Source organism: Panthera leo, chromosome F3, assembly GCF_018350215.1.
Source record: "Panthera leo isolate Ple1 chromosome F3, P.leo_Ple1_pat1.1, whole genome shotgun sequence".
NCBI classification, from domain to species: Eukaryota; Metazoa; Chordata; class Mammalia; order Carnivora; family Felidae; genus Panthera; species Panthera leo.
In genome coordinates, this window is record NC_056696.1 from 44,837,744 (window position 1) to 45,104,168 (window position 266,425).

A 266,425-nucleotide genomic window follows, 5' to 3' on the forward strand; every position below is an offset into this window, starting at 1 on the left:
GGTCGTCATTCCTGATGAGTACATACTGAGGAGTGAAATGGTAGGACACGACGCGTGAATACGTTTACATGTACCAGGTAACATCAGAGAGTTTTCCAAAAGGATTCTGCTAACTGGTGTGCCATCAGCAGTGTATACATTGCTCCAAATCCTCAACACACTTGATGTCTCCAATCTGTGCGATTTTAGCCATTCTGGTGAACACAGAGCAGTACTTCTTTGTGGCTTTAATATGTCTTTTCCCGATGACAAATGAAGTGGAGAACTCGCATGTAGCAACTGGTCATTTAGATATCCTCTTGGGTGAATTGTCTATTCAAGTCTTTTCTGCTGAGTTATCTGTCTTTTATTTATCTCATTGAGGGAATTCTTTCTATACTCTTTGTACATTCTTGGACATATGTACTATAAATATTTTCTCCATCGATGGGCTGTCTATTTGCTCAGTGTTACATGTTTTTTACTGAGCAGAATTTCTTCATTTTAAATTGAACAGTTAGATGTTTGGTTTTCATAGTTATGCTTGGGTGTAATATTTTCACACGTATTCTTCAAGCCTGCTTTGGAAGTTGGTAGCCAGCTTTAGAAGCTGGACATGTTTTCAGAGGGTTCAAACCACAAATTTAGGCTGAATTCACTGACACGTGTAAGCAGAAAAGAATTCTGGGTCACTAGTCGCCTTGCATGTCTATGGCTGTAGCCACAGCAGAGACAGTCCTTGTTAATGTCACGGGATAGAATCATTGCAATGGACAAAAAGAAAATGTTTGGAGCTTACAACCAAAAATAATTTTCTTGGGGCACCTGTGGCTCAGTTGGTTAAGTATCCGAGTCTTGGTTTTGGCTCAGGTCATGATGTCACACAGTTCCTGAGTTCAATCCCCATCAGGCTCCACACTATGAATGTGAAGACCGCTTGGGATTCTCTCTCCCTCTCTCTCCCCTTCTCTGCCCTTCTGCCCCTCCCCCCCCCCCCCCCCCCCCCCGGCACGTGCCTGTGCATGTACACTCACTCTTTCCCTCAAAACAAATAAATAAACTTAAAGAGGTTTTCTTAATTTTAAAATTGAATTAAATTTAAAATTGTTTGCCTTTTGGATAAGTACTTTTCGTGTCCTATTTAAGAAATCCTTGCCTAGTCCTAGGATGCAATAATGTTTTCCCCTAAAAGCATTGTTTTCTCTTTCACATTTACAACTCATTTGATTTTGTGTATGGTATCTGGTACTAAGAGCGACAGACATATTTTTAAAATACAGCTATCCAACTGTTCGGGCAATATTTACTGAAAATATCACCTCTTTCCTACTACACTGCTTCACTCTGACTTTTGTCTTAAATCAGGCAACTGGTAATGTGTGAGTCTGTTTCTTAATGTCCTCAGTAAGCTCAGTGAGTTCACCAAGCTCGTCACACCACAAAAGCTAGAAGTCCTGCTTTAATTTTTTAAAAGATTGTCTTCTAAAGTGTCGATTTCTGGTAACTTGGGGTTCTTCTAGTTATCTTTTAAACTGATTTCTTGCTTAACTTTGTTTGGTCTGAGATGTACTCTCAATAATTCCAATCTTTTAAAATTTCATAAGATTAATACTGAAAACATATAAGGAACTCAACACCCAACAACAAGATATAAACTTAACACCCAAACAACAAATAATCCAGTTAAGAAACGGGCAGAAGACATGAATACGCCTTTTTCCGGAGAACACATCCAGATGGCTAACAGACACATAAAAAGATGCTCGACATCTCTCAACATCAGGGAAGTACAACTCAAAACTACAATGACGTATCACCGCACACCTGTCGGACTGGCTAACATAAACAACACAGAAAACAACAGGTATTGGTGAAGATGTGGAGAGAGGGAAATCCTCTGGCAATGTTGGTGAGAATGCAAACTGGTGCAGCCACTCTGGGAAACAGTAGGGAGGTCTCTCAAAAAGTTAAAAATAGAATTACCTTACAATCTAGCAACTGTACTACTAGGTATCTACCCAAAGGATATAAAAATACTAATTCAAACGGATACATGCACCCCAATGTTTATAGTAGCAACAATAGCCAAATTAGGGAAATAGCCCAAATGTCTAGTGACTGATAAATGAATAAAGAGAGGGTGGCATACATATAACATAGACACATACATTCACATACGGTATACATATACATATACATATACATGTATGACGTACATATATATTTATAATACACACACACACACACACACACACACAATGGAATATTTCCCAGCCATAAATAAAGAATGAAATCTTGCCATTTGCAATGACATGGATAGTGCTAGAGAGTATAATTGCTAAGTGACATAAATCAGTCACAGAAAGAAAAATATCCTATGATTTCACTCATATGTGGAATTTAAGAAACAAAACATAGTGGGAAAAAGAAAAAGAAAAAAACAGACACTTAACTATAGAGAAAAACCTGTTGGTTACCAGAGGGTGGGGGGGCGGGGGGGGGGCGGGGTGGATGGAGATCTCCTCCATCCCCCCCACCAGCCCAAAGATTAGGAACACGACAGGGATGTCCACTCTCACCACTATTGTTTAACACAGTTGTGGAAGTCCTAGCTTCAGCAATCAGACAACAAAATGAAATAAAAGGCATCAAAACTGGCAAAGAAGAGGGAAACTTTCACTTTTTACAGAGGACATGATACTCTATATGGAAAACCCAAAACACTCCACCAAAGGCTGCTAAAACTGATACATAAAGGCAGCAAAGTCACAGGGTACAAAATCAATACACAGAAATCAGTTGCATTTCTATACACCAATAATGAATCAACAGAAAGAGAAATCAAGAAATTCATCCCATTTACAATTGCACCAAGAACCATAAAATACCTAGGAATAAACCTAATCAAAGATGTAAAAGACCTGTATGTTGAAAACTATAGTAAACTTATGAAGGAAATTGAACGAGACACAAAGAAATGGAAAAACATTCCATCCTCACGGATTAGAGGAATAAATATTGTTAAAATGTCAACACTACCCAAAGCAATCTACACATTCAATGCCATCCCAATCAAAATTGCACCGGCATTCTTCTCAGAGCAAATTTGTATGGAACCACAAAAGACCCTGAACAGCCCAAGTAATATTGAAAAAGAAAACCAAAGTGGGAGTCATTACAACCCCAGACTTTAGCCTCTACTGCAAAACTGTAATCATCAAGACCAGGTATCGGCACAAAAACAGATACATAGACAAATGTAATACAGAACCCAGAATAAGACCCACAAGTGTATGGCCAACTAATCTTTGGCAAAGCAGGAGAGAATATTCAATGGAAAAAAGTCTCTTTAGCAAATGGTGCTGCAAGAACTGGATAGCAACATGTAGAAGAATGAAACTGGACCACTTGGTTACATCATACACAAAAAATAAACTCAAAATGGGTGAAAGACCTAAATGTGAGACAGGAAACCATCAAAACCTTAGAGGAGAAAGCGGCCAACAACCTCTTTGATCTCAGTCGCAGCAATTTCTTGCTCAACACATCTCCAAAGGCAATGGAATTAAAAGCAAAAATGAACTACGGGGACCTCATCAAGATAAACACCTTCTGCACTGCAAAGGAAACGATCCACAAAATGAAAAGGCAACCAATGGAATGGGAGAAGATATCTGCAAATGACATATTGAATAAAGGATTAGTATCCAAAATCTATAAAGAACTTACCAAACTCAACACCTAAAAAACAAATAATCCAGTGAAGAAATGGGCAGCAAACATGAATAGACACTTTTCCCAAAGAAGACATCCAGATAGCCAACAGACACATGAAAAGATGCTCACCACCACTCATCATCAGGGAAATACAAATCAAAATACAAACTCACACCCATCAGCGTGGCTAAAATTAACAACTCAGGAAACAACAGATGCTGGCGAGGATATGGAGAAATGGGAACCCTCTGGCACTGCTGGTGGGAATGCCAAGCGGTGCAGCCACTCTGGAAAATAATGTGGAGGTTCCTCAAAACATTAAAAATAGAACAACCCTACAACCCAGCAATAGCGCTACTAGGAATTTATCCAAAGGATACAGGAGTGCTGATTCATAGGGTTACATGGACCCCAATGTTTACAACAGAGCTTTCAACATACCCAAATCATGGAAAGAGCTTAAATGTCTACCAGCTGATGAATGGATAAGAGGAATATATACATATATATATATATATATATATATATATATATATATACATATATATATATATATATATATATTCACTCGTGTGGAACTTGAGAAACTTAACAGAAGACCATTGGGGAAGGGAAGGGGAAAAAATAGTTACAAACAAAGAGTGAGGGAGGCAAACCATTAGAGACTCTTAAATACAGAGATCAAATGGAGGGTTGATGGGAGGGGGCTGGGGAAAGGGGAAAATGGGTGATGGGCATTGAGGAGGGCAACTGTTGGCATGAGCACTGGGTATTGTATGTAAGCAATCAACGATGGGAATCTACCCCCAAAACCAAGAGCACACGGTACACACTGTATGTTAGCCAATTTGACAACAAATTACATTAAGAAAAAAAAGAGATATTGTTTGTGATGAAGACACACTGGAGGCGACCACAAGGTCCACTCGGAGAGGACCTCTTCCATCACCACACAGCAGGGAAGAAGGCTCAGCGTCCCTGAGCTTGCTGACCTGGAAAATGTCCCCACGATCTTAAGTGAAAAAACAATACAGATAAAGCATAATTCCATTTGGTTGTATTTTTAACCATACACAACAAAACTGTACGTTTTCATAAGCACACATATACGTGTATTCAAGAAGGCTGACGAGGATGTATGCATCAAATGCTACGGTTACTTCTAGGAGAAAAGGTTTGTGAGGTGAGGGGGCTTTGGATTTCTCGGAACTGTTCCTATGAATACTTCCTAATTTATGTTTAAAGGCTGAACAACTCTGTAAAAATACACTACAAATCACCGAATTGTACCTCTGGAGTTAGTGAATTTTGTAGTATGTAAAATATATCTCAAGAAAACTATCAAAATAACTTAGGAGCATCTGGGTGGCTCAGTCACTTAAGCGTCTGACTCTTGGTTACAGCTCAGGTCATGATCCCAGGGCACATGGATTGAGTTCCATGTCGGGGAATTCTCTCTCTCGCTCTCTCTCTCTGCCTCTGCCCACTGACATCCTCTCCTTTTCAAAAATAAATAATGAAAAACAGAATTAAAAGAGAGGATGATGATGTAGATGATGAAGAAAAAGGTGTTAAGGCAATGAAAGACCAAGAAAGACCAAGAAAATGTCACAGACCAGAGACTAAGACAACATTTACATGCAAAGTGGTACAAAAAGACATTTCATGGCAAAACTGGGGGAATATGAAGAAAGTCTACAATTGTATTCATAGGACTGTGCCAATGTTAATTCCTTACTTTTGATACCTGTACTCTGGTTATTAAAAACGTTATCGTTACAGGAAGCTGGATAAGAACGCTACACTATCTTTGCAACTCTTCCGTAAATGTAAAACTACTAGAAAAAAAAAATCAGCAGCAGCAAATACACTTGGCCCAGATATAAAGACACCTCCACAGGCTCACTGCCAAGGCCACAGTGGCCCACCCCAGAAAAACCTGTTTGTTTTTTTCTCGTGTAATCCTTTATTCATATGCATTGGAAGCTGTCATTTCTCAAATCTTTCCTCAGTTTTACCCAAGCTTTTCCCCCAAAGGCACAGCGGACTGACACAGTACCTGTTCCCCAGCAAGGCAATGGCACAGAGGTCACCCTTCTGTACCTGAGGCAGACCAGCAGGGGGCACCACGAGTCCTGGCAGCATCAAATCTGCAGCAAACAAAACAAAAGCATCACAACCTGTATTCTGCCTCTAAACAATTCCAAGTTCTACTTCATCATTTATTCATTCACTCAACCTACAAACCTTTATCAGGTATCAGCTAGGTTATTCATAATGAAAATTAAAAGACGGCAACCCGAGTATCACACCATTTCCCTAGGGGGGCTAGTGGTCCAACTGAAGCACCAAGGCCAGTTCCATGACCTATCTTATTCTGGTTTCCTAAATTTAGCTTACTGACTTAAAGGACAGCATATGGCAGTTCACGAACTGTTTTCTCATTGAAGTACAAAGTACAGGGCTGATTGAAGCCTTTCAACAGCGTCGTAGAGGCCCAGGGACCTCACGGAAGCAGTCAAGAGAGAGATGAAACGCAAACGGGGGAAAAATTCCATTTTTCAACCATATGAACCCAGGAAGTGGGTACATTTATTGGAGTAGTCGGTCCTTCCTAAGCGGGTTTCAGTCGATAGCCAGAATATAGGGAAATCTTCTTACCTGCTCCCCCCATCAGTTTTTCAAGCACCGGAGGCCACGTCGTGAAAGCTGGGAGAAGGTCAGGATAGGACCACAAGGCATACACTGCCCAAAAAGAGACACAGATTTATTGCCAAAAAGTCAATCCCCTGGGGCACTGGCAAAGCCAAACGCGAAGGCCACTTTAATTCAGGGACAGTAAAGGAACTCAACTCAAAGCTAGAGAAGAGGCTGTGAGGCCCAAAGAGGGTTCATTCTGGTTTGTTTTGTTTTTAATTTAAACTTATTTATTTAAATTCATGTTAGTTAACATACACCGTAGCGCTGGTTTCAAGGGGTTTCATTCTAAGGCAGATTCTTAAAAACCTGGATGTCACCTGAGACTGGGAGGCCCCATCATTCCACCTGATTGTAGCTGCAGAAATGCGCACAGCAGGTAAAAGCGGGGACAAACACCAAGGAGGATTCCATTTGTGACCTCAGAAACAAGTAGACTAAGAACAGGGCACCAGCCTGTAAACAATTTGGAAATTTCCACATGTTTATTATTTGTATTCCCTCTGTTTTCATAGTGATTAGTGGTAAAAACCCTTAGATCAAAAAGCGCCTGTGTCCGTACAGCAGCAAAGTGGGGTGGGGGCAGCAGCGGCCCAAGGAGACCGCCCTACGCTGCTGTAGCCCAGCTTAGGGCAAGAAAAGCCCCAGTGACAAAGCAGGTGTCAGCAGCTAGAGACAAAAGGACCCTAGATGTCTGAGATCTGTCACAAGGAGAGAAACCAAAGGATCCTGAGAGCCAGACAGAGCCGAAGGAAGAATCCCCGGGGGGTATCTCGATGGGAGTACATCACTAAGACAGCTGGGTACGTGGTTTCATTAACCCAGCTTCTTTCCCATCACAGGATCTTTTCAGTCTCTAAAGAAAATCCTGCTAGTCATCCTTTTAGACGTATTTCTCACATGTTCTGAAATGCCACCCTTTTCGAGACCCCTGCTCCATCCCTAGTTAACCCACTAGGAACTACTATTCCTTCATCTCAGAATATCTCTTGGCAACCACGCTCTTTCTGTATTGGCCCTTTCATTCTCCCTCCTACGGCAGTAAGTTTCGACCTTGAAAGACCCAATTCTAGGGACACTGGGCCCGAAACGATTCTTACGGATGGTACTGAGAGATTTGGCACTTACTGTTTTGAGTAAGACAGGTGAATGAAAGAAATAAGGAGAAACGGATGCCAGGCAAGGATTACAGTAATGGCCATCCTGTTGCCATACCTGTCGGATACAGATTTTTCTCCACTTCGAACAGGATGGGGTTACCACCGCTCACGTACACGGTCACTGCATCCCCTCTGTGAGCATACAGTTTCACAATGTTGAGCTCCTCCTTTCCAGGTACCAACACAGAGACCTGATCTGTTCCTAGAGTGGGGAAAGCAGCCATCACATCAGCCCGAAGCTTTCTCCTGCAGAAAGCAAACCAATGAGTGGTATGAATCGTGCCTGGATGCATTTTGAGAAATGCAAAGGATTCGGAAGGACTTACTATCAAATCAAAGGGCCAAGGGAAAACTGCTTTATGATGCCCTACTCTCGTACACTCTTCCAAAACATCCTATTCTCTTTCACATCCAATGTCTCCTCTATTGTCACATATTCTTGGGGGCAAGACTTTCCATTTTACGAAGAAAGAGGGAAACTGAGATCCAGGCAGTAACCAAGTTAGCCTGACTTGGGAAATTCAGCCCTGCCTTCCTGCCTCTATGCCTAGCCCTCGCACCCACTCCCTTCTCTATATGCTTGGCAAACCTGTCCCGATGCTTAAAAAGCTATACCAGGGCACCAAGAGTGACAACTATAGAACACGGGGTCCAAAATTCGCAACGTGCTATCTGCGTTTGCGACACTGTCTGAACAGATACAGGTCTCCTCAAAACATGTCCTGTAATTCTCCCTCACCTCTCCCTCCATCTGTCTGTCTCTCCTGCCAGAAGTAATCACTAGACACTGTTCCTCCTATCGTTGTAGTTCCCGGTTCCCCATCTGATTTCTCCTCAGGGACTCTAAGCTCTTAGGAGAGTGGCACCCTGTCTGTCTGTCTTTCTTCCTTCCTTCTTGCCTTTGTTTCTTTTTTGGCGCCCTCCGCAATACCTTCTATAGATCGCAGTCAGTAAGCGCCGATCGAAGTACGTTTTCCTTTAAACGAACGACAATATCCAAAAGATAGCCTGGGAGATAAATCAGGCCTCCTCTCCCTCTTCACCCTCAAAACATGTCTATTCCAGCCTGGTCCCCTGGGGTCCCTTCCCCCGCTGGACCCCTCGGCCTCCACCCCGGGTCGGCTGAGCTAGTCCAAAAGGGCTGTGGGCCAGCCGGGATGGAGAAATGGCTGGGTGTCCTGGTGGGCGGAACAGGGCCCTTCTCTCCCTCACCTGTCCGACCCCTTGATGGCCGTGTTGGACTTGACCCGAAAGGCCTTGGCAAACATGTCTGCTGGAGTGGCCTGGGGAAGAGAAGGAGAGCACAGACGCCAGGGGCCGTCAGGAACGCGACAACGCGGCACCGTCCCGACCCGCAGCCCTGGGGGCAGCCATGCTGGGGCCCGGCCGGGAAAGAGGCCCGGCTGGAAACCCGGGCCGCGCAGCTTCGCGGCTTTGGCCGCTGCCGAGACCGCGGCCGCCCCTACTGACAGGACCCGGAACTGAAGCAGGGAGGGCGGGGCCCGGGGAAGGCGGGGCGGATTCCCGCTCCGGCCCTGCGCCTGCGCGACTGGCTGGCTCCTGCACGCCTGCAGGGGTCCCGCGGTGGCTAAGGTGCCTCTGTCTATTGCCGCTCAGTAGGCGTTAGGGCGTCTTGACTTCCCTTCAGTTTAATTCAGCCCCACAGAAGTACGTGACCGTTGCGTTTTATTCGTTTCGTAGCCCTCTCGAATGGTTTTCTTAACGGCTTTGTTTGTCTTTGCATTTAATTGCACGCTAGGAAGTCTCCGAATTTTCTCGTTTGTTTTAAATTTACATGGGGTGATAGCAATACGGGGAATCCGCCCTCGTCCAAGGTTTGCGCCTCCTGTTATGAGTAAAAACACTACAAACAATCTTCCAATCTGTTTTAAAATATTTTTGACCACCTGTAGGTAACTTTTGCAAAGCGTTATTGCATTTTGGGTCAGGTGTTATATGGGGAGGGGAGGGTTTTCCAAAACTAATTAAATTATTCACGTTGTTTAATAGAAAAAAAAAAAATCTGTGAGCCAGATTAGGGTCAGGTTATGGCTTGGCTTCTCCCTAGCAATGTGATCCTGAGCCAACGACTTATTCTTTCTAAAACCCTTGAATTCTCTGAAAGATGTGCATGGAGTACCTATGTCATAGGGTTTCCATGAGAAACGATTGAAGTAATGAGTGTGATGTGCTACACAGTGTTTTGCAAATTTCCAGTCATATCTTTCAAAATTCTGACAGGTGTGAAGTTTTGGGTTTCCCTGAAAGGGACTGCTGTGTGCCCTGGAGGCATGGATTTAAAGACCTGGGGTCTTGGCTCCTACTAGGTTAATTTTTGCGCATGGGAACGGTTAAGGGCAGAGTGTCCATCCACCAGGAAATAAATACTAATTGCTCGTTCGCTGACACAGTTACACAAAGGAGGATTTCACACTGCGCGTCCAAAGATTAGGTCTCCCAGTGTCTGCCCGCCACCAGGATTCTTACAAGGGCCCCTAACGTGGCCTGGGGCCAGGCGCAACTTGGGCTCCTCCTACCCTTCTGACCCAGGAGGCCTTTATTCTCAAGCACCCCAGCGACAAGGCCAAGGTCAGAGGAGCCCAGAGGAGGGCAGTGCCAGACAGCCTTTTCCCTTCTGGCTCCCAACGCAGCCACATGTGGGGACGCTTGATCCAGACTGTGCTGTTGACCAGTGTCTACCGCAGCACAGCTACTGAGGCAGCCTCTGTGCAGGGAGCTGAGGAAGGCTAGTCAAGAGAAGATTAGAATAATAAATACGAAAACAGCAAGGTACAGATAAATGTGTAAAATCACCTCCCTTCTATATATTGAAAAAAGGAGATTAATAAACACTGGGAGGATGACAGAAACTAATAAAAATATAACTTTATTAAATGAGGAACAGATAAATGATGGAAAAAGCTTACTCTTCACAGAGCCTTGTCATGTGACTTTGACTTTTGAAACATGTAGCTGTTTTTCATATCTAAAAAGTTTAGCTTAATAGAGGAAGAAGCATGATTTAAAATTAAAATATGAATGCAAATAAATGTAAAACTGTATTAAGTTGGGAAGTGAACCAATCAGAGATAAGGATTATTTGAAGTCAGTTTGGAAGAGAGTACTTACATTCAGAGTTGAACATCCCGGGACAAAATAAATGCAAAGACATTGTAACCTTCATTCAGTAGTTTACCTGGTAGTAGTAATGTTTGCTTTAAACTTTTTATATTATTTTTGCAAATATTGAAATATAAGAATATGTGAGTAAAGAGAAGAGACAGAAAATGTACTAGAAAGTTTTTAACCCTGTGTTATTAAACTTGAATTGTAAGATCCAATAGGAGCAAATGAATTTTAAATTTCACTTCTATTTCAGTCTTCTGTCAAGCAAGAAGACATTTAAAGATGTTTCCACGGTGTTGAACATTTCTATTTCAACATAATTCTCTTCACAGGATGGTACAATTCTTGGGATCTAAACACTATTTCCCAGTAAAAGGAATCAGACCCCTTTGGAAAGGTGTATGCTTACAGGCACTGGGTAGGGAAATACCCAGAGAGCCTGGAACATCATGTCTTAAGAAATGCTCAAAGAATAATGGGGTATAACAAAGCAATCAGCAGCTAGTTTCAAGAGTCTCTCAACTAGCCAAATTTGGGATAATTTGAGCTTCAAAAATAATGCCTATAATTCATTATGATAAATTGAATAAATAAAAATTCAGGAATCCATGCTTATTTATTTATTTATTTATATATTTATGTATGTATGTATGTATTTATTTATGTATTAATTATTTTGAGAGAGAGAGGAGAGCTCTGTGGTGAGAGCGGGGCAAATGGAAAGAGAGAAAGAATCTTAAGCAGGCTCCCCACTCAGCGCAGAGCCCAGAGCTCAAGTCCTGGGCTCCATCCCATGACCTGAGCCAAAATCATGATGGATGCTCAATCGACTGAGCCACCCAGGTGCCCCGGTGATACAACATTAAAAACAAAACAAAACAACACAAAACAAAAATATATATATATATACGCAAAGGTATCAGAAGTTCACTATTATCAAGTTCTTACTCCAAACATTGAAAATTAAAGATTTACCAAACCTTTTTAGTTAAAAGCTATAGTGAGTTGGCAAAGTAACACTCATCTTTACACAAGAATGACAATACCTGCAGAAAAATATTAGAATTAATCTTAAAAGTCATTATTTTGCAGCCAAAAATGAAAATAAATGGTTATAGGCCATATTGGTTACAGGCCAAGTGTCATACACTGATTCCACCAGCATTAGGTGAAATGTTCTGGAGAAATAGTATTTACACCAATATTAACACCTCAGATAACTTGACAATTTTAAGAATAGTCCTTTAGGGGCGCCTGGGTGGCGCAGTCGGTTAAGCGTCCGACTTCAGCCAGGTCACGATCTCGCAGTCCGTGAGTTCGAGCCCCGCGTCAGGCTCTGGGCTGATGGCTCGGAGCCTGGAGCCTGTTTCCGATTCTGTGTCTCCCTCTCTCTCTGCCCCGCCCCCGTTCATGCTCTGTCTCTCTCTGTCCCAAAAATTAAAAAAAAAAAAAAAAAAAAAAAAAAAACGTTGAAAAAAAAAAAAAAAGAATAGTCCTTTAAATGCGAGAAAATTGACTCTCATTTGTGATTCAGATTTAGATAAATTGGCTCCATTGGAGACAGCCAGCTTACTCATTCTAAGAATGCCACTTGATTTGATGCAAAATGAAGAAGATATCACCTTAAAATATTTTTACCTTAATTATATCTTTATTGTCATCTTTAAGTTTTTATGTTTTTGTAGAAGTTAAAAATGTTTATGTTCAATTGATGTTAACTAATTATGTTGTTTGGAATGTATGAACATTAAAATCATATTTCAGACTCTTATGGTTGAATGTTTCCAAAACTCTCTATACTAACAAAATCCTGAATGTGTCACTGGATTTGAAGATCATTACCAAAGAGGTTCTCATAGTTCTCAGCATGTACTGTCTTACTTTATCTTTATTTTAAAATAACACATTCTTGGGGTTTAAAGGTAATGTATATGAAAGATAGAAAAAGTGGAGACTGCAGGTAAGTGTAAGTTCAACACCAATTCCTACCCCTAGTTTCTCTAAATTCAACTGTAGTTATTGTACACTTCTCATTTTACTTCCTGACAATCTTTGCTCTGTAAACATTTATGCAGTGTTCAAAGCATTCTGTGTGTTTATACTTGATGTATTTTTTGTCCCTTTCATGTTGCGTTTTAGGATAGTGATGCACCAGTTAGATCGAATTTCTCTTTATGATTTCTTTGAATTTTTATCTGTGCTAGAGAGTCATCTTTTAGGAGATCATGTATCCCATCGTTTTTTGGTATATCTATTGCTAGATAAGCAATATTAAGTAGTAACTGCTTACATCTTCTAGCTAACAGAGGTAGGACATAGATTTTGATGTGTTTTTGAAGTGAACTTATTTTGAAGTTGTAAAGAAGTATCTTCTCCCATTTCCTCTGAAATGGATAGTTTCAGGAAGGCTCAGAAATTTGGAGGAAGACGTGAGAAAGGTAGGAGAAAGATGGATAGAAGTCACCACTGAAATGGTTGAATCTAATTTCTTGTCATAGATATTTTAAGAATAGGACATAAAGAATTTTGGTTTGCCAAGTTTTAATGAGGTACTTTTAAGATGTGATTTATTTGTCTCTCAGATTTAATTACATCATCCATATAATATTTAACAAATTCTGATTTATGAAAGTAAATGAGCTAAATAACACTTGACAAAATAAACTGAGTTGGATTGACAATGAAAAATTCCCAATATTGTACATATTTTAGTTTTAGGACTGCATCTTAACCATTGCTTTTTACACAAACAGGATAGGTCAGCTTCCCCTCCCAACAGGTTACTCGGAATGTTTGTTGTGATGTCTGTCTACGATATCCAGCTTTACATTCAAATTCAACAGTATCCCCTGTTGGGGAATACAGTTTTTTCACAGAAGACCATCGTAATTGTATGTTATGTCTTTCCATGGAGTCTTCTGATATTATACATACATCTGAAGGTTAAAAAAAAATGAACATAAGCATTAAGAAGTAAACAAATATTTTCCACAGAATTTCAGACTTTCAAGTAGAATCATCTACACTATCCCAAGGCTCTGTTTCCAAAACCTTTTCCAAACCAATACATTGAAAATCCATCACATAGATGTAAATCATTTTAAATGATTAATGATGTAAAAATGAGGTACTGTGTTTAAGGTGTGATAATTAAATGTTATAATGAAAGATCCATCATGTCAATAACAATAGGAAGACCTTTCATTAAAGAATATTTTGTTGCTGTTGTTGTTTGAGTAAGACTTTTTTCTAACTTTATTTCTTCACAGATTAATATTTAGTAGTCAAGCATTTGACAGAATGGTTGTGGTTAATCCATGAATATTCTGTTAATAACAGGAAAACACCTTTCTCATTATTTCCCAGGATCCAGGTGAATATTAAAATATTTACCTAAGCACTTTGGTGGTTTTGACCACTGTCCATATCGGCATGTGATGACCTTGTTTCCCTCAAGCACATACAAGGACTGGCACTGGTACTCAACTGATGATCCTGGAGCATATTCTGATTTTGGGAATGTGGTCATGTCTCCATTGTCAAGAGGTGGAGGGGGCCCACAGTTTTCATTAGGATCTAAAAAGATATTATTTGATTTATTGAAAGTGCAAAGAAAAACAGGTTAACGTAAAGTAAATAGAAATGTAGCACAATATACAATATCAAGACTTCTGCTGACAGAAATGATTCATTGGAGAAATTCTAATCACTTAAACTGAGAAGAACACTTTTAAGCACTTCCTTTAATCCCACATGAAAGTACACATAAAGCATTAACAAATATGTCTGCTTTGCAGTATTCTGGTATTAAAAACCATTTTTCCTACTGAATAAATGCCAGACGCATAGCTTATATACACAAAGAAATTTTTCTCATTAGTTACAACATACTGCATGGTCTACTATGTATTGATTTTCATTGTTATTACAAAAGAAACATCAGTTTCTTTAATTATATCAAAGAATTACAAATCTATATAATGTGAAAGGCAATTGCTGGCCTCCCATTCTGGACATGATGACGTAGAAACATTTCTGCTTATCCCTTCTGCTAAGTAAAACTAAAAACCCTGAACATATTATAAAAACCAACATAGGAGATTATGAAAGATGCAGAGAAGATATCAATCTGATAAGAGACCTTGGGATTCAAGGAATTACACAGTTCATTTGGGTTTTCATTGGGCCTTCTACAGACCCTGGACTGAGCACTGAAGAAGAATGGAACCCAGAAATGATATCAAGTTCAAGAAAAAAAAAGTTCCAAAAATCATCCACTCTATTTAGCCAAAGGCCCAGGAGAGGAGTATTCTAGCAAAACAGGTATTTTTTACAATACTTGAAATGCTCCCAAATACCATCATAAAGAAACCGAGACCATTCCTCTCGCTGTGTGGCTCACAGATCAACAGTGATCAACAGAGGCCAAGTGAGCAGCCCAGACTTCTCTCCACACTCAGGGAATAAGACACCTCTCCACTTTCCGTGTTGTCAGTGGAGGTCAAGTGGGAAGCCTGGACTTGCACTGTGGTAGTCTTGGAGGCCTGATAAATAAGAGATGTCAATAAAATCCAGAGCCTTAAAACATATACCCCAAATGTCTAGAACACAATTGAAAATCCCTCATTACACTAGCACAAAAACAGACACTCAGATCGATGGAACACAATAGAGAACCCAGAAATGGACCCACAAACGTATGGACAATTAATCTTTGACAAGGCAGGAAAAAATACCCAATGGAATAAAGACAGTCTCTTCAGCAAGTGGTGCTGGGAAAATTGCACAGCAACATGCAGAAGAATTAACCTGGACCACTTTCTTACACCATACACAAAAATAAACTCAAAATAGAGGAAAGACCTAAATGTAAGACAGGAAGCCATGAAAATCCTCAAGGAGAAAGCAGCAAAAATCTCCTTAACCTTGGCCACAGCAACTTCTTACTCAACGTGTCTCCGGAGGCAAGGGAAACAAAAGCAAAAATGAACTATTGAGACTTCATCAAAATAAAAAGCTGCTTCACAGCGAAGGAAACAATCAGCAAAACTAAAAGGCAACCAACAGAATGGGAGAAGATATTTGCAAACGACTTATCAGATAAAGGGTTAGTATCCAAAAATCTATAAAGAACTTATCAAACTCAACACCCAAGAAACAAATAATGCAGTGAAGAAATGGGCAAAAGACATGAATAGACACTTCTCCAAAGAAGACATCCAGATGGCCAACCGGCACATGAAAAAACACTCAACATCACTCATCATCAGGGAAACACACCTGCCAGAATGGCTAACATTAACAACTCAGGCAACAAGAGATGTTGGCGAGGAGGCGGGGAAAGAGGATTTCTTTTGCACTGCTGGTGGGAATGCAAACTGGTACAGCCACTCTGGAAAACAGTATGGAGGTTCCTCAAAAAATTAAAAATAGAACTACACTACAATCCAGGAATTGCACTACTAGGTATTTATCCAAGGGATACAGGTATGCTGTTTTGCAGGGGCACATGCACCCCCATGTTTATAGCAGCACTATCAATTAAGAGCCAAAGAATGGAAAGAGGCCAATTGTCCATCGATGGGTGGATGGATAAAGAAGATGTGGTATATATATATACAATGGAGTATTACTTGGCAATCAAAATGAATGAAATCTTGCCATTTGCAACTACGTGGATGGAACTGGAGGGTATTATGCTAAGTGAAATTAGTCAGAGAAAGACAAATATCATATGACTTCACTCCTATGAGGACTTTAAGAGACAAAACAGATTAACGTAAGGGAAGGGAAACAAAAATAATATAACAACAGGGAGGGGGACAAACAGAAGAGACTCATAAATATGGAGAACAAACTGAGGGTTGCTGGAGGGGTTGTGGGAGGGAGTTGGGTTAAATTGGGTTAAATGCATAAGGGGCATTAAGGAATCTGCTCCTGAAATCACTGTTGCACTGTATGCTGACTTGGATGTAAATTACAAAATAAATAAAGAAATTAAAAAAAAAAGAAAATCACTCAATATAGGGGCATCTGGTAGCTCAGTGGGTTGAGCATCCAACACTTCTTGATTTTGGCTCAGGTCATAATACCACAGTTCAAGAGTTCGAGCCCTGTGTTGGGGTCTATGATGGCAGAGAGGATCCTGCTTGGGATTCTCGCTCTCACTCTGCCCCTCCTCTGCCTGTGTGCTGGTGTGAGGACTCTCTCGCTCGCTCTCTCAAAATAAAATTTTAAAGAGAGAGAAAATTACTTACCATACCAAAGACCAGTAAAATCTCAAAAGAGAAAAGATAATCAACAGATGGCAACACTTAAATGACACAGATAATGGAATTATTTAGTGATGGCTTTTAAAAATCCAATGGGAATTACAGCACAGAAAAAAATAATAATGGATTGTTAAAAATCCTCACTGGATGGGCTCTATCATGGATTACAGATGACAGAAGGATAAATCAATTTGAATATACAATACAGATTGCTCACTTTGAAAACAGACTGAAAACAAAAGTGGACAGGGTCTCAGGGACCAGTAAGAGTATATAGTAAAGCATGGACAACCAGAAAGAGAAAAAAAGGGGTTACAGATGAAAAAAAAAAAAAAAAAAAAAGAGACTTCCAAAAATAATGGCTGAAAATTTCCCAAGTGGGCACAAGGCAGAAACATTCATATTGAAATAGCCAAACAGGATAATCCTAAAGAAATTCAATCCAAGATACATCATAATCAAACTGAGGAAAACTAAAGAAAAGGAAAAATCTCAAAAGCAGCTACACAGAAATTAGGCAAACCTCTAAGGGAAAAAGGGTTCAAGTGTCCGTGGGGTTCTCATCTGTGTCCAGAGAGAAGTGACAACATTTTTCAAGTGCTAGAAGAAAAGAAACTGTCATCCCGAATGCTATATCCAGTGATGCCATCCTTAGGATATAAGGGAGAAATTAAGACGTTCTGAGACAAAGGAAAATGGGGAAAATATCTCCAGCAGATCTACCTTTAAAGAATTGCTAAAGGAATTCTTCAAACAGCACCGAAAAGATAACAGAAGGAGGACTGAGACTTCATGCAGGAAGAAAGAACAAGGTAAGTGAGAAAAATAAGGGTAAATAGTATAGACTCTTTTTCATAAGGAGTTTGTTGTATTTGATGTTTGGGCAACATTGTATCATTTCCTATAGTGCTCAATATAAGTAGAAGCAACACTAAAGACATTTATGCTTACTAAGGAAAAAAAAAGGCATTTATGTTTAAAATGTGGGGAGGGTAAGGGGTGCTTGGGGCTCAGTGAGTTAAGTACCTGACCCTTGATATGAGCTCAGGTGTTGTGAGTTCAAGACCCACATTGGGTTCCACACTGGATGTGAACCCTACTTAAAATAAAATAAAATAAAATAAAATAAAATAAAATAAAACAAAATAAAATAAAGTAAAATAAAATAAAATACAATAAAACAAAACGTGGGGAGGGTAAATGGACCTAAATGGAAGTATGGTTTCCACATTCACGTGAGGTCGTAAAATGTCAAGACCAGGAGGGAATGATAAGCTATTATGTAGATCTTAATACCTAGGGCAACCACTCATAAAATGATACAAAGAGATATGCCCCCAAACAATGCAGATATACCAAAATGGAAGTTATCTTAAAATGTTCCAAAAGTCCATATAGATAATAAGAAAAGGAAATGGGAGTGAAATACAGGGAACACAAAATAAATAAAATGCCTGGCACAGCCCCTAATCTATCAAATATTACTTTAAGTGTAAGTGGGTTAAATACTTCAGTGAAAAGACTAAAATGGCAGAGTGCACACATAAACAAGATCCAACCATAGGGCGTCTAAAAGAAACTCACTTTAAACATGAAAAACGTAGGTGGGATCAAAGCAAAAGACTGGGAAACATGAATGCCAGGAAAAGGTGATTTGAAAAACTGGTGGCTATACAGTATCTGCTTTGTTGGCTCCTCTTCTCTCCTAAACTCTGAATACGCGAGTGTCCTGTGACCAAGTTCTTAGACCTTTTCTTCTGTATACACTAATTCCCAGGTTGAACTCAGCTAGTAACCTTCTTTAAATATAATCCACAAGCTGAAGTAGCCCAAAATTGTATCCCAGTCTATGATCACAATCCAGCTGCTGATTCTGTCTCCAAGTGAAATTTTTATAGGGCTGTCAAATGTCCACAACGTATCTTTAATACACTTATTCCTCAGGAAACAACCAAGTGTCTTAATGCTTAAGATAGAGAATTTTCCATGATTCCAGGTGTGCTAATCTGGTCAAATCCTTCATAAAATAAATATGTCATATCACTTACGCAGTCCACAAAAAGAAAAAATTGGAGTTTAAGCACCATCATTTCATTTAAGATTAAAAGATGATTCTATAATAACTACTACATTATATATTTATGTTAACATATTTAGTCCCTAAAACATTCTCTAAAGTTTGGGGAGGAAATAAGATACTCTAACTAGGCACTGAGGTGGTTGTGTCCAGCTCCCATTTGAACATATCACTTTTCTGCCCCATCCAGGTCAAAAGGTTTGATGCATTCATGACGTGCCCTCTGACCAGATAAGATACTTAGGCATCTCTTCTAGTATAATAGCATGTTTCACTCTGGGTGGATTCCCACAGGAAATACCTGGATAGAAAGAAAAAAAAGTCGCATCTCTCACACAATGATCAGTTTGAGTAGCAAATCAATGAATGGGATTCCAAATAGATCTCTAAGAGGATTTTAAATCAACAGTTAATCTGTCATGAAAGGCTGCTAATTTTAAGAAATTTACATATAAGATTGAAGAAAAGGAGATAAAGCAATATCTTTTATTTTATAAGACTTAAACTTGTATGAAACTGAGAGTTTTTCTGGACATATCCCTTAGGGTCTAGTCAAATCACTCTTCCAAATTATATATTTTCAAAATGAATTTATAAACCACAAGAAAATCAAAATAAAAAGATTATTCGATATCAGAATTTGGCTTGCAATTATCCTGTTTATGAATGTAATTTTAGGCCCTTAGAAAAATAAACACAGCAGCCACTTCCTTAGAGAATAAATGAAGAATTAACACGCTTTGAAGAATACCAGAGCTGAAGGAAAAAGATGATTAACTGAGAGTCCAAACAGGAGATGAGTGGCAAAATAACAGAAAAATAAATGTATAATTGACAAAAATAGCCTTCAATGATTCTTTTTTGCAAACGCTTAAGGACATTTCAATGCATAATGTATAATTCACCAGTGAGATTCAGGTGGACGTAAACGTAACAGGCTATAGGTACGGCTCCTAGACTGGAGTATACACTGAATCCCTTGGGAATTGTTAAGACACTTTCAGGGTTGCAGCCCCAGAGTTTTTGCCACCACAGGTCTGAGCAAGCCTGTGAATTCACATTTGCGTTTCTAACCATTTCCCAGAAGATGCTGATTCTGTTCTTCCAGAGACCACAGTTTGAGAACCACTGGGCTTTCAGATTGACCACTGAGTACACAATTATACCCCTTTATGTTAAAACATAAACTTCTTCGACCTGGCCTCAAAGAATAATCCATGTCCATTTCATAAGTGCTGTTAGAAGGAATTGCATATTATATTAGTGAAGACATTTTGACAAATAGGTTTCAAAATTTCATTGAAGTACCTCTGCATATTGGCTTTCCTATCCATTGGCTGTTAATACACTGGATAGTATTTGGTCCATCCAAAAGGTAATTATTTGGACATTTATAAGTCACTTTTTCTCCTGACCTATAGAACGTCTTCTTCGGGCCTATGGGTGTGGCATTACCGAAGTCGGGTAAGCTAAAACAATCCGTGTCTGAAAGAAAAAGAATATGTACTTGTTCAGTAAATATTTTAAAATACATAATGGCTAATAACTATAATGTAGAATAATAGGTACACATCGAACCAATGAATACCTTGCAAAATTTTTCTTATACCTTGAAAAAATATGTTAGAAGTCTTGCTTATTATATTGAACAGTCCTATGTTTATCAAAGTATAACATGGGGATGATGACATCGTAAGCCTGAAGAGATATGGATACATGTAATGCTTGAGATCACACTTCTTGCATTCAAATTCTTTCTTGCCCATACAAGCCATCTACCTTATGTATTTGTATTTTCACCTCTGTCAAAATCGGTTACCTTTATTCATGTCAAACATCTCAGAAAACTATATACATACAAGGAGATAACTGACAGACTAACAGTAAATTGAATAATGATGGGATTGATGAGCAGGGACCAGCTGTGACACAGGAACAGAGATGAGAAGTCTGAGGATGCGTATCACAGGAGGTCTAATGTGCACACACGGTGACATGAAAGTGAAAGAATTTGGCTCATGCTGTCACACTTTTATTATTACTACGGCTATTAATTCTCTACTAGAATCCACAGCTTCCCAGAGATACCCTGTTGAATTCTGGAATTACTGCCTAGTTTCATATTTGTACCATTTATGCTCTGAATTAAGAATATTTATCAATCGCAGAGTAAAATTAAATACACTATACTTTTGCACTCTGGTGGATGGGACCATTTTCCTCCTATACATCTTATGAATGCAGGTCCATTAATCTCAAAACCTTCGGTGCATTTGTACGTTACTTCTTCTCCATATTGGTAACTGTCTGATACGTGAGATAGAATACCATGTGGAATCAAGGGTGGTGGCGCACAAGAAAGTCCTAAAAAAAGAAGGAGACAAAGAAAGAATGACTCCATGTTTTACTAAATCTGAAATTTAATTTTATGTACGGGTTTCCATATTTGGCAGTTTTATTTGAAAAATATGATAACACAGGATCTGTAATCATATCACAGAGACGGTGTGCAAATGCTTCCTAAAATCATTATTCTGATGTGTATCCAGCTGGCAACCTGAGTAGGAGCTTGAAACTAAACATGTCAATATATTATCGGCCGTAGCAACTTCTTTCTAGATATGTTTCCTGAGGCAAGGGAAACAAAAGCAAAAATAAACTATTGGGACTACATCAAAATAAAACACTTCTGTAGAGTGAAGGAAACAATCAACAAAACTAAAAGGCAAGCTACGGAAAGGGAGAAGATATTTGCAAATGACATAGCTGATAAAGGGTTAGGAACCAAAACATATAAAGACCTTATAAAACTCAACATCCGAAGAAAGTAACCCAATTAAAATGGGCAGAAGGCATGAACAGACATATATCCAAAGAAGACATACAGACAGCCAACGGACACATAAAGAGATGCTCAACATCACATTGATTATCCTGGAAGTGCAATTCAAAACTGCAAAGAGATATCACCTCACACTTGTCAGATAGGCAAAAATCAACACACAAGAAACAACAGGTGTTGGCGACGATGTGGAGAAAGGAAAACCATCTTTCACTGTTGCTGTGGGAATGCCAACTGGTGCAGCCACTCTGGAAAAACAGTATGGTGATTCCTCGAAAAGTTAAACCATAGAACTAGATCCAGCAACTGCACTACTAGATATTTACCCAAAGAATACAAAAATACTACTTCAAATGGATACATGTACCTTGATGTTTATAGCAGCATTATTTACAATAGCTGAGATATGGAAGCAGCTCAAGTGTCAATTGATAGATGAATGGAGAAAGAAGAGGTGGTATATATATACAACGGAATATTATTCAGCAAGAATGAAATCTTGTGATTGGTAATGACACAGATGGAGCTAGAGAGTATAATGCTAAGTGAAATAAGTCAGAGAAAGACAAATAACATGATTATACACACACACATGTGGAAGTTCAGAAACAAAACAAATGAGCAAAAGGGGGAAAGAGAGAGAGGCAAACCAAGAAACAGACTCTTAATTATAGAGAACAATGTGGTTACCAGAAGGGAGGTGGGTGGGAGGATGGGTTTAATAGGTGATGGAGATAAAGGAGAACACTTGTTTTGACCATCAGGTGTTGTATTGAAGTGCTGAATCACCATATTCTACACGTGAAACTAAGATTACACTGCATGTTAACTAATTGGAATTTAAACTAAAACTTAAAAAATAAAAATAATAAAAATTTCAATATATTTATGAAAGAGACCATCAGTGTTTCTCAAACCAATAGTGAATAATAAAAAGAAGAGCATTGAGAAGTAATCATCTTAAGTACTATATATTGTAAGAACTTAGAAATGACATTACAGGAAAGAGAAAACAAATTAAAAAAAAAAAAAACTCATGGCAAAGCAAACAGAACAAGTTCTATACATGGGAAAGGAATATGAATAGGTAGGTTTAACTTAATTGTGCTACACATCTAGTTTTCATTAAACAATTGCCAGAATTCAAAGTGAGTCTGTAATGAGTCAATGAAATTAACACAAAGAGGATAGACTTGATGATGCAAAGATTGTTGGTAAAGTACATAAATATATAAATGATTTTAGATATTTAGCTGTAAGTGATTCTATATATTTAGAAACCTAAAGGATTCTTTCTCATGAATTTGATGACAATTGATAATGCTTAATGGATTATATCGAAAATAGAACTGTGGTTTGCATACTGTCCTCACCTACACACCGAGGTGGAGAACTCCATTTTCCTATGTGGCACGTTATCTCATCTTTTCCAGATATCCTGAAACCATCCTCGCAAATGTAATTTAATTTGGTGCCATGTACATAAACCTCAGGTTTCAATGTTTCGTCCATCTCTTCTGAAAACTGAGACGATTTAATGGTTCCATGTTCTATCTGAGGTGGTTGAGGACATGGGCTTTTTTCTGTATAAAGAACAGAGATCAATATTTAAATTGAAAAATGTAATCAAATACTAGTTGAGGTTGTAAAATAAGGATAATCTGAAAAATTAAATTACTGAAAAACTAAAAAACATCTGGAATTTGCAAGCTCATGTCTCCATCAAATCTACAGTAGTATCTGCTTGTTCACTCTGTCCCCACATTCTTGTCCTGTTCATCATGAGTGAAATAGGCACAAACAAATTTTCTATGGTATTTACACAGTAACCCAAAGTTTTTGTCTGTTTCTTTCATAGTAGAAGTGAAAGAATGCCGATTGATTTGTATACTTAGATTGCAATTTACTGTTTCAAGATAAAGTGAAATAGATAGACAGAAAGGTCCCTATCTTGTTCATTTACACAAAGCACAGGGGAGTATTAACCTCATTTGAAAGAATGTTACAAAGCAAGTTATGCATTACTGACCAACGCAGTGTGGTACTGACTGCCATCTTCCATCCTTGCACACGATTTCCTCTGCATCCTGAATTATAGAATTGTCTTGACAGACAACAGATACTTTTTCTCCATCCTGGTAATTTACCGTCGTTGCCATATTGTGAGCATTGGGAATCTGAGGTGGAGGTGGGCATGACTGCATTTGTACTTCTACAAATATGAAAATCAGATTTCGTGATGAAAATCACAAGTTAAAAATACTAAAGAGAAAGCCCAATAATAATGTATCATAAACAATCAAATAATAAGGTTATGCTTAAATATGTGATACTCTTCAGCTTGTAGAACGCTTTAATACATCACACGTGGTCTTAATGGTAGTATCTTCCTTTTATTCCTTCTGTGATAAATCGTGCATAATTTTTGTGTAACTCCTTTTAATTATTTCTAACCATTATGATGTACTAACTGAATCATCCACTCAGTAACAGGCACGAAATAAATACTGATATTAGGATGTTTTTACAGCTATCTATAATCAAATGTATTGTGATTGCATTAAAACCCGTATAAGATGTGGAATGGAAAACAATTAGCCAAAGGAAGAATTACACGTAGTTAATCAATTATTTGATACAGGTTCCTGGCCAAGACATGAATTAGATATGGTCACTAATGATTAACAGTGTGTCGTTTGAAGTTCAAAACTCTCTGGAGATACTGTTGACTAGGTTGCTGACACTGTTTAGAGATACACAGATGATGAAATGCACCCTGTTTAACGGATTAGACAGCCTGCCTTTAGGTCTATGACCAGCAAGGTGTACAAGATTCCTTTGCAAACTTGAGTTTGAGCTCCCATAAAGCAGAGATACCTCACATGTATCGTGGCAGTTCATAACCTGGAGACAAAGATGTCCTGTTCCACTGAGGGAAGACTCTGGACGGCTAACCCTGGAGGCTTTTGGACCTCTCTGTGATACCTACGTTTTGCTTTCTCCTGCCATGCATTTATTTCATTAAAGACCTTATGTGACTGTACTTTGGGAAGTCCCCTGAGTCCTTCCAATTATCTGACACTTTGTATTCAACTCAGAGAAATTGTTGACGGAATAGAATTCATTCATGCTGACTAATATGGTCATATTTTCTATTTCTATCTTTAGATAGATGCAGGAGTATTTTATATTTAATCAAAAGTTTTTTTTTTCTTATTTCTGTTTTCATTATCTTGGCATATTTTTTTCAATGTATTCTCAAGGATTTATTTTCTTCTATATATGCTGTTTAACCATTTTTGTCCTAATAATCTTAATTTGTACTTCCTCTTGATACATTTTGCCAGAGGTTGGTCTGGCAACTAAATCTCCCTAAAGGCAGAATCATTACTCTGCAAATCCTCTGTTTATGCTTTTTTTAAAAAGCTTCTTTGTATTTTTTGCATTGTATTTTATTTTTACATTTTAAAATTTTTTCTAATTATTATGTAATCCTTTGAATAACAAATATACCACAAAAATGTTGTTAAAAGAGGATACATTTAAAAAAAAAAGAGGATACATTTATCTAAGAAAAAACTGAATATTTGTAAAGTAAGCAACAAAATTCTCGATAACTGATGAGTCAAAGAAGAAACCACAAGGAATACTAGGAAACATTTCACATAGAATTCAATGAAAATGAAATGTATATAAAAATTTTGAGACTTCTACAACAGTTTTAGAAGGGAAAAGGAAGTTAATCCTTAAAAGTAGGATGGTTTAAATCCAAGTTTTAGTTTTCTACCTTAAGAAATAGAAAAGTAAAATTAAAATCGAAGTAATTAGAAAAAACAACTTAAGCCCACAGAAGAGAGAAAATTGAGAAAGACAAATAGAAAAGAGAAAACAGAAAAAATGGTGAATGTTAATAAGGCTAAAAAATAGAAGAGAGAGTAATGGAGAAAATCGAGTGTTAAAACTGGTTATGTGGAAATGTTAATAAATTCAAGAAAAAAAAAAATCCAGGAAGAATAATCAAGATACAAGTAATAAGCATCAATGTTAAGAAAGAAATAAGAGCTATCTGCCAGAAACTATACAACTAAAAGGAAAATAGCACATGAAGGGAATACTAGAAACAACTGTACACCAATCAATTTGACAAACGAGAGATTTGTTGAAAAATACAACTTCCTTTCATTGATGAAAGACAGTAAGGAAATGGGAATATTTCATTACTTATTAAAGAAATGGAATTCTTCATCAAGAAAACTTCCAAAAAAGCAAATTATATGTCACACGACTTTGGATGTAAATTCTATCAATCATTTAAGGTAAAAATAATGAAATAATAAGTGTAATTACCTATATATATATGTATTTAATATTTATACATATATTTGCAATTTGTTTTATGAGGCCACACTAATACTGATAACAAAACTTGGGAGAGGCATTAAAAGAAAAAGCATCTATAGATTAATATCTCCCATGATCACAGATGCAAAACTTCTTAAACTATGTCAGTAAATCAAGTATATGAAAATATAATAGAGTTAACTCTAGGAATGAGAGATTTGGTCAACATTCAAGAAGTTACATATATAATTCACTACATTAACAGAGATAAGTGAGCCATATTATCCTATCAAGAGATACGTAAAAAGCATTTAAAAATATCCAACATTGGTTGATCATAAAATTTCTCACTCAGCTAAATAAGACTAGAGGGAGTAGTTTCCTTAAACTGATAAAGGGCGTCTACAAAAATCCTAAAGTGACATTATGATTGTGGTAAAATGTTGAATACCCTCTCTCTGTGGTCAGGAATAGGACAAAGATGTGCATTCTTATCACTTCCTTTCAACAGTTTACTGGACATCTTAGCCAGTACGATAAGATAAAAAAAACCAAAATCAAAATAGACTGGCAAAAATAAAATCTTGTGGTAGCACTGATATAACTGCTTACAGAAAATTGCCACAAATCTACGAAGCAACACCTAAAATGAAAAATGCAGCTTAGTATAGTTTCAGACGATCCAATTAACATGCAGAAACCAAGCGTGAGGGCAAACACATAAAAAGATCCCAAACTCCTCTCCCACACACACTGAATCCATGGTACAATGGAGCAATCGCCTCTGAAAAAGACCTGAAAACCAGCTGAACGGCCCCTTCACAACAAACAGTAAAAGGGCCACATTCAGGTGGGTAGGAGAGTCAGGAAGACAGTATATGGAACAAACCCCACCCCTGGCAGGGCTACACACATTCAGGAGGGATCTCACTGACCCAGAGCCTCTCCCTGAGGAGTAAGGGGTTTGTTTCCCACATTAACAACCCAAACCCTGGAATCTGCAGCAGGAAGATGAGCCCCCAAGATGTCTGGCTTTGAAAACCAACAGAGCTCATATCCCGGATATCTGAAGGGCTATCGAGAACTGAGATCCTTTTCTTAAAGAGCTTGCACCCAGACTCACTACCCCAGGCGACCAATGTGAAAGAACAGTTTGAGAAATACCTAGACATCTGAGAAGGGGATTCATTTGCTCGCCTTAAAGCATCTGCTTGAGGGGGGGCATCTGTTGGGACTCTTTCTGGGACGGAGGTGCCAGCAGGTGCCATGTCTGCACTTTCCCTCTACCTTGATGGCACCAGTGGGTGCACTCCAGCCCAGGGCTCTCCTGTGGCTTCATCAAAGCCGGCGAGCAGGCCCCAGCCCTGCATTCTGCTGCCTCGCTAAAGCTGGCCAGCATGCTCAGCCCACAGAGGGCACACTCCTTGATCCCCAGGCTCTAGTGGCCAGAGGGGCTTGCATTTCTGGGGCCTGCAACGCACTACAACAATCCGAGAGATAACTCTTGGTGGGCCACTACCTCCAGGGCACCACAAAGCAGCCTGAAACACAGCCCAGACTTTCTGGGGAAAAAGCCTAATTATCTGTCTTAGACCGGTAGCCTGAGGGGTGGACTTGAGATTTGCCGCACATCTGGGGGCCACCGAGGTGCTCTCAGGGAAGGTGGACCAGGGGATGCCATCTTTGTGCTCTCCTCAGCCTCAAAGAAAACCAAATCACTATTTCTTAAAGATACCTGACCGGGTGTTAATCTGAGGCCATCAAGTTTCTGGGTGGGTTGTTTTATAGGGGACTGAAGCACTGATGCACTTAATATCTAGAAATGATGTTGTGGTTAGTTTCTAAATTCCCTTCCGGGTTCAAAGTTATTTGTAATAATAAATAGCTAAACATGTTTAAAAGATGCCCAAATACTGCTTTGGCAAGTTCGGAAGAAATAGAATAAGATTTTGAAAGTACTATAAACAAGAGCTTACCTGTGCAGTTTAGATCAGGATCCCATCTTCCATTTATGCACGTTGAGTGTTTCTGTTTTAATTTTCCTCTACATTTGTAAGTTATGTTCTCATTATGATCAAAGTCGGTCTTGTATAATGGATTCGCCTCACGTACAGTTAAGCTGTATTTACACTTCTGAAGATCATCTGTTGCTAGAAAATGAAAATATTGCCTTGAAAAGACTACTTATAAGAATCAAAGCAGTTAATGCAGAACAATAGTTTAGACTCAATAGTATATCGAAATTAGAATTTATGCCCATAAGTCCCACCAACCAAGTCATTCCTGATCATATTGCATGTGATGGGCTATTTATTATGTCTGAACATAAGTCCCGTGTCCAGGCTTTGAAATTTCAGAGAAAATGTCTGCCATAAATACAGCCTGCACTTTGGGGATTAGAAAAGCATTAAGAGGCTCACTTTTTTGGATGATTTACACACTGAACAGTCATCACCTGGTTAAATTTGGTCTCTTATTTATCTGTGGAAATAGAATATATGAAGCTGATAGTTTAAATATCGTGTTTCAAAAAAATGAATATATTTTTTCACTTATGGTAATTTAATAAGCACATCTAAAATGTATTACATAAAATGTGAACACTTAAGCAGATCTTTTGCATGATCACTAAAATGGGACAAATACTTGGACTAAGAAATTGGGTGCTTCAAGTCACAACCTGCTTACTGTATATACTCTTCCAATCTTTGAAAAACTATTTTGTACATCAGGTCAACCTATAATTCAATAATATTGTAAGAGTCAATTTTGTTGACTAATACGAGTATAACAACTTTTTATACAACTACATACTTCAAAAATTCAATGCAGCCCAGAGTACTCTGTCAAGTTGATAAAATATCAATTGATGAAGGTCTTTGGATTTTTTAATAAGTACCCAAAGAAGTAATGATTTTGTAATACAATAAAAAATAAAACAAAGGGGACTAATTCAAAACACACTAGAGGCTGAAAATAAATTCTGTTTTTAGGGCTTATCTTCAGTGTTGAGGAAGAGAAAACAAGGTTTTCTTCAGGTGATAGTAACTCATCTATAGTCAAAAGGAGTGGTGGTGGGTGTTGTCATGGTCCTGTGATTGACTGGTTTCTGAAAGAAGTTCCTTGATTCTTACGAGAAAATAAACATTTTGAGAAGAGTGAAAAGCTAGACTAGCTAGAGGTACAAAATCAACACTGAGAGGAGAAAATTGGAGTAAGGTCTATGATAGTTAAAAGTGGATTATGGTAAACTTGAAGATAGGTCGAAGATTAACCTTGGAAAGGCAAACTCTGAGATCTAAAAAGACTAATAAATGAAATAGATGTTTTAGTATAAGAGTGAAAAGTTGAGAGTTTTCATGCCTGTTACAACCTTGGGTTTTCCCCCATATAAAATGAGGGGAAATCGTTTGTGGAGATAGAAGAGGACAAAGATGAAATTTGGTCTTGAAGGACTGGCAATACTTCTCATGGGAATGTGTCTAGCAAAAATGTAAGGATTAAAAAGCAACAAAACCTAATGGTTCATTCAACAAACTCCTATTTCATGTCTGCTGTGTGTTCACCAGTCCTTTGTATATTGGGAATACATCGTGAACAAAACAGGTGTCAATCTCTGCTCTCATGGAACATGAGCCTAAGCCCTACCTTCTCCTTGGAACAATTAATGCCTAGACATCTGGTGAATAAGTAAGATTGGACATCCAGGACTCTCTTCGAATGTAGGACCCAAGAAAACTGTAGGAAAGAACTCATTCCAAGGGAAAAAGGAAAAGGGCCCCCAATATTTTCCCAGCTAGTCATCAAAGACTTGGTCATCCAAAGGTCAGGATGATGCACGTACATCAACCAGAGTGAAGTCCAACAATCAGGTTTGTTTCCTGGCCCCACCCTGACTGCCTCCTTTGACTGACTTATACTGCAAACCCAGAGGGTCTGCAGCTCACCCACCCTTTGGCACATTAAATGCTTGCTGCCGCATTTGAAACAGACTGGGAAATCCTTAGAAGCTTTGAGAGAGGCAAGATTCCTATAGGGATGTAGCAAGTGGGCACTTTCTTGACACTGTCTGTTTTCCAGGGCCTGAAAACAAGAGTGCCGCGTAAAACGAAAATGAGATTTATGCAAATATGCTTCTATTTTCCTGGCGATTAATACTCAGATTTAAATCATATGAATAACTGTAAGTAAAATTTAGCTTCACACTTAAAAAGCATGTTAATTTCAGGGATAGAAAGGGTGATCAGACTCTCTTGCTAGTTTATATTTTTCCTTTGTAGATGATAAGCAATCATTATAATTTAAGACCTGACATTTTCAAGCATATATCTAAATTTCAAAACTATGTTTGCAGATACAGTTTGTACAATAAAAATATTACATTTCATTGACCGTCTATTTGAGAAGTGTCTTCTCACCAATGCACTGAGGAAGTTGGGTCCATGATCCACTTATACATGTAATTGATTTCTGTCCAATCATTGTGAATCCTTCTCTGCAATTGAACTCCACTGAATCTCCATGGTGATAGGGAGGGTTAGAAGTCTGAACAGCGTAGCCATAATTAAGTTCTGGTATATCTCCACATGTAGTCTCCACCTCTGTGAAAATTTCAGAAAAATATGTTTACTTATAAAATATAATTTATGTGTTTCTATAAATATAAAAGGTTGGTTTATTTTAAATATGAATATATTTTATACATTACCAATACAAATAGGCAAGTCTGTCCACTGTCCATCAACACACTGAATTTTATTAAAACCCTTCATCAGAAATCTAGGATTGCACACATATTCCACCAAATCGTTGTGTTCGTAGTTTTCTTTCTCTGTTTCTTTAACTTTCCCGTTAAGGAGTTGAGGAGGTGGATAACACTCTTTTGTTTGCTCTACAGGAGAAATAATGTGTAAATAATGATCAAATTACCTATTTCACAACTTAAAAAACAATAAAATGGAGAGTTTTTTCTTTAATTTATATTATTTATAATGAACTTTATTATAGCCTTCTTAAGTAATGAAAAAGAAATAGTGCTTAAACTAGAAACATATTTCCCAGTTCTTCTTTCAAAATTTTTACTTTAGAGAGACAGAGAGCACAAGTGGGGGAGATGGGCAGAGAGAGAGAGAGAGAGAGAGAGAGAGAGAGAATCTTCAGGAGACTCTATGCTCAGCATGGAGCCCAACATGGGGCTCGATTCCATGACCCAGGGATCATGACCTGAGATGAAGTGCAGAGTGAAATGCTCAACAATTGAGCCACCGTGGCACCCTAACCCAGTGCTATTACTTACACTGAAGTAGTATATTGGAAGTGTACTGAAACCCAGAAAACATGTTTAAAAATCTAGATATTCTAAAGATGTATGCAAACCAATGCCTCAATATGGTTGTGTAAATTATCTCAATATTCATATTCCACAGCAGTTATCAAAACTGTTTGAAAAAATGCCAGTGTTTGAGGGAAGCATTTTTTTATTAAATCTTTTAATGTTTATTCATTTTTGAGAGACAGCGCATAAGCAGGGGAGAGACAGAGAGAGAGGGAGACAGAATCCGACGCAGGCTCCAGCGTTCAAGCTGTTAGCACAGAGCTAGACACGGGGCTCGAACTCACAAACAGCGAGATCATGACCTGAGTGGAAGTCTGACGCTTAACCGACTGAGCCACTCAAGTGCCCCTAGGTAAGCATTTTATCAACATATTTTAACTTTGATTAAGCCATACATGTGGTTGAATTCCCTGAATTGAGTATAAATTGCTTGAATACTGTTTAGATGACCTAACGAAACCTGAAGTAAGGCCCATGCTATAGTTTCAATATTAATGATGGAAATGTAGGCAAGAAGAAAAGTAACAAACGTGTAAGGCATCATATATGTATCTATGGATAATGCCACTACATATATCAAGAAACAATCGAAGATTAATTTCTTAAAAAAGAAAATCTGAGATATCTATTACCCAACACATATCCCGGTTTAATGCATTAGATTACAAACACAGAGACTTGAAGCCAACAAAAATTAAGAGTGGAAACAAAAAAAGTTAATATCCAAAATCCTAATTCTTGTTTCAGCCACTGGAAGATAAAATATTCACCTTTACATGTTGGAAGATTAGGGGACCATCCAAAGTCGTAACACTGAACTGAATCTGGTCCAACTCTTTTAAGTCTTTGTCTGCAGAAGAATTTCAACACATCTCCGACTTTATATTTTTCTTTTTTGGGCTGAGTATTTAAGTTATTTTCTATTTCAGGAATCTTGCATTCTTTTTCTATAAAAAGAGTTAAAATAATTTAGTGAGAATATATAATTAATCATTGCCAAAGTATATTTTATATATGTCGTATAAAAACGAGGTGCTGGGTACTGCTTATACAGAGGAGCAACAGAAAAATTTACGTTAGGTTTGTATACCTTCTAAATTCATAAGGGACCCTGAGAATTATTAAGGCATCGAAGAGCAACATAGGTACCCTGAAAATGTATTTGTAAGGTCAACTTGCTTATACTGGTTCTGATTTTATAACTGACATTTATAAATATAATGTTATTGTTTTGTACTCTCAAAACATAAAAGTATTCCCTCACATTAAAAAAAAAAAAAAACCTTGATGCTACAATTTTAAAGTTGCAGTCAAATAACAATCGGCAGTTTTGTTTAATGTAAATACAACTGGGGAATCAGAACACACACAAGGCATTTCTTTTTTTTTTTTTTTTTTTTTTGTCACACAAGGCATTTCTAACGTGTCTTAAAGAAACCAATAGTCGCGGAGGCGCTTCCCGAGTGTGACGCGTGGACTCCGCCCCCGGCCTCGCTGCCGCCTCCCTCGCTCCCTCAGCGCACGGAGCGCAGCCCAGCGTCCAGACCGGAGGCCGGGGGCGGGGCGACGCGGCGACGCGGCGACGCGGCCCCGGGCGGCGAGTACCGGTGTATTTGGAGGCGGCTGTGTCGGGCCTGGGTGTCCGCCTCTCGCGCCCGCCGCCGCCTGCTCCTATGGGGTCTTTGCAAGGGGCTGACCCGCAGGCTGCTCATCTTCTTCGACCTGGCCTGGCGGCTGCGCGTCAACTTCCCCTCTACGTCTACATCGTGGCTTCCATGATGCTCAACGTCCGTCTGCAGGTTCATACTGAGATCCATTCTGCTGACTGGCAAAGGCGTGTCGTCAGGCTACCACACCACAGAACACGCAGCATGAGGGACAGAGTAGGGGCTCTGGGCGGCTACCTCGGGAAGATGAAGGGCGCAGGGGAGGACTCAGACAAGCTGCTATGTGGCCTTGAAGGAGCACAGGGGGAGCGCCCGTGCCCGAACTCCTGGATGCATACGCCCTGCGGTTCAAGTAGATGGAAATTCACAAAATGAGTTATCAACGGAAGTGAAGAATGCTGAGGTCAACCTCTCGCTTCACAATGGCAACAAAGCGCTTCCATGTTTGAAAGAATCATTAAGAAGTTCAGCTTCCGCAGGGGCCTAAAGCAAGACTGTGGATCTGTCCTGTGATCCTACAGGAGAGCATCGTGCTGGGGTCTCCTGTGGTGGTGGTGGTGGCTCTGGTGAGGGGCTGGCCGGGAGGAGGGCCCAGGGCCAGCGACAGCACACAGGATGGTGCCACAAAGGAGAACCCTGGGGGTCAGGACTACCGTGCCTTCAGAAACGGCCAGAAATGGGGATTTCTGAGGAGGAAGCGCCAAATGCTCTTCTAGAAGGGCGAGGCTCTGAGTGGGAAAGGTCTGGCCTGCATCTCCTCCTGTCTACACTGCTCCATGCATGCCCCGAAGCATTCCTGAACGATGAGACAGAATGTGTTTTCCTTGGCCATTCAAAGCCCGCATTTTCAGAGCAAACAGAATCCAAGAAAACGCTTTCACAGGCACAAAGTACCTCAACTGATCTGCAGATAACACTGGGGTTACTACTGGCTCTACCAGCTTTGGAAGGAGCAAATCCTGTATGCCACAGTTAAGGTACAAGCAGAACAACAAAAAGAGTGAGATTGATTTCGAAAGCTGTCTTAGAGGGGCGCCTGGGTAGCTCAGTCAGTCAGGCGGCCAACTTCGGCTCAGGTCATGATCTCGGGTTGGAGACCCTCGTTGTGCCCTGTGCTGGTAGCTCGGAGCCTGGAGCCCGCTTCAGATACTGTGTCTCCCTCTCTCTGTCCCCCTCCTCTGCTTGCTCTCTGTTTCTTTCTCAAATAATAAACATTAAAAAAATAATAAATAAAAATTTAAAAAAGCTGTCTTAGAATGAGTTCTTTCACACTGAGACTGGATGCCTGTTAACAGGGCAGCAGTGAAGTTCCTGCCTCAGTTGGTGGGATCAAAGGAAGTGGAAGTGAAACTCCTGGGAGGCTGGTTGATGATGGAGGGGATTTTTGAGCATGCTTTAAATGGTGCTCAGAAGACATTCAGTATTGGGCTACCACTTCAAAGAGAGCATTAATACATCCTGTATCAATATCAGGTTAGAACGTGAAGATTTAACAAAATTCTTTATGGATCTTCAGCACTCATTGCCAAGGGCTACTGTCCCAGATGCCATCTCCTCAGGCCATCTGCTGGAGTGGCCACTTGTACCAGTCAGCCTCTCCATAGTTGACAGTTAGCTGTCCCCATGTCTGCATTCTGTAGAATAATTTTGGTCTGCAGAGCAATTTGATTTCTTTCCTCACATCCCCTCTCCTTCCACTTGAAACCCAATTTAAATGGAGGCCCCACAGTGAAAGCTGAAATATTAAATGTACTTTTAGTATAATCCTTTCTCACACTGGGAGCCCTACCAGTGTCGCCTGAAATAAAAGCAAGCTTGAGACTTCTCTGCTGCAGCTCAGCTGGGGAGACATGGATTTAGCGTTTCCCTTACGGGAAGGTTCCAGTTCCTAGGAGTGGAGGTATCTCGTATACTAACATTTTTTTCTGAGGTAAAGCCTCTGGTTGTTGATAACTTTGATAAAGATCACTTGAGAGCATGGAGTTTTTAAGGAGTCCCAAAGAGAGACTTCACCGTTTTCGGGGCTTATTGACTGCCTGTATCCATTTGTGTGCTACAATTGCTATGCCATGTGCTGTTTTAGTGTTTTGGGAAAGTGAAAAACTAAAACTTTTTACTTAGCATAATAAATGTCTTATTTTAAGTGCATAAAAAAAGAAACTATTAAAGTAGCTTAATTAAACACTGTATTATAAATTATATTAGTAAGGAAATTAAACTAAAAATAAAACAAAATAAAGAACTATGTTCAAGGCCACATAGCTAGGCATATTCTGGGAGTTCTGAACATTTACATAATATACAATTATTATTATTAAACCTATAATTTTTACTATCTATTAAATTGTTGATTATTCTGATTCAAATTAGGAATGTCTAAAATCATCCCTTCAAATTTGTCAAGTCTGTGGCATTTGTGGCATTCGTGACATTCCCGAGTATTATTTAAAAATGCATTTTTCTTATTTGGAATCCTCCTATCTTGCTAATTCATTTATAAATTAACTGGAATTTGAATATTATAATTATATTAAAAAAAAACCAGTCCTTTGAAATATTAGAACCTTTGTAAATATTAAAACATTTTATAGATGAGGAAGAGTGAATGAAGCTGCAAATAAGTGTGGTTATTGCCCTAAGATACATGTTTAGCCAGCTGATGGAATTGGAATTTGCTAGAACCCCGCCAGGCTGACTCCACTGGACTCACTTAGACTTCCTCATCCTTCAATCATTTTCTTCTCTCCACATCTAGGAGAACATTCACTCCAAAATGTTTTCTTCTCCCAATTCTCTGGGTCCTCCTTTTCCTATCTACTCTGCCATCTATTATCCCCACGTGACACCTAAACGTTGGAATGCTTCATGGCTCAGTCTTGAGCTCTCTTCTCTTTTTATTCTGTATTCTTTTCCAACTTCATATCCTCATTTATGCGGTAACAATTCCAAATATGTATTTCTTGGCTAGACCCACATAGTCAACTCTGTAGTTTACATATCCAAATTTGATCGTCCATGGGCAGCTCAACCATAATGTGCTCAAGTCAAAAGTTGGGATGTTCCTCCCAAAGCGCTCTTCTGTCAGCACCACCTTACAAAAAGGCACTGCCATTTACATGTTTGCTTATGAAAAAAAGGCAGTGAGTCCCTTCATTATTACTCTCTCTTACATCCAATATTTAGTAACATCACCTGTGTTTTCTACCGACAACATAGATTTTGAACGTGTTCTGCTTTACATCTTATCACCCATCATCCTATCCCAATCCCCATACTTGTTCATGCTGCATAAACTCCCGAATCTTCTCCTGCCCACCACAATCACAGCATGTGGGGAAAAAAAAAAAAAAAAAAAAAAAAAAAAAAAACTTTTCGAAAATCTAAATGATTATATTTCTTCCTTTAAGACTCCTTTGTGGCTTTTTATCAGTCATAAAACTAATCTAAATGCTGATATGCCTGGGAAATAACCTGGGTAATCTTTTCTTTGCCTCCTATCCAGGCTTAGTTCATAAAATTCTCCCACATCTTGAGTAGAATCTGCTCACCCTGATATTTCTCAAATATTGTTTTGTTATCAAAGTTTTGCACAGACTGTTCCCTTGGTGTGGAACATTCTATAGCCACTCAAATTTTCCACAGATTCAAGTCCTACTCCTAATCCTGGAAAGTACTGGATTAGCAAACATGAAAGAGATTCATAGAATAGTCCACAGAACTTGTCCAAGTCAGAAAATAAAGAGCTTCTCTCAGGGCCTGCAGAAATTAACACTCAAGGCAGAAGGTGTGAAAGCAGAAACTCAGGAGCAAAATAGCTGAGGAAATTGTCAGAAACTATAATTTGGTTTTCTTATATCACACTCTAAAAGAACCCAGTTTTAAATAATATGAAAACTTGCATTTAGAATAACATACACAATTATTCTTTGCTTACAAACATACCATGTATATGGGCCATAGGAAACACTGTGTTATTGTCTTTGGGCTTTCAAACACCATCTTCTCCCAGTTTACATTAAATCAGAAGAAGACACCTTGATTTTAATCATACTCCTTAAAAATGACTTCAAATAATGCAAGTTTGTTCAAAATGGAAATCTATTTTCTTTTAACATTTTTATTTGTTTTTGAGAGAGAGAGAGACAGAGTGTGAGTGGGAGGGGTGGAGAGAGAGAGTGAGACACAGAATCTGAAGCAGGCTTCAGGCTCTGAACTGTCAGCATAGAGCCCCACATGGGGCTTGAACCTGAGAACTGCGAGATCATGACCTGAGCCAAAATCTGAGGTTCAACCCACTGAGCCACCCAGGTGCCCCCAAAATGACTTTAAATAATGCAAATTTGTTCAAATTGGGATATCTTAAACACGTTTTGTTAATTTTGTTAATCCTGGAAAAAAATACCTGGAAAAATGGTACTTACCATAACATATTGGTTTATGAGACCAACCATCGTTACCACACACTATTGAACCTGCGCGCCCGTCTTGGCTTTCGTATCCATCGTGGCATTCATAGTCCAACTTGTCATTGAGTTTAAACCACGTGACATTGCTTTTGGCTTTGGCATTCTCAAATGCTGGCATCTCACAAGATTCTAATGCATAACAGAATTGAAGATTTCAATTCTAATATTATGTAATGGACGATGTAATTAAGTCTCATCCCAAGGAAGTAAAAAAAGCTTTATCAATTAGCATGTGCTAGTAAATTCAGTATTATATCAAAATAATCTAAGAATACAAGTGATAAATCTTTGCCCTGAAAGTTACTCAAAATGAAAAACCATGTTTCTACATAGCAGTTTCCTTATTGCTTAAATATTCAGGAAGTTTGTCAAAGAACACTTTCCTCTGTCAATTACAATTTTGTGTTTATGCCATGCTTATAATAAAATAGGGTACTACAGATGCATCATACTTTTCTAGCAAAACAGAATATGTTTTTGTGACTTAAAACGCCAAACTCATTAGCAGTGTGGCAAGTATGCCAGAGAAAAATGGATTAGTTGAATAGGATTGTTTTTCAAAAATGCAAGTAAATTTTTAAACATTCTATAAAACTCTACTTTAAAACATAATAGTTTCTAAAACTCACATGTTCATTTTCTTTCCCAAATATTTTCCTAAAGGCTGTATATTCTTTTAAACTTACCAAGATTTAATGGAGGGATAACTCTAATTTTTATAATTAGTTATAAGAAAGTAAAATGTTAAAAGTTTCAATTATTGCTAATAGGATGGTGATATTCAAATAATTTTATACTGTGTTATGTAACCAGCTACCTTAAAGCTTTAAAAAACAAAGCAAAACTGTACCAGTGAAAAGAGACAGAGAGAGAGAGAGAGACAGAGAGAGATTCTCTTCCATAATAAGTGTTATAACGGATAGCTAATTACAATTTAGTGTAAAATGAGTTTGATATGGGAGCCACTTTTATCATTTTTTTCTGTAGCTAGTGCTCATAGTAACCAAGGAAACTGAAAAAAAAATAAGGAAATGGAAACAGTAGAAGTGGATATTCAAATATCCACTTCACTTAAAGTGAATATGCTAAATATCAGTTCAAAAATATCACTGCGTAGCTTTGGAGTATAAGATAAACTGAGGAAACTGTTCATAGAAAAATCTTCATAAACATCTAGGGACAGTGAAATCTTTCAACACAGCTGAATTTGGTGCTATCTAGAAGCATTTCTGTCTCTACTAATTAGATGTTTATGATTTTCTAAGGGAGCTGTTTTAGAAGTGGACTTACCCTGGATTGTCAAACATAAATTCTACAGGTTCAATTAAAATTCTACACTATGGACCCAGATCTTCACTTACAAACATAATATTATGTCTAGCAACAAAGATTCTGACATCAAAACCTTATCACCTAAAAACAGGAAAAACAGGCACAAAGGTTGGTGTCAGCCAGAAGAAATAAATGAGTTTCCAGAATACACATAAGGCTCCCTACCCAGTTTCCAAATCATAGGATTTAAAAGAAAAAATTTTTAAGTTGTATTTATTTTCAAAGGAGAGAGAGAGCATGAGCAGGGGAGGGGCAGAGAGAGGGGGAGACACAGAATCTGAAGCAGGCTCCAGGCTCTGGGCTGTCAGCACACAGCCCGATTCAGGGCTCGAACTCACAAGCTGTGAGATCATGACCTGAGCCAAAGTCGGATGCCCAACTGACTGAGCCACCCAGGTGCCCCCACAGGATGTTTTAAAGTGGAAAAAAATGTAAACTGAAAGATGTCCTGGTATTACACTCTATAAGTGATTAGTCTTAACTGGCAAAAAATTAATCCTTTTTCATTTATCTTTTCAAATGGGAATCACGTCAGCCCCTCCCCCCCAGAAAAGAATTAACTTAAACTTTTGTTCAATGGTCATCAGGATAATAAATATGAACATAATAAATTACTCACTAATACATGTGGGTTGAGGTGACCATCCACTTTTCAGACATGTAACCGATCCTGAAGTTTTGCCATCTGGTGTTACATATCCTGGTTTACATTGATACTGTGTTTCTTTATTTAAGTAATATGTAAGTTCATATTGAGAAAAAAATCCATTTTCAATTGTTATCTCTGATTTTGAACATGTTTCTGAAAGGCAGAAAGTATAAGGAAAAGATAATCATATAAATAAACATTTTTATAAAGACTTAACACTATAAAAATGAGTCATTTATAAATAAATGAAAACCTAGAAAAATCTGAATCATCCAAATTCTTGGAATGCAAAAATTAGCTACAAAGATACTAAATCAAAATAATTCATTAAATTTTGCTTGGAATGAAGCAAGATTTAAAATACCCAGAATCCCTTCTAGGAAATTATGATGAATCTGTTTGTCTAATGGATCTGGAATCCTACAGTGTGTCAGAGGTGTACCGGCAATGAGTCCTTTCCAGGCACTTAAGCAGGATCTCTTAAGCAACCCCAGCACTTGGTTAATTAATTGGGGTATCTGAGATCAGGAGACGATCTCAGAGAATCTGCCGCCATAGCTACCACAACTCTGAGAATTTGAAATGTTTGTCACCGTATTTGGGTGCTTAAAACCACATGGATACATGGAGTTCAGTAAGTATGACAGAGATCAACACATTCATTCATGTTCTAAGACCAATATGATGATTCCTCAAATTATGTGTAACTTGGCTTGAAACAATAAAACAAGACTTCTGTCATATACAGGGCTTCACAAAGTTCAGCATTATTTATTAAATAACCCATGGATAAAGAAGAAATGAAAAGAGAAAATATGAGCTACATATTTTTTCATCATTAGTAATTTTTTTCCTTCACTTGGGGTGCGTAGTACACTGGAAATGGGACACTTGGAATATTAAATACTCAGGATTAAGGACTAATGTATATAATCTTCTTATATTTTTTATTTATTTTTTTTTTACTTTTTTTACTGTTTTTTTTACATTTATTTATTATTTATTTTCAATATATGAAATTTATTGTCAAATTGGTTTCCATACAACACCCAGTGCTCATCCCAAAAGGTGCCCTCTTCAATACCCATCACCCACCCTCCCCTCCCTCCCACCCCCCATCAACCCTCAGTTTGTTCTCAGTTTTTAAGAGTCTCTTATGCTTTGGTTCTCTCCCACTCTAACCTCTTTTTTTTTGTTTTTCCTTCCCCTCCCCCATGGGTTTCTGTTAAGTTTCTCAGGATCCACATAAGAGTGAAAACATATGGTATCTGCATTTCTCTGTATGGCTTATTTCACTTAGCATCACACTCTCCAGTTCCATCCACGTTGCTACAAAGGGCCATATTTCATTCTTTCTCATGGCCACGTAGTACTCCATTGTGTATATAAACCACAATTTCTTTATCCAATCATCAGTTGATGGAAATTTAGGCTCTTTCCATAATTTGGCTATTGTTGAGAGTGCTGCTATAAACATTGGGGTACAAGTGCCCCTATGCATCAGTACTCCTGTATCCCTTGGGTAAATTCCTAGCAGTGCTACTGCTGGGTCATAGGGTAGGTCTATTTTTAATTTTTTGAGGAACCTCCACACTGTTTTCCAGAGTGGCTGCACCAATTTGCATTCCCACCAATAGTGCAAGAGGGTTCCCGTTTCTCCACATCCTCTCCAGCATCTATAGTCTCCTGATTTGTTCATTTTGGCCACTCTGACTGGCGTGAGGTGATATCTGAGTGTGGTTTTGATTTGTATTTCCCTGATGAGGAGCGATGTTGAGCTCTTTTCATGTGCCTGTTGGCCATCCGGATGTCTTCTTGAGAGAAGTGTCTATTCATGTTTTCTGCCCATTTCTTCACTGGGCTTTTTGTTTTTCGGGTGTGGAGTTTGGTGAGCTCTTTATAGATTTTGGATACTAGCCTTTTGTCTGATACGTCATTTGCAAATATCTTTTCCCATTCCGTTGGTTGCCTTTTAGTTTTGTTGGTTGTTTCCTTCACTGGGGCCACAGTCAGACTGGTGTGTACCTTCTCTTCCCGTCTCCTAGGGGCGGGATTCACTGTGGGGTGGCGTGGCCTGTCTGGGCTACTTGCACACTGCCAGGCTTGTGGTGCTGGGGATCTGGCATATTAGCTGGGGTGGATCAGCAAGGTGTACAGGGGCAGGAGGGGCAGGCTCAGTTCGCTTATCCTTTGGTGATCCGCTTCGGGAGGGGCCCTGCGGCACCTGGAGGGAGTCAGGGAGTCAGACCCGCCGCTGGAGGGATGGATCCACAGAAGCACAGCGTTGGGTGTTTGCCTATAATCTTTTTTTAAAAAAAGACATTACATCTTTTAAATGGAATAAGAAAAACATTTTAAATAAAATTTTGTGAGATGATACTAAAGTAGTCTGAGAGGGAAGATTACTATATATACATACAATAGAAAAGAATAAAGAATGAATATCGACGATCGCAAAATGAAAGCAAACAAAACCCAACATACACATAATTCGAAAAAACAGAATAGTGTTAGTAAGATCGTGGAATAGGGTGTTTTCTTATTCTCTATTTCCGCTCTAATCTTTATTATTTCCTCCCTTCTAAATTTGGGCTTAGTTTGTTCTTTTGCTAGTTCCTTGAAGTATAAAGTTAGGTTGTCAATATACAATCTGCTACTTTAAGCTAAATTTTTTTATGTTTATTTATTTTGAGAGAGAGCTTGCCCGCGTGTATGCACAGGTGCGCGCGCGCGCACGCGCACACACACACACACACACACACACACACACGCAAGTGGGGGAGGGGTAGCCAGAGAGGGAGAGAGAATCCCAAGCAGACTCTGTACTGGCAGCACGGAGCCCTACTGTGAGGTCCAATCTCATGAACTGAACCGTGAGATCATCACTTGAGCTGAAATCAAGAGGTGGATACTCAACTTGACTGAGCCACCCGGCACCTTAATCTTCTATTTTAATGTAAGCATTTATCACTAAAAACTTCCCTCTTTGCATTGCTTTTGGAGCATCTCTGAATTTTGTTACATTGTTTCTGTTTTCATTTGTCTCAAGATATTTTTAAAAATTCTCTGCACTTTCCTCTTTGACCCGATTGTTACTTGAGTGTGCGTTTTCTTTGTACGTATTTGTGAATTTTCCCATTCTTTCCCCAGTTACTGTTTTCTAAATTTACCCCATTGTGACTGAAAATGATACTGCATAGAATCTTTCATGTTCAGTAGAATGTACTCTTCCACTGTTGGGTGTAAAATTCCATGTATATCTATTAGGTCCATAAAATGTTTATATTGTTGTTCAAATCTACAGATTCTTTCTTGAATTTCTGTCTGTGTATTCTATTTATTATTCAAAGTGAGGTACTGAAGTCTCCTAAGATTATTGTATTGCTGTTAATTTCTCCTCTTCAGATCTGTCAATATTTGCTTTATATATTTAGGAATTCCAATGTTGGTTCCACATATGTTGAAAATTGTTACCATCTTTCTGCTGAATGGATTCTTTATTATTATATAATGATCTTCTTTGTCACTAGAGACAGTTTTGACAGAAAGTCAATTTTTTTTTTCTGATAGAAATATAGCCACTCTATCATTCTTTGGTTGCCATGTGTATGAAAATCTTTTTCCATTCCTTCACTTTAGCTTACTGTGTCTTTATCTATCTATCTATTTATTAAATATAGTTTATTGTCAAGTTAGCTAACATAGTGTATACAGTGTTCTCTTGGTTTAGGGGGTAGATTCCCGTGATTCATTGCTTACATACAACACCCAGGGCTCCACCCAACAAGTGCTCTCCTCAATGCCCATCACCCATTTTTCTCCCTCCCTTGCCACCTCCCCACCATCAACTCTCAGTTTGTTCTCTGTATTTAAGAGTCTCTTATGGGTTTGCCTCCCTCTCTGTTCAAAACTACTTTTTCTCCTTCCCTTCCCCCATGGTCTTCTGTTAAGTTTCTCAAGTTCCATATATGAGTGAAAACACATGGTATCTATCTTCCTCTGACCGAATTATTTCACTTAGCATAATACCCTCCAGTTCTATCCACATTGTTGCAAATGGCATGATTTTATTTTTTCTCATTGCTAAGTAGTATTTCATTGTATGTATAAACCACTATTCTTATCTATTCATCATTATCTAAATGTCCAGCTGATGGACATTTAGGCTCTTTCCATGATTTGGCTATCGTTGAAAGCGCTGCTATAAACATTAGGGTATACGTGCCCTTTTGCAGCACTCCTGTATCCCTTGGATAAATTCCTAGTAGTGCTATCATTGGGTTATAGGGAAGTTCTATTACTAATTTTTTGAGGAACCTCCACACTGTTTTGCAGAGTGGCTGTACCAGCTTGCATTCCCACTAACAGTGCAAGAGGGTTTCCGTTTTTTCCACATCCTTGCCAACATCTGTTGTTTCTTGAGTTGTTAATTTTAGCCACTCTGACCTGTGTAAGGTGGTAACCCCATGTGGTTTTGATTTGTATTTCCCTGATGATGAGTGATGTTGAACATCTTTTCATGTGTCTGTTGGCCATCTGGATGTCTCCTTTGGAAAAGTGTCTATTCATGTCTTCTGCCCATTTCTCCACTGGATTATTTGTTTTTCAGGTGTTGAGTTTATAAGTTCTTTATAGATTTTGGATACTAACCCTTTATCCAATATGTCATTTGCAAATATCTCCTCCCATTCTGTCAGGTGCCTTTTAGTTTTGTTGATTATTTCCTTTGCAATGCAGAAGCTTTTTATCTTGATGAAGTCCTACTAGTTCATTTTTGCTTTTATTTACCTTGCCTTTGGAGACGTGTCAAGTAAGAAGTTGCTGTGGCTGGGGTCAAAGAGGTTGTTGCCTGCTTTCTCCTCTAGCGTTTTGATGGTCTCCTGTCTCACATTTAGGCGTTTCATCCATTTGAGTTTATTTTTGTGTAATCAGGAACACATCAGGGTTGTCCACTCTCACCGCTATTGTTTAACATAGTGTTGGAAGTCCTAGTCTTAGCAATCAGACAACAAAATGAAATAAAAGGCATTCAAATTGACAAAGAAGAAGTCAAACTTTCACTTTTTGCAGATGACATGATACTCTACATGGAAAACCTGAAAGACTCCACCAAAAAGCTGCTATAACTGACACATGAATTCAGCAAACTCACAGGATACATATCAATGTACAGAAATCAGTTGCATTTCTATATACCAATAATGAAGCAACAGAAAGAGAAATCAAGAAATCGATCCCATTTACAACTGTACCGAGAACTATAAAATAACCTAGGAAAAAACCTAACCAAAGATGTAAAAGATCTGTATGCTGAAAACTATAGAAAACTCATGAAAGAAAACTGTAGAAAACTCATGAAAGAAAGAAATGTGGAGAAGACACAAAGAAATGGAAAAATATTCCATGCTCATGGACTGGAAGAACAAATACTGTTAAAACATGAATACTACCCAAAGCAATCTGCACATTCAGTGCAATTACAATCAAAATTGCACCAGCATTCTTCTCAGAGCAAGAACAAACAATCCTAAAATTTGTATGGATCCACAAAAGACTCCGATTAGCCAAAGTAATGTTGAAAAAGAAAACAAAGCAGGAGGCATCAAAATCCTGGACTGTAGCATCTACTACAAAGTCGTAATCATCAAGACTGTATGGTATTGGCACAAAAAGAGACATTTAGGTCAATGGAATAGAATACAGAACCCAGCGATGGACCCACAAATGTATGGCCAACTAACCTTTGACAGAGCAGGAAAGAGTATCCGATAGAAAGAAGACAGTCTCTTTAGCAAATGGTGCTGGGAGAACTGGACAGCGACATGAAGAAGAATGAAACTGGACCACTTTCTTACAACATACACAAAAATAAAGCCTATCGTGTCTTTAAATTGAAAGCGAGTTCTTCATTATTTTAAGTCATTCAGGTATTTTATTTTTTTTAATAGGTAAATTTAAACAATTTATATTTAAAGAAATTGATAGGTGAACACTTACTATTGACATGTGGCTGTCTTCTATTTTGTAGTTGTTTTTTTTAATATCTTTCTCTTTTAATGACTTCCTTTGTTATTTGATTAAGGTTTATAGTTGTTTAGTTTGATCCTTATCTCCTTATCTTTTGTCTATTATATGTTTCCCTCCTTACTTTATTGGGAGTATAGTTGACAAAATTGTATATATATAAAGTATAAAATGAGATGACTTGGTCCACAGATACATTTGGAAATAATTGTCAAAATCAGGTTAATTAACACATTAATCACCTCACATAATTAATTTTTTTTATTAAGCTGGAATGCTTAAGATCTATTCTCAGCAAATTTCAACTACACAATACATTATTACTAACTGTAGTCACCATGCTGTACACTAAATCTCCAGAATTTTTTTTATCTTATGAAGGCTTACACCCTTGGAACAGCATCTCCTCATTTCCCCCATCTGCACCCACCACTGGTAACTACCATTCTACTCTCTGCCTCTATGAATTTGGTGTTTTCTTTTTTGGTTTCATACATTAGTTTTATCAAGAAGTATTTTCAACCTCTGGCTTATTATACTTAATATGTTGTTCTCTAGGGTCAACCATATTGTTGTGAATAGCAAGACTTTCTTTTTTCTCATGGTTGAATAATATTCCATTGTACATATCATGTCTTCTTTATCCATTCATCCATCAGTGGACACTTAGGTTGTTCTGTATGTTGGCTATTGTGATAAAGCTATAATGAAATTGAGGATGCAGATATTTCTTCAAGATGCTGATTTCATTTCTTTCAGATAAATACCCAGAAATGGAATGGCTGGATCATACGGTAGTTCTTTTAACTTTTTTCATGTACTGTTTTCCATATGCCTATAACAAATTACATTATCACCCAAAGTATACAAGTGTTCCCTTTACTCCACATTCTCACCAACACTTGTTATGTCTTGTCTTTTTGATAAAAGACATTTTACCAGGTATAAGGTAATATTTCATTGTGGTTTTCATTTTCATATGCCTGATGATTAGTGATTTTGAGTACCAATTGGCCAATTGTATGTATTCTTCAGAATAATGTCTACTGAGATCTTTGTCCATTTTTAATTGGATTGGATATTTTGCTATTAAGTTGTATAATTTGTAGAATATATACGTACAACCTATGTAAAATACATACAAAGTGTGTGTGTGTGTGTGTGTGTGTGTGTGTGTGTGTGTATCTATATATATCTCCCTTATCAGATCTATGGCTTGCAAATATTATCTCTCATTCTGTACGTTGCCTTTTCATTTTGTTGATTTGCTGAATAGAAGCTTTTGCATGAATTTGATATAATTTATTTAAGTCTTTAATTTGTCTAAGAGTTAATTTTCATCAGTGGTTTAACATAGTGGTTTCATTTTTTGGCTTATGGATATCCAGCTTTTCCAATACCATTTACTGAAGACATTACTTTCCTCATTGTGTTTTCTTGGCTCCCTTGTCAAATTTTAATTAACTATGTATGTGTGAGTTTATTTCTGGTTCCTGACTCTGTTCCATTGATCTGCCAATAGGATATTGTTTTCATTTTTATCACTTTATAATATAGTTTGAAATCAGGGAGTATGATGCCTTCAGCTTTGTTCTTCTTTCTCAAGATTGCTTTGGTTATTTGAGAGTCTTTTTGGTTCCACATAAATTTTAGGATTGTTTATTTTATTTCAATGGGAAATGTCAGTGGGATCTTGATAGGAATTGTATTGTATCAATGGAATGCTTTGGGTAGTATGCACATTTTAACAACATTAATTCTTCTAATCCATGAACACAGACTATCTTGTGATTTATTTATGTCTTCTTCAGTTTATTTCACAATTGTCTTACAGTTTTCACCATACAAATATTTTACTTCCTTGGATGGATTTATTCCTAGGTATTTTACTGTTTTTCATGCTATTGTAATGGGATTATTTTTAAAATTTCTCTTTGTGATAATTCATTATTAGTGTACAAAAATACAACAGGTTTTTGTATATCCATCCTGCAACTTTACTGAATTCGTTTATTAATTCTACATTTTTTTTTTTTTGGTGGAGTCTTTAGGGTTTTCTCTGTATAATATGTCATCTACAAACAGATATTTTACTTCTTTATTTTTTATTTCACTGAGGTGGTGAAAGTGTGTATCTTTGTCTTTTTCCTGATCCTTCAGGAAAAGCTTTCAGCTTTTCATTATCAAATACGATGTTAGTTATGGGCTCCTTATTTATAGTCTTTATTATGTTTGATGTACATTTCTTCAATACCTAATTGTTGAGAGTTTTCATCACAAATGGATGTTGAATTGTGTCAAGTGCTTTTTTTGTTGGTGTCTATCTGATTATATGATTTTTATCCTTCTTATTGTTAATGAGCTATATCACATTACTGATTTGTGTCTGATGAACCATCCTTAAGTCCCATAGATATACCCGACTTCATCATGGTGTATGAATCTTTTAATGTGTTGTTGAATTCACTTTGCTAACATTTTGTTGAGTATTTCAATATTTATGATTATCAGTGATGCTGGCCTATAATTTTTTTTGTAGTGTTCTTTGGTATTAAAGTAATGCTGACCTTGTAAAGTAGTTTTGGAAGTGCCTCCTCCATCCTTTCAAGTTTTTGGAATGGTTTGAGAAGAACTGGTATTAATTCTTCTTTAAATTACCAATGAAAACTTCTGTTCCCAGACTTTTCTTTGCAGAGATATTTTTTATTATTTATTTATTTATTTATTTATTTATTTATTTTAATATCAGGGTTTTTTTAATGTTTATTTATTTTTGAGACAGAGAGAGACAGAGCATGAACGGGGGAGGGGCAGAGAGAGAGGGAGACACAGAATTGGAGGCAGGCTCCAGGCTCCGAGCCATCAGCACAGAGCCCGACGCGGGACTCGAACTCACGGACCGCGAGATCGTGACCTGAGCTGAAGTCAGACGCTCAACCGACTGAGCCACCCAGGCACCCCTGCAGAGATATTTTAAATTAATGATTCACTCTTGTTCCTTGTTACTGGTTTGGTTTGTTCAGATTTTCTATTCTTGATGATTTTGTCTTGTAAGTTTTCTATTTCCAGGGATTTATCAATTTATTTAGGTTATCCAATTTGTTGGTGTGTAAATGTTTATGGTTGTCTCTTATGAACATCTGCATTTCTGTGGCATCAGTTGAATGTCTCCGATTTCATTTCTCATGTTATTTATTTGATCTCTCTTTTTTCTTAATCAACCTAGGCTTATCAAGTTTGTTTCTGTTTTGAAAAAAATAGGTATTAATGTTGATTTTTTTGGTCTTTATTTCATATGTTTTTGCTCTGATTTCTGTTATTTCCCAGCTTGTTAATTATAGGCTTGGTTGTTCTGTTTTTTAATACATTTTTTTTTTCATTTTATTTGAGAGAGAGAGAGAGAGAGAGACAGAGAGAGACAGAGAGAGAGATAGAGCATGAGTCAGGGAGGGGCAGAAGGAGAGAGAGAATCTTAAGCAGGCTCCACACTCAAGTGCAGAGCCCAATATAGAGCTCAAGCCCGTGACCCTGGGATTATGATCTGACCCCAAATCAGGAGTTGGATGCTCACCCAACTGAGCCACCCAAGTGACCTCTTCTTTTTAGTTTTTGGATGTATAAAGTTAGGTTGTATATTTGAGATCATTTCTTTTTCTTACTGTAGGCATTTATCACTATAAAGACCTCTCATAGAACTGCCTTTGTATGTGAGGTATTTATTTCTCTCTTGCTGCTTTCAAAATTATTTTTCTTTGGTTTTAGCCAGTTTTATTGTAATGTGTCTTAGAGATGATTTCCTTGGGTTGAATCTGTTTGGGGGAATTAATGAGCTTCTTGATTTTGATAGTCCGTATCTCTTCCCAGATTGATAAATTCACAGCCATTATTTCCTTAAGTAAACTTCCTGTCCCTTTCTCTCTCTTCTCCTTTTGGGACTCACATAATGCCTACAATGTCTCCTCTGATAGTCTCCCATAATTCATATAGGCTTTCTCTGGAATTCCTTCTCCTTTTTTCTCCTCTGACTACAAGACTTCAAATGACCTCTCTTCTACTTCATAGATTCTTTCTTCTGATTGATAAGATCTGCTGTTGATACTTTTTGTTGTATTTTTCCTTTCATTCATTATATTCTTCAGTTATAGAATTTCTGTGCGGTTCTTTTTATAATTTCTACCATTTTCCTGATTTCTTTGGATTTTCTTTCTGTGTCTTCTTATAGCTCACTGAGCTTCCTTAAAGCTACCGTTTTCAATTCTTTATCAGGAAAATCATAAATCTTCATTATTTAGGGTAAGCTACTGGAAAAGTGTTGTGTTTCTTTGGTGATGTCATATTTCCTTGATTTTTCATGTTTCTTAAAGTCTTGCATTGTTGCCTTTGCCTTTGAAGAAGGTCTCACTTCCTCTGGTCTTTCCTGACGTTGGCAGAGAAATACTTTCTGTCATACTTGTTAGGGATCCTGAGGCTTTTTGAAGATGTTTTTAATGGATACATTTTTCCAGTATGTCTTACTACGATTTAAGAGGGAATTTTTGGATGGTATGCCTTTCTTCAATCCTGCAGAGTTAGTCAGGGTCCTGACAGCTTTCTGTTTGATTTCCTGGAGGTAATGCTGAATGGTCAAGTACATTCTTTTTACTCTATCTGTGGAGTCAGTTTGAATTTCTAAGTATGTTCACTAGCCATTTGAAAACTCCTGCACACACTACCTTTGGGGAATATACAAAAGGAGCTGGCCAGTGGATAGCAGGTATGCAGAATGTTGGGGGATGCCACCAGGTGAGCAAGATCTGAACCCAAGTCATCCCAGTGGCTAGTGGGTAGGCTACTGAATGTAGTCTGCAAAGTGGTTAGTAGGGTCTTTGTCCCTTGAGGAATTCTGAGCCCTGACTGTTGTGGTCCAAATTTTTCTCATTCCCTTCACTCATGAAGATCACTTCAGTATTCTGGATGTAGTTAGAAAGAAATGGACCTTTTGGTCAGTGACCCATGCAGTTGAAGAAGCCAGATGATCACTCACACACTTTCTCCCTGTGGAGAAATTGCAGGCTGAATGGGTCTCCTTGGCACTGAACTGTACCCCTTTCAGGGAGGAGTGACTCAGATAAGAAAAAAAATGTTCCATTCATCCTCTTCAGTGCACCCACTCTTGGATCTTTTTGCTGTCAAAGTGTGCAAAAACTTCTGCTAGATTCCCAGACTCTCACAAAAATGCTCTTTCTGTGGGTGATTGTCAAAACTGTGATCTTGGCCAGGAAGAACTGAAACTTGTGTTCTGACATCTAGCTGGTGTCACTCTATTTTTTTCTAGATTGACTTCATGTATGTATGTATTTTGTGTTTTTATTTTTGTCGACATACAGTGTTATATTATTTTCAGGTGTATAATATAGTGATTCAACAATTCCATACCTCACCCAGTGCTCATAATGACATCACTATTTCACCTGTTCCCTGTGCCACCTTTCTCCCCTCTGGTAACTATCACTTTGTTCTCTATAGTTGAGTCTTTTTGTTTGTTTGTTTTGGTTTTGGTTTTTGTTTGTTTGTTTGTTTGTTTGTTTTTGGTTTATCTCACTCTCACATATTTCCCAATTTGTCATTTGTCTTAAATCCCACATATGACTGAAATCATATGGTATTTGTCTTTCATTGACTGACTCATTTTACTTGGCATTATACTGTCCAGCTCCATACATATTGTTGCAAATGGCAAGATTTCATTCTTTTTCATGGCTGAATAATAGTCTCTCTCTCTCTGTATGTATACACACACACACACACACACACACACACACATGCACACGCACACACACACCACTCATCTTTATTCATTCATCAATCAATAGATACTTGGCTACTTCCATATCTTGGTTATTGGAAAGAAAGCTGATATAAACATAGGTGTGCATATATCCCTTTGAATTAGTGTTTTTTTGTATTCTTTGGGTAAATACCCAGAAGTATGATTGCTGGATCATACAGCAAGTCTATTTTTCTTTTTGAGGAACTTCCATACTGTTTTCCAGAGTGGCTGCACCAGTTTGCATTCCCAACAGTGCAAGAGGGTACCCCTTGCTCCACATCCTCACCAACATCTGTTGTTTCTTGTGTTGTTGATTTTAGCCATTCTGTCAAGGGTGAGGTGATATCTTATTGTTGTTTTGATTGCATTTCCCTGATGATAAGTGATGATGAGTATCTCTTCATGTGCCTGTTGTCCTTTGTATGTCTTTGGAGAAATGTCTGTTCATGTCTCCCATTCATTTTTTTAGTTGGATTATTTGGTTTTTGGTGTCGAGTTTTATAAGTTCTTTACATATTTTGGACACTACTCTTTACCAGACATGCCATCTGTAAATAACATCTCCCATTCCACAGGTTGCCTTTCAGTTTTATTGACTGTTTCCTTTGCTGTGCAGAAGTTTTTTTATTTTAATGTAGTTCTAATAATTTTTTTATTTTATTTTTATTTATTTATTCTTGCTTTTATTTTCCTTGCCTCAGGGGATCTGTCTAGAAAGTTTGTGGCTGATTTCAGAGAAGTTACTGCTTCTGCTCTCTCTCTTCCAGGACTTTTATAGTTTCAGGTCTCACATTTAGGTCTTTAATCCACTTTGAATTTATTTTTGTGTATGGTGCAACAAAGTGGTTCAGTTTCATTTTGTGCATGTTGCTGTGTAGTTTTCCCAGTACCATTTGTTGAACACATTGTCTTTTTCCCACTGGATATTCGTTCCTGCTTTGTTGAAGATTAATTCAGTATATAATTATGGGTTTATTTCTGGGTTTTCTATTCAGTTCCATTTGTCCAAGTGTCTATTTTTGTGCCAGTACCTTACTGTCTTGATCACTATAGCTTTGTAATATAACTTGAAGTCTGGAATTGTGATGCTTCCAGCTTTGCTTTTCTCTTTCAAGACTGATTTGACTATTCAGGTTCTTTTGTAGTTCCATACAAACTTTAGGATTGTTTGTTCTAGGTCTGTAAAAAATGTTGGTATTTTGATGGGGATTGCATTGAATGTGTAGATTGCTTTGGGTTGTGTAGACATTTTAACAATATTTGCTCTTCTAGTCCATGGACATGGGATGTCTTTCCATTAATTGTGTCATCTTCCATTTCTTTTTCATCAGAGTTTTATAGTTTCAGAGTACAGATCTTTCACCTCTCTGATTAGGTTTATTCTTAGGTATTTTATTATTTTTAGTGCAATAGTAAATGGGTTGTTTTCTTAATTTCTCTTTCTGCTGTTTCATTATTAATATATAGAAAGGGGTCAAATTTCTATACATTGATTTTGTATCCTACAGCTTTTCTGAATTCATTCTAGTTCTAGCAGGTTTCAGTGGAATCTTTTGGGTTTTCTATATAGAATATTATGTCATCTGTAAATAGTAAAAGGTTTACCTCTTCCTTACTGATTTGGATGCCTTTTATTTCTTTTTGTTGTCTGATTGCAGTGGCTCGAACTTCCAGTACTATCTCGAATAAAAATGGTAGAGTAGACATCCTTGTCTTGTTCCTTAGGGGAAAAGCTGTTTTTCCCCTTTAAGGATGATGTTAGTTGTGTGTTTTTCATGTATGGCCTTTTTTTATGTTGAGGTATGTCCCCTCAAAACTTACTTTGTTGAGAGCTTTTATTATGAATTGATGTTATATTTTGCCAAATGCTTTTCTGGCATCTGTTGAAATGATCATATGGTTCTTATCCTTTTTTTTTATTGATGTGGTTTGAATGATGTGATATATCACATTGATTGGTTTGTTAATATTGAACCATCCTTGGAGTCCAGGAATAAATCACCGTGCGTAAGACTGATGTGGTGAATAATTTTTTAATGTTTTGTTAGATTTGGTTTGCTAGTATTTGTTATGGATTTTTGCATCTATATTCATCTACAGTTCCCTTTTCTTGTTTCTTTATCTGGTTTTGGTATCAGGGTAGTGCTGCCTCATAGAATGAATTTGGAGTTTTCCTTCTTTTTCTATTTTTTTGGAATAGTTTAAGAAGATCACTTCTCGGACTTCTGGCTAAGATCAAGTGTGGAGTAGTTTGAGAAGAATACGTATTAACTCTTCTTTAAATGTTTGGTAGAATTCACTTGTGAACTCATCTGGTCTTGGACTTTTGTTTGTTGGGAGGTGTTTGATTACTGATTCCTTTTTTTTTTTTCTGTTAATTGGTCTGTTCATTTTTTTATTTGTTCCCGTTTCAGTTTTGGTAGGTTTATGTTTATAGGAATTTATCCATTTCTTCCAGATTACCGACTTTTTGGCATACAGTTTTCCATGATATTCTCGTATAATTGTTTGAATTTCTGTGGTGTTGGTTGTTATTTCTCCTCTCTTGTGATTTACTTATTTGGGTCCTTTATCTTTTCTTCTTGATAGTATGGCTAGCAGTTTATCACTTATTAATTTTTTCAAAGAACCAGTTCCTGGTTTCTTTGATCTGCTCTATTGTTTTTCTAGTTTCTATGACATTTCTTTCTTTGATTTAAAAATTTTTAAAGTTAATTCATTTTTGAGAGAGAGACAGAGTGTAAGCAGGGGAGGGGCAGAGAGAGAGGGAGACACAGAATCCAAAGCAGGGTCCATGCTCTGAGTTGTCAGCACAGAGCCTGACATGGAGCTTGAACTCACAAACCGTGAGATCATGACCTGACTTGCAGTCAGATGCTTAACCGACTGAGCCACCCAGGCACCCCCATTTATTTCTGTTCTAATCCTTATTATTTCTTTCCTTCTTTTTTTTTTTTTCCTTAGGTTTTGTTTGTAGTTGCTTTTCTAGCTTCTTCAGGTGTCAAGTGAAATTGTTTATTTGATTCTTTTCTTGCTTCTTGAAGCAGACCTGTATTGCTACAAACTTCCCTCTTAGAACCAGTTTGGCTGCATTCCAAAGGTTTTTAATTGTGGTGTTTTCACTTTCACTTGTTTCCATGTGGTTTTTTGAATTTTCTTTTATTTTCTGGTTGACCCATTCATTGTTTATTAGCATGTTACTTTACTTTCATATATTTATGCTCTTTTCAGACTTTTTCTTGTGGTTGACTTCTAGTTACATAGTAGTGTGTTCAGAAAAGATGCATGGTATCACTTTGACCTTTTTGAATTTGTTGGGGCTTGTTTTATGTCCTAATATGTGTCCCATTCTGGAGAATGTTCCACATACACTTGAAAAGATTGTGTATTCTGCTGTTTTAGGATGCAGTGTTCTCAAAATATCTGTTAAATCCATCTGTTCCAGTGTGTCATTCAGAGCTGTTGTTTCCTTGTTGATTATCTGTTTAAATGATCTTGTCCATTTATGTAACTGAAGTGTGAAAATCCGCTACTATCACTTATGAATGTTTAGTTCTTTTCTATTTGTTATTAACTTTTATGTATAGGGGAGCTTACATGTTGGGTGCATAAACATTTACAATCGTTATATCTTTTTGTTGGATTGTCCCCTTTATTATTTCAGCTTCTGCTGAAAAATGCCCTAGGAGCCTTATGGGTTTTCCCTTGTATGGGATTTTTTTTTTTTTTTTTTTTTTTGTCTTGCTGCTTTAAAATTTTTTTTCTATACCCCTATGTTTTGCCAATCTAATTACAATATATATGTTTCTGTGGGTTAGCTTTTGTTTATTTTCTTGGGGGTTCCCTGTGCCTCCTGGATATGGATATCTGTTTCCTCCCCCCCAGATTAGGGAAGTTTTCTGCTATTAATTCTTCAAATAAATTTTCTGTCCCTTTTTTTTCTTTCTTTTTCTTCTGGGACTCCTCTACAATGAATGTTGTTATGTTTGATGGAGTCATGGAGTTCCATAAATCTATTCTCTTTTTGCATAATTCTTTTCTCTCTTTTGTTCAGCTTGATAACTTTCCGTTGCTTTGTCTTCTAGGCCATTATGTTGTTCCTCTCCTTCTTCCAGCCTGCTGTTCATGCCACCAAGTGTGTTTCTGATTTTGTTTATTGAGCCCTTTATCTCTGCTGTGTTATTCCTTATCTCTGTATTAAGGGTTTCACCCATGTCTTGGATTTTTTTTCTTAAGTCCAGTATCTTTAGATTTGTTACATTAAATTCTCTATTAGGTATTTTACTAATATCTGTTTCACTTAGATCCATGGCTGTGGCATTGCACTGTTCTTGCATTTGGGACAATTTCTTCTGTTTTCTCATTTTGTCTAAGTTTCTTGGCTTACTTTTCTGTGTTAAAAAAGTCAGCTACTTCTCCTGTTCCTGAGGGTAATGGCCTTATGAAAAAGAGGTTCTCTCATGCCCTGAGGTGTTGTGACCCCGTTTCCCCAGGCCTGGCACTTCAGGGAGTGTCTCCAATATATGCTATGTGCACACTGTTGTTGTGTCCTGACTGCTTTATCTTTCCGGTCACTCATCTGCAGAGGCTCTCTTTGCCTGTTGTGGGCAGTGTTTGGTTCCTTGCCTGAATGTGGTAAGTTTTAACTTGGTGTATTCTGGTCTGCTTGTGAAATGAGACTTCTCAACATTGCTGCTGGAATCCAGCCCCACCTCCCTGCCCCCTGCCAGAAACAAATAAACAAAACAAACAAACAAACAAACAAACAAAAAACCTCCCAAGTTGGGAGATGTAGTTTGGGCTGGGATTTGATCTGGTCTTTTGTGGCTGGGGGCTGCCTGCTCTGGGACTGAGGCAAGTGTGACCGGGAAAGGTGGTTCCACCAGAGCATAGGGACATAGGGCTTGGTGTAAGCAAGTAAGATAGCAAGTGTGAGCCCTGAGCTGGTTCCCACAGTTGACCCTGTGTTAATGTTGAAGGGTGGGAGAGGGAAATGGCACCTGCCAGTTCCTTTGTTTCCAGAGGGGTCTCTGTGAATGCTCCCTTTCTGCAACATGCTCCAGGATGAGCAAATAACCTCCCCACTGTGTGCTCCAAGTGCTCATCAGATTGCTGTTTCCATGCTGTATGTCCACAGGCTCTTTGCTTGCCTTATCTCCAAGAGCAGTCCCAATGCCCTTTGATCTCTTCCAGACCCAAGCACACTGACCTTTCAAACCCCAGGCTTTAAGCCTCACTGGTTGCAGGAACTCACAAAATTTGTCCCCTCTCCCTTTCCAAGCTAATTTCTATGGGGATTTGTTTTTCCTGTGTGTTCCTCTGTGTGTCAGTCTGCCTTTCACCCTCTCTGTGACCACTACTCCCTTACCACCTCAGTGGCCACAGTCCATTTCTTCTCAGTTTGGGAGAGAAACCTGCATCTCTGTACATCTTACTTCTCCAATGTGGCCTATTCTGTATCTTTAATTGTGGAATCTGTTCTGCCAGTCTTCAGGTCAATCTCGGGGGTATTTAGGATGATTTGATAGTTATCCTTATGGGATGAGGCAAGCCTAGGATCCCCCTACTCTGTCACATCTTCCTCCTTCCATTGCTGGTGTCACCCTATTAATACAGGTTACTTCTTTGTAGTTCCATTACTGTTTTCTTGACTAATGCCTATTATTAGACATTTATTTTGCTATATATATGTACCAAAAATGTGTATATCCACTCACACATTCTTGGAAAAAATAAAACTAAGTAGATTCATTGGTGGAAATAAGAAAGTTGATATAAATATTTTGTCACAGTTAATATAGATGAGGGTTAGAAAACCATAAATATACTGAGATCTGAGACCATTTACTTACTGAGAAGAATGCACTCGGGAGGAGGGAACCAGCCACCCTCTGTACAGGTCATCACAGTCTGCTCATTTTGAAGACTGTAGCCAGCATGGCAGTTAACTCTTACAGATTCACCTTGTATGTATTTTACTTCTTGTTTTGGGTTATCTCCATTTTTCAAATGATTGAAAATACATTGTCCTAAAAATCATAAAAATAATAAACAAAAAATTTTTAAACCCATAAATTCAGTGAAAATAGCAAATTAAAAACTATTTGTAGGGGCGCCTGGGTGGCTCAGTCAGTTGGGCGGCCGACTTCAGTTCAGGTCACGATCTCGCGGTCCGTGAGTTCCAGCCCCGCGTCGGGCTCTGGGCTGACGGCTCAGAGCCTGGAGCCTGCTTCCGATTCTGTGTCTCCCTCTCTCTCTGCCCCTCCCCCGTTCATGCTCTGTCTCTCTCTGTCTCAAAAATAAATAAACGTTAAAAAAAAAAAAATTAAAAAAAAAATTATTTGTACAACATTTAAAATGTAATGCATAAGTATCCAAAAATAAAGCTAATACCAAATGTTGAAAAACAAAAAAATCAATAGTCAATACTATTTACTTTCAGTATTTATAATTAAGGTATGGGTAAATGATATAGGTATTTTCAAAAAACCTCTAACTTTATCTCTAATAAGATTTTAGGAAGAGCTCCTTATAAAAGGAAAACCTCATGTTGGTATTTTTGCTCATAAAATTCATCCCTTGGCCTTCTTTTTGTCATAGTAGTCTTAATTGTACTCACTTACATGTCTGCTCCCTCCAGGATGTGAACTATTTATACATATACAATTATAACGGTTGACTTACTGCGGCATGGTACTGCTGGTGACCATCCTTCTTTTGTGCAATGAATATATTCCCAGGGCTCTTGTGAAGCAGTCACAAAATTGGTCTTACAGGAATACCAGTATTTTTTTCCTACACGTACTGGAAAGTCTCGTCTATAGATAATTTCATAGTATAGACTACCATGTTTTATTTGTGGAAAATCACAACGATTCCCTTGGAAGAAAAACAAAACAAACAAAACCATTATAAATAATGTTTTGCCTTAATAAAAAATCAACTCGAAAATGAATTGTTTCATGGGTGAATTCTATCCTTTTATTAGCATTATTTCATTAATCGCATCAGGTTTTCTAGGACAAGAAAAGTTATAAATTTCAGATTTTTTCCACATTTTTGAAGCTTTCAATATTGAGATCAAGTGTTCATTTAGTCTTATTCCTTTTAAGTTATCTTCTAGTATTTTTCTCCACTGCTTTTTGACGAGTTAGATTCTTTTCCCTTTATCCTTGGATGAATTTCATCATGATACATAAATATGAGTGTCATTTAACAATCATTCTACCTTGGGCAAACTTCAGTGTTTGGATTTGCAGGAATTAAGTTTTAAAGAACTTAAATACATTGTTGTAAAATTGTAAAGGAGAGATTTGAACCCTGGTGGTCTGATTTCAGAAAAACTTTGGTTATCCACCTATTAGGTGTTTCAAAGTGTAGCAATTAGGAGTTAAGATGGTGGAGAAGTAGAGGGACAAAGATTTCCCTCGTCCCTCAAACAGCTGTATTGAGGTCAGAACACCTGGAACACCCAGGAAATCTATCTGCAGAGTGACAGAAAAATCTGCACAGGTGGAGGGAGACAGCTTGACGGGACAGAGGTGTGTCTATGCGAATTGGGGGAGATAAAACATTATGGGCCCGGAGGGAAGGGTTCCCCCTCTGTGGAGAGACAAAAAGGAGAGAGAGAAACTGTGGATTGTGGTATGTTAGGACAAGAGGAAAACCTCTCCAGACCACGGACTAGAAATGAGAAATCTAGGGAGATTGCTAGCGTACTTTGCAAACAGCCTTAGGAGCTGAAGACTGCAGTTTTCAAAAGTGTGTGCCATCCTGTGGAAGAAATCTGCTTCCACGTGCATGCACTTGTGGGGAGGGGAGCCAGCCCCAGTGTAGTATCCCATCTCAGGGGCACAGTGGGGAGAATAGTCCCCTCCCTTGAGTACTGTGGAAGAGTGTATATCGCCTCCCCAAGGTTAAAAGACCCTGCATGTGCCTGCCATATGGGCAGGGTGGGGCAGCACTATCCTAGAACTGGTGCTGGGTCCTTTAAGACACCAGGTTTTGAATCCCAGCCTAGCACCTAAGAGGCATGGGGGAACTGTGGGACAGGGCAAGCCACCTGCCTGAGCTACGTTGTGAGGGCTGCCTAAACAGCATGGTTTAAGACACCCAGTCTGGGGAGGAGAGATTTGGGTGTTGCCATTTTTCTCCCCATCACCAGCATGGTGCGGCTTCAGGGAACAGAATAGTGGCCCCCTGTGGAGGCCGACCCGCTTACACAAAATCTCACCCCTCAGTGGATGGCAACTACTTATCTAATGGCGTAGACAACTATCCTGTGGTATTATATATTACTGTGTTGCCATTTTCTTTTCTTTGTTTTTCCTTCTCTACTCTTTTCTATATTTTTCTTTCTACCTCTTCATTTTTTACTCTGGAATCAGGCTTAAACTTTCTGATTTGATTTTTGGTCAATATATATACATATATAACACATGTTTTATACATATAAAAATATATTTATGTTACATATTAATAAATTAATAATAAATAATAATAAATTAACAATATAATAATAAATAATAAATTAATAAATACAAATTATATATATTATAAAAAATATATATTATATATATGTATTTTTTCTTTTTTTGCTTTCTCTGTTTCTGTGTCTGTTTAATCAGGCATTTTTATTCTATTTTTTTTACACCTTTTCTATATCTCCATCTTTATTTTCCTTTTGCTCTCACTGGATTAACCCTTATAGTTTCTCTGATTTGTCTAACAATGGTGTAAACATTCTACCAGTATGACTAAGGAGAAGCTTTGTAGAAGACAGACGAGTGGGGTAGAGCGGCCAAAGACGCAACAACTGAGTGCACGCAACACACTCTAAAAACACTTCCCGAAACGCCAGGCCCTGGGCCAGTGTATGACCCCTTTTTAATATAGTAATTCTCGTTGGTGCAGGACAGATAACAAACCATTAAAACACATAAGAGACACAAACCTGGCAAAAGTGATGAAACAGAATTCTCCTGAAAAGAAATTCCAGGAAGACAGCCAGAGAATTGCTCAAACCAGATATAAACAATACATCTGAACAAGAATTTAGAATACCAGTCATACAACTAATAGCTGGGCTTGAAAAAAGCATAGACAACAGCAGAGAATCTATTGCTGCAGGGATTAAAGACCTAAGAAATAGACACAATGATTTAAGAAATGCTACAAATGAGATATGGAAAGGAAATTACTAGACCACAAAGGGCAATAAGAGACCTAAGTGATTCAATGAAACGAAATAATATCTATATCATAGGAGTTCTAGAAGAAGAAATGAGAGAAAAAGGGCAGAAATTTTATTTGAACAAATCACAGCTGAGAACTTCCCTAATCTGGACAAGGAAACAGGCATCCAGGTCCAAGAGGCACAGAGAACTCCCTTCAAAATCAACAAAAACAGGTCAACACCAAGACATATCATAGTGAAACTGGCAAAATACAAAGACGAAAAGAGAATTCTGAACACCTCTAGGGACAAATGGGCCTTAACCTAAAAGGGTAGACACATAAGAGTAATAGACACACACACACTACCAAAACTCAAAAGGGAAGAAATAGAAACTTTGAACAAACCATAAGCAGAGAAGATATTGACTCAGTAATCAAAAATCGCCCAACAAATAAGAGTCCTAGGGCAGATGGCTTCCCAGGAGAAGTCTACCAGACACTTAAATACCTATTCTTCTCAAGCTGTTCCAAAAAATAAAATGAAAGAAAAGTTTTCAGGATCATTATACGAAGCCAGCATTACTTTGATTTCCAAAACTGACAAGAACCCACTAAAAAGGAGAATTACAGGCCAATATCTGATGAACATGGTACTGATCATGGTACTGAACATGGTACTGATGAACACGGGTACAAAAATTCTCAACAAGACACTAGCAAACCAAATTTAACAGTATATTAAAAGAATCATTCAACATGATCAAGTGGGATTCATCCTAGGCTGCAGGGCTGGTTCAATTTTTGCAATTCAATCAACTTGATATATTACCTTAAAAGAAGAAGGATAAGAACCATATGATCCCGTCAATAGATGCAGAAAAAGCATTTTCTTAATAAAAACCTTCAAGGAAGCTGGGATAGAAGGAACATACCCTAACGTCATAAAAGCCATACATGAAATGCCCACAGTAAATATCATCCTCAATGGGGAAAAACAGAGAGCTTTCCCCCGGAGATCAAGAATACGCCAGGGATGTCCACTCTCACCACTGTTGTTTAACATAGTGTTGGAATCGTTAGCCTCAGCAATCAGACAACAAAATGAAATAAAAGGGATTCAAATTGGCAGAGAAGTGAAACGTTCACTCTTCGTGGATGACATGATAGTCTACAAGCAAAACCCACAAGACCCCACCAAAAAAAATGCTAGAGCTGATACATGAATTCAGCACAATCACAGGATACAAAATTAATGTACAGAAATTGGTTGCATTCTATATACCAATAATGAAGCAAGAGAAAGAGATATCAAGGAATTGAACCCATTCACAAACGCAACAAGAATGATAAAATACCTAGGAATAAACCTAACCAAAGAGGTAAAAGATCTGTACACTGAAAAAAAAAAAACAAACCAGAAAGCTTATGAAAGAAATTGAAGAAGACACATTGAAATGGAAAAACATTCCATGCTCAGGAATCAGAAGAACAAATATTGTTAAAATTTGATACTACCCAAAGCAATCTACACATTTTAGCAATTTCAATCAAAATAGCACCAGCACTCTCCAGAGAGCTAGAACAAACAATCCTAAAATTTGTATGGAACCACAAAAGATCCTGAATAGCCAAAGAAATGTTGAAAAAGAAAACTAAAGCTGGAGGCATCACAATCCCGGACTTTAGCTTGTATTACAAAGCTGTCATCATCAAGACAATATGATGTTGGCACAAAAACAGACACATAGACTAATGGCACAGAATAGAGAACCGAGAAATGGACCCACACATATATGGCTAATTAATCTTCAAAAAAGCAGGGAAGAGTATCCAATGGAAAGAAGACAGTCTCTTTAGGAAAACGAATTGGGAAAAGTGGATAGCAACAGGCAGAGGTATGAAACTGGACCACTGTCTTAAACCATACACAAAAATAAACTAAAAATGGATGAAAATCCTAAATGTGAGATAGGAAACCATCAAAATCCTGCAAGAGAAAACAAGCAGGAGCCTTTTTTACTTTGGCCGCAGCAACTTCTTACTTGACATGTCTCAAAAGGCAAGGAAATAAAAGCAAAAATGAACTATTGGGACCTCATCAAGATAAAAAGCTTCTGCACAGCAAGGGAAACAATCAATAAAACTAAAAGGCAACCAATGGAAAGGGGAAGGTATTTCCAAATGGCATACCAGATAAAGTGTTAGTATCAAAAACCTATAAAGAACTTACCAAACTGAACATCTGAAACACAAAAAAAGGGCAGAAAAAATGAATACTTTTCCAAAGAAGATATCCAAATGGCAAATAAACACATGAAAAGATGTCCAACATTGCTCATCATCCGGGGAATACAAATCAAAACCACATTGAGATACCACCTCCCACCAGAGTGTCTAAAATTAACAACTCAGGAAACAACAGATGTTGGCAAGGATGTGGAGAAAAGGTAACCCTCTTGCACTATTGGTGGGAATGCAAACTGGTGAAGCTGCTCTGGAAACAGTGTGGAGGTTCCTCAAAAAATTAAAAATAGAATTACCTTACGACCCAGCAATAGCACTACTAGGAATTTATCCAAAGGAAACAGGAGGGCTGTTTTGAAGGGGCACAAGCACCCCAATGTTTATAGCAGCACTATCAACAATAGCCAAATTATGGCAAGAGGCCAAATGTCCATCAACTGCTTCTTTATCCAAAGAAGATGTGGTATATTTATATATATTGAAATACTATTTGGGGATGAAAAAGAATGAAATCTTGCCACTTCCAACAATGTGGATGGAAGTGGAAGGTATTATGCTAAGTGCAATAACTCAGTCAGAGAAAGACAAATATTATATATTTCACTCATATGTGGAATTTGAGAAACTTTTCAGGTGACCATAGGGGAACGGAAGGAAAAAAAATACAAACAGAAAGGGAGGCAAATTCTAAGAGGCTCTTAAATAGAACAAACTGAGCGTTGATGGCGGTGGGGGGCTGGAAAGATGGGGAAAATGGGTGATGGGCATTGAGGAGGGCACTTGTCAGGATGAAAATGTAAGTGATGAATCAAGGGAATCTACTCCTGAAGCCAAGACTACTCTGTATGTCAGCTGACTTGCCAATAATTAAAAAAAAAAAAAAAAGGATATTAATTAAAGCAAACACTCCACTGAGATTTTTTTTCAAAAGTTATACAAAGGGGGTAAAATTAAAGTAGGTATTATTATTATGACAGGCTTGAATCTCTTTGCTGTTTTCTTTCATCTGGGTACACTTAAATATGTTTTATGCTTTTAGAAGGTCATCTCCGAAGCAAATATAGTATTTCATATATGGTCTGAGCAGCACTGGGATGGGCAAAATTTAGAACAGCCTCATTCTACCTTGGATTTCTATCAATACAGGGTGTGGTCTCATTAACAGTAGTGGTGGTTCTGTCATAGTTTTGACTCAAACTGATCTCAAAATTGATTAAAATATTCACCAATTTTTAAAACTCTTTCTAATCTGTCTGTACTTGTACATCTGATTCCTTTGACCTAAACCCAGGATCACTACTAAATGTCACGTTATTAGATTCAGCCTAGCACAGAGAATCCTTTTTGAATGATGAATCTGTGCTAATGCAGATTCACTGTCATGACCCCCTGAACAATTCCACTTGTGAATTTGTACTGTGTTTCCCCTAAATCATTAAACTATCTGATAACACAAAGGAGTAATGAAATAGGCTTGAGAACAAAGTCCTGAATCTGATACTCAGGTAAGTTTACTTAACGAAATTTCAAACACTCTCATAAACCATCTAACTGGTCAATTTCCCCATCTTGTCCACAAGAACTTCATAAGGCCCCTTCTGGAATAAACTTGGTGAGATCCAGATCCAGGTGGGCTGATCTACCATTTCCATAACCCACCATAAACACGATTAAATATTTTCCTTATGGAAGTGGTTCAAGATGGAGATGTAAGAGATCCTGAACACACCTCTTCCCTTGGACACACTGAATCTACAGTTATATACAGAATAATTTTGTCTGAAAAAAAAAAAAGAAACCCTCTAAAAACTAGCTGAGTGATTCCTACACACTGGGCAAATGAGAAAAAGCTCACATCAAAGTGGATAGAAGAAACAGATACAATCTGACCCTAAACCTCATCCCCAGCATGATGACCCACAATTGGGAGGGAATTCAAAACCCCAAGCTTCTCCCTGAGGAGTGAAGTGTCTGAGCCTTACATCTGGCACCCCGATTTTAATATCTACACCTGACAGACAAGCCCCCAAAGCATCTAGCTTTGAAAGCCAACAGGGCTTGTGTCCACAAGGACCCACAAGCTACAGCTAAGTGAGAAACAGCTCTTAAAGGGTCCACAGTCATGGACTCACCCACCCCAGGGTCCAGGATAGAGGAAGCCACCTGAAAAGTGCCCAGACTTTCTGTGAAAGAGACTTATTTGCCTACCTTAAGGCTCCGCTCTGAGGGGTAAGCATTTAATTTAAAACACATCTAGGGGCTTACTAAAACTCTCCTCAAAGATAGACTCCAGCAGGCACCATCTTTATACTCTCCCTTGCCTCTTTTCAGCTCACTGGTATCTCTAGGAAACGAGCTTATGTTCTCCTCAGACACCCTCTGAGTTTTACAGCTGCCACCCAGGAGATACCGCTAAATCATATGGCTATGGTGGCTAGTGGGTCCTACAGGACTGTAACAAATAAAGAAAGACTTATTAACAGGCCACCACTCTCAGGGCACAGGAGAGCACCACAGACTGAAGCACCTATCTTTTTCTGTTAAAGTCCTATGAGATTAATCTTTTTTGCTGAGGCCTAAGGGGCAGACTTCTAATTAAACAGACAACTGAGGGCCAACCATAATCCTCTATAGGGAACTTGGAGGATAGGCACTATCTTCAGGTCCTCCTTCTGCTGTACTGCAGGGCACTGGTAACTCTTAGAGGGAAATCTGGACAAAGATCTGGTGCCCCAGTTTCTACCTCTGTTGCACTGGATTATGTGGCAGCCACCCAGGGGTCATTCCTTGATCTGATGGCCGGGGGGGGTTTGTATTCACGGGCCCCATGCGATTGTAAGAAATGCAGAGACAGTTCAGGGCTAGCAACCACACCAAAGGCACACTATAGCTACAGACTGAACTATAATCTCAATATTTCTACGAAATGCCTGTTGGCCTTTCCTGTAGTTTTGGCTTGAGGAGCAGACTTCTGGTTTGGCACACATCTAGGGTTCTACTTAGGTGTTCTCTGGGGACAGAAGCCACTGGAGGCCATCTTTGTGATATTCCTCTGCTTCCCTCTAGGTCAAAGGTATCTCTAGGAATGGAGCTTATACTTTTCTATGGCACCCTGGCTTCTGTGTCAGCCAGCCAGGGTTTACCTCTAGACTGCCTGGCTCTGGTGACCAGCTATGCTTATGATTGTGGGTCCCACAGGACTGTCACAAATGGAGAAAGTTCTCAACCAGATACCACCCAGTGCACAGAAGAGAGGTAGGAGACTAAAGAATATATGTTTTATGTGAAAGAGGCCTATTAGCCTATCTTCATAGGTGAGGCCTGAGAAACAGGCTTTTCACTCAACAGACAACTAAGGGCCAACTGTAATCCTCTCCAGAGATCTCCAGAGACCACAGTTATGTTTTTGCTGCATTCCAGAGTGTTGGTATCTCCTAGAAGGGTGCTTATACACACATCTGGTGCCCAGTTTTTGCATCTGGTGCCCTGGGCTTTGTGATAGATGTCCAGGTATTGCCCCTTGATCTCCTGCCTCGGTGGCCTCCAGGGCTTGTGTTCATGAATTCAAAGAGATGATGGCAGATAAAAGAAACAGTTCTGAACTGGCTATCACTCCATTGCTCAGTTCAGAAGGAGCGGACATCTCCCAGTCTTCCCTTGAAAGGGGTATATGTGCATACTTTAACCTTTGCTGCCTGAGGGCCTGCCTTCCAATCAGCCTGAATCTAGGTGCTGACTGAGACCCTTCCTTCTGGGACACTGTCAGGTCTTGACAAACTCTCAACTACTGGGAGACACTAAAAATAATACTGGCTAATTATACAATCACAAGACTTGCGAGACATCCATGAACTAGGCTAGGGTTGAACAATAATGATTATCTCCTAAGTGACCCCATTCCTTCAAGACTAGCAGAGGTGGCTATTTTTTCTAATGCACAGAAGCCAACCACAGAGAATCAAGGAAAATTAAGAAAAAGAGGAATACGTTAAAACTGAAAGAACAAGATAAAAACACAGAAAAAAAGCCTTTAACTGCATGAAAATAAGTGATTTACCTTAAAATAAGTGATAAAGAGTTAAAAATAATGGTTATAAAGATCCTCACTAAGATAAGGAGAAGAATGGGTAAGCATAGGGAGTATTTCAACAAAGAGAAAATATAAGAAAGTACCAAGTAGAAGTCACAGAGCTGAAGAATACAATAATCGTACTGAAAAATACAATAAAGTGTTTCAACAGCAGCCTAGAGGAAGTAGAAAAAAGGATCAGTAACTTAAAGGCAGGCTGGGAGAACTCACTCAATCAAACCAGCACAAAGAAAGAAGAATAAAAATGTATAAAGACTTTACACTGATGGACACTGATGGGACAACCTCAGCAGACCAACATTTACACTATAGGAGTTCCAGAAGAAGAAAGGGGCAGGAAACTTCTTTGAAAAAATAGTGACTGAAAATTTCCCTATCCTGGGAAAGAAAATAGACATATAGATACAGGAAGCCTATAGAGTTGCAAAAATGATGAACTCAAAGAAACCCACACCAATGCACGTTATAGTTAAAATGTCAAAAGTTAGGGGCGCCTGGGTGGCTCAGTCGGTTAAGCGTCCGACTTCGGCTCAGGTCATGATCTCACGGTCAGTGAGTTCGAGCCCCACGTCGGGCTCTGTGCCGACAGCTCAGAGCCTGGAGCCCATTTCAGATTCTGTGTCTCCCTCTCTCTCTGCCCCTCCCCTGTTCATGCTCTGTGTCTCTCTCTGTCTCAAAAATAAATAAACGTTAAAAAAAAAAAAAATTAAAAAAAAATGTCAAAAGTTAAAGACAGAGAAAGAATCTGAAAAGCAGCAAGAGGAAAACAACTTGGTACACAGAGAGAAAAAGTTTTCCAGACAAGCAAAAGCTAAAGAAGTTAATCACCATGAGACCAGCATTATGAGAACTGTTAACAGGAATTCTTTAAGTTGAGGTAAAAGGGTGCTAATTAGTAACAGGAAAACATATAAATCTCATTTGTAAAGGTAAATATATAGTAAAATTCAAAATAATCTAATGTAAAGGTGGTGGGTTAGTCAATTATAAAGTTAGTAGGAAGGTTAAAAAGGCAAAAGAAGTAAAAATAAGTATAACTAAAATAATTCATTAAAAAATACACAAAACATGTAAATTGTGACATCAAAAATAAAAACATGGGAGGAGTGAAAAGGTAGAGCATTAGAACACAATGAAAGTTAGGTTCTTTTCAAGTTAAAGTAGACTATTATAAATACAAATTGTTTTATGGAAGCCTTGTGGTAATCACAAAGCAAAAACTTTTGGTAGATGCACAAAAATTAAAGAGAAAGAAATCTAGGCATACTACTGCAGAAAATAAATCACAAAGAAATACAGCAAGAGAAGAAGAAAGGACAAAAGGAATTACAAAAAATGGGAAAACAACTAACAAAATGGCAATAAGTACACTCCTATCAATAATTACTTTAAACGTAAATGTACTAAATACTCCAATCAAAAGATATAGCATGGCTGAATAGATTAAAAAAAAAAAAAAAAGGACCCATCTATATGCTGCCTACAAGAGACTCAGTTCAGAAATAAGGACACATAGACTTAAAGTGAGGGGATAGAAAAAGATATTCCATGCAAATGAAAACAAAACAGTGGCTCAGTCAGTTAAGCACCCGACCTTCAATTTTACTGCAGGTCATGATACACAGCTGTGAGATCAAGTTGCATGTCAGGATCCACTCTGGGCATGGAGCCTGCTTACAATTCTCTCTCTCTCTCTCTCTCTCTCTCTCTCTCTCTCTCTCTCTCTCTCTCTCTCTCCCCTGCTTGTGCTCTCTCTCCCTCGCTCAAAAAAAAACAAAAACAAAAACAAAAAACAATAAAAACACAAAAGCTAGTGTACCTATATTTATATAGGACAAATAGACGTTTTAACACAAAGACTGTAATAAAAGACAAAGTTGGGCATTACATAAAGGGGTTCATCCCATAAGAGAATATAATACCTGTAAATTTTAAGCAGCCAACATAAGAGCACCTAAAATGTAGAGCAAATATTAACAGAAATAAAGGGAAAATAGACAGTAATAAATAATTAATACTCCCACTTTCATCAATGGATAGATCATCGAGGAAAAAATCAATAAGGAGACATTGACGTTGTGATGTTACACCATATGTACTTACCAGACATATGCAGAATATCCATATAAAACTAACAGAACACACCGTCTTATCAAGCATACATGGAACCTTCTTTATGACAGACATACGTTATACCACAAAACAAGTCTTAACACTAAGAAGACTGAAATCATATCAAATAGCTCTTCTGAGAACAATGGTATGAAACTAATAAATCAATTTCAGGAATAAAACTGGGAAATCCACAAATACGTGGAGATTAAACAACATGCTACTGAAAGGGTCAAATTTAAAAAAAAAGTAAAAGAGGATCAAAACTACCAAGAGACAAATGAAAATGGAAATACAACATATCAAAACTTATGAAATCCAGCAAAAGCAGTTATCATAGTACATGCTTACATCAAGAAGAAACCTCAAATGAACCAATTTTACATCTCAAGGAGCTAGAAAATGAAGAACAAACAAAACCGAAAGTTAATAGAAGGCAGGAAATGACAAAGATCAGAGTGGAAATGAATGAAATAAAGGCTTAAAAAATAGAAAATATCAATAGAAATACCAATAAGATGAATAACACTAAAGGCAGAATTTTGAAAAGATAAACAAAATTGACAAGCCATTAATTAGACTCACCAAGAAAAAAGAGAAAACTCAGATATGCGCGTGTATGTGTGTGTATACAAACACACACACACACACACACACACACACACACACACACACCTACCTATATATTATCAGAAATGAAAGAGGAGATGTACAATTGATACCAGAGAAATATAAAGGCCATAAGAGACTACTATGAACAATTATACAACAATAAATTGGACAACATAGAAGAGATGGATAAATTCATAAAAACATACGGCCTACCAAGACTAACTCATGAAGAAATAGAAAATCTGAAAGACTAATTACTAGTCAGGAGATTAAATCAGTAGCCTAAAACCTCACAAAAACTAAAGTCTAAGACCAGATGCCTTCACTGGTTATTTCTATCAAACATTTAAAGAAGGATTGATCCCAATACTTTTCTAACTCTTCCAAAATATAGAAGAGGAGGGATTACTTCCAACTTGTTTTATGAGGCCAGCATTATCCTGATATCAAAACCCGAGAAAAACACCATGAGAAAAGAAAATTACAGCCCAATACCTAAAAGACTTAGGTGCAAAAATCTTCAACAAAATATTAGCAAACTGAATTCAATAATACATTAAAACGATGATACACTTTAATCAAGTAGGGGACTCATTCTAGGGATGCAAGGATGGTTCAACACCCACAAATCAGTGTGATAAACCACATTAATAAAATGAGGGAATAAAAAAATCACATGATCATCTCAATAGATGTACAAAAAGCATTTGATAAAATTCTACATTTTTTACGATCAAACTCTCAACATAGTGGATGTAGAGTGAACATATTGCATTGTGATAAAGCTATATATGACCACTCCACACAAACTTTATACTTAATAATGAAGATCAGGACCAAGATTAGAATGCCCACTCTCACCACTTCTATTCAACAACTTAGTACTGGAAGTCCTAACTAGAGTACTTAGGCAGAAAAAGAAAGAAAAGGCATCCATTCAAGAAAGGAAGAAATAAATCTGTCACTATTTTCAGATGACATGATATTATATACATAAAACCCTAAAAACTCCACCCAAACTCCTGTGAATTAATAAATGAATTCAGTAAAAATGCAGGATACAAAATCAATGTACAAACATCTGGTATGTTTCTACACACTAATAATAAACTATCAAAAAAGGAAATTAAGAAAACAATCCCATTTACAATAGCATCAAAACAAAGAAAATATCCAGGAATAAATCTATCCAAGAAGGTGAAAGATCTGTATCCTGAAAACTCTAGACAACGATGAAGTAAATCAAAGACACAAATAAATGACAGATAGTCCATATTCATGAATTGGAAGAGTTAATATTGTTAGAATGTTCATACCACCCAAAGCTATCTATAGAGATTCAGTGCAATTCCTATCAAAATTCTAAAGGCATTTTTCACAGAAATAGAAGAAGCAATCCTAAAATGTGTTTGTAATCACAAAAGAATCCAAATAGTCAAAGAAATCCTGAGAAAGAAGAACAAAGCTAGAGGCATCATGCTTCAAGGTTTCAAACTATATTACAAAATTAGAGTAATCAAAACAGTACAGTATTAGCATCCGACACATAGCTCAACAGAACAGAGAGCCTAGAAATAAACTCATACATTTAAGGCCAGATAGTTTATGACAAAGAAGCCAAGAATATGCAGTGAGGAGAGGACAGTCTCTTCAATAAGTGGTGTTGTGGCAACTGGACAGCCACATACAAAAGAATGAATCTGGAACACTATCTACAACATACACGAAAACTAACACAAAATGGACGAAAGACCTGAAAACATAAAACTCCTGGAAGAAAACATAGGGGATAAGTTCCTTGACATTGATCTTGGCAATTATTTTGTAGAATTCACACCAAAAGCAAAGGCAATCCAGGCAAAACTAAACAAGTGGGACTGCATTAAACCAACTACTTCTGCACAATAAAGGAAACCATCCACAAACTGAAGACTAGCCTAATGAGTAGGAGGAAATATTTGCAAATCATATGTCTGATAAGGGGAAACATCCAAAATATATTTTAAAAACTCATATAATTCATTAACAACAATAACTAAAGGCCCAATCTGAATAACACATGGGCAGACGATCTGGACAGACATTGTTTCTAGAGAAGAAACACAGATGACCAAAAGGCACATGAAAGATGCTCAACTTAACTTATCATCAGAGAAATGAAAATCAAAACCACAATAGGATATTACTTGATACTTGTTTACATGGCTTCATCAAAAAGAAAAAAAAAATGTTAGTGAGGATATGGAGAAAAGGGAGCATTTCTGCCCTGTTAATGGGAATGTAGATTGGTGCAGCCACTATGAAAACGGCATGGAGGTTTCTCAAATAATTAACAGAACTACCATATGATCCAACAATTCCACTTCTGGGTATTTATCTGAAGGAAAGGAAAACACTAACTGAAAAAGACATATGTGCCCCATATTCACTGCAGCATTATTACAATAGTCAAAATGTGGAAGCAATCTAAGTGTCCATTACTGGATGAGTGCATAAGAAACTAGGATTATTATTCAGCCAATAAAAGAAGGAAATGTTGCCATTTGTGATGACATGGATGGACTTGGAGGGCACCATGCTAAGTGAAATAAATCAGACAGAGAAAGACAAAGACTACATGAGCTATATTTGGAATCTAAAAATACCAAACTCTTAGATAAAGAGAACAGAGTGGGGGTTGCTAGAGGCAGGGCCTGAAGGGCAGGAGAAATGGGTCAAGGGAGGTCGAAAGGTACAAACTACCAGTAATAAAATAATAAAATGATGGGGATGTAAGGTACAGACAGCATGGTGACTACAGTTATTAATACTGCATTGTATATTTGACAGTTGCTAAGAGAGTAGATCTTAAAGGTGCTTCCACAAGAAAAAACATGTTAACGATGTGGTGATAGATTTAACTACAACTGTGTTTGAAGTCATTCCACAATATATAAAAGTATCAAATCATGTTGCACATTTGCAACTAATATAATGTTATATGTCGATTATATCTCAATCATTCAATCATTCAGTATTTTTATTATAATTGTTTTACACATTAAGGTCTGTTTCATGTTGATGATAGGGTCTTTTGATTTGAAAATTCATTTTGGAGTTATCCCTAGAATTAATATGGAGGCCACTGACCTACTTTTTGTATCATAATGTATTCATATATTATCCAGCGTAAGTGCAGTACACCTGTACAACCAAATGTGGTATGGAAAGGAAAGGAATAGAACTATAGAGACAAAAAATACCTGGAAAAGAGTAGAGGAAACATTCCCCAGGAAAAAAGACAGTACTCTGTTGAATTGAATGGAATTTTGTTACATGGATGGTTTTGGAAAATTCTACAGTGTCTTTTTCTCCCTTCAAAAAGAGGAGCCTAATTCTCCTCCCTTTGCGTATGCAGGACTTAGAGACCCACTTCTAAAGTCTAGATATGGCTAAAGTGACAGTGTGTGACTAGTTTGTAAATGGTATGGAAGCTTCTGCCGCTCTCTCTATCGGATCATGAGCTCTGGAGAAAGTTAGCTGCCATTCGTGAAGCCTATGGAGATTCCCATGTGGTAAGTTACTGAAGCTTCCTGCCAAAAGCCTTATGAGTCAGCCGTCTTGGAGGCAGATCCTCCGGCCCTACCAAGCCATCAGGTGACTGCAGCCTAGGTCAACATCCTGACTGCAACACAAGAAGTGCCCGGCTCAGAACTAGCTAGCTAAGCCACTCCCAAATTCCTGACCCACAGAAACTCTGAGAAGATAAAGGTGTGTTGTTTGAAGCCAATATGCTTTGGGGGAAATCTGTTACACAGAAATAAAGAACTAATATATTAGGTGTTCAATGACACTAGCCTTACCAAATGTTTTATTTATTTATTATTTATTTGATTATGACAGCTTTATTCATAATTGGTAAAACGTAGAAACAACCAAGATGTCCACCAGTACACGAATCTAATGAAGAAACCGTGATATATCCAGGCAATGGAGTATCATTTAGAGCCAAAGAAATGACCTCTCATATCATGAAAAGACTTGGAGGAATCACAAAAGCTATTTCTCAGCATTAAAAAAAAAAAAAATCTGGGGGCGCCTGGGTGGCTCAGCCAGTTAAGCAACTAATTTCGGCTCAGGTCACGATCTCGTGGTTTGTGAGTTCGAGCCCCACATTGGGATCTGTGCCGACAGCTCAGAGCCTGGTGCCTGCTTCGGAGTCTGTGTCTCCCTCTCTCTCTGCCCCTCCCCAGCTCACGCTCTGTCTCTCTTTCCCTCAAAAATAAATAAACATTAAAAAAAATTTTAAAAAAAATCTGAAAAGGCTACAGGATGCATGAGTCCCACTATATGACATTCTGGTTGCAGAGAACGAGCAAGGGGAGGAATCAATAGGTGGAGCACAGAGGATTTTTGGGGCAGTGAAAAGCTCTGTATGATACCATAATGATGGACATGTCACTATACAAACCTGACATATACATATGTCACTTGTCCAAACCTGTAGAATGTACATCAAGAGTGAACTCTAAGGTAAACTACTGACTTTGGGTAATATGATGGATGAATGCAGATTCATCAATGTAAAAACATACCTTTGGGGATGGGGGCATGTTGATAAATGGGGAAGGTATGCCTGTGTGGCAACACTGAGTGTATAGGAAGTTTCTGTACCTTCCTGTCAATTTTGCTGTGAACGTAAAATTGCCTTAGGTAAGTTATTTGTTTCAAGTTTTAATTTAAATTCCAGTTTGTTCACATTTAGTGTAATAGTAGTTTCAGGAGTAGAATTTAGGGATTCATCACTTACATATAACACCCAGTGGTCATGAACACACGTGCCCTATTTAATACTCATCACTTATTTAACCCGTAACCCTCCTCCCCCGCCTACCTCACCTCCAGCAACCCTCAGTTTGTTCTCTATAGTTATGTGTCTCTTTTATGTATTGCCTCTATTTCCTCCCATGTTCATCTGTTTCATTTCTTAAATTCCACATATGAATGAAATCGTATGGTATTTGTCTTTCTCTGACTTATTTCACTTAGCATAATATATTCTAGCTCCATCCATGTCATTGCAAACGGCAAGATTTTATTGTTTTTGATGGATGAGGAATTTTCCAGAGTAAATATATACCAGAAGTTCTTTATCCGTTCATCAGCTGATGGACATTTGGGCTTTTTCCACACTTTGGCTATTGTTGATAATGCTGCATTGGGGTGCATGTATCCCTTTGAATCACTATTTTTGTATCCTTTGAGCAAATACCTAGTAGTGTAATTGCTTGACTTTAAAAAAAATTTTTTTTTTAATCTTTATTATTTATTTTTGAGAGAGAGAGAGACAGTGTGAGCAGGGGAGGGACAGAGAGAGAGGGAGACACAGAATCCGAAGCAGCTCCAGGCTCTGAGCTGTCAGCACAGAGCCCGATATGGGGCTCGAACTCATGAACCGCAGGATCATGACCTGAGCTGAAGTGGGAAGCTTAAAAGACTGAACCAACCAGGTGCCCCTGACTTTTTGAGGAACCTCCATACTGTTTCCCAGGGGGGCTGCACCCATTTCATTTTCCACCAACAACGTAAGAGGTTTACCCTTTCTCTTTAACCTCACCAACATCTGTTGTTTCCTGTGTTGTTAGTTTTAGCCATTTTGACAGGTATGAGGTGATAATGTTATTTTAGTCTGATTTGTATTTCCCCGATGATGTATGATGTTGAGCATCTTTCCATGTGTCTGTTAGCCATCTGGATGTCTTTTTTGCAAACATCTATAAATAACTTCTCAAACTTAACACACAAAAAACAAATAATCCAGTTAAGAAATGGGCAAAGGACATGAATAGACATTTTCCAAAGAAGACATCCAGATGGCTAACAGACACATGAAAAGATGGTCAATAACACTCACCATCAGGGAAATACAAATCAAATGGTTTAATTCAGATATTAGAATTACATTAGTTAGAGAAATTCACAAACACATATTTAATACCAAATAGCAAAAATTAAATAGCTTTTAATTTTCAAAAATGTGGCTTAGATTGTATTAGAATTATCTACTTTGAAAAGAAAAGAATGTCTCCGTAGGCTCTGCTTTACATACACAGTAAGGCAAATACTTGGATTTACTGTGTACTCATTTTTGTTGTTGTTAAAGAGACAATAATTTCAGAATTTAGAAGTAGGTCAAGATAGAATGGAACTTACTAGTACATCCTGGCTGAGGTACCCAGCCTCTATTTGTACATGTTGCCGTATTTCCTTGGGTTGAACGATCAAAGCCAGTTTTACAATTGTATGTGATTTCATCTCCACTTCTGTATCTGATGCTTTCTGGTGCATAGTTACCATTTTCAATGTGAGGAGAAGCACATATAATTTCTGGGAAAAAAAAAAGAATATGTAGGTAATGTTGAAATCACTACCCATTAAAATAATCAAGTACATAAAAATATAGAAAGTGGGTATTATTATTTTTTGTCCCTACCACAGCATAAAATGGGATTAATGTGAGTTTAGTCTTACATCCTTCCCATCATATCATTCATGTCCCACCACTATATCTCACATCTGATATATTTGTGCCCCCTGGACTCTTGAATCCTTTCTCCAAAGCCATCACATATATCATAATATTCTATATGTGGCAATAAACTCATGACATATCACTTCAACTCTTCTTACAAACTATTCAACTTCCCTGGCATCTGTGATTCTCCTAGGACTGTTTACAAACGGCTTGAGTCTCTTCCTTCCAGACACTTAGTAGGATTTCATATCCTTGCCAAGAATTAGATGTGGTCGTCTGATTTACACAGGTCAAGAAAATGAGTAAAGTAACACGTTTCCCTTTAGGGAGGAAGTTTTAAAAAGCCACTGTGTGAATTTTTATGTTCTTTTTTCTAGCTGCAGGGATTAAGGACAGCCATGGAGAGGTGATGTCTCTACCCTTGATTCTTACAGCTACTATAATGAGCAGAGTCCCTTCAGACCTACATTGGAAGTGGGCATAAACAGGAAATAAACTTCAATTTTTTAGGCTATTGAAATTCTGGAATACATTTTTATTAGTATAATAGAATAAACTAGTCCAGGGTTTGGAGAAAACCTTTTATGTAAAGAACCAGATAAAATGTTTCTGTCCCAGCTACTCAACACGAACACAGCCCTAAAAGATACATAAACAAATGAGCATGGCTGTATTCCAATAAAACTTTGTTTACACAAAGGGCAAAGGATGGATTTGATTTTCAGACTATAATGTGCTCTCCCATGACCTACTCTATCTTAATTTTTAAAGTTCTGTCTCAGTTCTTTCCATCAACTTTGCTAATATCTAGCCAATGGATCAATCTGCAAAATTCCTTGTATAATAAAATATCATACCTTTAAACTATTGTAGAAATGTTACATAACCATTTATATTAGTGCCATGGTGGACATTCAGCAATGCCAAAAATCCATTTATATGCCCCCAATTTACTTCCTATTCCATTTCCCAAAGTAACTTTCATCACAGTCTCGTCATTTTCTTCAAAAGCCATCTAACACAATAGTTCCGTCATCAACAAATAAATCCTTGCATTCACACATAACAAATTTCAGACTATCAGCTGTGGGGTTCCCTAGATTTCTTACTAACATGTCCTTAACTTTGGCTACATCTGTTTGAAATTTAGCCTTTCTCTTACTTGTTGACGATGAGGTGTTTATTTCATTCAAGTTAGCTTTTCAAAAGTTTAATTCTTCCATCGAGCATGAACCATTGTATATTCCTTCCCTCTCTCATTTTGTCTACTATTCTCTCTTAAATGGATATGCAAGCTTCTCCAATTTTAAATTCCTTATCTCATCCCTTTTTCCAAGGTTGTTAATGTACTATACTTCTCTCCTTCACAACCAAGATCCTTCAAATATCATCTTCCAATTAGTCTGGTTTTCAATCTCCCACTTATTCTTCAACCTACTGCTATCTGGCTTTTGACATCTTTAACATGCTGGTGCTATTAAGACAAAAGTCACCAATGTCCTCCAATTTCCAAATCCAAAATCTCTATGAATTGCTCATATCACAGTGACTGGTATTATATACTATGGGCTCCTTAATTATTTGTTGAACTGAATAAAAACCCTCTGTAATATTTGACACTGTTGATCACTGACTTACTGGCATTCTCCAATGCCCTGCATTCTTATGTTTTCCTACTTCTCCTTATTTTTGTCTGAACAGTACTATTTTATTTTATTTATTTTACTTATAGCTGCCCTCCTTCCTCTGCTCTACTTAATTTTAGGCCCTGTCTACTTCTCAGATCTCATCTCCTACCAAGGTCCCACTTACTCTATACGACCAACACAATAGCCTTCTGTCTGGTGTTCACACATGCCAGGCTTATTCATAGCACTTGCACTTTTTATTCCTTATTTCTTGGGTGATGCTCCTCTAGATCTTCCTGCTGACTCTTATCACCACCTCAGAAATATCTTCCCTGAAGACCCAACGAGTATTGTATGAATGAATATCTATGCTTGACAGTTGGTTCTACATGATTATTTGTCCTTGATTTTGTTGTTTGCTTCTTCACATTTTCTCTGTGAATCAAGATACTTCCACAATAAAAAGCTATCAGCATTATGCTAATAACTCTTCAGTGAGATCCAAATCCATATATCCAACTGAAGCTTCACACTAGACAGGTCCATGTGAATAATTCAAAGGCATATCCAACTAACTACATGCCAACTAAATCAACCTTTTCTCAATATATGCTTTTCCTCCTGTGTTCAACATTTTAATTTGTGACACAAAAACCTCATGACAGGAGCCTGGAAATTTACCTCACCTTCCCTCCTCCCCATCACTTCAATATTCATTCACACAGCACATTCTATAATCTTATAATTATTGCTTATACATCTCCTCCCCTTCATACCATGCTTCAACTGTGTACATCCAACTCTTAGAGGTTTTATGATAGTCTTTTAATTGGTCTTAAATTTGTACTTCATTCCTCCAGAATAAGCTTTAATAAGTCTCTATTCCAAACATGATACTATACTTATATTAGCAATGGTTATATTAGAAAGAATATGTGACCATCTAACCACAAATCTTAAGTATGTCTACACTGCTTGATTTTAATTGACACTACCTTGAGATGAGCCTTAATGTACCTTAAATGTAACCTTAAATTTACTTTTAGTTTTCTCTCCTCACTTTATTCTGCTCTATCATATTTTCACAGACCTTTGCAGTGGAGTTTATCATATATTAATTTTTACTTCATAGTGTGGCTTAACTTAATTTTGAAGTCAAAAGCTACAAGATATAAAAACAAGAGTTTTACTAAGAGCCCAACCAAAAAATACTGGGAGAATTTGTTAAATAATTTTTAATAAATTTGTAATAATACTTTGTTAAAATAATTAAAATAGAAGAACTTCAGGTGATTACTTTTGAGCAGAAGACATAAATTCAATGATAAATTGTAATCCCTACTTTCATAATTTCCATTAATATAAATGATGCTAGTAAAACATTGCCAGGGCAAGTGCCTCTATCTAAAACAGTACTGGAGAATGTCTGCATGTGTGGGGTCACATTTTTTCCTACTGTTAGATACCACCAGTAAGCATTTGAGATAAGAACAATAATTTAATGCTAGCACTCTATGTTGTTCGTCATCAGAAAATCTGACTTGTACAGAGAACAGATGGATTTGGAGCAAAGGTGGCTTTTATTTAGCAGGTCTTGGTACTTTTAATTATTCCTATAAATGATTTGCTGTCAGAGACTGGCTCCTATTAGATGAAGAGACCAAAGTTTTGACAAATCACCTTCAAACAGAACCCCTGAAGGGCGCCTGGGTGGCTCAGTTAGTTAAGTGTTCAACACTTTATTTCAGCTCAGGTCATGATCTCATGGCTCGTGAGATTGACCCCACAGTGGGCTCCATGCTGATAGTGTGAAGCCTGCTGGGGATTCTCTCTTTCCTTTCTCTCTGCCCCTACTCCCAGTCATGCGCGCGTGCGCGCTCTCTCTCTCTCTTTCTCTCTCTCTCAAAGTAAATAACATTAAAAAAAAAAAAAAAACCTGACACATAAAATCATAAACCGGATGGAAGAAATTTTAAGTATTTTATCCTAGGTTATTGTATTTTAATTTTATTTTAGTTCCAAATTTATTATAGATTTGGAGAAAGCAAGATCTATAGATTTGGAATTCATCATTACCAGCAGGTAGATCCTTCTATTGTCCTAGGAAAATAAGGAGAAGCATTTGTGATATACTAGCTAAGGTACAATGTAGAGTACCTTTTACTTTTAAACTTATTTTTAAATGTTTATTTATTTATTTTGAGAGAGAGGGAGTGCACGCACGAGGGCGTGGCAGAGAGAGAGGGAGGGAGAGAATCCCAAGCAGGCTCCATGGTGTCAGTGAAGAGCCTGATGCAGTGCTCAAACTCTAGAACCAAACTGTGAGATCATGACCTGAGCTGAAATTAAGAACGGTATCCTTAACTGACTGAGCCAACAAGGTGCCCCTGGAGTTCCTTTTAATAAAAGACTTCTCCGTATCCAGTTAATGTAAAACACATTTCAATAAAATTAACCACTGTTGTAACAGAGAGTGCATGCTTGTTTAATTTGGGGTGAACCATTCTTTATTTATCTTGATCATTAGTAAACTGTTTTGTGAAAGAGAGTATCCAATCTTAGTGACATCTCTCTCCCCAAAGAAAGGAGGATTCTAAGGCATCCTGTCTTGAGTTTTTGAGTTATACAATTGACTAAGAAAATGAAAAACAAATTCTAAAAAGAAAATGTTTTACAAATGTGGGATCTTTACTGTGTGTGTGTGTGTGTGTGTGTGTGTGTGTGCGCGCGCGCGCGCGCGTATGTGTGTGGTGTAGATGGGTCAAGTTTCAAGTAAGCCTAGGAATTGTAGCAACACATATGGGAAAAACAGATTTCCCACATTAAAACAAATATGTGCTCAGCAACAGCTTTAAGCAGGTAGTTATGTGACCAAGAAAAAGAATTAACTAGACAACTTCTATGGAGCAGTCAGGCGATCCTGAGTCCTATGTCAAAGTAAAACTGAACTCAGATCCTGACGTCTTAACTTGGAAGTAAGTAAATTTCATTGAAACCTGGAATGATGATTTATTCTAATGTTCACTGAAATGTGGAGTGACTTATTCTAATGTTTATACAGGACAAAGGGCCTGATATAAAGTAAGTGGTTTATAAGTTATATTTTGACGACTGGATGGATAATTTAGCTCTCTAAATATTTAAGTCAGGCTCTGGAAGTAAAACATACGGCGGAAGTTAATGCCAGAGGACTTGTGCACCCACTTTCTTTGAGTAGGAGCCACAAATGCCATGAAGCCAAACAGCTGGACTCCACACACGATCAGCTGATCACAGATCTAATGTGGGTGATCACTGTCTTCTCTTCACTAACCTCTTTGTAAAATATTTTCTTAACAATGCCTGAGAGTGGAGGTCACTCAGTTGTAGGAGGATATATTTTCCAAGGAGCTACTTGTGGACTCAACCCCAAATTTTTTTTGGGGGGTTGGGGTGCCTGGCTGGCTGAGTCAGTAGAGCATGTGACTCTTGATCTCAGGGTTGTAAGTTCAAGCCCCAGGTTGGGTATGGAGCTTACTTTTTAAAAAAAAAGGTAAAAAAATTAAAAAAAATTTTTTTAATGTTTATTTTTGAGAGAGACAGAATGTGAGTGGGGGGAAGGGCAGAAAGAGAGAGAGGGAGACACAGAACGTAAAGCAGGCTCCAGGCTCTGAGCTGTCAGCACAGAGCCTGACACAGGGCTCAAACTCATGAACTGCAAGATCATGACCTGAAGTCAGACGTTTAACCGACTGAGCCACCCAGGTGCCCTCAACCAAAAAATTTTTTAAAATAAGAACAAAATCATTCAAAATCTAACTCTAGTTTTTGTAAGAGAGGATCATTAAACAAGGTTTACGCATGGAATTATGAATCATATGATTAAAAGTTCAGAGAGCTCTTAAGAGTTCAACTCTTCCTCACCATCTCCCCACCTACCCTGGGCCACAATATGACCATATCTATAAAAGTCACCCTTTTAGAAAGGCACTTGACCTCTGATTTCATGTAGGATAGCACTTGTAACTTGTTTCACTCGCTGCTGCAGCCCGCATCCGAAGTTAACGCACCCTTTTCCATAAATGTTTGCAAACAGCTCAACACAGTTGTTACCGTGCGACATGTAATAGCTGTACCTTCTTGCTATTCTTCTAATGATATGATGTCTTAAACTCAACCTTTTACAGTTTTGCATCTGGACCACGATAGTTTGAAACTCTCTCTTTTCAAATGAGGTAGGCTAAGTAGAACACAATATTACAGACATAACTTTTGGTGGCACGAAGCACAGTTGACGTGGATTCTACATCTGCACAATATCCCCCATTAGGAAGCCTAAAAGAGTTTGGTGGGTGCCCCCTGCCACCCACTGCCCCGCATCATCATCACTATTGATTCATATTACACCTGTGCTTAGTGAAATCTCTAGTTATTTCCACTTAATTCCATTGTTAATTGAGGGTTCCCTCATATGGCATTCATCTCATTTACTTTGTTTGCAAAGCTAACTGCTCGGCTTTAGAAGAGCAATCTGTCTGAGAAGTAATCATGCCTGGGGAGCCTATTATTGCCCTGGCTCTGCTCTAGACTTGATTTTTGACCGCAGACCAACTACTTAACGAGCTATTGAACTCTTCTGTTCCTTTTATGTCTATCTTCAGAACGAGAGAATTATACCAAAATTAATTTTTGCACACATAAAACGTTAAGTATATCGTATTTATGAGTTGGGTCTTGTCAACATTAACGCTCCATTGTGAGAAAAAATAAACTGCTTCACTGTAAGGAATATATGAATGAAAAGAATTGATAAAATATATAGAAAGGAAATATAACATTACCTTTACATGAAGGGGTTGGAGTCCATCCCGATGCAGTGCATATGGCATCTCCTTTACTACCGTATTCATAACCCTGGTGACATGTATACTGAAATCGTTCGTTTTCCTTGTAAGTTTTCTTCAGAGATGCAGCATTTCCATTTGCGATTTCTGGCTTTTGGCAGGAAATTTCTAAATATAAGGGATTAAATTCCAAAATGTTTGTTATATATTAAAAAGCCATGTCTAAGACATAGTTATATTAAAGATACAAGTTTTGTTTCCTTTAGGCAAATCAGACAACGAAACAAAACTTCTATTTTGACATGGTTGCTTGAATTATTTACCTGTTGTTCTTAATTTTGATTTTTGAAATAAGGTAAAATTCTGATTAAACTTCTGTTGCTAGGGGTGCCTGGGTGGCTCAGTTGCTTAAGTAACTGGCTCTTGATTTTGGCTCAGGTTATGATCTCATGGTTCCTGGGATCGTACCCTGTCTGTGGCTTCCTGCTGGCACTGTAGAACCTTCTGGGATTCTTTCTCTTTCTTTCTCTGTCCCTCCCTTACTCATGCTTTCTGTCTCTCTCTTTCTATCAAAAATAAATAAATAAATAAATAAATAAAAATTATGTTGCTTATTTTATTTGCTTTGAAGATAAATTAGTCCTCTTCAAGTAAATAGTGGCCAGTAATGGTACCAACTATATATATATAATTGGGTATAGATATATAGGCTTATTGTGATAAATATTTTCACCGAATGACCTGTAAAAATTATGTATTTTCTAGTTATCGATAATAGAGTCATAATTGGCATAACACTTTGTCAAAGAAGTTAATTTAACCTACTGTCATTATATCTATGAATTACATCTTCTGTTTTTGTGGCTTACCATCCATCCAAATTTTCTGTCAAGAAAACCCAAAAACTGGCCATCATATTTGCCCCCATCTTCTCTCAAACATTTCCCCCTGGGATTATGGCAACAATAACTAATTTCCCAGATGCTATTCTCGCACCTCTGTAATCTATTTTCCTGTTTGTAACTTAATGACTGTCTTTCTTGTCCCTTCATCGCTCCGTTGAAGGATTCCACTGAAATCCTCCATCGATTCCCAATTCAGTCTGAATAAAAGCCAAATTCTTCAGCATGATATGGAGCACCTTAGAACCTTGCACTGGCCTATCTTCAAGCCATCACTGACCTACCCCTACTTGTGTCCTACACAACGGCCTCAAAGACATGGAACAGGGGAGCTTCAGGCTCCTGGAAGCCTCACTGCATTTGTACCTTCCTCTCCCTGAACTTCTCCTGACTGATATACTTTCCCCCCCCTCAACTTCGTTGGAAAAAGTCTCATTCTTTCTTCAAAATGTATCTTATGCATTAGTTATTCCAGTAAGGTTTTACTAAGCACAGAAATTTAGGTTTTTTTTAAATTTTATTTATTTTGAGAGAGAGAGATTGAGAGAGACAGTGAGATAGAGAGATAGAGAGATAGAGAGATAGAGAGAGAGAGAGAGAGAGAGAGTGTGAGTTGGGGAGGAGCAAAGACAGAGGGAGAGAGAGGATCGCAAGCAGGCTCCACCGTGAGCGTGGAGCTGGATGCCAGGCTGCATCTCATGACCGGGAGATCACAACCTCAGCTAATATCAGGAGTGTGATGTTCGACTGACTGAGCCACCCAGGTGCTCAGAAATTTAGTTTTAAGGGGGAAACCCCATCTGTGAGCCTCTGGGGTATACAGTATTTGCTGTGCTGAATAGAAATGTGATTGCCATTACTGACTTGAAGAACTAATATTGTTAGAATTTTTAAGAACAGAAATGCTTTTCCCTGCATCTCATTATAGGATAGACTAAACTAAGAAAGTGTGAATTTTAGAAAAAATATTAAAAAAAATAAATATGGCAGATATATCTGCCAAAAAAGTATTGGTAAAGTGAAGCAGACTGACCATAATGTTTCATTACAAAAGCCCAATCACCATACTGGTCATGATGCACTGGTTAGCAGTATTATAACTAAAGAAATCTTGACTTGCAGTTTACTATAGAACTTTTTTTAAGAGGCAAAAACTGATTTAGTGAATTCAGTTTAGTTTCACAATATTTCTCTAAACTTACAGTGCAAATATAAAATAGGACCCCATTCTAGAAGTATTATTCAACAACAGAATGTTATAATGCTATATCAGTGGAAATACATAATGGCTTTTTGATCTTACAAATTAAAAGAAAGCCTGTTCTGTAGGCCAATATTAAATCTTGCAGCAGAACTGCTTACTAATCTATTTGAGCATGAAAGCCAATTACAATTTAATTATGGGTATGACCATGGAATTTGGTTTCAGATAACCTAGGTTTGAATCTTAACTCCACCGTCATGCCATCATAACCTTGGTCATGAGATGTAACTTTTTTGCCCCACAATGTCCTCAGTTATAAAATAGAGGTGAAAACAGTGCATAAATCACAGTCATTTTGAAGGTAAAATGGAATGTAAAGAACTTAGATCAATTACTGACAAATAGTAAGTGCCCAATAAATGTTAGTTTTAATGTTATTAGTATAATTAGTATTATTCTATGTATAATATTTAAAAGTGCAAATTTTCATGAGAAAAACTAAAACTGTCCGATCCCATGAACAGTAAATGTATCTTACCCACACATTTTGGGCTTTCTCCACTCCAAACACCATTCGTTGAGCAACGTATTTCTGCAGGCCCAACAAGCATGAAGCCTGAATTGCACGCAAACCGTACTACTTGTCCAAAAGTATATTCCTTGTCTAGGTCCAATGCGCTACTGGTCAATCTCCCATTCTCTGGATGTGTCACTGGTAAACACTTAACAACTGAAAAAAATAAATATAACTTTTCCTAATAGAATTTGACAACTTTATTATGAAAAATATGTATATATACACATACAGGTATAAAGTCACTAACAAAGAAAGATTGGGGGAATTACTTAATTTTTTTAAAGAAGCATTTAATAAACCTGTTTGTTGGATATAAAGGCTTATAAATTAAAAAAAACACCAATAAGCTTATCTCTGATTATTTTCTATGAGAGTGGACAAAGAAAAAATTATTTCTTTGAATGTCAGTTTACATTTTTACAGTAACAAATAAATGTTCCTTAAATAATTGAAAAATATAAAGCTTGAGATAATTAAATGGAATTTTTCACTTAAGCCCTAGGATAATATAACGCTGTATTCCTAAAAGGTATAAATGCAAACTTTCTGATTCTATTTCTTTCAATAGATAAACAGTCCTTAATTTTCCTTCCTCTCCCACATCAGTGCTCAAAATAATCTGAGTATTCCTTTTGATTTTACTTAATATTTTCCAAATACCTTGTAGGTTATGGCATTTAAACTTTATTTTAGAGTAGAATCATCCAGGATGCTCATTAAGATGGAAATTCTATGGCTATCTCCCTGCGCTATTACCGGAGATACTGATTTAGTAGGTTTTTAGTAACCCAAAATTTCAGCATTAAACAAGCACCTCAGGTGATTTCAGTGTAGATGTTCCTTAAAACATTTAGATCTCTCCTCTCATTTCCCTAAGTTCTCTTCTTTACGTAACAGGACTTTTGAGTGATCACATTAACACTCGCCCTCCTCCTCCTCCTCCTTCATCCTCCTGGTCCTCCCTCCCTCCCCCTTTTCCTCATTCCCTCCCTCCTTCCCCCTCTCTCTCCCTCTCTATTTACTTCTCACCATGGAACTAAGAAAGACTACTCTGACTCATCTATTTCCATGATGACTAGAGAGATTGGCATTACTAGCCCAAAATTTAGAAACAGGATCTACTTTTTTCTCATTCTGAATCTTGGCTTTATGGATCAGTAAGAAAAGTAGAGCTCTTCCTTACTTCCTGCCTCTTTTCAGTAAGACTAAGACCACAGGAAAATCTCCTTTGCCATGCAAGAGGGGAGAGATAACTGAATCATGGTCTCCATTTCAGCTGTTATTGACAATCTCTGCATTTGGGTGGATATTGGTTGAGTATGTATTCATTAGTAAAGCTGAAATTCTGATCCTTGTGCTATTTCTAGTGTTTAGAATCCAAAAGGAAAGGAAAATAGGTTTTAGATTTCCTAATCTCTAATACTTTGAATACATTAGATCAGATGAAACTGCACTCACATTTGGTTAATGAAACACAAAATAGCGTAGTAATAAAAAGCTTAAATATCCATTCCAAACTATATTAGAAGCCATAAAAATACTTTGAATCAAAAATATGTAATTACAAACTTTAAGGATGTTTCAATGTAAGATATCTCAAAAAATCTTAGATATTTTAAATATTTGAATATATCTGTAAATCAATTTTACATATACCTTCACATATAGGAATATCATTGGTCCATCCATCAGATTCACACTCACGGAAATTAATCCTACCTAGCATCTGATACCTAAAAACCAAAAATGACAGAATGGTGAGCTAATTTATTATATGCATTTATATGAAATTTTAAGTTTGATACATTCTGAATGTCCAGGAACTCCATTTCAGAGAAAATTAACAGCATATACATTTCTTTCCTCCTTCCCTTCCCTCTTCTTTCCTTCCTTCCTTTTTCCCCTCCATCCTTACTCCCTTCCTTCCCTCTTTCTTTTCCTTTTCATTCTTTCTCTCTTTCTATTCTTTCTCCTTCTTATTCTTAAATTTCTTTCTTTCTTTTTTATTTAACTTGTTTGGGTTTTTTTGTATCTGTATGAGATGAAGAAATTTTTTTAAGTTTATTTATTGAGAGAGAGAGAGAGAGAGAGAGCAGGAGAGAGAGAGGAAGAGAGAGAATCCCAAGCAGGCACTGTTTCGTCAGTACAGAGCCCAATGTGGGCCTCTATCTCAACTGTGAAATCATGACCGGAGCCAAAATCAAGAGTGGGACGCTTAATCGACTAAGCCACCCAGATGCCACTTTCTATTGTTCTTAAACTTCTCTACTACTTAAGAAAGGCTCTCAGACAGAGTTAACACAGTGGAGAAGTAGGGGGACCTGAAGTTCCCTTGTCCCTCAAACACAGCAGTATTTAGCCCAGAAGATTTGGAATTCCAGGAATCCGGGCTAAAGAGCAACAGAAACATCTCCAGGGGCCCACGGGGACAACCTGACGTGCCATAGGTTCATGATTGCCAATTGGGAGAGATAAAATGGGTGGTGGTGTAGGCACAGAAGGGAGGGATCCCCTTCTGTGGAGAGACAAAAGGAAGAGAAAGAGAGGCTGTGGAAGTGTAGGATTGTATTTGGAGAAGAGAAAAACCACAGACTGGGGAACAGAATAAATGGAGACAGAACCAATTTCTAGCTCATTCCAGGGTTGTAGGGCTTCCTCCAGACTGGGGCCTGCTGCCCTATATGCATGCCTGGGTAGGAGGGGAACCAGCCCTGGGCTCAGTAGCACACTCAAAGGTGCAGTCAGAGAGCAGTCTCCCAACCTTGAGGACTGTGGGAAGAAGGCACAAGACACTCCAAGGACAAAAGACCCTGCAGGCACCCACCAGCCAGAGGCCCTTTGTCGGCTGTCAGGGCAGACTGGCACTACCCCAGAACTGAGACTCCAGGGTGGGATCCTTTAAGACATCGGGGTTTGAATCCCAGCCAAGCGCTTGGGAGGCAAAAGAGACCGGAGCGCGACAAAACGGCCTGCTCGCACCTGCACAGTACTGTGAGGATGGCCTGAACAGAGTGGTTTGGGACACCCGCTCTGGAGAGGAGAGACTGGTGTGTCGCCATTTTTCTCCCCATCACCAACAAGGTGGGGTTTCAGAGAACAATGGACCACAGTGGAGGCGGGAACTGCCTACAACAAACCACAGCCCTCTGCGCCTGGTAACTGCATATCTAACAGAGCAAGATTGACACTGACTAAACCAAACAGCACCTCCTCCAGACCAGTGCAGCCACTGGTTGGTCCAGTGGTTTTGCATTTTTCTGAATTGATTCTTGTTCAATTCCTATTTTGTGTGTATGTGTGTGTGTGTGTGTGTGTGTGTGTGTGTATTTTTTTTCTTCCTCTTATTTCTCCCCTTCTCTTTTGGTTACTTTGGTTGTTGTTTAAGTAGACTTTTTAATCTAGTCTTTTTACACCTCTTCTGTACCTCCTTCCTCTTTATTTTCCTCTCCCTCTCTCTAGATTAAGCCATATCGTTTCTCTGATTCTCTACCTGGTCAATTATTTTTTTTCTTTTTTCCCCTACCTTGTCATTTCTCTCTTTCTATGGGGTAAGACTTCTTTTGCCACCACCCCCATTTTTAAAATTTTTTTCCAGGGTTACTTAAATGAATGTATCAAAGCACACCTGGTGGAAGATCCAAACAACTACAAGGAAGGAGACACAGCAACCACAGTCACAACAACAAGAGAGAGAATGCAACACATTCCAAAAAACACCTCCTGAACAGTCAGGCCTGGGACAGTTTATGACCCCTTTTTAATATAGTAGTGCTCATAGGTGCAGGACACATAGTAGTGCTCATAGGTGCAGGACACATAACAAGCTATTAAAACACACAAAGGACAGAAAACTAGCCAAAATTATGAAACGGAAGAATTCTCCTCAAAAGAAATTCCAGAAAGAAGTGATAGCTAGAGAATTGCTCAAAACATATATAAACAATACACTTGATCAAGACTTTAGAATAATAGTCATAAAATTAATAGCTGGCCTTGAAAAAAGCATAGAAGACATAAGGGAATCTATTCCTGCAGACATCAAGGAACTAAGAAATAGTCATGATGAATTAAGAAATGGTGTAAATGAGGTACAAAATAATCTAGATGCAGTGACAGCAAGGGTGGAGGAAACAGAGGGGGAGAATAAGTGAAACAGAAGAGAAAATTATGGAACATGATGAAACTGAGAAAAATAGAGATAAGAAAATACTAGACCATGAGGGGAGAATTACAGACTTAAGTGATTCAATGAAATGAAATAATATCCGTATGATATGAGTTCCAGAAGAAGAGAGAGAGAAAAGGGAAGAAAGTTTATTTGAACAAATTATAGCTGAGAACTTCCCTAATCTGGGGAGGAAAACAGGCATCCAAGTCCAAGAGGCACAGAGAACTCCCCTCAAAATCAACAAAAGCAGGTCAACACCATGACATATCATAGTGAAAATGGCAAAATACAAAGATAAAGAGAGAATTCTGAACACCAGTAGGGACAAACGGGCCTTAACCTACAAGGGTAGACAAATAAGGGTATTTGCAGACCTGTCCACTGAAACTTGGCAGGCCAGGAGGGAGTGGCAGGAATTAGTCAATGCGTTGAATAGTAAATATATGCAGAGAATCCTTTATCCAGCAAGGCTGTCATTCAGAATAGAAGGAGAGATAAAGGCTTTTCCAGACAAACAAGAACTAAAAGAGCTGATGACCACTAAACCAGCATTGCAAGAGTTCCTAAGGGGGACTCTCTGAGTGGAAAGCAGCAAAGACTACAAAGGATGAGAGAACATCACCACAAGCATGAAACCTACAGCTAACACAATGACACTAAATCCTTATCTTTCAATAATCACTCTGAATGTAAATGGATTAAATGCCCCAATCAATAGACAAAGGGTATCAGAATGGATCAAAAAACAAGATCCATCTATATGTTGCCTACAGGAGACTCATTTTAGACCTGAGGACAGCTGCAGATTGAAAGTGAGGGGATGGAAAACCATCTATCATGCTACTGGAAGACAAAAGAAAGCTGGAGTAGCCATACTTATATCAGACAAACTAGACTTTAAACTAAGGCCGTAACAAGAGATGAAGAAGGGCATTATATCATAATTAAGGGGTCTATCCATCAAGAAGAGCTAATAATTGTAAATGTTTCTGCCCCTAACTTGAAAGGACCCAAATATATAAATCAATTAGTCACAAATATAAGCAATCTTAATTGATAAGAATACGGTAATTTCAGGGGACTTTAATACTCCACTTACAACAACGGACAGATCATCCAGGCAGAAAATCAATAAAGAAACAATGGAGTTGAATAATACACTGGACCAGATGGACTTGATAGATATATTCAGAGTTTTTCATCGAAAAGCAGCAAGAGACTCATTCTTCTTGAATGCACATAGAACATTCTTCAAGATAGATCACATTTGGGTCACAAAACAGCCCTCCATAAATATAAAAGAACTGAGATCATACCATGCATATTTTCAGATTACAATGCTATAAAGCTTGAAATTAACCACAAGAAAAAATGTGGAAAGCCTCTAAATGCATGGAGGTTAAAGAACATCCTACTTAAGAATGAATGGGTCAACTAGGCAATTAAAGAAGAAATTTAAAAATATATGGAAGCAAATGAAAATAAAAACACAATAGTCCAAACCCTTTGGGATGCAACAAAGGCAGTCATAAGAGGAAAATACATTGCAATCCAGACCTATCTCAAGAAACAAACAAACAAAATCCCAAATATAAAATGTAACTGCATACCTAAAGGAACTAGAAGCAGAACAGCACAGAAACCCCAAATCCAGCAGAAGAAGAGAGATAATAGAGATCAGAGCAGAAATAAACAATATAGAATCCAAAAAAAAAAAACAAAAAAAAACAGTAGAAGAGATCAATGAATCTAAGTGCTGGTTTTTTGAAAGAATAAACAAAATTGATAAACCCCTAGGCAACTTCTCAAAAAAAAAAAAAAAAAAGAGAGAGAGAGAGAGAGAGAGAGAGAGAGAACCTAAATAGATACAACCACGAATGACAGAGATCACACCACAGAAATACAAACAATTATTAGCAAATACTATGAAAAATTATATGCCAACAAACTGGACAACCTGGAAGCAATGGACAAATTCCTAGACACCCATACACTACCAAAACTCAAATGGGAAGAAATAGAAAATTTGAAAGGACCCATGACCAGTGAAGAAATTGTAACAGTTATCAAAAATCTCCCAACAAATAAGAGTCCTAGGTCAGATGACTTCACAGGGGAACTCTACCAGACATTTGAAGCAGAGTTAATACCTATCCTTCTCAAGCTGTTCCAAAAAATAGAAATGGAAGGAAAGCTTCCAGACTCATTCTATAAAGCCAGCATTACCCTGATTCCTAAAAAAGACAGAGACCCCACTAAGAGGAGAATTACAGGCCAACATCCCTGTTGAACATGGATGCAAAAATTCTCATCAAGATACTAGCAAATCGAATTCAACAGTATAGTAAAAGAATTATTCACCATCATCAAGTGGGATTCATTCCTGGGCTGCAGGGCTGGTTCAATATTTGCAAATCAATCAGTGTGATTCATCACATTAATAGAAGAAAGGATAAGAACCATATGATCCTGTCAATAGATGCAGAAAAAAAAAAGCAATGGACAAAATACAGCGTCTTTCTTAACAAAAATCCTCAAGAAAGTTGGGATAAAAGGAACATACCTAATGTCATAAAAACCATACAAAATGCCCACAGCTAATATCATCTTCAATAGGGAAAAACTCAGAGCTTTTCCCCTGAGATCAGGAACACAACATGGATGTCCACTCTCACCACTACTGTTTAACATAGTAGTGGAAGTCCTAGCCTCTGCCATCAGACCACAAAATGAAATAAAAGGCACCCAAATTGGCAAAGAAGCCTAATTTTTATTTTTTGCACATGACATGATACTTTACACGGAAAACCTAAAAAAACTGCTAGAACTGATACATGGAGTCAGCAAAGTCGCAGGAAATAAAATCAATGTACAGAAATTGGTTGCATTTCTATACACTGATAATGAAGCAACAGAGAAATCAAGAAATCAATCCCATTTACAATTGCACCACAAACCATAAAATACCTAGGAATAAACCTAACCAAAGATGTCAAAGATCTGTATGCTGAAAACTACAGAAAGCTTAAGAAAGAAATTGAAGAAGACACAAAGAAATAGAAAAATATTCTATGCTCATAAGCTAGAAGAACAAATATTGTTAAAATGTCAATATCACCCAAAATAATCTACACATTCAATGCAATCCCAATCAAAATTGCACTGGCATTCTTCTCAGAGCTAAAGAAAACATCCTAAAATTTGTATGGAACCACAAGAGACCCCAAATAGCCAAAGTAATGTTGAAAAAGAAAACCAAAGCCAGAGGCATCACAATTCTGGACTTTAGTCTCTACCACAAAGCTGTAATCATCAAGACAGCATGGTATTGGCACAAAAACAGACACATAGAGCAACGGAATAAAATATAGAACCCAGAATTGGACCCACAAATGTATGGCCAACTAACTTTTGGCAAAGCAGGAAAGAGTATCCAATGGAAAAAAGACGGTCTCCTTAACAAATGGTGCTGGGAGAAGTGGACAGCAACATGCAGAAAAATTAAACGGGACCACCTTCTTACACAAAATAAACTCAAAATGGATGAAATACCTAAATGTGAGACAGAAAACCATCAAAATCCTAGAGGAGAAAACAGGCAACAATCTCTTTGACCTCAGCCACAGCAACTTCTTACTCGACACATCTCTGAAGGCAAGGTAAATAAAAGCAAAAATGAACTAGTAGGACCGCATCAAAATAAAAAGCTTCTGCACTGCAAAGGAAACAATCAACAAAACTAAAAGGCAATGGACAAAATGGGAGAAGATATTTGCAAATGACATATTGGATAAATGGTTAGTGTCCAAAATCTATAAAGAACTTACAAACTCAACACCTGAAAAACAAATAATCCAGTGGAGAAATGGGCAGAAGACATGAATAGACACCTTTCCAAAGAAGACATCCAGATGGCCAACAGACACATGAAAAGATGCTCAACATCACTCATAATCAGGGAAATACAAATCAAAACCACATTGGGATACTACCTCACACAGGTCAGAGTGGCTAAAATTAACAACTCAAGAAGCAACAGATGTTGGCAAAGATGTGGAGAAGAGGGAACCCTCTTGCACTGTTAGTGGGAATGCAAACTGGTGTAGCCACTCTGGAAAACAGCATGGAGTTTCCTCAAAAAATTTAAAATAGAATTATTCTAGGACGCAGCAATAGCACTACTCAAAATTTATCCAAATGATACAGGAGTGCTGATTCGAAGGGGCACGTGTACCCTAATGTCTACAGCAGCACTTTCAACAACAGCCAAATTATGGGAAGAGCCTAAGTGTCCATCGACTGATGAATGGATAAAGAAGATGTGGTTTATATATACAATGGAATACTATTTGGCAACAAGAAGGAATGAAATCCTACCATTTGCAGCAATGTGGACGGAACTGGAGGGTATTATGCTAAGTGAAATAAGTCAGTCAGTGAAATACAGATATATGTTTTCACTCATGTGGAACTTGAGAAACTTAACAAAAGACCATGGGGGAAGGGAAGGGAAAAAAAAACAGTTTCAAATACAGAGGGAGGCAAACCATAAAGAGATTCTTAAATACAAAGAACGAACTGAGGGTTGATGGAGGGGCGCAGGGGAGAGGGGAAAATGGGTCATGGGCACTGAGGGGTGATGGCTATTGAGAGGTAATGGACATTGAGAAGTAAAAATGGGTGATGGGCACTTGTTGGGATGAGCACTGAGTGTTGTATGTAAGTGATGAAACATGGGAATCTACCCCCGAAGCCAAGAGCACACTGTATATACTGTATGTTAGCTAATTTGACAGTAAGTTATATTAAAAAAAAAAAGGCCCTCAAGTCTTCAGGCACATGGACTAATCATTATCCTTGGTTCATGACAGAAACTCATTAGAATTTTGTGCACAATATCCTCTTATTTTATCACTGAGTTAGTCAATTACACTTAACAATGTTATAACCTCCTTGAACTACCACCAAAACGAAAACCCAAAAAACGTGATAGTAAGCAAGAGCTAACAATATGTTCCACTTCCTCCACTCTTGTTCCATACTCCTATCGTCCACAATTATGATATCTTTGGAACTTTGGGGCTCATTACATAATCTATTCTTGATTAGACAAAATTTTGAATAGACAAAATTTCTTAGCATGTTTATTTTGAACACTTGTCTTCATCTTCCCATTTCCATCCTAGGCATTTTTTACAGTGTGGTCATCGAGTCAGATTTCCTTATAAAATTCATTCATTCAAAGTCAAATTTATCTAACTGTGGTAACACATCAAGCCCATCCTTAAAATCTAAAATGCTCTAGTTGGATGAAAATTTCTTAGGGCAGATGCAAAATGTATAATCATTACCAGAGGCTTTAGAGCAAAGCAAAGCATCCTTCTTAGTATTACAGTGGACAGCAAGAAGCAGAAAGCTTTTTCTCAAAACATAAGTAATGGGCAGCATTTTGATAACCACAAGAGAGATAATTTTGAGAATGGGCCTTTCATTAACACCTAAATAATTGTACATAAACAAACGTTTCCTTCATCTGCAAATAAGGATTGCTTCACCCATTACACAAGTAAAAAAACCACAAGCTTTCTCCCTCAAAAATTACTTTGTCTTCCTTTGAATGTTACTATTTCTTCCTAATTCTCTAAAGGAAGAAAACATTTTAAATGAGGATCACAGAACTTGAAGTCAAACATTTATCTATGTCTCTGTCATATAAAGAAACAAAATAATTGGTGATTAATTTTCCTTCTTTGTCTCCTCTACTGGTACCCTGTTCCGAAAGTACATTTCCTGGTTAACATTTTCCATCTACACCAGAAACCCACCCGTTCCCCCAAAGTTGTTTTAGGGATTCTGCCAAATTCTACACAAAACCGCTTATGGCCCATATACACAGGGAAAGGGGGAAGAAAAAGAGACTGTCCAAATGTTGGTACTTGGGGAAAAGTAATAGCTCATGTATCTGCAACCCCAGCTGGGCAAAATAGCAGAAAAAAGGTGGATGGGAACAAGGGATCAAAAAAGGTCGGTTGACTAGCAGAAGCCATGGGTGTAGTAAGCCCATTCTACACTGATTCAACAACTAGGTCAAAAGGTACATCCCCTCAGGTAGGTAAAACAATCTAAAATTTTTAAAATAGCATGAAATATTGATGTTTGCTGATCTTGCATGGTCCAAGGACCTTTATTTCACTAATGAGTATCTAGTTCTTGGTGGAGATCCAAGCTGAGTGGCAGATAGTTACTTTTTATAGAATCTTTAACAGAGTTTGCCCAGAACTTATACAAGATGAAAGAAGCAAAGATGAATTAAAGTGCAGCCAAGATCAGAGGTTAAGTATGTCGCTAATTTTTTCACCGAATTATAAATATTTATTTATTACTGAGATTTAGGGAATCTAGTGGATGAAGTCTGTGAGTTTTGATCCCTTTTGCCAGGTCCAATATGGAAACTAAAGGGGTCAGACAAGCCTGTATTGACAGGGATATTACAGAGGTGAACAGTGAGGTAACTGGAAAGTTTAAGCCCAGATGGTCGTCATCTATTTGGTCATGTATAACAAAGCCAGCAGCAATGATTGAAAGTTGGGCTAAAAATGTCTTTGAAAAATCTCAGTGGCCAAAGAGACACTAAAATCATAAGAACTAAGACTTATTGGGTGCCTACAATATCCCACGAACTCTTCGAAGGGCTTCAGTGTATCTTATTTATGTTTTCCACCAATCCTACGATGCACCTGCTGTGTTTCTACTTTTCTTTTTAGAGACAGAGTGTGTGTGCAAGCTAGGGAGAGGGACAGAGGGAGAGAGAGAAAATCCCAAACAGGCTCCATGCTCAGTGCAGAGCCTGATGTGGGGCTCAATCCCATGACCCTGGGATCATGACCTGAGCTGAAAGGTAGAGTTGGATGCCCAACTGACTGAGGCACTCAGGCGTCCCATGTTTCTACTTTTATAATTGAGGAAATGGGAGTGAAGAGCTATTAGAATGATACATACAGTTATTAAGTGGTGGAGTTTTGGGATGCAGGCTTATTCCAAAGCCTAACCTTTAAAATATTACATTGATCCTATTTGTATTTATGTAGCATAAACTTGTAATGATACTGGTTTTCCCATGTATGAAACTTTCTTCAAAACAATGTGTAGACCTAGATGGGCATAACAGGAATAAAGAACCCTGAAGAGGTATCACAGTGTTAAGATCAGCCATGAAAATCCAACAGGAGATTAGAGAACAGAGTCTATGATTATGAAGGTAGTAGCATTTTTGGTCCACGTGATAAGAATAATTTACACACCATGGAAACTTAAATAATGGTAGTTATTATTGCTTTGGTGTAAAATATTTGTTTCTCCTAAATTTTATAAGCTTTTATCAAAGAGATGCCATGTAATCTGATTTTGTTGCCATTCTCACTGTCCCTGACATATTGAACTCCCTCCCATATACTCTGTACATAATAGAATATAGTCAGGAATTTTTGGAATAAACCCTTATTTATATATATACTATTTTCCAGCCCTCCTAGAACTACACTCTTTAAGAGTAATTATAACTCATTTAAAATTTTCAATGTTGAGGAGATAATATGGTATCCAAATATAATCATTTCCATTATACATTAATTTTTCAGGCTTCTTGTATGGTACTTATAAAAATGCTCATAGAAAAATAAAGTAACTGGGGTGCCTTGGGTGGGTGGCAGTTAGGTGTCCAACTTCATTCAGCTCAGGACATGATCTCATGGTTTGTGGGTTCAAGCCCCACATTGGGCTCTGTGTTGGCAGCTCAGAGCCTAGAGCCTGCTTTGGATTCTGTGTGTGTGTCTCTCTCTCTGCCCTTCCCTCTGTCTCTCTTTGTCTCTCAAAAAAATAAAATAAAACATTAAAAATTTAAAAAAAAAGAAAAATAACGTGACCTTAAAAATACTAATCAGTACAGTCCCTATTTACAATCTAAATTATAATTGTCTCAATTTTTTTATATTGACTACATACCCCTCATTACATGTGTAAACAACCTTTGCTCCATATTCAAATTCATTTCCTCTTGCAAGATGAAAGGAACCAAAAGAAGTATCTCCAGGATGTCCACAGGGCCTTTCTAAAATGATCAAAAGAATATAATATCATTATGTAATGCAGGGAAACACATTTGATGTAGAAGTTCAAGGAAAATGGTATTTAATATTATATCCAAAGACATAATTGAAGATGTAGAAAAGTGAAAAATAACACAAAGTTATTATTTTATTATTAAACTTGTCTATATGGTGGATTTTTTTATTTTGGAAGATTTCAACTCCTTATTAAGAATAATGATGGTATAGGGGCGCCTGGGGGGCTCAGTCGGTTAAGCATCCAACTTCGGCTCAGGTCATAATCTCACAGTTCGTGGGTTCAGCTCCGCGTCGGGCTCTGTGCTGACAGCTCAGAACCTGGAGCCTGCTTCATATTCTGTGTCTCCCTTTCTCTCCCCCCCTCCCCTACCTGTGCTCTCTCTCTCTCTCTCTCAAAAATAAATAAACATTAAAAAAAAAGAATAATGATGGTATATTATTTTGTGTTTAAATGACAATTATGATATAATTCAGCTAATATTGCTACAATATCAAACATTTGGTATTTTCACAACTAAAGTTTTCACAAATGTATGATTTACTTACTCCGACATATCCTCAATGGATTAAGAGCCACCCATTCTCCATTCTTGCATTCCATTATAATAGCTCCAAGAGTTCTATATCCAGGTCGGCATTTATATGTAGCCTGAGTTCCCTCTGGATATTTTTGTTCAGGCCAGACACCTACCAAAATTTCATTTTGTTTTCCTGGAGGCGGTCCTTCACAATCTAAAAACAATAAAAATAAAGTAATTGCTTAAAGTGTTTTTTTAAACTTCCAAAACATTTAGGTTATTTTTTCTTTTAAAAATACCTATGCTGGGAGGAGTCAAAATGGCAGACAAGTAAGAAGATCATTATTTCCTTCACCCCTCAAAGACACCAGTATTAAGGTCAGAACACTTTCTGCAGAGGAAATCAATCTACAGAGTGGCAGAAGGATCCCCACAGGTGGAACGAGACAGTTTGGTGGTACAGAGGCAGGCGTTTGAGAATCAGGAGAGAAAAAATGGGCAGTGTAGGCAAGGAGAGGAGGGGACCACTTTTGTGGAGAGACAAAAGGAAGTGAAGAAAGGTTGTAGAAGTGTGGGATTGTATTTGGACAAGAGGAAAACTTCTCTGGACCATGGACAGGGGAACAAAAAATACAGATAGAGCCAATTTCTACTTTGCAAACAGCCTTATAAGTGAAGATCGGAGTTTTTAGGGTTGTTTGACTTTCTCTGGACTGGAGCCGGCTGTGTGCAGGTACCTGGTGGCGAGAGGGGCCAGTCCTGGGGTGCGGTAGCGTTCTCAAGGTCTCAAGTTCTCAAGCACTGGCAGACAGCAGTCCCTTCCTCCCAAGTACTGTGGGAAGAGGGCATATTGCCCAAGGACAAAGACATTGCAGGTGCCAACCTGAGGCCCTTTGTTGGCAGGGAGAGTGGCATTATTCCGGAACCAGGCTCACGCAGAGCGGGATACGAGGTGCTGGAGGAGACTGTGGAGCAGGACAGGTCGAATGCCCACGCTACTCTGTAAGGCGCTGCCTGAACTGCACGGTTTGAGACACCCCCTGCGGGGAGGAGAGACTGGGGTGTTGCCATTTTTCTTACCAACACCAACATGCTGGGGCTTCAGGGAACAGGACAGTGGCTCCACTGGGAGCCTACTTACATGAACTCCAGCCCCTCCGTGCCTGTAACTGCTTATCTACTGGAGCAGGACTGACACTGAGTGAACCGCAGGGGCCAGATTCCAGACCAGCACAGCCACCAGTCCCAGGCACCAACAGACAACTGTCCTGCAGTTTTGTATATACGGACGGAAGAATCATAAGAATGAATCAGTGATATACAAGATAAACTTATGGAAAATAATGAAGCTGAAGAGAAGAGGTAAAGAAAAATATCAGATCACGAATGCAGACCTAGGGAACTCAGTGACTCCATAAATCATAGTAACGTTCGTATCACTGGAGTCCCAGGGAAGAGAAGGAAAAGGGAGCAGAAGGTTCACTGGAGGAAATTATAGCTGAAAACTTCCCTAAACTTGGGAAGGAAACAGACATCCAAATCCAGGAGGCACAGAGAATTCCCATCAGAATAAACAGGTCATGATCTCAGGGTTGGGAGATCAAGCCCCATGTCAGGCTCCTCACTGGATGTGGCGCCTACTTAAGATTCTCTCTCTCTTCCCTTTGTCCCTCCCCTGACTCCCATACACACGTGCTTTCTCTATTTCTAAAAAACAAACGAAAAAACACTCAAACGAAGAGAGATAGAGGGAACATACCTCATTATCATAAATGCCACATATGAAAGACCCACAGCTAATATAATTCTCAATGAGGAAAAACTGAGAACTTTTCTTCTATGGTCAGGAACAAGATAAGGATGACCGCTCTCACCATTGTTACTTAACATAGTACTGGATGTCTAGTCTCAGCATCAGTCAAAAAAAAAAAAAAAAAAAGGAAAGTAAAAAAGAAAGAAAGAAAAGGAAGGAAGAAAGAAAGGCAAGGCATCCAAATCAAGAAGGAAGAAATCAAACTTTCATTATTCATAGACAACATGATAATCTACATAGAAAACCCAAAACTCTCCACTAAAAATTTCTGGAACTGATACACAATTCAGTAAAGTTGCAGGAAACAAACTCCATGCAGAGAAGCCTGTTGCATTTTTACATACCAATAGTGAGGCAGCAGAAAGAAAAATGAAAGAATTCACTCCATTTATATTTGCACCAAAAACCATAAGATACTTAGGAAAAAACCTAATCAAAGAGGCAAAAAGATCTGTATTCTGCAAACTACAGAATACTGATGAAAGAAACTGAAAGCAACAAAAAGAAATGGAAAAATATTCCATGCTCATGGACTGGTAGAACAAATATCATTAAAACATCTATATCACTCAAATCAATCTACACATGTACTGCAATCCCTATCAAAATACCACCAGCAGTTTTCACAGAGCTGGAACAAACAATCCTAAAATGTGTATGGAACCACAAAAGATTCCAAATAGCCAAAGTAATCTTGAAAGAGAAAAGCAAAGCTGGAGGCATCAGAATTCCAGACTTCAAGCTACATTACACAGCTGTAGTCACCAAGACAGCATAGTGCTGGTATAAAAACAGACATGCAGATCAGTAGAACAGAATAGAAAACTCAGAAACGGACCCACAACTATATAGTCAACTAATCTTTGACAAAGCAGGAAAGAATATCCAATGGAAAAAAGTCTCCTCAATAAATAGTGTTGGGAAAACTGGACAACAACATGCAGAAGAATGAAACTGGACCACTTTCTTACAAGGTACACAAAATATATTCAAAGTGGATGAAAGACCAAAATATGAGATGGGAAACCATCAAAATCCTAGAGAACACAGCAACCTCTCTGATTTGGGCCATAGGAACCTCTTACTGGATACGTCATCAAAGGCAAGGGAAACAAAAGCAAAAATGAACTATTGGGACTTCATCAAGATAAAAAGCTTCTGCACAATGAAGAAAACAATCAACAAACTAAAAGGCAACCTTCAGAGTGGGAGAAGATATTTGCAAATGACATATCTGATAAAGGGTTAGTATCCAAAATCTATACAGAACTTATCAAAGTCAACACCCAAACAAATAATCCAGTTATGAAATGGGCAGAAGACATGAATAGTTTTCCAAAGACATACACATGGCCAACAGATACATGAAAAGATGCTCAACATCACTCATCATTAAGGAGATACAAATCAAAACCACGATGAGATACTATCTCACACCTGTCAATGGCTGAAATTAACAGCACAGAAAACAACAAGGCATTGGCAAGGAGGCAGAGAAAGGGGAACCCTCTTGCAGTGTTGGTGTGGGAATGCAAACTGGAGCAGCCACTCTGGAAAACAATATGGAGGGTCCTCAAAAAGTTAACAATAGAACTACCCTACAATCCAGCCATTGCACTGCTAAGTATTTAACAGAAGGATACAAAAATGCTGATTCTGAAAGGATACATGCAGCTTGATATTTACAGCAGCATATCAACGATTAGTCAAATTATAGAAAGAACCCAAATGTCCACTGATGGATGAATGGATAAAGAGATGCAGTACACACACACACACACACACACACACACACACACACACACACTGGAATATTACTCAGCCATCAATAAGTATGAAATCTTGCCATTTGTAATGCACCGACAGAACTAGAGTGTATTTATGCGAAGCAAAATAAGTCAGTCAGAAAAAGACAAATACCACATGATTTCACTCATATGTGGAATTTAAAAACTGAAAGAGATGAACATAGGAGGAAAAAAAGAGAGGCAAACCATAAAACAGACTCTTGAAGTATAGAGAACAAACTGAGGGTTGCTGGAGGGGAGGTAGGTGGGGAAATGGATTACAAGTAATGAATACTGAGGAGGGCATTTGTTGTGATGAGCACTGGGTGTTATGTGTAAATGATGAACCACTAAATGCTACTGCTGAAACTAATATTACAGTAGATACTAACTGTAATTTAAATAAAAACTTTAAAAGATAGAATGATTACATTTAAATAAAAACTTTAATTTAAAAAAACACTTTAAAAGATAGAATGATTACATTAGGTCTCCAATGATTACTTTTAAAAATGGCAAATTCAAAGATACTTATCACCAGACATATTTATTAGTATTACTTTCACTGCATAACTCCTTTCTTTACTTGGTTTTATGACAATGGCTTAACATTCTATTCTAGAATTTCTTTTTAAAAGGTAAGGGGCAAATAATCAACAGAGGTGAAGACCATCATGGAACCCATCTCTGATGAACATGTTTCACATTTCATACACGCTCCATATAAAACTAGACTTTTCTGTAGTAAATAATACTTGTGTGAGATTTCATATGCAGTAATTTCTCTTTGATGTTTTAGCACATTTTTAGCACATTTATGTTAGGGAACTTTTAATAAATGATTCTACATTAATTTTGATTTTTAGAATTTAAGTAAACATTCTGTTTCTCCACTAGATGGTGCTAACATCCTGTCATAAAACAACACAAACCACCTCTCTGGATTCCCCCCTCCTCCAAAGAGCCAGATTTTTTTTGTTGTTCGTTTTTAAATTTAATGTTCATGATGAAGATTTTATGCTTAATTGCAGGCTAATATGTGTGTTTTTCATTTCAGAAATTCAAATCCACTTCATGGCATTCTGGCTATTGGAAAAATAAGTTAATTTTCAAACACAGATGCCAATATTGTGAGTACAGAACTATTTTTTAGTAATATGTTAATATTTTGATAAACACAGTTCCTATCCTATTAAGCTAATGCAAGGTAAAGGTAATAAAGTTTTATCAATTAATTTATTTCATTTAAATTATTTTTTGAACTAATCAGCCAAGAGTAATCCATCTTCAAAACATTTAAAGTAATCAATTCACACACACACACACACACACACACACACACACACACCACTAGCCCATTAGCTAGCCTGAGGCAAATGCCTTTTCCTCAGGTTATGCTTCAAAATAATACATTTATACCATCTGCTCTTGAATTTTCAAATTTGGTTAATTGCTTTTAACAACCAGATGGGAAAGACATTATACACACCTTTCACATAATCTTCCTACCAGCTTCTCACAATTTTTACTATGTATATATGTTTACTATAGTATAAGTATTCTCATATTGATTACCCTTTTTACTTCAAATAACTCTTAAAATTATGGTGCTTTTTCCATGAACTTTGAATGGCATCTCTTGACTGTACGAAAACAGTGTCACGACCCCTTTCTCCATTGCCCCATTTTCCAGTGCCATCTCCAAAATCTGAGTTGTGATTATGACCATTTGACATCCTTCACTGTGACACAGTCTGCTAGCTAGTCTGCAAGCCTCCATTCTCCACGGGGTTACATAGGATTTTTTTTCCAAAATTGGTCATGTCACTCTTGTGATTAAAATTCTTTGCTGAATTTTCCTTTCATTTGTAAGACATTCTAAACCTAATCAAGAAAACCTCAATCAAATGTGTACCAGACTGCTTTGGTAGAGTAAGGTTGGTCTCTTTGTACAATTACTCTATTTTTCTAAAATTATTTTGAGAAAAAAAGAATAGGAGATACTACTTTTTAAATAGCTTAATTCTAAACTCAGTAGGCATTAGAACAGATTTTAAAGCCAAACTAAAAATCAACATCGAAAAAGTAAATCGAATGGACAAAATGGAAATAGCAAAAATAGATATTTTATGTTAAATTTCTTTCCTATCTTCTCATTGGTATATATGAATATTAGTTACATATACATGTACATGATATGATCCAATTAGTTTTTCAAAATAAGATATATTCAGATTATTTTACAAATAACATGAGGATAAAGATATGTGGCAAATAATATATACACCTCTATAAATAAAGTTATCGGTTGCAATGAAGTTTTTAAAAATATAAACTCTAGAAAAAGCAGAGAGAGATTATATTATACTATTGAGGCATTTGAAAAAATAAACTTATGCTTAAATATTTTCTTAAATATGACTATGCAATTTCCTCTTGAAATTTTAACAGTGTAAAGACCATGAAGATAATTACAGGATTATGGAAAGCAAATGGGAGAACAGGTCATAGCTATAAGAAATTGGGCAGAATACAAGTATGCCATAATTAGGATTGAAGCAAGTTACTATCAGGATACAGCCTGAATATATCACTGAAATCAAATTTCTTGAAATGTGTAGTATTTGGATCGCTACTACCTAATGCCAATTATTGTTCAAGTCAAAATGGTAGCTTCTTAAAATAAGTTGTTAGTATATATTGACTGGTTGCTATAAAAAAGGAGCTTAGTTGGAGGGAGACATTAAAATAAGGACCTTTAAAAACTGTAGCAGGAATGATTCTGCATCTGAATAATTATCATGTCAATCCTGAGGATAAGGATTAAAAAAGAAAAGAAGAAAAACAACACACACTATACCCAATTTCACCTGTAGTACTTCTGGAATTGTAACTGATGGAAGATTTAGAAAGGTGGGGATGATTTCAATCCTCTGTTTTTACAGATCTACTATCAGTCTTTTGTAAACACAACTGATGTTTCCTCAGTCCTTTTTTTTTTTTTTTTTTTTTATGGAGGGGGCAGGAGTAAAAGGAGACAGAGAGAGAGAGAGAGATTCAGAGAGAGAGAGGGAGATTGAGAGAATCCCAAGCAGGGTCCATTCCCAGGGTGGAGCTCCACACGGGACTCGATGTCAAGACTGAGATCATGACCTGAGCTGAATCAAGAGTCCGATGCTTAACCAATTGAGCCACCCAGGAGCCATGTTCCTCAGTCTTGAATGTCCTCCTCCCTGGCATCCTTATTTCCATGACTCCCATCCAACCTTCAAAGCCTACCCAAGATGCCATCGTGACCCTGACAGATTTGGCTCTCTTCATTCCACCTCTTACAAACAAACTCCCCAACCTGATCCCACTCCAAACTCATTGCAACTTGGATTTCTTGCCTCCTCTAAATGACCCTGTAGTCTCTCTTTTCCTTGTCTCCATCACAATGCTTTATACAGTAAAATACAATATGTTGACGAAATACAATAATCATTCCTTTTGTTTTCCCCACTAAATGGCCTTTTGGTAAATGCTAGTCCTAATGCCTGGCACTTAGCAGGCACTTAAAAAGTGACCATTGGATAGGCAAGTAAATGAATGAAAGAAGGGATGGATAAATATGAAGCTCTTTTGGAACATTATATCCGCAGATTGCAGGCAACCAATGGGAAGAGCAAAGTAGACAGTAACCAATGTAAAAGGTAAGACATGAGAACACATGTGCAGTGATCTCAAAGCTCTATTGCATGAACCCAAGAAACTCTATCTGTAACTCCATTGTACCTCTTGTCTACGTGTCTTAATTTTGAATGTATGCCATAATTTTGAAGTCAGGAAGCATTTTAAATTTGTTCAAAAAGGCTGTGGGGAGCCTTTGAAGGAACAATTCTATAAGCACTTTCCTATCTATTACATTTTTGGTCAACATGGTTTGAGAAACTTGGCTCTCTCAGTTAAAACGTCCAAACACAAAGAAGTGCTATGTCAAACCTATTTAACCCGTTTGTTATTTTTGTGATTTTTTTCCCTAAAATGTAGCACATTTTACCCCAAATATATCATCTCTTGTTTATGCACCATATTCTGAAACTAGTTAAAGTTGTTAAGATATGGGTAAAGTGCACATCAGTTTAGTGAGCACAGGATAGACTGGTTGGGAAAAACTCACATCCTGGGCAGGTAGGAATGGTGTGTGGTGTGAGGGGGAGGCATAATTGGGAAGAAAGGAAAGTGCAAAGGTTGTAGAACAATCAGGGATTGGGCAAAGAAAAGTGGATCGACGTAGCCTTGGCCAGTAGCCCTAGCAATCAAAGGCCAAAAGAGAATTTATGTGTCATTGGGGGACATACTTATTTTTAGCTAAGAACAATTTCAACAAAACTTGATAAGTGAGTTGTAGTTTAACATTATGTGCAGGCAGAAAAGTAGCATATGCATTCTCCATTATGTCTACATTAAAAATAAACAAGGCTTGCTGTGGCACACCTCTCCCTCTCGTGACACTCCCGGGGCGTCTGCTCTGACCCTTCTCATGGCGCTCACTGTCACGCTTCACCCATCAGATCTCCCCTCCCCAGGGCCACCTCAACTTCCAGAGTTCCTTAGTCCCTTCTTCACCCTCATCATCCGTTTCTACCTTTCCTCACTGAAATTGTAATAGAGAACTTTTCAGCTTATAATGATTCACAGTAAATTGCAGTAAATACTATTGGATTTTACTAAAGTATTTATTCAGTGTTTGGTATTCCACATAAATTTCAGGTTTGTTGAATCTAGTAAAATCAATACATTTCTTTTTTTCTTTTTTAATTTTTTTCTTAACGTTTATTTATTTTTGAGACAGAGAAAGACAGAGCATGAACGGGGGAAGGTCAGAGAGAGGGAGACACAGAATCTGAAACAGGCTCCGGGCTCTGAGCTGTCAGCACAGGGCCAGACGTGGGGCTCGAACTCACAGACCGCGAGATCATGACCTGAGCTGAAGACGGCCACTTAACCCACTGAGCCACCCAGGCGCCCCAGTCTTTTTTTCTTTTTTAAAGAACATTTTCTTTTTTTTTTATAGAATTTATTTTTTTTAATGTTCATTTAGTTATTTTGAGAGACAGAGTGCAAACTGCAGAGGAGGAGAGGGGGAGAGGGGGAGAGGGGGAGAGGGGGAGAGGGGGAGAGGGGGAGAGAGAGGGAGAGAGAGAGGGGGAGGGAGAGGGAGAGGGAGAGAGAGAGAGGGGGAGGGAGAGGGAGAGAGAGAGGGGGAGAGGGAGGGAGAGGGAGAGGGAGAGGGAGAGAGAGAGAGAATATCCCAAGCAGGCTCCCAGTTGTCAGCACAGAGCCTGCTGTGGGGCTCAATGACACAAACTGTGAGATCATGACCTGAGCTAAAATCAAGCGTTGGATGCCTCACCTAAGGAGTCACCCAGGTGCCCCTACTACATTTCAAAGAAGAGAGGATACTGAAGGCAGTTGGGCCACTGCACAACTTTATATCACACCATATAGGTAAACATCACACAAATACTTCTAAAAACTGGAGTTTTCTTGACAGCAGAAGGCGAATTCCTATTTATCATATTGGCATTGAAACACAGGGTTCGGGATTAAACGCCACTACCTCAAGTTTTCTGGATTACATAAGTATGTATAACATTCATACACATCTTTATAAAATAGTACTTTTAATTAATCTATAAGTAATTCTTACGATTGATAACATCAATTATTTTTTCCATTTGAGGGTTAACTCTAAAATTGGAAACCATCTTGTACTTGAAACAATATACAAAAAATTGTTTTACTTTGTTTTCTGATAGAAGAGAACCTCTCTAGCTTTGATCTATATTTTACTCCTGAAAGATTATTTTTGGCCCTTGAAACCTCCACAATTAGGTAACACCCACATCTCTCCAAACAAAATTTTAGTAGGTTTAGGAGGTTTTTAATTTATTCACATTTCTCAGCCAGGAATTTCTGGGCTGTGGCTAATTTCAAAGATTATACTCTTTGTAGACCCGAAGACTAAACGATCTACATGAAAACCTGGTCATAATATATTCCAGGAAACAGAAACTACTATGTGGTAAGATTGAGGGACTGTAATTCTAAACTTTGTCCTGTGAATATGACCAGTTCTTAGCAGCCTGTGGTGATTCGTCCAACTGCTATGTTTTACAAGGAAAACAACTAATGTTTCTACACGCCTGGCAATGGCAAAGCAGAGAGCCTATTGCATCGAAAAGGTACTAACTGGTCTCCATGAAACTTGGGCCAATAAATTCTTCCTATGGGCTATCATTCCTCTTTAGAGTGAGGAGGATTTTTTGAGGAATGTTCACTCTGAACAGGACAGAGGCAATTTATGAAATACTAAAACATTAAGACCGGTTGAGTAAAGCAGATTGTGCTGGTGTTCCAAACTGTCTTCTCAATTCCTCAATTTACCATTCACTATTCAATTTGGTATTTCTCAATATCTCAATTTACTATTTCATATTTATTTCTACATGGGAAATAAAACCAGAGGCAACTATTGAAGGATATATGGATATTTTTAATGAGTAAGGTTACTTTGTTGAGTGAAATTTCTGTTAGGTATGGTAGACTGATGGAATTGGCATTTCAAACCAGTTTTAGAACTTTTTGGCAAACAAGGAATAAATCACAGTTCTACATCTGCTGAAAATTCATGTGATTTTTTTCTACTCACTTGTGCATCATGTGCGCTTTTGGGAAAATCATGAGGCTAAAGTATTGCTTTAAATACTTTAAATAGTAATGTTACAGTTTCTCTATTAGGACTTAGCCAGATTTACAGTCAGTCTCACGATAGTGTGCAGAGTGCTAATGCCCAATTCACCAGCAGAAATGGATGCCACATTTAAACACGTTTTGATGAAATAGAAAATACAGGTGAAATGAGTCGGCTGGAATCAATTATGTAAGTAAGGAGTTTACATCAGTATTACTTAATTTGTAATACATGCTTTATAACACCCGATTTTAAAGTTTCAAATTCCGCTTTGTAATCACTGAAACAGTTTAATTAAACTAGGCATCAATTCTTGAGTTTTAAACATGAGCTGGAAAGAAAACAAATCTTCCTTACATGACAAATGATGTCCACATAAAGCCTAGGCAAACAGTATGTAAATATTGAGACACTGAACATACTCCTGCTAAAGAAAAGACAAAAACACTCGTGTACAGAAAAAGATGTTTGTAATGGTTTGTAGCATTAAGAGTGTTCTGGAACTCTTTGCCAATACAATAATATTTTACATTTGAATACACACTGCAATATTTACATATGCAGTAAATACGATTGTATAGCTAGTTTAAAAGGTGGCTGGATATAAGGTTTCTGAACTAAAAATCAAGCAATAGCATATCAGACTGTGAAACTAAAAACGCTCCGTGTCTCAGAAAAAAAAAAAATTAAGCATATTTGAATAAACCTTAAAAAAATAACTGAGGAATATAATTAAAGAGAGATACCTGCCTTCATTTTCTAGATTGAAAGACCATCAATGACAGAGCTTTAGTGTTATTTGTTGGTATATTTCAATGCTTAGAGGCTGACAGGAAGCAAGCATTCAAAAAAACTTGTTGACTTAGTGAAATGTTTTGGAAATTTATGAATGATAGGTAACTCATTTGTTTTAAAAATGTCATTCAAAAAAAGTAAATCAAATAGTATCACACAGTTTCCTATCATGAACTAGAAACCAAATTCCATCCAAAGAAACTTTTTAATCTCTTGAGAAGTAGTGTTCGAATTAAATGTAATTATAGGTCTAGAAATCGCCTTACTAATGCCAGAAAATAAAAACTTCTACATTCATATTCACTATTCTCTTAAGAATAGTCTTGAGACTGGTCTTCTAGAATATACCTCAAATACAACCACAGGCAAACACCCATGAGAATATTTGGATGTTATAAACATTGCATATTCATTTTTTTCAAATTTATATGATATATTCATGCCAAAGGTACAAGTAATGCTTGCTTGTCTATCAGACTTTTAAGGCCGTGACAATAACAGTTGTAAATGCTAAAGGGATTCTTCTTTAGAAAGAGTTAACATCTATATCTGAGATAAATCTAGTCATTAGATGATTTGAAGGTTTCTATTGTCTAATTTCTGTTCTGGTTCTATATATGTTCATATGCTTCTTAATACTTTCACAGAAAGCATTTGGGTAAAAATTCTAAGCAAAAAGAGTAAATTATGTTTTATGATAATTACAAGGGAAATGCTTATATTACAGCATTCAAAATATTAAAACTTGTTTTGAATTTTTACATTAAATAAAATTATGACGAATAATCACATCATCTAAATAAGCTGCTTCTATTTTTTGAAACTTAACAATGTCAAAAGCCACTCACACACTAAGCTACAGAACAGTAATTAAATCACAATCTACACCAAATTCCTATTACCACTGTGAAAAGCAGAACAGAAAATGTTTTATAAGACAGAAAAGGCTTTCTTTTTTTCACTCTTACCTTCTGCAACACAAACAGTCCACCACATAAGCCAAACAACCTGTGCTGAAAATCTCATTTTCAGGATCCTTTAGGGGCACATTTAATAGCCGACACTGCTCACACTATGTCAGCTGCTCTTCTGCTAAAAGCTGTGATTAGAGCAGCAAAGCACTTGTTCCAAAAGGAAGTTGAAACACAGTTTGGGAATGTAAGGGATTACTAGATGCTCCGCCCATCAGAAACTTTTGCAAAGTAAAAGAAAAAAAAATCAATCACAAGCCCCAGCAATGCCAGAGTTGGAATCAGACTCCCACTGCACTCCCACTGAATGTTAACGCTGTGACCCACTTTTGTTTTTATAAACCCAGGCTGTTCTAAGTTGGAACATGTTCAGGTTCTTGGAATGTGCAAGGCAGTAACAGGTGATATACTTCGGATTTCATTAACTCTCTAATTATTCAAACCCATTCAGATCTATTGTGTGTATACTTCAAAAGATAAAACAATAAAAGCACCTTTAAAAATCATTTACAGGGGTGTCTGGGTGGCATATTCGGTTAAGCATCCAACTTCAGCTCAGGTCATGATCTCCCAGCTCGTGGGTTCGAGCCTCCAGCCAGGCTTTGTGCTGACAGCTCAGAGCCTGGAGCCTGCTGCAGGTTCAGTCTCCCTCTTTCTCTGCCCTCCCCCCATAAATATAAATAAACATTAAAAAAATTTTAAAAGAAATCATTTACAGAGCTTGACGTTAGGCAACGCTTTCACAAACAAGACCCAGACAACGTGAGTGAACTTTGCCAAGAGTGCAGTGCTGGTTGATATTTGGGACCTGCTTTTCCCGCAAACCATGCACTTATTCTTTTTTTTTTTTTTTTTTTTTTTAGTTTATTTATCTTTATTTTTTTTCAATATATGAAATTTATTGTAAAATTGGTTTCCATACAACACCCAGTGCTCATCCCAAAAGGTGCCCTCCTCAATACCCATCACTCACCCTTCCCTCCCTCCCACCCCCCATCAACCCTCAGTTTGTTCTCAGTTTTTAACAGTCTCCTATGCTTTGGCTCTCTCCCACTCTAACCTCTTTTTTTTTTTTTTCCTTCCCGTCCTCCATGGGTTTCTGTTAAGTTTCTCAGGATCCACATAAGAGTGAAAACATATGGTATCTGTCTTTCTCTGTATGGCTTATTTCACTTAGCATCACACTCTCCAGTTCCATCCACGTTGCTACAAAGGGCCATATTTCGTTCTTTCTCATTGCCATGTAGTACTCCATTGTGTATATAAACCACAATTTCTTTATCCATTCATCAGTTGGTGGACATTTAGGCTCTTTCCATCATTTGGCTATTGTTCAGAGTGCTGCTATAAACATTGGGGTACAAGTGCCCCTATGCATCAGTACTCCTGTATCCCTTGGGTAAATTCCTAGCAGTGCTATTGCTGGGTCATAGGGTAGGTCTATTTTTAATTTTTTGAGGAACCTCCACACTGCTTTCCAGAGTGGCTGCACCAATTTGCATTCCCACCAACAGTGCAAGAGGGTTCCCGTTTCTCCACATCCTCGCCAGCATCTATAGTCTCCTGATTTGTTCATTTTGGCCACTCCGACTGGCGTGAGGTGATATCTGAGTGTGGTTTAGATTTGTATTTCCCTGATGAGGAGCGATGTTGAGCATCTTTTCATGTGCCTGTTGGCCATCCGGATGTCTTCTTTAGAGAAGTGTCTATTCATGTTTTCTGCCCATTTCTTCACTGGGTTATTTGTTTTTCGGGTGTGGAGTTTGGTGAGCTCTTTATAGATTTTGGATACTAGCCCTTTGTCTGATATGTCATTTGAAATATCTTTTCCCATTCCACTGGTTGCCTTTTAGTTTTGTTGGTTGAAACAACTTTGCTGTTGAGAAGCTTTTTATCTTCATAAGGTCCCAGTAATTCATTTTTGCTTTTAATTCCCTTGCCTTTGGGGATGTGTCGAGTAAGAGATTGCTATGGCTGAGGTCAGAGAGGTCTTTTCCTGCTTTCTCCTCTAGGGTTTTGATGGTTTCCTGTCTCACATTCAGGTCCTTTATCCATTTTGAGTTTGTTTTTGTGAATGGTGTGAGAAAGTGGTCTAGTTTCAACCTTCTGCATGTTGCTGTCCAGTTCTCCCAGCACCATTTGTTGAAGAGACTGTCTTTTTTCCATTGGATGTTCTTTCCTGCTTTGTCAAAGATTAGTTGCCCATATGTTTGTGGGTCTAACTCTGGGGTTTCTATTCTATTCCACTGGTCTATGTGTCTGTTTTTGCCATGCACTTACTCTTTTAAGGACGTGTCACATACGTGTGTGAAACGACAGGATTACTCTCATTGGACACAAAGGAGTTTAATAATTCAAAACTCAAGAAACTGGAATGCTGGATTGTTAAAACTCTATGTTGAAATACGATAAGCATGAAGAGAAGGGAAGCAAAGGGTCTGCTGAATCTCCAGAAGGTGAAGACGCCTCTGCAGCAGCACCGAGCTCAGGAAACCGCGCAGCACTAGGTCTCAGGGAAGCCCCGGTTGTCCCTTCAGTCAGTCCCTCTCGCCCTCCTCTCACCACACACAGGGTGACCCCTCTCCGGATCTCTGGGAACATGGAGTCCATTTGCCTGTCTGGTATTCTGCAGCAGCTGAGAGATCAGATCCTGAGTCTTTAGTATTCAGAGCCTTTCGTGAAAAACTGTGTCATTCAACCACGCTGTTGGGTTTAATTGCGGATCATTAATTCTTAGGGCGTGTAATGTTCAATTCTTTGAACATATCTCATTTTATTTGTGTGCCTGTCAGTGGGCATCTGGGTGGATTCTCGTTTACAGCTAACAGAAGTAGTGCCGCTCTGAGCCTATTATGAGGTTTTGGTAAAGACAGGTCGTCATTCCTGATGAGTACATACTGAGGAGTGAAATGGTAGGACACGACGCGTGAATACGTTTACGTGTACCAGGTAACATCAGAGAGTTTTCCAAAAGGATTCTGCTAACTGGTGTGCCATCAGCAGTGTATACATTGCTCCAAATCCTCAACACACTTGATGTCTCCAATCTGTGCGATTTTAGCCATTCTGGTGAACACAGAGCAGTACTTCTTTGTGGCTTTAATATGCCTTTTCCCGATGACAAATGAAGTGGAGAACTCGCATGTAGCAACTGGTCATTTAGATATCCTCTTGGGTGAATTGTCTATTCAAGTCTTTTCTGCTGAGTTATCTGTCTTTTACTTACCTCATTGTGGGAATTCTTTCTATACTCTTTGTACATTCTTGGACATATGTACTATAAATATTTTCTCCGTCGATGGGCTATTTGCTCAGTGTTACATGTTTTTTACTGAGCAGAATTTCTTCATTTTAAATTGAACAGTTAGATGTTTGGTTTTCATAGTTATGCTTGGGTGTAATTTTTTCAAACGTATTCTTCAAGCCTGCTTTGGAAGTTGGTAGCCAGCTTTGGAAGCTGGACACGTTTTCAGAGGGTTCAAACCACAAATTTAGGCTGAATTCACTGACACGTGTAAGCAGAAAAGAATTCTGGGTCACTAGTCGCCTTGCATGTCTATGGCTGTAGCCACAGCAGAGACAGTCCTTGTTAACGTCACGGGATAGAATCATTGCAATGGACAAAAAGAAAATGTTTGGAGCTTACAACCAAAAATAATTTTCTTGGGGCACCTGTGGCTCAGTTGGTTAAGTATCCGAGTCTTGTTTTTGGCTCAGGTCATGATGTCACACAGTTCCTGAGTTCAATCCCCATCAGACTCCACACTATGAATGTGAAGACTGCTTGGGATTCTCTCTCTCCCTCTCTCTCTGCCCCTCTCTGCCCCTTCTGCCCCTCCCCCCCCCCCCCCCGGCACGTGCCTGTGCATGTACACTCACTCTCTCCCTCAAAATAAATAAATAAACTTAAAGAGGTTTTCTTAATTTTAATATTGAATTAAACTTAAAATTGTTTCTTTTTGGATTAGTACCTTTCGTGTCGTATTTAAGACATCCTTGCCTAGTCCTAGGATGCAATAATGTTTTCCCCTAAAAGCATTGTTTTCTCTTTCACATTTACAACTCATTTGATTTTGTGTATGGTATCTGGTACTAAGAGCGACAGACATATTTTTAAAATACAGCTATCCAACTGTTCGGGCAATATTTACTGAAAATATCACCTCCTTCCTACTACACTGCTTCACTCTGACTTTTGTCTTAAATCAGGCAACTGGTAATGTGTGAGTCTGTTTCTTAATGTCCTCAGTAAGCTCAGTGAGTTCACCAAGCTCATCACACCACAAAATCTAGAAGTCCTGCTTTAATTTTTTAAAAGATTGTCTTCTAAAGTGTCGATTTCTGGTAACTTGGGGTTCTTCTAGTTATCTTTTAAACTGATTTGTTGCTTAACTTTGTTTGGTCTGAGATGTACTCTCAATAATTCCAATCTTTTAAAATTTCATAAGATTAATACTGAAAACATATAAGGAACTCAACACCCAACAACAAGATATAAACTTAACACCCAAACAACAAATAATCCAGTTAAGAAACGGGCAGAAGACATGAATACGCCTTTTTCCGGAGAACACATCCAGATGGCTAACAGACACATAAAAAGATGCTCGACATCTCTCAACATCAGGGAAGTACAACTCAAAACTACAATGACGTATCACCGCACACCTGTCGGATTGGCTAACATAAACAACACAGAAAACAACAGGTATTGGTGAAGATGTGGAGAGAGGGAAATCCTCTGGCAATGTTGGTGAGAATGCAAACTGGTGCAGCCACTCTGGGAAACAGTAGGGAGGTCTCTCAAAAAGTTAAAAATAGAATTACCCTACAATCTAGCAACTGTACTACTAGGTATCTACCCAAAGGATATAAAAATACTAATTCAAACGGATACATGCACCCCAATGTTTATAGTAGCAACAACAGCCAAATTAGGGAAATAGCCCAAATGTCTAGTGACTGATAAATGAATAAAGAGAGGGTGGCATACATATAACATAGACACATACATTCACATACGGTATACATATACATATACATAATGGAATACATATACATGTATGACATACATATATATTTATAATATACACACACACACACACACACACACAATGGAATATTTCCCAGCCATAAATAAAGAATGAAATCTTGCCATTTGCAATGACATGGATAGTGCTAGAGAGTATAATTGCTAAGTGACATAAATCAGTCACAGAAAGAAAAATATCATATGATTTCACTCATATGTGGAATTTAAGAAACAAAACATAGTGGGAAAAAGAAAAAGAAAAAAACAGACACTTAACTATAGAGAAAAACCTGTTGGTTACCAGAGGGCGGGGCGGGGGGGGGGGGGCGGGGTGGATGGAGATCTCCTCCATCCCCCCCACCAGCCCAAAGATTAGGAACACGACAGGGATGTCCACTCTCACCACTATTGTTTAACACAGTTGTGGAAGTCCTAGCTTCAGCAATCAGACAACAAAATGAAATAAAAGGCATCAAAACTGGCAAAGAAGAGGGAAACTTTCACTTTTTACAGAGGACATGATACTCTATATGGAAAACCCGAAAGACTCCACCAAAAGGCTGCTAAAACTGATACATAAAGGCAGCAAAGTCACAGGGTACAAAATCAATACACAGAAATCAGTTGCATTTCTATACACCAATAATGAATCAACAGAAAGAGAAATCAAGAAATTCATCCCATTTACAATTGCACCAAGAACCATAAAATACCTAGGAATAAACCTAATCAAAGATGTAAAAGACCTGTATGTTGAAAACTATAGTAAACTTATGAAGGAAATTGAACGAGACACAAAGAAATGGAAAAACATTCCATCCTCACGGATTAGAGGAATAAATATTGTTAAAATGTCAACACTACCCAAAGCAATCTACACATTCAATGCCATCCCAATCAAAATTGCACCAGCATTCTTCTCAGAGCAAATTTGTATGGAACCACAAAAGACCCTGAACAGCCCAAGTAATATTGAAAAAGAAAACCAAAGTGGGAGTCATTACAAGCCCAGACTTTAGCCTCTACTGCAAAGCTGTAATCATCAAGACCAGGTATCGGCACAAAAACAGATACATAGACAAATGTAATACAGAACCCAGAATAAGACCCACAAGTGTATGGCCAACTAATCTTTGGCAAAGCAGGAGAGAATATTCAATGGAAAAAAGTCTCTTTAGCAAATGGTGCTGCAAGAACTGGATAGCAACACGTAGAAGAATGAAACTGGACCACTTGGTTACATCATACACAAAAATAAACTCAAAATGGGTGAAAGACCTAAATGTGAGACAGGAAACCATCAAAACCTTAGAGGAGAAAGCGGCCAACAACCTCTTTGATCTCAGTCACAGCAATTTCTTGCTCAACACATCTCCAAAGGCAATGGAATTAAAAGCAAAAATGAACTACGGGGACCTCATCAAGATAAACACCTTCTGCACTGCAAAGGAAACGATCCACAAAATGAAAAGGCAACCAATGGAATGGGAGAAGCTATCTGCAAATGACATATTGAATAAAGGATTAGTATCCAAAATCTATAAAGAACTTACCAAACTCAACACCTAAAAAACAAATAATCCAGTGAAGAAATGGGCAGCAAACATGAATAGACACTTTTCCCAAAGAAGACATCCAGATAGCCAACAGACACATGAAAAGATGCTCACCACCACTCATCATCAGGGAAATACAAATCAAAATACAAACTCACACCCATCAGCGTGGCTAAAATTAACAACTCAGGAAACAACAGATGCTGGCGAGGATGTGGAGAAATGGGAACCCTCTTGCACTGCTGGTGGGAATGCCAAGCGGTGCAGCCACTCTGGAAAATAATGTGGAGGTTCCTCAAAACATTAAAAATAGAACAACCCTACAACCCAGCAATAGCGCTACTAGGAATTTATCCAAAGGATACAGGAGTGCTGATTCATAGGGTTACATGGACCCCAATGTTTACAACAGAGCTTTCAACATACCCAAATCATGGAAAGAGCTTAAATGTCTACCAGCTGATGAATGGATAAGAGGAATATATATATATATATATATATATATATATATATATATATATATATATTCACTCGTGTGGAACTTGAGAAACTTAACAGAAGACCATTGGGGAAGGGAAGGGGAAAAAATAGTTACAAACAAAGAGTGAGGGAGGCCAACCATTAGAGACTCTTAAATACAGAGATCAAATGGAGGGTTGATGGGAGGGGGCTGGGGAAAGGGGAAAATGGGTGATGGGCATTGAGGAGGGCAACTGTTGGCATGAGCACTGGGTATTGTATGTAAGCAATCAACGATGGGAATCTACCCCCAAAACCAAGAGCACACGGTACACACTGTATGTTAGCCAATTTGACAACAAATTACATTAAGAAAAAAAAGAGATATTGTTTGTGATGAAGACACACTGGAGGTGACCACAAGGTCCACTCGGAGAGGACCTCTTCCATCACCACACAGCAGGGAAGAAGGCTCAGCGTCCCTGAGCTTGCTGACCTGGAAAATGTCCCCACGATCTTAAGTGAAAAAACAATACAGATAAAGCATAATTCCATTTGGTTGTATTTTTAACCATACACAACAAAACTGTACGTTTTCATAAGCACACATATACGTGTATTCAAGAAGGCTGACGAGGATGTATGCATCAAATGCTACGGTTACTTCTAGGAGAAAAGGTTTGTGAGGTGAGGGGGCTTTGGATTTCTCGGAACTGTTCCTATGAATACTTCCTAATTTATGTTTAAAGGCTGAACAACTCTGTAAAAATACACTACAAATCACCGAAATGTACCTTTGGAGTTAGTGGATTTTGTAGTATGTAAAATATATCTCAAGAAAACTATCAAAATAACTTAGGAGCATCTGGGTGGCTCAGTCACTTAAGCGTCTGCCTCTTGGTTACAGCTCAGGTCATGATCCCGGGGCACATGGATTGAGTCCCATGCTGGGGGATTCTCTCTCTCGCTCTCTCTCTGGCTCTGCCCCCTGACATCCTCTCCTTTTCAAAAATAAATAATGAAAAACAGAATTAAAAGAGAGGATGATGATGTAGATGATGAAGAAAAAGGTGTTAAGGCAATGAAAGACCAAGAAAGACCAAGAAAATGTCACAGACCAGAGACTAAGACAACATTTATGTGCAAAGTGGTATGGAAAGACATTTCATGGAAAAACTGGGGGAATATGAAGAAAGTCTACAATTGTATTCATAGGACTGTGCCAATGTTAATTCCTTACTTTTGATACCTGTACTCTGGTTATTAAAAACGTTATCGTTACAGGAAGCTGGATAAGAACTCTACACTATCTTTGCAACTCTTCCGTAAATGTAAAATTACTAGAAAAAAAAAAATCAGCAGCAGCAAATACACTTGGCCCAGATATAAAGACACCTCCACAGGCTCACTGCCAAGGCCACAGTGGCCCACCCCAGAAAAACCTGTTTGTTTTTTTCTCGTGTAATCCTTTATTCATATGCATTGGAAGCTGTCATTTCTCAAATCTTTCCCCAGTTTTACCCAAGCTTTTCCCCCAAAGGCACAGCGGACTGACACAGTACCTGTTCCCCAGCAAGGCAATGGCACAGAGGTCACCCTTCTGTACCTGAGGCAGACCAGCAGGGGGCACCACGAGTCCTGGCAGCATCAAATCTGCAGCAAACAAAACAAAAGCATCACAACCTGTATTCTGCCTCTAAACAATTCCAAGTTCTACTTCATCATTTATTCATTCACTCAACCTACAAACCTTTATCAGGTATCAGCAAGGTTATTCATAATGAAAATTAAAAGATGGCAACCCGAGTATCACACCATTTCCCTAGGGGGGCTAGTGGTCCAACTGAAGCACCAAGGCCAGTTCCATGACCTATCTTATTCTGGTTTCCTAAATTTAGCTTACTGACTTAAAGGACAGCATATGGCAGTTCACGAACTGTTTTCTCATTGAAGTACAAAGTACAGGGCTGATTGAAGCCTTTCAACAGCGTCGTAGAGGCCCAGGGACCTCACGGAAGCAGTCAAGAGAGAGATGAAACGCAAACGGGGGAAAAATTCCATTTTTCAACCATATGAACCCAGGAAGTGGGTACATTTATTGGAGTAGTCGGTCCTTCCTAAGTGGGTTTCAGTCGATAGCCAGAATATAGGGAAATCTTCTTACCTGCTCCCCCCATCAGTTTTTCAAGCACCGGAGGCCACGTCGTGAAAGCTGGGAGAAGGTCAGGATAGGACCACAAGGCATACACTGCCCAAAAAGAGACACAGATTTATTGCCAAAAAGTCAATCCCCTGGGGCACTGGCAAAGCCAAACGCGAAGGCCACTTTAATTCAGGGACAGTAAAGGAATCAACTCAAAGCTAGAGAAGAGGCTGTGAGGCCCAAAGAGGGTTCATTCTGGTTTGTTTTGTTTTTAATTTAAACTTATTTATTTAAATTCATTTTAGTTAACATACACCGTAGCGCTGGTTTCAAGGGGTTTCATTCTAAGGCAGATTCTTAAAAACCTGGATGTCACCTGAGACTGGGAGGCCCCATCATTCCACCTGATTGTAGCTGCAGAAATGCGCACAGCAGGTAAAAGCGGGGACAAAGACCCAAGGAGGATTCCATTTGTGACCTCAGAAACAAGTAGACTAAGAACAGGGCACCAGCCTGTAAACAAATTGGAAATTTCAGCATGTTTATTATTTGTATTCCCTCTGTTTTCATAGTGATTAGTGGTAAAAACCCTTAGATCAAAAAGCGCCCGTGTCCGTACAGCAGCAAAGTGGGGTGGGGGCAGCAGTGGCCCAAGGAGACCGCCCTACGCTGCTGTAGCCCAGCTTAGGGCAAGAAAAGCCCCAAGTGACAAAACAGGTGTCAGCAGCTAGAGACAAAAGGACCCTAGATGTCTGAGATCTGTCACAAGGAGAGAAACCAAAGGATCCTGAGAGCCAGACAGAGCCGAAGGAAGAATCCCCGGGGGGTATCTCGATGGGAGTACATCACTAAGACAGCTGGGTACGTGGTTTCATTAACCCAGCTTCTTTCCTATCACAGGATCTTTTCAGTCTCTAAAGAAAATCCTGCTAGTCATCCTTTTAGACGTATTTCTCACATGTTCTGAAATGCCACCCTTTTCGAGACCCCTGCTCCATCCCTAGTTAACCCACTAGGAACTACTATTCCTTCATCTCAGAATATCTCTTGGCAACCACGCTCTTTCTGTATTGGCCCTTTCATTCTCCCTCCTATGGCAGTAAGTTTCGACCTTGAAAGACCCAATTCTAGGGACACTGGGCCCGAAACGATTCTTAGGGATGGTACTGAGAGATTTGGCACTTACGGTTTTGAGTAAGACAGGTGAATGAAAGAAATAAGGAGAAACGGATGCCAGGCAAGGATTACAGTAATGGCCATCCTGTTGCCATACCTGTCGGATACAGATTTTTCTCCACTTCGAACAGGATGGGGTTACCACCGCTCACGTACACGGTCACTGCATCCCCTCTGTGAGCATACAGTTTCACAATGTTGAGCTCCTCCTTTCCAGGTACCAACACAGAGACCTGATCTGTTCCTAGAGTGGGGAAAGCAGCCATCACATCAGCCCGAAGCTTTCTCCTGCAGAAAGCAAACCAATGAGTGGTATGAATCGTGCCTGGATGCATTTTGAGAAATGCAAAGGATTCGGAAGGACTTACTATCAAATCAAAGGGCCAAGGGAAAACTGCTTTATGATGCCCTACTCTCGTACACTCTTCCAAAACATCCTATTCTCTTTCACATCCAATGTCTCCTCTATTGTCACATATTCTTGGGGGCAAGACTTTCCATTTTACGAAGAAAGAGGGAAACTGCAGTAACCAAGTTAGCCTGACTGGAAATTCAGCCCTGCCTTCCTGCCTCTATGCCTAGCCCTCGCACCCACTCCCTTCTCTATATGCTTGGCAAACCTGTCCCGATGCTTAAAAAGCTATACCAGGGCACCAAGAGTGACAACTATAGAACACGGGGTCCAAAATTCGCAACGTGCTATCTGCGTTTGCGACACTGTCTGAACAGATACAGGTCTCCTCAAAACATGTCCCGTAATTCTCCCTCACCTCTCCCTCCATCTGTCTGTCTCTCCTGCCAGAAGTAATCACTAGACACTGTTCCTCCTATCGTTGTAGTTCCCGGTTCCCCATCTGATTTCTCCTCAGGGACTCTAAGCTCTTAGGAGAGTGGCACCCTGTCTGTCTGTCTGTCTGCCTTCCTTCTTGCCTTTGTTTCTTTTTTGGCGCCCTCCGCAATACCTTCTATAGATCGCAGTCAGTAAGCGCTGGTTGAATTACGTTTTCCTTTAAACGAACGACAATATCCAAAAGATAGCCTGGGAGATAAATCAGGCCTCCTCTCCCTCTTCACCCTCAAAACATGTCTATTCCAGCCTGGTCCCTTGGGGTCCCTTCCCCCGCTGGACCCCTCGGCCTCCACCCCGGGTCGGCTGAGCTAGTCCAAAAGGGCTGTGGGCCAGCCGGGATGGAGAAATGGCTGGGTGTCCTGGTGGGCGGAACAGGGCCCTTCTCTCCCTCACCTGTCCGACCCCTTGATGGCCGTGTTGGACTTGACCCGAAAGGCCTTGGCAAACATGTCTGCTGGAGTGGCCTGGGGAAGAGAAGGAGAGCACAGACGCCAGGGGCCGTCAGGAACGCGACAACGCGGCACCGTCCCGACCCGCAGCCCTGGGGGCAGCCATGCTGGGGCCCGGCCGGGAAAGAGGCCCGGCTGGAAACCCGGGCCGCGCAGCTTCGCGGCTTTGGCCGCTGCCGAGACCGCGGCCGCCCCTACTGACAGGACCCGGAACTGAAGCAGGGAGGGCGGGGCCCGGGGAAGGCGGGGCGGATTCCCGCTCCGGCCCTGCGCCTGCGCGACTGGCTGGCTCCTGCACGCCTGCAGGGGTCCCGCGGTGGCTAAGGTGCCTCTGTCTATTGCCGCTCAGTAGGCGTTAGGGCGTCTTGACTTCCCTTCAGTTTAATTCAGCCCCACAGAAGTACGTGACCGTTGTGTTTTATTCGTTTCGTAGCCCTCTCGAATGGTTTTCTTAACGGCTTTGTTTGTCTTTGCATTTAATTGCACGCTAGGAAGTCTCCGAATTTTCTCTTTTGTTTTAAATTTACATGGGGTGATAGCAATACGGGGAATCCGCCCTCGTCCAAGGTTTGCGCCTCCTGTTATGAGTAAAAACACTACAAACAATCTTCCAATCTGTTTTAAAATATTTTTGACCACCTGTAGGTAACTTTTGCAAAGCGTTATTGCATTTTGGGTCAGGTGTTATATGGGGAGGGGAGGGTTTTCCAAAACTAATTAAATTATTCACGTTGTTTAATAGAAAAAAAAAAAATCTGTGAGCCAGATTAGGGTCAGGTTATGGCTTGGCTTCTCCCTAGCAATGTGATCCTGAGCCAACGACTTATTCTTTCTAAAACCCTTGAATTCTCTGAAAGATGTGCATGGAGTACCTATGTCATAGGGTTTCCATGCGAAACGATTGACGTAATGAGTGTGATGTGCTACACAGTGTTTTGCAAATTTCCAGTCATATCTTTCAAAATTCTGACAGGTGTGAAGTTTTGGGTTTCCCTGAAAGGGACTGCTGTGTGCCCTGGAGGCATGGATTTAAAGACCTGGGGTCTTGGCTCCTACTAGGTTAATTTTTGCGCATGGGAACGGTTAAGGGCAGAGTGTCCATCCACCAGGAAATAAATACTAATTGCTCGTTCGCTGACACAGTTACACAAAGGAGGATTTCACACTGCGCGTCCAAAGATTAGGTCTCCCAGTGTCTGCCCGCCACCAGGATTCTTACAAGGGCCCCTAACGTGGCCTGGGGCCAGGCGCAACTTGGGCTCCTCCTACCCTTCTGACCCAGGAGGCCTTTATTCTCAAGCACCCCAGCGACAAGGCCAAGGTCAGAGGAGCCCAGAGGAGGGCAGTGCCAGACAGCCTTTTCCCTTCTGGCTCCCAACGCAGCCACATGTGGGGACGCTTGATCCAGACTGTGCTGTTGACCAGTGTCTACCGCAGCACAGCTACTGAGGCAGCCTCTGTGCAGGGAGCTGAGGAAGGCTAGTCAAGAGAAGATTAGAATAATAAATACGAAAACAGCAAGGTACAGATAAATGTGTAAAATCACCTCCCTTCTATATATTGAAAAAAGGAGATTAACAAACACTGGGAGGATGACAGAAACTAATAAAAATATAACTTTATTAAATGAGGAACAGATAAATGATGGAAAAAGCTTACTCTTCACAGAGCCTTGTCATGTGACTTTGACTTTTTTTTTTTAATTTTTTTTTCAACGTTTTTTTATTTATTTTTGGGACAGAGAGAGACAGAACATGAACGGGGGAGGGGCAGAGAGAGAGGGAGACACAGAATCGGAAACAGGCTCCAGGCTCCGAGCCATCAGCCCAGAGCCTGACGCGGGGCTCGAACTCACGGACCGCGAGATCGTGACCTGGCTGAAGTCGGACGCTTAACCGACTGCGCCACCCAGGCGCCCCGTGACTTTGACTTTTGAAACATGTAGCTGTTTTTCATATCTAAAAAGTTTAGCTTAATAGAGGAAGAAGCATGATTTAAAATTAAAATATGAATGCAAATAAATGTAAAACTGTATTAAGTTGGGAAGTGAACCAGAAGGTTCAGAAACCTTCAGGATTATTTGAAGTCATTTTGGAAGAGAGTACTTACATTCAGAGTTGAACATCCCGGGACAAAATCAATGCCAAGACATTGTAACCTTCATTCAGTAGGTTACCTGGTAGTAGTAATGTTTGCATTAAACTTTTTATATTATTTTTGCAAATATTGAAATATAAGAATATGTGAGTAAAGAGAAGAGACAGAAAATGTACTAGAAAGTTTTTAACCCTGTGTTATTAAACTTGAATTGTAAGATCCAATAGGAGCAAATGAATTTTAAATTTCACTTCTATTTCAGTCTTCTGACAAGCAAAAAGACATTTAAAGACGTTTCCACAGTGTTGAACATTTCTATTTCAGCATAATTCTCTTCACAGCATGGTACAATTCTTGGGTTCTAAACACTATTTCCCAGTAAAAGGAATCAGACCCCTTTGGAAAGGTGTATGCTTACAGGCGTTGGGCAGGGAAATACCCAGCGAGCCTGGAACATCATGTTGTCTTAAGAAATGCTCAAAGAATGATGGGGTATAACAAGCAATCAGCAGCTAGTTTCAAGAGGCTCTCAACTAGCCAAATTTGGGATACTTTGAGTTTCAAAGACAATGCCTAGAATTAATTATGACAAATTGAATAAATAACAATTCAGGAATCCATGCTGATTATCTATCTATCTATCTATCTATCTATCTATCTATTTATTTATTATTGTGAGAGAGAGAGGAGAGCTCGGTGGGGAGAGTGGGGCAAATGGAAAGAGAGAAAGAATCTTAAGCAGGCTCCCCACTCAGCGCACAGCCCAGAGCTCGAGCCCTGGGCTCGATCCCATGACCTGAGCCAAAATCCTGTTGGATGCTCCACTGACTGAGCCACCCAGGTGCCCCGGTGATACATTAAAAAATATACATATATATATATATGGGGCGCCTGGGTGGCTCAGTCGGTTGAGCATCTCTCTTCAGCTCAGGTCATGATCTTCCCGCTCTGAGTTCACGTCCCGCGTTGGGCTGTGGGCTGACAGCTCAGAGCCTGGAGCCTGCTTCAGATTCTGTGTCTCCCCCTCTCTCTGCCCCAACCCACTCGTATTCTGTTTCTGTCTCTCTCAAAAATAAACAAACATTAAAAAAAAATTTAAAAAATGTGTACATATGTAAAGCTATCAGAAGGTCAGTATTATCAAGTTCTTATTCTAAAATATTCCTAATTAGTACCAAGGGCACAATAGTTGGATTCTAAACACTATTTCCCAGTAAAAAGAATCACGGGTGTCTGGGTGGCTCAGTTGGTTAAGTGTCTGACCTCCACTCAGGTCACAATCCCGTGGTTCACGTGTTCAAGCCCTGCATCTGGCTCTGTGCTGACACCTCAGAGCCTGGAGCCTGTTTTAGATTCTGTGTCTCCCTCTCTCTCTGCCCCTCCCCCACTCATGCCCTATCTCTCTCTCTCTCTCTCTCTCTCAAAAATAAATAAACATTAAAAAAAAGATTCAGACCTTTTTGGAAACATGTATGCTCTCAGGTATTGGGCAGGGAAGTATACAGGAAGCTTGGAACATCATGTTGTACTAAAGAGAAAAGAAATGCTCAAAGAATAATGGGGTACAACAAGGCAATAAGGAGCTCATTTCAAGAGGCTCTCACTAGCCAAATTTGGGATAATTTGAGCTTCAGAAATAATGACTATATTTAATTGTGACAGTTGAATACATAAAAATTCATGAATTCATGCTGATACATTTATTATTTTTTTATTTTTTAATTAATTAATTAATTAATTATTATTATTTTATTTTTTTGAGAGTGCAAACTCAATGGGTGGAAGAGGGGCAAAGGGAGAGAGAGCAAGAATCTTAAACAGGCTCCACACTCAGCACAGAGGCTGAGCTGGAGCCCAGGGCTCAATCCCATGACCCTGGGATCATGAACTGAGCCAAAATCTAGTCAGATGCTCAACCAACTGAGCTACCCAGGCTCCCCACTGATACAACTTTTAAAAAAAGAAAAAGAAAAAGAAAGAATATCTCTAAAGCCATCAGAAGGTGGCTTTATCAAGTCCTTACTCCAAAAATTGGAAATTAAAGAGCAAATATAAAGATTTACCAAATCTTTTTAGGTAAAAGTATTAAGGAGTTGGCAAATCAGCACTCATCTTTACATGGGAATGGCAATAAATGCAGAAAAATATTAGAATTAATCTTAAAATTTACTATTTCGCAGCCAAAAATGAAAATAATTGGTTATAGGCCATATTGGTTACAAGGCAAGTGTCGTACATACATTCCACAGGCTTTGGGTGAAAGGTTCTGGAGAAATAGTATATACACCAATATTGACAGCAAAGATAACTTGTGGATTGTAACAATATTCCTTTAAATGTGAGAAAACTGACTGTCATTTGTGATTCAGATTTAGATAAATCGGCTCCAGCAGAGACAGCCTGGTTTCTCATTCTGAGAATACCACTTGATTTGATGCAAATGAAGGAAGAAGATATCACCTTAAGATACTTTTACCTTGGATGAGCACTGGGTGTTGTATGGAAACCAATTTGACAATAAATTTCATATATTAAAAAAAATACTTTTACCTTGCTTATATCTTTATTTTCATCCTAAAAATTTCATGTTTTTGTAGAAGTTAAAAATGTTTTCGGTCAACTGATTTTAACTGTTTATGTTGTTTGAAATGTATGAATTTAAAAATTGCATTTCAGACTCTTGTGGTTGAATGTGTTCAAAACTATACCAACAAAATCGTGGAGATGTCATTAGATTTGAACATCTTTACCAAAGAGGTCTTCATAGTTCTCAACATGTATTGCCTTACTTTATCTTTATTTTAAAACAACATATTCTTGGGGCGCCTGGGTGGCGCAGTCGGTTAAGCGTCCGACTTCAGCCAGGTCTCACGATCTCGCGCTCCGTGAGTTCGAGCCCCGCATCAGGCTCTGGGCTGATGGCTCGGAGCCTGGAGCCTGTTTCCGATTCTGTGTCTCCCTCTCTCTCTGCCCCTCCCCCGTTCATGCTCTGTCACTCTCTGTCCCAAAAATAAAAAAAAAAAAAAACAAATTAAAAAAAAAAAAAAAAAAAAAAAACCCCAACATATTCTTGTGGTTCAAAGGTGATGTATAGTAAAGACAGATACAATGGAGAATGCAGGTTAGTATTAAGAAGTTAAACAGCTACTCTTAACCCTAGTTTCTCTAAATTCTGCTGTCAATTTTTTATTGTGCTTCCTGACAATCTTTGTTTTATAAATATTTATTCAGTGTTCAAAGCACACTGTGTGTGTGTTTACACTTGACATCAGATTTTTTGTTACTTTTCATGTCATGTTATCATAGTTATGTACCCAGTTCGATTCTAATCTCCCTTTATTCTTTCTTTAATTTTCATTGTGCTAGAGAGTTATCTTGTAGGAGATCATGTATTCCATTCTTTTTTTGGTATATCTTTCTTTTGATAGATAAGCAAAAGTAAGTAATAACTACTTACATCGTGTTAACATAGGTATGACGTAGTTAGGTTTTGAAGTGTTTTTGAAGTGAAACTATTTTGAAGATGGAAAAGCCTTTTCTCCCATTTCCTCCAAAACGGACGGTCTCAGGAAGCCTCAGAAGTTACCGAGGAAGATTTGAGAAAGGTAGGAGAAAGATGCATAGAAGTCGTCACTGAAGTGATTGAATCTCATTTCTTGTCATAGATATTTTTTTAATAGGACACAAAGCATTTTGGTTTGCCAAGTTTTAATGAAGTGCTTTTAAGAAGTGATTTATTCACTTCTCAGATTATAATTACATCATCCATGAAATATTTAACACAGATTCTGATATGAATATAAAGGAGTTTAACAATACCTGACAAAATAAGCATGAAAAATTTGAATAAATGTACATGTTTTAATTTTAGGACTGCATCTTAACCATATTTTGTACACAAACAGGATAGGTCAGTTTCCCGTCCCAACAGGTTGCTCGGAATGTTTGTTGTGATGTCTGTCTACGATATCCAGAATTACATTGAAATTGAACAGTTTCCCTTGTTTGGAAATATCTCTTTTTCTTAGAAGACCATCCTAATTGTATGTTATGTTTTTTCATGGTTTCTTCTGATACTATACAAACATCTGAAGATTTAAAAAAAATGAACATAAGCATTAAGTAGTAAACAAATATTTTCCACAGAATTTCAGACTTTCAAAGTAGAATTGTCTGCACTGGTCCAGGGCTTTGTTCTCAAAACCTTTTCCAACCAGTTCATTGAAAATCCATCACATAGATGTAAATCATTTTAAATGATTAACGATGTAAAAATGAGGTACTGTGTTTAAGGTGTGCTAATTAAATGTTATAATGAAAGATGCATCATGTCAATAACAATAGGAAGAGCTTTCATTACAGAATATTTTGGTGCTGTGGTTGCTTGACTAAGACCTTTTTTCTAATTTTATTTCTTCACATATTAATATTTGGTAGTCAAACATTTGATAGAATGATTGTGGTTAATCCATGAATATTCTGTTAATAAAGCAAAACACCTTTCTCATTATAGTGATTTTCCCAGGATCCAGGTGAATATTAAGATATTTACCCAAGCACTTTGGCGGTTCTGACCACTGTCCATATCTGCATGTGATGACCTTGTTTCCCTCAAGCACATACAAGGACTGGCACTGGTACTCAACAGATGACCCTGGAGCATATTCTGATGTTGGGAATGTGGTCATGTCTCCATTGTCAATAGCCGGAGGGGGCCCACATTTTTCTTTAGGGTCTAAAAAAGAATATTATTTGATTTATTGAACATCCAAAGAAAAACAGGGTAAAGTAAAGCAAATAAAAATATAGCACAATATACAACATCAAGACTGGTGATTTCTGCTGACAGAAATGATTCATTGGAGAAATTCTAATCACTGAAACTGAGAAGAACACTTTTAAGCACTTCCTTTTATCCCACATGAAAGCACACACAAAGCATTAACAAATTGTCTGCTTTGTAGTATTCTGGTATTAAAAAACATTTTCCCTAGTGAATAAATGCCAGACAGATGGAGAGCTAATATACACAAAGAAATTTTCTCATTAGTTACAACATATTGTAGTGTCTATTGGATCTCAAGTCACTGTGTATTGACTTTCATTGTTATTACAAAAGAAACATCAGCTTTAATTAAGTCAAAGAATTACAAATTTGTATAATGTGAAAGGGAATTGTTGGCCTCCTATTCTGGACAAGGTGAGGTAGAAACATTTCTGCTAATCCCTTTGCTAAGTAAAACTAAAAACCCTGAACGTATCATAAAAAACAATAAAAGGGATTATGGAAGTTGCAGAGTAGATATCGATCTCATCAGAGACCTTGGGATTCAAGGAATTACACTGTAGTCAGTGAATTTGGGTTTTCATTGTCTCTTCTATGGATCCTGGACTGAGCACTGAAGAAGACTGGAACCCAGAAACAATATCAAGTTCATGGAAAAAAAAAAAAAAATTCCAAGAATTGCCTGCTCTCTTTAGCCAAAGGCCCAGGAAAGGAGTATTCTAACAAGACAGAAGTATTTTTTTACAGTATTCGAATAAGTCCGAAAAAACATCATCAAGAAACCATGACCATTCCTCTCCACTTGTTGCTCAGAGATCAACAGTGATCAACACAGGCCAAGTGAGGTGCCCAGACTTCTATCCACACTCAGGGAACAAGACGCCTCTCCACTTTCCATGGTGTCAGTGGAGGCCAAGTGGGAAGTCTGGACTCGCACTCTGGCAGTTTTGGAGGCCTGATAAATAAGAGATGTCAATAAAATCCGGAGCCTTAAAGCATAATATCCAAAATGTCTAGAATACAACTGAAAATCATTCATTATAGGGGTGCCTGGGTGGCTCAGTGGGTTGAGCATCCAACTCTTGATTTGCGCACAGGTCACGATCTCACGGTTCCTGAGTTTGAGCCCTGTGTTGGGCTCTGTGCTGGCAGAGAGGAGCCTGCTTGGGATTCTCTCTCCCTCTCTCTGCCCCTCCCCTGCTCACACACTGGAATGAGTGCTCACTTTCCTAAAATAAATACACCTTTAAAAAAAGAGAGAAAAACATCACTCATTATGCCAAAGACCAGGAAAACCTCAAAAGAGAAAAGATAATCAACACATGGCAACACTGAGATGACACAGAGAATGGAATTATTTAGTGATGGTTTTTCAAAATCCAATGGGAATTATAGCACAGAAAAATAGACTCATGGATTTTTAAAAATCCTCACTGGATGGGCTCTATCATGGATTACACATGACAGAAGGATAAATAAACTCGAATATAGAATACAGACTACTCACTTTGAAAACAAACAAAAGTGGACAGGGCTTCAGGGACCAGTAAGAGTATAGCAAAAGACTGGACAACCAGAAAGGGAAAAGAAAGGGGTTAGAGATGAAAACAAACAAACAAACAAACAAACAAATAAAAAACCCTCAAACAATAATGGCTGAAAATCTCCCATGTTGGGCACAAGGCATAAACATTCATACTGAAAAAGCCAAACAGGATAATCCTAAAGAAATTCAAGCCAAGATACATCATAATCAAACTGAGGGAAACTAAAGAAAAGGAAAAATCTCAAAAGCAGCTACACAGAAATTAGGCAAACCTCTAAGGGAAAAAGGGTTCAAGTGTCCGTGGGGTTCTCATCCGTGTCCATGGATCCAGAGAGAAGTGACAACGTTTCTCAAGTGCTAGAAGAAAAGAAACTGTCATCTCTGAATGCCACATCCAGTGACGCCATCCTTAGGATACAAGGGAGAAATAAAGACGTTCTGAGACAATGGAAAAGGGGGAAAATATCTCCAGCAGATCTACCTTTAAAGAATTGCTAAAGGAATTCTTCAAATAGCACCGAAAAGATAACAGAAGGAGGACTGAGACTTCATGCAGGAAGAAAGAACAAGGCAACTGAGAAAAATAAGGGTAAATATAATAGACTCTTTTTCCTAAGGAGTTTGTTATATTGGATGTTTGGGCAACATTGTATCATTTCCTATAGTGCTCAACATATGTAGAAGAAACACTTAACATTTATCCCCCCCCCCCCCCACCAAAAGGTATTTATGTTTAAAATGCGGGAGGGTAAGAGGTGCCTGAGGGTTTTAGTCACTTAAGCACCTGACTCTTGATCTCAGCTCAAGTCTTGATCTCAGGGTGGTGAGTTCAAGCCCCGCAATGGGTTCCACGCTGGCTGTGCAGCATACTTAAAAAAAAAAAAAAAAAAAAAAAAAGTAAAATAAAATAAAATGTGGGGAGGATAAATGGACCTAAATGGAAGTAAGGTTTCCACATTTCACTTGAAGTGGTAAAATGTCAATTCCGGGAGGAGTGATAAGCTATCTATGTACATCTTAATATTAGGGCAACCACTAATGAAACTATACAATGAGATATGCCCCCAAACAATATAGAGGTGTCAAAATAATATTATTTTAAGATGTTTCAAAAATCTACAGTGATGAGAAGAAGGAAATGGAAGTTAGAAACAGGAAACACAAAACAAACAGTAAAATGCCTGACACAGCCCCTAATCTATCAAAAACTACTTTAAGTGTAAGTGGTTTAAATACCTCAGTGAAAAGACTGAAATGGCAGAGCGCACACGTAAACAAGAACCGACCGTCTGGCGTCTAAAGAAACTCGCTTTAAACGTGAAAACATAGGTGGGATCAAAGTAAAAGACTGGAAAATATATATGCCAGGCGAAAGTGGATTTGAAAACAAGTGGCTATAATATCGCCTTTGTTGGCTTCCCTCTTTCGTAAACTCTAAATGCTGGAGTGTCCTATGATCGAGTTCTCAGACTTTTTCTTCAGTATACACTAATTCCTGGGTTGAGCCCAACTAGTAACCTTCCTTTAAATATAATCCACACGCTGAAGAAGCCCAAATTTGTATCAAATTCTGGGATCACGCCCCAGCTGCGGATTCCATGTCTCCAAGTGGAATTTCATAGAGCTGTCAAATGTCCTCAATGTATCTTTAATACATTTATTCCTCAGGAAATAACCGAGTGTCTTAATGCTTAACACAGAGAGAATTTTCCATGATTCCAGCTGTCCTAATCTGGTCAAATCTTTCATAAAATAAATACATCCACAAAAAGTCCACTGAAAGAAAAAACTGGATTTTAAGCACCATCACTTTATTAGAGATTAAAAATGAACCAAAATAACTACTTCATTATATATTTATATTAACATATTTAGTCCCTGAAATTATCTCTTAATAGTTAAAGAGAATATTTTAAGGGAAATAAAACACTTTACCTACGCACTGAGGTGGTTGTGTCCAGTTCCCATTTGAACATGTCACTTCTCTGCCCCCAACCAGGTAAAAAGGTATGATGCATTCATAACGTGCCCTCTGACCAGGCAGATACTTAGACATCTCATCCAGTATAATAGCATTTTTCACTCTGGGTGGATTCCCACAGGAAATATCTGAATAGAAAGAAAAAAAGTCGCATCTCTAACATAATGGTCATTTTGAATCGCAAATCAGCGAATGGGATTCCAAATAGATCTCTAAGAGGATTTTAAATCAACAGTTAATCTGTCATGAAAGGCTGCTAATTTTAAGAAATTTACATATAAGATTGAAGAAAAGGAGATAAAGCAATATCTTTTATTTTATAAGACTTGGCAAAATAACAGAAAAATAAATGTATAATTGACAAAAACAGCCTTCAATGATTCTTTCTTGCAAACGCTTAAGGACATTTCAATGCATAATGTATAATTCACCAGTGAGATTCAGGTGGACGTAAATGTAACAGGCTATAGGTATGGCTCCTAGACTGGAGTATACACTGAATCCCTTGGGAATTGTTAAGACACTTTCAGGGTTGCAGCCCCAGAGTTTTTGCCACCACAGGTCTGAGCAAGCCTGTGAATTCACATTTGCGTTTCTAACCATTTCCCAGAAGATGCTGATTCTGTTCTTCCAGAGACCACAGTTTGAGAACCACTGGGCTTTCAGATTGACCACTGAGTACACAATTCTATCCCTTTATGTTAAAACATAAACTTCTTCGACCTGGCCTCCAAGAATAATCCATGTCCATTTCATAAGTGCTGTTAGAAGGAATTGCATATTATATTAGTGAAGACATTTTGACAAATAGGTTTCAAAATTTCATTGAAGTACCTCTGCATATTGGCTTTCCTATCCATTGGCTGTTAATACACTGGATAGTATTTGGTCCATCCAAAAGGTAATTATTTGGACATTTATAAGTCACTTTTTCTCCTGACCTATAGAACGTCTTCTTCGGGCCTATGGGTGTGGCATTACCGAAGTCGGGTAAGCTAAAACAATCCGTGTCTGAAAGAAAAAGAATATGTACTTGTTCAGTAAATATTTTAAAATACATAATGGCTAATAACTATAATGTAGAATAATAGGTACACATCGAACCAATGAATACCTTGCAAAATTTTTCTTATACCTTGAAAAAATATGTTAGAAGTCTTCCTTATATTATATTGAATAGTCCTATGTTTATCAAAGTATAACATGGGGATGATGACGTAAGTCTGAAGAGATATGGATACATGTAATGCTTGATCACACGTCTTACATTCAAATTCTTTCTTGCCCATACAAGCCATCTACCTTATGTATTTGTATTTTCACCTCTGTCAAAATCTGTTACCCTTATTCATGTCAAATATCTCAGAAAACTATACGTACAAGGAGATAACTGACAGACTAACAGTAAATTGAATAATGATGGGATTGATGAGCAGGGACCAGCTGTGACACAGGAACAGAGATGAGAAGTCTGAGGATGTGTATCACAGGAGGTCTAATGTGCACACACGGTGACATGAAAGTGAAAGAATTTGGCTCATGCTGTCACACTTTTATTATTACTACGGCTATTAATTCTCTACTAGAATCCACAGCTTCCCAGAGATACCCTGTTGAATTCTGGAATTACTGCCTAGTTTCATATTTGTATCATTTATGCTCTGAATTAAGAATATTTATCAATCGCAGAGGAAAATTAAATACACTATACTTTTGCACTCTGGTGGATGGGACCATTTTCCTCCTATACATCTTATGAATGCAGGTCCATTAATCTCAAAACCTTTGGTGCATTTGTACGTTACTTCTTCCCCATATTGGTAACTGTCTGACACGTGAGATAGAATACCATGTGGAATCAAGTGTGGTGGCTCACAAGAAAGTCCTAAAAAAAGAAAGAGACAAAGAAAGAATGACTCCATGTTTTACTAAAACTGAAACTTAATTTTATGCATTGGTTGACAAATTTGGCAGTTTATTTGAAAAAAATAACACAGGATCTGCAATTATATCACGGAGATGGTGTGCAAATGCTTCCCAAAACCATCATTCTGATGTATCCAGTTGACAACCTGAGTAGGAATTTGAAACTAAACATGTCAGTACATTATCAGCCATAGCGACTTCTTTCTAGATTGGTTTCCTGAGGCAAGGGAAACAAAAGCAAAAATAAAGTATTGGGATTACATCAAAATAAAACACTCGTGTACAGTGAAGGGAACAATCAACAAAACTAAAAGACAAGCTACAGAAAGGGAGAAGATATTTGTGAATGATGTAACTGATAAAGCGTTAGTAACCAAAATATATAAAGACCTTATAAAACTCAACACCCCCAAACCGTAACCCAGTTAAAAATGGGCAGAAGGCAAGAACAGACATAGATCCAAAGAAGACATACAGACAGCCAACAGACACATAAAGAGATGCTCAACATCACTGATCATCAGGGAGATGCAATTCAAAACTACAATGGGATATCACCTCACACCTGTCAGATAGGCTAAAATCAACACACAAGAAACAACAGGTGTTGGCAAAGATGTGGAGAAAGGGAAACCCTCCTGCAGTGTTGGTGTGGGAATGCAAACTTGTGCAGCCACTCTGGAAAACAGGGTGAAGATTCCTCAAAAAGTTAAACGTAGAACTACCCTATGATCCAGCAATTGCACTACTAGATATTTACCCAAAGAATACAAAAATACTACTTCAAAGGGACTCATGTGCCTTGATGTTTATAGCAGCATTATTTCCAATAGCCGAGATATGGAAGCAGCCCAAGTGTCCACTGATAGATGAATGAATAAAGAAGAGGGGGTACAAATACACAATGGAATATTACTCAGTCACAAAAGAAAGAAATCTTGCCATCTGCAATGACACAGACGGAGCTACAGAATATAATGCTAAGCGAAATGAGTCAGAGAAAGATAAATAACATATGATTTCGCTTATATGTGGCAGTTAAGAAACAAAACAAATGAGCAAAGGGGGGTGGTGGGGGGAAGAGGGAGAGAGGCAAACCGAGAAACAGACTCTTAATTATAGAGAACAATGTGACGGTTACCAGAAGGGAGGTGGGTGGGAGGATGGGTTTAGCAGGTGATGGGGATTAAGGAGGGCACTTGTGATGAGCACCGAGTGTTGTATGGAAGTGTTGAATCACCATATCCTACAACTGAAACTAATATTACACTGCATGTTATCTACCTGGAATTTAAACTAAAACTTAAATAATAAAAATAAAAAAATAAAAATGTCAATATATTTATGAAAGACACTATCAGTGTTTCTCAAACTAATAGTGAATAATAAAAAGAAGAGCATTGAGAATTAATCATCTTAGGTACCATGTGTTGTAAGAACTCACATGACATTATAGGAAAAACAAAAGAAATTTATAAAAACTCATGGCAAAGCAATCAGTACAAGTTCCATATATAAATGGGTAGGAATATGAATAGGCGGTATGTATACGGACAGAGAGGTTTAGTTGTACTACACATCTAGTTTTCATTAAACAATTGCCAGAATTCAAAGTGAGTCTGTAATGAGTCAATGAAATTATCACAAAGAGGATAGATTTGATTGTGCAAAAATTGTTGTTAAGGTACATGAATATATAAATGATTTTAGATATTTAGCTGTAAGTGATTCTATATATTTAGAAACCTAAAGGATTCTTTCTCACGAATTTGATGACAATTGATAATGCTTAATGGATTATATCGAAAATAGAATTGTGGTGTGCATACTGTCCTCACCTACACACTGAGGTGGAGAACTCCATTTTCCCATGTGGCACGTTATCTCATCTTTTCCAGATATCCTGAAACCATCCTCGCAAGTGTAATTTAATTTGGTGCCATGTACATAAACCTCAGGTTTCAATGTTTCGTCCATCTCTTCTGAAAATTGAGACGATTTAATGGTTCCATGTTCTATCTGAGGTGGTTGAGGACATGGGCTTTTTTCTGTATAAAGAACAGAGATCAATATTTAAATTGAAAAATGTAATCAAATACTAGTTGAGGTTGTAAAATAAGGATAATCTGAAAAATTAAATTACTGAAAAACTAAAAAACATCTGAAATTTGCAAGCTTATGTCTCCATCAAATCTACAGTAGTATCTGCTTGTTCACTCTGCCCCCACATTCTTGTCCTGTTCATCATGAGTGAAATAGGCACAAACAAATTTTCTATGGTATTTACACAGTAACCCAAAGTTTTTGTCTGTTTCTTTCATAGAAGTGAAAGAATGCCGATTGATTTGTATACTTAGATTGCAATTTACTGTTTCAAGATAAAGTGAAATAGATAGACAGAAAGGTCCTTATCTTGTTCATTTACACAAAGCACAGGGGAGTATTAACCTCATTTGAAAGAATGTTACAAAGCAAGTTATGCATTACTGACCAACGCAGTGTGGTATTGACTGCCATCTTCCATCCTTGCACACGATTTCCTCTGCATCCTGAATTATATAATTGTCTTGACAGACAACAGATACTTTTTCTCCATCCTGATAATTTACCGTCGTTGCCATATTGTGAGCATTGGGAATCTGAGGTGGAGGTGGGCATGACTGCATTTGTACTTCTACAAATATGAAAATTAGATTTCGTGATGAAAATCACAAGTTAAAAATACTAAAGAGAAAGCCCAATAATAATGTATCATAAACAATCAAATAATAAGGTTATGCTTAAATATGTGATGCTCTTCAGCTTGTAGAGCGCTTTAATACATCACACGTGGTCTTAATGGTAGTATCTTCCTTTTATTCCTTCTGTGATAAATCGTGCATAATTTATGTAAAACTTCTTTTAATTATTTCTAACCATTACGATGTACTAACTGAATCATCCACTCAGTAACAGGCACTAAGTAAATACTGATATTAGGATCTTTTTACAGCTATCTATAATCAAATGTATTGTGATTGCATTAAAACCCGTATAAGATGCGGAATGGAAAATAATTAGCCAAAGGAAGAATTACACGTAGTTAATCAATTATTTGATACAGGTTCCTGGCCAAGACATGAATTAGATATGGTCACTAGTGATTAACAGTGTGTCGTTTGAAGTTCAAAACTCTCTGGAGATACTGTTGACTAGGTTGCCGACACTGTTTAGAGATACACAGATGATGAAATGCACCCTGTTTAATGGATTAGACAGCCTGACTTTACTTCTATGACCAGCAAGGTATACAAGATTCCCTTGCAAACTTGAGTTTGAGCTCCCATAAAGCAGAGATACCTCACATGTATCGTGGCGGTTCCTAACCTGGAGACAAAGATGTCCTGTTCCACTGAGGGAAGACTCTGGACAGCTAACCTTGGAGGCTTTTGGACCTCTCTATGACACCTACGTTTTGCTTTCTCCTGCCATGCGTTTATTTCATTAAAGACTTTATGTGACTGTACTTTGGGAAGTCTCCTGAGTCCTTCCAATTATCTGACACTTTGTATTCAATTCAGAGAAATTGTTGACGGAATAGAATTCATTCATGCTGACTAATATGGTCATATTTTCTATTTCTATCTTTAGACAGATGCAGGAGTATTTTATATTTAATCAAAAGTTGTTTTCTTATTTCTGTTTTCATTATCTTGGCATATTTTTTCAATGTATTCTCAAGGATTTATTCTCTTCTATATCTGCTTGTTTAAGCATTTTTGTCCTAATAATCTTAATTTCTACTTCGTCTTGATACATTTTACCAGAGGTTGGTCTGGCAACTAAATCTCTGGCAGGTGCCATGTCTGCACTTTCCCTCTACCTTGATGGCACCAGTGGGTGCACTCCAGCCCAGGGCTCTCCTGTGCCTTCATCAAAGCCGGCGAGCGGGCCCCAGCCCTGCATTCTGCTGCCTCGCTAAAGCTGGCCAGCATGCTCAGCCCACAGAGGCACACTCCTTGATCCCCAGGCTCTAGTGGCCAGAGGGGCTTGCATTTCTGGGGCCTGCAACGCACTACAACAATCCGAGAGATAACTCTTGGTGGGCCACTACCTCCAGGGCACCACAAAGCAGCCTGAAACACAGCCCAGACTTTCTGGGGAAAAAGCCTAATTATCTGTCTTAGACCGGTAGCCTGAGGGGTGGACTTGAGATTTGCCGCACATCTGGGGGCCACCGAGGTGCCCTCAGGGAACGTGGACCAGGGGATGCCATCTTTGTGCTCTCCTCAGCCTCAAAGAAAACCAAATCACTATTTCTTAAAGATACCCGACCGGGCGTTAATTTGAGGCCATCAAGTTTCTGGGTGGGTTGTTTTATAGGGGACTGAAGCACTGATGCACTTAATATCTAGAAATGATGTTGTGGTTAGTTTCTAAATTCCCTTCCGGCTTCAAAGTTATTTGTAATAATAAATAGCTAAACATGTTTAAAAGATGCCCAAATACTGCTTTGGCAAGTTCTGAAGAAATAGAATAAGATTTTGAAAGTACTATAAACAAGAGCTTACCTGTGCAGGTTAGTTCAGGATCCCATCTTCCATTTATGCACGTTGAGTGTTTCTGTTCTGATTTTCCTCTACATTTGTAACTTATGTTCTCATTATGATCAAATTCGGTCTTAAATGGATTTACGTCACGTATAGTTAAGCTGTGTTTACACTTCGGAAGTTCATCTGTTGCTAGAAATGAAAATATTGCCTTGAAAAGACTACTTATAAGAATCAAAGCAGGGGCGCCTGGGTGGCGCAGTCGGTTAAGCGTCCGACTTCAGCCAGGTCACGATCTCACGGTCCGTGAATTCGAGCCCCGCGTCAGGCTCTGGGCTGATGGCTCGGAGCCTGGAGCCGGTTTCCGATTCTGTGTCTCCCTCTCTCTCTGTCCCTCCCCCGTTCATGCTCTGTCTCTCTCTGTCCCAAAATAAATAAAAAACTTGAAAAAGAAAAAAAAATTAAAAAAAAAAAGAATCAAAGCAGTTAATGCAGAACAATAGCTTAGACTCAATAGTATATCGAAATTAGAATTTATGCCCGTAAGTCCCACCAACCAAGTTATTCCTGATCATATTGCATGTGATGGGCTATTTATTATGTCTGAACATAAGTCCTGTGTCCAGGCTTTGAAATTTCAGAGAAAATGTCTGCCATAAATACAACCTGCACTTTGGGGATTAGAACAGCATTAAGAGGTTAACTTTTTTGGATGATTTACACACTGAACAGTCATCACCTGGTTAAATTTGGTCTCCTATTTATCTGTGGAAATAGAATATATGAAGCTGCTAGTTTAAATATCGTGTTTCAGAAAAATGAATATATTTTTTCACTTACGGTAATTTAATAAGCACATCTAAAATGTATTACGTAAAATGTGAACACTTAAGCAGATCTTTTGCATGATCACTAAAATGGGACAAATACTTGCACTAAGAAATTGGGTGCTTCAAGTCACGACCTGTTTACTGTATATACTCTTCCAATCTTTGAAATACTATTTTGTACATCAGGTCAACCTATAATTCAATAATATTGTAAGAGTCAATTTTGTTGACTCTAATACGAGTATAACAACTTTTTATACAACTACAAACTTCAAAAATTCAATGCAGCCCGGAGTACTTTGTCAAGTTGATAAAATATCAATTGATGTAGGTCTTTGGATTTTTTAATAAGTGCCCAAAGAAGTAATGATTTTGTAATACAATAAAAAATAATACAAAGGGGAATAATTCAAAACACACTAGAGGCTGAAAATAAATTCTGGTTTTAGGGCTTGTCCTCAGTGTTGAGGAAGAGAAAACAAGGTTTTCTGCAGGTGATAGTAACTCACCCATAGTCAAAAGGAGTGGTAGTGGGTGTTGTCATGGTCCTATGATTGACTGGTTTCTGAAAGAAGTTCCTTGATTCTTACGAGAAAATAAACATTTTGAGAAGAGTGAAAAGCTAGACTAGCTAGAGGTACAAAATCAACACTGAGAGGAGAAAATTGGAGTAAGGTCTATGATAGTTAAAAGTGGATTATGGTAAACTTGAAGATAGGTCGAAGATTAACCTTGGAAAGGCAAATCTGAGATCTAAAAAGACTAATAAATGAAATAGATGTTTTAGTATAAGAGTGAAAAGTTGAGAGTTTTCATGCCTGTTACAACCTTGGGTTTTCCCCCATATAAAATGAGGGGAAATCGTTTGTGGAGATAGAAGAGGACAAAGATGAAATTTGGTCTTGAAGGACTGGCAATACTTCTCATGGGAATGTGTCTAGCAAAAATGTAAGGATTAAAAAGCAACAAAACCTAATGGTTCATTCAACAAACTCCTATTTCATGTCTGCTGTGTGTTCACCAGTCCTTTGTATATTGGGAATACATCGTGAACAAAACAGGTGTCAATCTCTGCTCTCATGGAACATGAGCCTAAGCCCTACCTTCTCCTTGGAACAATTAATGCCTAGACATCTGGTGAATAAGTAAGATTGGACATCCAGGACTCTCTTCGAATGTAGGACCCAAGAAAACTGTAGGAAAGAACTCATTCCAAGGGAAAAAGGAAAAGGGCCCCCAATATTTTCCCAGCTAGTCATCAAAGACTTGGTCATCCAAAGGTCAGGATGATGCATGTACATCAACCAGAGTGAAGTCCAACAATCAGGTTTGTTTCCTGGCCCCACCCTGACTGCCTCCTTTGACTGCCTTATACTGAGAACCCAGAGGGTCTGCAGCTCACCCACCCTTTGGCACATTAAATTCTTGCTGCCGCATTTGAAACAGACTGAGAAATCCTTAGAAGCTTTGAGAGAGGCAAGATTCCTATAGGGATGTAGCAAGTGGGCACTTTCTTGACTTTGTCTGTTTTCCAGGGCCTGAAAACAAGAGTGCCGCGTAAAACGAAAATGGGATTTATGCAAATATGCTTCTATTTTCCTGGCGATTAATACTCAGATTTAAATCATATGAATAACTGTAAGTAAAATTTAGCTTCACACTTAAAAACCATGTTAATTTCAGGGATAGAAAGGGTGATCAGACTCTCTTGCTAGTTTATATTTTTCCTTTGTAGACGATAAGCAATCATTATAATTTAAGACCTGACATTTTCAAGCATATATCTAAATTTCAAAACTATGTTTGCAAATACAGTTTGTATAATAAAAATATTACATTTCATTGACCGTCTATTGGAGAAGTGTCTTCTCACCAATGCACTGAGGAAGTTGGGTCCATGATCCACTTATACATGTAATTGATTTCTGTCCAATCATTGTGAATCCTTCTCTGCAATTGAACTCCACTGAATCTCCTTGGTGATAGGGAGGGTTAGAAGTCTGAACAGCGTAGCCATAATTAAGTTCGGGTATATCTCCACATGTAGTCTCCACCTCTGTGAAAATTTCAGAAAAATATGTTTACTTATAAAATATAATTTATGTGTTTCTATAAATATAAAAGTTTGGTTTATTTTAAATATGAATATATTTTATACATTACCAATACAAATAGGCAAGTCTGTCCACCATCCATCAACACACTGAATTTTATTAAAACCCTTCATCAGAAATCTAGGATTGCACACATATTCCACCAAATCGTTGTGTTCGTAGGTTTCTTTCTGTGTTTCTTTAACTTTCCCGTTAAGGAGTTGAGGAGGTGGATAACACTCTTTTGTTTGCTCTACAGGAGAAATAATGTGTAAATAATGATCAAATTACCTATTTCACAACTTAAAAAACAATAAAATGGAGAGTTTTTTCTTTAATTAATTTATATTATTTACAATGTACTTTATTATAGCCTTCTTAAGCAATGAAAAACAAATAGTGCTTAAACAAGAAACATGTTTCCCAGTTCTTTTTTCAAAATTATTATTTTAGAAAGAGAGATAGAGGATAAGACGGGAGAGGAGAAAGAGACAGAGTGAGAATCTTAAGCAGGCTCTATATGTTCAGCATGGAACCCGACATGGGGCTCGATCCCATGACCCAGGGATCATGACCTGAGCTGAAATCAGGATTCAGATGCTCAACCAACTGAGCCACCCAGGCACCGCAACCCAGTACTGTTAATTACACTGAACTAGTATATTGGAAGTATATTGAAACCCAGAAAACATGTTTAATAATCTAGATATTCTAGAGATGTATGCAAACCAATTAATAAATATGGTCATGTAAATGTTAACAATATTCATATGCCATGGAAAAAGTTTATCAAAACTGTTTGAAAAAAAAGTCATCATTTGAGGCTAGCATTTTATCAACATATTTTAACTTTGGTTAAGACATACATGTGATTGAATGGACTGAATTAACTATACATTACTTGAATATTGTTTAGACACTCGATGAAGGTTGAGGGAAGGCCCATGCCATACCAAGTGTCCAGTATTAACAGTGGAATTATAGTCAAAAGGAAAAGTAACAAACATTAAGGCATAACACATGTATCTATGGCTATTACCACTACATACATCATACTCTGGTTTCTCTTCAGATCGTGTAAATCTTTCGCCTTTTACCACTATATATTTCAAGAAACAAGTGGAGATTAATTTCTTAAATAAGAAAATCTGAGATATCTACTACCCAACACATGTCCTGGCTTATGAATTAGATTACAGACACACACACTTGAAGCCAACAGAAAATTAAGCGTGAGAGAAACAAAAACATAAAAATGTTGGTTTCAAAAATCCTATTTCTTGTTGTAGCAATTAGAAGATAAATATTCACCTTTACATGTTGGAAGATTAGGGGACCATCCAAAGTCGTAACACTGAACTGAATCTGGTCCAACTCTTTTAAGTCTTTGTGTGCAGAAGAATTTCAACACATCTCCGACTCTATATTTGTCTTTTTTGGGCTGAGTATTTAAGTTATCTTCTATTTCAGGAATCTTGCATTCTATTTCTATAAAAATGTTCCAATAATTTGGTGAGAATATAAAATTAATCATTGGCAAAGTAAATTTTATATGTGTCGTATAAAAATGAGGTGCTGGGTACTGCTTATACAGAGGAGCCACAGAAAATTTTACATATTAGGTTTTCTACGCCCTCTAAATTCATAGGGGACCCTGAGAAATATTAAGGCATTGAAGAGCAACATATGTACCCTGAAAATGTATTTGGAAGGTCAACTTGCTTACACTGGATCTGATTTTATAACTGACATTTATAAAATAAATGCTATATTATTTTGTACTCCCAAAACAGAAACATATTTTTTCACATTAAAAAAAAACCCTGATGCTACATTTTTAAAATTGCACTCAAATAAGATTAGTATTTTGTTTAATGTAAATATAATTGGACAACCAGAACACACAGGAGACATTTCTAACAGTTTCTAAGAAACTATTAAAATAGCTTAATTTAAATTGATTATATTATATTAGTACAGAAATCAAACTGAAAAATGAAACAAAATAAGGAACCATGTTCAAAGCCAAATAGTTAGGCATATTCTAGGCATCCTGAGTATTTATATAATACCCAATTATCTATTCTTATTAAACCTTTATACTATTAAGAAATTATTGATTATTCTGATTCAATTTACGAATATGTAAAATTATCCCTTCAAATTTGTCAAGTTTGTGACATTCGTGACATTCCCAAATAAAAATAAGCTAAATTCCTAAAATAAAGAGCTTCTCTCAGGGTCTGCAGAAATTAACACTCAAGGCAGAAGGTGTAAAAGCAGAAACTCAGGAGCAAAATAGCTGAGGAAATTGTAAGAAACTACAATTTTGGTTTTCTTATAGCATACACTCAAAGAACCCAGTTTTAAATAATATGATAGCCTGCATTTAGAATAACAAACAAAATTATTCTTTGTTTATAAACCTATCATGTATATATGGCCCATAGGAAACACTGTGTTAAAGAGAGATAATGGTCCTTGGGCTTTCAAACACCCACTTCTCCCAGGTTAGAGTAAATCAAAGAAGACACCTTGATTTTAATCATGACTTCTTAAAACTTAATTAATTAATTATTTTTAGATGATTATTTGTTTTTGAGAGAGAGAGAGACAGAGTGTGAGTAGGAGGGGTGGAGAGAGAGAGTGAGACACAGAATCTGAAGCAGGCATCAGGCTCTGAACTGTCAGCATAGAGCCCCACATGGGGCTTACACCCGAGAACTGTGAGATCAGGACCTGAGCCAAAGTCTGAGGTTCAACCCACTGAGCGACCCAGGTGCCCCCAAAATGACTTTAAATAATGCAAATTTGTTCAAATTGGGATATCTTAAACACGTTTTGTTAATTTTGTTAGTCCTGAAAAAAAAAATACCTGGAAAAATGGTACTTACCATAACATACTGGTTTATGAGACCAACCATCATTACCACACACTATTGAACCTGTGCGCCCATCTTGGCTTTTGTATCCATCGTGGCATTCATAGTCCAACGTGTCGTTGAGTTTAAACCACGTGCCATTGCTTTTGGCTTTGGCATTCTCAAATGCTGGCATCTCACAAGATTCTAATGCATAACAGAATTGAAGATTTCAATTCTAATATTATTTAATGGACAATGTAATTAAGTCTCATCCCAAGGAGGTAAAAAAAACCTTGATCAATTAGCTTGTGCTAGTAAATTCAGTATCATATTAAGTTAAGAATACCAGTGATAAATCATTGTCTTCAAAGTTACTCGAAATGAAAAAATATGTTTCTACACAGCATTTTCCTTATCACTTAAACACTCTGAAAAAATTTTTCTACGAACACTTTTCTCAATCAGTTATACTTATGTGTTTATGCCATGCTTGTAATCAAATAGGCCATTACAGGTGCATCATATTTTAACTAGCAGAGAGGAATAGGATTTGGTGAACTAAGATGCCACATTCACTAGCAAGGTATCAAATATTCCAGACAAAACTGGATCAGTTGAATACGATTGGTTTTCAAAAATGCAAGTAAATTTTTAAACATTCTATAAAACTCTACTTTAAAACATCATAATTTCTAAAGCTCACATGCTGATTTTCTTCCCCAAATATTTTCCTAATGGCTGTTCATTTTTCTAAACTTACCAAGATTGAATGGAGAGATAACTATTTTTATTATTAGTTATAAGACAGTAAAATGTTAAAAGTTTTAATTTTTGCTACAGTGTGTTCATAAATATTAGGTAACTCATCTCAAATTTTATGCTGTGTTACGGAGCCAGCTACCTTAAAGCTTTAAAAAACAAAGCAAAACTATACTAGTGAAGAGAGACAGTGTGTTTCTCTTCCACAGTAAGTATTACAATGGATAACTAACTAACATTCAGTATAAAATGACTTTATATGGGAGCCACTTTTATCATTTTTTTTTGTGGCTAGTGCCCATAGTAAGCATGGAAATTGAAAAAAATAAGGAAATGAAAACAGTACAAATGGATATTCAAATATCCACTTCCTTTAAAGTGAATATGTAAATATCGGTTCAAAACTATCACTGTGTAGCTTTGGAGTATAAGATAAACTGAGGAAACTGTTCATAGAAATCTTCATAAACATCCAGGGACAGGGAAATGTTTCAACACAGCTGTATTTGGCACCATCTAGCAGTATTCCTTCTCCACTAACTAGATGTTTATGAACATTTTCTAAAGGAGAGGATTTTTAAAGTGGGCTACCCTGGAATGTCAACCATAAACTCCATACTTTAATTAAAATTCTGCACTATGGACCCACATCTTCACTTACAAACATTACTTTCATGTCTAGAAACAAAGATTCTGTCATCAAAGTCTGATCACCTAAAAGCAGGAATAGGCACAAATATATTTTGCCAGCCAAAAGTAAGTGAGTTTCCAGGAGAATACACATAAGGCTCCCTGACTCGTTTCCAAATCACAGGATATTTTAAAATGGAAAATAACAGGGGCTCCTGGGTGGCTCGGTCGGTTAAGCGTCTGACTTCAGCTCAGGTCATGATCTCATTGTCCGTGAGTTCGAGCCCCGCGTCGGGCTCTGTGCTGATCGCTCAGAGCCTGGAGCCTGTTTCGGATTTTGTGTCTCCCTCTTCTTTCTGCCCCTCCCCTGTTCATGCTCTGTCTCTCTCTGTCTCAAAAATAAATAAACGTTAAAAAATTTTTTTTTAAAAATAAAGTGGAAAATAACGTAAACTGAATGATGTCCTGCTACTACACTGTATAAGTGATTACTCTTAAAGGCAAAAAATTACATCTGTTTTCATTTATCTTTTCAAATGGGAATCATGTCAACCCCTCCCCCCAGAAAAGAATTAACTTAGAGTAAACTTTTGTTCAATAGCCATCAGCATAATGAATAGGAACATAATAAATTACTCACTAATACATGTGGGTTGAGGTGACCATCCACTTTCCAGACATGTAACCTGTCCTGAAGTTTTACCATCTGGTGTTACATATCCTGGTTTACATTGATACTGTGTTTCTTTATTTAAGGAATATGTAGGTTCATATTCAGAAAAAAATCCATTTTCAATTGATATCTCTGATTTTGAACATGTTTCTGAAAGGCAGAAAGTATAAGGAAAAGAGAAGCATATAAATAAACATTTTTATAAAGATTTACTGTAACAACACAAAAATAAGGAGTCATTTACAAATGAAAACCGGGAAAAATCTGAATCATCCAAATTCCTGGGACAGAAAAAGTAAGCGACAAAGATACTAAATCAAAATAGTTCATTAATTTTTTCTCTTTGGAATGAAGCGACATTTAGAATACCCAGAATCCCTACTAGGAAATTATTATGAATCTGTTTGTCTAATGGATCTGGAATCCTGCAGTGTGTCAGAGGTGTACCGGCAATAGGTCCTTTCCAGGCACTTGTTTTAAATATTGCCAACGCGGGGTCTCCTAAGCAACTCCAGTACTCAATTGGGGTATCTGAGATCAGGTGACGATCTCAGAGAAACTGCCACCATAGCTACCACAACTCTGAGAATCTGCAATGTTTGTCATCATAATTGGGTGCTTAAGACCATATGGATACGTGGAGTTCAATGAGTATGACACAGATCAGCACGTTCCTTCATGTTCTGAGACCAAAATGATGATTCCTCAAATTATGTGTAACGTGACTTGAAACAATAAACAAGACTTCTGTCATGTACAAAGTCTTCACAAAGTTCAGCTTTAGTTTTTAAATAACCCATGGATAAAGAAGAAATCAAAAGAGAAAATATGAGCTATATATTTTTTCATAATTGGTAATTTTATTCCTTCACTTGGGGTGCCTAGTACACTGGAAATGGGATACTAGGAATATTAAACACTCAGGATAAGGAGTAAAGTATATAATCTTATTTATTTATTAAAATTTTTTTTAAGTTTATTTTATTTTTTTTTTAACGTTTATTTACTTTTGAGACGGAGAGAAACAGGGCATGAACGGGGGAGGGTCAGAGATAGAGAGGGAGACACAGAATCTGAAACAGGCTACAGGCTCTGAGCTGTCAGCACAGATCCGACGCGGGGCTCGAACACACGAGTCGTGAGATCATAACCAGAGCCGAAGTCGGACGCTTAACCAACTGAGCCACCCAGGCGCCCCTTAAGTTTTTTTTTTGAGAGACAGAGGGAGACAAGAGTGTGAGCGGGGGAGAGTCAGAGAGAGGGAGACACAGAATCTGATGCACGTTCCAGGCTCTGGGCTGTCAGCACAGAGACCAATGTGGGACTTGAACTCCCATACCATGAGATCATGACCTGAGCCAGAGTTGGATGCTTAATCCCTGAGCAACCCAGATGCCCCTGTAATCTTTTTTTTTTAAACATTAAATCTTTTGAATTGAGTTATAAGAAAAATATTTTACATGAAAGTTTGTGAGATGATAATAACATAGTCTGAGAGAGAAATTTTACTGTTATATACATATAATAGAAAAGAATACAGAATGAAAATCAATCATCAGAAAAAGAAAAGCAAACAAAACCCAACATACATATAAATTTGAAAAAACATAATAGTGTTAGTGAGATGATGGAATAGGGTGTTTTGTTTACACATTATTTGATTTATTTCTGTTCTAATCTTTAGTATTTCCTCCCTTCTTCTAAATTTGGGCTTAGTTTGCTCTTTTTCTAGTTCCTTGAGCTATAAACTTAGGTTGTTTATATACAATCTGCTATGTCAAGCTAAATTTTTTATGTTTATTTGTTTATTTTGAGAGAGGAGAGAGCACACACACACACACACAAGTGCACATGTGCAAGCAAGGCAGAGGGGGGGGGAGAGGGGGAGAGGGAGGGGGTGAGGGAGAGGGAGAGGGAGAGGGAGAGGGAGAGGGAGAGGGAGAGGGAGAGGGAGAGAGAGAGAAACCCAAGCAGGCTCTGTGCTGTCAGCTCAGAGTCCTACTGCGATGCTTGATCTCAAGAACCCAATCGTGAGATCATGATCTGAGTCAAAATCAAGAGTTGAACACATAACTAACTGATGGAGCCACCCAGGCGCCCTGATCTTCTTTGTTAATGTAGACATTTATCATTAAAAATTTCCCTCTTTGCACGGCTTTTGCAACATCTCTGAATTTTGTTACACTGTTTTTGTTTTTATTTGTCTCAAAATATTTTTAAAAATTCTCTTGCTCTTTCCTCTTTGACCCTATTGTTGCTTGAGAGTGTATTTTCTTTCCACGTATTTGTGAATTTTCCCATTCTAGTTTTACCCCATCGTGACTGAAAAAGATAGTGCATACAATCTTTCATGTGCAGTAAATGTACTCTTTTACTGTTAGGTGAAAAATTCCATATAGATCTATTAGGTCCAAAAATGTTTATATTGTGGTTCAGTTCTTCAACTTCTTTCTTGCCTTTCTGTGTTGTATTTATTGTTCCAAGGGAGGTATTAAAGTCTCCTAATATTACTGTATTGCTGTCAATTTCTCCTCTTCACATCTTTCCATATTGCTTTATATATTTATGAATTCCAATGTTGGTTCCACGTCTGTTGAAAATTGTTACCATTTTCCTGATGAATGGACTCATTATTATTATATAACGATCTTCTTCATCTCTAGAGACAGTTTTAGATTCAGTTGTTGTTGTTTTTTTTCTCATAGAAGTATAATCACTCCATCATTCTTTGGTTGCCATTTGCATGAAATATCTTCTTCCATTCCTTCACTTTAGCCTATTGTGTCTCTAAATCTAAAGTGATTTCTTGGTTATTTTATTTTAAATCATTCAGGTACTCATTCCTTTTAATAGGTAAATTTAAATGATGTATATTTAAGGAATTACTGGTAGGTGAACACTTACTATTAACATGTGGCTAATTGTCTTCTGTTTTGCATCTGTTTGTTTCAATTTGCTCCTCTTTTGATGACTTCCTTTGTTATTTGATTATAGTTTACAGTTATTTACTTTGATTCTTATTATGCAGTACATTAGATCTCCAGAATTATTTATAACTGAAGGCTTACACTCTTGGACCAGCATCCACACCCACCACCGGTACAGAACTTCCATTCTACATTCTGCTTCTATGAATTTGATGTTTTCTTTTTTCTTTTTTGATTTCATATAGAAGTTTTATGATGAAGTATTTGCTATCTCTGGATTATTACACTTAACGTATTGTCCTCTAGGTTCAACCATGTTGTTGTGAATATCAAGATTTTCTTCTTTCTCATGGGTGAATAATATTCTAGTGTGTGTGTGTGTGTGTGTGTGTGTGTGTGTGTGTGTGTGTGTATACATACATATATATATATATATATATATATATATATATATATATATATATACACCTTCCTTATCCATTCATTTATCAGTGGATCCTAAGCAGGGTCCATTCCAAGCTCCACATGGGACTTGATCTCAAGACCGAGATCATGACCTGAGCTGAATCAAGAGTCTGATGCTTAACCAACTGAGCCACCCAGGAGCCATGTTCCTCAGTCTTGAATGTCCTCCTCCCTGGCATCCTTATTTCCATGACTCCCATCCAACCTTCAAAGCCTACCCAAGATGCCATCGTGACCCTGACAGATTTGGCTCTCTTCATTCCACCTCTTACAAACAAACTCCCCAACCCAATCCCACTCCAGACTCTCATTCCAACTTGGAATTCTTGTCTCCTCTAAATGATCCTGTAGTCTCTCTTTTGCTTGCCTCCATCACAATGCTTTATATAGTAAAATACAATATGTTGATGAAATACAACAATCATTCCTTTTGTTTTCCTCACTAAATGGCCTTTTGGTAAATGCTAGTCCTAATGCCTGGCACTTAGCAGGCACTTAGCAGTCACTTAAAAAGTGACCATTGGATGGGCAAATAAATGAATGAAAGAATGAATGGATGAATATGAAGCTCTTTTGGAACCTTTCCATTATATCTGCAGATTGCAGGCAACCCATGGGAAGAGCACAGTGGACGGTAACCAATATAAAAGGTAAGACATGAGAACACATGTGCAGTGATCTCAAAGCTCTACTGCATGAACCCAAGAAACTCTGCTATCTGTAACTCCATTGTACCTCTTGACTACATGTCTTAATTTTGAATTTATGCCATAATTTTGAAGTCAGGAATCATTTTAATTTTGTTCAAAAAGGCTTTTGGGAGCCTTTGAAGGAACAAGTCTATAATCACTTTCCTATCTATTACATTTTTGGTCAACATGGTTTGAGAAAATTGGCTCTCTCAGTTAAAATGTCCAAACACATAAAAGTGCTCTTTCAAATATTTTTACCCCTTTCCTTTTGTTCTTTTTTTGTGATATTTTCCTAAAATATAGCACTTTTTACCTCAATTACATCATCTCTTATTTATGCACCATTTTCTGAAACTAAAGTTGTTAAGATATGGGTAAAGTGCACATCAGGTAAGTGAGCACAGGATAGACCGGTTGGGAAAATCTTACATCCTGCATTGGTAGGGGATGGTGTGTGGGGTGAGGGGGGAGGCATAACTGGGATGAAGGAAAAGTGCAAAGGTTGTAGAACAATGAGGGATTGAGCAAAGAAAAGTGGATCAATGTAGACTTTGGCAGAAGCCCTAGCAATCAAAGGTCAAAGATGAAGAACCTACTAATTTATGTGTCATTGGGGGACTTAGTTTCAGCTAAGAACAATTTCAGCAATACTTAGTAATTCAGTTCTAGTTTAACATTATATGCAGGCAGGAGAGTAGCATATGGATTCTCTAGATATGTCTACATTAAAAATAAGGCTTGCTGTGGCACACCTCTCCCTCTTGTGACACTACTGGGGCATCTGTTCTGACCCTTCGCATGGCGCTCACTGTCAACTTTCACCCATCAGATCTCCCCTCCCCAGGGCCACCTCACCTTCCAGAGTTCCTTAGTCCCCTTCTTCACCTTCATCATCCATTTCTACCTTTCCTCACTGAAATTGTAATAGAGAACTTTTCAGATTATAATGATTCACAGTAAACTGCAGTAAATACTATTGGATTTTACTATTCTAAAGTATTGATTCACAGTGTTTGTTATTCCACATAAATTTCAGGTTTGTTGAATCTAGTAATATCAATACATTTCTTTTTTTCTTTTTTAAAAAAAATTTTCTTTTTTCTTTTTTTTAAATAGAATTTATTTTTTTAATGTTCATTTATTTATTTTGAGAGAGTGCAAACAGTGGAGGGGGAGAGGGGGAGAGGGGGAGAGGGGGAGAGCGGGAGGGAGGGAGAGGGAGGGAGAGAGAGAGAGAGAGAGAGAGAGAGAGAGAGAGAATCCCAAGCTGGCTCCCAGGTGTCAGCACAGAGCCTGCTGTGGGGCTCAATGCCACAAACTGTGAGATCATGACCTGAGCTAAAATCCAGAGTCGGATGCCTAACCTACGGAGCCACCCAGGTGCCCCTACTACATTTCAAAGAAGAGAGGATACTGAAGGCAGTTGGGCCACTGCACAACTTTAAATCACACCATATAGGTAAACATCACACAACTATTTCTAAAAACTGGAGTTTTCTTGACAGCAGAAAGCGAATTCCTATTTATCATATTGGCATTGAAACACAGAGTTCAGGATTAAACGCCACTGCCTTAAGTTTTCTGGATTACATAAGTATGTATAACATTCATACACATCTTTATAAAATAGTACTTTTAATTAATTTATAAATAATTCTTACGATTGATAATGTCAATTTTTTTTTCCATTTTAGGGTTAACTCTAAAATTGGAAACCATCTTGTACTTGAAACAATATACAAAAAATTGTTTTACTTTGTTTTCTGATAGAAGAGAATCTCTCTAGCTTTGATCTATATTTTACTCCTGAAAGATTATTTTTGGCCCTTGAAACCTCCAGAATTAGGTAACACCCACATCTCATGAAAACTTATTTTAATTTCTCTTTCTGATAGTTCATTATTAGTGTTCAGAAATACAGCAGATTTTTGTATATTGATTTTGTATCCTACAACTTTACTGAATTCATTTATTAATTCTAACAGGTTTTGTTGTTGTTGTTGTTGTTGTTGTGGAGTCTTTAGTGTTTTCCCTAAAGAATACATCATATGCACACAGAGCTAATTTTACTTCTTTATTTTTTATTTTTATGTTTTACATTTATTTATTTTTGAGAGACAGAGAGAGACAGAGCACAAGTCGGGGAGGGGCAGAGAGATAATGAGACACAGAATCTGAAGCAGGCTCCAGGCTCTGAGCTGTCAGCACAGCACCCAATATGGGGCTCGAACCCACGAACCGTGAGATCATGACCTGAGTATAAGTCGGACGCTTAACCGACTGAGCCACCCAGGTGCCTCTTTACTTCTTTATTTCTTATTTGGATACATTTTATTTCCCTTTTTCAACACTGATGAGAGTGGGTATCTTTGTATTTTTCCTGATCCTTGGGGAAAGCTTTTAGCTTTTCATCAAATGTGATGTTAGTTATTGGCTTCTTATTTATGGTCTTCATTATGTTGATGTACATTTCTTCAATACCTAATTGTTGTCAGTTTTTATCATAAATGGATGTTGAATTGTGCCAAATGCTTTTTGTGTATCTATCTGGATGATTATATGATTTTTACCTTTAATTTTGTTAATGTGCTATATCATATTACTGATTTAAATCTGTTGAAACACCCTTGAGTCCCATAGATAAACCCAACTTCATCATGGTGTGTGAATCTTTTAATGTGCTATTGAATTCAGTTTGTTAACATTTTGTTGAGCATTTCAATATTTATGTTTATCAGTGATGTCGGGTATAATTTTTTTTGTAGCATCCTTGTCTGGTTTTGGTATTAAAGTTAATCTATTTTTGGAAGTGCTCTCCCTCAAAATTTTGGAGTTTTTAAATAAAAATTGGTATTAAATCTTCTGTTAATTACCAGTGAATACTTCTGGTCCCAGACTTTTCTTTGAGGAGATATATTAAATTAATTATTCAGTGTTGTTACTTGTTACTGGTTTGTTCAGATTTTCCATTTCTTAATGATTTTGTCTTGTCAGTTTTATATTTCCAGGAACTTATCCATTCTCTGTCATCCAATTTGTCAGTGTGTAATCATTTATGGTGGTCTCTTATGAACATTTGCATTTCTGTGATATCAGTTGAATATCTTCAATTTCATTTCTATTTTATTTATGCGATCTCTCGTTTTAATTAGTTAATCAGCTTAGGTTTGTCAATTTTGTCTACATTTTGAAAAAGGTAGGTATCTATTTTGTTGACTTTTTGGTCTTTATTTCATATATTTCTGCTCTGATTTCTGTTATTTCCTTCTTTCTGCTAATTTTAGGCTTAGTTTTTTCTTCTTTTCCAAGTTTTTTAATGAAAAAAATTTCATTTTATTTGTTAGACATCACAAGTCAGGGTAGGGAGGGGTAGGAGAGAGAGAATCTGAAACAGTCTCTACCCTCACGTGCGGAGCACTATGTGGGGTACAAGCCCATGATCCTGGATCATCGCCTGAGCAGAAATCAAGAGTTGGACACTCAACCAACTCAGCTACCCAGGTACCCCCTTCTTTTACTAGCTTTTTGATGTATACAGTTTGATTGTATATTTGAGATCATTTCTTTTTTTACTGTAGGCATGTATTACTAGAAACACCTCCCACAGAAGTGCCTTTGTATGTGAAGCAGGTTTTTCTTTCTTGTTGCTTTCAAAATTCTTTGTACTGTATTTTTTTTCTAGATTGACTGTATGTATGTATGTATTTAAGTTTTCATTTTAACACCGGTTGGCTGACATACAGTGTTATATTAGTTTCAGGTATGCAGTATAGTGATTCAACAATTCCATACATCACCTAGTGCTCATAGTGACAAGGATACTCTTTCATCTCCATCACCTATTTCACCCATCCCCTCTGCCAGCTTTCTCCCCTCTGGTAACTATCATGTTGTTCTCTACACTTAAGACACTTAAGAGCCTTTTTTTTTTTTTTTTTTTTTGGTCTCTCTCTCTCTCTCTCTCTCTCTCAAATTTCCTCCCTTTGCTCATTTGTTTTGTTTCTTAAATCCCACATATGACTGAAATCATATGGTATTTGTCTTTCTCTGACAGACTTATTTTGCCTAGCATTATACTGTCTAGTCCATCCAAGTTGTTGCAAATGGCAAGATTTCATTCTTTTTTACGGCTGAATAACAGTCCATTTATCTTTATCTATTCACCAATTGGTAGACACTTAGCTGCTTCCATATCTTGGTTATTGCAAATAATGCTGCAATAAAGATAGGGGTGCGTGTATCCCTTTGAATTAGTGCTTTTGTATTCTTTGGGTAAATACCCAGGAGTGTGATTGCTGGATATTACAGCAATTCTATTTTTAACCTTTTGAGGAACCTCCATACTATTTTCCAGAGATGCTGCACCAGTTTGGATTCTTGCCAACAGTGCAAGAGGGTACCCCTTTCTCCACATCCTCACCAACACCTGTGAGGTGACATCTTATTGTTTTTTTGGTTTGTATTTCTCTGATGATAAGTGCTAATGAGTATCATTCATGTGTCTATTGCCCATCTGTATGTCTTCTTTGGAGCAATATCCGTTCATGTCTTCTACCCATTTTTCATTGGATTATCTGGTTTTGGGGTGTTGAGTTTTATAAGATCTTTATATATTATGGATACTACCCTGTACTAGACATGTCATTTGTAAATATCATCTCCCATTCCATAGGTTGCCTTTTAGTTCTGTTGATTGCTTCCTTTGTTGTGCAGAAGTTTTGTAGTTTAATGTAGTCCCAATAGTTTCTTCTTTTTTGCTTTTGTTTCCCTTGCCACAGGTGATCTATCTAGAAAGCTGTGGCTGATGTCAGAGAAGTGACTGCCTGTACTCTCTTCCAGGAATTTTTATAATTTCAGGTCTCACATATAGGTCTTTAATCCAGTTTGAATTTATTTTTGTGTATGGTGTAAGAAAGTGGTTCAGTTTCATTCTTTTGCATGTTGCTGTGGAGTTTCCCCAACATCGTTTGTTGAACAGATTGTCTTTTTCCCACTGGATATTCAATCCAGCTTTGTTAAAAATTAATTGAGTGTATAAGTGTAGGTTTATTTCTGGGTTTTCCATTCAGTTACATTGATCTATGTGTCTATTTCTGCCCCAGTACCATATGCTCTTGATCACTATCTGTGTAATATTAATTTGAAGTCCAGAATTATGATGCCTCCAGCTTTGCTTTTCTTTTTCAAGATTGATTTGGCTAACCAGGGCCTTTTGTGGTTCCATACAAATTTTAGGCTTGTTTGTTCTAGGTCTATAAAAAATGTCGTTGGTATTTTGGTAGGGGTTGCATTGATTGTGCAGATTGCTTTGGGTTTTGTAGACATTTTAACAATATTTGTTCTTCCAGCCCATGAACATGGGATGCCTTTCCATTTTCTTTGGGTTGTCTTCAACTTCTCTTATCAGTGTTCTATAGTTTGTAGAGTACAGATCTGTCACCTCTTTGGTTAGGTTTATTCCTAGGTAGCTTATTATTTTTATTGCAATTGTAAATGGGACTGTTTTCTTAATTTGTCTTTCTGCTACTTTATTATTGTTATACAGAAATGCAACAGATTTCTGTGCATTGATTTTGTATCCTATAGCTTTTCTGAATTCACTTCAGTTCTAGCACGTTTTGGTGGAGTCTTTTGGGTTTTCTGTATAAAATATTATGTCATCTGCAAATAGTGAAAGGTTTACTTCTTCCTTACCGAGTTGAATGCCTTTTATTTCTTTTTGTTCTAGTTGCTGTGGCTAGGACTTTCAGTACTTTATTGAGTAAAAGTGGAAGAGTAGACCTCCTCGTCTTGTTATGTCTTGTCTTTTTCCTGACCTTGGGAGGAAAGCTCATAATTTTCCCCCATAAAGATGATGTTAGCTGTGGGTTTTTCATGTATAGCCTTTATTATGTTAAGATATGTCCCCTCTAACCCTACTTTGTTGAGATCTTTTATCACGAATAGATGTTATAGTTTATCAAATGGGTTTTTTGGTATATGTTAAAATGATCATATGGTTTTCATCTTTTCTTTTATGGCTGTGATTTGGTTGATGTGATGTATCACACATTGATTGGTTTGTGAATATTGAACCATCCTTGCAACTCAGGAAGAAATCACCGGGTATAAGTCGTGAACAGACATGACTTGATTGTGGGGAATAATTTTTTAAAATTTATTGTTGGATTCGGATTGCTAGTATTTGTTATGCATTTTTGCATCTATATTCATCAGAAATATTGACATATACTATAGTTCTCTTATTTTGTGGTGGCTGTATCTGGCTTGGTATCAGGGTAGTGCTGCTTCATAGAATGAATTTGGGAGTTTTTCCTTCTTTTCTTTTTCTTTTTTTTTTTGGAGTAGTTTGAGAATAGGCATTAACTCTTATTTATTTATTCGTTTATTTATTTATTTATTTATTGCTGGTAATTGATCTGTTCAATTTTCTTTCTTTCTTCCTTTTTTTTTTTTTTTTTTTGAATATAAACATGGCAAGGTTTATTTGGGGAACTCCCAAATTCTTTTTTTTTTTAATATGAAATTTATTGACAAATTGGTTTCCATACAACACCCAGTGCTCATCCCAAGAGGTGCCTTCCTCAATACCCATTCCCTCTCCACCCTCCCTTCCCTCACACCCACCATCAACCCTCAGTTTGTTCTCAGTTTTTAAGAGTCTCTTATGTTTTGGCTCCTTCCCTCTCTAACCTCTTTTTTTTCCTTCCCCTCCCCCATGGTCTTCTGTTAAGTTTCTCAAGATCCACATAAGAGTGAAAACATATGGTATCTGTCTTTCTCTGTATGACTTATTTCACTTAGCATAACATTCTCCAGTTCCACCCACGTTGCTACAAAAGGCCATATTTCATTCTTTCTCATTGCCACGTAGTATTCCATTGTGTGTATAAACCACAATTTCTTTATCCATTCATCAGTTGATGGACATTTAGGCTCTTTCCATCATTTGGCTATTGTTGAGAGTGCTGCTATAAACATTGGGGTACAAATTCCCCTATGCTTCAGCACTCCTGTATCCCTTGGGTAAATTCCTAGCAGTGCTATTGCTAGGTCATGAGGTAAATGTATTTTTAATTTTTTGAGGAACCTCCACACTGTTTCCCAGAGCGGCTGCACCAGTTTGCATTCCCACCAACAGTGCAAGAGGGTTCCCGTTTCTCCACATCCTTGCCAACATCTATAGTCTCCTGACTTGTTCATTTTAGCCACTCTGACTGGCGTGAGGTGGTATCTGAGTGTGGTTTTGATTTGTATTTTCCTGATGAGGAGCGACACTGAGCATCTTTCATGTGCCTGTTGGCCATCCGGATGTCTTCTTGAGAGAAGTGTCTATTCACGTCTTCTGCCCATTTCTTCACTGGATTATTTGTTTTTCAGGTGTGGAGTTTGGTGAGTTCTTTACAGATTTTGGATACTAGCCCTTTGTCCGATATGTCATTTGCAAATATCTTTTCCCATTCCGTTGGTTGCCTTTTCTTTTAGTTGATTATTTCCTTTGCAGTGCAGAAGCTTTTTATCTTCATGAGATCCCGATAGTTCATTTTTGCTTTTAATTCCCTTGCCTTTGGAGATGTGTCAAGTAAGAAATTGCTGCAGCTGAGGTCAGAGAGGTTTTTTCCTGCTTTCTCCTCTAGGGTTTTGATGGTTTCCTGTCTCACATTCAGGTCCTTTATCCATTTTGAATTTATTTCTGTGAATGGCGTAAGAAAGTGGTCTAGTTTCATCCTTCAGCATGCTGCTGTCCAGTTCTCCCAGCACCGTTTGTTAAAGAGATTGTCTTTTTTCCATTGGATATTCTTTCCTACTTTGTCAAAGATTAGTTGGCTATACGTTCGTGGGTCTAGTTCTGGGGTTTCTATTGTATTCCATTGGTCTATGTGTCTGTTTTTGTGCCAATACCATGCTGTCTTGATGATGACAGCTTTGTAGTAGAGGCTAAAGTCTGGGATCGTGATGCCTCCTGCTTTGGTCTTCTTCTTCAAAATTACTTTGGCTATTCGGGGCCTTTTGTGGTTCCATATGAATTTTACGATTGCTTGTTCTAGTTTCGAGAAGAATGCTGGTGCAATTTTGATTGGGATTGCATTGAATGTGTAGATAGCTTTGGGTAGTATTGACATTTTGACAATATTTATTCTTCCAATCCATGAGCATGGAATGTTTTTCTATTTATTTATATCCTCTTCAATTTCCTTCATATGCTTTCTATAGTTTTCGGCATACAGATCTTTTACATCTTTGGTTAGATTTATTCCTAGGTATTTTATGCTTCTTGGTGCAAGTGTGAATGGGATGAATTTCTTTATTTGTCTTTCTGTTGCTTCATTATTAGTGTATAAGAATGCAACTGATTTCTGTACATTGATTTTGTATCCTGCGACTTTGCTGAATTCATGTATCAGTTTTTGTTCCTGTTCAGTATTTGTTCCTGTTTCAGTTTTGGTAGTTTATGTTTCTAGGAGTTTATCCATTTATTCCAGATTGTCCAGTTTGTTGGCATATAGTTTTTCACAATATTCTCTTATAGTTGTTTGTATTTCTGTGGTGTTGGTTGTTATTTCTCCTTGCATGTGACTGCCTTTTTTTCTTTTTTTTTTTTGTTCTTGCTATTATAATTTTTTCTATATCCCTATGTTTTGCCAATTTAGTTACAATATGTCTTGGTGTGGTTTGCATTTGTTGATTTTATTGGGGGTTCTCTGCCTTCTGTATCTGGATATCTGTTTCCTCCTTCACATTAGGGAACTTTTCTGCTATTAATTCTTCAAATAAATTTTCTGCCATGTTTTTTCTTTCTTCTTCTTCTGGGACTACTCTAATATGAATGTTGTTATGTTTGATGGAGTTCTGACTCCCTGAATGTATTCTTATTTTGCACCATTCTTTTTTCTCTTTGTTTGGCTTGATTACTTTCCATTACACGGTCTTCTAGGTCATTAATTTGTTCCTCTTCTTATTCCAGCCTGCTGTTCATTCCATCAAGTGTGCTTCTAATTTTGTTTGGTGAATCCTTTATCTCTGCTATGTTATTCCTTATCTCTTTATTAAGAGTCTCACTCATGTCTTCCACTTTTTTTCTCAAGTCCAGTGAGTATCTTCATAATTTTTACTTTAACTATCTATTAGGCATGTTACCTATATCTGTTTCACTTAGATCTCTGGCATTGGCCTTGTACAGATCTTTCTTCTTTCACAGATCATTTTTCTGTTTTCGCATTTTGTCTAAGTTTCTGTGCCTGCTTCTCTGTATTAGGAAAGTCAGCTACTTCTCCTGTTCTTGAGGCTAATGGCCTTATGAAAAAGAGGTTCTGTCGTGCCCCGAGGTGTCGCGATCCCTCTTCCCCAAGGCCTGGCACTTCAGGGAGTGTCTCCAATGTGTGTTGTGTTCACACTGCTCTTGTGTCCTGATCGCTTTGTCCTTCATGCCCCTCATCTGCAGAGGCTCTCTTTGCCTGTGTGGGCAGTGTTTGGTCTCTGGCCTGAATGTGGTGAGTTTTAACTTGGTGTGCTCTGGTCTGCTTGTGAGATGAGACTTCTCGCCACTGCTGCTGGAATCATGGCACCCCAAACACCCAGGTTGGGAGATGAGGTGTGGGCAGGGATTTGGTCTGGGCTTTTGGGGTTGGGGGCCACCTGTGCTGGGACTGAGGCCAAGTGTGACTGGGAAGGGTGATTCCACTGGAGCATGGGGAGGCAGGGCTTGGTAGAAGCAAGTTAGAGAGCAAGTGTGGGTCCTGTGCTGGTTCCCAAAGGTGACCATGTCTATATGCTGAAGGGCAGGGGAGGGAAATGGTACCTACCAGTTCCTTTGTTCCCAGAGGGGTCTCTGTGAAGGCTGCCTTTCTGCAATATTCTCCAAGGTGAGCAAATAACCTCCCCACTGTGTTCTCCAAGTGCTCTTCAGATTGCTGTTTCCATGCTGTATATCCACAGGCTCTTTGCTTGCCTTTTCTCCAAGAGCAGCCTCAATGCTGTTTGAACTCTCCCAGGGCCAAGTACACTGTCCTTATAATACCCTAGGCTTTAAGCCCCACTGATTGCAAAGCTCACAAAATTTGCCCCCTCGCCCTTTCCAAACCAATTGCTATGGAGATTCGTTTTCTTGTGTGTGGTGCTCACCTGTGTTTCAGTCTGTCTCTCACCATTCCCTCTGACCACTACTCCTTTCCCACCTCAGTGTTCACAATCTGTTTCTTCTCAGTTTGGGAAAGAAAACTGAATCTCTACACATCTTACTTCATTGACATGGCTTGTTCTCTACCTTCAGTTGCAGAATTTGTTCTGCTGGTCTTTAGGTTAATTTCTAGGGTATTTAGGATGATTTGATAGTTATCTAGGTGTATTCATGGGATGAGGCAAGCCTAGGATCCTCCTACACCGCCACATCTACCTCCTTCCTCTTGTGTCCCCCTATATTAGAGGTTTCTTCCTTGTACTTCCATTACTGTTTTCTTGACTAATGCCTATCAGTAAACATTTATTTTGCTATACATGTATCAAGAAATTTGTATATCCACTCATACACACTTGGAAAAAAGAAAACTAAGTAGTTCCATAGGGGAGATAAGAAAGTCGTTATAAATATTTTGTTACAGTCCATCTAGATGAGGCTTAGAAAAGCATAATACACCGGGATCTCAGATCATTTACTTACTGAGAGGAATGCATTCAGGAGGAGGGAACCAGCCATCCTCTGTACAGGTCATTACAGTCTGCTCATTTTGAAGACTGTGGCCAGAATTGCAATTAACGCTTACATTTTCACCTTGTACATATTTAACTCCTTGTTTTGGATACTCTCCATTTTTCAAATGATTGAAGATACATTGTCCTAAAAATAATGAAAATAAGAAACAAAAAAAAATTTAAAACCCCTAAGTTCAGTGAAAATAGCCAATTAAAAGTTATTTATACAAAATTTAAACTCATGCATAAGTATCCAAAATTAAAGCTACTACCAAATGCTGGAAAAAAAATCAATGTTAAATATTATTTATCTTCAGGTTTATAATTAAGTCCTTGTAAATGATATAGCTATTTTCAGAAAGCCTGTATCTTTGTCTTTAGTGTGATTTTTATGAAGAACTCTTCATAAAAGGAAAAACTCATATTGGTATTTTTGCTCATAACATTCATCCTTTGGCTTTATGTTAGTCACACTAAGCTTCATTGTATTCACTTATGTGTTTTCCCCCCTCTACTATTTGAAATATTTATACATATACAATTATAAAGGTTGACTTACTGCGGCATGGTACTGCTGGTGACCATCCTTCTTGTGTGCAATGAATATGTTCCCAGGGCTTTTGTGAAACAGTCACAAAATTTTGATCACAGGAATACCAATATTTTTCTCCTACACGTGCTGGAAAGTTTTGTCTATAGTTACTTTCATGGTGTAGACTACCATGTTTTATTTCTGGAAAATCACAACGATACCCTTGCAATAAAAACAAAACAAACAAAAACAGTATAAATGATGTTTTACCTTAAGAAAAAAATCAGATGGGAAATGAATTGTTTCACTGATGAATTATATCCTCTTATTAGTCTAATTTCACTCATTGCATCAGGTTTTCTAGGACAAGAGAAGTTATAAAATTCAGATGACTGGGATATGCTAATGAAGTTAAAATTATATCTTGTGGGTCATATGATATAGAAACTTGTATGAAGACTCTTCATAAATAAAACTCTACAGATCTATTTGGGTATGTATATGATCTACTGACTATGTATATCCTAGCCCTGGTATGTAAATGAGCAACTTGTTCGAGAGATGAAAGTATAGATTTTATTCCTAAGATCATCTATCTTCTTTATTTTCTTTTCTGCTCTCATCAGAAATCAGAGCCCTGCCTTTTCTTCTCAGACCAACTCAGCGTAGGGAAACAGTGCGGTTTTTTTTTTAGATAAACATTCATTAATTTACTTTTCTATTTATTCAAATAGTGTAAGAAATATAGAGAAACACATTTTCCATTCATCGCATTATACGGAAAACTAACCTTCTAATTAATGCCTGAAACCAATCATCAAGGAAAGTTTTCATTTAATCAGACAAATGAACTAGGACTATTTCTTAATATTCAAATAGTTAAGATTACAGTAAACATTTGATTGTTATTTCTAATATTAATTGGAGAATGCAGTGTTTTAAAGTATGTCACATGTGTCTCAGAATATATATAACATATATTATGTACATGAAGTGATTTAAAATGTCATTCATAGTATGTCATAGTATTTAAGGTTTATATGGCACACATATATGGCATATATATCATATATAATGTGGCATATGTTGTAACATGTACACATCATGTATATGAGGTGTTTGTAACATGTCATATATATCATAATATATATATATTTTTGAATACAAGTGAACATTTAATGCAACCATAGTTCAATTCTTTTTAAACACCAAAATGTCATATTGTAATTGAGGTATAATATAGTTGCATTTTATTGAGTTTCTTATATATGGAATATTTTTGACACATGTTTAAGTGTTATGCTGTTTACAACACATTTATATATAATATTTCCCAGAAAAAATTTCCGTTTTCATTTGATGATTTAGAGATAATCTAGTACTTTTAATACCATACCAGTATTAGTTTTTTCCCCACAAAATGATTCTATTACAAGAACTGTTGTGCAACACATGAAAAAAAGTTCCAAACACACACACACACACACACACACACACACACACACACACACACACACACCAAGTATTCATTATCATTTTCATCTTCCTTTTTTTTTTCAAGGTTTATTTACTTATTTTGAGAGAGAGAGAGAGAGAGAGAGAGAGCATGAGCAGGGGAGGGGTAGAGAGAGAGGGAGCCTGAAGCAGGCTCCAGGCTCCGAGCTGTCAGCACAGACAGCCCCACAGATGTGGGGCTCAAACCCAGAAACCGTGACCTGAGCCGAAGTCAGACACTTATCCGGCTGAGCCACCGAGGTGCCCCTCATCTTCATCCTTCTAAAGTACACTGGTAACATTTTCTTTCTTGTTTGATTAAAGTTTCCAGTAGTTTCAGCAGACTTATGTAGATTATACACCTGGAATACTTGAATATACTGATGTTTTTCTTTAGTAAAGATTTGTATATGATACCTTCTCTAGATATAGATTCTTGGCCTCCAGTTTATAGCTCTCGTTGATAAATTTTTTCCACCACATTTTTGAAGCTTCCAATATTGAGATCAAGTGTTCATTTAGTCTTATTCCACTTAAGTAACCTTCTAGGTATTTTTCTCCACTACTCTTTGACGATTTAGATGAACTTCTCTTTATCCTTGGATGATGAATTTCATCATGATACATCCCAGATGAGTGTCATTTAACAATCATTCTACCTTGTGCAAACTTCACTGTTTGGATTTGCAAGAGTAGAGTCTTAAAGAACTCAAATAAATTGGTGTAAAATTGTAAAGGAGAGATTTGAACCCTGGTGGTCTGATTTTAGAACAAATCTGGTTATCCACCTATTATGGGTTTTCAAAGGATATCAGTTAGGAGTTAAGATGGTGGAGAAGTAGGGGGACCAAGACTTCACTTGTCCTTGTTTGAACTTGTTTGAACACAGCTGTTTTGGGGTCAGAACACTTGGAACACCCAGGAAATCTATCTGCAGAGTGACTGAAAAATCTGCACAGGTGGAGGGAGACAGCTTGGTGTGACAGACATGTGTGTATGTGAATTGGGAGAGAAAAAACAGCATGGGTACAGAGGGGAGGGATCCCCTTCTGTGGACAGACAAAAGGGAGAGAAATAGAAGCTGTGGATTGTGCCATTGTGTTAGGACAAGAGAAAGACCTTTTCCAGACCACGAACTGGGGAACAAGAAATACGGAAAATGTCAGTCTCTGCTTTGCAAATAGCCTTAGGAGCTGAAGATAAGAGTTTTCAAAAGTGTGTGGCATTCTCTGGACCAGAGCCACTGCTGTGTGCACACGCCTGGTGGGGGGGGGGTGTGTGGGGAGAGGAGTCAGCCCCAGGGCGGGTAGAGATATCAGGGGTGCCCTGGGAAAGACCAGTCCCCTCCTTTGAGTACTGTGGGAAAAATGTATATTGTTCCCCCAAGGACTAAAGACCCGGCAGGCACCAGCCATATCCGCAGGGTGGAGTGGCGCTATCCCAGAATTGGGTCCATGTGGTACATGATCCTTGAAGACATGGGATTTTGAATCTCAGCCTAGCACCTAGGAGGCACAGGAGAAATGTGGAGCAGAGCAAACTACCTGCCTGTGCTACTCTGTGAGGGGTGCCTGAACAGCAAGGTTTTGGGGTTTGTTTTTTTTTTAATTTTTTTAACCTTTATTGATTTTTGAGACAGAGAGAGTGAGCATGAACAGGGGAGGTTCAGAGAGAGATGGAGACACAGAATCCGAAACAGGCTCCAGGCTCTGAGCTGTCAGCACAGAGCCTGACGTGGGGCTCGAACTCACGGACCGCAAGATCATGACCTGAGCCCAAGTCGGACGCTCAACCGACTGAGCCACCCAGGCGCCCCTGAACAGCAAGGTTTGAAAAACACAGTTCAGGGAGGAGAGACTGGGGTATTGCCATTTTTCTCCCCATTGCCAACGTGGTGGGTCTACAAGGAACAGGACAGTGGCTCCTAATGGAGGCAGGGCCTGGTGACAGGAAACCTTACCCCGCTGTGCCTGGCAACTGCTTATCTACTGGAGCAGGACTCACACTGGATGAACCAGACAACCTCTCCTCCAGACCAGCAGAGATGGTCCCAGGTATCAACAGACTACTGTCCTGTGGTTTTGTACGCTACTTTGTTGCCCTTTTCTTTGTTTTCTTTGCTTTTCTTTGTTTTTCTTATTAACCTTTTTTTTTCCCTTTAGAATCAAGCTCATATTCTCTGATTTGATTAAAAAAATTTTTTTTAACGTTTCCTTTTGAGAGTAAGAGAGACAGAGCATGAGCAGGGGAGGGGTAGAGGGGAGGGAGGCGCAGAATCTGAAGCAGGCTCCAGGCTCTGAGCTATCAGCACAGACCCCAATGTGGGGCTCTAATTCACAAACCATGAGATCATGACCTGAGTTGACATTGGACGCTCAACCGACTGAACCACCCAGGCGTCCCTGATTTTTGGTCAATTCATCTCTCTCTCTCTCTCTCTCTCTCTTGTATATTTCTATATATCTTTTTTTCTCTGCTTCGTTTGTCTGTGTAATCAGGCATTTTAATTCTATTCTTTTACGCCTTTTTTATATCTCCTTCTTCTTTACTTGCCTTTCTCTTTTTCTGGATTAAGCCCTATAGTTTCTTTGATTCTCTGCTTGGTCTTTTTTTTTGCCTCTTCCATTTTTCTCTTTGTACGGGATCAGGTCCCGGTCTTTTTCCTTCTTTCCACAGTTGCTTCAATGAACAAATAAAAGCACCTGGTGGAATGTCTAAATGGTGGAATGTCTAAGATGGTGTCTAAACAAGCCACCACCAAGAGTAAGGAAGACCTGTCTAGTGGGATAGTGCAGCCAAATGCGCAACAACAACACAGTGCATGCAACACACTCCAAAAACACTTCCTGAAGTCCCAGGCCCTGCACAGTGTAGGACTCCTTTTTAATATAGTAGTTCTCAAGGTGCAGGACATAAATCAAACTACTAAAACACATAAAATACAGAAACCAGGCCAAAATGATGAAACGAAATTCTCCTGAAAAGAAATTCCAGGAAGAAATGACAGCCAGGGAATTGCTCAAACCGGATACATGCTCTAATCCTTTTTATTTCCTTCCTTCTGCTTTTTGGCTTTTTGTTTGTTGTTTTTCTAACTTCCTTAGTCATCAGGTTAGGTTGTTTATTAGATTTTTTTTCTTGCTTCTTCAGTAGATGTGTATTGCTATAAACGTCCCTCTTAGAATCAGTTTTGCTGTATCCCACAGGTTTTGAACAGTTGTGTTTTCATTTTCACTAGTTTCCATGTACCTTTTTGTTTTTTTCTTTTATTTTCTGGTTGACCCATTCATTGTTAGCATGTTATTTAACTTCCATCTATTTGTGATCTTCACATTTTTTCTTGTGGCTGACTCCTAGTTTCATTGCATTGTGTTCAGATGTGTTGCATGGTGTGATTTAGACCTTTTTCAATTTGTTGACACTTGTTTTGTGGCCTAATATGTGTTTTATTCTGCAGAATGTTCCATGTACACTTGAAAAGCATGTACATTTGGCTGTTTTAAGATGGAATGTTCTGAATATATCTGTTAAATATATCTTTTCCAGTGTGTCTAAAGGCATTGTTTCCTTGTTGATTTTTGGTTTAGACGATCTTGTCCATTAATGTAATTGGTGTGTTAAAATCCCCTATTATTTATTATGATTGAGTCATTCTTTGTTATTTGTTATTTGTTATTAACATTGATGTATTGAGGAGCTCACATGTTGGGTACATAAATATTCACAATCGTTACCTCTTCTTGTTGGATTGTCCCCTTTATTATTATATAGTGTCCTCCTTTGTCTCTTATTACATGCTTTGTTTCAAAGTCTACTTTGTCCAATATAATTATTGGCACTCCTGCTTTCTTTTGACATCCATTTGCACAATAAATATTCTACATCCCTTCACTTTCAATCTGCAGGTGTGTTTTGCTCTAAAATGAGGGGTTTTTTTTTGTAGGCAGGAAAGAGATGGGTCTTGTTTTATTCATTCTGTCACCCTGTGTCTTTTCATTGGAGCATATAGTATATTTACATTCAAAGTAATTTTTTTTATAGATATGCATTTATTGCTATTTTATTGCCTGATTTATGGCTGTTTCTGAAGATTTTCTCTGATCATTTCTGGTCTTTCTTTCATGGTTAGATGATTTTTTAATGATATATTGGATACCTTTATCTTTATTCCTTGCATATTTATTGTGGTTTTGCTTTGTGGTCACCATTGGGTTTGTATATAACATGTGTTGCATATAGCAGTCTGTATTAAGTTGGTGGTCATTTAACTTTGAACCCAAACTTTACTTCTCTCTTCCTCAGGTATAAGGTGTCATATTTTACATCCGTTTATTTTGTGAGTTCCTTGACAGAAATTTGTTTTACAGAAATATTCATTTTTACTGCTTTGGTGTTTCCTACCTTTATACTGACACTTTTGGTCTCTCCTTTCTACTCAGATTCGCCTTTAATATTTCTTGCAAGGCTGATTTAATGGTCTTGACCTGCATTGGTTTTTATTTGCCTGGGAAACTCTTTATCTCTCCTTCTATTTTGAATAATGGCTTTGCTGGGTAGAGTATTCTTGACTGGATAGAGTATGTTTCCCATTCATCACTTTGAATATATCATGCCACTTCCTTCTGGCCTGGAAAGTTTGTGCTGAAAACTGCCTTAGTTGCCGTATGGGTTTTTCCTTGTATGTGACTGTCTTTTTTTTTCTCTTGCTGTTTTTACAATGTTTTCTATATTGTTATGTTCTGCCAGTTTAGTTACCATATATCTTGGTGTGGGTTTGCTTTTGTTGATTTTGTTGGGGATTCTTTGTGCCTCCTCGTGTATCTGGATATCTGTTTCCTCCTTCCAGATTAGGGAACGTTTCTGCTATTCTTCAAATAACTTTTCTGGTCCCTCTTTCCTTTCTTCTTCTTCTGGGACACCTCTAATAAGAATGTTGTTATGTTTGATGGCGTCACCAACTTCCCTAAATCGATCCTCCTTTGCATAATTCTTTTTTCTCCCTTCTGTTCAGCTTGATTACTTTTCATTACTATGTCTTCTAAGTCATTAATTAATGCCTCTTCTTCTTCCACTATGCTGTTCATTCCATCAAGTGTGTTTCTAGTTTTGTTTATTGAATCCTTTCTCTCTGCTATGTTATTCCTTATCTCTGTATTAGGGTCTTACTCATATCTTCGAATTTTTCTCAAGTCCAGTGAGTATCATTATAGTTATTATGTTAAATTCTCTATTAAGCATGTTACTTATATCTGTTTCACTTAGAGCTCTGGCATTGGCCTTCTACTGCTCTTTCACTCGGGACAAATTCTTCTGTTTTCTCATTTAAGTTTCTGTGCCCACTTCTGCCTGTAGGAAATTCAGCTACCTCTCCCATTTTTGGGGTAATGGCCTTATGAAAAAGAGGTTCTGTCGTGCCCTGAGGTGTTATGATCCCTGTTCCCCAGGGCCTGGCACTTCAGGGAGTGTCTCCAATGTGTGCTGTGTTCACACTGCTCTTGTGTCCTGATCGCTTTGTGCTTCATGCCCCTCATCTACAGAGGCTCTCTTTGCCTCTTTGTTGGCAGTGGTTGGTCTCTGGCTTGAATGTGGGGAGTTTTAACTTGGTGCACTCTGGTCTGCTTGTGACATGAGACTTCTCACCACTGCGGCTGGAATCAAGGCTTCCAAGATCCCCAGGTTGGGAGATGAGGTGTGGGCAGAGATTTGGTCTGGTGTTTTGGGGTTGGGGGCTACCTGCTCTGGGACTGTGGCAAGTATAACTGGGAAGGATGGTTCCATTGGAGCATGGGCAAGTGGAGCTTGGTGTAAGAAGTTAGATAGCAAGTGTGGGCCCTGTACAGATTCCCACAGTTGACCCTGTGTTTATGCTAATGGGGAGGGGAGGGAAATGGCACCTGTCAGCTCCTGTGGGTCTCTGTGAATGCTGCCTTTCTGCAACATGCTCCCAGGTGAGCAAATAATCTCCCCACTGTGTGCACCAAGTGCTCTTCAGATTGCTGTTTCCATGCTGTATGTCCACAGGCTCTTTGCTTGCTTTTTCTCCAAGAACAGCCCCAACGCCCTTTGAACTCTCTCAGAACTTAGTACACTGACCTTTAAAACCCTAGGCTTTAAGCCCCACTGGTTGCAGGAACTCACAACACTTGGGCCCTTTCACTTTCCAAGCCAGTTGGTTTGGGGATTTGTTTTACCTGTTTGCTCCTCTGTGTGTCAGACTGTCTCTCACCCTTCTCTGTGACCACTACTCCTTTCCTACCTCAGTGGTACACAGTCCATTTCTCCTCAGTTTGGGAGGGAAAACTGAATCTCTGTACATCTTACTTCTCTGATGTGGACTGTTCTCTATGATTGGTTGCACAATTTGTTCTGCCAGTCTTCAGGTTGATTTAGGATGATTTGATAGTTATCCTCATGGGATGAGGCAAACCTAGTTTCCTCCTTCTCTGCCACATCCCCCTCGTTCCCTTGCTGGTGTCACCCTACTTTTACACGTTCCTTCTCTGCAGTTCTTTTACTGTTTTCTGGATAGTGACCATTTACTTACCAGGAGGAAGGCATTCGGGAGCGGGTGCCCAGCCATCTTCTGTACAGGTCATTACAGTCTGCGCATTTTGAAGACTGTAGCCAGCATAGCAGTTAACACTTACAGAGTCACCTTGGAAATACATTTTTGCTGGATATGGATATTCTCCATTTATCAAATAATTAAAAAGACATTGTCCTAATAATCATAAAAATAGTAAACCAAATTCGTCAAACCCTACATTCAACGATAATAGCAAATCAAAAATTATTTGTCCAAAATTTAAATTTTCATGCATAAGTATCCAAAAATAACCTATAACTTAAGACAAACTAAAGCTACTTCCAAACGTTTCAAAAGAAGAAAATCAGTATTTAAATTATTTATCTTCAGTTTTTATAATGAAGATATTTGGAAATGACATAGGTATTTTTGTAAGCCTCTATTTTTAGTTCTAAGGTGATTTTTATGAAGAGCTCCTCATAGAAGGAAAAACTTACATTGGTCGTTTTGCTCATACAACTCATCCCGTGGCCTTCTTTTTGTCATATTAGGCTTAACTGTACTCACTTATGTGTCTTCCCACACCACTCTTTGAAATATTTACACGTATACAATTATAACAAGGTTGACTTACTGCGGCACGGTATTGCTGGTGACCATCCTTCTTGTGTGCAATGAATATATCCCCCCTTCTGTTTTTTATCTGTCACGAAATCGTGGTTACAGGAATAGTAATATTTTTTTCCTACAGATACTGGAAAGTCTCGTCTATAGTTATATTCATTGTGTAGTACTCCATGTTTTATTTCTGGAAAATCACAACGTTTCTCTTGTAATAAAAAAACAAAAACAAACAACAGTATAAATAATCTTTTATCTTAAGAAAAAAATCATATTAGAAATTAATTGTTTCATTGGTAAATGTACCCTCTTATTAGCATAATTTCACTCATTGCATCAGGTTTGCCAGGACAAGAAGTGTTGGAAATATGGATTACTGGGTTATGTGATGAAGTCATTGCTAATCAAGTTAAAATTGTACCTTGTGGGACTTATGAGATATAATATTGTATGAAGATCAAGGAATAAAACTTGATAGATCTTTTTAAAGGATTCTCCTTGAGTATGTGTATCCTCAGCATGGTTGATTACATGAGGAACTTGGTTGAGAGATGAAGGTATTGATTTTATTTCTCAGGTCATCCAACTTTTTATTTTTCTTTTCTGTTCTCATCAGAAATCAGAGCCCTATCTTTTCTTCTCAGACCAACTCAATGTAGGAAGATAGATTTTTTTTAGATTAACATTCATTAATTTATTTTTCTGTTTACTGAAAATAATGTAAGACATAAAAACACAAAAATTTTCCATCCATCACATTATACAGAAAAATTACATTCTTCTTAACCCCTCAAACCAATCATTGAGGAAAGTTCTCTTCTTCATTTAATCAGAGAAATAAACAAGGACTATTTTTCAATATCCAAACAGTTAAGATTGTGGAAAACATTTGAATGTTATTTTTTTAAATTTTGTTTTAGAGAGAGAGGCGGCGCAAGTGAGTGAAGAGCAGAGAGAGTAAAAGAGAGAGAGAGAGAGAGAGAGAAAGAAGCTGGGCTCACCTGGGGGTCGTGGTTTTACCTGAAGCAGGGCACTGGCTCACCCAAAGTGGGGCAACGAGCTCACCTGACGTGGAACTCGAACTCACCAACTGTGAGATAATGACCTGAGCCGAAGTCAGATGCTTAACAACTAAGCCACCCAGGCACCATATTGTTAATTCTAATTTTAATTGGAGAAGGAATGGTTTTAAATTATGTCATACATATGTCATAATATGTATGACATATATCATATATATGAGGTGTGTTAAAGATGTCATATATATTTCACAATATATATGACACTTGTCATATAGATGAAGTGTTTAAAACTATCATACACAGTATGTCATACTATAATGATATATATCATATATATCAAGTGTTTAGACAATATGTCATTTATGTCCCCAATATATATATTTTTGCAATGAAAACGAACATTTAATGCAACCATAGTTCAATTCTTTTTAAACACCAAAATGTCATATTTTAATTGAGGTATAATATAATTGTATTTTACTGAGATATTCTTATATACGGAATATTTTTGACATACTTTTAAGTGTTATGTTGTTACAACACATTTATGTATAATATTTTCCAGAAAAGTTTCCCCTTTTCATTTGATGACATAGAGATAATTTAGGACTTTAATACCAGACCACTATTGGGTTTTTCCCATAAAATTATTCTATTACAAACCTTGTACAACGCATGAACCCAAGTTCCAAAACACACACACACACACACACACACACACACGCATACCAAGTATTAATTATCATCTTCATCTTTTTTAAGTACACTGATCATTTTCTTCTTGTTTGATTAGAGAAAGTTTCTAGTAGTTTAAGCTGACTTGTTATGTGGATCATACCCTTTGAATCCTTGTACATACTGATGTTTTTCTTTAACAAAAATTTGTATATGATACCTTCTCTAGATATAGATTTTTGGCCTACAGCCCATGTCTCTCATGGATAGATTTTTCCCTCCACATTTTTGAAGCTTCCAAGGTTGAGACTAAAAAGCTCATTTAGTTTTTTTCCTTTTGAGTGACCGTGTAGTTTTTTCCCCCCATGACTTTTTGAAGATTTAGATTATTTTCTCTTTATCCTTGGATGAATTTCATCATGAGACATCAAGATGTGTGTCATTTAACAATCTTGGGCAAGCTTCACTCTTTGGATTTGCAAGAATTGAGTCTTAAAGTACTCAGTTAAATTACCCGTAAAATTGTAAAGGAGAGATTTGAACCCTGGGGGTCTGATTTCAGAACAGCACTGGTTATTCTAGTGTTTCAAATTATATCAATTAGGAGTTAAGATGGTGGAGAAGTAAGGGTTCGAGGATTTCCCTCATCCCGGAAACACAGCTGTATTGGGGTCAGAACACTTGGAAATCTATCTGCGGAGTGACAGAAAAATCTGCACAGGTGGAGGGAGACAGCTTGGTGGGACAGAGGTGCTTGTATGCAAACTGGGGGAGATAAAACAGCATGGGTGTGGAAGGCAGGGATCCGTAGAGAGAAAAAAGGGAGAGAAAGAGAAGCTGTGGATTGCCCTGACGCAAGTTAGGACAAGAGAAAAACCTCCAGATCATGGACTGGGGAATAGGAAATATGGAGAGTGCCAGTCTCTACTTTGAAAACAGCCAAAGGAGCTGAAGATCAGAGTTTTCAAAAGTGTGTGCCATTCTCTGGACCAAAGCCACTGTCACGTGCATGTGCCTGGGGAGGAGGAGAGCAGTGGCAATCTCAGGGCACACTAGGAGAGAACAGTCCCCTCCGTCGAATACTGTGGGATATATTGCACCCTCAAAGACAAAAGGCCCTGCAGTCGTCAGCCATATTAGCAGTGCAGAATGGCACTACCCCAGAACCAAGTGCCTATGGTGCAGGATCCATTACTATATCGGGTTTTGAATCCCAGCTGAGCACCTAGAAGTGTGGGAGAACTGTGGAGCAAGACAAGCCACCTGCCTGCGCTACTGTGTGAGGCCTGCCTGAACAGTGTGGTTGAGACTGGGGTGTCATCATTTTCTTCCCCATCACCAACATGGTGGGGCTTCAGGGAAAAAGACCCCAGCACAGGCGTGATCTGCTTACCTGAAGCCCCACCCCTGTGTGCCCGGAAACTGCTCATCTACTGGAGCAGAACTGACACTGAGTGAAACAGATGACCTCTTCTCCGGACCAGCACAGCCGTGGGTCCCAGACACCAACAGACAACTGTCCTGTAGTTGTGTATGTCAGTCTGTTGCCCTTTTTTCTTTTCTTTTCGTCTTTCCTTTTCTTTCCATCTCTTGTCTTTTCTCATCATTTCTTTCAACCATCTTCTTTTTTTTCCTTTGGAATCAGGCTCTTAGTTTCTGATTTGATTTTTGGTCAATTCTTATAAATATATATATTTTGTCTTTTCTCTATTTTTCTGCTTTGTTTGTTTGTCTGTTTAGTCAAGCATTTTTACTTTATTTTTTTACAGTTTTTCTATATCTCCTTCTTTCTTTTCCTTTCTTTCTCTCTGGATTAAGCCTTATAGCTTCTTTGATTCTCTGCTTGGTCCTTTTTTCAGACCTTTCATTTTTTTCTTTGTATGGGATTAGGTCCCCTGCCCTCTCATCTTTCTAGGGATACTTCAATGAAAAATCAAAGCACCCCTGGTGGAGGGTCTAAACTATCCACCACTGCAAGTAAGGAGGAGACTTATAGAAGACTGTTTGGTGGGTTACAGCAACCAAATACACAACAAAGGAGGGCATGCAACACACTCCAAATGCAATTCCTGAAGTGCCAGGCCCTGGACAGTGTATGACCCCTTTTAAATATAGTTCTCACAGGTGCAGGACATATAACAAACTATTAAAACACATAAGGACAGAAACCAGGCCAAAATGATGAGATGGAAGAATTCTCCTGAAAAGAAATTCCAGGAAGAAATGAGAGCCAGGGTAGACATGTAAGGGCAGTAACAGACCTATCCACTGAAACTTGGCAGGCCAGGAGGGAGGGTAGGAAACATTAAATGTGCTGAATAGGAAAAATATGCAGCCAAGAATCAATTATCTGGCAAGGCTGTCATTATAATTGAAGGAGAGATAAAGGCTTTCCCAGACAAAAAATAACGAAAGGAGTTCATGACCACTAAACCAGCCCTGTAGGAGATTCTAAGGGAGACTCTGTGAGTGGAAAGCAGCAAAGACTACAAAGGACCAGAGACATCACCACAAGCACGAAACCTACAGGTAACACAATGACACTGAATTCGTATCTTTCAATAATCACTCTGATGTAAATGGACTAAATACTCCAATGAAAAGACATAGGGTTTCACCACGGGTTAAAAAAAAAAAAAAGATCCATTTACATGCTGCCTACAAGAGACTCATTTTAGTCCTGAGGACAACTGCAGATTGAAAGTGAGGGGATGGAAAACCTTGTGTCATGGTACTAGATGGCAAAAGAAAGCCGCAGTAGCCATACTTATACCAGACAAACCAGATTTTAAAAGAAAGACTGTAATAGGAGATGAAAAATAGCATTTTATCATAATTAAGGGGTCTATTCATCAAGAAGAGATAACAGTTGTAAAAATCTATGTCCCCAATGTGAGAGCATCCAAATATAAATCGTGTAATTACAAACATAAATAAATGTATAGATAATAATACCATGTTTGAAGGGGACTTTAGTACTCCACTTACAGCAATGGACATATCATCTAGGCAGAAAATCAATAAGGAAACAATGGCTCTGAAGGACACATTGGACCAGATGGACCACTTGGACATTCTCCAAAATAGATCACATACTGGGTCACAAAACAGAATATATAAAAGGACTGAGATCATACCATGCACATTTTCGGATCACAATGTTATGAAGCTTGAAATCAACCACAAGAAAAAATTTGGAAAGCCCCCAAATGCATGAAGGTTAAAGGAACTCCTACTGAAGAATGAATGGATCAACCAGGAAATTAAACAAAAATTTAAAAAATATATGCAGGTAAATGAAAATGAAAATATGACAGTTCACACCCCTTGGGATGCAACAAAGGCAGTCCTAAGAGGAAAGTATATTGCAGTTCAGACCTATTTCAAGAAGCAAGAAAGGTCCTAAATATACAACCTAACCTCACACCTAAAGGAACTAGAAAGGCAGCAGCAATGAAAGCCCAAAGCCAGAAGAAGGAGAGAAATAACAATGATTAGAGCAGAAATAAACAGTATACAATCAAAAAAAAAAAAAACCTTAAAAAACAAAAAAAAAAACACATTGGAATGGATTAATGAATGTAAGAGTTGATTTTTTGAAAGAATAAACAAAATCGATAACCCTGTAGCCTGACTTCTCAAAAAGAAAAGAGAAAGGACCCAAATAGATAAAATTATGAATGAAGGAGGAGAAATCACAACCAACACCACACAAATACAAACAATTATTGAAGAACATTATGAAAAATTACATGCCAACAAACTGGACAATCTGGAAGAAGTGGACAAATTCCTAGAAACTCACACACTACCAAAATTCAAATGGGAAGACATAGAAAATTTGAACAGACCCATAAGCAGTGAAGAAATTGAACTGGTTATCAAAAAACTCCCAACAAGTAGGAGTCCGGGGTTAGATTGCTTCCTAGGGGAATTCTACCAGACATTTAAAGCGGAAATAAGACCTCATCTCAAGCTGTTCCAAAAAATAGAAATGGAAGGAAATCCTCCAGACTCATTCTATGAAGCCAGCATTACCTTGACGCCCAAACCAGACAAAGGCCCCACTGAAAAGCAGAATTACAGGTCAATATCCCCGATGAACATGGATGCAAAAATTCTCATCAAGATACTAGCAAATTGACTTCAACAGTGTATTAAAACAATTATTCATCATAATCAACTGGGATTCATTCCTGGGCTGTAGGTCTGGTTCAATATTCACAAATCAATCAACGTCATACATCACATTAACAGAGAAAAAGATAAGAACCATATGCTCCTGTGAATAGATGCAGAAAAAGCATTGGACAAAATACAGCATCCTTTTGTAATAAAAACACTCAAGAAAGTAAGGATAGAAGGAACATACCTTAACATCATAAAAGCCATATATGAAAGGCCCACAGCTAATACAATCCACAATGGGGAAAAACTGAGAGCTTTGCCCCTGAGATCAGGAACATGACAGGGATATCCACTGTCACCCCTGTTGTTTAACATGGTATTAGAACTCCTAGCCTCAACATTCAGACAACAATGCAAAATAAAATGTATCAAAATTGGCAGACAAGAAGTCAAATTTTCACTCTTTGCAGATGACATGACACTCTTCATGGAAAATCCGAGACACCCCACCGAAAAACTGGTAGAACTGATACATGAATTCAGCAAATTTTCAGGATATAAAATCAATGTACAGAAATCTGTTGCATTTCTATACACCAATAATGAAGCAACAGAAAGGAATTGATCCCATTCTCAATTGCACCAAGGACCATAAATTACCTAGGAATAAACTTAACCAAAGAGGTAAAAGATCTGTTTGCTGAAAACTATAGAAAATTGATGAATGACATTGAAGAAGACACAAAGAAATGGAAACATTCCATGCTCATGGATTAGAAGAACAAATATTGTTAAAATGTTGATATTACCCAAAACAATCTACACATTCTAGCAATCTCAATCTAAATGACATCAGCATTCTTCACAGAGCTAGAAGAAATAATCCTAAAATTTGTATGGAACCACAAAAGATCCTGAATAGCTGAAGTAATGTGGAAAAAGAAAACCAAAGCTGGAGGCATCACAATCCCAGACTTCAGCCTGTATTACATAGCTGTAATCATAAAGACAGTATGGTATTGGCACAAAAACAGACGCACAGACCAGTGAAATAGAAAAGAGAACCCAGAAATGGACATACAAATTTATGGCCAACTAATCTTTGACAAAGCAGGAAAGGGTATCCAATGGAAAAGAGATAGTTTCTTCAGCAAACGGTGCTTGGGAGAACTGGACAGCAACATGCAGAAGAAAGAAACTGGACCACTTTCTTACAACATACACAAAAATAAATTCAAAATGGATGAAGGACCTAAATGCTAATGTTAGGTCAGTGTTAAACAGGAATCCATCAAAATCCTACAGGAGCAAACAAGGCAGCAACCTCTTTGACCTTGGCCATAGAAACTTCTTACTTGACATGTTTTCAAAGGCAAGAGAAATAAAAGCAAAACGGAACTATTGGGACCTCATCAAGATAAAAAGCTTCTACACAGCAAAGGAAACAATCAACAAAACTAAAAGGCAGCCGACAGAATGGGAGAAGATGTTTGCAAATGACATATTGGATAAAGGGCTAGTATCCAAAATCCATAAAGAACTTACCAAACTCAACACCTGAAAAACAAATAATCCAGTGAAGAAACGGGCAGGAGATACAAATAGACACTTTTCCAAAGAAGACATCCAGATGGCAAACAGACACATGAAAAGATGCTCAACATTGCTCATCATCAGGGAAATACGGATCAAAACCACACTGAGATACCACCTTATACCAGAGTGGCTAAAATTAACAACTCAGGAAACAACAGATGTTGGCGAGGATATGGAGAAAGGGGAACCCTCTTGCACAGTTGGTGGGTGTGCAAATTGGTGCGCCACCCTGGAAAACAGCGTGCAGGTTTCTCAAAAAATTAAAAATTGAATTACCATATGATCCAGTGCTTGTACTACTAGGAATTTATTCAAAGGACACAGGAGGGTTGATTCATAGGGCCACATGATAGCAGCACTATCAACAACAGTCAAATTATGGAAAGAGCCCAAATTTCCATCACTGATGAATGGATAATGAAGACATGGTATATTTACACAATGGAATACTACTCGGCGACGAAAAAGAATGAAATCCTGCCATTTGCAACAATGTGAATGGAATCAGAAGGTCAGTCAGAGAAAGACAGATATATTATTTCACTCATACGTGGAAATTGAGAAACTTTACAGGTGACCATCGGGGAAGGGAAGGAAAAAAGAAGATATAAACAGAGAGGAAGGCAAATCATACGAGGCCCTTAGATAGAACCTGAGGGTTGATGGAAGTGGAGGGTTGAGAGGATGGGAAAAATAGGTGGTGGGCATTGAGGAGGGCACTTGTCAAGTGAGGAGTATTGGGTGTTGTATGAGAGTGATGTATCAAGGGAATCTACTCCTGAAGCCAAGACTACTCTGTATGTTAGCTGACTCGTTAATACTAATTTTAAAAAATGGCATTAATTAAATAAAACAGTCCACTGAGATTTGTTTTCAAGAGGTATACAAAGGGGGTAAAATTAAAGTAGGTATTATTATTATGACAGGCTTGAATCCCTTTGCCATATTCTTCTCTCATCTGGGCATACTAAAATATGTTTTACACTTTTAGAATATCATCTCTGAAGCAAATATAATATTTCACATATGGTCTGATCAGCATTGGGATGGGCAAAATTTAAAACAGCCTCATTCTACCTTAGATTTCTATCGATGCAGGGCGTGGTCTCATTAACAGTAGTGGTGGTTCTGTCATAGTTTTGACTCAAACTGATCTCAAAATTGATTAAAATATTCACCAACTTTTAAAATTCTTTCTAATCTGTCTGTACTTGTACATCTGATTCCTTTGACTTATACCCAGGATCTTATAGTTATCACTACTAAATGTCACATTATTAGATTTAACAGAGGATCCTTTTTGAATGATGAATCTGTGCTAATGCAGATTCACTATCATGACCCCCTGAATAATCCCACTTGTGAATTTGTACTGTGTTTCCCCTAAATCACTAAACTACCTGATAACACAAAGGAGTAATGAAATAGGCTTGAGAACAAAGTCCTGAATCTGATACTCGGGTAAGTTTACTTAACGAAGTTTCAAACTATCTCATAAACCATCTGACTGGTCCATTTCCCCATCTTGTCCACAAGAACTTCATAAGGCCCCTTCTGGAATAAACTTGGTGAGATCCAGATCCAGTTGAGCTGATCTACCATTTCCATAAGCCAACCAGAAACACGATTAAATATTTTCTTTATGGAAGTGGTTCAAGATGGAGAGGTAGGAGATCCTGAACACACCTCTTCCCTTGGACACACTGAATCTACAGTTACATGCAGAGTAATTTTGTGTGGGGGCAAAAAAAAAAAAAAAAAAAAAAACCTCTCCAAAAAATAACGGAGTGATTCCTACACACTGGGCAAATGAGAAAAAGCTCACATCAAAGTAGATGGAAGAAACTGAGATACGATCTGACCCTAAACCTCATCCCCAGCATGATGACCCACAATTGGGAGGGAATTCAAAACCCCAAGCTTCTCCCTGAGGAGTGAAGTGTCTGAGCCTTACATCTGGCACCCCGATTTTAATATCTACACCTGACAGACAAGCCCCCAAAGCATCTAGCTTTGAAAGCCAACAGGGCTTGTGTCCACAAGGACCCACAAGCTACAGCTAAGTGAGAAACAGCTCTTAAAGGGTCCACAGGCACTCACCCACCCCAGGGTCCACCATAGAGGAAGCCCCTGAAAAGTGCCCAGACTTTCTGTGAAAGAGACTTATTTGCCTACCTTAAGGCTCCGCTCTGAGGGGTAAGCATTTAATGTAAAACACATCTAGGAGCTTAGTAAAACTCTCCTCAAAGACAGAGACCAGCAGTCACCATCTTTATGCTCTCCTTTTGCCTCATTGGCACAATTTGCTAATTGCTCCCTGGTATCTCCAGGAAAGGAGCTTAGACCCTCCTCAGACACTCTCTGAATTTTGCAGCCACCACCAAGGAGATACCCCTAGATCACATGGCTGTAGTGGCTAGTGGGTCCTACAGGACTGTAACAAATAAAGACAGACTTATTAACAGGCCACCACCCCCAAGGCACAGGAGAGTGCCCAGACTGAAGCACCCACCTTTCTCTGGAAAAGGCCAATCTGATTAATCTTTGTTGCTGTGGCCTGAGGGCAGACTTCTAATTAAAAAGACAACTGAGGGCCAACCATAATCCTCTACAGGGAACTTGGAGAATAGGCACTATCTTCAGGTCCTCCTTCTGCTGCGCTGCAGGGCACTGGTAACTCCTGGAGGGAAATCTGGACAAAGATCTGGTGCCCCAGCTTCTATGTCCGGTGCACTGGATTTCGTGGCTGCCACCCAGGGGACATTCTTTGATCTAATGGTCCGTGGGGTTTGTATTCACGGTTCCCATGGGACTGCAAAAAGTTCAGCGCTGGCCACCACCGCAAGGGCACACTGTATATACAGACTGAACTATACACTCAGTTTTTTCTACGAAAGAGGCCTGACAGCCTTTCCCGGAATTTTGGCTTGAGGAGCAGACTTGTGGCTTGGCACACATCTAGGGGCCTACTTAGGTGTTCTCTGGGGATAGAGGCCACTGGAGGCCATCCTTGTGATCTTCTTTGGCTTCGCTCTAGGTCAAAGGTATCTCTAGGAAAGGAGCTTATGCTTTTTTTATGGTGCCCTCGCTTCTGTGGTTGTCAGGCAGGACTTACCTCTAGATTGCCTGGCTCTGGTGGTGCACTCTGCTTATGACTGTGGGTCCCCCAGGACTGTAACAGACGGAGAAAGTGTTCTTAACCGACTACCACCCCAGGGTGCTGCAGAGAGGCAGGAGAATAAAGAATATACTTTTTCTGTGAAAGAGCCCTAGCAAGCCTGTCTTCATACCTGAGGACTGAGAGGCAGGCTTCTCATTAAACAGACAAGTAAGGCCCAACTCTAATCCTTGTTAGAGACCTCCAGGGACTACAACTATGTCTTTGCTGCACTCTAGAGTGCTCGTATCTGCTAGAAGAGAGCTATACACACATCTCTTGCCGAGTTTTTGCATCTGATGCTCTGGCATTTGTGTTTGATGCCCAGGTATTTCCCCTTGATTTCCTGCCTCTTATGGCCAGCAGAGCTTGTATTCATGAATTCAAAGAGATGATGACAGATAAAGAAATGTTTCTTTTTTTTTTTTAAGTTTATTTATTTATTTTTGAGAGAGAGAGAAATCGTGAGTGGAGGAGGGGCACAGAGAAAGTGAAAGAGAGAGAATCCCAAGCAGGCTCTGCACTGTCAGCACAGAGCTCAATGTGAAGCTTTGATGCGATGACCTGAGCTGAAGTCAGATGTTCAACCAACTGAGCCAGCCTGGTGCCCCAAAAAACAGTTCTTAACTGGCTAACACTCCATTGGTCAGTATAGAAGGAACAGACACAACCCAGTCTTCTCTTGAAAGAGGTATATTTGCATACTTTAAACATTGCTGCTTGTGAGCCAGTCTTCCAATCAGCCTGAATCTAGGTGCTGACTGAGATCCTCCCCTTTGGGACACGGACAGGTCTTGACACATTCAACTACTGGGAATTAATAAAAATAAAGCCGACTGATTAGACAAGCACAAGATACGAACTACGCTAGGGTTGAAGAGTAATGATTATCTCCTAAGTAAGCCCATTCCTTAAAGACTAACAGAGGTGACTGCTTTTTCTAATGTACAGAAACCAACACAGAGGGGCAAGGAAAATTAAGAAACTGAGGAATATATTAAAAATGAAAGAACAAGATAAAACCTCAGAAAAAGACTTTAATGACTTGAAAATAAATGCTTTACCTGATAAAGAGTTCAAAATAATGGTTGTAAATATGCTCACTAAGCTTGGGAGAAGAACAAATAAGCACAGGGAGAATTTCAATGGAGATAGAAGATATAAGAAAGTACCAAGTAGAAATCTTAGAGCTGAGGAATACAATAATTGTACTGAAAAATACAATAAAGAGTTTCAACAGCAGACTAGAGGAAGATGAAGAAAGGATCAGTAAACTTAAAGACAGGCTGGGGGAACTCACCCAATCAAAGCAGCACAAAGAAAAAAGAATTAAAAAGAGTATGATGGGGCCTGACGGGACACCCTCAGCAGACAAACATGTACCCTATAGGATGTTCAGAAGAAGAGAAAAAGGAGCAGAAATCTTCTTTGAAGAAATAATGACTGAATATTTCCCTATCCTGGGGGAAGAACTAGACATACAGATTCAGGAAGTCTATAGGTTGCAAATAAGATGAACTCAAAGAAACCCACACCAATGCACGTTATAGTTAAAATGTCAAAAGTTAAAAGACAGGGAGAGAATCTAAAAAGCAGCAAGAGAAAAAGAACTTGGTGCATAGAGAGATACAAAGTTTTCCAGACAAGCAAAAGCCAAAGAAGTTAATCACCACTAGACCAGCATTACAAGAACTGTTAATGGGAACTCTTTAAGTTGAGGTAAAGGGTGCTAATTAGTAACAGGAAAACATATAGAGTATAAATATCATTGATAAAGGTAAATATATAGTAAAATTCAAAATAATCTAATGTTGTAAAGTCAATTATAAAGTTAGTAACAAGTTTAAGAGGCAACAGAAGTAAAAATAAGTATGACTACAATAATTTATTAAAGAATACATGGGGCACCTGGGTGGCTCAGTTGGATAAGTGTCCAACTTCAGCTCGGGTCACAATCTCACGGTTTGTGGGTTTGAGTCCCACATTGGGCTCTGTGCTGACAGCTCGAAGCCTGGAGCCTGCTTCAGATTCTGTGTTTCCCTCTCTCTCTGCCCCTAACCCACTCATGTTCTGTCTCTCTCTCAAAATAAATACATAGACATAAACAAATTTTAAAAAAGAAAGAAAGAAAGAAAGAAAAAAATAATCCACAAAACATGGAAATTGTGACATCAAAAATATAAACATGGGGGGAGTGAAAAGACTGTATTTAGAATACAATCAAAGTTAAGTTTTTTTCAAGTTAAAGTAGACTGTTATAAGTTGTTTTATGGAATCCTTGTAGTAACCACAAAGGAAAAACTTTTGGTAGATGCACAATTATTAAAAAATTAAAGAGAAAGGAATCTAGGCATACTCTGCAGAAAATAATCAAATCATGAAGGAATAGAGCAAAAGAAGAAAGGACAAAAGGAATTACAAAACACTGGGAAAACAACCAACAAAACGGCAATAAGTACACTCCTAGCAATAATTACTTTAAATGTAAATGTACTCAATACATTGTGACATGTTAGACTAGCTAGAAAATGAAGAACAAAGCCTAAAGTTAATAGAAGGTAGTAAATGACAAAGATTGAATGGAAATAACTGAAATAAAGGCTTAAAATAGAAAATATTAATAGAAATATCAATAAGAAAGGTAAATAAATCTAAAAGCATAATTTTGAAAATTATAAACAAAAGACAAACAAAAGATAAACAAAATTGAAAAGATAAACAAAATTGACAAACCTTTAGATTCACCAAGAAAAAAGAGAGTAGGACTCATCCCAGGGATACAAGGATACTGCAACATCCACAAATCATTATGATACAACACATTAATAAAATGAAGGATAAAAATTATATGATCATCTCTATAATGCACAGAGAGCATTTGATAAAATTCAATATCTTTTATGAAGAAACCCTCAACAAAGTGGATGTAGAGGGAACATACCTCAATGTGATAAAGCCTATATATCACCAGCCCACACCAACTTTATACTCAATAATAAAGATTATGACCAAGATAAGAATTCCCACATTCACTACTTTTATTCAACAACTTACTACTGGAAGTCCTAGCTAGAGTAATTAGGCAAAAAAAGAAATAAAAGTCATCCATTCAGAAAGGAAGAAGTAAGACTGTCACTATTTTCAGATGACATGATATAATTTACAGAAAGCCCTAAAACCCACCAAAATTCATTTAAATTAATAAATGAAATCAGGGGTCCTTCGGGGAAGACGGCTGGCGTAGGAGGACGCTGGGCTCACCGCGCATCCTGATGATCACTTAGATTCCACCTACACCTGCCTAAATAACCCAGAAAACCAACAGGAGACTAGCAGAATGGAGTCTCTGGAGCCAAGCGCAGACGAGAGGCCCACGGAAGAGGGTAGCAAGGGTGGAGAGGCGGTGCGCACTCCACGGACTGGCGGGAGGGAGCCCGGGAGGAGGGGCGGCCCGCCGGCCATCAGAGCCCCCGAGTCTGGCAGGCAAAAGCGGAGGGGCCTGACGGACTGTGTTCCGACAGCAAGCAGGACTTGACATCTGGAAGGTTATAAGCTAACAGCTCTGCTCGGAGAACGGGAGGGCTGGAGGACAACGGGAGGGAGAATTGGTGAACCCTGGACGACAGAGCTCAGCTTGGCGGGGAACAAAGGTGCTCGCCAGCGCCATCTCCCTTGCCCATCCCCCAGCCAAAATCCCAAAGGGAACCAGTTCCTACCAGGGAACTTGCTCGCACGGCGCAAACACCCAACGCTGTGCTTCTGCAGATCCATCCCTCTGGCGGGTCTGACTCCCTCCCGGTGCCGCAGGGCCCTCCCGAAGCGGATCTCTGAAGGAAAAGCGAGTTGAGCCTGCCCCACCCGCCCCTGTGCACCCTGCTGATCCACCCCAGCTAATACGCCAGATCCCCAACACCACAAGCCTGGCAGTGTGCAAGCAGCTCAGACGGGCAACGCCACCCCACAGTGAATCCCGCCCCTAGTAGAGGGGAAGAGAAGGCACACACCAGTCTGACTGTGGCCCCATCGGTGGGCTGGGGGCAGACATCAGGTCTGACTGTGGCCCCGCCCACCAACGCAAGTTATTCAAGACAGCACAGGGGAAGTGCCCCGCAGTCCCGCACCACTCCAGGGACTATCCAAAATGACGAAACGGAAGAATTCCCCTCAGAAAAACGTCCAGGAAATAACAACAGCTAACAAACTGATCAAAAATGATTTAAACAATATAACAGGAAGTGAATTTAGAGTAATAGTCATAAAATTAATCGCTGGGCTTGAAAACAGTATAAAGGACAGCAGAGAATCTCTTGCTACAGAGATCAAGGGACTAAGGAACAGCCAGGAATAGCTGAAAATGCTATCAACGAGCTGCAAAATAAAATGGAGACAACTACAGCTCGGATTGAAGAGGCAGAGGAGAGAATAGGTGAACTAGAAGATAAAATTATGGAAAAAGAAGAAGCTGAGAAAAAGAGAGATAAAAAAATCCAGGGGTATGAGGGGAAAATTAGAGAACTAAGTGATGCACTAAAGAGAAATAATCTATGCATAATTGGTATTCCAGAGGAGGAAGAGAGAGGGAAAGGTGCTGAAGGTGTACTTGAAGAAATAATAGCTGAGAACTTCCCAGATCTGGGGAAGGAAAAAGGCATTGAAATCCAAGAGGCACAGAGAACTCCCTTCAGACGTAACTTGAATCGATCTTCTGCACAACATATCATAGTGAAACTGGCAAAATACAAGGATAAAGAGAAAATTCTGAAAGCAGCTAGAGATAAACGTGCTCTAACATATAAAGGGAGACCCATAAGACTCGTGACTGATCTCTCTACTGAAACTTGGCAGGCCAGAAAGGAATGGCAGGAGATCTTCAATGTGATGAACAGAAAAAAATATGCAGCTAAGAATCCTTTATCCAGCAAGTCTGTCATTTAGAATAGAAGGAGAGATAAAGGTCTTCCCAAACAAACAAAAACTGAAGGAATTCGTCACCACTAAACCAGCCCTACAAGAGATCCTAAGGGGGATCCTGTGAGACAAAGTACCAGAGACATCACTACAAGCATGAAACCTACGGACATTACAATGACTCTAAACCCATATCTTTCTATAATAACACTGAATGTAAATGGACTAAATGCGCCTACCAAAAGACATAGGGTATCAGAATGGATAAAAAAACAAGACCCATCTATTTGCTGTCTACAAGAGACTCATTTTAGATCTGAGGACACCTTCAGATTGAGAGTGAGGGGATGGAGAACTATTTATCATGCCACTGGAAGTCAAAAGAAAGCTGGAGTAGCCATACTTATATCAGACAAACTAGACTTTAAATTAAAGGCTGTAACAAGAGATAAAGAAGGGAATTACATAATAATCACAGGGTCTATCCATCAGGAAGAGCTAACAATTATAAATGTCTATGTGCTGAATACAGGAGCCCCCAAATATATAAAACAATTACTCACAAACATAAGCAACCTCATTGATAAGAATGTGGTAATTACAGGGGACTTTAACAGTCCACTTACAGAAATGGATAGATCATCTAGACACACGGTCAATAAAGAAACAAGGGCCCTGAATGATACATTGGATCAGATGGACTTGACAGATATATTTAGAACTCTGCAGCCCAAAGCAACAGAATATACTTTCTTCTCGAGTGCACATGGAACATTCTCCAAGATAGATCATATACTGGGGCACAAAACAGCCCTTCATAAGTTTACAAGAATTGAAATTATACCATGCATACTTTCAGACCACAATGCTATGAAGCTTGAAATCAACCACAGGAAAAAGTCTGGAAAACCTCCAAAAGCATGGAGGTTAAAGAACACCCTACTAAAGAATGAGTTAGTCAACCAGGCAATGAGAAGAAATTTAAAAATATATGGAAACAAACGAAAATGAAAATACAACAATCCAAACACTTTGGGATGCAGCGAAGGCAGTCCTGAGAGGAAAATACATTGCAATCCAGGCCTATCTCAAGAAACAAGAAAAATCCCAAATACAAAATCTAACAGCACACCTAAAGGAAATAGAAGCAGAACATCAAAGGCAGCCTAAACCCAGCAGCAGAAGAGAAATAATAAAGATCAGAGCAGAAATAAACAATAGAGAATCTAAAAAAACTGTAGAGCAGATCAACGAAACCAAGAGTTGGTTTTTTGAAAAAATAAACAAAATTGACAAACCTCAAGCCAGGCTTCTCAAAAAGAAAAGGGAGATGACCCAAATAGATAAAATCATGAATGAAAATGGAATGATTACAACCAATCCCTCAGAGATACAATTATCAGGGAATACTATGAAAAATTATATGCCAACAAATTGGACAACCTGGAAGAAATGGACAAATTCCTAAACACCCACACTCTTCCAAAACTCAATCAGGAGGAAATAGAAAGCTTGAACAGACCCATAACCAGCGAAGAAATTGAATCGGTTATCAAAAATCTCCCAACAAATAAGAGTCCAGGACCAGATGGCTTCCCAGGGGAGTTCTACCAGACGTTTAAAGCAGAGATAATACCTATCCTTCTCAAGCTATTCCAAGAAATAGAAAGGGAAGGAAAACTTCCAGACTCATTCTAGGAAGCCAGTTTTACTTTGATTCCTAAACCAGACAGAGACCCAGTAAAAAAAGAGAACTACAGGCCAATATCCTTGATTAATATGGATGCAAAAATTCTCAATAAGATACTAGCAAATCGAATTCAACAGCATATAAAAAGAATTATTCACCATGATCAAGTGGGATTCATTCCTGGGATGCAGGGCTGGTTCAACATTCGCAAATCAATCAACGTGATACATCACATTAATAAAAGAAAAGATAAGAACCATATGATCCTGTCAATCGATGCAGAAAAGGCCTTTGACAAAATTCAGCACCCTTTCTTAATAAAAACCCTTGAGAAAGTCGGGATAGAAGGAACATACTTAAACATCACAAAAGCCATTTATGAAAAGCCCACAGCTAACATCATCCTCAATGGAGAAAAACTGAGAGCTTTTTCCCTGAGATCAGGAACACGACAGGGATGTCCAATTTCACCACTGTTGTTTAACATAGTGTTGGAAGTTCTAGCATCAGCAATCAGACAACAAAAGGAAATCAAAGGCGTCAAAATTGGCAAAGATGAAGTTAAGCTTTCACTTTTTGCAGATGACATGATATTATACGTGGAAAATCTGATAGACTCCACCAGAAGTCTGCTAGAACTGATACATGAATTTAGCAAAGTTGCAGGATACAAAATCAACGTACAGAAATCAGTTGCATTCTTATACACTAATAATGAAGCAACAGAAAGACAAATAAAGAAACTGATCCCATTCACAATTGCACCAAGAAGCATAAAATACCTAGGAATAAATCTAACCAAAGATGTAAAAGATCTGTATGCTGAAAACTATAGAAAGCTTATGAAGGTAATTGAAGAAGATTTAAAGAAATGGAAAGACATTCCCTGCTCATGGATTGGAAGAATAAATATTGTCAAAATGTCAATACTACCCAAAGCTATCTACACATTCAGTGCAATCCCAATCAAAATTGCACCAGCATTCTTCTCGAAACTAGAACAAGCAATCCTAAAATTCATATGGAACCACAAAAGGCCCCGAATAGCCAAAGTAATTTTGAAGAAGAAGACCAAAGCAGGAGGCATCACAATCCCAGACTTTAGCCTCTACTACAAAGCTGTCACCATCCAGACAGCATGGTATTGGCACAAAAACAGACACATAGACCAATGGAATAGAATAGAAACCCCAGAACTAGACCCACAAACGTATGGCCAACTCATCTTTGACAAAGCAGGAAAGAACATCCAATGGAAAAAAGACAGTTTCTTTAACAAATGGTGCTGGGAGAACTGGACAGCAACATGCAGAAGGTTGAAACTAGACCACTTTCTCACACCATTCACAAAAATAAACTCAAAATGGATAAAGGACCTGAATGTGAGACAGGAAACCATCAAAACCTTAGAGGAGAAAGCAGGAAAAGACCTCTCTGACCTCAGCCGTAGCAATCTCTTACTTGACACATCCCCAAAGGCAAAGGAATTAAAAGCAAAAGTGAATTACTGGGACCTTATGAAGATAAAAAGCTTCTGCACAGCAAAGGAAACAACCAACAAAACTAAAAGGCAACCAACGGAATGGGAAAAGATATTTGCAAATGACATATCGGACAAAGGGCTAGTATCCAAAATCTATAAAGAGCTCACCAAACTCCACACCTGAAAAACAAATAACCCAGTGAAGAAATGGGCAGAAGACATGAATAGACACTTCTCTCAAGAAGACATCCGGATGGCCAACAGGCACATGAAAAGATACTCAACGTCGCTCCTCATCAGGGAAATACAAATCTAAACCACACTCAGATATCACCTCCCGACAGTCAGAGTGGCCAAAACGAACAAATCAGGAGACCATAGATGCTGGAGAGGATGTGGAGAAACGGGAACCCTCTTGCACTGTTGGTGGGAATGCAAACTGGTGCAGCCACTCTGGAAAACAGTGTGGAGGTTCCACAAAAAATTAAAAATAGACCTACCCTATGACCCAGCAGTAGCACTGCTAGGAATTTACCCAAGGGATATAGGAGTACTGATGCATAGGGGCACTTGTACCCCAATGTTTATAGCAGCACTCTCAACAATAGCCAAATTATGGAAAGAGCCTAAATGTCCATCAACTGATGAATGGGTAAAGACATTGTGGTTTATATACACAATGGAGTACTATGTGGCAATGAGAAAGAATGAAATATGGCCCTTTGTAGCAACGTGGATGGAACTGGAGTGTGTTATGCTAAGTGAAATAAGTCATACAGAGAAAGACAGATACCATATGGTTTCACTCTTATGTGGATCCTGAGAAACTTAACAGAAACCCATGGGGGAGGGGAAGGAAAGAAAAAGAGGTTAGAGTGGAAGAGAGCCAAAGCATAAGAGACTGTTAAAAACAGAGAAGAAACTGAGGGTTGATGGGGGGTGGGAGGGAGGGGAGGGTGGGTGATGGGTATTGAGGAGGGCACCTTTTGGGATGAACACTGAGTGTTGTATGGAAACCAATTTGACAATAAACTTCATATATTAAAACAAAACAAAAAAAATAAATGAAATCAGTAAAGTTTCAGGCTACAAAATCAATGCACAAAAATCTGGTGTTTCTGTACACTAATAATAAACTATAAAAAAAGAAATTAAGAAAATAATCCCCTTTACAATAGCAATCAAAACAAATAAAATATGTAGGAATAAATCTATCCAAGAAGATGAAAGGTCTGTACCCTGAAAACACTAGAAAATGAAGAAATAAATCAAAGACACAAATAAATGAAATATAGTCCATGTTCATGAATTGGAACAGTTACTGTTAAAATGTTCATACCACCTAAAGTAATCTAGAGATTCAATGCAATTCCTATCAAAATTCTGAAGGCATTTTTCACAGAAATAGAACAAACAACCCTAAAATTTATATGTAATCACAAAAGAATCCAAATCGTCAAAGGAATCCTGAGAAAGAAGAACAAAGCTAGAGGCATCATGCTTCGAGGTTTCAAACTATATTACAGAATTAGAGTAATCAAAACAGTACAGTATTAGCATCCAAGATGACACATAGCTCAACAGAACAGAACAGAGAGCCTAGAAATAAACTCATACATTTAAGGCCAGATAGTTTATGACAAAGAAGCCAAGAATATGCCGTGAGGAGAGGACAGTCTCTTCAATAAGTGGTGTTGTGGAAACTGGACAGCCACATACAAAAGAATGAATCTGGAACACTATCTACAACATACACGAAAACTAACACAAAATGGACGAAAGACCTGAAAACATAAAACTCCTGGAAGAAAACATAGGGGATAAGTTCCTTGACATTGATCTTGGCGATTATTTTGTAGAATTCACACCAAAAGCAAAGGCAATCCAGGCAAAACTAAACAAGTGGGACTGCATTAAACCAACTACTTCTGCACAATAAAGGAAACCATCCACAAACTGAAGACTAGCCTAATGAGTAGGAGGAAATATTTGCAAATCATATGTCTGATAAGGGGAAACATCCAAAATATATTTTAAAAACGCATATAATTCATTAACAACAATAACTAAAGGCCCAATCTGAATAACACATGGGCAGACGATCTGGACAGACATTGTTTCTAGAGAAGAAACACAGATGACCAAAAGGCACATGAAAGATGCTCAACTTAACTTATCATCAGAGAAATGAAAATCAAAACCACAATAGGATATTACTTGATACTTGTTTACGTGGCTTCATCAAAAAGAAAAAAAAATGTTAGTGAGGATATGGAGAAAAGGGAGCATTTCTGCCCTGTTAATGGGAATGTAGATTGGTGCAGCCACTATGAAAACCGCATGGAGGTTTCTCAAATAATTAACAGAACTACCATATGATCCAACAATTCCACTTCTGGGTATTTATCTGAAGGAAAGGAAAACACTAACTGAAAAGGACATATGTGCCCCATATTCACTGCAGCATTATTACAATAGTCAAAATGTGGAAGCAATCTAAGTGTCCATTACTGGATGAGTGCATAAGAAACTAGGATTATTATTCAGCCAATAAAAGAAGGAAATGTTGCCATTTGTGATGACATGGATGGACTTGGAGGGCACCATGCTAAGTGAAATAAATCAGACAGAGAAAGACAAAGACTACATGAGCTATATTTGGAATCTAAAAATACCAAACTCTTAGATAAAGAGAACAGAGTGGGGGTTGCTAGAGGCAGGGCCTGAAGGGCAGGAGAAATGGGTCAAGGGAGGTCGAAAGGTACAAACTACCAGTAATAAAATAATAAAATGATGGGGATGTAAGGTACAGACAGCATGGTGACTACAGTTATTAATACTGCATTGTATATTTGACAGTTGCTAAGAGAGTAGATCTTAAAGGTGCTTCCACAAGAAAAAACATGTTAACGATGTGGTGATAGATTTAACTACAATTGTGTTTGAAGTCATTCCACAATATATAAAAGTATCAAATCATGTTGCACATTTGCAACTAATATAATGTTATATGTCGATTATATCTCATTCAATCATTCAGTATTTTTATTATAATTGTTTTACACATTAAGGTCTGTTTCATGTTGATGATAGGGTCTTTTGATTTGAAAATTCATTTTGGAGTTATCCCTAGAATTAATATGGAGGCCACTGACCTACTTTTTGTATCATAATGTATTCATATATTATCCAGCGTAAGTGCAGTACACCTGTACAACCAAATGTGGTATGGAAAGGAAAGGAATAGAACTATAGAGACAAAAAATACCTGGAAAAGAGTAGAGGAAACATTCCCCAGGAAAAAAGACAGTACTCTGTTGAATTGAATGGAATTTTGTTACATGGATGGTTTTGGAAAATTCTACAGTGTCTTTTTCTCCCTTCAAAAAGAGGAGCCTAATTCTCCTCCCTTTGCGTATGCAGGACTTAGAGACCCACTTCTAAAGTCTAGATATGGCTAAAGTGACAGTGTGTGACTAGTTTGTAAATGGTATGGAAGCTTCTGCCGCTCTCTCTATCGGATCATGAGCTCTGGAGAAAGTTAGCTGCCATTCGTGAAGCCTATGGAGATTCCCATGTGGTAAGTTACTGAAGCTTCCTGCCAAAAGCCTTATGAGTCAGCGGTCTTGGAGGCAGATCCTCCGGCCCTACCAAGCCATCAGGTGACTGCAGCCTAGGTCAACATCCTGACTGCAACACAAGAAGTGCCTGGCTCAGAACTAGCTAGCTAAGCCACTCCCAAATTCCTGACCCACAGAAACTCTGAGAAGATAAAGGTGTGTTGTTTGAAGCCAATATGCTTTGGGGGAAATCTGTTACACAGAAATAAAGAACTAATATATTAGGTGTTCAATGACACTAGCCTTACCAAATGTTTTATTTATTTATTATTTATTTTGATTATGACAGCTTTATTCATAATTGGTAAAACGTAAAAACAACCAAGATGTCCACCAGTACACGAATCTAATGAAGAAACCGTGATATATCCAGGCAATGGAGTATCATTTAGAGCCAAAAGAAATGGCCTCTCATATCATGAAAAGACTTGGAGGAATCATAAATGCATATTTCTCAGTATAAAAAAAAATCTGAAATGAGACCCACTATATGACATTCTGTTTGCAGAGACTGAGCAAGGGGAGGAATCAATAGGTGGAGCACAGAGGATTTTTAGGGCAGTGAAAAGCTCTGTATGATCCCATAAAGATGGACATTTGTCTAAACCTATAGAATGTACATCAGGAGTCAACTCTAAGGTATACTACTGACCTTGGGTAATTATGATGGATGAATGCAGTTTCATCAATGTGAAAACATACCATTTGGGGGGGGTTGTTGATAAATAGGGAAGGGATGCATGTGTGGCAGCAGTGAGTATATAGCAAGTTTCTGTACCATCCTGTCAATTTGGCTGTGAACCTAAAATTTATTAATTTATTTACTTATTTGTTTACTTGTTTTAATTTAAATTCCAGTTTGTTCACACATAGTGTAATATTAGTTTCAGGAGTAGAATTTAGTGATTCCTCACTTACATACAACACCCAGTGCTCATCACAACATGTGCTGTCTTCAATATCCATCACTTATTTAACTATACCCCCCACCCACCTACCTCCCCTTCAGCAACCCTCAGTTTTTTCTCTATAGTTAAGAGTCTGTTTCTTGGTTTGCCTTTCTCTATTTCCCTCCCATGTTCATCTGTTTCATTTCTTAAATTCCACATATGAGTGAAATTATGGTATTTGTCTTTCTCTGACTGACTTATTTCATTTAACATAATACATCCTAGCTCCATCTATGTCATTGCAAATGGCAAGAGTTCATTCCTTTTGGTGGCTGGGTAATATTCCACTGTAAATATATATGACATGTTCATTATTCATTCAACAGTTGATGAACATTTGGGCTCCTTTCATACTTTGGCAATTGTTGATAATGCTGCTCTAAAAATTGGGGTGCATGTATCCCTTCGAATCAGTATTTTTTTTATCCTTTGGGCAAATACCTAGTAGTGCAATTGCTAGACCGTGGGGTAGCTCTATTTTTAACTTTTTGAGGAACTTTTATATTGTTTTCCAGAATGGCTGCACCAGTTTGCATTCCCACCAGCAACATAAGAGGGTTACCCTTTCTCCACAGCCTCACCAACATCTGTTGTTTCCCATGTTGTTAGTTTTAGCCATTCTGACAAGCGAGAGGTGACACCTTACCATAGCTTTGACTTGTGTTTCTCTGATGATCAGTAATGTTGAACATCTATCCTTTCCTATGTCTGTTAGCCATCTGGATCTCTTCTTTGGAAAAAATCGATAAAGAAATTACCAAACTTAATGCACAAAAACCAAATAATCCAGTTAGGAAGTGGGCAGAAGACATGAAAAGACATTTTTCCAAAGAAGACATCTATATGGCTAACAAGCACATGAAAAGCTGGTCACCATCACAGGCAGGAAAATACAAACAAAATGGTTTAGTTCAGATATTAGAATTACATTAGTTAGAGAAACTTATATTCATACACACATATTTAACATCAAATGGCATAAAATAGTTTTTAATTTTCAAAAATGTGATTTAGACCATGCTTAAAATTGTCTACTTTGAAAGGAATGTCTCTGTAGCCCCTGCTTTACACACACAGTAAGGTAAAGATTTGGATTTATTGTGTCCCCATTTTTGTTGCTGTTGTTTAAGAGACAGTAATTTCAGAATTAAGAAGTAGGTCAAGATATGTAGGGAACTTACCACATCTTGGCTGAGGTACCCAGACAGTTTTAGTACATGTTGCCATTTTTTCTCGGTTTGAAGGATAAAAGCCAGGTTTACAATTATATGTGATTTCATCTCCACTTCTGTATCTGATGCTTTGGGGCGTGTAGTCACCATTTTGAATATTAGGAGAAGGACATAAGAATTCTGGAGAAAAAAGGACATGTGGATAATGTTGAAACCACTACCCATTAAAATAATCAAGTACATAAAAATATAGAAAGTGGATATTATTTTTTTTGTCCCTACCACAGCAAAAATTGGTATTATAATGAGGATAGTCTTATATCCTTCCCACCATATCACTCATGTCCCAGTACTCTATCTCTTATCTGCTGTATTTGTGCACCCCTGGACTCTTGAATCCTCTTTCCCTAAAGCTATAACATACATCCTAATATTCCATATGTGGCAATAAACTCACGACAAATCACTTTAACTCTTCTTTCCAACTATTCTTCAACTTCCTTGGCATCTGTGGTTCTCATAGGGACTATTTACAAATGGCCTGAGTCTCTTCCTTCCAGACACTTAATAGGAGTGCATATCCCTGCACATTTGAAGGAGACATGGCCCTGTGATTTGCATAGGACAAGGAAATGAATGTAAACTAACATGTTTCCCTTTAGGGAGGAAATTTTAAAAGCCATTGTGTGAATTTTTATGTTCTTATTTCCACAGCTGCAGGGATGAAGGAAAGTCATGGAGAGGTGATGTCTATATCCCTTGATTCTTACAGCTAATATAATGAGCAGAGTCCCTTCAGACCTACATTGGAAGTGAGCATAAATAGGAAATAAACTTTAATTTATTAGGCTATTGCAATCTTGGGATACATTTTTCTTACTGTAATAGAATAACCTAGTCCAGGGTTTGGAGAAAACCTATTTTATGTAAAGATAAAAGGTCTCTGTCCCAACTACTCAGCATGAACATAGTCCTAAAAGATACATAGACAAATGAACATGGCTGTATTCCAATAAAACTTTGTTTACACAAAGGGCACAGCCTGGATTTGATTTTCAAACTATAATGTGCTCTCCCATGACCTACTTTATCTTAATTCATAAAGCTCTTTCTCAGTTCTTTCCATCAACTTTTCTGTACCTCATCAATGGAACAGTTTGCAATACTCCTTTTCTTTTTCTTTTTTTTAAATTTAAATTTTATTTTTTACTTTACATCTAAATTAGTTAGCACATAGTGCAACAATGATTTCAGGAGTAGATTCCTTAATGCCCCTTACCCATTTAGGCCATTCCCCCTCCCACAACCCCTCCAGTAACCCTCTGTTCTCCATACTTAAGAGTCTCTTAAGTTTTGTTCCCCTCCTTGTTTTTATATTATTTTTGCTTCCCTTCCCTTGTGTTCATCTGTTCTGTGTCTTAAAGTCCTTACATGAGTGAAGTCATACGATATTTGTCTTTCTCTGAGTGACTAATTTTGCTTAGCATAATACCCTCTAGTTCCATCTATGTAGTTGCAAATGGTAAGATTTCATTCTTTTTGATTGCAGAGTAATATTCCATTGTATACATATACCACATCTTTATCCATTCATCCATCGATGGACATTTGGGCTCTTTCCATACTTTGGCTATTGTTGATAGTGCTGCTATTGGGGTGCGTGTGTCCCTTCACAACAGCATACCTGTATCCCTTGGATAAAATACCTAGTAGTGCAATTGCTGGGTTGTAGGGTAGTTCTATTTTTAATTTTTTGAGGAACCTCCATATTGTTTTCCAGAGTGGCTGCACCAGTTTGCATTCCCACCAGCAGTGCAAAAGAGATCCTCTCTGTCCACATCCTGGCCAACATCTGTTGTCGCCTGAGTTGTTTATGTTAGCCATTCTGACAGGTGTAAGGTGGTATCTCACTGTCGTTTTGATTTGGCAATACTCCTTTTCTAATAAAATATCATAGCTTTAAACTATTGTTGAAATGTTATATAACCATTTATATTGGTGCCATGGTTGACATTCAGCATTGCCAGAAAATCATTTATATTCTCCCAAATTACTTCCTATTCCATTTCCCAAAGTAAGTGACTCATGATTCCTTATTTTCTTCAAAAGCCATCTAACACAATAGCTCCTTCATTGACAAATAAATTCTTGCATTCACAAAAAACAATTCAGACCACAAACTGTGGATTCCCTAGATTTCTTTATAACATGCTTTTAACTTTGGCTATATCTGTTTTAAACTTTAGCCTTTCCCTTACTCTGATGATAAGGTGTTTTTTTCATATTCATGTTAGCTTTTCAAAACTTTAATCTCCTGTAGACCATCTCCCACAGAATAAACCATTGTTTATTCCTTCCCTCTCTCTTTTTGTCTACGATTCTCTCTTAAATGGATATGCAAGCTTCTCTAATTTTAAACCCTTTGTTCTCTCAACCCTTTGTTCAAGGTAGTTGATGTACTACCTTCTCCTCTCCTTCACAACAAAGATCCTTCAAATATCATCTTACAATTAGTATCTCCAGTTTTCAACCTCCCATTTATTCTTCAATCTACTGCTATCTCTGGCTTCTGACATCCCCAACAGGCTGGTGGTACTCAGACAAAAGTCACCAATATCCTCCAATTTCCAAATGCAAAAACTCTGTATTGCACATATCACAGTGCCTGGTACTATAGACCATGGGCTCCTTAATTATTTATTGAACTGAAATAGATAAAAACCCTCTGTAATATTTGACACTGTTGATCACTGACTTCTCGACATTCTCCAATGCCTTACATTCTTATGTCTTCCTACTACTCTTTAATTTTGTCTGAACGGTATTATTTTATTTTATTTCTAGTTGCCCTCCTTCCTCTGCTCTACTTAATTTTAGGCCCTGTCTACTTGTCAGATCTCATCTCCTACCAAGGTCCCACTTACTCTCTATACGACCAACACAATAGCCTTCTGTCTGGTGTTCACACATGTCAGGCTTATTCATATCATTTGCACTTTTTATTCCTTATTTCTTGAGTGATGCTCCTCTAGATCTTCCTGCTGACTCTTATCACCACCTCAGAAATATCTTGCCTGAAGACCCAACAAGTATTGTCTGTATGAATGAATAGCTATGCTTTACAGTTGGTTCTACATGAGTATTTGTCCTTGATTTTGTTGTTTGCTTCTTCACAATCTCTCTGTGAATCAAGACACTTCAATGATAAAAAGCTATCATCATTACGCTAATAACTCTTCAGTGAGATCCAAATCCATATATCCAACTGAAGCTTCACATTAGACAGGTCCATGTGAATAATTCAAAGGCATATCCAACTAACTACATGCCAAACTAAATCAACTTTTTCTCAATATATGCTTTCCTCCTGTGTTCAACATTTTAGTTTGTGACACAAAAACCTCATGACAGGAGCCTGGAAATTTATGCTACCTACGTTCTTCCCCTTCATTTCAATATTCATTCACACAACACATTCTATAATCTTATAATTATTGCTTATATACCTCCTACTCTTCATACCATGCTTCCACTGTGTACATCCATCTCCTAGAGGTATTATCAAAGTCTTAATTGGTCTTAAATTTGTACTTCATTCCTCCAGAATAAGCTTTAATAAGTCTCTATTCCAAACATGATAATATACTTTTTAGCAATGATTATAGTAGAGAGAATTAAATATGTGAGTACCTAACACAAAGTTTAAGTATAATATCTCTACAGTGCCTGATTTTAATTTACACTACCCTCAGATGAGCCTTAAATGTGCTTATTTACTTTTATTTTTTCTCCTCACTTTATTCTGCTCTATCATATTTTCATAGACTTATTGCAGTGCAGTTTATTATATCCTGATTTTTACTTCATACTGTGGCTTAACTTAATTTTGAATTCAAAAGCTACAAGATATAAAAAACAAGAGTTTTATTAAGAGGCCAACAAAAAATATTGGGAGGATTTTGTTAAATAATTAAGAAATAAGATCTTCACGTGATTACTCTTGAGCAGTGGACATAAATCACTTAATAAATTGTAATTCCCTACTTTCATAATTTCCATTAAAATAAATGATGTTAGTAAAACATTGCCAGGGCACGTGCCTCTATCCAAAATAGTACTGGAGAATGTCTGCATGTGTGGGGTCACATTTTTTCCTACTGTTAGATACCACCAGTAAGCATTTGAAATAAGAACAATAATTTAATGCTAGCACTCTATGTTGTTCGTCATCAGAAAATCTGACTTGTACAGAGAACAGATAGATTTGGAGCAAAGGTGGCTTTTATTTAGCAGGTCTTGGTACTTTTAATTATTCCTATAAATGATTTGCTGTCAGAGACTGGCTCCTATTAGATGAAGAGACCAAAGTTTTGACAAATCACCTTCAAACAGAACCCCTGAAGGGCGCCTGGGTGGCTCAGTTAGTTAAGTGTTCAACACTTTATTTCAGCTCAGGTCATGATCTCATGGCTCGTGAGATTGACCCCACAGTGGGCTCCATGCTGATAGTGTGAAGCCTGCTGGGGATTCTCTCTTTCCTTTCTCTCTGCCCCTACTCCCAGTCATGCGCGCGTGCGCGCTCTCTCTCTCTCTTTCTCTCTCTCTCAAAGTAAATAACATTAAAAAAAAAAAAAAACCTGACACATAAAATCATAAACCGGATGGAAGAAATTTTAAGTATTTTATCCTAGGTTATTGTATTTTAATTTTATTTTAGTTCCAAATTTATTATAGATTTGGAGAAAGCAAGATCTATAGATTTGGAATTCATCATTACCAGCAGGTAGATCCTTCTATTGTCCTAGGAAAATAAGGAGAAGCATTTGTGATATACTAGCTAAGGTACAATGTAGAGTACCTTTTACTTTTAAACTTATTTTTAAATGTTTATTTATTTATTTTGAGAGAGAGGGAGTGCACGCACGAGGGCGTGGCAGAGAGAGAGGGAGGGAGAGAATCCCAAGCAGGCTCCATGGTGTCAGTGAAGAGCCTGATGCAGTGCTCAAACTCTAGAACCAAACTGTGAGATCATGACCTGAGCTGAAATTAAGAACGGTATCCTTAACTGACTGAGCCAACAAGGTGCCCCTGGAGTTCCTTTTAATAAAAGACTTCTCCGTATCCAGTTCATGTAAAACACATTTCAATAAAATTAACCACTGTTGTAACAGAGAGTGCATGCTTATTTAATTTGGGGTGAACCATTCTTTATTTATCTTGATCATTAGTAAACTGTTTTGTGAAAGAGAGTATCCAATCTTAGTGACATCTCTCTCCCCAAAGAAAGGAGGATTCTAAGGCATCCTGTCTTGAGTTTTTGAGTTATACAATTGACTAAGAAAATGAAAAACAAATTCTAAAAAGAAAATGTTTTACAAATGTGGGATCTTTACTGTGTGTGTGTGTGTGTGTGTGTGTGTGTGCGCGCGCGCGCGCGCGTGTGCGTGCATGGGTGTGGTGTAGATGGGTCAAGTTTCAAGTAAGCCTAGGAATTGTAGCAACACATATGGGAAAAACAGATTTCCCACATTAAAACAAATATGTGCTCAGCAACAGCTTTAAGCAGGTAGCTATGTGACCAAGAAAAAGAACTAACTAGACAATTTCTATGGAGCAGTCAGGCTATCCTAAGTCCTATGTCAAAGTAAAACTGAATTCAGATCCTGACGTCTTACTTAGAAGTAAATTTCACTGAAACCTGGAACGATGATTTATTCTAATGTTCACTGAAATGTGGAGTGATTTATTCTAATGTTTATACAGGACAAAGGGCCTGATATAAAGTAAGTGGTTTATAAGTTATATTTTGACGACTGGATGGATAATTTAGCTCTCTAAATATTTAAGTCAGGCTCTGGAAGTAAAACATACGGCGGAAGTTAATGCCAGAGGACTTGTGCACCCACTTTCTTTGAGTAGGAGCCACAAATGCCATGAAGCCAAACAGCTGGACTCCACACACGATCAGCTGATCACAGATCTAATGTGGGTGATCACTGTCTTCTCTTCACTAACCTCTTTGTAAAATATTTTCTTAACAATGCCTGAGAGTGGAGGTCACTCAGTTGTAGGAGGATATATTTTCCAAGGAGCTACTTGTGGACTCAACCCCAAATTTTTTTCGGGGGGTTGGGGTGCCTGGCTGGCTGAGTCAGTAGAGCATGTGACTCTTGATCTCAGGGTTGTAAGTTCAAGCCCCAGGTTGGGTATGGAGCTTACTTTTTAAAAAAAAGGTAAAAAAATTAAAAAAAATTTTTTTAATGTTTATTTTTGAGAGAGACAGAATGTGAGTGGGGGGAAGGGCAGAAAGAGAGAGAGGGAGACACAGAACGTAAAGCAGGCTCCAGGCTCTGAGCTGTCAGCACAGAGCCCGACACAGGGCTCAAACTCATGAACTGCAAGATCATGACCTGAAGTCAGACGTTTAACCGACTGAGCCACCCAGGTGCCCTCAACCAAAAAATTTTTTAAAATAAGAACAAAATCATTCAAAATCTAACTCTAGTTTTTGTAAGAGAGGATCATTAAACAAGGTTTACGCATGGAATTATGAATCATATGATTAAAAGTTCAGAGAGCTCTTAAGAGTTCAACTCTTCTCACCATCTCCCCACCTACCCTGGGCCACAATATGACCATATCTATAAAAGTCACCCTTTTAGAAAGGCACTTGACCTCTGATTTCATGTAGGATAGCACTTGTAACTTGTTTCACTCGCTGCTGCAGCCCGCATCCGAAGTTAACGCACCCTTTTCCATAAATGTTTGCAAACAGCTCAACACAGTTGTTACCGTGCGACATGTAATAGCTGTACCTTCTTGCTATTCTTCTAATGATATGATGTCTTAAACTCAACCTTTTACAGTTTTGCATCTGGACCACGATAGTTTGAAACTCTCTCTTTTCAAATGAGGTAGGCTAAGTAGAACACAATATTACAGACATAACTTTTGGTGGCACGAAGCACAGTTGACGTGGATTCTACATCTGCACAATATCCCCCATTAGGAAGCCTAAAAGAGTTTGGTGGGTGCCCCCTGCCACCCACTGCCCCGCATCATCATCACTATTGATTCATATTACACCTGTGCTTAGTGAAATCTCTAGTTATTTCCACTTAATTCCATTGTTAATTGAGGGTTCCCTCATATGGCATTCATCTCATTTACTTTGTTTGCAAAGCTAACTGCTCGGCTTTAGAAGAGCAATCTGTCTGAGAAGTAATCATGCCTGGGGAGCCTATTATTGCCCTGGCTCTGCTCTAGACTTGATTTTTGACCGCAGACCAACTACTTAACGAGCTATTGAACTCTTCTGTTCCTTTTATGTCTATCTTCAGAACGAGAGAATTATACCAAAATTAATTTTTGCACACATAAAACGTTAAGTATATCGTATTTATGAGTTGGGTCTTGTCAACATTAACGCTCCATTGTGAGAAAAAATAAACTGCTTCACTGTAAGGAATATATGAATGAAAAGAATTGATAAAATATATAGAAAGGAAATATAACATTACCTTTACATGAAGGGGTTGGAGTCCATCCCGATGCAGTGCATATGGCATCTCCTTTACTACCGTATTCATAACCCTGGTGACATGTATACTGAAATCGTTCGTTTTCCTTGTAAGTTTTCTTCAGAGATGCAGCATTTCCATTTGCGATTTCTGGCTTTTGGCAGGAAATTTCTAAATATAAGGGATTAAATTCCAAAATGTTTGTTATATATTAAAAAGCCATGTCTAAGACATAGTTAAAGATACAAGTTTTGTTTCCTTTAGGCAAATCAGACAACGAAACAAAACCTCTATTTTGACACGGTTGCTTGAATTATTTACCTGTTGTTCTTAATTTTGATTTTTGAAATAAGGTAAAATTCTGATTAAACTTCTGTTGCTAGGGGTGCCTGGGTGGCTCAGTTGCTTAAGTAACTGGCTCTTGATTTTGGCTCAGGTTATGATCTCATGGTTCCTGGGATCGTACCCTGTCTGTGGCTTCCTGCTGGCACTGTAGAACCTTCTGGGATTCTTTCTCTTTCTTTCTCTGTCCCTCCCTTACTCATGCTTTCTGTCTCTCTCTTTCTATCAAAAATAAATAAATAAATAAAAATTATGTTGCTTATTTTATTTGCTTTGAAGATAAATTAGTCCTCTTCAAGTAAATAGTGGCCAGTAATGATACCAACTATATATATATAATTGGGTATAGATATATAGGCTTATTGTGATAAATATTTTCACCGAATGACTTGTAAAAATTATGTATTTTCTAGTTATCGATAATAGAGTCATAATTGGCATAACACTTTGTCAAAGAAGTTAATTTAACCTACTGTCATTATATCTATGAATTACATCTTCTGTTTTTGTGGCTTACCATCCATCCAAATTTTCTGTCAAGAAAACCCAAAAACTGGCCATCATATTTGCCCCCATCTTCTCTCAAACATTTCCCCCTGGGATTATGGCAACAATAACTAATTTCCCAGATGCTATTCTCGCACCTCTGTAATCTATTTTCCTGTTTGTAACTTAATGACTGTTTTTCTTGTCCCTTCATCGCTCCGTTGAAGGATTCCACTGAAATCCTCCATCGATTCCCAATTCAGTCTGAATAAAAGCCAAATTCTTCAGCATGATATGGAGCACCTTAGAACCTTGCACTGGCCTATCTTCAAGCCATCACTGACCTACCCCTGCTTGCGTCCTACACAACGGCCTCGAAGACATGGAACAGGGGAGCTTCAGGCTCCTGGAAGCCTCACTGCATTTGTACCTTCCTCTCCCTGAACTTCTCCTGACTGATATACTTTCCCCCCCCTCAACTTCATTGGAAAAAGTCTCATTCTTTCTTCAAAATGTATCTTATGCATTAGTTATTCCAGTAAGGTTTTACTAAGCACAGAAATTTAGGTTTTTTTTCAATTTTATTTATTTTGAGAGAGAGAGATTGAGAGAGACAGTTAGATAGAGAGAGAGAGAGAGAGAGAGAAAGTGAGTTGGGGAGGAGCAAAGACAGAGGGAGAGAGAGGATCGCAAGCAGGCTCCACCGTGAGCGTGGAGCTGGATGCCAGGCTGCATCTCATGACCGGGAGATCACGACCTCAGCTAATATCAGGAGTGTGATGTTCGACTGACTGAGCCACCCAGGTGCTCAGAAATTTAGTTTTAAGGGGGAAACCCCATCTGTGAGCCTCTGGGGTATACAGTATTTGCTGTGCTGAATAGAAATATGATTGCCATTACTGACTTGAAGAACTAATATTGTTAGAGAGAATTTTTAAGACCAGAAATGCTTTCCCTGCATCTCATTATAGGATAGACTAAACTAAGAAAGTGTGAATTTTAGATAATGTTAAAAAAATAAATATGCCAAATAAGTATTGGTAAAATGAAGTATGGCACCTCTAAGTAAACTGACCATAATGTTTTATTACAAAAGCCTGATCACCATACTGGTCATGATGCACTGGTTAGCAGTATTATAACTAAAGAAATCTTTTTTTTTTAAATTTTTTTTAATGTTTATTTATTTTTGAGACAGAGAGAGACAGACCATGAACAGGGGAGGGTCAGAGAGAGAGGGAGACACAGAATGGGAAGCAGGTTCCAGGCTCTGAGCTGTCAGCACAGAGCCCGACGCGGGGCTCGAACTCACGGACCGTGAGATCATGACCTGAGCCGAAGTCGGGCGCTTAACCGACTGAGCCACCCAGGCGCCCCTATAACTAAAGAAATCTTGACTTGCAGTTTACTATAGAATTTTTTTTTAAGAGGCAGAAAGTTATTTAGTGAATTCAGTTTAGTTCCACAATATTTCTCTAAACTTACAGTGCAAATATAAAATAGGACCCCATTCTAGAAGTGTTATTCAAGAACAGAATGTTATAATGATGTATCAGTAGAAATAAATAATGACTTTTTGATCTTACAAATTAAAAGAAAACCTGTTCTGTAGGCCAATATTAAATCTTGCAGCAGAAATGGTTAGTATTCTGTTTGAGCATGAAAGCCCATTACAATTTAATTATGGATAAGACCATGGAATTTGGTTTCAGATAACCTAGGTTTGAATCTTAACTCCACCGTTATGCCATCATAACCTTGGTCATGAGATGTAAGTTTTTTGCCCCACAATGTCCTCAGTTATAAAATAGAGGTGAAAACAGTGCATAAATTACAGTCATTTTGAAGGTAAAATGGAATGTAAAGAACTTAGATCAATTACTGACAAATAGTAAGTGCCCAATAAATGTTAGTTTTAATGTTATTAGTATAACTGGTATTATTCTATGCATAATATTTAAAAGTGCAAATTTTCATGAGAAAAACTAAAACTGTCCGATCCCATGAACAGTAAATGTATCTTACCCACACATTTTGGGCTTTCTCCACTCCAAACACCATTCGTTGAGCAATGTATTTCTGCAGGCCCAACAAGCATGAAGCCTGAATTGCACGCAAACCGTACTACTTGTCCAAAAGTATATTCCTTGTCTAGGTCCAATGCGCTACTGGTCAATCTCCCATTCTCTGGATGTGTCACTGGTAAACACTTAACAACTGAAAAAAATAAATATAACTTTTCCTAATAGAATTTGACAACTTTATTATGAAAAATATGTATATATACACATACAGGTATAAAGTCACTAACAAAGAAAGATTGGGGGAATTACTTAATTTTTTTAAAGAAGCATTTAATAAACCTGTTTGTTGGATATAAAGGCTTATAAATTAAAAAAAACACCAATAAGCTTATCTCTGATTATTTTCTATGAGAGCGGACAAAGAAAAAATTATTTCTTTGAATGTCAGTTTACATTTTTACAGTAACAAATAAATGTTCCTTAAATAATTGAAAAATATAAAGGTTGAGATAATTAGATGAAATTTTTCACTTAAGCCCTAGGATAATATAACGCTGTATTCCTAAAAGGTATAAATGCAAACTTTCTGATTCTATTTCTTTCAATAGATAAACAGTCCTTAATTTTCCTTCCTCTCCCACATCAGTGCTCAAAATAATCTGAGTATTCCTTTTGATTTTACTTAATATTTTCCAATACCTTGTAGGTTATGGCATTTAAACTTTATTTTAGAGTAGAATCATCCAGGATGCTCATTAAGATGGAAATTCTATGGCTATCTCCCTGTGCTATTACCGGAGATACTGATTTAGTAGGTTTTTAGTAACCCAAAATTTCAGCATTAAACAAGCACCTCAGGTGATTTCAGTGTAGATGTTCCTTAAAACATTAGATCTTTCCTCTCATTCCCGTAAGTTCTCTTCTTTAGGTAACAGGACTTTTGAGTGATCACATTCCCACTGGCCCTCCTCCTTCTCCTCCTCCTCCTCCTTCATCCTCCTGGTCCTCTCTCCCTCCCCCTTTTCCTCATTCCCTCCCTCCTTCCCCCTCTCTCTCCCTCTCTATTTACTTCTCACCATGGAACTAAGAAAGACTACTCTGACTCATCTATTTCCATGATGACTAGAGAGATTGGCATTACTAGCCCAAAATTTAGAAACAGGATCTACATTTTTCTCATTCTGACTCTTGGCTTTATGGATCAGTAAGAAAAGTAGAGCTCTTCCTTACTTCCTGCCTCTTTTCAGTAAGACTAAGACCACAGGAAAATCTCCTTTGTCATGCAAGAGGGGAGAGATAACTGAATCTGGTCTCCATTTCAGATGTTATTGACAATCTCTGCATTTGGGTGGATATTGGTTGAGTATGTATTCATTAGTAAAGCTGAAATTCTGATCCTTGTGCTATTTCTAGTGTTTAGAATCCAAAAGGAAAGGAAAATAGGTTTTAGATTTCCTAATCTCTAATACTTTGAATACATTAGATCAGATGAAACTGCATTCACATTTGGTCAATAAAACACAAAATAACGTAGTAATAAAAAGCTTAAATATCCATTCTATATTAGAAGCCACAAAAATACTGAATCAAAAATATGTAATTACAAACTTTAAGCATTATTTTAATGTAGATATCTCAAAAAAGTCTTAGTTCTTTTAAATATTTGAATGTATTTGTAAACAATTTTACATATACCTTCACATATAGGAATATCATTGGTCCATCCATCAGATTCACACTCACGGAAATTGATGCTACCTAGCATCTGATACCTGAAAACCAAAAATAACAGAGTGGTGAGCTAATGTGTATTTATATGCAATATTAACTTTGATACATTCTGAATGCCCAGGAACTCCATTTCAGAGAAAATTAGAAGCATATACACTTCCTTCCTCTCTCCCTTCCTTCTTTCCTTCTGTCTTTTCTCCCCTCCCTCTTACTTTTTCCCTTCCTTTCTTTCTCTCTTTTCTTTCTCTTTCTTTTTTTAAAATTTCTATCTTTCCTTTTTTTAAAACTTGTGTGTTCTTTTTGTAAGTATATGAGATGAATAATTTTTTTAAGTTTATTTATTTTGAGAGAGAGACAGAGAGAGAAAGAGAGAGAGAGAGAGATGGGCAGAGAGAGAGGGAGAAAGAGAATCCTAAGCAGGTTCCCCATTGTCAGTGCAGAGCCTGATGCAGGGCTCAATCTCATGAACCGTGAGATCATGCCCTGAACCAAAATCAAGAGTGGGACACTTGATTCCGAGGGAGAGGGTCCAACAAGGTGGAGAAGTAGGGGGATCTGAAGTTCTCTCATCTCTAAAACAAAGCAGTGTTGAGGCCAAAGGACCTTGAACTCCAAGAGTCCATGGCAAAGTGACAGAGATGCTTCCAGGGACCCACCGTGACAACCTGACGGGCCATAGGTGCATGATTGCAAACTGGGAGAGGGAAAATGAACGGAGGAGAGGGATCCCCTTCTGCGGAAAGACAAAGGGAAGAGAAAGAGAGTCTGGGGATGCATAGGACTCTATCTGGATAAGAGGAAAACCACAGACTGAGACATAGAAGGATCCAATCTCGAACTCAGGGGCTTCCTCCAGACTGGGGCCAGGCCAGTCATCCTATTTGTGTACCTGGGGAGGAGGGGAGCCAGCCCTGGGCTTGGTAACTAGTTCAGAGGCCCACTCCCCAGTGGGAGAAAGCAACCCACTCCCTGGAGTGCTGTGGGAAGAAGGTATATATCCACTTAAAGGAGCAGCACTTTCCCCCAAACCAGGGCGGAGGGAGTGGGAACCTTAAAGATATAAGGGGTTAATTCCAGCCAAGCACCAGGGAGGCAGGGGCATGGGGGGGACCAGGACAAACCACCTCATTTGCGCCAGAGGCACAGTGAAGACTGCTTGAAAAGAGTGGTTTGAGAAACCTGGTCCATGGAGGAGAGACTGGGGTGGCACCATTTTTCTCTCCATCACCAACAAGGTGGGGCTTCCGGTAGGGGAGAGGGGCTTCCGGTAGGGGAGTGGGGCTTCCGGTAGGGGATAGGGGACCCACAGGGGAGGTAGGATCCACCCACGCCAAACCACACCCCTCTGCGCCTGGTAACTGCCTATCTACCAGAGCGGGACTCACATGGATGAACCCAACGGGTCCTCCTTGAGACCAAGGCTGTTGCATTGCTTGATTTAATTCCCCGGACAATTTTTATTATATAGATATATTCTTCCTTCCCTTTCTCCTTGTTATCTCTTCCCTCCTCTAGTCTGGTTCCTCTGGTTGTTGGTTTGCTTAAGCAGATATATTTAATCTATTCTCTTGATACATGTTCTATACTTCTTCTTTATTTTCCTTTCTCACTCTGGATTAAGTCATATAGTTTCTCTGTCTGGACAATTTTCTTTTCTTTTCTTTTCTTTTCTTTTCTTTTCTTTTCTTTTCTTTTCTTTTTCCCTGCCTCCTTCTTTATTTTCCTTTCTCTCTCTCTGGATTAAGCCATGTAGTTTCTCTGTCTGGTCAATTTTTGTTTTCTTTCCTTTTTCCCTGCCCCTGTCACTTCTCTCTTTGTATGGGATAAGGCCTCTTGCATCAGCACCACCTCCACCCTGTTATTTACTTGTAGCTGGTGTTTCTGTTTTTTCATTTTTGGGGTTTTTTTTGTTTGTTTTGTTTTCTGTTTGTTTTTTGCTTGTTTGTTTTCCTTTCCAGGGCTACTTCAATGAACAAATCAAGGCACACCTGGTAGAGGGTCCAAAACACCACTAGAAATAGGGAGATAAAGTAACCAAAGTCACAACAACAGAGAGCAAGTAATGCTCTCCAAAAAAAACATCTTCTGAAAGCCCAGGCCCTGGACACTGGCCCCTCTTTAATAGAGTAGCGCTCGCAGGTGCAGGGCACATAACAAGCTTTTAAAACTCATAAGGGACAGAAAACTAGCCAAAATGATGAACCAGAAGAATTCTCCTCAAAAAAAATTCCAGGAAGAATTGACAGCTAAAGAATTGATCAAAACAGATATAAACAATATAACTGAACAATAATTTAGAATAATAGTCATAAGATTAATTTCTGGGCTTGAAAAAAGCATAGAAGACAGCAGAGAATCTATTGCTGCAGAGATCAAGGAACTGAAAAATAGTCATGATGAATTAAAATAGTGGGACACTTAACTAATTGAGCCATCCAGGCACCCCTTTCTATCTTTTTTAAGCTTCTTTCTTACTTAAGAAAGGCACTAAGGGGCGCCTGGGTGGCACAGTCGGTTAAGCGTCCAACTTCAGCCAGGTCACGATCTCGCGGTCCGTGAGTTCGAGCCCCGCGTCAGGCTCTGGGCTGATGGCTCGGAGCCTGGAGCCTATTTCCGATTCTGTGTCTCCCTCTCTCTCTGCCCCTCCCCCATTCATGCTCTGTCTCTCTCTGTCCCAAAAATAAATAAAAAACGTTGAAAAAAAATTTTTTTTTAAAAAAAGGCACTAAATCTTCAGGCACACGGACTAGGAATAATCATAATCCTTGGTTCATGACACAAACTCATTACAATTTCTTGCTAAATATCCTCTTATGTTTTTCACTGAGTTAGTCAATTAGTTACACATTAACAATGTTATAACCTTCTTGAACTACCACCAAAACCAAAAACCAAAAACATGATAATAACCAAGAATTAACAATATGTTACCCTTCTTCTGCTCTTGTTCCATACTCCTACCCTCCACAATTATGACATTTTTGGAACATTTGGGGCTTTTTACATAATCAAGGATAGTATTAGCCAACACAGCATGTGGTATATTTTTAACACTTGTCTTCATTTTCCTGTCTCCATCCTAGGCATTTTTTAGAGTGTGGTCATTGAGTCAGGTTTCCTTATAAATCCTATTCAATGTCAAATTTATCTAACTGTGGAACCCATCAAGCCAGTGCTGAAAATCCTAAATGCTCTACTTGCATGAAAGTTCCTTGGGGCAGATGCAAAATGTACAATCATTACTAGAGGCTTTAGAGCAAAGCAAATCATCCTTCTTAATATTTTTTAATATTACAGTGGACAGCAAGAAGCAGAAATCTTTTTCTTAAAAAATAAATAATGGGCAGGATTTTGATAATCACAAGAGATAATTTTGAGAACGGGCCTCTCCTAAACTTCTAAATAATTCTACATAGACAAATGTTTCCTTTGTCTGCAAATAAGGATTGCTTCACGCATTACATAAGTAAAACAAACAAACAAACTTTCTCCCTCAAAAAATACTTCGTATTTCTCTGAATGTTACTGTTTGTTCCTAATTCTCTGAAGGAAGAAAAACTTTTAATAGATTAAATGAGAATCACAGAACTTGAAGTCAAATAATTACTCTATGTTTTTTTCATATAAAGGAAAAAAATAATTGGCTATTAAAATTTCTTCTTTGTCTCCTCTACTGGTACCCTGCTCCAACATAGAAAGTACTTTCCTGGTTAACATTTTCCATCTACACCAGAAACCCACCTGTTTTAGGTGGGTGTTTTAGGAATTCTGCCAAATTCTACACAAAACTGCTTATGGCCCATATACATAGGGAAAGGGGGAAGAAAAAGAGCTTGTCCAAATGTTGGTACTTGGGTGAAAGTAATAGCTTATGTATCAGCAACCCCAGCTGGGCAAAATAGCAGAAAAACGTTTTGCAGAGTGCTTCCTTAAAACTACCTACCTGTAGGATACTGAAACTAGATATCCATATCAAGTATCCTGATAAGTGTCTAGTATTCAGCTAAATAGGTATTTAGCAGAGAAAAGGTGGATGGGGACAAGGGATCAAAGAGGGTCGGTTGACTAGCAGAAACCATGGGTGTAGTAAACCCATTCTACATTGTTTCCACAACTAGGACAAAAGATTTACATCCCTTCAGGTAGGTAAAACAATCTAAAATTTTTAAAATAGCATAAAATTGATGTTTGCTGATCTTGCATAGTCCAAGGACTTTTATTTCCCTGATGAATATCTAGTCCTTGGTGGAGGCCCAAGCTGAGTGGCAGAGGCAGTTACTTTTATAGAGTCTTTAACTGAGTTTGCCCAGAATTCATACAAGATGAAGGAAGCAAAGATGAATTAAGTGGAGCCAGAGTAGGAGGTAAAGTATGTTGCTGACTTTTTCACCAAATTATAAATATTTATTGCTGAGGTCTAGGGAATCTAGTGGATGAAGTCTATGAGTTTTGATCCCTTTTTGCGAGGTCCAATATGGAACCTAGAGGGGTCAGACAAGCCTGTATTGAAAGGGATGTTACAGAAATGAACAGTGAGGTAATTGGAAAATTTAAGCCCAGATGTCTTCATCTATGTGTTCATGTATAAGAAGTCAGCAGCAATGATTGAAAGTTGAACTAAAAATATGTTTGAAAAATCTCAGATAGTGAACAAAGCCTAAAATTGTTAAGAACTAAGACTTATTGGGTGTCTGCAATATCCCAAGAATGTTTTGAAGGTCTTCAGCGTGTGTCTTATTTATGTTTTTCACCAATCCGATGATGTACCTGCTATGTTTCTACTTTTTTTTTTCTTTTGAGAGAGAGAGACAGACAGAGAAAATGTGAAAGTTGGGAAGAGGGGCAAAGGGAGAGACAGAATCCCAAGCAGGCTCCATGCTCAGTGCATAGCTTGATGCAGGGCTCAATCCCACAACCCCTGGGATCATGACCTGAGCCAAAATGAAGAGTTGGATGTCCACTTGACTGAGCCACCCAGGTTCCCCATGTTTCTACTTTCATAATTGAGGAAATGGGAGTGATGGGATATTAAAAATGATACAGTTATTAAGTGGTGAATTTCGGGGGATGCAGGCTTATTCCAAACCCTAACTTTTAAAATATATTTTATTGCCTCAAATCAAGAAATAAATGAGAGAGTAATAAAAATCAATTTGTAATTTTGATCCTATTTTTATATATGCAGTATAAACTTGTAATGATGCTGTTTTTCCAAAGTATGAAACTTTCTTCAAAACAATTTGTTGACCTGGGTGGGCATAACAGGAATAAAGAACACTTAAGAGGTATTACAGTGTTAAGATTAGCCATGAAAATCCAGCAGGAGTTTAGAGAACAGAGTCAATGATTATGAAGGTAGTAGCACTTTTGGTCCATGTGATAAGAGTAATTTTCAGACCATGGAAACTTAAATAATGGTAATTATTATTACTTCAGTGTAAAATATTTACTTCTTTTAATTTTTAAAAGCTTAAATCAGTCATGTAATATGATTTTGTTACCATTCCCACTGTCCCTGACATACTGAAATCCCATATACTCTGCACATAATAGAATATAGTCAGGACTTGTTGGAATAAATCCTAATTTATATGTATACTATTTTCCAGCCCTCCTAGAACTACACTTTCTCAGCATAATTATGATTCATTTTAAGTTTTCAATGTTGAGAAGATAATAAGGTATCCAAATATAATCATTTCCATTATAATTTTTCAGGCTACTTGTTACGGTACTTATAAAAATGCTCATAGAAAAATAAAGTAACCTTAAAAATACTAATCAGTACAGTCCCTATTTACTATCTAAATTATAATCATCTCAATTATAAATCTCTTTTCATATTGACTACATACCCTTCATTACATGTGTAAACAACCTTTACACCATATTCAAACTTTTCTCCTCTTTCAAGTTGAAAAGTACCAAAACGTGTATCTCCAGGATGTCCACAGGGCCTTTCTAAAATGAAAAAAAGAATATAATTTTATTAAGTAACACAGGAAACACATTTTATGTAGGAGTTCAAGGAAAATGACTTAATATTACATCAGAGGACATAATTGAAGATATGGAAAAGTGAAAAATGGCAAAGTTATCATTTTATTATTAAACTTATCTATATGGTTGGTTTTTTTTAATTTTTGGAAGATTACAACTCCTTATTAAGAATAATGATGGTATATTATTTTGTATTTAAATGATAATTGTGATATAATTCAGCTAATAATTCTATAATATCAAACATTCAGTGTTTTCAAACTAAAGTTTTCACAAATTTCAGAAATGTATGAATTACTTACTCTCACATGTTTTCAGTGGATTAAGAGCCACCCATTGTCCATTCCTGCATTGCATTATAATAGATCCAAGAGTTATATATCCAGGTCGGCATTTATATGTAGCCTGAGTTCCCTCTGGATAGTCTTGTTCAGACCAGACACCTGACAAAATTTCAGTTTGTTTTCTTGGAGGAGGTCCTTTACAATCTAAAAACAATAAACAAAGTAATTGCCTAAAGTGTTTATTTAGGTTTACAATATGTTTAGTTTATTTTTGCTTTTAAAAATACCTATGCTGTTATATGTCCATCCAAATGTATGTCTTAATATATATATATATTTTTACCTTACAGAAATTGAATTTACATAAATTTGTAAAAATAGATTTCCATAGAAATTGCTTTACTTTACTTTATTATTTTTTTATCAAAATAATGATATTATTTGTTATTTTTATCACTACTTTAGACCTGAAAATAAACTGACAGCCTGAAAATGTATGCCACTTCATGAAGATTGTGGAACAATAGTGATATCCATTGTAGAGAGCTAAAAGTGACTTATCCTTGGTGTGCCTAAGTGGCTCAGTCAGTTAAGCATTGGACTATTGATTTCAGTTCAAGTCATTCAGTTCAAGTCGCTTTTTGTGAGATGGAACCCCACATCAGGCTTTGTGCTGATAGCACTGTGCCTGCTTGGAATTCTCTCTCTCCCTCTCTCTCTGTCCATCCCCCTCCCCCACCACCACTTGCACTGTCTCTCTTTCTCCGTCTCTCAAAATAAATACAAAATCTTTTTAAAAAATGACTTATCCTTTGGGGATGCAAGGACAACATACACAAAGGTCATCAATGGTGAGAATATTGGCAAAATCTGCCAGTTGGAATTTCTGTACCAACAGAAAGTTGAAAAATGAATGTAAGGGAACATTTGCTACCCCTGACCTCTTAGCCAGGGAATATAGGTGAGATTTTATATTATTCTTAACTGCTGCACTGCATTCTACTATTCTTCTGTTGATTTGGAAAATACTTGGTGCTATTCTAAGTTCTGAAGAAAAACAATAAATTTAAAAAGAGACAAAGTACCTGATCTCAAGTGTTTCCACTCTACCAGGGAAGTTAGTTATTAAATAAGTAATTAAAGACATGTACAATATGCATTACAGGTAGATAAATTCTAGTTAGTGAAATAAAGTGTGGTAAGATGATACAAAATTGCATGGGAATATTCCAAATATGACAAAATAGATTGGAACAAAACAACATCCTACCACAAATTGGAAAAACAATAACAAACTCTGTGTGGGGAGGGCGGGGAGCAGTAGGGGTGTTTTCATGTGTGTGTGTGGAAAGGAACTGGAAATCCTGGAAATAGTGAGAAGAAAAGTGATTAAATGAACTAAACCAAAGTGGGAAAGGCCTCCTTTAGCAACATATTGTTTCTGGCCATCTCTTACCTGGTTATGTTTGCCAACTCTGGGTATGGATTGAAGATTAGGCTTTGCCTGAATGGAGGGATGTTAATGAGGGAAAGAAGAAGCAGACACTTTTGGAGGTATGACTAACAGGAAAAATTCTGAAACCTTGCAGAATGAGGATGCTCTGCTGGAGCCTAAGAGTCGAGTAAAAATTCCTATAGTTTCATAGAAAAAGTCCCAATAAGAAAAAGATCCTGCTTCAAATACACACCTGTATCCTCATCAAAACAGTTGCCAAATTTGAAAGTCACTCAGGGTGAGATTAAAGAACAGAGGTCAAAACATCAGAAAAGCAGGATAAATCCCTCAGAGTATTTTGGGATGGATGAAGATGAGACCAATCAGATTCTTGATAAAAAAGCAAGAAGGTCTTTACTTTTAGACTTTTTAAACCAGAAGTGGACTGACTCAAACCAGAAGTGCAACTCAGACCCATCTGAGCTCATTTCTTGATTAGATCAATAAAAAGCAAACACTCTTGTCAATCGGGGTGGGGGGACGGTAAATAATATGAACATTTACATTACATTTATTTCATATGAAATGTATGGCTTTGTATAAAAAATTAAAAGATACATAAAGAAGCAAAAAATGTGATAAAAAATGAAGCAAAAACAAATGGATTCTGGAAGCCAGACACTCATATTCAGATGTTGGAATTAGTGTCAAGGTCACTAAAATAGCTATTTTAAGTATGTTAAAGGAACGACAGGGAAACAATAGATAAAATAAATTTTAAAAAACAGATATTCAAAAGAAAATTGAAACTATAAAAATAACCATGTGTTATACTAAAATTACAAATAAATATCTGAAATATGGATACATCGGATGGTCTTAAGAGCCAATGGACACAGCAGAACACAAATGTATTAAACTTGAAGAAGACTAATGTAGAAATATAAAAAATGAATACAGAAAGATAAGAGTGTAGAAAACACCAACAACAAACAAAACAGAGTGCAAGAAATGTGTGAAGCAAAGTGATACCTGTTTGTTTAATTAAAGTTCCAAAACTAGAGGAGAGAAAAGACAAAAATATTTGAATAAAAAATAGCTAAAGTTTCCTAAAATTGATTAAAAAAATATCAACTCTCAGGTCCCCAGGGAGGACCTCTGAATGGGGATCCCTGTGCAGTACTTGGCAGAAGAATGGGGACAACTAGGGGATGGGGGTGGGCTTTGTGTCAATTAGGCAGAACTCTGTTGTCCTGAAACACAAACTCTTAAAAGCAGACAGAGAAAGAACACATTTCTGTCAGAACAATGAAAATAGCAGCCATGTTTGTAATAGTAACTACTGAAGCATGAGGACATTAGACATGCCAGTGTGCTGGCATTTCTAAAGTGCTGAAAAATGAACAGCAATAGAGAACTCTGAACCCAGTAGAAATATACTGCAAAATGAAGGAGAATAGAAACACATTCTCAAACAAATAAAAACAGAGAGCATTCAATAATAGCAGACTGACACTAAAAAACAAACAAAAAAACAAACAAAAAAACCCTACTAAAACTCTCTAGGTTGAAGGAAAATGATCCCATAGATAAGCCAAAAAAGAGTAAGAATAAATGAGCAAGACTGAAGAAAATAAACATATGGGTTAATAAAAAGACTACTGAAAAATAATAAATAATGTGCTATGTATATTTTAACACAATTGAAAAAGACCATTGACTTAAAATCAGTAACAATGTCTTATAGTGTTTATAAAACATTCAGAAGTAAAATACATAACAATAATAACAAAAATTTCAAGAGATAACAAATGAAATTAAACTGTTTTAATGTTTATATAGTTTAGAGTATATTAAAAGTATTAATTTAGTGTAGACTGTAATAATTTGAGTATGCTTACTGTAAAACATTAATATTAGGAAATATATAACTAATAGAAATTATATAGTGAGTTAGTAAAGAACATTTCATTAATATTTTATAAAGGCAGAAAAGGAGGAATAGAACAACAAAGGAGAGATGACATGAAAAATAAATGGCAATATGTTACGTTTGAGCTTAACTGTCTCAGCAATTACAATAATGTAAATGGATTCAGCACTCCAATTAAAATATAAACACTGACTGGAGGAAAACAAACTAAAACAGAAGTGTATGCTGATTACTCTTAATAAAATGGGATAGATAAGGTGAAAGTAAATGATGAAAACTGATACATTATAAAAATATTAGTCAAAAAAGGGTTAGTATGTTAACATCAGACAAATAATAATTTAAGGTAGAAAGTATTGCTAGATAAAAAGAGGGTCATTTCACAATAAAAGAGCTACTTTAACAGAAAGATGTCATAATTCTAAATGTGTATAAACATTTAGAATGATTGCTGGAGTTGGCTCACACTGACTCACAGAAGCTAATTATACACATCTCTTCCCAATACAGTATTCAGTGATGTCACATTTGTAACTTGAAATTGACCATATCATGAGTATTTACACTATATGAACTGGTGCATTCTATAAGTCAAGACTCTTTCCTTTCTTTTTTGTTTAATAGTTGATTGTTATATAATTGCCAGCATGTCACTGTACATAAATGTAATAATATGTCTTCAAGATATAATAGAAGTAAAAGAAGTAAACAAATCTGTCATAATAGTTTGAGATTTAAATGTACTTCAAGTGTCTGGTAAACAAGCAGATAGACAAATAAGGATATAGAATGTATGACAATTATTAAACAAAGCAATCTTTTATATAGTTACAGAATGCAACCTTCAACAGCAGCAGATACATACTCATTCCAAACACACATGGAATATTCACTAAAATAGACTATAGGCAAATCTCAATAAATTTCAAAGGATTGAAATCACTCTAAGTATATTGCCTGACCACTAGATATTGCTAACAGAAAATCACTGGAAAAATCTCAAAAGTTTTGAGGTTAAGCAACACTTCTGAATCACTCATGGGCTAAAGAAGAAACCACAATACATATTAGAATATAAATTGAACTAAACAATAATGAAAATATGATATATATCAAAATTTGTGGCATGCTATGAAGCTGAATTCCTAAACTTTACACCTGGGAGCCCTGTCCACAAAAGCCCTGCATCCTGACCTCAGGGAATGCAGGGAGGTATCTGGCTCTGGCCAAATTTTCACCCCTTCCCCCTAGTGGATATAGGCAGTGATGACTCAGGAGGCAGGATCTCACTATTGCTAGGAGATTTTAAAAACCTCAAGAGTTCTCGGGTGCCTGGCTGGCTCAGTCAATAGAGTATGTGACTCTTGATCTTGGGGTTGTGAGTTTCAGCCTTACGTTGAGTGTGGAGATTACTTAAAAAAGAAAATCTTTAAAGCAAAACAAAACAATCCTCCAGAGTCCTATAACACAAGCATGCAAAAAACCCCCCAAAACCCCTCCAATCTTAGTTTATAAAACTAGTTGGCTTCACCAGTAACTTATATAAAATATGCAAGGAGAAATAACGTTGCTATTAATATCTGAAATAGCTAGTGAGAAAAAATTTTAGTGGGTAAAGGACTTGAATAAATATTTCACCAAAGAGAATATCCAAGTGATCAAAAAACTGATGAAAAATTGCTCAAACTAAAAATGAAAATGAAAACCATAATAAACCATGAGTAAAATAACATGATACAGGGGCGCCTGGGTGGCCCTGGTGGCAAGCGTCCAACTTCAGCTCAGGTCATGATCTCATGGTTCTTGAGTTCAAGCCCCGCGTCGGGCTCTGTGCTGACAGCTCAGAGCCTGGAGCCTGCTTCTGATTCTGTGTCTCCCTCTCCCTCTGCTCCTACCCCACTCACACTCTGTCTCTCTCTCAAAAATAAATAAACATTAAAAAAATTTTTTTTAAATAACATGATATTGGCAAAAATTTAACAAGTTAAAAAATCCCACCATTTGGATATAATGTGGAGCATTAGGAACTGTTGGTACAAAGAAAAATGGGAACCACCACAATAGAAAAGAATTTAGAAACTTGTAGTGAAAATTCAAAGTATGCATTGCTTATTACTTGGAAATTTTACTCCTAGGAATACATCACTGAGAAACTAAGACACATGTGAACTAGATTTCATGTGTGGCAATATTTCTAGCATATGATTTTTAATAGCCAGAAACAACTCCAATATCCATCAGTAAACAAATAAATAAATAAATAAATAAAATTTATGGTATATTCATGCAATGGAATAGTCCACCCAATGCTACAAAATGACCTGAAAAGAAACGAAATAATAATCACATGAAGTAAAAGACACATAGGTGACTTTTTAGGAATATTTCAACTAGATACAATTTAAGAACAAACGTACATATTAGGGATGTGTACATAGGCTGTAAAGCTATTAAAGAAGAGCAAAAATGTAATTACCAGAAATATTAAGATAATGTTTTCTTCTAGAGCAAAGGTAGGGTTATTGACATAATAGAAACCCATGGGGATTTTCAGGGATGCTGGGAATGTTTTGCTTCTTGACATGGTGATTTATTATGTTTGTAATATGGTAGATTCATATTTTATTCACTCATATATTATATTTCACAATAAAGGTATTAAAGTAACAGAATCTGCATTTACAGTATGATTCTTATTTTGCAAAAAATTAAATGACATATAAAGAGATCACAGGATGTTAATATGAAGCTCATGCCTACACATATTTTTATTTTAGAGAGGAGGGAGGGGCAGAGGGAGAGAGAGAGAGAGAGAGAGAGAGAGAGAGAAAGAGAGAGAATTTTAAGCAGATTTCACGCTCAGCACAAAGTCTGAAGCAGGACTCGATCCTAGGACCCTAAGATTAAGACCTGAGCTGAAACCAGGAGTCTGACACTCAACTGACTGAGCCACCCAGGCACCCCGTAATTGCTAATATTTTTAATACTGCTTGCTGCTTAATTTAGGTATAACTACCCTTGATATTAGAGTGACTACAGGAAGACCTAAGAGGGTGGGGTAGCAGAAGGACTGATTGCCTTATCCCTTGAACACACTAGATAAATATCACATCATTATGAACACCCAAGATATTGATCTGAGGACTGACAAGAAAAATTGCATAACTAGAGGGAGAGAAGGGGCCACATTGTGGAAGGTAGGAGGTGTGGAGCAATGCTTTGGGGGAAAAATCGATCATGGGTACTATGGAAGAGAGCCTTGGTCATGGAAAGAGGAAAGGAGAGAGAGGGAGGGAGGGAGGGAGGGAGGGAGGGAGAGAGAGAGAGAAGAGCATACAGGGACTGGCACAAGGAAAACGACTGGGAAAATGAAAGGGGCTGATTTTTGTGAGTTTTTATGACCAGTAGAGCTCAAATACTGAAGGTTTAGAAGTCTTCTGCATGGCTGGTGTGAAGCCCTGAGGGCACTGCAGTGCTCCTGTGAAGAAGGAGAGCAGATAGGCCGAGGGGGCAGAAGGTGCTATTTGAGGATCCTCTGGGACACATTGTGAAATATGGTTCCTCCTTTTTAGAGCACGTGTTGGAGAGGTGGCATTCCCTCTCCCCAGGACAAAAGAACTGGCAAGCACTATTTCTCTCCCCTGCCTCTCAACATAGGTGCAGAGACACCTGTTGAAGGTGGCTAACCCAGACATCAGCTCTTTGATGTGCTTTACTCCAAACCCATAGCCCTGTTCTGTGGTACAACTGCCCTTCTAGGACAAACCTACATCAGTCTCAGTGTGGCATGACCTTTCCCAAGAGGACCAACATGCATCTGCACCATGCCAGGTCCCTAAAATTTTGAGTTTTAAAACTCAACCAGCCTGCCTGGGATAGAACACAGGTGCATTGTGCTGCCAGGCAAGCAGAGAGCCCAGACATAGTCAGGGTGAAGGTAGGAATCTGAAGGACAACTGGGACACATGACTGGAGATTATTCCTTCTCCAGGAGGGCATTCTGGACAGTGGTGGGCATGATGTCCCCTTTCCAGGAATGAGGGACAGGGCTGGCACCATTTCCCCCTCGCCACCCCTCAACATAAACTAACTTCAGTAAGCAGCACAGCATCAACCTGGCGGCCTAAACCATTTATACCAAGTCCCATACCCCTGTGCTCTGAAGGTGCTTCTTTACTGGGGCAGGTGTGCCTGAGAACCAGCTTTGTGGGCTTCTGCCCCCAGAAGACCAGCACAAACTCCCCCACATGCACCATGTCTACTGACCATAGAGTGCTGAAAAGCTTCAGCTCTAGTGGAAATAGCATCAGATCTCTTTTAGCAAGCAGACCAGAGCAGACCTAGTTAAAACTTGCCACACTCTGGCCAAGGTCTAAATATTACCCACTGCAGGCAAGGAGAAACTCTGCAGAGGAATGACCTATAGGAAAGAGCAGCCAAAACACAGCAGCACACTGCAGACACCAGAGGCACTTCCTGAAGTGCTAGGTGCTGGACAGTGCATGACTTCTTCTGTATAAAGCCATTACTCTGAAGAGTAGGAAACATAATAGGCTTTCCTAACATACAGAAGAAGACAGACCTAGACAAAATACCAAGACAGACGAATTAATCCTAAAAGAAAGAACAAGAAAAGGTTACAGCCAGGGATCTAGATGAAACAGATATATGTTTCATCTATATATGAAAAAGAAAACAGATATATGTTTCATCTATATATGAAAAAGAAATATGCCTGATTCAGAGTTTAAAGCAACAATCATAAGGACACTAGCTGGGGTTGAGAAAAGCGTAGAATGCACCAGGGACTCCCTTACCACAGAGATAAATGACCTAATAACTAGTTAGGCCAAAATGAAAAATGCAATAGGTGAGATCTGAAACCAACTGGATGTAATGACCATTAGGATGGAAGAAACTAGGAATGAACCAGTGATTTAGAAGATAAGCTTATGAAAAATATTGAAGCTGAAGAAAAGAGGGAAATAAAAATATTATACCACAAATGTAAAATTAAGGAACTCAGTGACTCCTTAAAGTGTAATAAGATTCATATCAGGAGTCCCAGAAGAAAAAGAGGGAGAAAAGAGAAAAGGCAGAAGGATCATCTGAGGAAATTATAGCTGAAAACTTCCCTAATCTGGGGAAGGAAACAGACATCCAAATCCAGGAGGCACAGAGAATTCCCATCAAAATGAACAAAAGCAGGCCAACACCAAACATATTGTAGTTAAATTCACAAAATATAGAGATAGAGAAAAAATCCTAAAAGCAGCACAAAAGAAGTCCCTAACTCTAAAGGGAAGATAAATTAGGCTAGCAGCAGATCTCTCCACAGAGATTTGGCAGGCAGAAGGGAGTGACATGATATATTCAATGTGGTGAATGGGAAAAATATGCAGCCAGGAATACTCAATCCAGCAAGGCTGTCACTCAGAATTGAAGGAGAGATAAACAGTCTCCAAGACAAACAAAATCTAAAGGAATTTGTAACCATTAAATCAGCTCCACAAGAAATATTAAAGGGGACTCTTTGAGTGGAAAAGAAAGACCAAAGCAACAAACTTTAGAAAAGAACAGAGAAAATCTCCAGAAACAATGGCAAAACAAATTAAAAAATGGCACTAAATTAATATCTATCAACAATCACTCTGAATGTCAATGGACTAAATGCTCCAATCAAAAGGTATAGGGTATCAGAATGGATAATACAACAAGACCCATCTATATGCTGCCTACAATAAACTCATTTTAGACCCAAAGACACCGGTAGATTAAAAGTGTAGATTAAAAGTGAGGGGATGGAGAACCATTTATCATGCTAATGGATATCAAAAGAAAGCTGGAGTAGCCATACTTATATCAGACAAACTAGATTTTAGACCAAAGACTGTAACAAGAGATAAAGAAGGGCACTCTATCATAATAAAGGGGTTTTCCATCAAGATCTAACAATTGTATACATTTGTGCCCCCAACTTTAAATGCCCAAATATATAAAAGAATAACAAACATAAAGGAACTCATTGACAATAATACAATAAAGTACGGTACTTTTATACCCTACTTACCAATGGACAGATAGTCTACACATAAAACCATTAAGGAAACAATGACTTTGATTGACACACTAGACCAGATGGACTTAACACATATATTCAGAACATTTCATCCTAAAGCAGCAGAATACACATTCTTTTTGAGTGTGCATGGAACATTCTCCAGAATAGATCACATATGAGGTCACAAATCTGACCTCAACAAGTACAAAAAGATTGAGATCATAGCATGCATATTTTCAGGCCACAACCCTATGAAAGTTGAAGTCAACAACAAGAAAAATTTTGAAGAGACAACAAATACATGGGGTTTAAAGAACATCCAACTAAAGAATGAATGGGCCAACCAGGAAATTAAAGTCGAAATAAAAAAATACAGGGAAAGAAATGATAATGAAAACACAACAGTCCAAAAACTTGGAAAGCACCAAAGTAGTCCTAGGAGGGAAGTATATAGCAATACAGGTCTACTTCAAGAAGCAAGAAAAATCTCAAATACGCAACCTAACCTTACACCTAAAGGAGCTAGGAAAAGAACAACAAACAAAGCCAAAAACCAGAAGAAGAAGGGAAATAATAAAGATTAGAGCAGAAATAATGTTATAGAAACAAATTTTAAAAATCATAACAGATCAATGCAACCAGGAATGATTCTTGGAAAGAATTAATACAATTGATAGCCCCCTAGCCAGACTTAACAAAAAAGAAAAGAAAAAGTACCTAAATAAATAAAATCATGAATGAGAGAGGAGAGATAACAACCAACACCACAGAAATACAAACAAGTATAAGAGAACATTATGAAAAATTATATGCCAACAAATTAGGCAATCTGGAAGAAATGGATAAATTCCTAGAAACATATCAACTACCAAAACTGAAACAGGAAGAAATAGAAAACTTGAACAGACCGATAACCAGCAAAGGAATAGAATCAGGAACAAAAAATCTCCCAAACAAACAAAAAAGTCCAGGACCAGGGGAATTCTAACAAACAATTAAAGAAGAGTTAATTAATTCTGGGGCACCTGGGTGGCTTAGTCAGTTGAGTGTCTGACTTCAGCTCAGGTCGTGATCTCGTGGTTTGTGAGTTCAAGTCTCACATCAGGCTCTCTGCTGACAGCTCAGAGCCCACCTTGGATCCTCTGTCCCTCTCTCTCTGCCCCTCACCCACTTGCACTCTCAAAAATAAATATTTTTTTTAAGTAAAGAAGAGTTAATACCTATTCTCCCCAAATCCTTTCAAAAAATAGAAATGGAAAGAAAGCTTCGAGACTCGTCCTATGAGGTCAGCATTACCTTGATTCCAAAACCAGACAAAGACCAAAATAAAAAAAGAATTACAGGCCAGTATCCATGATGAACCTAGATGTAAAAATTCTCAACAAAATACTAGCAAATCAAATCCAGCAGTACATTAAAATAATCATTCACCAAGATCAAGTGGGATTCATTCCTTGGCTGCAAGGATGGTTCAGTATCCACAAATCAACATGGTACACCACATTAATAAAAGAAAGAATAAGAACCATATGATCCTCTCATTAGATGCAGAAGAAACATTTGATAATATCAATATGACAATATCAATTCTTGATAAAAACTCTTGCAGTGCCTGGGTGGCTCAGTTGGTAAGTGCCTGACTCTTGATTTTGGCTCGAGTTACGATCTCAGGGTTGGGAGATCAAGCCCCATGTCAGGGTCCTTGCTGGGTGTGGAGCCTGCTTAATATTCTCTCTCCTTCTCCTTTGTCCTTCCCCTGACTTACATGTATGTTTGCACATGCTCTCTCTCTTTCTAAAAAACAACAAAAACAAAACAAAAACAAAGAACTCAACAGAATAGGGAAAAAGGAACGTACCTCATAAAGGCCATATATGAAAGACCCACAGCTAATATACTTCTCAATGAGGAAAACTGAGAACTTTTCTTCTATGGTCAGGAACAAGCTAGGGATGACCACTCTCACCATTGTTATTTAACATAGAACTAGATGTCCTGGTTTCAACAGTCAGTCAAAAAAGGAGAAAAGAAAAGAAAAGAAAAAAGAAAAGAAAAGAAAAGAAAAGAGAAGAGAGAAAGAAAAGACATTAAAAATCAACAAGGAAGAAATAAAACTTTCATTATTCACAGACAACATGATACTTTATACAGAAAACTAAAACACTCCACTAAAAATTGCTAGAACTGATACACGATTCAGTGAAATCACCGGATTCAAAATCAATGTACAGAAATCTGTTGCATTTCTATACACCAACGATGAAGCAGTAGAAAGAGAAATAAAATAATTCACCCCATTTATATTTGCACCAAAACCCATAAGATACCTAGGAATAAACCTAATCAAAGAGGTAAAAGATCTGTACTCTGAAAACTATAGAACAATGATGAAAGAAATTGAAGACGACACAGAGAAATGGAAAAATATTCCATCCTCATGGATGGGAAGAACAAATATCATTAAATGCCTATAGCACCCAAATCAGTCCACCCATTTGCTGCACCACCAGAATTTTTCACAGAGCTAGAACAAACAATCCTAAAATTTGTATGGAACCACAAAAGACTCTGAGTAGCCAAAATAATCCTGAAAAATAAAAGCAAAGCTGGAGGCCTCACAGTTCCAGGCTTCAAGCTGTATTACAAAGCTGGAGTCACCAAGACAATACTGAGATAATACCAAGATAGTACTGGTACAAAAACTGACACATAGATCAGTGGAAGAGAATAGAAAACTCAGAAATTGACCCACAACTATATGGTCATCTAATCTTTGACAAAGCAGGAAAGAATATCCAATGGAAAAAAATATACAGTCTCTTCAACAGTGTTGGGAAAACTGGGCATTAACATGCAGAAGAATGAAACTGGACCACTTTCTTATACCATACACAAAATAAATGCAAAGTGTATGAAAGACCTAAATATGAGATGGGAAACCAACAAAATCCTAGAGAAGAACACAGGGGGTGCCTGGGTGGCTCAGTTGGTTGAGCGTCTGACTTTGGCTCAGGTCATGATCTCGTGGTCTGTGAGTTTGAGCCCCGCGTCAGGCTCTGTGCTGACAGCTCAGAGCCTGGAGCCTGCTTCGGATTCTGTGTCTCCCCCTCTCTCTGCCCCTTCCCTGCTCATGCTCTGTCTCTCTCTCTGTCAAAAATAAACATTTAAAAAAATGATATTTTTGTGTAGTAAATAATACTTGTGTGAGATTTGATATGCAGTATTTTTTCTTTGATGTTTTAGCAAACTTTTAGCACATTTATGTTAGGGAACTTGTAATAAATGATTCCACATTACAGCTTTGATTTTTCGAATTTAAGTAAACATTCTGGTTGTCCACTAGATGGTGCTAATATCCTACCATAAAACACCACAAACACCTCTTTGGATTCCCCCACTCCCAAAGAGCCAGATTTTTTGTTGTTGTTCATTTTTAAATTTAATGTTCATGTGTTCACATGAATGTTTTATGCTTAATTAAAGGCTAATAAGTGTGTTTTTCATTTTATAAATTCATACTTCATGGCATTCAGATTATTGGGAAAATAAGTTAAGTTTCAAACAAAGATGCCAATATTTTGAGTTACGGAACTATTTTTCAGTAATATATTAACATTTTGATAAATAGTTCCTTATCCTATTAAGTTAATGCAAGGTAAGAGTAATAAAGCTTTTATCAATTAATTTATTCAATTTAAATTATTTTTTTAAAACTAACGAATCTTCCAAAAGAGTAACCCATCTTCAGAACATTAAAATAATCAACACACACACACACACACACACACACACACACACACACACACTAGACCATTAGGTAGCCTGAAGCAAACACATTTTCTTTTGGTTATATTTCAAGATAATATATTTATACCACTAGTTCTTGAGTTTTCAAATTTGGTTAATTGCTTTTAACAACCAGATGGAAAAGACAAGGATACATGTCTTTCACATAATCTTCCTGTTACAGCAAATTCTCGGTGCCCAGTAAAAGACAAGAGACACACACTTGGGAAATCAGGAAAGACTGTTTCTCACCGGTGCCAGCCCAGCGGAGTCACCTCCAAAGGCTGACTGCTGGGTCCTGGTGCTGGCCTCCCTTTATGGGTAGCATTGTTGGGGCTCAAGGAAGAAAAACAAGGGGAGGGGGCTCTTACCAATTGTGCTACATGGGCAGTTGGCGGGTGCAGGGGGCAAGCAAGATTTCGGACGCCAAAAGCATGCAAGGGGAGTATCCAACCTTGGACATCTGGCTGGCCCCCTTTTGTATCTGCTCTCACGAGATTTCCCTCTCAAGACATCTGGCTGGCTTTTTTTTTTTTTTTTTTTTTGGCCGGCTTTCCTTCTCATTCCTACCAGCTTCTCACAATATTTACTGTGTATATATATTTACTGTAGAACAAAAGTTCTCATATCGATTACCCTTTCAAATAATTCTTAAAATTCTGATGCTTTTTCCATGAATTTAAATGGCATCTCTTGACTGTAAGAAAACGGTATCACTGCCCCCTACTCCATTTCTCCATCTTTCCACTGCCATATTCAAAATTTTAGTTCTGATTATGATCATTTGCCACCTTGACTAAGAAACAGCTGCTAACTAGTCTCCAAGCCTCCATACTCCACAGGGTTACACAGGATTTTTTTTTTGCAAAATTGGTCATGCCAGTCTTGTGATTAAAATCTTTGGTGGCTTTTGCTTTCACTTGTAAGACATTGTGAACTCCTTACCTTGCCCTTGGAATGCCTTTTCTGGCTCTTGCCATTCTCTCTGATGTCATCATGTCACCTACCATTTATGCATCACACCAAAGCCATCCTGGTTTGTTTGTATGTTGTTGTGCATGTCAAATGTATTTTTTCCTTTAGGTCTTTTGGTTGTTTTCTCTCTTGGAACGTGTGCACCAGAGACTCTTGGTGCTTGCCTTTGTCTCGTCTTTGGGGCTCTTCTGAAATATTGTTTCCCCAAAGTGACCCACTTAAGACTAGCCCAGCTAAAGTCTCTGTACCCCAGTCATTTTTCCCCGGCCCCTACCTTACTTCCTTCACAACATAGTTCACGATTCATTATTACTTTTATGTTTACAAGCATTTCGTCTATCCCCCAACACATGTAAGCTCCCAGAGAATAATGACCATCTCCTTCCTGTTTTACAGAATGGAGCGATTTTCTTTAATACGAAGATCTTCTAACTTCAAATTTACTTCCTGATAACTTTTGTTCTTATCTTCAATACACTGAATAAACTCATGTTCTAACAAAATATTTAAATGAGTCACTATCTTTGTTCTAGCAGTAATAAAGCAGATCTTATGACATGACTTTTGCTTGTCTGAATTGACCAAAAAACCATTCAAGCTCAGTTAAACCACATTCTCAGAAAAGATTTTTAATTAAACAAAAAGTTATTTTACCCCATGTAGCCAAATTGTTGGCATGTATGAATAACAACTGCATTTGCTTGAATTAAGTTGGCAGTTCTTGAAGAAACAGGGCAGGGGGCTTATTAAATAGGTAACACAAATATATTTCAAAAGCATACAAACATATTTTAAGGTAGGACTTAGCTTTTGACTTCTTTTTTTTTTTTTTGAATAGCCATCTCTCTCCACAAGTTCTACGTTAATGAATGAACTAATTTTTCTTATGTCTTAAGTATTACTTAGGTTTAAACAATGAATATTTCACCTTATGTGTTTTGTAGTCATCTAATGCTAGTTAAATGATATACATATACATATACACACACATATATATATGCGTGTATATATACATACATATATATATGTATATATACACGCATATATATACATATACATACATATGTATAAAACACCACCTGATGAACTTTTTATTCTCTTGATCTGATTTTATAATTTAAAATTATTCTGGGGAACTTGGGAGGCTCAGTGGCTTGAGCATTTTACTTCAACTCAGGTCATGATCTCAGGGTTGGTAGGTTCGAGCCCCAGGAAGAGCTCTGTGCTGACAGCTCAGAACCTGGAGCCTGCTTTGGATTCTGAGTCTCCCTCTCTCTCTGCCTCTCCCCTGCTTGGGCGTGATCTCTCTCTGTCTCAAAAATAAATAAATAAACATTTAAAAAATAATAAAAAATTATTCTGTCCCAGGGCGCCTGGGTGGCACAGTCAGTTGAGTGTCTGTCTCTCAATTTTGGCTCAGCTCATGATCTCACAGTTCGAGCCCCGCATTGGGGTCTGCACTGACAGTGCAGAGCCTGCTTGGGATTCTCTTTTTCCCTCTCTCTGCCCTCTCCATCACATGCATCCTTTCTCTCTCTCTTTAATAATAAATAAACATAAAAAAGATATAAAAAATTATTTTGTCCCTAAATGAGAGTGTGAATAGATTTGGCAATTGATAGGAATAGGATTGATTTTGCTTTAATTTGAGGGACGCAGTTACAAAATTTTTGTTAAAGTTAAAAACAAATATCCTTGATAGTTTAATAATCATCACTTACTGAATTTTTCCACTTTCAAATTTTAAAGGGGCATGATTAACATACAACACACACCTAAATACTTGTTTTTAATGTCAATATATCTATAAACTATTATTTGAAAAGTGTTCTTAATTGAATAAAGTAAATCATGATAAAAGTATATATTTGAGAAAACATTAATCAAATGTGTACCAGATTGTTTTGGTAGACTCAAGTTGGGCTCTTTGCACAATTTCTCTATTTTTCTAAAATTATTTTGGTAGCTCTTTCTGTGCCAATAGTCTTCTTGCAGCCATGGTGAACGTTCCTAAAACCTGTCGGACTTTCCGCAAGAAGTGTGGCAAGCACCAACCCCACAAAGTGACACAGTACAAGAAAGGCAAAGATTCTCTTTATGCCCAGGGAAAGCGGTGTTATGACAGGAAGCAGAGTGGCTATGGTGGGCAAACTAAGCCAATTTCCCAGAAAAAGGCTAAAACAAAGAAGATTGTTCTGAGGCTTGAATGTGTTGAGCCCAACTACAGATCTAAGAGAATGCTGGCCATTAAGAGATGCAAGCATTTTGAACTGGGAGGAGATAAGAAGAGAAAGGGCCAAGTAATCCAGTTCTAAGCTTCATATTTTGTTATGTTATGAAGACAATAAAATCTTGAGGTTATGTTCACTTCATTTGGTTGCAGTTGGTCTTTTGAGCGTGAAATAAGCTAGCGCCCTCAATAAAATTCCCTTTGTGGAGAAATTTAAAAAAATAAATAAATAAAATAAAATTATTTTGGGAAAAAAAGAACAGGAGATACTACTTTTTAAGTAGCCTAATTTCTAAACTTAGTAGGCACTAGAATATATTATAAAGCAAAACTAAAAATCAAGGTGGAAAATGTAAATCAAGGAGCACCTGGGTGGCTCAGTTGGTTGAGCATCCAACTTCCATTCAGGTCATGATCTCACAGTTCAAGAGTTCAAGACCCCCCACCGTCGGGATCTGTGCTGATAGCTTGGAGCCTGGAGCATGCTTCGGATTCTGACTCCCTCTTTCTCTACACCTCCCCTGCTTGCACTCTGTTTCTCTCTCTCTCAAAAATAAATATTAAAAAAATTTTTTTTAAGAAAAAATAAATCAAATGGACAAAATGGAAATAGCAAAAATAGATATTTTATGTTAAATTTCTTTCCTATCTTCTCATTGGTATATATGAATATTAGTTACATATGCATATACATGATATGATCCAAATAACTTTTCAAAATAAGATATATTCAGATTATTTTACAAATAACACAAGAATAATTAAAGATATGTGGCAAATAATATATACACCTCTATAGAGAAAATATCAGTTGTAATGAAGTTTAAAAAAAAACAAACTCGGGGGGCGGGGGTTGCGCCTGGGTGGCTCAGTCAGTTAAGTGGCCGATTTCAGCTCAGGTCATGATCTCGCGGTTCACAAGTTCGAGCACCGTGTCGGGCTCTGTGCTGACAGCTCAGGGCCTGGAGCCTCTTTGGGTTCTGTGTCTTCCTCTCTCTCTCTGTCCCTGCCCCCCTCAAGCTCTGTCTCTGTCTCTCTCTGTCTCAAAAATAAATAAACATTAAAAAATTTTTTTAAATAAAAAATAAAAAACAAACCTCAGGGAAAAGCAGATAGAGATTACATTACACTATTAAAGCATTTGAAAAAATAAACTTACACTTAAAATTTTTTTAAATATGATTATGCAATTTCTTCTTGAAATTTTAACAACGTAAAGACCAAGAAGATAATTCCAGGATTATGAAAAGCAAATGGGAGAATAGGTCATAGCAATAAGAAATTGGGCAGAATACAAGAATGCCATAATTAGGATTCAAACAAGTTACTATCAGGATACAGCTTGCATATATGTCTGAAATCAAATTTCTTGAAATGTGTAGTATTTGGGTCGCTACTACCTAATGCCAATTATTGTCCAAGTCAAAATGGTAGCTTCTTAAAGTAAATTGTTAGTATATATTGACTAGTTGCTATAAAAAGGAGCTTAGTTACAGGGTGATATTAAAATGAGGACCTTTAAAAACTGTAGCAGGAATGATTTTGCATCTGAATAATTATGATAATCTTGAGGATAAGGATTGAAAAAGAAAAGAAGAAAAACAGCACACACTATACCCAAATTCACCTGAAGTACTTGTGGAATTCTAACTGATGGCAGATTTAGAAAGGTGGGGATGATCACAATCCTCCATTTTTACAGATCTACTATGAGTCCTTTGTAAACACAATTGTTGTTTCCTCAGTTTTTTTTGTTTTGTATTTTTCCTTTTACTTTTTAAGGAGGGGGCAGGGGTAGAAGGAGAGGGGGAGGGAGAGAAAGAGAGAAAGAGAGAGAGAGAGAGAGAGAGAGAGAGAGAGAGAGAGAGAGAGAGAATCCCACCAGGGTCCATTACCAGTGTGGAGCTCCACACGGGACTCGATCTCAAGACTGAGATCATGACATGAGCTGAATCAAGAGTCTGATGCGTAACCAACTGAGCCACCCAGGAGCCATGTTCCTCAGTCTTGAATGTCCTCCTCCCTGGCATCCTTATTTCCATGACTCCCATCCAACCTTCAAAGCCTACCCAAGATGCCATCGTGACCCTGACAGATTTGGCTCTCTTCATTCCACCTCTTACAAACAAACTCCCCAACCCAATCCCACTCCAGACTCTCATTCCAACTTGGATTTCTTGCCTCCTCTAAATGATCCTGTAGTCTCTCTTTTGCTTGTCTCCATCACAATGCTTTATACAGTAAAATACAATATGTTGATGAAATACAATAATCATTCCTTTTGTTTTCCCCACTAAATCGCCTTTTGGTAAATGCTAGTCCTAATGCCTGGCACTTAGCAGGCACTTAGCAGTCACTCAAAAAGTGACCATTGGATGGGCAAATAAATGAATGAAAGAATGAATGGATGAATATGAAGCTCTTTTGGAACCTTTCCATTATATCCGCAGATTGCAGGCAACCCATGGGAAGAGCACAGTGGACGGTAACCAATGTAAAAGGTAAGACATGAGAACACATGTGCAGTGATCTCAAAGCTCTACTGCATGAACCCAAGAAACTCTGCTATCTGTAACTCCATTGTACCTCTTGTCTACATGTCTTAATTTTGAATTTATGCCATAATTTTGAAGTCAGGAATCATTTTAATTTTGTTCAAAAAGGCTTTTGGGAGCCTTTGAAGGAACATTCTATAATCACTTTCCTATCTATTACATTTTTGGTCAACATGGTTTGAGAAACTTGGCTCTCTCAGTTAAAATGTCCAAACACATAAAAGTGCTCTTTCAAATATTTTTACCCCTTTCCTTTTGTTCTTTTTTTGTGATATTTTCCTAAAATATAGCACTTTTTACCTCAATTACATCATCTCTTATTTATGCACCATATTCTGAAACTAGTTAAAGTTGTTAAGATATGGGTAAAGAGCACATCAGGTAAGTGAGCACAGGATAGACTGGTTGGGAAAATCTTACATCCTGGGCAGGTAGGGGATGGTGTGTGGGGTGAGGGAGAGGCATAACTGGGAAGAAGAAAAAGTGCAAAGGTTGTATAACAATGAGGGATTGAGCAAAGTGGATCGATGTAGACTTTGGCAGAAACCCTAGCTATCAAAGGCCAAAGATGAAGAACCTACTAATTTATGTGTCATTGGGGGACTTACTTTCAGTTAAGAACAATTTCAGCAATACTTAATAATTCAGTTCTAGTTTAACATTATATGCAGGCAGAAGAGTAGCATATGGATTCTCCAAATATGTCTACATTAAAAATAAACAAGGCTTGCTATGGCACACCTCTCCCTCTCGTGACACTCCCGGGGCATCTGCTCTGACCCTTCTCATCGTGCTCACTGTCACGCTTCACCCATCAGATCTCCACTTCCCAGGGGCACCTCACCTTCCAGAGTTTCTTAGTCCTGTTCTTCACCCTCATCATCCATTTCTAACTTTCCTCACTAAAATTGTAATACAGAACTTTTCAGCTTATAATAATTCACCATATATTCAGTAAATAATACTATATTTAACTGTTCTAAAGTATTCAGAGTATTTTTCATTCTACACAAATTTCAGATTTGTTGAATTTATATGTGTAAAACATTTTTTTTTAAATACAATTTATATTTTTTAATGTTTCAAAATTTATTTTTAGAGATAGAGTGTGAGTACTGGAGGGGCAGAGAGTGAGAGAGAGAGAGAGAGAGAGAAATCCCAAATAGGCTCCAGCTATCAGTGCAGAGCCTGACATGGGGATCAACCCCACAAACTGTGAGAACATGACCTGAGCCAAAACCAAGAGTCAGATGCTTAACTGACTGAGCCACCTAGGTGCCCCTACAACATTTTCAAAGAAAAGAGGATATTGAAGGCAGTTGGGCTATTGCACAACCTTAAATTACATCACATAGGTAAACACCACACAACTATTTCTGAAAACTTGGGTTTTTTGTGAAGGGAGAAGAAGAAGTCTTATTTATAACTTTGGAACTGAAACATAGAATTTAGGATTAAAAACCATCACCTCAAGTTCTGGATTAGATAACTATGTATAACATTCACACATACTTTATAAAATAGTACTTTTAATTAATTTATAAGTAATTCTTATGATTTACAATATCAATTATTCTTCCCACTTAGAGTTAACTCAAACTTGAAACCATCTTGCATTTGAAACAATATATAAAAATTATTTTGCTTTACTTTCCGATAGAAGAGAATCTCTCTAGCTTTGATCTGTAATATATTTTAAGTCCTGAAAGAACATTTTTTGCCCTTTAAGCCTCCAGAAATAGATAACACCTATATCTCTCCAAAAAGAATAGCCAGTGTGTACTTGGACATGTTTCAGTAGGTTTTAATTTTTTCACATTTCTCAGCCAAGAATTTCTGGGCTGGGGTTACTTTCAAAGATTATACACTTTTGAGACCCGAAGTCTAAATGGTCTACTTGAAAAGCTTGGTCATAATATATCCCAGAAAACAGAAACTATGTGGTAAGATTGAGGGACTGTTATTCTAAACTTTGTCCTGTAAATATGACCAGTTCTTAGCAGCCTGTGGTGATTCGTTCAACTGAGATGTTTTACAAGGAAACAACTAATGTTTCTACACACCTGGCAATGGCAAAGCAGAGAGCCTATTGCATCGAAAAGGTACTAACTGGTCTCCATGAAACTTGAGCCAATAAATTCTTCCTATGGGCTATCATTCCTCTTTAGAGTGAAGAGGATTTTTTGAGGAATGTTCACTCTGAACAGGACAGAGGCAATTTATGAAATGCTAAAACATTAAGTCTGGTTGAGTAAAGCAGATTGTGCTGGTGTTCCAAACTGTTTCTCAATTCCTCAATTTACTATTCAGTATTCAATTTAGTATTTCTCAATATCTCAATTTACTATTTCATATTTATTTCTACATGGGAAATAAAGCCAGAGGCAACTACTGAAGGATATATAGATATTTTTAATGAGCAAGGCTATCTTGCTGAGTGAAATTTGCTAGGTATGGTAGACTGATGGAAGTGGCATTTCAAACCAGTTTTAGAACTTTTTGGCAAAGAAGGAATAAATCACAGTTCTATATCTGCTGAAAATTCATGTAATTTTTTTCCTACTCACTTGTGCATCATGTGTGCTTTTGTGAAAATCATGAGGCTAACCTAAGGATTGCTTTAAATAGTAATGTTATACTTCCTCTGTTAGGAAGTAGCCAGAAATGGTGAGTCAGCCTCACCATAGTATGTAGAGTGCTAATGCCCAATTCACCAGCAGAAATGGATGCCACATTTAAACACATTTTGATGAAATAGAAAATACAGGTGAAATGAGTCAGCTGGAATTGATTATGTAAGTAAGGAGCTTAAATCACTATTACTTAATTTTTAATACATGCTTTATAGCACCCGATTTTAAAATTTCAAATTCCACTTTGTAATCACTTAAACAGTTTAATTAAACTTGGCATCAATCCTTGAGTTTTAAACATGAGCTGGAAAGAAAACAAATCTTCCTTACATGACAAATGATGTCTACATAAAGCCTAGGCAAACAATATGTAAATATTGAGACACTGAACATACTCCTGCTAAAGAAAAGACAAAAACACTTGTGTACAGAAAAAGATGTTTGTAATGGTTTGTAGCATTAAGAGTGTTCTGGAACTCTTTGCCAATACAATAATATTTTACATTTGAATACACACTGCAATATTTACATATGCAGTAAATACGATTGTATAGCTAGTTTAAAAGGTGGCTGGATATAAGGTTTCTGAACTAAAAATCAAGCAATAGCATATCAGACTGTGAAACTAAAAACGCTCCGTGTCTCAGAAAAAAAAAAAATTAAGCATATTTGAATAAACCTTAAAAAAATAACTGAGGAATATAATTAAAGAGAGATACCTGCCTTCATTTTCTAGATTGAAAGACCATCAATGACAGAGCTTTAGTGTTATTTGTTGGTATATTTCAATGCTTAGAGGCTGACAGGAAGCAAGCATTCAAAAAAACTTGTTGACTTAGTGAAATGTTTTGGAAATTTGTGAATGATAGGTAACTCATTTGTTTTAAAAATGTCATTCAAAAAAAGTAAATCAAATAGTATCACACAGTTTCCTATCATGAACTAGAAACCAAATTCCATCCAAAGAAACTTTTTAATCTCTCGAGAAGTAGTGTTCGAATTAAATGTAATTATATGTCTAGAAATCGCCTTACTAATGCCAGAAAATAAAAACTTCTACATTCATATTCACTATTCTCTTAAGAATAGTCTTGAGACTGGTCTTCTAGAATATACCTCAAATACAACCACAGGAAAACACCCATTAGAATATTTGGATGTACAAACATTGCATATTCATTTTTTTCAAATTTATATGATATATTCATGCCAAAGGTACAAGTAATGCTTGCTTGTCTATAAGACTTTTAAGGCCGTGACAATAACAGTTGTAAATGCTAAAGGGATTCTTCTTTAGAAAGAGTTAACATCTATATCTGAGATAAATCTAGTCATTAGATGATTTGACTATTGTCTAATTTCTGTTCTGGTTCTATATATGTTCATATGCTTCTTAATACTTTCACAGAAAGCATTTGGGTAAAAATTCCAAGCATAAAATTATGTTTTATGATAATTACAAGGGAAATGCTTATATTACAGCTTTCAAAACATTAAAACATGTTTTGAATTTTTACATTAAATAAAATTATGATGAATAATCACATCATCTAAATAAGCTGCTTCTATTTTTTGAAACTTAACAATGTCAAAAGCCACTCACACATTAAGCTACAGAACAGTAATTAAATCACAATCTAGACCAAATTCCTAATACCACTGTGAAAAGCATAACAGAAAATGTTTTATAATATAGAAAAGGCTTTCTTTTTTCACTCTTACCTTCTGCAACACAAACAGTCCACCACATAAGCCAAACAATCTGTGCTGGAAATCTCATTTTGAGGATCGGTTAGGGGCACATTTAATAGCCGACACTGCTCACACTATGTCAGCTGCTCTTCTGCTAAAAGTTGTGATTAGAGCAGGAAGTGAGACACAGTTTGGGAATGAAAGGGATTACTAGATGCTCCGCCCATCAGAAACTTTTGCAAAGTAAAAGAAAAAATCGGTTACAAGCCCCAGCAATGCCAGTGTTGGAATCAGATTTTCACTGTATTCCCACTGAATGTTAATGCTGTGACCTGCTTTGGTTTGTTTTTATAAACCCAGGCATGTTCTCTGCTGGAATGTGCTCAGGTTCTTGGAATGTGCAAGAATGTGTAACCGGTGATAAACTTTGGATTTCATTAACTCTCTAATTATTCAAACCCATTCAGGTCTATCATGTGTAAACCTCAAAAGAAAATAATAAAAGCTCCTTTAAAAATCATTTACGGGGGCACCTGGTGGCTCAGTTGGTTAAGCCTCTGACTTCAGCTTAGGTCATCATCTCACAGCTTGTGGGTTCGAGCCATGAGTCAGGCTTTGTGCTGACAGCTCAGAGGCTGGAGCCTGTTTCAGATTCTCTGTCTCTCTGTGTCCTCCCCTGCGCATGCTCTCTCTCTCTCTCTCAAATATAAATAAACATTAAAAACGAAATCATTTACAGAGCTTGACGTTAGGCAACGCTTTCACAAACAAGAACCAGACAACGTGAGTGAACTTTGCCAAGAGTGCAGTGCTGGTTGATATTTGGGACCTGCTTTTCCGCAAACCATGCACTTATTCTTTTAAGGACGTGTCACATACGTGTGTGAAACAACAGGATTACTCTCATTGGACACAAATGAGTTTAACAATTCAAAACTCAAGAAACTGGAATGCTGGATTGTTAAAACTCTATGTTGAAATACGATAAGCATGAAGAGAAGGGAAGCAAAGGGTCTGCTGAATCTCCAGAAGGTGAAGACGCCTCTGCAGCAGCACCGAGCTCAGGAAACCGCGCAGCACTAGGTCTCAGGGAAGCCCCGGTTGTCCCTTCAGTCAGTCCCTCTCGCCCTCCTCTCACCACACACAGGGTGACCCCTCTCCGGATCTCTGGGAACATGGAGTCCATTTGCCTGTCTGGTACTCTGCAGCAGCTGAGAGATCAGATCCTGAGTCTTTAGTATTCAGAGCCTTTCGTGAAAAACTGTGTCATTCAACCACGCTGTTGGGTTTAATTGCGGATCATTAATTCTTAGGGCGTGTAATGTTCAATTCTTTGAACATATCTCATTTTATTTGTGTGCCTGCCACTGGGCATCTGGGTGGATTCTCGTTTACAGCTAACAGAAGTAGTGCCGCTATGAGCCTATTACGAGGTTTTGGTAAAGACAGGTCGTCATTCCCGATGAGTATATACTGAGGAGTGAAATGGTAGGACACGACGCGTGAATACGTTTACGTGTACCAGGTAACATCAGAGAATTTTCCAAAAGGGTTCTGCTAACTGGTGTGCCATCAGCAGTGTATACATTGCTCCAAATCCTCAACACACTTGATGTCTCCAATCTGTGCGATTTTAACCATTCTGGTGAACACAGAGCAGTACTTCTTTGTGGCTTTAATATGCCTTTTCCCGATGACAAATGAAGTGGAGAACTCGCATGTAGCAACTGGTCATTTAGATATCCTCTTGGGTGAATTGTCTATTCAAGTCTTTTCTGCTGAGTTATCTGTCTTTTACTTACCTCATTGTGGGAATTCTTTCTATACTCTTTGTACATTCTTGGACATATGTACTATAAATATTTTCTCCGTCGATGGGCTATTTGCTCAGTGTTACATGTTTTTTACTGAGCAGAATTTCTTCATTTTAAATTGAACAGTTAGATGTTTGGTTTTCATAGTTATGCTTGGGTGTAATTTTTTCAAACGTATTCTTCAAGCCTGCTTTGGAAGTTGGTAGCCAGCTTTGGAAGCTGGACACGTTTTCAGAGGGTTCAAACCACAAATTTAGGCTGAATTCACTGACACGTGTAAGCAGAAAAGAATTCTGGGTCACTAGTCGCCTTGCATATCTATGGCTCTAGCCACAGCAGAGACAGTCCTTGTTAATGTCACCAGATATCATAACTGCAATGGACAAAAGAAAATGTTTGGAGCTTAAAAAGAAAATACATTTTCTTAGGGTGCCTGGGTGGCTCAGTCAGTTAAGCATCCAACTCCTGGTTTGGCTCAGGTAGTGATGTCACAGTTCCTGATTCAAGCCCCATGTTGGGCTCTGTGCTGACAGTGTAGAGTATGCTTGGGAAGCTCTCTCTCCCCCTTTCTCTCTGCCTTTCCATCCTATGCCGCCATGTGGTTTTGCTTGCACACTTCCTCTCTCTCTAAATAAATAAATTAATTTTTTAAAAAAAGAAATTTTCTTAATATGAAAATAGAATAAAATATCAAAAGTTTTTTCTATTTGGATTAGTGCATTTTGTGTCCTATTTAAGAATTCCTTGCCTACTCCTAGGATACAACGATGCTTTCCTCTAAAAGCATTGTTTTCTCTTTCACATTTAAGACAGCATTTGACTTCTCTGTATGGTACACTAAAGAGCAATGGATACATTTTTAAAATATGGCTATCCAACTGGTCTGGCACTATTTACTGAAAATATCATCCCTTTGCTATTACACTGCTTCACTCGGACTTTTGTCCTAAATCAGGCAACAGGAAATGTGAGTCTGTCCTATGTCCTCACTCAGCTTAGTGAGTTCACCAAGCTTTCCACACCACAAAAGCTAGACGTCCTGCTGTAATTTTTTAAAAGAATTTCTTCTAAAGTGTTGATTTCTGGTAACTTGAGATTTTCTACTTATCTTTTAAATTGATTTTTTGTTTAATTTTGTTTCTTCTAAAGATTTATCCATATTTGATACATGTATAAATATGTATCATGTATAAATATTGATACATGTATAAATATGTATCAATAATTCTAATCTTTTAAGATTTCACAAGATAAATATCCAAAATATAGAAAGAACTTATAAAGCTCAACACCCAAACAATAAATAATCTAGTTAAGAAACGGACAGAAGAGGGGCACCTGGGTGGCTCAGTCAGGTAAGAGTCTGACTTCAGCTCAGGTCAGGATCTCACAGTTCGTGAGTTCGAGCCCTGCATAGGGCTCTGTGAGGACAGTTCAGAGCTTGGAGCCTGCTTCGGATTCTTTGTCTCCTGCTTTCTCTGCCCCTTCCCTGCTTGCACTTTGTCTCTCTCTCAAAAATAAATAAACATGAAAAAATTAAATAAAAAAAACGGCAGAAGACATGAATAGACATTTTTCCAGAAACACACCCAGATGGCTAACAGACTCATGAAAAGATGCTCAACATCTCTCACCATCAGGGAAATACAAATCAAAACTACAACGACATATCACCTCACACCTGTCAGAATGGATAAAATTAACAACACAGAAAACAACAGGTGTTGGTGAGGATGTGGAGAAAGGGAAACCCTCTTGTACTGCTGCTGGGAATGCAAACCAGTCCAGCCACTCTGGAAAATAGTATGGAGTTTTCTCAAAAAGTTAAAAATAGAATTATTCTACAATCTATCAATTTAACTGCTAGGTATTTACCCAATGGGTACAAAAATACTAATTTAAAAGGCTACATGCACCCCAATGTTGATAGCAGCAACAATAGCCAAATTACGGAAACAGCCCAAATGTCCATTGACTGATAAATGGATAAAGTAGAGGTGGTGCATATACATATAGAATGGAATATTTCCTAGCCATAAAAAAGAATGAAATCTTGCCATTTGCAACAACATGGATGGAGCTAGAGAGTATAATTGCTAAGTGAAGTAAGTCAGCCAGAGAAAGACAATTACCATATAATTTCACTCATACTTGGAATTTAAGAAACAAAACAAGCAAACAAAGGGGGAAAAAGAGGAAGAAAGGAAAACAAGAAACAGATTCTTAACTATAAAGAAATAATTGATGGTTACCAGAAAGGAGGTAGGTGGGGGCGATGGGTTGAATAGGTGAATGGGATTAAGGAGTGCACTTGTGATAAGCACTGGGTGTTGTATGTAAGTTTTGAGTCACTATATTCTACACTTGAAACTAATATTACACTGCATGTTAACTAACAGGTATTTAAATAAAAAATTTACAAAAGTAATTTAAAAATTTGATGTGATTTTCTTTTTTTTTTTAAATGTTTATTTATTTTGAGAGAGAGAGAGCACCAGTAGGGGAAGAGCAGACATAGAGGGGGAGAGAGAATCACAAGCCAACTCCACACTTAGTGGAGCCCCATGAAGAGCTTGATCCCATGACTGTGAGGTCATGACCTGAGCAGGTATTCTGAGTCCGATGCTTAATGGACTGAGCTACCCAGGCACTCCTTGATAAGATTTTCTTTATGGCCCATTATCTGGTCAATATTCTACCTATCTAGTCTAATATTCTATCTAGGTCAAATTTATGATTCCATTGTTCCAATCTTTTATATTTTTTACTATGTTTTGATCTGTTTATTCTAAATATTGGAAGGACGTATTAAATCTTCCATTATGAATGTGGATTTGTCTATTTTTCTGTTTAATTATGTCAATCTTTTAAAATATATTTTAAAGCTATGATGATGCTTACATACGTATTTAGTATTGTGATATCCTTCTCTTGCATTGATTATTTACCATGAAATGTCTTTCCTTACTTTTAAGTGTGCTTCCAGTATGATTTTCTGTTTTATTTCTTTTCTTTTTGTTTGTGTATTCAGAAAATTTGATACACAGAGTGCCTGGGTGGCTCAGTCAGTTAGGTATCTGACTTCGGCTCAGGTTATGATCTCACAGCTCGTGAGTCAAGCCCTGCATCAGGCTCTGTGCTGACAGCTGAGACCCTGCAGCCTGTTTTGGATTCTCTCTCTCTCTCTCTCTCTCTCTCTCTCTTTTCTGACCCTCCCCCGCTCACACTCTGTCTTTCTCTCCTTCAAAAATAAATATTTTTAAAAAATTGATACACAGAACCAGACTTATCTTTTATTTTGAGTAAATAAGAAACAAAATAGCATATGTGAAAAATCAAGCAAATGTAAATTTTCAGCTATTATTCAGAAGTTGAATTTCACTTAACTGGTGGCACAAAAATTAACAGCGTAGATTTAAACTACCTCTTTATTTTTCTTTAGTTTTACTTGTCTGAGTATGAATCCAAATATCTTTCCTTATTCAGATTTCTAACAGTATTTCTAGTCTAATAGCAATACTAATTTAACCTGTAGGGAGTGGTCTCGAATGTTATCATGATTAAAACTATTGAGTGCCAACACTATACCAAACATAAATCTAAGCACATTTAGTCAACACTGTGCTTACAACAACACAATTAAATTGGAGACTATTACTATCTCCAATGTAGAGATGAATGAACCAAGCTGCAGAACATTAAAGCAACTTCATCAAAGTCACAAGACATTGAGAGAACCAGATATCAAATCCAGAGATGAGTTCCTGAATCTTACTTTTAACTTATGCAGATCTGTCTCTCAAATGATTTGCACCCTAAGCAAATGCTTACTAAGATTACCTAAATTCAACTGTCAGTAACTCCTTTATATAATTAAAAATATTGTAAAATATTTACAAATGTATTCTAGTGTATGGTACAGTTACCTATGTATTTTATAATCATACATTCATATTACTATAAAGATTTTTAATGTACACACACATATTTATGAGGAATTTAAAGTATTTTGGGGGGTGATTTTACTATATAATTTTTATTTTACTTGCAATTGCTGAATGTAAGATGCTATTCCATTATTCAAGTGAAAATAATGCCCTTGAATTAATTTCAACAATATGTTTCAGAAATATTACTTTCACTGTTTTTTCTCTTCTTTGTGATTTCCAAAACCGATAGATAAGGCTTTAGTTGAGTGTTATTTCCTTTGTATTCTTCATCAATACTTTAAAACCAAAACTTTAAAATACATTAAAAACCAAATGTTTATTTAAAAGAGATTTAGAAGAACACAAGTGCCAACATGTTATTATTTAGTAATGTAAAGTTGTTATAGAGTATTTGATTACCATTAGCAAGCACAGACAACAAATAGGTAACTAATAATACTAAGAGGTTTATAAATTTGTCTTAGAGTAAAATCTCATACTTTTCAAATTAGAAGTAAATAACGTCTATGCTTAGTAAAAAATGACTGTTGTGATCAATACATACCACAGGAGTTTAGAGGAAGGAGAAATTACTTTCCCAAAAGGTTTAATTTGGGAAGTTCTGAGGAATATTTGGTTATTAAATTGTAGTTTAAGGGAGAAGTACAGCTGAACAAAGATTCTAAGGTACAGGAGAGAAAAGAGTGTTCTAGAATTAATGAGAAGGCTAACACTGGAGAAATGCTTTTGTACAAGGAAGTTGTGGAAGAAGTAAGAAGAACTTTGAAAAAAGTTTTGAATTTCAGACAAAAAATAATAAATTATTCCGGCAATATGTAATCTTTAATGTCTAATCAAGGAAAAGGAATGTAAGATATGCGGTATTTAAGAAACGTTGCTTTGGCAGTTGCGTTAGAATGGATGGAGGGATAAGGACTTAGAACGAAGCAGATTACTGAAGGAATTCATCATGCAACAATTATACGGAAGCTCAATGATAAGAACAAGGGGGAAAACTGAAGGATACAGTCAGAACTTGATTTCCTTTGAGGCCAACGGGGTTAAGCTTCAAGCCTTTTAATTTGAACACATCCCATCAAAGATATGCGAGGGAACCAAGTGATTTTTTTTTTAAATTTTTTAAAATTTACATTTATTTATTTTTGAGAAATAGAGTGAGACAAAGCGTGAGCGGGGGAGGGTCAGAGAGAGAAGGAAACACAAAATCTGAAGCAGGGTCCAGGCTCTGAGCAAGCAGTCAGCTCAGAGCCTGATGCAGGGCTAGAACCCACGAACTGTGAGATCATGACCTGAGCCGAAGTTGGACTCAACCGACTGAGCCACCCAGGTGCCCTCCAAATGATTTGATTTTTTGTGGTTATTTTTTTGTTGTGGTGGTAAAAATTAAGAAGCTACCTTAACTGCAAGAAATAAACTATTATCTGTTTCTATTCTGATTGCCCCTTCATCATACTTCCTCATACTAACTCAGGTTAGTTGACATTAAAGAATCACAGGCATTTGAAGGACTCAACCAGGAAGTCAAGGAAAGAATACATTTAGTTCGCTGTCAGTGAGGTATATTCCACAATCACAACTGTATATAATTTGCTCACTGATGTCCACTGAAGTATAAGAATGGCTTCCAGGGATACTCCTAACACCCCCGTGCCAAATCGACTGGCACCAAAATGCAGAGATGCAGGGTAGAAGACACAGCACATATGGGTATATGGCATAATGCCTGTCACCAGAAGTATATGAGTAATGAAGGAGAAACATTTCTAAAAGCATGGAGACAATCATCAGATGTGTAATTTTAAATAGATAATTCAATTCTCACTGACGCCTAATGAGAATGGAAGTTTGCTTCTGTCACTCATGATATATTTTTTTTTTTTTAATTTTTTTTTCAACGTTTTTTATTTATTTTTGGGACAGAGAGAGACAGAGCATGAACGGGGGAGGGGCAGAGAGAGAGGGAGACACAGAATCGGAAACAGGCTCCAGGCTCCGAGCCATCAGCCCAGAGCCTGACGCGGGGCTCGAACTCACGGACCGCGAGATCGTGACCTGGCTGAAGTCGGACGCTCAACCGACTGCGCCACCCAGGCGCCCCTAATATATTGACATTAATAGAGATACCATGACACTCATGTCTTTACAATGAGGACACTGAGAGCAAACTAATTTACAATACCTCAATTCAAGTAGTATTTAATATTAATTACAGCACAAGAACTCTTTTAATGCCCTGAAATCTTGTTGTTCATTATATTAAGGAAACTTGACAGAGGTTTTCCAAAATTTGACAGCAATCCTAAAAAATTATAGAACATTACAAATCACGAGTTGTGAACCTGAAAGAGCTTTGTTAATATTTTAATAATAAGTAACAAATTTAAATCAAACATGCTAAAGGAAAGAATGAATTGTCTACTTTATATTGAAAATATTAGAAAATTGTGTCTTGTGGAGTTATTACCTCTAAAGAATATTCAGTCAAAAATGTAAAAATTAAAGGTATCATAGGGTTGTATAAAACAATTCATATACATGCTATGTTAACTTTCTGGCTTTTATGATTTCTGTGGTATTTTGTCAATTTAACTTTATAACTTGTAATACTTCATTTCTAATTTTAATTTTCTTTTTTTAATTATAATTTTAAATAAATATTTTCTTTTAAACCTAATTTTTGTTCTCAGTTTGTGGACTTTTTCTTAGGGAGGTCCAACCAAATTGTATGTTGCAATCAAAAACCTGTGTCTTTCCACCTAAAAAAAACCAGAGAACAAACTGATGGTTGCCAGGGGAATGAAGAGATGAGCATAACGGTGAAGAGGAGTGGCAGATACAGGCTTCCAGTTATGCAATGAATAAGTTGTGTGAATCAAAGTCCCAGCATACGGGATATGCTTAATGATATTGGAATAGCACTGTGTGGTGACAGATGGTAGCTACACTTGGGGTGAGCACAGAATAACATGTAAAGAAGCTGAATCACTCTGCTGTATACCTGAAACTAATGTAGCACTGTGTGTCAACTAAACTCAAATAAATTAAAAAAAAAAACAAACAAAAACAAAAACAAAAACAAAAAAACCTGGGGCTTTGGGGCTCCTGGGTGGCTCAGTTGGTTAAACATCCGATTTCGGCTCAGTTCATGAACTCATGGTTTGTGAGTTCAAGCCCCGTGTTGGACTCTGTGCTGATAGCTCAGAGCTTGGAACCTGCTTCGGATTCTGTGTCTCCCTCTCTCGCTGCCTCTCCCCTGCTCATGCTATTGCTCAGTCTCTGTCTCTGTGTCTCTCTCCCTCAAAAGTAAGTAAACATTAAAAAATTAAAAAAAAAAACAACTCTGTCTTTTCTGGGGCACCTGGGTGGCTCAGTTGGTTGAACGCCTGACTCTTGATTTTGGCTCAGGTCATGATCCCCAGGTCATGGGCTTGAGTCCCATGTTGGGCTCCATACTGAGAGCAGAGATTCTCTCTTGGAATCTTAAGAGATCTTAATATTCTCTCTCTCTCCTTCTGCCCCTCTCCTCCACTTGTGCACTCTCTCTCTCTCTCTCTCTCAAATAAAACAAAAACCAGTAAACAAACAGGCAAAAAAACTGGGTCTTTCTTTGAATAGCCAAAGTAATTTTGAAAAAGAAAACCAGAGCTGGAGGCATCACAATCCTGGACTTTAGCCTTTACTATAAAGCTGTAATCATCAAGACAGTATGGTATTGGCACAAAAATGGACACACAAACCAATGGAATAGAATAGGGAACCCAGAATTGGGGCAACAAATGTATGGCCAACTAATCTTTGACAAAGCAGAAAAAAGTATCCAATGGAAAAAAAGCCTATCTCTTCAGCAAATGATGCTGGGAGAACTGGATAGCAACATGCAGAAGAATGAAACTGGACCACTTTCTTACACCACACACAAAAATAAACTCATCAAAATCCTAGAGAAGAAAACAGGCAATAACCTCTTTGACCTCAACTGCAGCAATTTCTTACTCAACATGTCTCCAAAGGCAAGGGAAACAAAAACAAAAATGAATTATTGGGACCTCATCAAGATAAAAAGCTTCTGCATTGCAAAGGAAACAATCAACAAAACTAAAAGGCAACCAATGGAATGGGAGAAGATATTTGCAAATGGTATATTGGATAAATGGTTAGTATCCAAATCTATAAAGAACTTACCAAACTCAACACCAAAAAACAAATAATCCAGTGAAGAAATGGGCAGACGACATGAACAGACACTTTTCCAAAGAAAGATGTAGAGAAACGGGAACCCTCTTGCACTGTTGGTGGGAATGCAAATTGGTGTAACCCCTCTGGAAAATAGTGTGGAGGTCCCTCAAAAAATTAAAAATAGAATTACCCTATGGCCCAGCAATTGTACTACTAGGAATTTATCAAAGGAGTGCTAATTCATAGGGGCACACGTTCCCCAATGTTTACAGCAGCACTATTAATGATAGCAAAATTTTGAAAAGAACCCAAATGTCCATCAACTGATGAATGGATAAAGAAGATGTAGTTTATATGTACAATGGAATACTACTTGGCAATGAAAAAGAATGAAACCCTGCCATTTGCAACAATGTGGATGGAATTGGAGGATATTATGCTAAGTGAAATAAGACAATCAGAGAAAGACAGATATCAAATGTTTTCACTCATATGTGGAACTTGACAAACTTAACAGAAGATCATGAGGGAAGGGAAAGGGAAAAAAGAGTTTCAAACAGAGAGGGAGGCAAATCATAAGAAACTCTTAAATAGAGAGATCAAACAGAGGGTTGATGAGGGGGCAGGGGAGAGGGGAAAATGGGTGATGGGCATTGAGGAGGGCACTTGTTGGGATGACTACTGGATGTTGTATGTAAGCAATGAATCATGGGAATCTACTCCTGAAGCCAGAGCACACTGTATACACTGTATGTTAGCTAACTTGACAATAAGTTATATTAAAAAAAAAAACAACCTGGGTCTTTCCTGATTACATTGTAGTATTAAAAGTGACAGATACTAACTAAGGTCAGTCTATACTGTGAAATCTACAATATCTTAAGGCCCCTTATGTAGTCCTAAAGACATATTTTAAAGGGACGATGCTTTGAACTTTTGATGTCTACTGAAACTAATTACTACGTAACCAGTTTTGTTATTGGATTTGGATGGGCAGTTGGTAGCTATGGCTTCTGAGCCAACATCCATAATGGCAGTTATGAACAACTTATTGCTATTTAAATTTAAATTTAAGTTAATTGAATTTGAAATCTAGTTCTTGATTTCCATTTCTGATCAAGATAGAACATAGGGACTGGATTTGCCTACCATCTGAACAATCAAACACAACCAAAAAAACGGACAAAATCTGTGAAAAATAGCTTTCAAGATAATGGACATCAGGCCATAAAAAACAGGGATCTCTGAGTTGAAATCAAAAGAGGTGAGCCCCATAATAAGGTGAGGCTCCAGTTTGTTTCATTGAGAGAATATCTGGTGTTGAGGAACTCATGTCGAGCCAGATAGACTGGAGCTGGAGATAGCAAGGTGGCTAATTTCGCAGGACAGCTACTGGAGAAGAGGCAGCTGCACACAGAGAGAAATCCAGAGACATTCATATTATTCCTTCAAGTATTCATATTCAGCCAGAACTGATTAATGACTGCCTGAATGTAAGAAAACTATTTAAAGCACTCCCTGTCCCAAAAAAATTCCACCTGGAAAAACTAGGAGTAATACTCCCAGATTCTGACACAGGGCTGAGTATGTTCCTTGTTACCACCAGTAGACTGAACAGTTAGAGGGTACTGAAGGGTTTCATTTCAGTAGCTGGAGGTAGTTAGCTCTAAGCTGAGCACTGCTCCACTCTTACCCAGTAAATATTAAAAAATCAGAACCAAAGGATTAAACTACTTACCAGTTACTTAACTGCATCCCAGAACAAAGCTCAAGAATATTAATGGGATAATTTTAAAACCCAGAAACCGAAAATGTAAAATTCAAAATGCCCAAGAACTGATGAAAAAATCACTGGGCATTCAATATATCAAGGATATATATAACTCACATTAAAAAGAAACATTAGTTAATTGAAACTGACTCAGAACAGACATCAATACTAGAATTAAAAGACAGGGCATGATATCAATTATTGTAACTATATTCTATATGCTCAAAAAGTTAAGTGGAAACATGGAAGATATTAAAAAGCTAATAAGCAAATGAAAATTAAACTAGGTGGGATTAAAGACTGATTAGACATTGCAGAAGAAAATATTTGTGGCCTTTAAGAAAGTAGCAATAGAAACTATCCAAAAGGAAACAGAGAAATAAAAGAGAATTAAAAAAAAAGAAGAAGAAGAAACAGAAGAACATCAGTGAAATGTAACTCATGTTCAAACTTGAAGAGGAGGGACAGAAAAAGTTTTCAAAAACATAATGGCTAAAAATTTTCCTAACTTGATAAACTCATAGTTCCATCAAGCTCAATAAACCCCAAGCAAAAGTAACCCGAAGGAAACTACACCAATGTGCAATCATAATCAAATGGCTCAAAATCAGTGATGAACAGAAAACATTACATTACATGCAGAGGATGAGGATAATGGGAAAAAAAGAGAGATCGTTCCTAGGAAATAATGCAAGTGAGAAAACAGTGGAGCAGCATGAAAAGAAAACACAGTCAACCTAGAATGGTATATTTAGTAAAAACAACAACCAAAAAAACCCTATAAAAATGAAACTGAGAGGAAGACTTTTGAGATACACAAAAACTGCAAGAATTCATCACTAGCAGATTCATGCTGCAAGAAATGTTGAAGGAAAAATTCAAGCAGAAGAAAAGTGATGCTAAATGCAAATATGAAGCTACATTAGGTAATAAAGATTAGGAACATTTGATAGGTAAACCAATCTAATTGATTTTTAATAATCACAGATGTTAAGTAGCAGAATTTACATAGGAAGATTCTATCATCTTTTACTCTATGTGGGACTTTTATTTTGCAGTTGTAGAGGTTGGGGCTCTTCTATCTGTAACCTCCCCAAACCACCACTGCTTTGATGGAGAGCACCACTACTCATACAAAATACAAATTTAAGTTGCAAAGAACAGGAGAAAACTTGTGGAGAGTCCATTACTGTTTCTCTAGTTAATTGAAACCAGGAGCAGTTTGTCCGTTTCAGTCACTGGAGCTGAGCTCAAACTTTCCTCCATTTACTGACTCAGATGTATAATGGTCACCTTTGTCTTCTCACAAATTCTCTTGTTATCCTTCCTCATTGGTGACATAAAGAATGAGGTACATGCTTTCCTACATTGGAAATAATTGGAGAATTATTGGAGAATTATTTCCTACATTGGAAATAATTGGAGAAGCCCAATTATTCCAGAATTCCCTGGAATTATGAATAGCATAATCTATGAATAGCATAGATTCAATAAACCAAAAGATGGAACATACTTGCAGTTCCTTGGGATCCTGCTTATGGTATTCCAGTTTTTATTTTGCTCTGTGAAGAAATGATTAGAAATACATTCCAATGCCCAGGTTATGAAGATCCTTGCCTATAAAAATCTATTTTTTAATTGTTCACAGATGAAAATTGTCATTTCCTGACAGGTGCAACTCTGGGGTCTTAGACATGAAAACTAATTGAACTGCTGAATAAAACAGTCAACTGTACTTGTCCCATTTGTTACCTTTCGTCTTGTCTCAGCAGTGGCCCAAACTCAGGCTTACTGCAATGATCTGTTTCGTGGTACAGGAGGGGGAAAATGACTATTCTGATACTGATATCTTGAAACAGTTACAGCATTTAATTTTAAAAAGGCATCAATAGTGGGGGTAATTGGCTATATAAGACAGCTTTATGATAAGGTTAAGTAACCAATAACTTTCTTTTGTTCCTAAAAACAATGGTCAGATTTAAAGGAAATCTGTTTTTTTTTCTTATGAACTCTATTCTTAATGAAAAAAAAATGGCTGCTGCTAGTTTTTGATAAAATCTCTCCACTAGCAGTACCTATCTGATGGCAAACACAGCACAAGATTCAGGGCTAGAAGAGCTGAATAGCAGTATTCTTCTAGTCCTTATGTTATTTTAAGATTGAACTACACATTGACCTTAGTAACATGAAATGAAATGGTATCCTGATTCTTTCACAGAGAGCTGGCTGCAAAGAAAAGCTGAATTAGATGACACAGCAGGGAAAGAAAAAAAAGAAAGAGAGAGAGAGAAAGAGAAAGACACCTCTTACTTCAGTATGAACGTAACTGTGAAAATCGGTTATGTAGTAATGGTTAAAATAAATTACAGGACATTTCTAAAATGAGACTAAATTTGTGAAGTTACAGATGCTATGAATTTTTTTTTAAATTTTTTTTTAACGTTTATTCACCTTTGAGACAGAGAGAGACAGAGCATGAACGGGGGAGGGTCAGAGAGAGGGAGACACAGAATCCGAAACAGGCTCCAGGCTCTGAGCTGTCAGCACAGAGCCCGACGCGGGGCTTGAACCCACGGACCACGAGATCATGACCTGAGCCGAAGTTGGCCGCCCAACCGACTGAGCCACCCAGGCACCCCAAGATGCTATGAATTTTTATGTTGCAAACCATTTCAAATTGTTGTCCAATAATGTCATCCTAATTCCCACCCCCCACCTGCCATAGCACATAAAAACATGCTGTTAGGGGTTTTGCTAACCTTGCAAAAATTGCTTAATATAAAAATTTTAAATAATGGTAATTATAATGAGTGAAAAAGCATAATTTATTTTTGTTTTGATGACTTTAAATTTTTTTTTACTGTTTGTTTATATTTGAGAAAGAGAGACAGAGAGACAGAGAGACAGAGCATGAATGTGGGAGGGGCAGAGAGAGAGGGAGACACAGACTCCCAGGCAGGCTCCAGGCTCTGAGCTGTCAGCACAAAGCCTGATTCGGGGCTGGAACCCATGAACCATGAAATCATGATCTGAGCCGAAGTCAGATGCTTAACCAACTGAGCCACCCAGGCACCCCTGTTTTGATGACTTTTAACAATTGAAATTTTGATTAAATTTTGAAAAATTTTGAAATGATGGTGTTTGATTATGAAATTAATTTCTTCACCACTCACACACATCCCAGCTATTTGTAATTTTGGTTCATGTTTTCTATCTAAAACGGTTATCTTAGAACACTTCTAGTGAGCTTCCTAATCATTTATTTAGTCCTTTTCAATGTATTGGTCTCCTAGGGATACTGTTATAAATGACTACAAACTGGGTGGTTTACAACAGAAGTTTGTTTCCCCACAGTTCTGGAGGTCAGAGGTCTGCAGTGGACGGGTTGGCAGCCCCACACTATCTCCAGAGATCCTCAGGAGTATCCTTCCGTGCTCTTCCTAGCTCCTGGTGGTTGCTGTCGTCCTTGTAGTTACTTGATTTGTAGTGGCATCATTTTAATTTCTGCCATTGACATGTGACCTTCCTCTGCATGTGCTGTCTCCATGTTTCTGTGTCTAAATCTCCCTTTCTTTTTTATAAGAACACCAATCACTAGATTAGAAATCCTAATCCAGTGTAAACTAGTCTTACCTTGATTATACCTGCAAAGGTCCTGTTTCCAAATAAAGTCACATAACCAGGTATGGATGTTAGGACTTGAATACTTCATTTGGGGGGACATAATTCAACCAACAGTACTCAATCTTATTAAAAATGCCCCATACCCTCTCTGATGCATTTGACACTACGTTTTTTTCCTTTGAAACTTTGCCTTCTTGTCTTCCATGATACTGAATTTTCTTTTTCTTAATCTTCTCTAACCTTGTTTAATTATGTTTTCTTGGTTGTTTCATTTTCCAGCTGTTGTTTTCATATGGAATTCCCATACTTTTGTCTTTAGTTCTTTCTCTTCCATGTTCTCAATCTCCATGCATTTAATAAGCACACACTGGTAACTACAGGTACTTATATTTTCTGGATGTTGGTTATGAACATAAAAACAATCATAGTTCCTTGGGAACTTGTAGTAAACCGAGGGACTCAGGTAAACTACCGATAAGTATAACACTGAGTAGAAAAGGAACATAAACAATGCATTAAGAAAGACTTCAAAATAGAGAAGATACTCTAACTGAATTTTGAAAAAAATGAGTGTTAACGGGCTAGTTTCCATGAATTTCTATTACACTTTTCTTGATGGAAAGGTTTTAAATACTAAGTACATTTAAAAAATAGATATAAGAATATTCATATTACTATTTCTCCTTGTGCTAACATTTAATAAGCTTTTTTAAGGATAGTTTTCAATTTATAGAAATGTTGCAAAGATAGTACATAGAATCCCTAGATACTTCTTTTCAGTTTCCTCTATGATTAACATTTTACATTACTATGGTACATTTGTCACAGCTAATAAACCAATACTGATAAATCGTAATTAACTAAACTCCATGCTTTACTCAGATTTCCTCAGTTTTTATCTAATGTCCCTTTTCTTTACCAAAATCCCATCCAGAGTATCCCATTACATTTAGTCATTATGCCTCGTTATGCGTTTTTGGAGGAAGACCACAGAAAGGAAATGTCATTCTCATTACATCATATCAAAGTTACACATTATCAGCATGGTATCACTGAGGATGTTAAGCTGAATTATCTAGCTGAAGTGGTGTTTGTCAGGAATTAAGAATTAAGTTTCACCTCCTCATGGGGAATATTTACTTAAATGATTTAGAATTCTTCAGTATGGAAATATGTTTCTTTACTCCCATTTATTTATTTATTTGCTCAATCATTTATGATTATCAGTATGGATTTCTGGATGTTTTAGTTTATACTTCGGGTGATAATCCAATATGCCAACCTCAAAATGAGAAACCAGTTCAAGAAGCAAAGCTTTTATTTGGGATCAACGTATTGCAATTTGGGGTTCACAGATTTAGGGAGAAGCCTAAGTAGTGTCCTGATTACAGGAAGTAGACTCAGGATTTTTCTGGGAAGAAAGAAGATTAAATAAGTTGTTTTCAAGAAGAGTTCTTTGATGCTGAGAAGCAGAGCTACATTTGTATTTCCTTGATTGGTCATTCAAAGTGATCACTACACAAAAGTTCATTTTTATCAGTCTTTTCTGACAGGGTATTCTCTTTCCTGCTGACTGCTTGGAATGCTGGTAGTTTAGCCCAATTCAAAGGTTCAGAAAATAGGACATGCAAAGGCACTTCCGCTGAAATGGCTGCTCTGGCTCCATTTTAAAATGGCTCTACGTATGTCTTGGGTTCATGAATACTACATTATGTATTTTGTTTCTGAAACTGGTCCTTGAAAGGTTGACTCCTGTGTACTTTAGGCATGTCCCTATAATTTTGTTTTTTTAGTACTTCCTTCCTCTCTCACCCTACAAGATGACTCAGGATCATCTTATGCATTTCTTGCTTCAGACTTAGAACCAGTCATTTCTCCAAGGAGCCCTGGTTCCTTTTGTTAGAGGACAGTATTAGAAACCAAGGTCCAGATGCTGACTGTGTTTGTTGTTACTGTGTTTATTGCTTCTAGGCTCTCTCAGCCAGCAGAGCTAGAAACTACATGAATGTACACCTGTCTGTGCATTTACACACATCTATAATAATTTCCATATCTATTTATATCTACATGTTCAGACCAGTGACTCTGACTTAACCCAATACTAGCTAGTTCACTCTAGTCTTCTTGCTTATCTGTAACCTTCCTTTGCAACACCAAGAAACCTGGCTCCTACCATCTGACATTGATTTACTTTTGTTTAATTCCAGTATACATGGATGTATTTTCAGATTCATCAGTCCACACCCATATGAGAAATAACTTCACCAGCTACAGTACTATGTACGTACAGTTCCTTTGCCTTTAGTCTTACAATTCCAGTAATTTCTAAAGTTACTTAGTGATGTTATAGCATACATTTATAATACAGTTAATTCTTTTGTTACATTCTGCATTCCATCCTGAGATCCTTCAGACTCTTAATTGATTTTTAAAACTTTGAACAGATTAATTTTTACTTTTTGTACTGTAAAGTTTAATAAATTTTGACAAATGCATAATGTCATGTATCCACCACTCGAAGTACCATACAAAGTTTTACTGCCCTAGAAAAAAATCCTCTGTGCTTCACCTAATCAAATTGTGAATTTGTAACTCACTAATTTTTATTACCTGTCTCTCTTTTTCTCCAGTAAATCTCTTCATATCTTGGCTAATGGCCTAAATTACCTCTCTTCTGGATTGTTAGAATGGAGGCTGAGAGAAGAGGGGAGTATAACAGGGATGCATTTACTTTGTTGTCATATAAGGAATTCTAGCTCTGTAAAATAACTTTTCTCAAGTTTTATTTCTTAATGTCTTAATGGGCTTTTTCAGTGAAACAAATCTGGCTGGAGCTTAATGCATGTATAATAGACTTGCAACCATATCCACATTTTATACAAATTATTTATTTATCTTAAAGAATTTTATCGCAACATTAATATAATTGTGGCTAAAGTGTCATACCTTGTCATTAATAGAAATTCTTTTAGTGTTTCATCATTAAATATCAAATTTACATCTATTATTATTTAATTAAGTTTCTTAAAAAAGACAAATGACTGTAAATTTTGCCAAATATCTTTTTATGATATATGGCAATATCAGGTAGGCTTTTTCTTTTGGTTTAATATTATGGTTATGTGAAGAGACTCCCCAAATTGAGGCATCTATAACTGGTTAACTAATAGGCATCTCAAACCTAACATAAATGAAACAAATCTTTTTTTAATGTTTATTTATTTTTGAGAGGGGTGGGTAGGGGCAGAGAGAGAGGGAGACACAGAATATGAAGCAAGCTCCAGGCTCTGAGCTGACAGCACAGAGCCTGATACAGGGCTTGAAGGCCCAAACTGCGAGATCATGACCTATGCTGTGGTCAGACACTTAACCGACTGAGTCACCCAGGTGCCCTACAAAATTCTTAATTCATCACTCCATCCCCCAAAATCCTTAGTCTTCCCATCTTAATGAATGTTAATCAGTTGCTCAAGCCCCAAAGCAAGGGATCATCTTCAATTTTTCATTTTCTTTTTTACACCACAACTGATGCATCATAAGACATGTTTACCTTATCCCCCCAATATATCCCAGATCCATCCCCTTTCACCCATCCCCTTATGCAGCTTTAGTTTCCTCCATAGCTTATATATAGTTACATACATAAATCTACACTACATTTATTGGTATATTTATTAGCCATTTTTGGTGCTTCTTCTCTGTAATACCTATTCATTAGTTTGTCCATTAAAAAAACAAGGGCCACCTGGGTGCCTCAGTCAGTTGAGCGTCCAACTTTAGCTCAGGTCATGATCTCACAGTTTGTGAGTTTGAGCCCCACATCGGGCTTGCTGCTGTCAGCACAGAGCCCGCTTCAGATCCTCTGTCCACCCCGTCTCTCTGCCCTTACCCCACTTGCACTCTCTCTCGTAAAAATAAATAAATCATTGGGGCACCTGAGTGGCTCATTCAGTTAAGCGACCGACGAAGGTTCAGGTCACGATCTCCCGGTTTGTGATTTCAGCCCCGTGTAGGGCTCTGTGCTGACAGCTCAGAACCTGGAGCCTGCTTCAGATTTTCTGTCTCACTCTCTCTCTGCCCCTCCCTCACTTGTGCTCTCTCAAAAATAAATTTTAAAAAATGTAAAAATAATAAATAAATAAATCATTAAAAAAACATTTATGTGTAGGGGCACCTATGTGGTTCAGTCAGTTAAGCGTCTTCAGCTCAGGTCATGATCCTGAGTTTGAGCCCCACATCAGGCTCTGTGCTGACAGCTCTGATCTGGAGCCTACTTCCGATTCTGTGTCTCCCCTCTCTCTGCCCCTTCCCTGCTCATGCTCTGTTTCTCTCTCTCTCTCAAAAATAAGTAGACATTTAAACAAAATTGTATGTGTATTCTATTATTTATTTGTTGGACTTCTTTATAAGATGATAACATATGACTAATTTCTTGTACCCCTGTGTTTTTTTACTATTTCATGTTTTTGGAGTCCTTTGCTCAATACAAATTTTAATTTTAAAGTAGTTGAAACTACTTACAATTATACATTAGGACTCTTTTGTTTGTACAAGAAATTCCTTCCACTGAGGGCACATATTTTGTTATATATTTTCTTATAAAAGTTTCAAAATATTCCTTTCAGATTTATGTCTATCTAGAACTGAGTTTCTATAGATAGTGTGAAGTAAAATCCAATATGATTTTTGCCAGGATAGATAATGGATTTTCCTAGTATCATCTATGTACAAGACAGTCCTTTTCACATTGATGGGCAATGTCACTTTCAGTGTATATCTATTTGCATTCATAAATGGTCACTTGTAGGACTCTGAATTTTAGCTCAGTGATCAATTTTTGTCTTCTTACTGGCAATACCATACTTATTTAGTTATCACAACTTTCTGATAGATCTTGATATTAGATAAAACCATTTCCCTGCTTTATTCTAGAATATTCTAGAATCTTTGCTCTTCTAATAATTTGAAACTGCTTCAGTCAGTTGTTAGGAAATTGATTGAAACTACCCTTAACATATAGATCAATTTGTATTCTTCTATTTCCACAGACATGGTATAACCCCCTTTTGGTTTTCTTTAAATTATTCCAATACAATTTAATCATTTTATCTATATAGGTCTTCAGCCATTTTTCTTATATCCATGCATTGCTAACTTATGTAATTTTTAAAATTACATTCTCTAAATCTGTCTACTGCATGGGCACAGATTTTTAATTTTTTTAATAATCTTTCATTTATTTTTGAGAGATAGACAGAGTACAAGCAGGGGAGGAACAGAGAGAGAGGGAGACACAGAAACCGAAACAGACTCCAGGCTCTGAGCTGTCAGCACAGAGCCTGATGTGGGGCCTGAACTCACAAACCATGGGATCGTGACCTGAGCTGAAGTTGGATGCTTAACTGACTGAGACACCCAGGTGCCCCGGGAACAGATTTTTAGGTCAACATTGATTATAGCTGAATAGAGATACTCTTTCGGTTTTTTTCCTGATATTAAAGAGAATGATATCACCATGTTTTCACTAAGAATGTTTGTTATTCGCCTATATTGAGGAAGCTTTCTTTCATTTCTTTCTTTTTTATTTTTTTTATGAGTTTCTCTACCATTAATGGGTGTTACATGTTATTTTTTTCTTCATTCTTGAGTTCGTTATACAGTTTCCTCCCTTTATTCTGGTATATATTTATAAATTTTAAAAATTCTATAATGTCAACACAACCTTACAATACTGGAATAAATTCAAATTACTTATGTTAACCTTTATTTACATTGTTGAGCTAATTTGCTTTTTTTTTTTTTTTTTGCATTTGTTTCATAATTGACATCAGGCTATAATATCTCTTATAATACCCAAACCTAATTTAGTTAATAAGTTATACTGACTTTTTAAAGTGAATTTTGGAAGAACATCTGGGTGGCTCAGTCGGCTAAGCAGCAGCTGACCCTTGATTTTGGCTCAGGTCATGATCTCTTGATCATGAGATCCGCACACCCAGTATGGAGCCTGCTTATGATTTTCCCTCTCTCTCCCCCCAAACCTGCCCCTCTACTGCTTGTTTTTTTTCTCTCTCACTGTCTCTCTCTCTCAAAAATAAAATAAAGTGACTATTGGGTATGTCCATTTTTTTGTATTCTTTGGGAAGCTTTGTATAAAATTGGAATTATCTATTCCTTGAAAGTGGGATATAATTTAACTTATTAATTTATTTTGAGAGAGAGAGAGAACTGGGTAAGGACAGGTAAGGACAGAGAGAGAGGGAGAGAGAATCCCATATAGGCTCCTCACTGTCACCGCAGAGCCACATGGTTGGTGAGATCATGACCTGAGCCAAACTCAAGAGTCAGAAGCTTAACCAACTGAGCCACCCAGACACCCTGGACCTTATTTTTCTATATTGGTTAAATTTTAACTGCAGGTTCAGGTATCTTCATAGTTAGTGGACTATTGTGGCTTCCTCTTGATTCTTGATCCAGTTTTATCAATTTTGTTTATTTTTGTAAGTTTTCTGTCATAAATGTTTATCTAGTACTGTCATCATATCAGTTATAGCTGTCACTGTAGTTATGTCTCTTTTTTTCATTCTCAACATTGCATATGTGTTGATCAATATTGTCAGAATGTTGTTAATTACACTAATCTTTGCCAAAAAACAACTTTGTCTTTTAAGACAAATGTTTATTTTAGTATAATTTGTAGCATGAGTAAAACTCATGCTATTTTAGTATACAGTTCAATGAATTTTGGGAAATGCTGTCATATAACTACTTCTAGAATCAAAATAGGATATTTCCATTATCAAAAGTGTTCCTTGGTGTCCTTTTGTATTTTCATTCCTTCTCAAATATTCCTTTCATTTCCATTCCCTCTCAAATATTAATTTGATTACTGTCCTTGTAGTTTTCCCTTTGCCTAAATTTCCTACAAATGGAATTATAACACAAGGAGTCATTTGTTTCAAATTTTTTTCACTTAGGAAAATGATTTTGTGATTCATCCATAGTGTTGAAACCATGCCATATAGGATTAATGAGGCTAAAATTAGCAGAAAGTTGAAAGCTTGTTTGCAGAGAACTGTTTTCTCCTAATCAGCTATTGTAGTTTTTTTTTTGTTGTTGTTGTTGTTTTTTTTTTTTTTTTTTTTTTTTTCAGAGCCCACTACAAATCCACTAGCTGTTTCTGCAGAATCCTGGATTCAGGATTCAGGGTAACTGATAGGGTTCCAGACTATGAACAAGCAAGGTCCTACATTCCTTATCCAAGATCATGAGTCCAAGACCCCATCCAGTTTACACCAGCTCTCAGAGCATGCCTGTCACCCTTTCTCCTTGTCCTAAGATAGCCTCCTGATGTCAGGGGCTGAATTTTGCCTCCTTCTGCTGTTGTCTCCATCCTGAAGTGAACATGAGACGTATGTTACATCTATGTTTTACTCCATACACATGCGACATCTTTGCTCATGAATGGTCATAATTTTCTCTGCCTTTTTCATCAGTATGTACATAGTCTCCTACCCTGAATTTCCCCTTTAAAAATCCTCTTCCTTACCCTGGAACCTCAGAGATGGTCTTTGGACATCTGTCAGTTGTCTCCCCAGGTTGCTGGCCCTCTGAATAAAGCAACCTTTCCTTTTCACCTATACTTGTCTCTTGAGTATTGACTTCTGAGAAGTGAGCAGCAGAACCTGAGTTTCAGCAACAATGTTGCATAGACCAGTTGTTCATTCATTTTTATTGGTGGGTGGCATTCAGGTGTATGGATGTATCACAATGTATTTTTCATTTCACAGTTGATAAACATTTAGGGTATTTCCTGTTCTGGAGATTATTAATAAAGCTGTTCTAATCATTTTTTGTACAGGTCTTTGTATGGACATAAGATTTTCTTTTTATTTGGTAAATACCTAGGGGTGGAATTGCTGGTTCCTATCTACCATAAGTGTTTGCTTAACTTTATAAGAATCTGCCAAATTGTTTTCCAAAATGGCTGTACAGTTACAAAAGTACTGGTTCCTCTACCTCCTCACCAGTTCTTGATATTATCAGTCAGGGTATAAGTTGAGGTTTTAAATAGGTTTGTCAGAGTAAACCTCACTGAAAAAATAACACTTGAGCAAGGCTTGAATGAGGAAGAAAAATTCATGTTTATGTCATGGCAGCAGAAACAGGATGTACCCTGAAGCAGGAATGTGGAGGAAAACAGTAGTAAGACATACATTCAGAGAGGGAACAATATCCTCTGGGGCCTTACACACCTTAATAATAACATTGACTTTTACTCTCAATAAATGGGGACTGATTGTAGCATCTTAAGCAACAGAAAATAATGGCATTATCTTACTCATATCTTTAAGGATTTCTCTGGCTGTTACGTTGAGAAAAGACTATGGCAGATCAAGGAAAGAAGTAGAGAAAACATTAAACTCATAGCTAATGGTGAATCAAACCAGAATGCTAGCAGTGGAAGTCATGCGATGTGGCAGGATTCTTGACACGATTTTAAGGTAAGCACAGCTCAAATTCCTGATAAAATAGATACAGTGGGTAATTGGAAAGTAGGCCTCAAAAAAGCTCTGGGTTTTTTGGTCTTAGCAATTGAAAAGCTGGATTTATCCTTAAAAAACAAAGAAACAACGAAACAGAAAAACAACTGGATTTAGCAACATTAGAATCACTGATGACCTTCACCAAAACAAGTTTTGGTGGTATGGAAAGAGTAAATTCTTCCTGAAGTGGTGTTAAAAACTGAAGTGAAAACATTGAATATTGCCCGTGAGTTCTGCTTTAAATAGGACATAAGTAACTCGGTAAAACTTGAGGGAGGGAGACATGAGGTTAAAATTTTGTTTTTGTTTTTGTTTTTTTGTAAGATTGAGGAGATAAAATATTTCCTGGTAGGGATGACCTCGTATATTGTAGAACATAGTGGAATAAAAGTGATGATCTTGAAGGAAAACCTGGATGGAATTGATTCCACAATTAGAAGGACTGGCTCTAGGTAGGAGCAGAGGCAGTTTACAGTCAAAGGAGAGAAAGAAGAAAGCAGGAATTAAAGATGCTAATTGCTGGATAAGTTAAGTGTAATGGTGGGATTGTGGGCATTTTTGTTTGTTGCTTCAATTTTTTCAATGAAAGAGAAGCATGGTCATTAGCTCAGATTAAAGATAAGGCAGATGGAATTGGAAACTTAAAAGAAAAACAGGAACTTGGAAATAGTTTTGGTTTTTTTGTGTGTGTCTTTGGTTTTCTGAAGCATGAATGTGACATGTGTAGGGGTACTTTTTTGGAATTTATTCTGCTTGGTGTTATCTAAGCTCCCTGGATCTGTGGTTTGGAGTCTATCATTAATTTTTGAAAATTCTTGGCCATTATTATTTCAAGTATTTCTTCTGTTCTTTTCTGTTTCGACTTCTGATATTCTAATTATACATATTTGATTCCTTTTGAAATTGTCCCAGAGTTATTGGAGGTTCTGTTCTGTTTTATTGTTATTATTATTTTCTTTTTGAATTTTAGTTTGGAAAGCTTCTATTGACTTATTTACTACTTAGTCACTGGTTATTTACTTGGCTACTTGGTCTACTGAGGTATTTTTCATTTCAGTTACAGTGTTTCTGATTTCTAACATTTCTTTTAGATTCTTTCTCAGAACTTCTATCTCCTTGCCCCAGCTGTGTTTACATGTTGACTATTGTTTCCCATTGAAACTCTTAACATTTAAAAAATGTTTTGAGGTATAGATGACAAACCCTTAACATATTAATCATAGTTATTTTAGATATTCTGTCTGATAATCCCAACATCTGTGTCATAGGTGGTGTTTGCTCTTTTCTCTTCAGACTGTGTTTTTTGTTGCCTTTTGATATATCTGGTAATTTTTTGTTGAATGCCACTCAGGTTATATCAGATAATATGTTATCTGATAATATAACTTATATATTATATAACTTATTATATTATCTCATAACGTATTATCTGATAATGCTTATCAGATAATATTTACTAAGGTAAATAGGTGGCTACTGGGAAGTTATATGATCTGGTTACGAGCTGGGCTTTATTTCGTGTTTGTTGAAGCTATATGTGCCAGAGAAGTGAAATTTCTCTTGTGTCCTTACTTTTGTCTCCTTTCTGGATTTTGAGCTTTCCTACATACTCTTCTTCAGAAAAAGTCTGTGTCTCTCAGCTTTTTCATCTGTAATCAGCTGGAGGCCTGTTGGTATGGTGGTGAGGTATGGAGAAGGGAGGGGGTATTCTATAGTCTTCCAATTAAATTTCATTCTTAGTGTGGGCCAGAATCTTGGGCCTGTGACCTGTACAGGAGGGGTGTTTGTTTTGTTTTAGATTTTTGTTTGTTTGTTTTTGGTTTTCAAATCTTCCCTCTCAAGGAAGGCAGGAAGGGCAGGTGGGGCTGAAGTGAGAGGAATATCTTTTCCCCCAAAACTCTGGGACAAGGCTCAGGTACTCTTTGCTCTGGATAGTGGGCCTTTGTTATGGAAAAGCCTCTGGACACACTTCACAAGGATTGTTCTCCCTCTCCTTCTGTAGATCCAGGAGGGAAATCTTTCTTGGCTCTTTTTTGTGAGAACCTGGTATTCCTCAAAGTAAAGCCCACAAAAATGCAGGGATTCCCTCTAAGATTGCAGCCCCAGGAGTTCCTCCTTCTCACACGAGGCCACACTTAGTCTCCAGCAACTTGTCAAAATTATCATTGAAATCTAACCGGTTATGGCTCCAGTGACTTCTGGTCTTGATAAGCAGATCTGGGCTGTGGCTGTCTGGATTTACCTCTCTCCAGATGTCAGGGTGGTGGTTTGCCTGCAAATCCAGTTCGTTGTTGAGTTCAAGGAGTCATTGATTTTTCAATTTGTCCCACTTTTTCTTCTTGTAGGGAGAGAAGTTATGACTTACTGAAATTGAAAGTTCTCTATACTATTGATGTGATTGTTTTAGCTCCTCAAATGTACAGGCATTTTGATTGGATGTAATGATAGGTGACCCCTGTCCTTGGCTTCTAAAAAGCCAGAAGAATAGCCCTGACCAGACAATGGAAGCCACGTCAGACCACAAAAGCTTAGATAAGAAAATGGCCATTATTGTTCCTATGCTGACAGAACAGTAACTCTGAAGTGAAAGCCAAGTCATGCTAATAACAAACCTTCAATGCGCTGGACAAATCTTAGAACAATGTTAACTCTCAGGGGATATTCAGATTCTGTAACAATGATGACTCTTCTGAGAAAACTGTTTAAATCATATCATGAGCTATTCTAGCACAACTGAATAACACAGGTTGACCTTGAATGAAGTCAAAGTCCAAGGCACCACCCAAGTTACCATGTTGGCAACAATTTGGACTATAATTCAAAGAAATGGTGTCATAGACTAAATTGTGTCCCCTTCGAATTCAGAAGTCATAGCATTATTTAGGTGCTATTACAATATTCCTAATTCCTAAAAAATATTCCTAATATTGTTTAATTCTGCTGTTCTCTTTTAGTTCTAATTACTCTTAGAGGTTTATTGATTTTATTAGTCATTCAAAAAATTCATTTTTAACCTTCTTATTCATCCTTGTTTTTCCAACTTCGTTATCTTCTGTTATCTTTATTATTTCTTCCTTCTACTTTTGTTGGATTTATTGTTCTACTTTTAATTCTATATGATAGGCACTTAATAAATTTTTAGCTCATTAACTTTTACATTAAAAAATATTTATTTATTTTGAGAGAAAGATAGAGTGGCAGGCCTGCGTGCAAGTGGCAGAGGGGCAGAGAGAGAGAGGGAGACAGAGAATCCCAAGTAGGCTCCCCGCTGTCAATGCAGAGCCTGATGCGGAGCTGGACCTCACAAACTGTGAGATCATGACCTGAGCTGAAATCAAGAGTTGTTGCTTAACACTCTAAGCCACCCAGTCACCCCTATCTGTTTTTTAATGTAAAAATTTTAGACTGTTGTTCATTAGCCTCTATTTTTGCTTCAACCCAATACTCTTGAGTTATGATATGTAGTATTTTTATCATTCTATATTTCTATGTGTTGCCTAATTTCAGTGGTGATTTATTCTATGATCCATGAGTTGTATGTGTTTGTTTTTGTAGTTTCAAATGTAGTTTTATTCCAGTCAGTTTTGGTTATTGTCATCTTCCTTAAGGCATTGGCACCAGACATTGAAGTCTCTACCATAGCAATTATTTGTGAGTTTTTAAAACTACATTTATGACATGCACATTATCACTTTCCATAAATATTCCATATATGGATGAAAAATGTGTATTCTTCAACTGTTATGGTATAGTATTCTAATAGTTCTAATTTGGTAATGGTACTGATCAAACCCTTCAGATTGTTTGCTATTTTTAAAATAGTTTTATTTCATGAACTACTAAGAGGGCTATGATGACATAACACAGAATGACAATACACTTACCACTCCTATGGATCTGTTATTTCACTTTTCCTTCACTCTCTGTCTCCCTTCATTTCTCCTTTCTTGTTTGTTTTTCTTCTGTTTTGTTTTATTTTTCTACTTCTATTTTTATTCCTTAGTTATCTTTAAATTTTATCATACAGATTTAATTTTATGAATGTAAAGTTAATCCAGATTTTAGTCATCCTCTCAAAAAGTAGAACATTTTAGTACTTAATAAATCTGTTTATGCCTTTCCCAATTTACATGCTATTATTGACCAACATTTTCATTCTGTCCTTTTTTTTTTTTTTTTACAAATTCCACTAATTAAAAATTATTATTATTAATTTTTAAACAGACAACATTTATTTAAATTTACCTATAGATTTACCAACTTAATTGCACCTTAATCCATCCCTTTGTTGCTATTTTATAAGGCTTGTATGGCTAATTTTATGTGTCAACTTGAGCGGGTTACAAGATGCCTACATACTGGTTAAACAGGGTTACAAGATGCCTACATACTGGTTAAACATTATTTCTGAGTATATTTGTGAGGGTGTTTCTGGATGAGATTATTATTTGGTCTATTTTTAGTAAATTCTTAGCTTTTTATCTAAAAAAGATTTTTTTCCCATAATTTTTTTCAAAGATAGTATTCTTGAGTACTCAATTAGAGGCTTTTATTTTGTCTTAACAATGTAAAGAGAGTATTCCCTTATCTTAGTTTCCAGCTTTGTTTAAAAGGCTTCCTATAGTCTAATAGTCTTTGTTTCACTGGTGATTTGTCTTTTCTCTCTGTCTGTTTTAATATTTTCTTTTTGTCTTTGGTGTTCTTATGCTTTATTAATATATTCTTAGGTGTGGGTTTTTATTTACTTATTTATATCCCTTTTGTATTCCTTGCTTCCTACCTGCTTTTCATTTGTTTTGACAAATTCTCAGCCTTGATCTCTTCAAATGTTCTTTTCCTTTTTATATATTCTCTTTCCGGAACTCAGTTAAAGATATATGATGCTTGGGGCGCCTGGGTGGCTCAGTCGGTTAAGCCGCCGACTTCGGCTCAGGTCATGATTTTGCGGTCCGTGAGTTCGAGCCCCGTGTTGGGCTCTGTGCTGACAGCTCAGAGCCTGGAGCCTGTTTCAGATTCTGTGTCTCCCTCTCTCTGACCCTCCCCTGTTCATGCTCTGTCTTTCTCTGTCTCAAAAATAAATAAACGTTAAAAAAATTAAAAAAAAAAAGATATATGATGCTTTCTCCATACTTATTGTATTGCTCTTTTATACATACTACATTCTGGGTTGTTCAGATTTACATATTTCATATTATGTGACTGATAATTTCAGTATCTAAAGTCCATATAATTATCAATTTTTTGTTTTTTGTTTTTTTCACTCTTACTTCTGAAGGCAAGATTCTGTGTGTGTTTGATGATCCTTGATTGTCAACTGATATTTTCTTGGGATGTGAGAATACTGACAGTCTATTTGTTTTTTGTAAGAGAGAGAACATTTTCATTTAATTCTGCCAAGTTCCAGAAATCAGTATGGTGCCATAGAAAGTTTTAGAATAGTTCCAAGTGTCCCAGTAGCTAGATACAGTGGCAGTAAAAAATAAACCTGGATTTAATGCCTTATGATGATATTTCTATTTGTTTTTATATATAAAAATATAGGTATACAAAATGCAAACATACAAAATATTATATTTTTATACACAGGGTACAAAAATACAGAAAAATTTAAACAAATTTATGTTTAATGAGTATGTTTATATAACAATATATTTGTTTATACTATTTCTCACTCATACTATTTTTTTTTAATGTTTATTTATTTTTGACAGACAGACCATAAATGGGGGAGGGGCAGAGAGAGAGGGAGACACAGAATCTGAAGCAGGCTCTAGGCTCTGAGCTGTCAGCACAAAGCCCAACCTGGGGCTCGAACTCACAGAACGCGAGATCATGACCTGAGCC

The 266,425-nt window shown here is 37.7% G+C and overlaps 4 protein-coding genes and 1 pseudogene across 11 annotated transcripts; 2 read left to right on the forward strand and 3 right to left on the reverse strand.

The window, feature by feature from the left end:
• Nucleotides 1-4,521: 4,521 nt before the first annotated feature.
• LOC122212372 lies at nucleotides 4,522-10,698 on the reverse strand. The gene is made up of 8 exons (XM_042926233.1): nucleotides 10,683-10,698; nucleotides 10,091-10,300; nucleotides 9,218-9,399; nucleotides 8,766-9,015; nucleotides 7,609-7,755; nucleotides 6,358-6,441; nucleotides 5,756-5,846; nucleotides 4,522-4,688 (listed from the first exon to the last, which is right to left on the reverse strand). The coding sequence occupies exons 1-8, from the start codon at nucleotides 10,696-10,698 to the stop codon at nucleotides 4,556-4,558; spliced, it is 1,113 nt and encodes a 370-aa protein (XP_042782167.1). The 3' UTR covers nucleotides 4,522-4,555.
• A 2,505-nt stretch (nucleotides 10,699-13,203) lies between these two features.
• On the reverse strand, nucleotides 13,204-236,920 carry CFH (complement factor H). 8 transcript variants are annotated; one of them, XM_042925930.1, is made up of 24 exons: nucleotides 236,731-236,876; nucleotides 213,419-213,604; nucleotides 212,972-213,077; nucleotides 207,081-207,157; nucleotides 205,387-205,578; nucleotides 202,534-202,704; nucleotides 195,023-195,193; nucleotides 170,626-170,820; nucleotides 170,010-170,186; nucleotides 161,999-162,193; nucleotides 161,408-161,584; nucleotides 146,634-146,816; nucleotides 144,635-144,808; nucleotides 143,052-143,228; nucleotides 141,811-141,993; nucleotides 141,521-141,703; nucleotides 138,839-139,009; nucleotides 136,780-136,962; nucleotides 136,127-136,336; nucleotides 134,074-134,247; nucleotides 133,197-133,373; nucleotides 132,317-132,490; nucleotides 128,602-128,784; nucleotides 127,741-128,137 (listed from the first exon to the last, which is right to left on the reverse strand). In XM_042925930.1, the coding sequence occupies exons 1-24, from the start codon at nucleotides 236,786-236,788 to the stop codon at nucleotides 127,917-127,919; spliced, it is 4,098 nt and encodes a 1,365-aa protein (XP_042781864.1). In that variant the 5' UTR covers nucleotides 236,789-236,876; the 3' UTR covers nucleotides 127,741-127,916. The 8 variants fall into 8 exon arrangements, with proteins under 8 accessions (XP_042781866.1, XP_042781869.1, XP_042781868.1 ...); XM_042925932.1 differs by lacking the exons at nucleotides 127,741-128,137; nucleotides 128,602-128,784; nucleotides 132,317-132,490; ... (8 more) ...; nucleotides 144,635-144,808; nucleotides 146,634-146,816 and adding exons at nucleotides 13,204-13,615; nucleotides 14,073-14,255; nucleotides 20,337-20,513; ... (7 more) ...; nucleotides 37,635-37,808; nucleotides 39,631-39,813 and having other exon boundaries at nucleotides 236,731-236,913; XM_042925934.1 differs by lacking the exons at nucleotides 127,741-128,137; nucleotides 128,602-128,784; nucleotides 132,317-132,490; ... (8 more) ...; nucleotides 144,635-144,808; nucleotides 146,634-146,816 and adding exons at nucleotides 14,240-14,255; nucleotides 19,257-19,329; nucleotides 20,337-20,513; ... (7 more) ...; nucleotides 37,635-37,808; nucleotides 39,631-39,813 and having other exon boundaries at nucleotides 236,731-236,920.
• On the forward strand, nucleotides 33,050-34,383 carry LOC122212200 (annotated as a pseudogene).
• LOC122212373 lies at nucleotides 117,670-124,077 on the reverse strand. The gene is made up of 8 exons (XM_042926234.1): nucleotides 124,062-124,077; nucleotides 123,222-123,431; nucleotides 122,349-122,530; nucleotides 121,897-122,146; nucleotides 120,751-120,897; nucleotides 119,499-119,582; nucleotides 118,897-118,987; nucleotides 117,670-117,830 (listed from the first exon to the last, which is right to left on the reverse strand). The coding sequence occupies exons 1-8, from the start codon at nucleotides 124,075-124,077 to the stop codon at nucleotides 117,698-117,700; spliced, it is 1,113 nt and encodes a 370-aa protein (XP_042782168.1). The 3' UTR covers nucleotides 117,670-117,697.
• On the forward strand, nucleotides 229,577-229,931 carry LOC122212201 (60S ribosomal protein L36a-like). The gene has a single exon (XM_042925940.1). It carries the CDS (start codon nucleotides 229,588-229,590, stop codon nucleotides 229,903-229,905), a length of 318 nt encoding a protein of 105 aa, XP_042781874.1. The 5' UTR covers nucleotides 229,577-229,587; the 3' UTR covers nucleotides 229,906-229,931.
• Nucleotides 236,921-266,425: the final 29,505 nt, after the last annotated feature.

What these genes read in the sequence shown, in the direction of transcription:
- LOC122212372 (XM_042926233.1), bottom strand. An exon ending in CGCAACGGTCACGTACTTCT is followed by an intron (nt 9,016 to 9,217) that starts GTGGGGCTGAAT and finishes TCCTGTCAGTAG; the next exon opens with GGGCGGCCGCGGTCTCGGCA. An exon ending in GAAAAATCTGTATCCGACAG is followed by an intron (nt 6,442 to 7,608) that starts GTATGGCAACAG and finishes CTTTTTGGGCAG; the next exon opens with TGTATGCCTTGTGGTCCTAT.
- LOC122212373 (XM_042926234.1), bottom strand. An exon ending in GAAAAATCTGTATCCGACAG is followed by an intron (nt 119,583 to 120,750) that starts GTATGGCAACAG and finishes CTTTTTGGGCAG; the next exon opens with TGTATGCCTTGTGGTCCTAT. An exon ending in ATTGCCTTGCTGGGGAACAG is followed by an intron (nt 117,831 to 118,896) that starts GTACTGTGTCAG and finishes GACATTTTCCAG; the next exon opens with GTCAGCAAGCTCAGGGACGC.
- LOC122212201 (XM_042925940.1), top strand. Translation starts at nt 229,588, where the DNA reads ATGGTGAACGTTCCTAAAACCTGTCGGACTTTCCGCAAGAAGTGTGGC.
- CFH (XM_042925930.1), bottom strand. Translation starts at nt 236,788, where the DNA reads ATGAGATTTCCAGCACAGATTGTTTGGCTTATGTGGTGGACTGTTTGT. An exon ending in ACCTCAACCCACATGTATTA is followed by an intron (nt 144,809 to 146,633) that starts GTGAGTAATTTA and finishes GTTATGCATTAG; the next exon opens with AATCTTGTGAGATGCCAGCA. An exon ending in AGGAAAGCCAATATGCAGAG is followed by an intron (nt 132,491 to 133,196) that starts GTACTTCAATGA and finishes CTTTCTATTCAG; the next exon opens with ATATTTCCTGTGGGAATCCA.